We start from the raw sequence: 288,358 nt of genomic DNA, 5'->3' as shown, positions 1-288,358 counted from the left end.
CACTTATCAAAGAGCCATAAAACGATTTCAATCTCGGCTTCTTTGCTGTCACATCCAATACCTGTTGGAAATAACTATATGACAATATAGTAGCTTGTGATCCTGTGTCAAGTAAACCCCTGATTGGCCCGATAAGTTCATCTTGGAGATAAGAATCAAGAAAATATCGTCCCTCAACCTGAAATAAATCACATAAAAAATGAGGGTGATCATTTATTTGACATTTGTTAAGGATTTGACCTTTCTGCAGCGTCGCGACCTCTGGTGATGTCTTGGAATTACTGCTGCTCGCGGCGGCAGCAGCCCCCACCTTTGGGGAACACTGAATCACGTCACAGCTTACAAATAGCAGCTCACAGGTTGACGCTGAGATGATAGGATCACTCACTGGAGAAGACATATTAGTGCAGGAATCATCATGATTAGACTGTAACATAGACAACATGTTAGACACCTCCTCCTTGGCCTCAATTTTAGGGTCAAGAACGCTGCAAGGCAAAGTAGGATTAGAAATCACATTAGATTCTTTTACAACCATCTCAGTAGCCTTGCACCAGCCTGGGCTCTGACCCTGCCCTGCCTGCATTATGGGGCTGAGCTGGGTCCCACAGTTGCCCCTAAAAAAGACTCAGGCGATTTTCCAGTGGACACCTGGGACATTTTACTAACGATCTCATGTAATTTGGCCACTTGATCTGCCAACTGATCCAATCGATTGTTTGGTTTGCGCACAGTTTGGACTTGTGGTGTGCCCTTATTAAAAGTGGGTGACCGACTTCTAGGTGAATTAGGGGGTTCAGGCCTATTTTTCTTCTGTTGTCTGGGCCTGTTGTTCCAGCGCCTGTATCCCTGGGGACCCCTATTGTAATATTGGGGACGGTAGTTAGACCTCCCAGCACCGGAGTTATCCCCCTCTGGCCCATTGGGGATCTGAGGTTTCGTTTGCTTAAGTCCAACCTGTTGTCGCTGGGTTTGTTAGACAGGTCCTGAAGACTGAGGGTACTTATGTGGCTGCGTTTCAAATTTTAAGCCAGTGTTTACCTTAGCTTCTGCTACGCTTTGTTCTGGGGACTTTTTATCTCTCCTTTCACCTGTAGCATGGCATTCACTGATATTATACAGTGAGGTGGCAGCCTGTCCAAGAGAGCTTTGAGATCAAGATCTATAGCCAAGCTAAGCTTAATTTGCATGGGCATTGCATCATAAAACAGTTGTTTGAACTCCTCAGACTCCCAGTTTGGGGATCTACATGCCAACCCATAGGCATTTTTAAGAATGGGGAGGAATTCCCGGGGACTTTGATTGGGTCTACATGTGAGTTTATAGATATCACGTTTTGCAGCAGTCACAGTACGGTAAGGTCTGAATTCTAATTTGACCTCGTGCAAAACATCCTGCCAATCCTGAATTCCTCTCTCCCTAAATGAAATAAAGTAGTGGCGAAATTTACCATCAAAAGCCCATTGTAGGAATCTGATCCTATCCGCATCAGAATACAATTTTAAAGAATCCATGGTGGACTGGTACAGTTCTAAGTGATTGGCAATTTCAGGAGAATCCTTTTTAGAGAATTTGGGCACAGTGACATTTAGAAACTTAATGATACTCGAGGAGCTCTGATCCTTTTCTGAACACTGAGTATTTTTCTTTCTAGAGACCACCTCAGCATATGTTGGTCGTCTGAAACTCTCATCCCCCTTGTGGGCAATCTTATGCTTGCGTGGTAGGGAATGGATCACACGCTTTCCCACATCACTGTCACATTCATTCATGCTCCGCTCACTTCCTGTCATGGTCTTACCTGCTTGCTGCTCTCCTTCGTTTGACATGTGCTGGCGGCCATCTTGGGTCCTGGGTTTCTTGTAGCCTTCCACCCTGCGGCTCCTCCTTCCCCTGGGAGGAGCTGGATGCCTAGCTCATATATATAGGAGGTCTGTGGCTTCAGTTCCTTGCTTGGTCCTCTTGTGTTCACATGCTTCTAAGACTGCTGCTGCTTCTGGTTCCTGATCCTGGCTTCGTCTGACTACCCTGCTGGTTCCTGATCCTGGCTTCGTCTGACTACCCTGCTGGTTCCTGATCCTGGCTTCGTCTGACTACCCTGCTGGTTCCTGATCCTGGCTTCGTCTGACTACCCTTCTGGTTCCTGACCTCTGGCTTCGCAAAGACTCTGCTCGGTTTCACCATCCGTTTGGACTTTTGCTTTACAGCTTTATTTTCAATAAAGCCTTCTTATTTTCACTTATCTCTTGTTGTACGTCTGGTTCATGGTTCCGTGACATTAGGACCAAGCCATGAATTCTGACGGTACAGGGCCATCCTCGCTACCCACGCTGGTTGCCAGACTTGATCAGCAGGATCACCTGTTGGGTCGGTTCGCTGTGGCGTTGCAAACCCTGCTTGAACGCACGGCTCATTTCGCTCCCGTTGCCGATGGGTCGGTTGTCGCTCCTGGGCTCGCTCCTACTGCCGCTCCGGTTGTTGCGCCAGAGTCTACCCCGACACCTGTTGTTGCGCCTGCGGTGTTTCGGGGTATGACCGGTTCTGCCCCTCTTCCACAGCGCTTTGGGGGAGAGCCAACTCAGTGCCGAGGTTTCCTTAACCAGGTGGGCATTTATTTCGAGTTGCTGCCACATGCCTTTCCTACTGAGAGATCAAAGGTGGGCTTCTTGATCTCGCTGCTCTCGGACAAGGCCTTGGCCTGGGCCAGCCCTTTATGGGAGAACAACAATCCGGTGGTTGCCGAGTTTTCAGGTTTTGTTGCTTCTCTTCGGAAGGTATTCGATGTGCCGGCTCGTGCTGCCTCTGCTGCGAAGCTCCTTATGTCCATCAGACAGGGTTCACGATCCGTAGCTGAATACGCCATTGAGTTTCGTACCCTGGCAGCAGAGGTGGGCTGGAATAATGAGGCTCTGGTCGCTGCTTTCTCTCATGGTCTCTCGGATGCCTTGAAGGATGAGGTTGCAGCTAAGGACCTACCAGTTGAGCTCGAGTCTCTTATTTCTTTCCTGATTTTGATTGACACCAGACTCAGGGAGAGACCTTCCTTTAAGGAGAACCTGCGGAGGTCTTCTAACAGATTGGTGCCTACGTTTGCTGTCCCACCCGTGCCTCCCTCTCCTCCCACGCCTCCTGGGGATGACTTGTCTGGGGGTGAACCCATGCAGCTGGGGTTTGCTCGCCTGTCCGAGGGGGAGAGGGCACTCCGGAGACGCGAGGGCCGATGCATGTACTGTGGTCTCGGTGGGCATTTTCGGTTGGCATGTCCGAACCGTCCGGGAAACGCTCGTACCCTGAGATCCTGTCGGGGGCAGATCTTGGGTGGAGTCTCCTCGTCCCCGGTTTCCCGTGTTGACAAACCACTGATCACTGTTGTCCTCTCCTGGGTCGGGGGCTCGGTGACGACCCAGGCGTTGGTGGACTCTGGTGCTGGCGGTTTGTTCATTGATAGTGTGTTCGCTGCCGCCAATTCCATTCCTCTGCAGGCTCGAGGTTCCCCACTGGCTCTTGAGGCGATAGACGGCAGACCCCTTCTGCCGCCACACGTGACTCATGAGACCCTTCCAGTGGGGATAGCCATTGGTGCCGTTCACAGAGAGTCGGTCTGCCTCCAGGTTATTTCGTCTCCACACTACTCGGTGGTCTTGGGGTACCCCTGGCTCCAGAAGCATAATCCGACTTTTGATTGGAGATCGGTCGAGATCCTCTCGTGGTCACCGCAGTGTGGGGCTAGTTGCATCCATGGGTCTGTCAAGTTGCTGTGTACTTCCTCGGACTCTCTGTTGCCTCCTGAATACGAGGAGTACCGGGATGTATTCGATAAGGTGCGCGCGGTTGCCCTACCTCCGCACCGCCCATACGATTGTGCCATAGAGTTACAATCTGGTGCCGTTCCTCCTCGTGGCAAAGTCTATCCACTGTCGGTAGCGGAGAATGAGGCCATGGAGGAGTACGTGAGGGAGGCGCTTTCACGCGGACACATTCGCAAATCTTCGTCCCCGGCAGGGGCTGGATTTTTCTTTGTGAAAAAGAAGGGCGGTGAGTTGAGGCCTTGCATCGATTACAGGGGTCTCAATCGCATCACGATCAAGAACGCTTACCCGATACCCTTGATTTCCGAGCTGTTCGATCGCCTTAAAGGGGCCACGGTCTTTACCAAACTCGACCTGAGGGCGGCATATAACCTGGTAAGGATCAAGGCGGGCGATGAGTGGAAGACCGCGTTTAACACCAGGACCGGTCATTACGAATCCTTGGTTATGCCCTTTGGGTTGTGCAATGCGCCCGCAGTCTTTCAGGAATTCATCAACGATGTTTTCCGTGACCTGTTGCAGCAGTGTGTGGTAGTCTATTTGGATGACATCTTGGTATATTCTGAATCCATGGAGGCCCACATTCTGGATGTCAGACGAGTGTTGCAACGGTTACGAGAGAACAAGCTGTTCGGTAAGCTTGAGAAATGCGAATTTCACCGATCCCAGGTAACCTTCTTAGGTTACATAATTTCCGCTGAGGGGTTCTCCATGGATCCTGAGAAGGTTTCGGCTGTCTTACAGTGGCCCCAGCCCAGTGGTCTTCGTTCCCTGCAGCGCTTTTTGGGCTTCGCCAATTATTATCGGAAGTTCATCAGGGACTTTTCCATGCTGGCCAAGCCTCTCACGGATCTGACCAGGAAGGGCAGTAATTCCCAGGTCTGGCCGCTCGAGGCCATCCGAGCTTTTGAGGCCCTAAAGTCCGCCTTTGTGTCGGCTCCGATTCTGTCACATCCCAACCCTGGGTTGCCCTTTGTCCTCGAGGTGGACGCGTCTGAGACGGGAGTAGGCGCCCTTCTGTCTCAGCGTAGAACACCAGAGGGTCCTCTGCTTCCTTGTGGGTTTTACTCCCGGAAACTGTCTTCCGCGGAGTGCAACTATCAGATTGGTGACAGGGAGTTATTGGCCATCGTGCAGGCCCTTAAAGAATGGAGGCACTTGCTCGAGGGTTCGGTGGTTCCGGTTCTCATCCTGACGGACCACAAGAATCTGACCTACCTTTCTGAGGCCAAGAGATTGACACCACGTCAGGCCAGATGGGCTCTGTTCTTGTCACGTTTTAATTACGTGGTCTCCTACCTACCCGGTTCCAAGAACATCAGGGCGGATGCCTTATCACGGCAGTACTCCGAGCTGTCCAGGGAGGAGTCGATTCCGACTTCGGTCGTACCTCCGAATCAGATCCTGGCCGCCATTCGCACCAGCCTGACCTCTCCCCTGGGTGAGCAGATTTTGGCGGCTCAATCTGGTGCTCCCTCTGGGAGACCCAACGGCAGATGTTTTGTGCCTGAGGAGTTGCGCACTCGGTTGTTGCGAACCTACCATAACTCCAAGACCGCGGGGCATCCTGGAAAGAATCAGCTGTCCTGGGCTGTTTCACGTCTGTTCTGGTGGCCTTCCCTACGTTCCGACATCGCCGCATATGTAGCGGCATGCTCCGTTTGTGCCCAGAGTAAGTCCCCTCGGCACCTTCCGTTGGGCCTTCTGCAACCCATAGCCACCGGGGAGCGCCCATGGTCACACCTGGGGATGGATTTCATTGTGGACCTCCCTGCATCCCGAGGCCATACGGTCATTCTCATGATTGTGGATCGGTTTTCCAAAATGTGCCACTGTGTTCCTCTCAAGAAGTTACCCTCTGCACAAGAGTTGGCCACGATTTTTGCCAGGGAGGTCTTCCGGTTGCACGGTTTGCCTAAGGAGATTGTGTCGGATCGGGGGAGTCAGTTTGTGTCCAGGTTCTGGCGCGCCTTTTGCTCCCAGTTGGGGATTCCTCTCTCCTTCTCCTCGGCCTACCACCCTCAGTCCAATGGGGCCGCAGAACGATCCAATCAGGCCTTGGAGCAATTCCTTCGTTGCTATGTCTCCGATCACCAAGACAATTGGGTTGACCTCCTGCCTTGGGCTGAGTTTGCCAGGAACACGGCGGTGAACTCTTCCTCTGGGACGTCTCCCTTCATGGCCAATTATGGGTTCCAACCTGCCGTGTTACCGGAGGTATTCTCTCCCCAGGATATTCCGGCTGTGGAGGATCACCTTTCCGTCCTACGTGCTTCTTGGGTACAGATCCAGAAGTCCCTTGAGGTCTCTGCGCAGCGCCAGAGATTCCAGGCTGATCGCAGACGAGCGCCTGCTCCTTCCTACCAGGTCGGAGACCGTGTATGGTTGTCCACCCGCAACCTCAACCTTCGAGTGCCCACTCCCAAGCTGGCGCCTCGCTTTGTTGGTCCCTTCCGAGTGCTTCGCAGGGTAAACCCGGTAGCCTATGCCCTTGCGCTTCCTCCTGGCATGCGGATCTCCAACGTGTTTCATGTCTCCCTGTTGAAGCCACTGGTGTGTAATCGTTTCACTTCCTCGGTTCCTCGGCCTCGTCCGGTCCAAGTGGGCAATCGTGAGGAATATGAGGTGAGCAATATCCTGGACTCACGCCTGGTCCGCGGTCGGTTGCAGTTTTTGGTCCATTGGCGTGGTTATGGTCCAGAGGAGCGTTCCTGGGTTCCCTCCGCAGATGTCCATGCTCCTGCCTTGCTCCGAGCCTTTCACGCACGCTTCCCTCAGAAACCGTTTTGTGCTCCGCGGAGGAGGGGCCCTTGAGGGGGAGGTACTGTCATGGTCTTACCTGCTTGCTGCTCTCCTTCGTTTGACATGTGCTGGCGGCCATCTTGGGTCCTGGGTTTCTTGTAGCCTTCCACCCTGCGGCTCCTCCTTCCCCTGGGAGGAGCTGGATGCCTAGCTCATATATATAGGAGGTCTGTGGCTTCAGTTCCTTGCTTGGTCCTCTTGTGTTCACATGCTTCTAAGACTGCTGCTGCTTCTGGTTCCTGATCCTGGCTTCGTCTGACTACCCTGCTGGTTCCTGATCCTGGCTTCGTCTGACTACCCTGCTGGTTCCTGATCCTGGCTTCGTCTGACTACCCTGCTGGTTCCTGATCCTGGCTTCGTCTGACTACCCTTCTGGTTCCTGACCTCTGGCTTCGCAAAGACTCTGCTCGGTTTCACCATCCGTTTGGACTTTTGCTTTACAGCTTTATTTTCAATAAAGCCTTCTTATTTTCACTTATCTCTTGTTGTACGTCTGGTTCATGGTTCCGTGACACTTCCATCAGACCCACTTGGCACAGGTGACTTAACCCTTACATTCCTCTCTAGAGGAGGATGTGGAGGGGCACTTTTTTTGGCCTTTTGCGTCGCTAGCGCCTAGTAAGGCAGTTACAGCTTGAAACCCCTGACTTAATTGGGTTAAGGCCTCCTGTGTAATCATTCCATCACCCTCGGGTGGCTTAGGGTCTCGGATGGATTGCGCTTTAAGAGCATGTGATGATGACATATCTACATTTTGGGGTGTGAGAATTGAAGGGACTGGAGATCACTCATGATCAGACAGATCACTTTCAACATTAGCTACAGTTTGGCTTAGTTTGTTTGTTTGCTGCAGACTTCTATAACGGATGTGCAGCTCCTCTGCCTCTCTTTTTAATTTGTGATAGGCAGCATGGCTGTGATCGAGCTCACATTTTAAGTACTCGATCGATGCCTTTGCAGATTCTAATCCTTCTTCCATATGGGATACATATCTTAGCATTTTTGTTATATGCACATGTCTACTCTCTGAGAAAATGCTGACCTCTAATAATGCATACAGAATTGATGGCAACATCTTTAAAGGGTTTCTGTCACCCCACTAAAGTGATATTTTTTTTTTGGGCTAGTTAAATTTGTTATATAGCGATATATTAAAATATAATAGTGTTCCTTACTTTGATCCAGCAGTTTAGTCAAAAAACGAAGTTTTATCATATGCAAATCCGGTCTCTACCAGCAAGTAGGGCGTCTACTTGCTGGTAGCTGCTGCAGAAATCCGCCCCCTCCTCTTGTTGATTGACAGGGCCAGCCGGGATCTCCTCCTCCGGCCAGCCCTGTCGGCATTTCAAAAATCGCGCGCCTGTGTTGAATCTGCGCAGGCGCTCTGAGATGAGGAGGCTCTTCTCCTCTGAACTCCCTCAGTGCGCCTGCGCCGATGACGTCTTCTATTTCGATGATGTCATTTGTTTTTTCTTTCTGTCTCCTTTTTTTTTTTTTTTTTTTTGGTATCTGGTTTCTTAACCCAAAACTTATCAGATAAACACACCCTCCTAGTTTGGAACTTTCCAATCATTGTTGGATGGGTGTGTGCATTGATAAGGAGCGTGACATCATAATACTACCCAGAATGCACTTTTGCTACTGATGTAGTATAAACTGCTCATATCTAGGTGGCACTGTTGTATAAGCAATAAGCATCATCCCATTAAGGGTTAACTCATGCATGCCTGATATTTTCAATACTACACACCTCTGACATCTGGAGGCCTTGTCTTAGAGCCGAGGGACAAACTTTGATACATGAATGTATACTTTGAGGAGCATCTAGACAATTCTCACACTGTGGAATTCATGTTCAGATAAGAAATATAATGGAGCCTCTAAATCTGCAGGTGGGGTGTATCTTCTGTCTAAATGTATAATATATTGTTACAATAACACTAGCTTTTTGAACGGCACAGTAATATTCCCATGGACTTACTTCGGCCTACATGAAAATTCATACAAAACAGTGAATATAAATCAACATTGCTCTTAAAGGCAATGAATACCCATTATAATTAGAATAAGTAGATGTAACTGTTTACACTTATGAAAAAGCACAACAGGGGGTCACAGTTAAGGTGGCAGGACACTGTTAAAGACACTGTTATGAGGGTGGGGTACTGTGGAGGTCACTGTTAAGGCCACAGGGTGCTGTGGACGTCACTGTTAAGGGAGTGGGGTTCTGTGGAGGTCACATTTTAAGGGGGAAGGGCACTGTGGAGGTCATTGTTAAGGGGACAGGGTGCTATGGAAGTCATATTTTAAGGGGGCGGGCTGCTGTGGAGGTCACTGTTATGCGCACTGTGCATATCTTTTAATCACACACATAAACGTTAAATAAAATAATCAAAATATACCTGTGCGAAAAACAGATGCCACACCGACGTCATCCCTATTTTGCAGACCACAAAATGCATATGGTTGTGTGAATGCCCCATTACTGCGCTGTAGAACAATAGAAATATATTATTGCCTATAACTGGGGAAAAAAAGATGATTCACCATCTGTAACAATGGCTCCAACTGGTGACAAAGGAAGCTACAGTATAATTGAACACATTTGTAGTACCCAAGATGAGAAAGAGTTGTATGTCTAGTGGGATGTGTGGTTAGGGAAACATTATGTTATTTAGGCCCTTAGACCTCCTTTTTTTCCCTTTTTTTCTTCCTCTTCCTCTCTGCTGGTAGGATGAGGGGAAGGGAAGAATACTACACTACATAGGAGAATTACGATTGCAAAATTATTTGTTTTAAGATTTAGTATTTGAAATGAAAATATTTATAATTAAACATACACAGTTATAGGCAAAAAGTTTTAGGCAGGCATTGAAAAAATGTGCAAGGTAAAAATGCTTTAAAAAATAAGAGTATTCATAGTTTATTTTTATCAATTAACAAAATGCTAAGTGAATGAACAAAAGAGAAATCTAAATCAAATCAATATTTGGTGTGACCACCCTTTGGCTTCAAAACAGCATCAGTTCTTCTAGGATACACTTGCACATAGCTAGTTGTTGAAAGAACTCAACAGGGAGGTTGTTCCAAACATCTTGGAGAACTAACCACAGCTGTTCTATGGATGTAGGCTTGCTCAAATCCTTCTCTCTCTTTATGTAATCCCAGACAGACATGATGATGTTGAAATGAGGACACTTCCAGGACTCCTTGTTCTTCTTTATGCTGAAGACAATTCTTAATTACATTGGCTGTGTGATTGGGGTCGTTGTCCTTCTGCAGAATAAATTTGGAGACAGTCAGGTACCTCCCTGATGATATTGTATGATGGATAAGTAGCCGCCTGTATATCTCAGCATTGAGGATACCATTAATCCTTAGGATCCTGATCCTAGAAGCTATACTAAGAAAACTGCTTTTTTTTAAATTGTCCATTATCTGTTCTATTTATCCAGTGGAGAACAGCTGATAATACATACTTACCTTTCTTTGCTGCCAGGTTCCTCTTCTGCTCTGAGAGCCGCCACATTGTGTCCTGATGTCATCCAGCATCAGGATCTTATACCCGCCGTCACAAACTACAGCTTGATGTTGGACCACTGTTTCTCACCATGGGCCCCTGAGACTTGTTAGTCTACCCAAGAAGGGAAATTATTCTCATGCAGACTTTCCTGAATAATATAAACTGTAGATGCAGCAACATATTGAAATAGTGGCCATGACATAAAAGAGCTGTCATCTCACCATCCCATTTTCTAAGTAGCCTCTAAAAAAGACAGTTATTGGATGCTATGGACAACTAATTTCACTTGTCAACATGTAATTAATTCTTCTAAACCAGGCCTTGTTTGGGACTTCCATTTAGGACAACACCATTCTGTTTGGTACCCCGAGAGGGTGAGATGATGTGCAGAGGTCATTGCACATGAGTGCATCTCTCTTTTGAAATGCTACCATAGCTGGCAAACACTACAATGCTTTGTGTCGCCACTTCATCTCCTCTACTTTGGAGCCATAAACAGGGGAGCCTATCCTCCTGTTGAGGAAGGGTTGAGACGTATGCATATATATCCATGCATGCCTGCAAACACGTGTGGGCATGTATGGTATATATATATATGCATACATTAACCACCGCATCATGGGGTGATGTGCGCAGATGTGCCCAGCATCTGCGCACGTCTGCCCATGGTGATCCCCAGGGGCTCATGGTGGCCCCTGTGGGAAATATGTGGTCCCTGGAAGCTGTGCCCCCTTATAATCCCCCTTATATTAGTATATATATGTGCCCCCTTATATGTGTCCCCTTATAGTTAGTATATATTTCCTGTATGACCGTGTATATATTGGCCCTGTATGGCAAGTGGGGACATATGCATGTCCCCTGTATGTGATGCCCCAGATATATGCGAGGGTGTGTGTATATATAGATATGTGTGTATGTATTTGCACACGTGTCTATGTATATACACTTATGTCAGCATGACAGTATGTATGTGGGCTTATTGCTGCCCATTCATACCCCCAGTTTTGTATGTGTATGTGTTTATAGATGTGATATATGCAATTCCAACTCTTATCAACAGAGTTGTTTAGAGAAAAACTTGTGCTGATAGCCTGTAGGATAACAGCTGATTAGCATCTAGTCCCCTTTTGTTCAGGCCCAAAGCAATCAGACTCTTTGGCACCGTTTGTGGGGGACTTTCTAACCAGAGACATCAAGAACCTGTTTTTCCACACCTCTGCCCATGGCTAAAACTCCATGCCCCTACTCCCAGCATTTTTGGGACTAGGGGGGGGGGACTCTGGGGATTGTAGGCAGGCATACGTCACAGTGACACTATGATGTCACATCCCTGAGGAAGGAGGAGGGGGGCTGGTTTTGGGCTATAAAGCCCCAAACAGAGCAGAGGTGCGGCCCTTGCAACCAGACCAGATTCAGAGACACATGGGAGAGAGCAGCTTCATGATGACCACCTGGATAAGGCCTAAGTATACCTGTGTAGCCCCTACCTACCCCTCACATATCACCCCTGGTCCTGTAACCCCTATATTTCCCTGATGTGCACCTTGGGCCCTGATTCAACCCCTATCCCACCAACGATTAACCCTTTCCCTGCCAGGCATTACCCCTGGTAGTTACCCTGGTCCCTGTGCCCTGATGGACCCTGGTCCCTGCCTACTGTGCACCCTGGCTACCCTTGCCCCTGAAACCCCTGATATACCCTTTCCCTACCCTGATTAACCCCTGGTGGTAACCCCTGCTTAAACCCTGCCACACCCCCCCCCCTCACTGTACACTTGCAGGGTATTTAGCCCCTGCATTGCTGTACAGTTCTGATATTATCCCCATTGTTAACCCTTTGTGTTTGGGGTCGGCTTACACCCCTGTAAGGCCACCATTAACCCTCGGCGTACCCCATAGGGATAGTATAGAACTAGATGGGTGGGCTGTTAATATTGTATGTGTGAACTGTATAGTTAGTTGATGGGTGGAATTGGCAATGTGTAGTGTAGTTTAGGATTGTATATTTAGTGCTGTATTGTTAGTGTATTGCGTAGTGTATTGTTAATAAATACCGTTATATTTGTAACTATCTGTGTAACGTGTAGTTATTGGCGATACTTAGTTAGTAAGGCGCATGCAGCTAGCATAGTGATTAGTGTAAAGTATAGCAAAGGTATTGTGTTATTATATAAAGGCATAAATAGGCGGAGTTATCACTAGATGGCTCCTCCCATTTATGAATATTAATTATTGATATTTGCATAAATATTAGTGATTAATATGCCCCCTTTACACCTCCCAATAAGTGGAAGCCCCAGAAGTGGAGCTTTCAATCAGACATTTATATACTGTCAATATGCCATAAAGCTCTCAATTAGGAATGCCCCTATATTTTAATTCAGCCCTTGGAAGTGGTACACTATAACAATATGGTCTTCAACCCAAATAAGGGTGTACACCCCTGTTCTAAAGCAAACATTAAAACAGATATCTGTTATTCATTCAGCCTTAAAAGACAGCAACCTAAAAGGAAATATTATTTTGTAATCTCATGGGTAAGATTACGATCATTAGAAAGACCTGAATTCATCCGCAGAATATACTGATGAACATCCATTGAAAGAAGAGTACTTTGCTCTTTTATAGCAATGGTGTCTGAAGTGGCATATCAGCCGAGAGAAAAAATTGTCATTGCACTATGACGTTAGTATTAAAAATAGAGACAAAAAGTGGCTGCATGTTTATCTAAAGTCTATTGTACTTCATAGTAAAAAAAAAATAGACTATTCCATAAGATATTATACTTTATAAATACCTGGATGTGAAAAAGAAACTGTGCTTCTGATTACAGTTGTTCATGATACTGTGAGCTTTCTGAACCTTTTAAATGTAAATATAGGTCTTGAAATCAAACACTCAAGCTCCATTGGATAGATGTAATAAGCTAATATATACAGTACACTAAAAGACCATCACAAGAGGTATAGCCATGCAAAATATTTTGGTAAAAAGCCCCCCAAAAAAACTCCCTGCGCATAGTTTCACCTTATTCCTGAGATTTCCCGTTCTATTAACTATAAATTCACATACTAAATGACATTGTATCCAGAAAGGGCAGATTAATTTTACAAATCATATAAAATGATTGATTACAAGTGAAAATGTTGAATCAAGGTCCAAAGGCACAAAGTTGGCAGCTTGGCCTGTATAGGTCTCAATTAATAGGTCTAGATTCACCTTTGATTTAAGAGAATATTATGATACTGCTTAAATAGGACCTGCTATCACCACTCCTGACTTGTCTGTTTTACTAAATACTTGTATAACCCATTTATTAACAATTCTGGTGCCTCTTTTCTTAGATATCTGCAGTGTGCCTTTCCTCTTTTATTCATCCTCAATATTTGTGAGTAAATTGACAACTGGGTGTTACCATTCCTCTTGTCAGTAGGCCATGCCCCTACACTGTTACATCCTATAAGTGTAACAACCACTATACAAGATTACATCCTTTCATCTGTAATCTTGCCTGAAGAAGGAGCCTTTCTGCTCTGAAAGCTTGCAATATGTTTTTTTCTGGTTAGCGTATAAAGGTATCACTCCCATAATACTTTTGTATTTATTTACTTACTCAAAAGTATTCAACGTCACACAGTAATTTATTTTTTAAAGCAACCTGACTCTTACTGTTATACTAACCCATCGAGTTTATTATATGATCCAAATATTGACTCTGTTCATGTTGGCATCAGGTCAGGGCTTCCCTCAGCACCAGGTAAACTTGAACAGATGTCAGGGCTAACTAGACTTTAGGAAAGCCAATGGCCAATCACGATGTACTGTATATGTGCTAAGTTTGTCAAGAGTGAAGTAGAAGGTGGTCCCTCTGCAACTTGTGGCCCCACATGCACCTGGAGATGCCCCCAGTCAAGGCTTTCCTTTCTAACGCATCTGTTTATAACTTAGCAAAATGCAATAGCGTTCATGGTGAAACAAACAAAATGGACAAGCAAGAGAATAGACCAGAACTTAATAATGTGGATAAAACTTCGCTGTTTCCACATGTGCTAATATTCATATTTCTCCCATAAGCCATAAGCCCGAAACTGTGGTGATTCGAATTCAGCTAAATTTTACAATATGACATCCATTAGCAATCCAGTAAATCCATGTGCACAGTTAAATATACTCTTCTTTACCAATGTGGGTGATCATTTGGAAGAGATATCTGTGATGACACATCTGGAGCAATAGAACTGAACTTAGATAAAAAAGAATGTTGGAACTGAAGAGATTATTAACTAAAGAAATTAAAACATGGTGGGAGTTCACCACACTGCACGCAGTTTTTCTCAAAAAATACATGGGGCAAATTTATCATAGACTGGCAACTTTTTCATGCCACAAAAGTGTCAAAACTAAATGATAAATCTGCCCCATAATTATTTGAAGATACAAGTACTAAATAAGGCCTCATGCACACGACCGGTTTTTTTTGCGGTCCGCAAAAACGGGTTCCGTAGTTCCGTGATCCGTGTCCGTTTTTTCTTCCGTGGGTCTTCCTTGATTCTTGGAGGATCCACGGACATAAAGGAAAGCAAAAAAAAAAGGTGTTTTGGTGTCCGCCTGGCCGTGCGGAGCCAAATGGATCCGTCCTGACTTACAATGCAAGTCAATGGGGACGGATCCGTTTGACATTGACACAATATGGTGCAATTGCAAACGGATCCCTCCCCCATTGACTTTCAATGTAAAGTCAGGAGTCCCTATTATACCATCGGATCGGAGTTTTCTCCAATCTGATGGTATATTTTAACTTGAAGCGTCCCCATCACCATGGGAACGCCTCTATGTTAAAATATACCATCGGATTTGAGTTATATCGTGAAAACTCAGATCCGACAGTATATTCTAACACAGAGGCGTTCCCATAGTGATGGGGACGCTTCAAGTTAGAATATACTAAGAACTGTGTACATGACTGCCCCATGCTGCCTGGCAGCACCCGATCTCTTACAGGGGGCTGTGATCCGCACAATTAACCCCTCAGGTGCCGCACCTGAGGGGTTAATTGTGCGTATCATAGCCCCCTGTAAGAGATCAGGTGCCGCCAGGCAGGAGGGGGAAGACCCCTCTCCCTCCCCAGTTTTAAATTCATTGGTGGCCAGTGCGGCCCCCTCTCCCTCCCCTGTATTACAGTCATTGGTGGCCAGTGCGGCCCCCCTCCCTCCCCAGTATTTAATTCATTGGTGGCCAGTGCGGCCCCCCTCCCTCCCCTGTATTACATTCATTGGTGGCCAGTGCGGCCCCCCTCCCTCCCCAGTATTTAATTTATTGGTGGCCAGTGCGGCCCCCCTTCCTCCCCTGTATTACATTCATTGGTGGCCAGTGCGGCCCCCTCCCTCCCCTGTATTACATTCATTGGTGGCCAGTGTGGCCCCCCCTCCGTCCCTCCCCAGTATTTAATTCATTGGTTGCCAATGCGGCCTCCCCTCTCCCCCCTCCTAATTAAAATCCCCTCCCAATCATTGGTGTCAGCGGAGAGTTCCGATCGGAGTACCAGTTTAATCGGGGACTCTGATCGGTAACCATGGCAACCAGGACACTACTGCAGTAAGCAATGCGCCGCACAGACATTTCACTTACCAGTAGGAGGAGCACCCGGCCGGCCATAGACAGTGCAGATAAGTATAATGCTTCTAAAATTGCTAAGTAACCATGGCAGCCAGGACTGCAGTAGCGTCCTGGTTGCCATGGTTACCGATCGGAGTCCCAGCGATTAAACTAGGACTCCGATCGGAACTCTCCGCTGCCACCAATGATGGGGGGGATTTTAATTAGGAGGGGGGAGAGGGGAGGCCGCACTGGCCACCAATGAATTAAATACAGGGGGGGCTGCACTGGCCACCAATGAAATAAATACAGGGGAGGGAGGGGGGGCTGCACTGGCCACCAATGAATTAAATACAGGGAAGGGAGGGGGGCCGCACTGGCCACCAATGAATTAAATATAGGGGAGGGAGGGGGGATCCGCACTGGCCACCAATGAATTTAAAACTGGGGAGGGAAGGGGGTCTGCCCCCTCCTGTCTGACAGAACCTGATCTCTTACAGGGGGCTATGATACGCACAATTAACCCCCTTTTTTTAAAAACTACATTTCTATATAAATTTTTCTCTAAATTTATTGTTCTACATGTCTTTGATAAAAAAAAAATGCAATATGTGTATATTTATTGGTTTGCGCAAAAGTTATAGCGTTTACAAACTATGGTACAAAAATGTGAATTTCCGCATTTTGAAGCAGCTCTGACTTTCTGAGCACCTGTCATGTTTCCTGAGGTTCTACAATGCCCAGACAGTAAAAACACCCCACAAATGACCCCATTTCGGAAAGTAGACACCCTTAGGTATTCGATGATGGGCATAGTGAGTTCATAGAAGTTTTTATTTTTTGTCACAAGTTAGCGGAAAATGATTATTTTTTATTTTTTATTTTTTTCTTACAAAGTCTCATATTCCACTAACTTGTGACAAAAAATAAAAACTTCCACGAACTCACTATGCCCATCACGAAATACCTTGGGGTGCTTTCTTTCCAAAATGGAATCCAAATGCCTAAAAAATGCCCTGTGAAATCCTAAAGGTGCTCATTAGAATTTGGGCCCCTTTGGGCACCTAGGCTGCAAAAAAGTGTCACACATGTGGTATCGCCGTACTCAGAAGAAGTAGGGCAATGTGTTTTGGGGTGTATTTTTACATATACCCATGCTGGGTGAGAGAAATATCTCTCTAAAAGTCAACTTTTCCCATTGTTTTATACAAAGTTGTCATTTTAGAGAGATACCTTTCAGGGGTTAAAAAAATCGGATCTACAGCCTGCCAGCGAATGATCGCCGCTGGCAGGCTGTAGATGAGCTCGTTTACCTGCAGTTCCTGTGAACGCGCGCTCCTGTGTGCGCGCGTTCACAGGAAATCTCGCGTCTCGCGAGATGACGCGCCGGCGCGTCTAGGAGGAATGAATCGACCGCCTCCGGAACGCAATCCTGTGTTAGGCGGTTCGGAGGCGGTTAAGCTAAGTATCCAACTCATTTTTGTAAAGAGTAACTACATTCTGTTTTGGGAGCATTGTACAGTGAGTACATCTTAGTGGATAATCTGACTGCCAATTTTTTTACTCACTACCAAAAATTTATAAGGACTGGTTCATTGCCCAGGTTACCTAGAAGACACCAAGCATGTCTTGAGCTTAGTGCATGGTATTTGTTCGGATAAAAAAATCACTGTTGGGTTATAAGTGACATAGAGTAGCTTTTTCACATGCATTTACCATACATTGGCGGCATGGTGGCTCTGTGGTTAACACTAGTATCTTGCAGAGTTGGGGTCCTCAGTTTGAAACCAAACAAGAACATCTGCATGGAATTTGTATTTTATCTCCATGTCTGTGCGGGTTTCCACCGGACATACTGATAGAGAATTTAGATTGTGAGCTCCACTGGAGACAGCAAGTGATGATACTGTCTGTAAAATTCTGCAGAATATATTGGTGCCATATAAGTAATTAATATGAATAAATAGGAACTTATGGCCATTGCTATTTTACTTATATGCAACTACAATACAATGATGACATCAGGAATAGTGATGAGCGGCATAGGCAATATTTGAATTCACGATATTTAGTGAATTTTTGGCCGAATATTTACCATAAATTCGCAAATTCGAGAATTCGTGATCTCCAGTCATTATTTACTTGATTGCGAAAATCAGCAATGTAATATATTCGCGATCAACACTAAGGGGTAGGCAACTTTCCTATTGGTTGCTAAGGATGTTGCTAAGTGCTGATATTCGCAATAAATTCGCAATAAATTCGCGATTAGAATATTCGTGATCAACACTATTTGCGAATACAAATATATAGCACTATATTCTAAATATTCCTGAATTTTCGAAGTGGTGATATTCGCAATTAAAATTCGCGATTCGAATATTTGCGCTCAACACTAATCAGGAAATTAATTTAGTTAGTTATAGACTATCTACTCTTACTTAACCATTCAGGGGTGGACTTGCCATAGACCCTACAGGGCCATTTCCCAGTGTGCTAATACCTGAATCCCTTCTCATGGTCGGCGTCCGTGTACGTGACAATCTAATGCTCTCAGCATCAATTAATGCTAGAAGTATCAGGTACTTATGCCCCTGGTCAGTGGCCGCAGGGTGCCCTCCTGAATTCATCTGTATCACTGTCCTTGGGGCTGCAGAGTACTGTAGTGGGGGCGGCAGTATTTTCTTTCTTTTTAATATCTTTTTATTATTTTCAAAGATAAACATATAGGGGATTACAAACAGTCTCTAAATCGAGCTATCAATGGTCTTCCTCCTTAATACATTGAATCATTACAGATGCATTATGAATAGTAACAGAGGTACTGTGCATACATGAATCATATCAGGAGTCATATCAATCAATAAACCTTAGTCGTCTAGAATAGATATATGGGACTTTTACGCCCGCAATGTGTAGTTAAACAATGGTAATTAGTCTATTGACTTATATCAGGAGACAATATATGTAATATATGTATTGACCGATATGAGGCAATGACACCAACAGCAAGATACATTGATAAGAACAAAAAGGAACTTAACAGGTAGAAGATAGGGAAGAGGAGGGGGAGGGGGGGGGGGGTACCCTTAATATAGCAAGAGCAAGATACACATGTGTCTGATGGAAGGGAAGTAGTCAACTACCTCCTACATTCCGAGGGAAATATCCTTTTAACTAGAGTCAGAGTATGTGGTCTGTCAGGCCTGGGCCGTAAATGGGGGTTAAGGTAAAGGTAAAGAGGATCTCCAGTTGTGTCAAGGAGACCAGATTTTTTTGTATTTATGATGTGATCTCAATTCCCAGTGTGACAGTTCTTCAAGTCTGGAAATTGAGGCAACTTTGAGAAACCAGAGTGTCTCGGGTATAGGGCCATGTGATTTCCAATTGGTAGCTATGATAATTCTGGCTGCTGCAATAAGTGGCCTTAGAAGACCCTTCTCTAAAAGGGATAGTGAGCATGGCATAATGTTCAACAAGGCGGTCCTAGGGCAACTGACGATCCTCTTTGAGTCTTTTCTGTCTAAAATGCAATTAATGTGACTAAACACCCCATTCCAGAAAGTCTGAACATGTGGACAGGACCACCATATGTGCAAAAAGGTGCCTCTCTCTGATTGACATCTCCAGCACATGTCCGAGGTAGTGCTATACATCTGGCTCAGTCTGACGGGTGTGAGATACCATCTGGATATCACCTTGTACGTGTTTTCCTGAATGTTAGCACTTCTTGAGGAAAGCTTGGATGAGAGTAAAATTTCTTTAATCTCCTCCTTTGTGAATGAGGTATTCAGGTCTCTTTCCCATTCCCTTAAGAAATAGAGAGGTTTTGGCGTGGTGCATAGAAGCAAGTTTTTGCTTATCGTGTGTGTGAGTTTTTTTGGAGTCTGAATTTGAGAAACCAGTTTCTCAAACCAGGAGGGTTCTCTGGTTGGGTGATCTTGAGATAGAAATATTTTCAGTGCGTTTAGAATGATATTATGTTGAAGGTAGCTCAGTTTAGGAGTATCAAAGTGCTCTCTCATTGCTTGTAAGTTCAATACCGCTCCGTCCGAGTCTAGGAGATCAGCTGGAGCCATATTGCTATTACGTATTGGAGCTGGCAACGCTGCAAATCCATCACCAGTTGCAATAAGGAGGTCACTAAGATTACTTAAGTGAGAGGGAAATTTAGAGCAAATGTCTCTTATATACTTAATTTTCCAGACAGATAGTGTGGCCTGAACTAGTATATTGTCTTTACACACAACTGGGGTCTTCTGTGGGTCCGAGAGCACTAAACCTTTTAAGGGGAATTTGGTTAGTTCGTTCTCTAATGGGATCCAGGTTTTATGCTCAGGATGTCTCATCCAATCAATGATTCTGCCCAAATGAACAGCGGTGATATATTTATCCAATGAAGGGGCGCCAATCCCTCCCTTGGTTATGGGTAGTTTTAGAATATCATGTGAGATCCTTGGTCTTATATTACCCCAAATGTATTTCGGGCAGATTTTCCTGAAGGAAGTCAAGAAGTGTTTTGGGATTTTAATTGGGAGTATTTGTATTAGATATGTGAGTTTAGGCAGAATTAGGGTATTAAACATATTTTTCCGTCCTAGCCAAGATATAAAGGTAGGTTTCCAAGAGTTCAAAATGTTAGGGATGGATTTTATAAGTGGAGTGTAGTTTAAGGTAAATAAATTATTAAGGTCAGGAGGGATATTAACCCCTAAGAATTTCAGGGAGTTTCGAGTCCACTGGAAAGGTGAGTCTTTTTCTAGACGTTTAAGGGAATTGTGGGAGTATAGAATGCCCATTGCTTGCGACTTGGCGATATTAATTTTGAAGTTGGATATTTCCCCAAATCTATCTAGTGTCTCAAGTATAAGAGGGAAAGCTTGTTTCGGGTTTGAAATAACCAGCAGTAGATCATCGGCATATGCTGCTTGTTTTATTTCCAGGGCACCACATCTTAAGCCTTTTATGTCAGGATTCTGTCTTATAGCTTGTAACAGAGGTTCTATTGACAAAATAAATAATAAGGGAGATAAAGGGCATCCCTGTCTGGTTCCGTTACTAATATGTACCGCCCGGGATAGAGTGTCATTTACTTTTATGTACGCACGAGGGGATGCATACATAGAGAAAATGGCTTTGATAAACGTAATAGGGAATCCAAATTTCTCCAGAGTGCTGTTGATAAAGGGCCAGGCCACCCTATCAAAGGCCTTTTCGGCATCCGTCCCGAGCAGTACAATAGGGGTTTTATTCTTTTTTGCTAGGGAGATAGTATTGATGATCTTGTACATACCGTCTTTGCCCTCTCTGCCCATCACAAAGCCAGTCTGGTCAGGATTAATCAGATCTTGAAGAATAGGCTTTATTCTACCTGCTAAGATTCTAGCGTATATTTTCAGATCTAAATTTAATAGGGAGATGGGTCTGTAGCTTGAACAGAGGGTATGATCTTTTTGGGGCTTAGGTATTAGAGTGATATGTGCGCTTAAGGTTTGTGGAGTGAAGGGTGAACCCATTAGAGCCGCATTGTATAACTGTGCCATCCAGGGGACCAGTATATCCTTGAACGTTACATAATATAAGGCTGGAAGGCCGTCAGGTCCTGGGGATTTGCCTTTAGCAATTGATTTTAGAACCTCCATGATCTCTCCTTCAGAAATAGGGGCAGACAATCTTACCCTCTGGTCTTCACTGATTTTGGGAAGGTTAAGTCTAGGGGGCGGCAGTATTTTGTGGTGTACTGTGATATTTGGTTCTGCTGAAGTAGTATTTTGAACTGCACTGTGGTATTTGGTTCTGCTAGGGAAGTATTTTGTGTTGCACTAAGGTTTTGTTGGCCATGCCTCCTTCGTTGTCCCTGCCTACTTGTGTTACCCTGCCTTCTGTAACTTTGGACTTGCCTACAACATTGGACTACTTTTAGTTTTTTTTCCCATGGCCCCTTTAGGTTCCCAGTCCACCCTTGTAACTATTTCTTGGTTAATAAATGTTATCACAAACTACTTAGATGAGTGTCTATAGGGGCTAAAGTCTCCCTATTGCCCACAATTTTATTTGTAGCATGGTGAGAAAAGTACTATATTTTTCAGACTATAAGACGCACTGGACTATAAGACGTAACTAGAATTTGGAGGAGGAAAATAAAAAAAATATACATTTTCCATCAGACCTCAAATCAGATCCCCAATCACATTCAGATCAGACCCTCAGCCCTAATCAGCCTCATATCGGAACCCTCAGCCCCCATCAGCCTGCTGTACTGGAGGCAGCGACCTTACTAGTTAACTGTAATCAATGAAAGGATGTTCTCTGATTAAAAACCTCAATAGTATTCTTACAATGCATAATGTACTGGTATCTACAGATACTATATCTGTAGAAATGCAAGGACATTGTTGTTGTTTTTTTTTTTTAAAGGATAACAGTAAAAGTGTTAAGTGCTAAATTTATTAATTGCAAAAAAATTAACTGCATCAAATAAATGAGAAAAACAATATACTGGCCAGGGACAGAGACCAGAGAAGGCACTTACTAAACAGAGAAAGATGCTGGATATTAGCACGAATACTTTCCAGCCAAGGGGTTTAACCCCTTCCCGACATACACTCACCTAAAGAATTATTAGGAACACCATACTAATACGGTGTTGGACCCCCTTTTGCCTTCAGAACTGCCTTAATTCTACGTGGCATTGATTCAACAAGATGCTGATAGCATTCTTTAGAAATGTTGGCCCATATTGATAGGATAGCATCTTGCAGTTGATGGAGATTTGAGGGATGCACATCCAGGGCACGAAGCTCCCGTTCCACCACATCCCAAAGATGCTCTATTGGGTTGAGATCTGGTGACTGTGGGGGCCATTTTAGTACAGTGAACTCATTGTCATGTTCAAGAAACCAATTTGAAATGATTCGAGCTTTGTGACATGGTGCATTATCCTGCTGGAAGTAGCCATCAGAGGATGGATACACGTTCTCATTCTGTTTACACCAAATTCGGACTCTACCATTTGAATGTCTCAACAGAAATCGAGACTCATCAGACCAGGCAACATTTTTCCAGTCTTCAACAGTCCAATTTTGGTGAGCTTGTGCAAATTGTAGCCTCTTTTTCCTATTTGTAGTGGAGATGAGTGGTACCCGGTGGGGTATTCTGCTGTTGTAGCCAATCCGCCTCAAGGTTGTGCGTGTTGTGGCTTCACAAATACTTTGCTGCATACCTCAGTTGTAACGAGTGGTTATTTCAGTCAACGTTGCTCTTCTATCAGCTTGAATCAGTCAGCCCATTCTCCTCTGACCTCTAGCATCCACAAGGCATTTTTGCCCACAGGACTGCCGCATACTGGATGTTTTTCCCTTTTCACACCATTCTTTGTAAACCCTAGAAATGGTTGTGCGTGAAAATCCCAGTAACTGAGCAGATTGTGAAATACTCAGACCGGCCCGTCTGGCACCAACAACCATGCCACGCTCAAAATTGCTTAAATCACCTTTCTTTCCCATTCTGACATTCAGTTTGGAGTTCAGGAGATTGTCCTGACCAGGACCACACCCCTAAATGCATTGAAGCAACTGCCATGTGATTGGTTGACTAGATAATTGCATTAATGAGAAATAGAACAGGTGTTCCTAACAATTCTTTAGGTGAGTGTATGAAGTAATAGTACGTCATGGCAGCAAGTGACTTGCTGCATTTCAACGTACTATTACGTCATGGTGATTGGGCGTGCACCGGAGTGGTCGGCACCCGATCACTGCAGGGGCCCGGCAGTCCCTGATAGCCAGGCCCCTGCTGTATCTGCCGTCATCACTGTAAAAGCATGCGGCGGGTGAGGGAGCCCATCAGATCCCCACGCTGCTGTGGCGGGGACCCGATGGGTGACAAGGCAGCCCGATGCCATACACAGGCTTGCACGGCATCAGGACCTGCCTTCTACGGGGGCCAAGGAGATTCAGCCCTAGGCTCATCTCCTAGGCAACTTGTTAGTGTATTACTCTGTGTAATACACTAACAGGCAGTGCATTACAATAGAGATGTATTGCAATGCATTGCAGAGGGGATCAGACCCTCAAAAGTTGAAGTCACAGAGTGGGACAGAAATAAAGTTTAAAAAAAAGCAAAACAAAGTGTTTTTAATAAAAAAAAAAAGTAAAAAAAGTAAAAAAAGAAAAAAATGCCCCTTTCCCCTGATTTTATAATAAAAAGTAGAAAAAAAGGAAAAAACACATATATTAGGTATTACCGCGTCCATAGCGACCTGCTCTATAAATATATCACATGATCCACCCCGTCCGATAAACACCATAAAAAATAAATTAAAAATGTGTCAACAAAAGCCATTTTTGTCACCTTACATCACAAAAAGTGCAACACCAAGATCAAAAAGGCATATGTCCCACAAAATGGTACCAATAGAACCGTCACCTCGACCCACAAAAAATGAGCCCCTACATAAGAAAATCGCTCAAAAAATAAAACAAACTATAGCTCTCAGAACATGGAGACATTACATAATTTTTTTGTTTCAAATATGCTATTGCTATTTCAAATATGTTAAAGTGAAATAAATAAAAAAGTATACACATTATGTATTGCAGTGTCCATAACAACCAGCTCTATAAAAATATCACATGACCTAACCCCTCAGCTGAACACCATAAAAAAACTAAAATAAAAACACATAAAGTGCAACACCAAGCGATCAAAAAGGCATATGCCCCACAAATTAGTACCAATCAAGCCGTCACCTCATCCTGCAAAAAATGAGACCCTAACTAAGACAATCGGTCAAAATATAAAAAAGCTATGGCTCTCAGACTATTGAGACACTAAAACAACATTTTTGGGGTTTCAAAAATGCTATTATTGTGTAAAACTTAAATAAATAAGAAAAAGTATACATATTAGGTATTGCTACGTCGTAATGATCTGCTCCCCCCTTGGTGAATGCTGTAAAAATAAATAAATAAAAACGGTGCCAAAACAACCAATTTTTTAAGTCACCTGGCCCCATAAAGTATAATAATGAATGATCATATGCACCCAAAAATGGTACCAATAAAAACGTCAACTCTTCCTGCAAAAAACGAGCCCCTGCACAAGACGATCGGCAGAAAAAAATAAATAAGGCGTTCAGAAAATAGAGACACAAAAACATAATTTTTTTTCCAAAAATGCTTTATTATGTAAAACCGAAACAAACAAACAAACAAAGTAGACATACAGTTGCAAGAAAAAGTATGTAAACCCTTTAGAATGATATGGATTTCTGCACAAATTGGTCATAAAATGTGATCTGATCTTCATCTAAGTCACAACAATAGACAATCTCAGTCTGCTTAAACTAATAACACACAAAGAATTAAATGTTACCATGTTTTTATTGAACACACCATGTAAACATTCACAGTGCAGGTGGAGAAAGTATGTGAACCCTTGGATTTAACCCTTTCATGACCAAGGGTCATTGATGCCCCAGTGTCCAGGTCAAAATTTACAAATCTGACATGCGTTACTTTATGTGGTAATAGCTTTGGAACACTTTTACTTATCCACGCCATTCTGAGATTGTTTACTCGTGACACATTGTACTTCATGATAGTCATATATTTGAGTTAATATATTTCACCTTTATTTATGAAAAAATCCCAAATTTACCAAAAATGTAGAAAAATTCACAATTTTCCAAATTTCAATTTCTCTGCTTCTAAAACAGAAAGTGATACCTAATAAAATATTTATTACTTAACATTCCCCATATGTCTACTTTATGTTGGCATCATTTTGGAAATGTCATTTTATTTTTTTAGGACGTTAGAAGGCTTAGAAGTTTAGAAGCAATTCTTACAATTTTTAAGAAAATTTCCAAAACCCACTTTTTAAGAATCAGTTCAGGTCTGAAGTCACTTTGTGGGGTTTACATAGTGGAAACCCCCATAAATGACCCGATTGTAGAAACTACACCCCTCAAGTTACTCAAAACTGATTTTACAAACTTTGTTAACCCTTTAGGCGTTCCACAAGAATTAAAGGAAAATGGAGATGAAATTTCAAAATTTCACTTTTTTGGCAGATTTTCCATTTTATAATTTTTTTTCTTTAACACATTGAGGGTTAACAGCCAAACAAAACTCAATATTTATTACCCTGATTCCGCGGTTTACATAAACACCCCACATGTGGTCATAAACTGCTGTACGGGCACACGGCAGGGCGCAGAAGGAAAGGAATGCCATACGGTTTTTGGAAGGCAGATTGTGCTGGATTGGTTTTCTGAACGCCATATGTTTTATATTTTTCTGCCGATCGTCTTGCGCAGGGGCTCGTTTTTTGCAGAAAGTGTTGAGGTTTTTATTGGTACCATTTTTGGGTACATAGGATTTTTTGATCATTCATTATTACACTTTATGGGGCAAGGTGACCCAAAAATTGGCTGTTTTGGAACAGTTTTCATTTATTTATTTTTACAGCGTTCATCTGAGGAGTTAGGTCATGTGATAGTTTTATAGAAAAGATCGTTACGGACGTGGCAATACCTAATATGTATACTTTTTCTTATTTATTTAAGTTTTACACAATAATAGCATTTCTGAAATTTGTTTTAGTGTCTCTATAGTCTGAGAGCCATAGCTTTTTTATTTTTTGGGCGATTGTCTTAAATAGGGTATCATTTTTTGCGGAACGAGGTGACGGTTTGATAGTACTAAACCTTTTGGGGGTCATAAACCTTTTTGATCGCTTGCTGTTGCACTTTTTGTGATGTAAGGTGACAAAAATAGCTTTTTTGACACTGTTTTTATTATTTTATTTTTATGGTGTTTATCGGACGGGGTCTATCATGTGATATGTTTATAGAGACGGTTTTTACGGACACGGTGACACCTAATATGTGTAGTTTATTTCATTTTTTCATTTTTTTTTATAGAAAAAGGCAATTTATTTTAATTTACATTTTTATTTATTTTTTTATTTTTCATTTTTATTATTTTCACTTTCTTTTTTTATCAAGTCCTACTTGGATCATGAAGATCCAGTGAAGCTGATGGCTGTACTATACTTTGCAATGCTCTTGCATTGCAAAGTATAATACTATTAGATGCCCTGTAATGTCCTGTAGGTGGCAACAGCGGACGCTTTTGCAAAGCGTCCGGTTGCCATGGCAACCATCGGGTGCCGCAATCACAGCGCTGCAGCCCCGATGGTTGAGAGAGGGAGCTCCCTCCCTCTATTAACCCCATAAATGCCGCAATCGCGGCATCTATGGGGTTACAGGAGAGTGTCAGCATAGAGCTGACACTCTCTGCAGATGGCGGCGGCTCAGTAATGGAGCCGCCACCATCACACACAGCAGGGGGATCGGGGGGGTTCGGGGGAACACAAGGGGGGGCTTGGAGGGGCACAGATGGGGTGCACAGCCACAGATCGGGGGCACAGATGGGGGGTATTATGAGGACCCTACCTGATTTCATGCTCTGATCTGCAGAGCGCAGATCAGAGCATGAAACAGGCATTTTTTTCACTGCCGCGATCCGATTGGTTAGTCTGCACAGACTAACCAATCGGATCGATTGTCGGCAAGGGGCCACTCTGATTGGTCCCTTGCCGGCATTACTAGACTTTATGCTGTCCGTGACAGCAGCAGGGCTCGGGCAGAAGCTTTAATCCAAGCGCTTTGCAGCGCTTGGATTAAAGAGCTGGTTTGACGTTTATACACGTGGTAGCTGCACGGGGTATGTGCAGCTATCACGTATATATACAGATTGCGGTCGGGAAGAGGTTAATAACTGGTTGAACCTCCTTTGGCAGCAATAACTTTAACCACACATTTCCTGTAGTTGCAGATCAGATGTGCACAACGGTCAGGAGTAATTCTTGACCATTCCTCTTTACAGAACTGTTTCCGTTCAGCAATATTCTTGGGATGTCTGGTGTGAATCGCTTTCTTGAGGTCATGCCACAGCATCGATCTCAACTGGGTTGAGGTCAGGACTCTGACTGGGCCACTCCAGAAGCGTATATTCTTCTGTTTAAGCCATTCTGTTGTTGATTTACTTCTATGCTTTGGGTCGTTGTCCTGTTGCAACACCCATCTTCTGTTGAGCTTCAGCTGGTGGACAGTTGGCCTTAAGTTCTCCTGCAAAATATCTTGATAAACTTGGGAATTCATTTTTCCTTTGATGATAGCAATCCGTCCAGGCCCTGACGCAGCAAAGCAGCCCCAAACCATGATGCCCCCACCACCATACTTCACAGTTGGGATGAGGTTTTGATATTGGTGTGCTGTGCCTCTTTTTCTCCACACATAGTGTTGTGTGTTTCTTCCAAACAACTCAACTTTGGTTTCATCTGTCCACAGAATATTTTGCCAGTACTGCTATGGAACATCCAGGTGCTCTTGTGCAAACTGTAAACGTGCAGCAATGTTTTTTTTGGACAGCAGTGGCTTCCTCTGTGGTATCCTCCCATGAAATCCATTCTTGTTTAGTGTTTTACGTATCGTAGATTTGCTAACAGGGATGTTAGCATATGCCAGAGACTTTTGTAAGTCTTTAGCTGACACTCTAAGATTCTTCTTCAGCTCATTATGCAGTCTGCGCAGTGCTCTTGCAGTCATCTTTACAGGATGGCCACTCTTAGGGAGAGTAGCAGCAGTGCTGAACTTTTTCCATTTATAGACAATTTGTCTTACCGTGGACTGATGAACAGCAAGATACTTTTATAACCCTTTCCAGCTTTATGCAAGTCAACAATTCTTAATCATAGGTTTTCTGAGAGCTCTTTTGTGTAGGCATCATTCACATCAGGCAATGCTTCTTGTGAAAAGCAAACCCAGAACTGGTGTGTGCTTTTTATAGAGCAGGGCAGCTGTAACCAACACCTCCAATCTCATCCCATTGATTGGACTCCAGTTGGCTGACACCTCACTCCAATTAGCTCTTGGAGATGTCATTAGTCTAGGGGTTCACATAATTTTTTCCACCTGCACTGTGAATTTTTACATGGTATGTTCAATAAAAACATGGTAACATTTAATTCTTTGTGTGTTATTAGTTTAAGCAGACTATAATTGTCTATTGTTGTGACTTAGATGAAGATCAGATCACATTTTATGACCAATTTGTGCAGAAATCCATATAATTCCAAAGGGGTCACATACTTTTTCTTGCAACTGTAGTTGATATCATTGCATCCGTAACAACCTGCTCTATAAAAATAGCACATGATCTAACCTGTCAGAAGAATGTTGTAAAAAATAAAAACGGTGCCAAAAAGGTTTTTTTGTTACCTTGCCTCAAAAAAACATTAATATAGAGCAACTAATAATCATATGTACTCCAAAATAGTACCAATAAAACTGGCATCTTATCCCCTCTTTCCAAAATGGGGTCACTTTTTGGGAGTTTCTACTGTAAGGGTGCATCAGGGGGGCTTCAAATGGGACATGGCATCCAAAAACCAGTCCAACAAAATCTACCTTCCAAAAACCATATGGCTCTCCTTTTCTTCTGCGCCCTGCCCTTACATCAGTGTACGACCACATGTGGGGTGTTTCTGTAAACTGCAGAATCAGGATAATAAATATTCGGTTTTGTTTGTCTGTTAACCCTGGATGGGTTAACCCTGGATTAAATTGGAAAATCTGCCAAAAAAATGAAATTTTGAAATTTCATCTTCATTTTCCTTTAATTCTTGTGGAACACCTAAAGGGTTAACAAAGTTTGTAAAATCAGTTTTGAGTAACTAGAGGGGTGTAGTTTTTAAAATGGGGTCATTTATGTAAGCCCCACAAAGTGACTTCAGACCTGAACTGGTCCTTAAAAAGTGGGTTTTAGAAATTTTCTTAAAAGTTTTAAGAATTGCTTCTAAAATTCTAAGCCTTCTAACATCCTAAAATAATAAAATGACATTTACAAAATGATGCCAACATAAAGTAGACATATGGGGAATGTTAAGTAATAAATATTTTATGAGGTATCACTTTCTGTTTTAAAAAAAGAGAAATTAAAATTTAGAAAATTGCTAATTTTTCAATTTTTTTTCTAAATTTGGGATTTTTTCATAAATAAAGGTGAAATATATTGACTCAAATTTATGACTATCATGAAGTACAATGTGTCACGAGAAAACAATCTCAGAATGGCTTGGATAAATAAAAGTGTTCCAAAGTTATTTCCACATAAAATGACACATGTCAGATTTGCAAAAAATGGCCAGGGCAGCAGGGCAAAAAATGGCCCGGGGTAGAAGGGGTTAACTGATTTAATTTACATTATTGAAGCAATAGTGATTGCTTTTATCCTTTTCTTTTTTTTTTTGGTTAAGTTTCCATTGTATAGGATTTTTTTGTATGGTATATTATTCATGTACTGGGCTTAAAGGAAATCTGTCACTAGGTACCTCCCTATATAACTGTTTGTGCATAGACACATACAGTAACTGTGGTTCACCCAATGAAAACAGTGTTTTTCTTTTGTTGATCTGAGGCTTCGTCTCGATTTATGATGCTTTTTCTTAATATGTAAATTAGTGCAATGAGTAGTTACGCCACTGATTATAGGTGCGGATCCGTCTGGGCACATACCAGACGGATCCGACCTAAACGCAGGTGTGAAAGTAGCCTAAGGGTGACTCTGTACAGGGACTATTTTTGGGTTATCAAGCCTCTCATTTAGGTTTTTTGGTCAAAATCCTGATGGGCTTAACCCTCTAGGGACCCCCTTTTTGTAAGTTCTAAACTAACATTACACTTTTTTTTATCATGGTTATTCTGTGCAAAAAAATGCAGTGGCTGGACTAGTGTGCCTTGTGAAGCATTGCTACCATGCTCAGCATCCTCTCCTCTGCCCTTTAGGGTCTTCTCCTTCTGCATATAATTTTTCCGATGCAGGCCGATGTTGGCTTCTTGCTGGCTTGCATCTGCCACACGCTCACTGTGACACAATAGCTCAGTGGCCTTTCTTAGCATGTTGATGCTGAGGTGACATCATCATGACATCACGGGCTTGTGCAGCAACACAGACAGGATTTCTCAAGCAGTGCTGTACTGCATATGGAGATTCCATGGCGACATCACTGAAGCCTTTAAAGGTTTTAATGGCTCCATGAGAGAGAGAAAGAGAGAGAGATTGTTTTAAAGGAGGACCCTACTTTCTCATTTGGAGGAGCAGGACACAGACAGACGGGAAAAATGTGGAGGAAGTCTCCAGAACCATTCTGTCTAAGTAAGGGTGCATTCACACAACCGTACAATGACTGTGCCTATTTTCAGATTGCAATCCACGGATCAGTTACAGAGGGCACTGGCTGTGTGCACCCAACATCACGTTGTGAACCCATTGACATCAGTTGGTCTGTGATACCCAAGATGTGGTGAAAGACATGTCCCATCTTTTGCAACACAGAGGTCCGGACCAGGAAGCACACAGAAGCCCTTCCATGTGCTTTTAGGTCTATGCCTCTGCTCCGCAAAAGGTAGAACATGTACTATTTTTCACCACATCTTGTAAATCACAGCCACACTGATGTCAGTGGCTCCACGCTGCGATGCTGGGTGCATACGGCAAAAGCCTGTGTATTGGGGATCCACGGTCTGCGACCTGCAACATGGGCATGGCCCTCCCACGGTCAGGTGAATGCAGGGGCGGACTGACAGGTCGGGCACTTCGGACATCGTCCGAGGGCCCGGCCGGGATGGGGGCCCGCCGCAGAATAACATTATGTGTTAATGTTATGCTGGCCTGGTAATGGCAGCGGGGCCCGGTGCAGTCACTGTATTATATTACACCGGGCCCCACTCACTGTAATTCATATGTGAACAACTTGAAATCCTCTGCGATCCTCTCCCTCTGAACTCACAAACTCAGTAGCAGGCCGGGCGGCAGCGCAACTCTTCCTGTGTCCCGCCCTGTATGTCCATATATGGAGTCAGTGCTTGTGTATTCTAATTTAGCCTGTATTTCAGAAAAGTGTCTGCTGGGATTCAAACCCACAACCTTCTGTATCAGAGGCAAAGCACCTAACCACACGGGCATAAGAGAGGCATTGACACTGACTGAAAAAATATGAGACTTCTACTGTTATAGCTGGCTAAGTGTACATCTATACACATGACTGCTGCCCTAACACACCCAGCACTGCTATATCTCTACACTGCGTGCAGAATTATTAGGCAAATTATTATTTTGACCACATCATCCTCTTTATGCATGTTGTTTTACTCCAAGCTGTATAGGCTCGAAAGCCTACTACCAATTAAGCATATTAGGTGATGTGCATCTCTGTAATGAGAAGGGGTGTGGTCTAATGACATCAACACCCTATATTAGGTGTGCATAATTATTAGGCAACTTCCTTTCCTTTGGCAAAATGGGTCAAAAGAAGGACTTGACAGGCTCAGAAAAGTAAAAAATAGTGAGATATCTTGCAGAGGGATGCAGCACTCTTAAAATTGCAAAGCTTCTGAAGCATGATCATCGAACAATCAAGCGTTTCATTCAAAATAGTCAACAGGGTCACAAGAAGCGTGTGGAAAAACCAAGGCGCAAAATAACTGCCCATGAACTGAGAAAAGTCAAGCGTGCAGCTGCCAAGATGCCACTTGCCACCAGTTTGGCCATATTTCAGAGCTGCAACATCACTGGAGTGCCCAAAAGCACAAGGTGTGCAATACTCAGAGACATGGCCAAGGTAAGAAAGGCTGAAAGACGACCACCACTGAACAAGACACACAAGCTGAAACGTCAAGACTGGGCCAAGAAATATCTCAAGACTGATTTTTCTAAGGTTTTATGGACTGATGAAATGAGAGTGAGTCTTGATGGGCCAGATGGATGGGCCCGTGGCTGGATTGGTAAAGGGCAGAGAGCTCCAGTCCGACTCAGACGCCAGCAAGGTGGAGGTGGAGTACTGGTTTGGGCTGGTATCATCAAAGATGAGCTTGTGGGGCCTTTTCGGGTTGAGGATGGAGTCAAGCTCAACTCCCAGTCCTACTGCCAGTTTCTGGAAGACACCCTCTTCAAGCAAGGGTACAGGAAGAAGTCTGCATCCTTCAAGAAAAACATGATTTTCATGCAGGACAATGCTCCATCACACGCGTCCAAGTACTCCACAGCGTGGTTGGCAAGAAAGGGTATAAAAGAAGAAAATCTAATGACATGGCCTCTTTGTTCACCTGATCTGAACCCCATTGAGAACCTGTGGTCCATCATCAAATGTGAGATTTACAAGGAGGGAAAACAGTACACCTCTCTGAACAGTGTCTGGGAGGCTGTGGTTGCTGCTGCATGCAATGTTGATGGTGAACAGATCAAAACACTGACAGAATCCATGGATGGCAGGCTTTTGAGTGTCCTTGCAAAGAAAGGTGGCTATATTGGTCTCTGATTTGTTTTTGTTTTGTTTTTGAATGTCAGAAATGTATATTTGTGAATGTTGAGATGTTATATTGGTTTCACTGGTAAAAATAAATAATTGAAATGGGTATATATTTGTTTTTTGTTAAGTTGCCTAATAATTATGCACAGTAATAGTCACCTGCACACACAGATATCCCCCTAAAATAGCTAAAACTAAAAACAAACTAAAAACTACTTCCAAAAATATTCAGCTTTGATATTAATGAGTTTTTTGGGTTCATTGAGAACATGGTTGTTGTTCAATAATAAAATTAATCCTCAAAAATACAACTTGCCTAATAATTCTGCACTCCCTGTATATGACAGCTGTCCCAGCTCACTCAGCTCTGCTATATCTCTACATATGATAGCTTCCCACGCACACCCAGCTCTAGTACATCTAATACACATGACAGCTGCACCAGCACACTCAGCTCTACTATATCTCTATATATGACAGCTGCCCCAGCAAACCCAGCTCTGCTATATCTCTATGACAGCTGTCCCAGCACACTCAGCTCTGCTATATCTCTATATGACAGCTGTCCCAGCACACTCAGCTCTGCTATATCTCTATATATGATAGCTGCCCCAGCACACCCAGCTCTGCTACATCTATATATCTCTAAGTATTGCTATACAGTAGATATATAGAGATATAGCAGAGCTGAGTGTGCTGGGACAGCTGTCATATAGAGATATACCAACCGAAAAAATATATACCTCAACCATAGAATAAATCCTTATTCAAGTATTAACCAAGCCTTTGGCAGTACAATGCATACATAACCTACATAGAAAAATGCCAGACCGCTGGTACTCATGAAATTCTTTATTACAAAACACATTATAATTTAATAACATACATGATTAAAAGAATCGGTGCAGGAGATAAAAAGCAACATCGCTGGAGGAGACATACAATGGACATTAGTCCCTATCCCTTCAACATGATTATTCAGAAAATGCATACATGAAATTCATACAAGACAGGAAAATAGGACAATTACCCATGCTGAGTCTCCTCCAGGATGGCACCAACCCCAATGCGCGTTTCGGCGTACCTTCGTCCCCCCAGTTAGCAGCAAGGCACCTCTTATGGTCTTGTGGTTAGGTGCTTTGCCTCTGATACAGAAGGTCGTGGGTTCGAATCCCAGCAGAAACTTTTCTGAAATACAAGCACTGACTCCATATATGGACATACAGAGCGGGACACAGGAAGAGGCTGCATCGCATCGCTGACATGGAGGTAAGAAGTGTTTATTATTTTTTTTTAATACCCGACTGTTACTGCCATGGGGGGAGCGGGAGGCACATGATACTGGCACATGGGGGGGAGGAGGGTTGGCACCTGATACTGGCACATGGGGAGGGGAAGGAGAGAGGCACCTGATACTGGCACATGGGGGGGGGGTTGGCACCTGATACTAGCACATGGGGGGAGGGGGGTTGGGTTGGCACCTGGGGGGGGAGGGGGGTTGGCACCTGATACTGGCACATGAGGGGGGGTGGGGGGTTGGCACCTGATACTGGCACATGGGGGGGTTGGCACTATGATACTGGCACATGGGGGGAAGGAGAGAGGCACTTGATACTGGCACTTTTTTTGGGGGGGGGGGGGAGAGATGGCACTATGATACTGGGACATGGGGGGAAGAGAGAGGCTCCAGTGAACAAGGCAGACATAGCAGAGCTAGAGAGGGTCCAGAGGAGGGCAACTAAAGTAATAACTGGAATGGGGCAGCTACAGTACCCTGAAAGATTATCAAAATTAGGGTTATTCACGTTAGAAAAAAGACGACTGAGGGGAGATCTAATTACTATGTATAAATATATCAGGGGGCAGTACAGAGATCTATCCCATCATCTATTTATTCCCAGGACTGACTGTGACGAGGGGACATCCTCTGCGTTTGGAGGAAAGAAGGTTTGTACACAAACATAGAAAAGGATTCTTTACGGTAAGAGCAGTGAGACTATGGAACTCTCTGCCTGAGGAGGTGGTGATGGTGAGTACAATAAAGGAATTCAAGAGGGGCCTGGATGTATTTCTGGAGTGTAATAATATTACAGGCTATGGCTACTAGAGAGGGGTCGTTGATCCAGGGAGTTATTCTGATTGCCTGATTGGAGTCGGGAAGGAATTTTTTATTCCCCTAAAGTGAGGAAAATTGGCTTCTACCTCACAGGGTTTTTTTTGCCTTCCTCTGGATCAACTTGCAGGATAACAGGCCGAACTGGATGGACAAATGTGTTTTTTCGGCCTTATGTACTATGTTACTATGTTGATACTGGCACATGGGGGGTTTGGCACTATGATACTGGCACATGGGGGTGGGAAGGAGAGAGGCACTTGATACTGGCACATTGGGGGGGGTGGCACTATGATACTGGGACATGTGGGGGGGAGGAGAGAGGCACTTGATACTGGCACATGATGGGGGGGCATCTATGGGGACACTTACTGGCACATTATTGGCGGGCATTATGGGGGACATTAGGCCGGCAGCCTATCAGAGGCCGGACACTGAGGGCATCTACTGGGGCACTATATATGGGGCATTTTATACTGGTACATTATGGGGGGCACTAGCAGGAAGGGGGGAGAGGAGCACTATGGGGGAATTTACTGGGGGCACTATATAGGGGTATTTTATACTGGGACATTATGGAGGCACTATGAGGACATTAGCTCAACTGGGGGCATTACAAGGGGGTATTTTTTGCACTGTCACATTAAAAGGAGAATTATTTCTACTAGGGGGGGGGAATTATGGTGAGCTTTATTACTCCCCATGGTATGACCCCCTAGTAGCAGCACCAGCCTCACCCTGCTCTGCTATCCCTCTGCCCCTTCTCCAAATCCTTATTATGAAATCTTTCTCATTAGGATGAAACACAACATCAGCTCCACCGAGCCCCCGGCCAAACTGTTAGTGGTGTCCGAGATCCCCAAGGGCCAAGCCAAGTAATTGTAAGTTTTCATGTGGAGTATGTTTATGTTATACACATATAGCCTACACTGTGCCCCACAATATACAGTATACCTCTACACTGTGCCACACAATATACAGTATACCTCTACACTGTGCCACACAATATACAGTATACCTCTACACTGTGCCACACAATGTACAGTATACCTCTACACTGTGCCACACAATGTACAGTATACCTCTACACTGTGCCACACAATATACAGTATACCGCTACACTGTGCCACACAATATACAGTATACCGCTACACTGTGCCACACAATATAGAGTATACCGCTACACTGTGTAGTCTGTTCTATAAGCACCATTGTTTTGTGGTGGTGGACAGAAAATAATCTGGAAGTGCTCCTACAGACACCATTTTCTACCGCACCGGGTGACACCAGCCCTAGCAATGCCACTGGCTCCGCCTGCTTCATTCATAAAGTGGGAGGAGCAGGCGCGTGACGTCGGTGAGTTGCGCTGCCGCCCGGCCTGCTACTGAGTTTGTGAGTACAGAGAGCTCAGAGGGAGAGGATCGCAGAGGATTTCAAGTTGTTCACATATGAATATTAGTATTACAGTGAGCGGGGCCTGGTGTAATAGAATACAGTGACTGCACCGGGCCCCGCTGCCATTAAAACACCAGATGCCGGCCCCCAGACCCTGTATTGGGGATCATTCACTCACAGGGACACTGTTATGGGGGGATCTGTGGATGACACATATATAGCATAAGGTGCTATATATGTGTCACCCACAGATCCCCCCCACAACAGTGCCATCCACAGAGCCCCCATAACAGTGCCATCCACAGAGCCCCCATAACAGTGCCATCCACAGAGCCCCCATAACAGTGCCATCCACAGAGCCCCCATAACAGTGCCATCCACAGAGCCCCCATAACAGTGCCATCCACAGAGCCCCCATAACACCTTTTGGTTCAAAATATTTTTTAATTTGGCTATTCCCCACACCTCTTGTAATTGTTCCGCTACTTGTGGGCTGCGCGGGCATGAGTTCAGTCACTTCGGTGGGCAATCCCGTCCTGCAGCGCGTGATCCAGCAAGACCCGCCGCTGTAGGTCACGGGTCTCGCGGGATCACGCGCCGCAGGATGGGATTGCGCACCGAAGTGACTGAACTCATGCCCATGTAGGCCGCAAGTAGCAGATCAGTGGAACAAGTACAAGGTGGGTGGGGGGATGATCTGTGGGGTTGCCCAGACGGCTAGGCCCTTCACAGTAGTTATTAACCCCTTTCAGCAGTCCCCCATTGACTGAAGGGGGGACTGCTGAAAGGGATTAATAACTACTGTGAAGGGCCTCCCCCCCTTTCACAGTAGTTATGCCCAGATATGTGCCCCCTTCACAGTAGTTATGCCCACACTGCTTCTAACAGAGGCTCATTAATGGACGCTGAGATTAGATCACCCCATACGAAAGCATTGAATCAATGCTTTCCTATGGGGAAAAATCTGACCCTGGAGGTCATCATGCAGAGTGTGAGGATGTCCAGCATCAGATACCGGACCAAAGGTCTGTTTTACTCCAGGAAGCCCTCAGGTGGCTGCCAGCGACTAGAGGCCGACTTATTGCTGGAACGTAAACAATGCAGTTTCTCTAGAACATTGCAGCTCGATTTGCAAAAGGGACACTGTACCCAGACCACATCAATGAGCTGAAGTGGTCTGGGTGCCTTTTGTGTCGCTTTAACTTTGAAATCTTATTAAAGATTGTGTAGGGTGTGGCTGGAGGCGGGGCATGGAGGCGGGACAAGGGTGGGGCTTGCAGCAGAACATGGGTGGGGCCTGTAAGGGGGCCCTTGATTTATTTTGCCCGGGTTCCCTGAGGGTTCTCAGTCCGCCCCTGGGTAAATGCACCCTAACAGAGAGGGTCACCATGAGGACCAGTATGCGAAAGTGTGTGGGTGGGGGCAAAAAAAAGGGGTACCTTGGGGAACAGTATGTGTGTGGGGAACAGTAGGGAGGCATGGGGAGTGGTGAGTGTGAGAAACAGCATGTAATAGGAAGCAGTCTGTGTGTGAAAGGGGGAAATGGACTGCTGTCAGTGTCAGAAAGAGGGATAGCAGTCTTTATTGTTAATGATGGAGGAATGTAATGGGGCACGTGGGGATTAGTTGGATGCTTGGAATTAGTTTTCCCCCATCACTGCACTCAGTACCCAGTAATGAAAATGTAAAAATAGAAATTTTTGCTAATTTATTAAAAAGGAATAAAAAGGAAAAGAAATTGCATGGACATTCAGACCCTTTTCTATGACAGTTGAATTCTAGATTTGGAGGCCTCATTTCTCTTGATCATCTTTGAGATATTTCCACATCTTGATTGGAGCCCACCTATGGTAAATTCAGTTGGCTGGATATAATTTGGGAAGACGTCTCACTGTCTATATAAGGTCTCACATCTGACAATGTACAGTCAGGTCCATAAATATTTGGACATCGACACATTTCTAACATTTTTGGCTCTATGCACCACCACAATGGATTTGAAATGAATCACACAAGATGTGCTTTAACTGCAGACTGCCAGCTTTAATTTGAGGGTATTTACATCCAAATCAGGTGAATGGTGTAGGAATTACAACAGTTTGCATATGTGCCTCCCACTTGTTAAGGGACCAAAAGTAATGGGACATAATAATAATCATAAATCAAACTTGAACTTTTTAATACTTGGTTGCAAATCCTTTGCAGTCAATTACAGCCTGAAGTCTGGAACGCATAGACATCACCAGACGCTTGTTTTAATCCCTGGTGATGCTCTGCCAGGCCTCTACTACAACTGTCTTCAGTTCCTGATTGTTCTTGGGGCATTTTCCCTTCAGTTTTGTCTTCAGCAAGTGAAATGCATGCTCAATCGAATTCAGGTAAGGTGATTGACTTGGCCATTGCATAACAGTCCCCTTCTTTCCCTTAAAAAACTCTTTGGTTGCTTTTGCAGTATGCTTTGTGTCATTGTCCATCTGCACTGTGAAGCTCCATCCAATCAGTTCTGAAGCATTTGGCTGAATATGAGCATATAATATTGCCTGAAACACTTCAGAATTCTTCCTGCTGCTTTTGTCAGCAGTCACATCATCAATAAATACAAGAGAACCAGTTCCATTGGCAGCCATACATGCCCACTCCATGACACTACCACCACCATACTTCACTGATGAGGTGGTATGCTTAGGATCATGAGCAGTTCCTTTCCTTCTCCATACTCTTCTCTTCCCATCACTCTGGTACAAGTTGATCTTGGTCTCTTCTGTCCATAGGATGCTGTTCCAGTTCTGTGAAGGCTTTTTTAGATGTCGTTTGGCAAACTCTAATCTGGCCTTCCTGTTTTTGAGGCTCACCAATGGTTTACATCTTGTGATGAACCCTCTATATTCACTCTGGTGAAGTCTTCTCTTGATTGTTGACTTTGACACACATACACCTACCTCCTGGAGAGTGTTCTTGATCTGGCCAACTGTTGTGAAGGGTGTTTTCTTCACCAGGGAAAGAATTCTTCGGTCATCCACCACAGTTGTTTTCCGTGGTCTTCCGGGTCTTTTGGTGTTGCTGGGCTCACCGGTGCATTCCTTCTTTTTAAGAATGTTCCAAGCAGTTGTTTTGTCCACGCCTAATGTTTTTGCTATCTTTCTGATGGGTTTGTTTTGTTTTTTCAGCCTAATGATGGCTTGCTTCACTAATACTGACAGCTCTTTGAATCTCATCTTGAGAGTTGACAGCAACAGATTCCAGATGCAAATAGCACACTTGAAATGAACTGTGGACCTTTTACCTGCTCATTGTAATTAGGATACTGAGGGAATAACACACACCTGGACATGAAACAGCTGAGAAGCCAATTGTCCCATTACTTTTGGTCCCTTAACAAGTGGGAGGCACATATGCAAACTGTTGTAATTCCTACACCGTTCACCTGATTTGGATGTAAATACCCTCAAATTAAAGCTGACAGTCTGTAGTTAAAGCACATATTGTTCGTTTCATTTCAAATCCATTGTGGTAGTGTATAGAGCCCAAAAAATTTGAATTGTGTCGATGACCCAATATTTATGGACCTGACTGTATATCAGAGCAAAAACCAAGCCATGGGGAGAAAATAATTGCTTGTAGAGTTCAGAGACAGGATTGTGTGGAAAAGGGTAGAGAAGTATTTATGCTGCACTGAATTTTCCCAAAAGCACAGTGGCATCCATAATTCTTAAATGGAAGATTTTCTTCCTAGAGCTGGCTGCCCCATGACACTAAGTGAGGTAGAGCAAATTTGGCAAAAGAAGCGGGTAACAAGGCGTTCATAGGGTAGTAAGTTTTGGGTACCAGATCTTGAGAGTACGCTGTGTCAATTGTTATGCTCACCTTCTGGTGTTGTGCATGTGTCGGCACAACACTCGTGAAGGCGGGGGGTTGGTGCTGCCGGTATCTTCTCTGTCCTTGGAGTTGCCAGTTCTCCAAAGGAGTCATATGGAATTCTATAAGACTGCTATAAGAAGCTGTGTACTAACGTCATACACAATGTGATACCTCTTGGCGCAAAACCACAACCACGAATGACGATCAGATGACAACGCATAACGCATTTCGGAGTGAGAGTACTCTTTTTTCAAGTCTAAAAAAAGACATATAATATAACATATACCAGTACAAAGGAACAAAAATGAATGAATAAATAAATAGACTTGTATAATTCATAAAAAAGGTGCGAGGGTGATAGACAATATAATAATAAAATTAATGTAGAGAACATTGTCGAAATGCACAAGTTGATCTGATGTAACCTAACCAGGTATCCATATAGTAATTAGAATTCACTTCGCAATTAGGGAAATAATAATAATGATGGTAGTAATAATGTTAAAATAATGTTAAAATTGGTGGCCATGATACAAGATTAGACCCAAACCTCAAGGGGGATGACATAATTTGAGTAGCAGGGGAATGATGATGAGACTGATAGAATCACTGATTAAACAAGGTTAGGACCCAATATCAAACAGGATAATAACAATAATAGTAATAATAATAATAGTAATAATCACAATAACACAATAACGCCAACAAAATCAATTATAAAACATGATTAAGATGATGTGAAAATATATAGACATCATTCCTTGGGTGTGCAGATTGTTGAATAATGAGTGGCTAATATTGAGTGGGAATAATATGAGTCATGCTGAAAAAGAAGCATGGGTAAGGAGAGTGGTGGTAGTTACCTTTGGAACCGGGCACATGCAGTTAGTGCGACCAGTCAAGATGCTATAGGTCAAATGGAGAATGGATGGTTAGGAATGGAAGCACTCAAAAGGTAAGGTATTTTGAAGTGAGAAACAAGATTAAGAATGATTGGGTACACGACTGTAGGTCTTAAGATCAGAAGGTATGGAGAACTAAGGAGGAACATATTGCACTGCCTTTAGTTCGGGCTGCTGTGTGTGGCACGGCTTCCCACGTGTATGAGAGTGCGCTTTCTAAAGCCGGGTGACTGGGGGCGTGGCTAATCACGGGCTGCCAACTGAAGGATGCGGGGGGGGGGGCTAATGGCGGATGCTGGAGCAAGACTATCCTGATTTGCAGCATTGTGTAAATATAAAAAATAAATAATAAATATAAAAAATATAAAAATAAATAAAAATGAAAATGAAAAAAATATATACAGTACAGACAAAGTTTGGACACACCTTCTCATTCAAAGAGTTTTCTTTATTTTCATGACTATGAAAATTGTAGATTCACGCTGAAGGCATCAAAACTATGAATTAACACATGTGGAATTATATACATAACAAACAAGTGTGAAACAACTGAAAATATGTCATATTCTAGGTTCTTCAAAGTACCTCTTGAAGCTCTTCAAGAGAATGCCAAGAGTGTGCAAAGCAGTAATCAAAGCAAAAGGTGGCTACTTTGAAGAACCTAGAATATGACATATTTTCAGTTGTTTCACACTTGTTTGTTATGTATATAATTCCACATGTGTTAATTCATAGTTTTGATGCCTTCATAGTCATGAAAATAAAGAAAACTCTTTGAATGAGAAGGTGTGTCCAAACTTTTGGTCTGTACTGTATATATAATTGAATTAATACTGTGAAAAATAATAATTAGGATATGAATGAGATGAATATGGGGCGACAGGGGGAAGTTAAAAACAGTTGCTTTCAAGGGACTCGTTGAGACCGTATGGCTCTATTGTTTGCAATTTGAAAATCTAGAACATTTCTTTTCTTAGTTTCTGATAACAGTTTGAATGGGTGGCAGGAATTAGTTCAATTGGTGTTATGGAGAGGTCCGCGGGATTTTTATTTATGGATATGGAGGAAGTGTCGTGAGACTCCATGTTTAGTGAAGTCATTTGTAATGTTCCACTGATGTTTATTTATTCTCTCTCTCAACGTTAAGGTGGTACGACCTATATATTGCAATCCGCAAGTGCATAGGTAGATGACGTAAGATGATGAGCAATTTAGGAAACTTTTGATTTCGAATTGTTCTCCGGTGACGTTACTTGAGAATCTGGTAACTCGGGAGGATATGTTGCAACAGCATTTGCATCGGCGGTGTCTGCACTTGTAGCTCCCTGGAGGAACAAAGTCACGGTAGGAGATGTTTGCTTCTTTTGGGACCGTAATCGACTGGAAGCGATGAGGTTTCCTTAGGGTTTGGGCCCTTATGAAGGTTATTTGAGGCCTAGGTTATATATATATTTTTTTAAATGGATCTGCTTGTAAAATAGGCCAATGCTTTTCAAAGATATTGCGCAAGACGTTATGATTGATATTGTATGTAGTGATGGTGTTTCTTGGTGGTTTTTGGGTCTGTTTCTTCGATTTGTGAAGACAGGCAATTTTCCTGGGTGTATTCTTGTGTCCACTGGAGGGCTGCCTGCATGACTCCACTAAGATTCCCTTTGTTTTGTTGTTTTGGAATCTCTTTTTGATGACCTGACTCTGTTGCTTGAAATCTTCATCATCAGTACAGATTCTGCGGATACGTTTAAACTGACTAAATGGGACGTTGTTCTTCCATTTTTTGTGATGTGCACTCTGGTAATCTAAATAACTATTCCCATCCACTTTTTTGAAGAAATTCTTGGTCTCTATAGAGTTTTCTTTGGAAGAGAGGACCAGATCTAAATATTCAATGGATGTTTTGGAAAAGTTGGCCGTAAATGTGAGGTTGAAATCGTTATTTTTCAAGTGAGCAGTGAATTTGTTAACGTCGTCTAAACTTCCATCCCAAATGAATATTAGGTCATCAATGTAACGTGTGTAGAATATCAATTTGTTTTGCCAAGGGTGTTCATTATAGATTAATTGCTCCTCAAATACTTGTATGTATAGATTTGCGAAGCTCGGCGCGAAGCGTGTCCCCATCGCGGTCCCTTTTGTCTGCTTATATATTTTATTTTCAAAGGTGAAAACATTATGATTGAGTATAAAATCTATAGCCTCCAGTATAAACTGGCTTTGAAAACATGGCAGGCTCTTGTCTCGCTGAAAGAAGTGCCGTATGGCATTGATTCCTGTTGTGTGTGGGATGTTGGAATATAAGGATAAGACGTCTAGTGTGGCCCAGGTGTAAGAGTCCTTCCATTCTATTCCCTTGAGAAGGGTGATCAGGCTTGCTGAATCCTTTAGATGTGATGGTAGTTGTATAACATATTTTTGCAGTAGGATGTCGATGTAATGGGATAAATTACAGGTCAAAGAGGAAATGCCGGAGATAATTGGTCTCCCTGGTGGGTTGGTGATGGATTTGTGTATGTTAGGTAGATGATAGAATAATGCCAGATTCGGATGGTCTATGGTGTTGTATTCTTTTTCTTTTTTAGATAGTATTTTCTGAGTTTCGGCTGTTTCCAAAAGGACTGTTCATTTTTTGGCATCTTCTCTTAATGGATTTTCTGTTAGGATTTGATAATAGTCCTCATCACTTAGAATTTTGTGTGCTTCAGCCAGGTAAACACTTCTATCCTAGATCACGATGCCGCCTCCCTTGTATGCATTCCTGATGACAGGGGACTCGTTGGTCATAAGATTTTTTAAGGCCGTCTTTTCTTCTTTCCTGAGGTTATTCTGAATTTCCAGGTCTCTATTGATAGTCCTGAGGTCTTTTGTAACCAGAGCAGAAAATGCCTCAATGTGACTCCCCCTATGCTGTATGGGATTGAAAGTGGACTTGGGTTTCAACCCAGTGTTGATAGCTTTCGGGGCTACATCAGACTGTGTGGTGACATTATGTGATGTTGCCTGCGGTGGGATCTTGGGTCTTGTGGCTTGGATCTCGAAATGTCGAGTTAGTGTTAATTTACGGATGTAAGTGTTTAAATCAACGAACAATTCGAATTCGTTGAATTTACTGGTGGGGTAAAATGATAGACCTTTTTGTAATAGGCTGGTTTCCGCCTTAGTAAGTGATTGTGAGGAAAGATTGAAATTTCTAACTAGTGTGTCTTCTTGTTCCTCTTGGGGCTTACTTTGTGTGTCTTTGTTTTTGGGGAAGTTGGTAGTCTTTTTTGCTCTTGTTCTTCCTCCTCGTCGTCCTCTTCTTAATTTATTTGTCTTTTGGTTCCACTGGTTGGGGTGGGACGGAAGTAGTCCGTGATTACCGTGGTCCCTGATGGCTGCCGTAGGGCATAGGTTGCTTCTGGGGTCAGCGACCCGGGTAGGGGTAAAAAAGACTGGTGACTGATGTGTTCGGGGATGTCTTGATTGCTAGTATTGTGGATGGTGATAAGGGAGTCCTTGGACAGGGCAGAGAGATTTTTGTCGCTTGGCACATATTGTGTACTATGTGTTTGGCTGATAAAAGCAGATGAAAGAGTGGGGGTAGGTGGCTGTGGCTGAGCTGAAGGTGGGAAACTGAAGGTGGTTGGAGGAAAATGGAGATGTTTAATGGATGAGTGATTGGTCTCCATTACACAGATCCATTATTACAATCATGACATTTAGAAACATAGAAACATAGAATGTGTCGGCAGATAAGAACCATTTGGCCCATCTAGTCTGCCCAATATACTAAATACTATGGATAGCCCCAGGCCCTATCTTATATGAAGGATGGCCTTATGCCTATCCCATGCATGCTTAAACTCCTCCACTGTATTTGCAGCTGCCACTTCTGCAGGAAGGCTATTACTTCCTCTTAGTTGTCTTTATTCCACAAAATCTTGTATTTTATATTTACATCTTCATTTTCACTTTAACAAAATCGTTTATGTCCTTTCTGCAATAATATAATCAAGTAAACCTATTCTTATCATCCCTCATCAGACTCTCGTCCAGATACCCAATTGAGCGCTTCCCCCATCCCAGTACCCTGTCCTCAGCTCCCCGTCCTAACTGTGCCAGCGCTCCGATACTGAGTGCAAGTACACAATGCTGCAAGTCAAGACAGTATCGCTCCAGCTGTCCACCGTTAGCCCCGCCCCCCACTCCCCCACATCCTCCAGTTGGCAGCCCGTGATTAGCCACACCCCCAGTCGCCCGGCTTTAGAAAGCGTGCTCTCACACACGTGGGAAGCCGTGCCACACAAAGCAGCCCGAACTAAAGGTAATGCAATATGTTCCTCCTCAGTTCTCTATACCTTCTGATCTTAAGACCTACAGTCGTGTACCCAATCATTCTTAATCTTGTTTCTCACTTCAAAATACCTTACTTTTTGAGTGCTTCCATTCCTAACCATCCATTCTCAATTTGACCTATAGCATCTTGACTGGTCGCAATAACTACATGTTCCTGGTTCCAAAGGTAACTACCACCACTCTCCTTACCCATGCTTCTTCTTTTTCAGCATGACCAATATTATTCCCACTCAATATTAGCCACTCTCATTATTCAACAATCTGCACACCCAAGGAATGATGTCTATATATTTTCACATCATCTTAATCATGTTTTATAATTGTTTTTGTGGGCGTTATTGTGTTATTGTGATTATTACTATTATTTTTATTATGATTACTATTATTGTTATTATCATGTTTGATATTGGGTCCTAACCTTGTTTAATCAGTGATACTATCAGTCTCATCATGATTCCCCTGCTACTCAAATTATGTCATCCCCCTTGAGGTTTGGGTCTAATCTTGTATCACCGCCACCACTTTTAACATTATTTTAACATTGTTACTACCATCATTATTATTATTTCCCTAATTGCGAAAGTGAATTCTAATTACTATATGGATACCAGGTTAGATTACATCAGATCAACTTGTGCATTTCGACAATGTTCTCTACATTCATTTTATTATTATAACGTCTATCACCCTCGCACCTTTTTTATGAATTATACAAGTCTATTTATTTATTTATTCATTTTTGTTCCTTTGCACTGCCATGTTATACTATATGTCTTTTTTTAGACTTGATAAAGGAGTACTCTTACTCCGAAACGTGTTGTCATCTGATCAAAAATAAAAACCTTTTTATAAGACCCCATTCGCGGTTGTGGTTTTGTGCCAAGAGGTATCACATTGTGTACGACCTCAGTACACAGCGTCTTATAGCATCCTTTAGCACTAACTGAGGCAGAAGAGACTTGTTAAGAGAGGTGACCATGGTCTCAATGGTCATTTTGGCTGAGCTGAGTGGCCAGAAAAAAGCCTCTCCTCAGTAAAAGACACATGGAAGCCCACGTGAAGTTTGCAAAAAAAGCAACTAAAGGACTCTTATACTGTGAGAACCAAGATTCTCTGGTCTGATGAAACCAAGATTGACCTTTTTGGCCTAAATTCTAAGCACAATATCTGGAGAAAACCAGGCACTGCTGATCACTAGTGCTGAGCAAATCGAGCTTCAGATAGAAGATCCGAAGTCGATTAGTTCAAACACTTCGGTTTTAATGCTGTCTCTGCACAGAATTAAAATGTACTGCATCTGTGCAGGCAAAATTAATTTCAACTTAAGTCACACAAGACTTTGGTGAATGAATTCGGTAATCACTTCTGCATGTTTAAAAACATTTTAAAATAGAAATCCGATTTTTTTTTTTTGTGGTATACTGATGTACGTTGACCTGCCTGGGGAGGTCCACTCTTAGCAGAAGGAACCTTACTAACTATATAAAGGCAACTTTTAGACATATTCTCTGAGAAAAGTAACTACGGGTCATACAATTGTCTAAAATTAAATAAAAATGTTATACTTACCCCTTCTCCAGCACCATTCTTTGCAGACTGGTAGAGTCCTACTGCAGCTGCTTGTATACAAACTGTAATGGTGATGGGCCAGGATACAGCACACAACCTCTGCAGCCAATTGCTGGTCCTCAGTGGTCTCCTACAAAGAGTGGAGCTTGATAAAGGGGTGAATATAAAAAAAAAATCTTTTTTTATTTTAGACCATTTCATGTGTCATTGTGTGCTTTTTAATTAGCAGAAGTCTGCAAAGGGTCTAGAAATTCCTTCCACATCTCAGTTGGAGTTCCTGAGAGGCTGTGAACAGGTGAGCCATTTGCACCAGTTCACATGCGGCGCTGGACGGCGGCCGTCTCTGCTTCTGTGCCGTGCTGGTGGAGTGATGGGACCCGGGGCCCATGTGGCCTCACTGTACAGTGGGGCTGCTGTGCGGCTGCTGGATCCCATTGCCTACTGGAGCGGTGTGGAGGCGTGGTGGTCGCCGCACGGCTCTGCGCCATGGTTAGAGTAGGTTCCCACTTAAACAAGAGGCAACCTTGTCGCGGTAAGTGGGCCTATGCGCTTTGATCAAACTGTATACTAATTGTCTCTTTATAGTGCACAGCAAATGATTGATAGCATCGCTGTATAGCCATGTTTTATCATAAGAAATGCTGATAATTGAAAACAGTTGTATATCAGAAGCATAGGTATGAGGATGTGCGATTTAGAGATTCTCTCTACATATCCATACATTTCATGTGTCATTACAACCTAATTGGAATCCGGCAGGATACAGGACAGCAGGGATGTGAAATATGCATAAAAGAAGTCCAAAGTTTTATGAACAATCAGGTGGGGATAACCCGATGATGAAAAGTTGTCTTTCTGCAGGACATCTTTAATTTTCAATGATTAATCTAACTATATTGCTGTACTTGATTATAGTAAAGTCTGACCCAGGAGGAATAATGTGCCATTATTAGGACACTTACGTATAATTGCTAACAGTTCTGTTCTCTCTCAAACAGTACAATATTCGCAGAACCTATAACCTACAATTAGATCAGCATTGTTTCTTTTGTATTTTCTGTACTTTTCAATGCACTTAAGACTGACAAATTACATGTGTATCCTAAATGACTGATTTGCCTTCAAGTGATCACAAACACCAGTGTTGTTAGATATATCATTAGTGATGAATTTAATAAATGCAGTTGGTAATGATGTGAACTTGCCAGAACTTTTGGGATAGGAATGAATGTACTGTTTAGAAATGAACACACATTTAGCAAAACACTGCCATAGTTATGGAAGAGTAAGGGAAAGGTTCATGAACACAAAAAACTTAAAGAGGACTCTCCTGACATGCCTGGTGTAATAGCTTCATGCATTCCCCATGTAATAACAATTCTGGAGCATCTATTCTTATGGCTCTATGTTGTGCCATTTCTTTATTATTTCAATTAGAAGTTATGAATGAATTGCTAGCAGTCTGCAGTAAGGGTACAGAGCGGTGGTAACCAGTTGGGGGGTGTACCTGCACAGAATCACTCTATCCAATGAGTGCTGCCATTTTCAGATTGTGCAGGTACACCCCCCCCCCCCCCCCCAACTTGTCACCACCCCTTTGTACCCTTACTACAGACTGCTAGCAATTCATTCATTACTGAAGACTAGTGAGGTTCATATAGGACTGGGGATGTAGCAAACCTTTCCTTCCCAGGGTAAATTTTCAATTCTTAAAGGGGTATTCCTGTTAGATTAAGGTATGCTCTATCCACAGGTAGGGGATAACTATAAAATCGGTGGGAGTTCTACCACTGGGACCCCACCGTTCATGAGAATGGGGGCCCTGTAACCCCTGCAGCTCCCCTAAAATAAACAGAGCAGCTGGTCGGGCATGCATGCAGCTGCTCTATTCATTTCTATGGGAGTTTTAGAGATAGCCAAGCTCTGTACTCGACTATCTCCAGAACTCCCATAGAATACATGCATGCATACATGCCCGACCAACTGCTCCGTTCATTTCAGGGGAGCTGCAGGGGGTACCAGGCCCTCATTCTTATAATGTGGATAGGGGATATCTGGAATACTCATTGAACCCTTGCCCATGCATCTAAATATCCTGGCTAAAGCAAAATGGATTGTTGGCTTCCTCCACTGGCACCCAGCACCTAGGGTTCATGCCACAGCTATGCTCCTTACACCAAAAATACAAAATTTGACCCCTTTTAGGTGCAGCTTGATACTATCACATACCTAACCATGCTTACTCTGGGTTGCCAGGGGTTGGCCACAAAGCTGCCCACCCACCGATTTAACGGTGGTATTAATTTCAAATTGCTGTCTCTATGACATGCATGTTCTTGTACAGGACCTAAAATTTCAGGTTTAAGTAGGAGTTCGGCCTCATGCACACGACCGTTGTTGTGTTCCGTTCCGCAAAATGTGCTTCCGTTGTTCCGTGATCCGTTTCCGTTTTTTCTTCCGTTGTGTTTCCGTGTCCATTTTTTTTGCGGACCATCAGAAAACAAGGAAGGGTGAATTTTTTTTTATTTTAATAACTCCATCCAGGATACTGGTATATATGCAGGTCACCTGAGTTTGGTTTTGTGGCCATTTTATGTAGTCTTTAGAGGGTACAGAGGTTCTTTTGGTTGCTTGTCTTTGCTGTTTCACCATGGCGGATGACTCCGAGGAAAAGGTCTTACTGCATTGGCTTATTTCTCGGAGATGGGGACGGCGCACTCGTTTGTTGGAAGAGGAACCTAGTAGAAGGCGGCGATTTTGGGTCCATCCGATTGTTTCACAATGCTACTGGAAAGGACTCTTTCATACCCTCTACCAAGATCTGCGCCTGCATCCTGAGAAGTTTTTTTCCTTCTGTCGGATGTCAGTGACTACATTTGATCGCTTGCTGTCGTCTCTACGTACTGTCCCTACCTTCATGGACACTAATATGAGGCGTAGAATTTCACCTGAGGAAAGGCTCATCGTCACGTTGAGGTAAGCAATATTTTACGTTTATAGTTTCAACAGTAATGTGCACTGCTTCTGTCAGGAGGAACATGTGTTAGAACATGGCTGCTGTTAGACATGTGCTACTGTTTGCTGAGGAAACCTTTCTTTGACCATAATGTTTTGTGAACATTATGTCCTTTTTTTAAAAAAAAAACTTGAATCCCTGAAACATAGCATGGCAATATTAAAGGTTGTCGATTCTTTTTAGCAGGTTTCAAATTTGTGTTCAGCTAACATCATCATCATGATTAATGTTCACATCATTCTTTAGGGCTCTTTCACACTTGCGTTATTGTCTTCCGGCATAGAGTTCCGTCGTCGGGACTCTATGCCGGAAGAATACTGATCAGGATTATCCTAATGCATTCTGAATGGAGAGTAATCCGTTCAGGATGCATCAGGATGTCTTCAGTTCCGGTACGGAACGTTTTTTGGTCGGAGAAAATACCGCAGCATGCTGCGCTTTTTGCTCCGGCCAAAAATCCTGAAGACTTGCCGCAAGGCCGGATCCGGGATCAATGCCCATTGAAAGGCATTGATCCGGATCCGGCCTTAAGCTAAACGTCGTTTCGGCGCATTGCCGGACCCGACGTTTAGCTTTTTCTGAATAGTTACCATGGCTGCCGGGACGCTAAAGTCCTGACAGCCATGGTAAGTGTAGCGGGGAGCAGGGGAGCAGCATACTTACCGTCCGTGCGGCTCCCCGGGCGCTCCAGAGTGACGTCAGGGCGCCCCAAGCGCATGGATCACGTGATCACATGGATCACGTCATCCATGCGCATGGGGCGCTCTGACGTCATTCTGGAGCGCCCCGGGAGCCGCACGGACTGTAAGTACACTGCTCCCCCGCTCCCCACTACTACTATGGCAACCAGGACTTTAATAGCGTCCAGGGTGCCATAGTAACACTGAAAGCATTTGGAAGACGGTTCCGTCTTCAAATGCTTTCAGTACACTTGCGTTGTTACGGATCCGGCAGGCACCTCCGGCAACGGAAGTGCATGCCGGATCCCAACAACGCAAGTGTGAAAGAGGCCTAAGTCGCCCATAACCTTCTGCATTTTAAAGGGTCTAAACACAGTTGTTGTAACTTAGTTGTGGTAGTACTGCCCACACCCCAATCGCTGGTAGTGTTTGGTTCATACACACAAAATCTAATTTTTTTTTGTTTAGTCGACAATGGACATAGATTGTTTAAAATCATGTCTTGTATACAACATTATAGGCGAATCATGTATCTGATGTTCCCTTTGATTTGCTGCTGACTGATTTATTTATTTTTTTCATTTTCTTACAGATTCCTTGCAACTGGGAACTCTTTTGCATCCCTGCATTTTGAGTTTCTTTTAGGAACCTCGACGATCTCTCGGATTGTACGTCACACTTGCCATGTCATCTGGCAGCAACTTCGAGAGACGGTGATGCCTCAGCCCAAGACGGACGATTGGGTTCGGATCGCTGAGGGCTTCAATATTTCTGCGCAGTTTCCAAACTGCATTGGGGCAATGGATGGCAAGCACATCCGTGTGAAGAAGCCTCCTCACTCAGGGTCCCGATTCTTCAATTATAAACAATATTTTTCGGTAGTGCTGATGGCTGTTGCTGACCGTAACTACCGGTTTATAATGGTTGATATCGGGGCCTATGGAAGCACTGCGGATGCTCGCATCTTTAGTGCTTCTAGAATGGGTGAGCGGCTTCGTGCCAACCAGCTTGCCCTGCCCGAGTCCAGAAGACTGCCCGAATCTGCTGGTCCGCCAGCTCCATTTGTCATCGTGGCGGATGAAGGGTTTGCATTAACTCACCATGTTATGCGGCCCTTTACAAAGCGTGGTTTGGATGTCAGGAGGCGTATTTTCAACTACCGGTTGATCCGTGCCCGTCAGTATGTTGAGTGCGCTTTTGGGATACTCTCTAGCAAGTGGAGGGTGTTTTTGTCATCCATACAGATGGATCCGGAGAATGCTACCCTGGTGATTCAAGCTTGTGTTGCTCTACACAACTTCACCAGGATTCACGAGGCTTCCTCTTCTGTCGACATGGAAGATTTGCCAGCTTCATCAGGTTTGGGTTTGGATAGGACCCTGCATAGACTACCTGGGACTGCAGGCATTGCAGTTCGAGAACTCTATGCAGACTACTTTTTAAGCCCAGAGGGCTCCTTGCCATGGCAGAGGGACGCTATTCGTGGGAGTGTTTGATTTCTTCTGTGCTCGTTAGTATTTTTTTGTTTTCTAGATAGCTTGTGTAATTTATGACATAGTTGAGTGTAGGGACTCGCAAGAGAATGAGGACCCTTGACGTGGGCTTGCGGGCTGAGTTTTTTTGGAACCAAAACATAATCAAGCTAATTTTAAATAAAAATGATGTTTATGGTTTAAATTTTTGAACCATCATTATTGGATTTACTATATGATTCCAAAGACCTTCTAATAGCTCATTTTTCAAAAATTGATGTTGGTTTCACCACGGAAAATAAAGTTTGTTTATTAATACAAGTATTGGGTGTGTCTTTTAAATGTCTAAATAGGTTCTAATGTTATGTATTTCATATCAAGCACTAATCTAACAATAACTATCACATTCTACATGTATTCCTGTAACATTATATGGTTTATTTCTAAAAGAAAACTCAATACAAAGTGTTGTTGTCCGAAAATGCACATAACCAATTGGTTTCCTGTGAAACCATTTGGTTATTAATATTTCACTCAACCCATTAGTTTTATAGTGTGTTTGTACATTTGTGCCTTTTACTGTCAACCAATAATAGTTTAGATTGATCCCTGTACAAACAGATGTTTGGACAAACAGCAATTCCTTTGGCCTATATAATCTGTATTGCTAATTCACCATTAAAAGGTTGAGTTGGTTGTTGAACCACGTCCCATAGTTATTTTGTTCGTTCGGAGGTACAATTGTAGTTGTTTATAAAAAAATTGCAAGACACATTGCGTTTGATAATATTTTTTTTTAACAGAAACGGCACACAATTTAAATTACTGAGGGGACCCCCCTCAGTAATGGTGCCAGCCTCCTCACCACCGCTTCCTCTGGGCCCTCACTCCTCTTCTTGGCAAGGAATTCTATGACTCTGGAGTCAATCTGCTCCCGAGTCTCTTGCGCAGAGGAAGTCTGGGCACATTTCGCCGACGCCTAGGCTGAGGCTGCTGTGTCCTTTCGGGTCTCCCCTGGGAAACGGTGGGTGGCTCCACGGACTGGTGTTCCGTCTCCTCTGCCGGTGTTGGAGTCGGACTACTTTCTGGGGAGAAAGCGGCTGGAGTCTCACTTCCCCTAAAATCCGACTCCTCCGGGTCATCCAAACTGTCCACAGTACTGTATTGAAAAATACGAAAAAAACATATATGAAATCATTTGAGTACAACATTTCAGTTTTACCTTAAGATTGTAACCGATTTAAAAATTTGTGTGTACTATAGACGTTGATCCTGCATAGAAGACATATTGTTTTGGAATGTGTTCTTTCCACTTTAGATGTTAATTTCACACATCCACCAACAAAAATTCACAAATGTTTCTTTTGGGGAGCCTAAACACTAAATGGGAAACTATTTTTCTTAACATTGTTTGTAGTTTAGGGATGTCCAGCCCGAAATCAGGTAGACACATTCAAGGAGCTAACCAAGTGCTGAGATACTGTGCATCTGCATCGGACCTGTTTCTACCATGGCACCCTCATTTTTGATGAAAAATACACCAGAACAAAAACATGTATCAGCCATCACAAGGCCATGGTGGTATTTGGATTTCGAAATCAGCTAGAGGAACGCAGTTGCTGCATCATTACTCAATATAATAGTACTATGTATTGTGACTTTTATTTTAACCTAATAAAATCCATTTTTGGCCTTGTAACCCAACATGCAAAATATGTTAAAGGAAATTACCGTAATGAAGGGTTACATACCCAATTGGCATGTATGTACACAAACGGAAATCCTAACACTATTCAAGCACCTAAAACTGCAAAGGCCTTGGACCAGCATTTTCATATTTGGGACAGATCCAAAGGATAAGTACACATTATGATATTGGCGGTGGGCCAACACCTGGCAAAATATGACAATCAGCTGTATGATGAGAAAATGCGTGCAGTGCGCAGGTGCCATCTCCCTTCTCTATTCCAGCACTGATAGCACTCTATCCCAGCAGATATCTGTGATTTGATCTAGCAAAAAGTGCCACACAGGAAGAAGAGAGACGGCAGATGGCAGGGCATGTGCGCTGTGAACGTGTTGTCTCGTCATACTGCTGAACAGCGTTGTTGAGCGGTGTTTTCCAAGCCTAAAAAATGAAAATTATCACCTACACAGAGGATAGGTCATCAATAGTCAAACACCATCACAAACATACTTACGGCCTCAAATCCATGAACGGCTTCAGAAATTGTAAATATGCAGTGTATATATATGGCCTTTTTCGGGCTCCTCCATCGCCACTACGCCCTCTTTCATTCTGCTCCCGGCGGAATTGATCCCGGCAACTATTCCACCGGGTCTTCGTCTGTTTCACTATTACGAAATTAAACCATAAAAATCATATAAATAGCACAAAGAAATATGCAATAATAAGAGGACTAATAGCAAAGCAAACATTTCTCAAAAATGAAGCGGCCGCCTGAAGATAAATGTCCGATAATGCACGATTAGACATCACATGGTACAGTAGTGCAGGTGTGGGTATACTAATTAAATAAGTTCATGAAACCAGTGATTATTCGTGCTATCCATTTGTATATTAATATTTGTAGAAATATGGGATAACTGCCAACTATTGTATGCTCAATTAAAACAGGAACACGTGTCACCAAATAGAACGTGCACATGCATTTTATCCATTACTACAGTTTGCAGTAGCATAGGTAGGGCCAGGCATTTAAAATACACCAAAAGGCAGGAGTATGGCAGATATTGCACGATTGTTCCATAAAAACCATATATAGGCCTATATAAAATAAGGCAGGCCACCAAAATATACAGTTTATGAACACGGAGGTGAGCGTTCCGCGAGAGCAGGAGCTCACGGCATCCTTGGTTGCTAGGATGCCGTGCGCTTAGTGCCGCCACTGCAGTACAGTAATACACTCGTATGATCTATACGCAGGGTTTTTTTTCTGGCGGAACGCACCGGAACGGCATTCCGCCACCTTTTGACATCGCAGCCTGCGATGTATCAGCGGGGAGGGACTGGGAGGAGGAGCTGGGGGCCGGTACGTTCACTGTGCTCCGGCCCCGCAGCTCCAGTAGAGACTTATAAAATGTGTAATTAAATGAATAATGATTCATGCTGCCCCCTCAGTAGTATAACTTTCAATATATTGTACTCACAGGGCTACTGGCCAGGGGAGGGGGGGTGAGTTCCACCACCTTTTCTCTGAGAAAAAAGCCCTGTCTATACGAGTGTCTGACTGTACTTCAGCGTCGCCACAAAGCACACTGCATCATAGCAACCAAAGAGGATGCCAGGCTAGGATACCGTGGACCGCTCACCTCCGTGTTCCACGGTCGTGTGCAGTTATTATGACATCATGGAATTAATAGCTAGTTCAATAGTGTCAAGACAGGGCCAGAACAGTACAACTACATTGCTGGCACTTACCTAAATCAGCCCGGCCTCTGCCATCTGCTTTTTGCCATTCCGACCGCCTCAAGGAACGGGCAACTTTCTCCCATGCCACCTCCTTGCGTACTCGGTCCTGTTTTGTTAGAACACTGAAAATCCAACACAAATCAATCCACCACACTTTTGCCACAGGTGCCTAGCAATCAGCTATCAGATAACCTGTGACCTTGAGCTTCCTTCCTGTATTCAAATAAATTATATATTTTTTTTTTATTTGGCTCCAATTCTGGCAGACAGTTTGCCATGCCAAAGAATATAAAAAAACGGACGCGAACGACATACGGTTGTGCATCCGCACTTTTTGCGGACCCATTGACTTGAATGGGTCCGCAAACCGTTTTCCGTGAAAAAAATGGGACAGGTTATATTTTTTGGACAGACTGGAACCACGGATCACGGACGCGGATGACAAACGGTGCATTAGCCGAGTTTTCCACGGACCCATTGAAAATCAATGGGTCCGCAGAAAATCACGAAAAACGGAACAACGGACACTAAATAAAACAACGGTCATGTGCATGAGGCCTTACTGTACACCCTTCTCCCATGTCATTATCCATCATACTGTACGCTAAGATATAATCTCTTGTGGCATGGAATTGTTCCCCAGATACTTTGACATTTCTCCAGGTGCTTTTTAAAGTAAGTACATTGGTGTCACTTTTAGCTCCCTGGCCTCAATGCAAATTCTTTCATACAGTCCCAATCCAATTTATAATACTGGGGTCTTATGTGGAAGAGAGAAGGTTACGTCTTCTTCAGGTACCAATGCCCAGGTGTGCCTGCTACCTCTTTATTCTCTATTGTTATGCCTTTTATTAAGCCCCAGTAAAATATGTATTTGAGATTTAATATTACAGTTTCCATGTTCTATATGGTGTCAGCATACGCTATTGGATGCCATATCAGGGATTCTCCATTTGTAATACAAAACCTCACATGGTACTACATGGGCTGCAATATGATGTGCAATCCAGTACCATTTACATACAATATTATGGGCTGAAAGACGTACAATTACGTACAATTGAAATTAATATAAACTTAGTTAAACTAAAAATCATGTGACAATAACGCAATTATTAATCATTCTAAACATGTAGTACATCGAGACACTTGTTACGGCAGATTTGTATTAAATGTAGTGCAGTTATTGGGGGGAATTTCTCTTGAGGGTAATATTTGAAGTTCGTTTTGCAGTAGCCTATACTGGAGTACTTTACACTAAATTTATCAAACATTGCATGGTTGCATGGTGTTTGTTAAATTTGGTGCATCTTAAATGTTACTCCAGTATTCCTACAAGAAAATTTAGACTAGCACATCAGAAGACCATAATCTTTAGTTCTTTTGTTTGCATGTGTAATGGTGTGCCGCCGTACGTTTTTTTGTTTCCAGCTTTCCTACATCACCCTTGTACTGGAAAGAATCTGCAACTTTTTAAAAAGTCTAAATCTGGAGTATAATTCATTAACATACCGCCCACTTTTCAAAACTGGAGTGTAAAAAGTCACATATTTAGTTCCACAAGTGACCTCAAAAAGTTGCAAAGACTTCTGGAGTGAAGGTGTGATCATTTCCCCCCATTGTGTCTAACCTGCACATATTTGGTCTTTTTGCTCTGTACATCATTTCTGTGAATGCATATTTTCTCTATACAGGGAGTGCAGAATTATTAGGCAAGTTGTATTTTTGAGGATTAATTTTATTATTGAACAACAACCATGTTCTCAATGAACCCAAAAAACTCATTAATATCAAAGCTGAATATTTTTGGAAGTAGTTTTTAGTTTGTTTTTAGTTTTAGCTATTTTAGGGGGATATCTGTGTGTGCAGGTGACTATTACTGTGCATAATTATTAGGCAACTTAACAAAAAACAAATATATACCCATTTCAATTATTTATTTTTACCAGTGAAACCAATATAACATCTCAACATTCACAAATATACATTTCTGACATTCAAAAACAAAACAAAAACAAATCAGTGACCAATATAGCCACCTTTCTTTGCAAGGACACTTAAAAGCCTGCCATCCATGGATTCTGTCAGTGTTTTGATTTGTTCACCATCAACATTGCGTGCAGCAGCAACCACAGCCTCCCAGACACTGTTCAGAGAGGTGTACTGTTTTCCCTCCTTGTAAATCTCACATTTGATGATGGACCACAGGTTCTCAATGGGGTTCAGATCAGGTGAACAAGGAGGCCATGTCATTAGATTTTCTTCTTTTATACCCTTTCTTGCCAGCCACGCTGTGGAGTACTTGGACGCATGTGATGGAGCATTGTCCTGCATGAAAATCATGTTTTTCTTGAAGGATGCAGACTTCTTCCTGTACCACTGCTTGAAGAAGGTGTCTTCCAGAAACTGGCAGTAGGACTGGGAGTTGAGCTTGACTCCATCCTCAACCTGAAAAGGCCCCACAAGCTCATCTTTGATGATACCAGCCCAAACCAGTACTCCACCTCCACCTTGCTGGCGTCTGAGTCAGACTGGAGCTCTCTGCCCTTTACCAATCCAGCCACGGGCCCATCCATCTGGCCCATCAAGACTCACTCTCATTTCATCAGTCCATAAAACCTTAGAAAAATCAGTCTTGAGATATTTCTTGGCCCAGTCTTGACGTTTCAGCTTGTGTGTCTTGTTCAGTGGTGGTCGTCTTTCAGCCTTTCTTACCTTGGCCATGTCTCTGAGTATTGCACACCTTGTGCTTTTGGGCACTCCAGTGATGTTGCAGCTCTGAAATATGGCAAAACTGGTGGCAAGTGGCATCTTGGCAGCTGCACGCTTGACTTTTCTCAGTTCATGGGCAGTTATTTTGCGCCTTGGTTTTTCCACACGCTTCTTGCGACCCTGTTGACTATTTTGAATGAAACGTTTGATTGTTCGATGATCACGCTTCAGAAGCTTTGCAATTTTAAGAGTGCTGCATCCCTCTGCAAGATATCTCACTATTTTTGACTTTTCTGAGCCTGTCAAGTCCTTCTTTTGACCCATTTTGCCAAAGGAAAGGAAGTTGCCTAATAATTATGCACACCTAATATAGGGTGTTGATGTCATTAGACCACACCCCTTCTCATTACAGAGATGCACATCACCTAATATGCTTAATTGGTAGTAGGCTTTCGAGCCTATACAGCTTGGAGTAAGACAACATGCATAAAGAGGATGATGTGGTCAAAATACTCATTTGCCTAATAATTCTGCACGCAGTGTACTAAAGCAACAAGTGGGTGAACTCTTCCTGGGTGGGGCTGAAGAGCTGTGCTATGTGCTCTGACCAATCAGCTGCCAATATACAGCCCCAACATCATTATGCTATCCCAGCCGTATTAGCCACGATCACACCCTTCTATCACAGCACCAGCAACCCCCGCGACAATTGCCTCCCCTGCCACACCAGCCTCAGCAACAGCGACATATATTGTTTACATCAGCCGGGCTCCCCAGCCTCCGGCACCAGCGGCCGGCCCCTTCACAGACACACCCCTGCCATGCCCCCCCAGCCCCGCCTTAAAACTTTGGAAAGCATGCGCTCCCTCACACTGCACGCCACATGTGCAGCAAGCACAGCAGCGCCGCTACAGCAGGACACTCTCCAGCAACAATTACCAGGTAAGCATCGATCCTCTTGCGATGCCAGCAGCCACAACAAACGCAAGGTCACTGGCCTCAAATATTACCCACACACCCCACTACTACTTTACCTATATCATCTATCACTATAATCAAATTCCAATACCACTGCTGACCACAATATATACCAGCAAATAACAATATTACATGGCAACAGGCCTGCAGTAACGCCGATACATTACAACATGCTCATATCATTATATGCTATTGTGTGTGTGTATATATATATATATATATATAGTATATATTTTCAACTGATTGCTCACAACCTGAGACATACACTTCTTAACACACCAGCCAATAAATAAACAACAAAAACCCAATACAGAATAAAACACATGACCAAAAACGTTTATTCATTTTATGTCAATCAAACCTCACCAAAAATTATTTTTATTATCCCCACCACCCCGTTCATTGACTACACTAGCGCTGACTAGTATTCCTTCTGAAAGGGACCCTCCAGGAGAGTGCACCAGCGGGCTCACGGTGCCAAGGATACAGGTACTGCTGGTCTACCCTCTCATTACAAAAAACTTATGTATGGAACACTTCCAGTTGTAAACAAGGTTTTTTTTGTTTTTTACCTTTTTAGATCTATAATCAATTTTATCTACATCTTTCAGCCATTTTTTATCTACTTTTTACTTTTATCCTCTATTTAATCATTTGTCTAATCAATTATCTAGCCAAAACATTGAACCAACCAATTATTTTTGGATATATTTTATGTTTTTTGTTTTCATTCATTGATTTACCCATGCATCCAAACATTTTTTTTTATATATATACAAGTACAAATGCGTGTATGTGTGCATATGTGTATGTACGCACATATGTATACACATTGTTTTAGCTATTGTCCTCCAACTACTATGAACTTTTGATTATTTACATTGCTCAGACAACTGTAACAACTATATGTTTTTTCAGACTTGATAAAGGGGTCCTGAGTACCCCGAAACGCGTCGTCTTTTCAAAATAAAAAGTCTCGTATCCAAGCTCGGGTTGTGATTTGCGCCTTATGTCCATCGGCTCGCCGCACGAATCCAGTGCAGACGAGACCTTCCTTTACATATTCAATCAGCTGCCTAGCCTTGCTGCTCCCTCTCCCCTCTCACAGCATGAGGCTCAGGCACAGACAGGGCAAGGAGGTTTCTGAACATATATGAGGAGAGGGACACTACGGGCTGCTGGAGGGTGTGGAGACACTTTCCTTTAATAAAATATATCACTAAATTTTATGTATTCAAATGTAATGATTACTGATTAAGGGTGTCTTCACACAACCGCGACGTGTTTAATGGTCCACAAATTGCGGATCCGCAAAACAAGGATGCTGCCCATGTGCGTTAACGGAACGGGTGGCCCATTATAGAAATGTCTATTTTATCTTGTTCTATCTTTTTTGCGGGCCACAGAAAGGAGCAAGGGATGCGGACAGCACACAGTGTGCTGTCCACATCTTTTGCAGCCCCATTGAAATGAATGGGTCCGCACCTGTTCCACAAAATTGAGGAATGGATGCAGACTAGAGTTGAGCGAACACCTGGATGTTCGGGTTCGAGAAGTTCGGCCGAACTTCCCGGAAATGTTCGGGTTCGGGATCCAATAGGGACCCGAACTTTTGGGCACTAAAAAGGCTGTAAAACAGCCCAGGAAAGAGCTAGAGGGCTGCAAAAGGCAGCAACATGTAGGTAAATCCCCTGCAAACAAATGTGGATAGGGAAATGAATTAAAATAAAAATAAAAAATAAAAAAATGAACCAATATCAATTGGACAGAGGTCCCATAGCAGAGAATCTGGCTTCACGTCAGCAGAGAATCAGTCTCTTCATGCCATAGCAAAGAATCTGGCTTCATGTCAGCAGAGAATCAGTCTCTTCATGCCATAGCAGAGAATCTGGCTTCATGTCAGCGCAGAATCAGTCTTCATGTCATAGCAGAGAATCAAGCTTCACGTCTTCCACCACTGGAACAGGCCACTGTCACACATTTAGGCCCCGGCACCCAGACAGAGGAGAGCGGTCCCGTAACAGAGAATCTGGCCTTATGTCAGCGCAGAATCTGTCTTCATGTCATAGCAGAGAATCAAGCTTCACGTCACCCACCACTGGAACAGGCCACTGTCACACATTTAGGCCCCGGCACCCAGACAGAGGAGAGAGGTCCTGTAACAGAGAATCTGGCCTTATGTCAGCACAGAATCTGTCTTCATGTCATAGCAGAGAATCAGGCATCACGTCACCCACCACTGGAACAGGCCACTGTCACACATTTAGGCCCAGGCACCCAGGCAGAGGAGAGAGGTCCCGTAACAGAGAATCTGGCCTTATGTCAGCGCAGAATCTGTCTTAATGTCATAGCAGAGAATCAAGCTTCACGTCACCCACCACTGGAACAGGCCACTGTCACACATTTATGCCCAGGCACCCAGGCAGAGGAGAGAGGTCCCGTAACAGAGAATCTGGCCTTATGTCAGCGCAGAATCTGTATTCATGTCATAGCAGAGAATCAGGCTTCACGTCACCCACCACTGGAACAGGCCACTGTCACACATTTAGGCCCAGGCACCCAGGCAGAGGAGAGAGGTCCCGTAACAGAGAATCTGGCCTTATGTCAGCGCAGAATCTGTATTCATGTCATAGCAGAGAATCAGGCTTCACGTCACCCACCACTGGAACAGGCCACTGTCACACATTTAGGCCCCGGCACCCAGACAGAGGAGAGCGGTCCCGTAACAGAGAATCTGGCCTTATGTCAGCGCAGAATCTGTCTTCATGTCATAGCAGAGAATCAGGCTTCACGTCACCCACCACTGGAACAGGCCACTGTCACACATTTAGGCCCAGGCACCCAGGCAGAGGAGAGAGGTCCCGTAACAGAGAATCTGGCCTTATGTCAGTGCAGAATCTGTATTCATGTCATAGCAGAGAATCAGGCTTCACGTCACCCACCACTGGAACAGGCCACTGTCACACATTTAGGCCCCGGCACCCAGACAGAGGAGAGCGGTCCCGTAACAGAGAATCTGGCCTTATGTCAGCGCAGAATCTGTCTTCATGTCATAGCAGAGAATCAGGCTTCACGTCAGCCACCACTGGAACAGGCCACTGTCACACATTTAGGCCCAGGCACCCAGGCAGAGGAGAGAGGTCCCGTAACAGAGAATCTGGCCTTATGTCAGCGCAGAATCTGTATTCATGTCATAGCAGAGAATCAAGCTTCACGTCACCCACCACTGGAACAGGCCACTGTCACACATTTAGGCCCAGGCACCCAGGCAGAGGAGAGAGGTCCCGTAACAGAGAATCTGGCCTTATGTCAGCGCAGAATCTGTATTCATGTCATAGCAGAGAATCAGGCTTCACGTCACCCACCACTGGAACAGGCCACTGTCACACATTTAGGCCCAGGCACCCAGGCAGAGGAGAGAGGTCCCGTAACAGAGAATCTGGCCTTATGTCAGCGCAGAATCTGTATTCATGTCATAGCAGAGAATCAGGCTTCACGTCACCCACCACTGGAACAGGCCACTGTCACACATTTAGGCCCAGGCACCCAGGCAGAGGAGAGAGGTCCCGTAACAGAGAATCTGGCCTTATGTCAGCGCAGAATCTGTATTCATGTCATAGCAGAGAATCAGGCTTCACGTCACCCACCACTGGAACAGGCCACTGTCACACATTTAGGCCCCGGCACCCAGACAGAGGAGAGCGGTCCCGTAACAGAGAATCTGGCCTTATGTCAGCGCAGAATCTGTCTTCATGTCATAGCAGAGAATCAGGCTTCACGTCAGCCACCACTGGAACAGGCCACTGTCACACATTTAGGCCCAGGCACCCAGGCAGAGGAGAGAGGTCCCGTAACAGAGAATCTGGCCTTATGTCAGTGCAGAATCTGTATTCATGTCATAGCAGAGAATCAGGCTTCACGTCACCCACCACTGGAACAGGCCACTGTCACACATTTAGGCCCCGGCACCCAGACAGAGGAGAGCGGTCCCGTAACAGAGAATCTGGCCTTATGTCAGCGCAGAATCTGTATTCATGTCATAGCAGAGAATCAGGCTTCACGTCACCCACCACTGGAACAGGCCACTGTCACACATTTAGGCCCAGGCACCCAGGCAGAGGAGAGAGGTCCCGTAACAGAGAATCTGGCCTTATGTCAGCGCAGAATCTGTATTCATGTCATAGCAGAGAATCAGGCTTCACGTCACCCACCACTGGAACAGGCCACTGTCACACATTTAGGCCCAGGCACCCAGGCAGAGGAGAGAGGTCCCGTAACAGAGAATCTGGCCTTATGTCAGCGCAGAATCTGTATTCATGTCATAGCAGAGAATCAGGCTTCACGTCACCCACCACTGGAACAGGCCACTGTCACACATTTAGGCCCCGGCACCCAGACAGAGGAGAGCGGTCCCGTAGCAGAGAATCTGGCCTTATGTCAGCGCAGAATCTGTATTCATGTCATAGCAGACAATCAGGCTTCACGTCACCCACCACTGGAACAGGCCACTGTCACACATTTAGGCCCCGGCACCCAGACAGAGGAGAGGTTCATTCAACTTTGGGTTGCCCCACAATATAATGGTAAAATGAAATTAAAAATAGTATTGAATGAGGAAGTGCCCTGGAGTAGAATAATATATTGTTAAGGGGAGGTAGTTAATATCTAATCTGCACAAGGGATGGACAGGTCCTGTGGGATCCATGCCTGGTTCATTTTTATGAACGTCAGCTTGTCCACATTGGCTGTAGACAGGCGGCTGCGTTTGTCTGTAATGACGCCCCCTGCCGTGCTGAATACACGTTCAGACAAAACGCTGGCCGCCGGGCAGGCCAGCACCTCCAAGGCATAAAAGGCTAGCTCAGGCCACGTGGACAATTTGGAGACCCAGAAGTTGAATGGGGCCGAACCATCAGTCAGTACGTGGAGGGGTGTGCACAGGTACTGTTCCACCATGTTAGTGAAATGTTGCCTCCTGCTAACACGTTCTGTATCAGGAGGTGGTGCAGTTAGCTGTGGCGTGGTGACAAAACTTTTCCACATCTCTGCCATGCTAACCCTGCCCTCAGAGGAGCTGGCCATGACACAGCTGCGTTGGCGACCTCTTGCTCCTCCTCTGCCTTCGCCTTGGGCTTCCACTGGTTCCCCTGTGACATTTGGGAATGCTCTCAGTAGCGCGTCTACCAACGTGCGCTTGTACTCGCGCATCTTCCTATAACGCTCCAGTGTAGGAAGTAAGGTGGGCACATTGTCTTTGTACCGGGGATCCAGCAGGGTGGCAACCCAGTAGTCTGCACACGTTAAAATGTGGGCAACTCTGCTGTCGTTGCGCAGGCACTGCAGCATGTAGTCGCTCATGTGTGCCAGGCTGCCCAGAGGTAAGGACAAGCTGTCCTCTGTGGGAGGCGTATCGTCATCGTCCTGTGTTTCCCCCCAGCCATGCACCAGTGATGGGCCCGAGCTGCTTTGGGTGCCACCCCGCTGTGAACATGCTTCATCCTCATCCTCCTCCACCTCCTCCACCTCCTCCTCATCCTCGTCCTCCTCGTCCTCCAGTAGTGGGCCCTGTCTGGCCACATTTGTACCTGGCCTCTGGTGTTGCAAAAAACCTCCCTCTGAGTCACTTTGAAGAGACTGGCCTGAAAGTGCTAAAAATGACCCCTCTTCCTCCTCTTCCTCCTGGGCCACCTCCTCTTCCATCATCGCCCTAAGTGTTTTCTCAAGGAGACATAGAAGTGGTATTGTAACGCTGATAACGGCGTCATCACCACTGGCCATGTTGGTGGAGTACTCGAAACAGCGCAACAGGGCACACAGGTCTCGCATGGAGGCCCAGTCATTGGTGGTGAAGTGGGTCTGATCCGCAGTGCGACTGACCCGTGCGTGCTGCAGCTGAAACTCCACTATGGCCTGCTGCTGCTCGCACAGTCTGTCCAGCATATGCAAGGTGGAGTTCCACCTGGTGGGCACGTCGCATATGAGGCGGTGAGCGGGAAGGCCGAAGTTACGCTGTAGCGCAGACAGGCGAGCAGCGGCAGGGTGTGAACGCCGGAAGCGCGAACAGACGGCCCGCACTTTATGCAGCAGCTCTGACATGTCGGGGTAGTTGCGAATGAACTTCTGCACCACCAAATTCAGCACATGCGCCAGGCAAGGGATGTGCGTCAAACCGGCTAGTCCCAGAGCTGCAACGAGATTTCGCCCATTATCGCACACCACCAGGCCGGGCTTGAGGCTCACCGGCAGCAACCACTCGTCGGTCTGTTGTTCTATACCCCGCCACAACTCCTGTGCGGTGTGGGGCCTGTCCCCCAAACATATGAGTTTCAGAATGGCCTGCTGACGTTTACCCCGTGCTGTGCTGAAGTTGGTGGTGAAGGTGTGTGGCTGACTGGATGAGCAGGTGGAAGAAGAGGAGGAGGAAGCTGAGTAGGAGGAGGAGGAGACAGGAGGCAAAGAATGTTGCCCTGCGATCCTTGGCGGCGGAAGGACGTGCGCCAAATAGCTCTCCGCCTGGGGCCCAGCCGCCACTACATTTACCCAGTGTGCAGTTAGGGAGATATAGCGTCCCTGGCCGTGCTTACTAGTCCACGTATCTGTGGTTAGGTGGACCTTGCCACAGATGGCGTTGCGCAGTGCACACTTGATTTTATCGGACACTTGTTTGTGCAGGGAAGGCACGGCTCTCTTAGAGAAGTAGTGGCGGCTGGGAACAACATACTGTGGGACAGCAAGTGACATGAGCTGTTTGAAGCTGTGTGTGTCCACCAGCCTAAATGACAGCATTTCATAGGCCAGTAGTTTAGAAATGCTGGCATTCAGGGCCAGGGATCGAGGGTGGCTAGGTGGGAATTTACGCTTTCTCTCAAATGTTTGTGAGATGGAGAGCTGAACGCTGCCGTGTGACATGGTTGAGATGCTTGGTGACGCAGGTGGTGGTGTTGGTGGTACATCCCATGTTTGCTGGGCGGCAGGTGCCAACGTTCCTCCAGAGGCAGAGGAAGAGGCCGAGGCGGCGGCAGCAGCAGCAGAAGAGGCCGAGGCGGCGGCAGCAGCAGAAGAGGCCGAGGCGGCAGCAGCAGAAGAGGTAGCAGGGGGAGCCTGAGTGACTTCCTTGTTTTTAAGGTGTTTACTCCACTGCAGTTCATGCTTTGCATGCAGGTGCCTGGTCATGCAGGTTGTGCTAAGGTTCAGAACGTTAATGCCTCGCTTCAGGCTCTGATGGCACAGCGTGCAAACCACTCGGGTCTTGTCGTCAGCACATTGTTTGAAGAAGTGCCATGCCAGGGAACTCCTTGAAGCTGCCTTTGGGGTGCTCGGTCCCAGATGGCGGCGGTCAGTAGCAGGCGGAGTCTCTTGGTGGCGGGTGTTCTGATTTTGCCCACTGCTCCCTCTTTTGCTACGCTGTTGGCTCGGTCTCACCACTGCCTCTTCCTCCGAACTCTGAAAGTCAGTGGCACGACCTTCATTCCATGTGGGGTCTAGGACCTCATCGTCCCCTGCATCGTCTTCCACCCAGTCTTGACCCCTGACCTCCTGTTCAGTCTGCACACTGCAGAAAGACGCAGCAGTTGGCACCTGTGTTTCGTCATCATCAGAGACGTGCTGAGGTGGTATTCCCATGTCCTCATCATCAGTAAACACAAGTGGTTGTGTGTTAGTGCATTCTATCTCTTCCACCCCTGGTAAAGGGCTAGGTGGATGCCCTTGGAAAACCCTGGCAGCAGAGTCTTCAAACAGCATAAGAGACTGCTGCATAACTTGAGGCTCAGACAGTTTCCCTGATATGCATGGGGGTGATGTGACAGACTGATGGGCTTGGTTTTCATGCGCCATCTGTGCGCTTTCTGCAGAAGACTGGGTGGGAGATAATGTGAACGTGCTGGATGCACTGTCGGCCACCCAATTGACTAATGCCTGTACCTGCTCAGGCCTTACCATCCTTAGAACGGCATTGGGCCCCACCAAATATCCCTGTAAATTCTGGCGGCTACTGGGACCTGAGGTAGTTGGTTCACTAGGACGTGTGGCTGTGGCAGAACGGCCACGTCCTCTCCCAGCACCAGAGGGTCCACTAACACCACCACGACCATGTCCACGTCCGCGTCCGCGTCCCTTATTAGATGTTTTCCTCATTGTTCCCGTTCACCACAATTTTGAGAATGGCAAATTTGGGAATGCTTTTTCAACCCAGAACAAAAAGTCTGCTTTGACGGTCACTACAAATAACTTGACCAGCTAAAACTGTGCAGATTTGGTTGAATAGAGATGTGAGACCTGTTTTTTTTTTGCGCTGTGTGACAGTTATAGCTTTAATCACAGAATGACACTTCTATCAGCACGCTAGCGTGTGTCTTAGGTTTTTCTGAATGATACTATCAATAACTTTAATGGAAGATTTTCTTTTTGGGATAGATTTCAAGTAGGCCTGAAATACCACAAACTAGTTATTTTCAGAATGGCAAATTTGGGAATGCTTTTTCAACCCAGAACAAAAAGTCTGCTTTGACGGTCACTACAAATAACTTGACCAGCTAAAACTGTGCAGATTTGGTTGAATAGAAATGTCAGGTCTATTTTTTAGGCGCTGGGTGACAGGCTCAACTTGCCCCTGATGTAATATATGGCCAAAAAATAACCAGACTGTTGATGGTTAAATGCACTTCGGTGACACAGGCTCAGCCTGCAGCTGATGTAGTATATGGCCAAAAAATAATCAGACTGTTGATGGTTAAATGCACTTGGGTGAAACAGGCTCAGCCTGCAGCTGATGTAGTATATGGCCAAAAAATAACCAGACTGTTGATGGTTAAATGCACTTCGGTGACACAGGCTCAGCCTGCAGCTGATGTAGGATATAGCACAAAATAACCACACTATCGATGGTTAAATACACTTGGTGATAGCTCGTGCTGGCGCACCACAAGTCACAGAATGGCCGCCGATCACCCCAGAAAAAAAGTGATCTAAAAACGCTCTGGGCAGCCTCAAAAAAGTGAACAAGTCAATAATAGCACTTCAATGATCCACAGCTGCAGATCGATCACAGAATGAAGTCTTTTGGAGGAGTTAATCTGCCTAATCTCGCCCTAACGTCGCAGCTGCAACCTCTCCCTATACTGATCATAGCAGAGTGACGTGTGGCGCTACGTGACTCCAGCTTAAATAGAGGCTGGGTCACATGGTGCACTGGCCAATCACAGCCATGCCAATAGTAGGCAAGGCTGTGATGGCCTCTTGGGGAAAGTAGTATGACGCTTGTTGATTTGCTGCTTTGCAGCCTTTCAAAAAGCGCCAAGAAAGCGCCGAACACCGAACCCGAACCCGGACTTTTACGAAAATGTTCGGGTTCGGGTCCGTGTCATGGACACCCCAAAATTCGGTACGAACCCGAACTATACAGTTCGGGTTTGCTCATCCCTAATGCAGACCCATTCATACGGTCATGTGAATTAGCACTTATGCAAATGCAATATATGGAGAGGCACACTTTAAACACAAGAAATAAGATAAAAAAGTTTTAGACAGTTTTATAAATGACTCCGTTTGTTTATATGTAATTTCCTCCCATGACTCGGAGGCCATCTGTCTTCTGAAGTTTGGTTTCTCTGTTAAATGTAATGGAATGTCTCAGATTATTTATAATAGGACACAGCAAGCACTGGGAATTAGCCTGAGACTACAATTACAAACATTGACCAGAGCTATTACTAGAGATAATGGGACTTCTTTTCCTCCTTATAATGTGACTATACTTGTCAGGTCCTTGAAAATACTTAAGACTTGGTCTTACTGATCTGTCCCCATTTTGAACGTCCTGAGATGCTTGCTACTTTTCTTTTGCTCTTGCGTCAGCCTTAGACTGTTTATTTAAGTGCATCCTGTCTGAAGTGTCTGAAGTACACTAATTCAATGTTTTATGAATTAATTGAATTTTCTAAAAATCTAAAAATTATGCCAGATGAAGCCATTGCAGACCTCAAGGTACATGTAATGACCCTGTATTTGCAATCTTGAAAATCTGAAAATTAACTTGGGAGAGTTATCTTTAGCTGTTATGCTTGGTAACAGAGCTGTACATACGGTAGCAGTGGCTTATTTGCTGTTCTTTGGATAGCATTCACATCATCATTTGTACTCTGTGCAAGAAATACTTTTTATTTAGTGCTTGTTAAATGACTGTATATACAGTCAGGACCATAAATATTGGGACATTGACACAATTCTAACACTCTATACACCACCACAATGGATTTAAAATTAAATGAAACGAACAAGATGTGCTTTAACTGCAGCCTGTCAGCTTTAATTTGAGGGTATTTACATCCAAATCAGGTGAACGGTGTAGGAATTACAATAGTTTGCATATGTGCCTCCCACTTGTTAAGGGATCAAAAGTAATGGGACAATTGGCTTCTTAACTGTTCCATGGCCAGGTGTGTGTTATTACCTCATTACCCCAATTACAATGAGCAGATAAAAGGTCCAGAGTTCATTTCAAGTGTGCTATTTGCATTTGGAATCTGTTGCTGTCAACTCTCAAGATGAGATCCAAAGCGCTGTCACTATCAGTGAAAGAAGCCATCATTAGGCTGAAAAAAAAACCATCAGAAAGATAGCAAAAACATTAGGCGTGGCCAAAACAACTAGTAGGAACATTCTTAAAAAGAAGGCACGCGCCGGTGAGCTCAGCAACACCAAAAGACCCGGAAGACCACGGAAAACAACTGTGGTGGAAGAATTCCTTCCTTAGTGAAGAAAACACTCTTCACAACAGTTGGCTAGATCAAGAACACTCTCCAGGAGGTAGGTGTATGTGTGTCAAAGTCAACAATCAAGAGAAGATTTCACCAGAGTGAATACAGATGGTTCACCAGAAGATGTAAACCATTGGTGAGCCTCAAAAACAGGAAGGCCAGATTAGAGTTTGCCAAATGACATCTAAAAAAGCATTTACAGTTCTGGAACAACATCCTATGGACAGATGAGACCAAGATCAACTTGTACCAGAGTGATGGGAAGAGAAGAGTATGGAGAAGGAAAGGAACTGCTCATAATCCTAAGCATACCACCTCATCAGTGAAGCATGTTGGTGGTAGTGTCATGGCGTGGGCATGTATGGCTGCCAATGGAACTGGTTCTCTTGTATTTATTGATGATGTGATTGCTGACAAAAGCAGCAGAATGAATTCTGAAGTGTTTCGGGCAATATTATCAGCTCATTCAGCCAAATGCTTCAAAACTCATTGGATGGCGCTTCACAGTGCAGATGGACAATGACCCAAAGCATACTGCAAAAGCAACCAAAGAGTTTTTTAACCTGTTAAGGACACAGGGCGTACCTGTACGTCCTGTTTAGTTCCGATCATCGCCGTACGGCTGGAGGTGATCGGAACTGGGTGCCTGCTCAAATCATTGAGCAGGCACCCTGGGGCAATGCGCCGGGGGGTCCTGTGACCCCCCAGTGTCGGCGATCGCAGCAAACCGCAGGTCAATTCAGACCTGCGGTTTGCTGCATTTCCGGGTTATTCGGGTCTCTGAGGACCCGATAACCCAGAACAGGATGGTGATCGGTGGTGTGATAATACACCACCAATCACCATCCTGCGATCCTGAGAGGTGATGGTGACATCACCTCTCAGGATCTGCCCTGTTTGGCGGGCGGGCCATTCAAATTACTGTAGCGCTCCTCTCTTCCTCCTTTTGTGTCCAGGAGCCGAGGAGAGAGGAGCACTGCACGATCTCCAGAGCCAGCTGCAGGGATCATCATTGCCAGCACCCCCATCTGTGCCCCAGTACCACTTTCACCAAGGTATTTAGGGAAAGGTTAGGGACAGGTTAGGTTAGGCAGGGATATTCAGAGAAAGTTAGTGGAAAAAAATAAACAAACAGATTTTGATTGCATCACCCTAAATCGAGTGTCTGGGGTCCACAGCACAGCTGTGTGATCTTAGACCCCCCCAGGGATGCTGCACCTTGCCCGCCTGCCTCCCCCCCCCCCCCAACTTTTTTTGGGGCGCAAGCATTTTTTTTTTGTTTTCTTTCTGCGTACGCTGACTGTGGCCGGCACTCTTAGTGTCCGGCCACTGTTAGCGCATCGCACACCCCACCACTGATCAGCTTTGGACGGCTGATCAGCGAGTTTGAATTAAATATGATATTTTTTTCAGATTTTTTGCCCTTTTTTATTTAGTTTTTTTTTTTGTCTGTTAGGTTTAGGGTAAGTTCATGAACACCCGTGCCCCCACACATACGCACACCAAATAAAGTTTAACACGCACACACGCACACACATACTTCCCTATGGCCCGCCGGAGTGAGGATGACCCCACTTTCCTTTTGTCATCCGCATCCTCCTCATCATCTAGCGATGATGATGAGCCCCCAAGGCGGCAGAGACGCCGCCAGGCGGAGCAGGGGGACCGCCATGCTAGGGACCCTGTGGCCCACACTAGTACGACCAGCTCTGGGGCTCGTACTAGTTTTCCGGCCCACTAGATAAGTCCACCTGAGCCCCCTACCGGTGAACTTGTCTGGTGTACCCCAGAGCATTTTGAGCCTGCAATTCCTGATTTTGTAGGACAACCAGGAATCCAGATTTCCACAGTGGGCTTCACTGAATATGACTATTTTAGTCTTTTTTTCAGTGACCACTTTGTAAATCTGATGGTGGAGGAAACAAACCTGTATGCTCAACAGTTCGTTGCTCAACACCCGGGCTCCTCTTTGGCTAGGGCCGGTGGCTGGACTCCGGTCAGTTCAGCCGAGATGAGGACGTTTTGGTCCTCGTGCTGCACATGGGCCTAGTCAAAAAACCTAGTGTCAGGCATTACTGGGGTGGGGACGTCCTCTACAAGACCCCACTTTACAGTACGGCCATGACACATACCCGGTTTGAGGCCATCCGGAAATGCCTGCATTATGCAGATAATGCAGCATGTCCCCCCCAAGGTGATCCTGCCTATGACTGCCTGTACAAGATCAGGCCGGTCATCGATCACTTTGGGGCCAAATTTGTGCAGGCCTATGTACCTGGAAGAGAGGTCGCGGTTGATGTCTCTCATTGCTTTCAAGAGGAGACTCATTTTCTGCCAGTATGTTCCCTCTAAGCGGGCGAGGTATGGCGTGAAGCTGTACAAACTTTGTGAGAGTACCTCAGGGTACACTTACAAGTTTCGTGTGTACGAGGTGCGAGATTCCCGTATTCAACCCCCAGAATGTCCCCCACTCTGAGTGTTAGCGGGAAACTTGTGTGGGACCTTATGCACCCACTGCTAGATAAGGGTTACCACCTGTACGTGGATAACTTTTATACTAGTATCCCCTTGTTCCAGTCCCTCACCACCAGATCCACGTCCGCTTGTGGGACCATGCGGAAAAATCAATGCGGCCTCCCTACCCACACCCTCAAGGTACCTATCCCCAGGGGTGCGACCCATGTCCTTACCAGTGGAAACCTGTTGCTGGTCAGATATAAGGACAAGAGGGATGTCCTTGTACTGTCCACAATTCACGGTAACGGCATCACCCCTGTCCCTGTGCGAGGTACCGCGGCAACGGTCCTCAAGCCCGATTGTATCGTCGACTACAATTGGTATATGGGAGGAGTTGATCTCTCTGATCAAGTCCTCAAGCCATATAATGCCATGCGCAAAACCCGGGCATGGTACAAAAAAGTTGCGGTCTACTTGGTACAGGTTGCCTTGTACAACTCTTTTGTGCTGTCCTGGAGCGCTGGCAGCACAGGGAAATTCCTTCAGTTCTATGAGGCAGTCCTCAAGACCCTGATCTTTTCTGACCGGGAAAGAGCAGGCCGGAGTACCTCGGGAACTGGAGGCGCCCGGATCGTCCCTGGCCAACACTTTCCAGGTGTGGTCCCCTATACTGAAAAGAAGGGACGTACCCAAAAAAAGAGTGCAGAGTGTGTCACAGGAGGGGTATACGGAAGGACACCACCACTCAGTGTGACATGTGTCCCAATCATCCGGGCCTCTGCATTGACGGTTGCTTCAGGGAGTACCACACTTCCATGGAGTACTAAATTTATATTCACCTTCCCCAATTTAGCCACTGACAATTGGATAAAAAAAACTATGGTTCTCAGACTTGAGACACTAAAACAAAAAAAATGTATTTTCAAAAATATTATTTAGTAAAACTAAAATAAATTAAAAAAAGTTGACATATTAGGTATTGCCACGCCCGTAAGAATCTGTTCTATAAAAATACCCCATGACCTAACTCCTCAGATGAACTCGGTCAAAAATAAATAAATAAAAAGGGTGCAAAAAAAGGTATTTTTTGGTCACCTTACATCACAAAAATTGTAATAGCAAGTGATCAAAAAGTCATATGCCGCCAAGATAGTGCCAATAAAACCATCCTCTCATCCCGCAAAAAATGAGCCCCTACCTAAGACGGCTACAAACTTAAAAAAAAACTGACTCTTAGACAATGGAGATACTAAAATGTTTTTTTTTTGTGTATAAAAAGATAATATAGTGTAAAACATAAATAAATAAATAAAAAGTAGACATATTAGGTATTGCCGCGTCCGTAAGAATCTGCTCTATAAAAATACCCCATGACCTAACCACTCAGATGAACACGGTAAAAAAAATTAAATATGAAACTGTGGCAAAACAGCAAGTTTTTGGCAAATTTTCCATTTTAATCAGTTTTTTCCAGTAGCAAAGCAAGGGTTAACAGCCAAACAAAACTTAATATTTATTACCCTGATTCTGAAGTTTACAAAAACACCCCATATGTGATCGTAAACTGCTGTATGACCAAACGGCAGGGCTCAGAAGGAAAGGAATGCTGTATGGTTTCTGGAAGGCAGATTTTGATGGCCTTTTTTTTTGGCACCATGTCCCATTTGAAGCCCCCCTGATGCACCCCTAGAGTAGAAACTCCATAAAAGCGACCCCATCTAAGACACTACACCCCTCAAGGTATTCAAAACTGATTTTTAAAACTTTATTAACCCTTTAGGTGTTCAACAGTTTATGGCAAATGGAGATGAAATTTCAGAATTTCTATTTTTGGTAACCTTGCCTCACAAAAATAATTAAAGTAATATAGATAAACCAAAAATCATATGTACCCTAAAAATAGTTCCAACAAAACTGCCACCTCATCCCGTAGTTTCCAAAATGGGGTCACTTTTATGGAGTTTCTACTCTAGAGGTGCATCAGGGGGGCTTCAAATGGGACATAGTGTAAATAAACCAGTCCAGCAAAATCTGCCTTCCAAAAACCACATGGCGCACCTTTCACTCTACGCCCTACTGTGTGCCCGTACAGTAGTTTACGGCCACATATGGGGTGTTTCTGCAAACTACAGAATCGGGGCAATAAATTTAGCATTTTGTTTGGCTGTTAACCCTTGCTTTGTTACTGGAAAAAAATGGATTAAAATGGAAAATTTGCCAAAAAATTTAAATTCTCAAATTTCATCTCCATTTGCCAAAAACTCTTGTGCAACACCTAAATGGTTACAAAGTTTCTAAAATCAGTTTTGAATACCTTGAGGGGTGTAGCTTCTTAGATTTGGTCACTTTTATGGAGTTTCTACTCTAGGGGTGCATCAGGGGAGCTTCAAATGGGACATGGTGTAAATAAACCAGTCCAGCAAAATTTGCCTTTCAAAAACCACATGGCGCACCTTTCCCTCTACACCCTACTGTGTGCCCATACAGTAGTTTACGGCTACATATGGGGTGTTTCTGAAAACGACAGAATCGAGGAAATAAATATAGCATTTAGTTTGGCTGTTAACCCTTGCTTTGTAACTGGAAAGAATGGATTAAAATGGAAAATTTGCCCAAAAATCTAAATTCTGAAATTTTATCCCCATTTGCCATTAACTCTTGTGGAACAACTAAAGGGTAAACGACATTTGTAAAATCAGTTTTGAATACCTTGAGGGGTGTAGTTTCTAGAATGGGGTCATTTTTTGGTGGTTTCTATTATGTAAGCCTCACAAAGTGACTTGCGACCTGAACTGGTCCCTAAAAATCTGGTTTTTGAAAATTTCTGAAAAATTTAAAGATTTGTTTCTAAACTTCTGAGCTTTGTAACCTCCACAAAAACTAAAATGGCATTCCCAAAATGATCCAAACATGAAGTAGACATATGGGAAATGTAAAGTAATAACTATTTTTGCAGGTATTACGATGTATTATAAAAGTAGAGAAATTGAAACTTGTAAATTTGCTAATTTTTCCTAAATTTTGGTCAATTTGGTATTTTTTTATAATTTTTTTTACTTTACCAGTGTCATGAAGTACAATATATGGCGAAAAAACAATCTCAGAATGGCCTGGATAAGTCAAAGCGTTTTAAAGTAATCACCACATAAAGTGACACTGGTCAGATTTTAAAAAAATGGCCTGGTCCTTAAGGTGAAAATGAGCCCGGTCCCTAAGGGGTTAAGAGAAAGAAGTGGAATGTTTTGCAATGGCCAAGTCAATCACCTGATCTGAATCCGATTGAGCATGCATTTCACTTGCTGAAGACAAAACTGAAGGGAAAATGCCTCAAGAACAAGCAGGAACTGAAGACAGTTGCAGTAGAGGCCTGGCAGAGCATCACCGGGGATGAAACCCAGCGTCTGGTGATGTTTATGCGTTCCAGACTTCAGGCTGTAATTGACTGCAAAGGATTTGCAACTAAGTTACAAAAAGTGAAAGTTAGATTTATGATTATTATTATGTCCCATTACTTTTGGTCCCTTAACAAGTAGGAGGCACATATGCAAACTGTTGTAATTCCTGCACCGTTCACCAGATTTGGATTTAAATACCCTCAAATTAAAGCTGACAGTATGCAGTTAAAGCACATCTTGTTTGTTTCATTTCAAATCCATTGTGGTGGTGTATAGAGCCAAAAGTGTTAGAATTGTGTTGATGTCCCAATATTTATCGACCTGACTGTAGAAGATGCTTGTTCTAATGGGGAATACTTGTGCAGCAAGGATAGGGGTTAAGTGTCTGATCAGTGGAGGTCCGATGACTGAGACTCCCAATGTTTGTACTACTGCTTTCCCTAGCAGTCTTATAGAGTTGAATGGAGATTCTGGGCACATGCATGACTGCAACTCCATTCAAATATGGGAACACAGGACCCCAACGGTTGGTCCCCTGCCGATCAGACATAGTGATGGACGAACATCGGCCGGGACGATTCGCAAACACGCGTTCGCGATCAAACGTTCGCGAACCGCGCTTTCGTGCAGGCCCCATTCACTTTAATGGCAGGCGAACCTGGAAAACCTTCAGGTCATATTTGCAGCCAGCAAACACTTACTAGAAGTACACAAATAGTCCCACAACATGGACAGTGATATACCAGAGGGGGATCATTGGCAAAAATTGCAACGTGCCAATCCGCAGGGGAGAACACGTGAGGTTCACGGTGGGCCGAAAGGGTACAACAGTTCATCGGGTACTCACAGTTAGCAGATGCCTCCCTGGGCCAGCAGTGCAGTGAAGAAGAGAACAGCACTGGATTCTCTGGGGCACACTCTATTACAGGGGACACCGGCCAGGTGGTGATCGAGGTGCCCTTGATGGTGATTGGGTTTCTGAGTGCTTGTGCGGCTGGGCCCCTGATTTAGGTAATATTGTTACGCCAGCACCTTGATGGTGCAGGATGATGAGAGTGGTTGTAGTATGGAGATAGAAGAATGAGGCAGGTTTGAAATCAACTGAGAACTTTACTGTAATCAGGATCTTGATAACAGTTTACATCCAGTAATAAAATAGTCTCTTATGAACATGCAAGTTGGATGTGATGAATCCCAGTAACAGGCTATACTTGTAGTTATGTCTCAGGCTATCGTAGGTAGTTATGTACTCACTGATATTCAGCTCTTTGCCTTGCTTCAGTCTCAGTAAAGGTAGTTCAAGTCTTTTTCTTCTACACACAAGTCATGCAACAGATATCTTATCTGTCCTTAAAATAACAGTGAGGCTGCCGGAAGCTAATAAATCCTTCACCTTGATACAAAGGTGCATAGAGCCTAGGATAATGGCTTTGTCCTTCCTTTGTCTTTTCCACAATCAACTTAGCAAAATCCACTTAATACTCAGAAAGAGTATATGGTAGGATACAGACTTCTCCTCTGCCTATTTTCCTGGCTTGACACTGAGATACAAATTGGCTCCTCTGGGCTGTGGAGCCCAAGAGAGAGCTGAGAGGAGAGGGGACCTCTCCTTCCCCCTTGCTCCTCACTCCATCTCCTTATTCAACTCCCACACTCTGAACATTCTAACTAGGCTTGAACTGTGCTATATATACTGTGGTGCTATCCCCATCTAGTGGTGGAATGTGTGTAGTGCACCTGACAGCCTGGTAACAGGGATTTCACATAAGGATGAAATACAGCATGATATTGTCACGGCGGGGCGTGGGGGAGACCCCCCGCTGTGCAATGGCGGTGGCTGCTAGCCAGATAGCAGGGAACAGGGAGCAAGTCACCTCCTAATGCAACCCTAGGTTCTCCCTAGGCTCCTAGCGCATGAGCCGCCTCAGATGGTAAGGGGGCTCATGCTCACCGACCTAGGACCCTGGGAATCCCTGCTGTGCCCAAATCCTGAAGAGAGGGCAGAGACCACCCATTCATCCTTCACAATGGATGAATGGTGTCTCCTGAAGCCCAGCAACTGACCACCAACTAGACAGGGCCACAGCCGAACGACAGGTAAGTACATAAGACAACAGACAACAAAAGTTATCAGGACTTACCTGTTGCCGACGAGATGGACCGGAAACTCACAGTTTAGCTGTTTGCTTAAACCCCTCCAGGAAAGCAAGCCCTATTAGGAGCACACACACCAGCAAACAAGGCCCACACCATACAACATACACCACAGGTGGGAAAGGGTAAACAGAAGCAAGCAGGAGGGAAAGCAAGGGAAAACAATATAACAAATAACGGTGGCTCACACAGACATAATCACAACAGCCCAGGAGCAGAGCTCCACACCAAGCTGACAACAAAATACAAACTGACCTCACGCTCCACCACGCCAACATATAAGAAGGCCTGAGGTCACACCCACCACACCTACCAAACACACCTTAACCCCCTGCAGACCAAAGCAGGGAAAACACCATAAAAAATACACGTTGCCAGAGGCAACAACATGCAAGGCAACCATGTCACGGCACACACCACAAAGGCCGTGACACTGCCCCCGCATGCAGACACAGCAACACGTTGCCGCAGGCAACAGCAAGCGTGGCCAGGTGTCACAGCGCACACCAAAGGCCGTGACATTCCCACCCCTCAAAGCCCCCCCAACAATAAAAGGGGAAGTAGGTGGGGCTCAACAAACAATAGGAGGGGGGAGGGGAATAAAAGGTCAGTGTCAGCATGTCCCTCCTAGACTGCCGCCAGCAAGCTAGGACCATCACCTAGGTCCCTGGCCGCCAGCCAGCTAAGCAGTCTGAAGGATATACTGGACACTGCGTCCGACTCAATAAAACGCTCCCACTCCAGGTCGCTGCCGGCAGCCACTCCCCAACCAGCACACCGCCGGAACACCAAAGGAATGTTGCCAGCAGACAACCAGAGATAGGAACATAGAGAGGGATGAGGGGGCACCAACACAGACAACGGTAACCAAATGGCGGGGAAAAGCCACTCACCGCGCTGTTAAAGGTGAAACCCCCATAACGGTCTCCCTCCGGAGAACGCGCATGCACACCAAACGGATGGCGATACATGCTGCACCCTCTTTCGAAGGTGGGGGACTGCGGAGCCATTATTTGTTATAATGTCACGGCGGGGCATGGGGGAAACCCCCCGCCGTGCAATGGCGGTGGCTGCTAGCCAGGTAGTAGGAAACAGGGAGCAAGTCACCTCCTAATCCAACCCTAGGTTCTCCCTAGACTCCTAGCGCATGAGCCGCCTCAGATGGTAAGGGGGCTCATGCTCACCGACCTAGGACCCTGGGAATCTCTGCTGTGCTCTAATCCTGAAGACAGGGCAGAGACCACCCAATCATCCTTCACCACGGATGAATGGTGTCTCCTGAAGCCCAGCAACTGACCACCAACTAGACAGGGCCAGAGTCGAACGACAGGTAAGTACATAAGACAACAGACAACAAAAGTTAATAGGACTTACCTGTCGCAGACGAGATGGACCGGAAACTCACAGTCTAGCTGTTTGTTTAAACCCCTCCAGGAAAGCAAGCCCCATTAGGCGCACACACACCAGCAAACAAGGCCCACACCATACAACATACATCACAGGTGGGGAAGGGTAAACAGAAGCAAGCAGGAGGGAAAGCAAGGGAAAACAATATAACAAATAACGGTGGCTCACACAGACATAATCAGAACAGCCCAGGAGCAGAGCTCCACACCAAGCTGACAGCAAAAGACAAACTGACCTCAGGCTCCACCACGCCAACATATAAGGAGGCCTGAGGTCACACCCACCACACCTACCAAACACACCTTAACCCCGTGCACACCAAAGCAGGGAAAACACCATAACAAATACACGTTGCCAGAGGCAACCACATGCAAGGCAACCATGTCACGGCACACACCACAAAGGCCGTAACACTTCCCCCGCATGCAGACACAGCAACACGTTGCCGGAGGCAACAGCAAGCGTGGCCAAGTGTCACAGCGCACACAAAAGGCCGTGACAGATATAACATATGACAAAATAAGCTTTTGCAGTGACCACGTACACTAGTGGGACGCTTCATACACCCCATGTTTAATATGTGTCGCCCTTGACACATTCTTGATGAAGTCTCCTGAAAGATAAATAGGGGAAAGCATGCAGGCAGGGCATAACAAAAAAGCCAGTAGAGATAATACACTGCTCAAAAAAATAAAGGGAACACAAAAATAACACATCCTAGATCTGAATTAATTAAATATTAATCTGAAATACTTTGTTATTTACATACATAGTTGAATGTGCTGACAACAAAATCACACAAAAATAAAAAAATGGAAATCAAATTTTTCAACCCATGGAGGTCTGGATTTGGAGTCACACTCAAAATTAAAGTGGAAAAACACACTACAGGCTGATCCAACTTTGATGTAATGTCCTTAAAACAAGTCAAAATGAGGCTCAGTAGTGTGTGTGGCCTCTATGTGCCTGTATGACCTCCCTACAACGCCTGTGCATGCTCCTGATGAGGGATCTCCTCCCAGACCTGGACTAAAGCATCTGCCAACTCCTGGACAGTCTGTGGTGCAACACACAGTCTGTTGGTGGATAGAGCGAGACATGATATCCCAGATGTGCTCAATTGGATTCAGGTCTGGGGAACGGGCGGGCCAGTCCATAGCATCAATGCCTTCGTCTTGCAGGAACTGCTGACACACACCAGCCACATGAGGTCTAGCATTGTCTTGCATTAGGAGGAACCCAGGGCCAACCGCACCAGCATATGGTCTCACAAGGGGTCTGAGGATCTCATCTCGGTACCTAATGGCAGTCAGGCTACCTCTGGCGAGCACATGGAGGGCTGTGCGGCCCTCCAAAGAAATGCCACCCCACACCATTACTGACCCAATGCCAAACCGGTCATGCTGGAGGATGTTGCAGGCAGCAGAACGTTCTCCACGGCGTCTCCAGACTCTGTCACGTCTGTCACATGTGTTCAGTGTGAACCTGCTTTCATCTGTGAAGAGCACAGGGCGCCAGTGGCGAATTTGCCAATCTTGGTGTTCTCTGGCAAATGCCAAACATCCTGCACGGTGTCTGTTTGGAGTCTGTTTCTGACCGTTTGAGCAGACACATGCACATTTGTAGCCTGCTGGAGGTCATTTTGCAGGGCTCTGGCAGTGCTCCTCCTGTTCCTCCTTGCACAAAGGCGGAGGTAGCGGTCCTGCTGCTGGGTTGTTGCCCTCCTACGGCCTCCTCTACGTCTCCTGATGTACTGGCCTGTCTCCTGGTAGCGCCTCCATGCTCTGGACACTATGCTGACAGACACAGCAAACCTTCTTGCCACAGCTCGCATTGATGTGCCATCCTGGATAAGCTGCACTACCTGAGCCACTTGTGTGGGTTGTAGACTCCGTCTCATGCTACCACTAGAGTGAAAGCACCACCAGCATTCAAAAGTGACCAAAACATCAGCCAGGAAGCATAGGAACTGAGAAGTGGTCTGTGGTCACCACCTGCAGAACCACTCCTTTATTGGGGGTGTCTTGCTAATTGCCTATAATTTATACCTGTTGTCTATCCCATTTGCACAACAGCATGTGAAATTGATTGTCACTCAGTGTTGCTTCCTAAGTGAACAGTTTGAATTCACAGAAGTGTGATTGACTTGGAGTTACATTGTGTTGTTTAAGTGTTCCCTTTATTTTTTTGAGCAGTGTATATCCAAATTCATATCACTTTATTATGTATAAAATATAGAGAGAAAGGGCAAGATGGAAAAAGTATACAGAAAAGCAAAGGGCATATATACCACTAGACTGTCATGTATCCCCACAAGGCTAATAAGCACTTACCGAGTACCAGGTCAATGCTGTGTCTCACAAGCATCCAATGTACACCAAAGAGGTGTATAATATACACACCCCAGTGGGAAATTGCATAGTGTAATACAATTATATCAAGGAAAATTTCATGGATCTTAGTGCGATCCACAGCCTACAGTACAGACCAAAAGTTTGGACACACCTTCTCATTCAAAGAGTTTTCTTTATTTTCATGACTATGAAGGCATCAAAACTATGAATTAACACATGTGGAATTATATACATAACAAACAAGTGCGAAACAACTGAAAATATGTCATATTCTAGGTTCTTCAAAGTAGCCACCTTTTGCTTTGATTACTGCTTTGCACACTCTTGGCATTCTCTTGATGAGCTTCAAGAGGTAGTCCCCTGAAATGGTCTTCCAACAGTCTTAAAGGAGTTCCCAGAGATGCTTAGCACTTGTTGGCCCTTTTGCCTTCACTCTGCGGTCCAGCTCACCCCAAACCATCTCGATTGGGTTCAGGTCCGGTGACTGTGGAGGCCAGGTCATCTGGTGCAGCACCCCATCACTCTCCTTCATGGTTAAATAGCCCTTACTTTCAAAGTTTTCCCAATTTTTCGGCTGACTGACTGACCTTAATTTCTTAAAGTAATGATTGCCACTCGTTTTTCTTTACTTAGCTGCTTTTTTCTTGCCATAATACAAATTCTAACAGTCTATTCAGTAGGACTATCAGCTGTGTATCCACCTGACTTCTCCTTAACGCCACTGATGGTCCCAACCCCATTTATAAGGCAAGAAATCACACTTATTAAACCTGACAGGGCATACCTGTGAAGTGAAAACCATTTCAGGGGACTACCTCTTGAAGCTCATCAAGAGAATGCCAAGAGTGTGCAAAGCAGTAATCAAAGCAAAAGGTGGCTACTTTGAAGAATCTGGAATATGACATATTTTTAGTTGTTTCACACTTGTTTGTTATGTATATAATTCCACATGTGTTAATTCATAGTTTTGATGCATTCAGTGTGAATCTACAATTTTCATAGTCATGAAAATAAAGAAAACTCTTTGAATGAGAAGGTGTGTCCAAACTTTTGGTCTGTACTGTACGTCCTTGGTAGCCGTTAGCCATATATATATGGTGCCTGTTACCAAAATATCCACAGCCTAATCTAAACACAGCACACGATAATACACTGCGTGCAGAATTATTAGGCAAATGAGTATTTTGACCACATCATCCTCTTTATGCACGTTGTCTTACTCCAAGCTGTATAGGCTCGAAAGCCTACTACCAATTAAGCATATTAGGTGATGTGCATCTCTGTAATGAGAAGGGGTGTGGTCTAATGACATCAACACCCTATATTAGGTGTGCATAATTATTAGGCAACTTCCTTTCCTTTGGCAAAATGGGTCAAAAGAAGGACTTGACAGGCTCAGAAAAGTCAAAAATAGTGAGATATCTTGCAGAGGGATGCAGCACTCTTAAAATTGCAAAGCTTCTGAAGCGTGATCATCGAACAATCAAGCGTTTCATTTAAAATAGTCAACAGGGTCGCAAGAAGCGTGTGGAAAAACCAAGGCGCAAAATAACTGCCCATGAACTGAGAAAAGTCAAGCGTGCAGCTGCCAAGATGCCACTTGCCACCAGTTTGGCCATATTTCAGAGCTGCAACATCACTGGAGTGCCCAAAAGCACAAGGTGTGCAATACTCAGAGACATGCCCAAGGTAAGAAAGGCTGAAAGACGACCACCACTGAACAAGACACACAAGCTGAAACGTCAAGACTGGGCCAAGAAATATCTCAAGACTGATTTTTCTAAGGTTTTATGGACTGATGAAATGAGAGTGAGTCTTGATGGGCCAGATGGATGGGCCCGTGGCTGGATTGGTAAAGGGCAGAGAGATCCAGTCCGACTCAGACGCCAGCAAGGTGGAGGTGGAGTACTGGTTTGGGCTGGTATCATCAAAGATGAGCTTGTGGGGCCTTTTCGGGTTGAGGATGGAGTCAAGCTCAACTCCCAGTCCTACTGCCAGTTTCTGGAAGACACCTTCTTCAAGCAGTGGTACAGGAAGAAGTCTGCATCCTTCAAGAAAAACATGATTTTCATGCAGGACAATTCTCCATCACACGCGTCCAAGTACTCCACAGCGTGGCTGGCAAGAAAGGGTATAAAAGAAGAAAATCTAATGACATGGCCTCCTTGTTCACCTGATCTGAACCCCATTGAAAACCTGTGGTCCATCATCAAATGTGAGATTTACAAGGAGGGAAAACAGTACACCTCTCTGAACAGTGTCTGGGAGGCTGTGGTTGCTGCTGCACGCAATGTTGATGGTGAACAGATCAAAACACTGACAGAATCCATGGATGGCAGGCTTTTGAGTGTCCTTGCAAAGAAAGGTGGCTATATTGGTCACTGATTTGTTTTTGTTTTGTTTTTGAATGTCAAAAATGTATATTTGTGAATGTTGAGAAGTTATATTGGTTTCACTGGTAAAAATAAATAATTGAAATGGGTATATATTTGTTTTTTGTTAAGTTGCCTAATAATTATGCACAGTAATAGTCACCTGTACACACAGATATCCCCCTAAAATAGCTAAAACTAAAAACAAACTAAAAACTACTTCCAAAAATATTCAGCTTTGATATTAATGAGTTTTTTGGGTTCATTGAGAACATGGTTGTTGTTCAATAATAAAATTAATCCTCAAAAATACAACTTGCCTAATAATTCTGCACTCCCTGTATATATATGACCTGATCAATAACATAGGCCTAATATGGATGCTGTATATGACAGTGTCTATAATGATGTCTCAATAGACACATTTATCCTGTATTGCGGACACCTGTGCTCCAACCAATCGGGCGCGACAACACCATGATGTATGGCGCCATCTCCCAGCGTGTCCACGCCAACTCACTGCGCATGCGCAGTGCGTAATGACGTAATGGAGCACGTCGAGATGTAGCAGGACATCGCATGCATGGAGCTGCGGCCCAGTGGAACGCATGTGTCCCGCAAGCACTTGGCCATTGGACGATCAACTCCTATTAATGTACTGGCTGTGGCTAGATCTCAATAGTAGATAATGCTGCAAACTCCATACTACTCCATAACAGTAATCCATATTAGGCACATGTTTTACATTATTAATGGCCAACTCGCCAGAACATATGAGAATCATCATATTTATCGGTATATAAGAAAATGAACAGTGACCACATATATTATATAGTCTGTCCATCAAAACACTATCTAAAAATGACAGTACATATATCAATATGATTGCTATATCCAATCAAAGCATCATTGATATTTTGAAAATCGGTTAATAATCAATTTTAATAATACACATTTATCTTACATGATTATGCTATACTTAGAATAATATTGGTGTCACATAAAGCTACAATCCCCCAAAGAGAAAAAAAATTGTAGCTTTACCCTTGGATATAGAATTATGTAGGGGAAGATCTACCGGTATAGGTCACCGTCATATAGAGATAATAAATGGTGTTTTTTTGGGCTAACTATGACCTTTATAGGGGATAGGTCATGAGTGCCACAGTTGACTGCATGATAATTGGTTGGGTTTTGTCCTAGTCCCTTTTGGGACCGGACATCACCTCAACTGTTCCAAGTGGGTTGGGACATGCAGTATCACCTCTGGCACTCGTGTTCCACTCTTGACACTATATGCTCTTTATATTACTATGTACTGAGCCTATTTTTGGCACTGATATTTCATTATTTACACTATATGCACTTTATACTATTATGCACTGCGATCATTTGTCAGGGTTTATCAGACCCAATATATTACAAATTATATTATGAAATGTGTGATGCCTTTTAACAGGGATTACGCTACTAATCACATATTGTATGTATAATTGTCATCACAGTTTTCTTCTAAAAAAAATTATTTTATATTTTCCTTTATTTATAGGGTTGTTTATGTGACACCAATATTATTCTAAGTATAGCATAATCATGTAAGATAAATGTGTATTATTAAAATTGATTATTAACCGATTTTCAAAATATCAATGATGCCTTGATTGGATATAGCAATCATATTGATATATGTACTGTCATTTTTAGATAGTGTTTTGATGGACAGACTATATAATATATGTGGTCACTGTTCATTTTCTTATATACCGATAAATATGATGATTCTGATATGTTCTGGCGAGTTGGCCATTAATAATGTAAAACATGTGCCTAATATGGATTACTGTTATGGAGTGATATGGAGTTTGCAGCATTATCTACTATTGAGATCTAGCCACAGCCGTTACATTAATAGGAGCCGATCGTCCAATGGCCAAGTGCTTGCGGGTCACATGCATTCTACTGGGCCGCGGCTCCACGCATGCACTGTCCGGCTCCATCTCGACGTGCTCCGTTACGTCATTACGCGCTGCGCATGCGCAGTGAGTTGGCGTTGACGCGCTGAGAGATGGCGCCATACATCATAGTGTGGTCGTGCCCGATTGGTTGGCGCACAGGTGTTCGTAATCCAGGTACCTTACTCACTAATGTTACTAGTATATATACCCTGCTATTTCACTCTTTCATACCTCCTGACGAAGCCGCTGAGGTGAAACGCGCGTCGAGGTCCTGCGCTTAGGGCTATTACATCCATCTAGCCTTGGTCATGTCTTCAGGTACGTCCCAGGATATTATTGTGTGCTGTGTTTAGATTAGGCTGTGGATACTTTGGTACCAGGCACCATATATATATGTTGCTTACGGCTACCAAGGACGTAGGCTGTGGATCGCACTAACATCCATGAAATTTTCCTTGATATAATTGCATTACACTATGCAATTTCCCACTGGGGTGTGTATATTATATATTATACACCTCTTTGGTGTACATTGGATGCTTGTGAGACACAGCATTGACCTGGTATCCAGTAAGTGCTTATTAGTCTTGTGGGGATACATGACAGTCTAGTGGTATATATGCCCTTTGCTTTTCTGTATACTTTTTCCATCTTGCCCTTTCTCTCTATATTTTATAAATAATAAAGTGATATGAATTTGGATATATTATCTCCACTGGCTTTTTTGTGATGACATTGTATGTTATTGCAGGTGGAATGTTGTGCTGTCAATTATAGACAGAGAGGTTTTTTCTAGGTTCATATGCAGGCAGGGCAGACAGATATAAATACAACAAACAGTATGAAAATACACATTATAGAAATACACATTATAAAAACATCATAAATTATGTGAATTACAATGCAAAATGGGATGTGGGGCGCGTTTCTTCTGAACTTGCCAGTGACACAAATGGGCGTTGATTTGACAAACATAATATAAAGTCCATGGCAAAGTCCAACCAAGTCTTTAGAATATAAAACTTTTTTGTGCAGCATAATACCAGCCCCACAGCATCGCGTCATTATTTATTTGTTTATAAAAGCATTCTTTTAAAACACGTGTGTAAACACAAATATGAACTTTGCCCCACAATAGCTCTTTTGTAGAACCCCTATTGTTCATATTATCACAGTAGACCAGCGTTTGGCTGTCAGGGCATGCTGGGAGATGTAGTTTTGCAACAACTGGAGGCATCCTGGTAGGGAAACACTACAGTAGACCATTATCCCATCCAATTGGTCAGAACTAAGAATAATCAAAGAAATTTACTTTAAAGAATGGAAGACACAGTTTCAAACTCTTACTTTATATTAGTTACTCAACACACACAAAACCAGTAGTTGATGAATAGTGCAAAAAAAACTTGAGGGGAAAAAAAGTGCAAATAAACCTTTTGAGGTAAAAAGTGCAAAATGTTATACTAAACCATGTGACCATGGACCATGCTGATATCTGATCTCTTGTATATAATTATACACTCACCTAAAGAATTATTAGGAACACCTGTTCTATTTCTCATTAATGCAATTATCTAGTCAACCAATCACATGGCAGTTGCTTCAATGCATTTAGGGGTGTGCTCCTGGTCAAGACAATCTCCTGAACTCCAAACTGAATGTCAGAATGGGAAAGAAAGGTGATTTAAGCAATTTTGAGCGTGGCATGGTTGTTGGTGCCAGACGGGCCGGTCTGAGTATTTCACAATCTGCTCAGTTACTGGGATTTTCACGCACAACCATTTCTAGGGTTTACAAAGAATGGTGTGAAAAGGGAAAAACATCCAGTATGCGGCAGTCCTGTGGGCAAAAATGCCTTGTGGATGCTAGAGGTCAGAGGAGAATGGGCCGACTGATTCAAGCTGATAGAAGAGCAACGTTGACTGAAATAACCACTCGTTACAACCGAGGTATGCAGCAAAGCATTTGTGAAGCCACAACACGCACAACCTTGAGGCGGATGGGCTACAACAGCAGAAGACCCCACCGGGTACCACTCATCTCCACTACAAATAGGGAAAAGATTTTGCACGAGCTCACCAAAATTGGACTGTTGAAGACTGGAAAAATGTTGCCTGGTCTGATGAGTCTCGATTTCTGTTGAGACATTCAAATGGTAGAGTCCGAATTTGGCGTAAACAGAATGAGAACATGTATCCATCCTCTGATGGCTACTTCCAGCAGGATAATGCACCATGTCACAAAGCTCAAATCATTTCAAATTGTTTTCTTGAACATGACAATTAGTTCACTGTACTAAAATGGCCCCCACAGTCACCAGATCTCAACCCAATAGAGCATCTTTGAGATGTGGTGGAACGGGAGCTTCGTGCCCTGGATGTGCATCCCTCAAATCTCCATCAACTGCAAGATGCTATCCTATTAATATGGGTCAACATTTCTAAAGAATGCTATCAGCACCTTGTTGAATCAATGCCACGTAGAATTAAGGCAGTTCTGAAGGCAAAAGGGGGTCCAACACCGTATTAGTATGGTGTTCCTAATAATTCTTTAGGTGAGTGTATATGTACAGCTGGAATGAGTTATACACCTTCTTGTATATAGTGAATGGACCATGCTGGTATACAGTGTATAACTTATACCGGCTCTAGAGATATAATTATATACAGGAGATGCACAGGTTTTACCAGCATGCTCCATATCAGTATCGCTGTATACAAGAAGATGTATAACTTATACAAGCTATACATATATAATTATATACAGGAGATACCCAGGTTATACCAACTGTAAATATATCATTATATACAGGAGGTACCCAGGCTATACCAGCATGGTCCATTAAAGATTTATAATTTATACCAGCTGTTAGCTGTACATTTATAATGATATCCAGATGATGCCTAGGTTATTCCAACTTAGTACATATTTAATTTAAACTCAAATATATAGTCCTCCTGTAAATACCTGGGTCAGTGGGATCTGTGCTAACCTTGTGCCTAGCTGGCACTGTTACTGATGTGAGGCTGGCACTGGTGGCACTGTTCCTGGTGGTGCTGACACTGCACTAGTGTGGGCTGGCACTGGTGGTGGCACTGTTCCGGGTCTGAACTGGCACTGTTACTGGTGTGAGACTGGTACTAGTGTCACTGTACTGGTCTTGGCTGGCACTGTTGCCGGTGTGAGCCGGAGGCTGGCAGTGGTAGCAATGTTACTGGTGCGAGGTTGGCACTGGTAGTGGTGTGAGGCTGGCATTGGTGCGAGACTGGAACTGGTTGCACAGTTCCTGGTGGTGCTGGCACTGTTACTGATGTCAGGCTGGCACTGGTGGCACCGTTACTGATGTGAGGTTGGCACTGGCGGCACCATCATAGGTGGGAGGCTGGCACAGGTTGCACTGTCACTGATGTGAGGTTGGCACTGGTGGCACTGTACTGGTGTGAGGCTGGCACTGGTAGTACTGCTACTGGTGTGAGGCTGGCACTGGTGGAGCTGTTACTGCTGTGAGGCTGGCACTGATAGTACTGTTACTGGTGTGAGGCTGGCACTCTTACTGATATCAGGCTGGCACTGTCACTGGTGTGGGTCTGGCACTGGTGGTACTGTCATTGGTGTGAGCTGGCAGTGGTGGCCATGTCACTGGTGTGGGGCTTGCACTAGTCGCACTGTACTGGTGTGGGGCTGGCACTTACTGATAGCAGGCTTGCACTAGTGGCACTGTCCCAGTCCGTGCCTCGGGTGACAGCCCCCTCCCCAGCTGGCAGCTCCGGCCCCCGGGCACTCCCTCCTCCCTCACATGTCACAGTTACCTTGATGTACCGCCACATTGTAGCCGTGCCCGTCGCAGTACACCAGCGGGTTCTCGGCCCAGCCCCTCTTGTCCGAGCACACGCAGCAGCCTCCGATCTCCTTCATACTAGTCGGCAGTTCTCCGTCCTCGGCTGTCACGGCCATATCTCTGGACACCTCCTACAGGACATCGAACACAACAAGCACCGGTTACTCCTCTGTGCTGCCGGGGCTCGGCTCCCCGTGCCGGCCGACACCTGCCAACCTCATTACTTGCTCTGAAGCCGCCTCATGTCGCTGGGGCTGCCTGGACTGGCAGAGGGGGAAGGATCATGACGGAGGAAAGGCAACACTGCGCAGGCGCCGTAAATACACCGATGTCAACTACAGCAACGGCGCCTCTAGAGGCTGAACGGCTTCACTGCCTAGACCTTAGTGCGGAAGCGGAGGAGCTGGGAAGTCCCGGGGCTGAGCTGCCAATGGCAGAGCGTTCACCTCTCCCCGACCCCTAGCTACACCAGCCAAGGAGCCTCCTCGCTGTCAGTACAGCCAGCCATGCTGCAGTCAGCTACACACCTACACCTGCCAAGGAGCCTCCTTGCTGTCGCCTGCGGCCGGCCGTGCGGAAGTCAGGGCTACCGGCCTAACGGGAATTTTCCCGGTATCCCGGTAGGCCAGTTCGGCCTTGACCCTCACCAACCTGAAGAGGGAATAGGAAAGGAAAAACTTTGCGCAAACCAGGCACAACTGGGACAGAAAAATGCAGGCCAGAAGGGATTCTAGAAAGTTTCTTAAAGGGACAGCAGGCTGAGCAATGACTTGGAAAAACTGTCACTGTGTCTTAGAAAACTGACAACAGTCCATGCTGGGTAACAAAGAAGGGCTCCCTAGTGGCACATTCGTAGTAGAATGACCTACAGGCCCACTCACAAATAGGTATCCTCCTCCTCAGGATCCTCCACAGGTATGGGCCAAAGGACTCTTTCGTCAGGAGACAAGATCTGTATCCGGACTCCCGTAGGCTAAATTGAATCAGCCAAGATCTCCTCCTGGGTACAGATCCTCGATCGAGCATAGCATAGTTTTTCTGTAACATGTGCAGGTACGTGGCAGGCCGACTCCGGTGTATCAACCTGTTTCTCAGGCTCCTGCTCACAGAGGTCGAGTTTCTCTTGCTGTGCAGCCATCTGATGTCTACTTTCCAGGTAGGCCCAAAGCTTTTCCCGCTCTTCAGATGCGGCTACCTCTTTAGCCATTTTGCTAAGGTCAGGCAATGGATAAGGTCTAGCTCCTCCTTCAAGAATGGTCGGCTGCCAAAAGATTTTTGGCTCCATAAAGGAGGCCTGATGCTGGTACGTGTACCGGCAGGCTCTGGCGGGGTATTAGGTTCGCTACCCGTCTCGGCGTCATCATCCGAACCTTCCTAGTCTTCCGATTCGGGTCGTGGTCTGCGCACCGCGGTAGCATATGTGCCTCGCATGCCCTCGGCGGGGGTAAACTCCACTGACTCTCCCACCTGCAGATTGTGTAGCCAGCCAGGTAGGTAACTCCTTTTTACAGAGTGGCTGTTCACATAGTAGTCTCTGCCTGTGTCTTGATCCCAAAGCCTCTTTCCTTGTCAAAGGCTAACACGACTCCCACTCGCCTCTTCAACCGGGGATGACTGTCGGCGGGGTATTTCATTAAGCGTTTTGTCAATTCTTCAAAATAAATTTTTGTTTGATTAGTTTTCTTCACCGCGGCCTGGCGGATCTCTGTCATAAGTGCAGGCCATAATGGATTAGTCGGTGTAAACCCTCCTTGTGCCCGTGGGCAAGAGTAAGGCAGCAGTCTTTCACCTTGGCTGTATGCTGGCAGTACACTCATTTCGCACTCTGGCTCGGGCTGTAACATAACAGTAAGCTTAGCGTCTCTCTGCGTGTCTGTAAGCAGCCACTCGTCTAGCAGACTGATCCATTGATCATGCAGGCTCCACCTTTCCTCTTACATGCCATTTAGGTTCTGCAGCATAGGGGAGGCAGCGCTCATATTGCAATCCATGGTAATGAAGTGATGGCGCAGAAGGAATTATTTTCCCAAACTTTTCAAGGGGCGGCACCCTATTATTCCCGCCAAATAGGGAGTTTTGCAGAGTAATGGTGCCATAAATTAGACAAGAAGGCCTCCGGCAGCCATTTTGGGTTCAAAGTCAAAGTCAATTCAGTCACAGCAAGCAGTTCTAGTGACACAAAAATCGGAGATTTTTCTAGTTCCAACAGTGAGATTTCAAAGTAGACATTTGGCACAGAATATCCATGCAGTTTTTAAGTAGTCTAAACAGTTCTTTAGCCCAATAAAAACAGTCAAACAAATGCATAAGGCACAGAGGATATAGATCATGTTTGTGACGCCAATTTTAGTGAAAGGTGCCAGTCCGCAGGGGAGAACACGTGAGGTTCGCGTTGGGCCGAAAGGGTACAACAGTTCATCGTGTACTCACAGTTAGCAGACGCCTCCCTGGGCTAGCAGTGCAGTGAAGGGGAGAACAGCACTGGATTCTCTGGTGATCGAGGTGCCCTTGATGGTGATTGGGTTTCTGAGTGCTTGTGCGGCTGGGCTCCTGATTTAGGTAATGTTGTGACGCCAGCACATTGATGGTGCAAGATGATGAGAGTGGTTGTAGTATGGAGATAGAAGAATGAGGCAGGTTGAGGCAGGAATTCAACTGAGAACTTTACTGTAACCAGGATCTTGATTACAGTTCACATCCAGTAATAAAATAGTCTCTTATGAACATGCAAGTTGGATGTGATGAATCCCAGTAACAGGCTATACTTGTAGTTATGTCTCAGGCTATCGTAGGTAGTTATGTACTCACTGATATTCAGCTCTTTGCCTTGCTTCAGTCTCAGTAGAGGTAGTTCAAGTCTTTATCTTCTACACACAAGTCATGCAACAGATATCTCATCTGTCCTTAAAATAACGGTGAGGATGCCGGAAGCTAATAAATCCTTCACCTTGGTACAAAGGCGCCTAGAGCCTAGAATAATGGCTTTGTCCTTCCTTTGTCTTTTCCACAATCAACTTAGCAAAATCCACTTGATACTCCGGAAGAGTAGATGGTAGGATACAGACTTCCCCTCTGCCTATTTTTCCTGGTTTGACACTGAGATACAAATTGGCTCCTCTGGGCCGTGGAGCCCAGGAGAGAGCTGAGAGGAGAGGGGACCTCTCCTTCCCCCTTGCTCCTCACTCCATCTCCTTCAACTCTCACACTCTGAATACTCTAACTACGCCTGAACTGTGCTATATATACTGTGGTGCTATCCCCATCTAGTGGTGGAATGTGTGTAGTGCACCTGACAGCCTGGTAACAGGGATGTCACATAAGGATGAAATACAGTATGATATAGCATATGACAAAATAAGCTTTTGCAGTGCCCACGTACACTAGTGGGACGCTGAAAAATTCCCACCAAAAATATGTATTTTAATCAGAGGCCATTTTTATGCGTCTTAAAGGGAAACTCTCAAAAATGTGCCCTGCTGGAGCCTTTGTATCCTGCAGAGTCCATTAAAAAAATGCATACATGCATTTTTTTTCTACCATGGAACTGTATGGTGAACGGACACCGCTGTACGGCATCAGTCTGAGGCATCTGTTAACACATACATTTTTGGTATGCATTAAAAGGATGGCAAAAATAGGATGTGAACCCAGCCCTAGTGTCAGAATAAGCACCAGTACACAGCGGAGCAGTGTGGAGGGTAGGGGAGGCCGCCATGTACTGACAGAGCTCTACCTGGTCCTGGTGGTCAGGGATGAGGACTGTGTTTCCCAAGGATCATTTTCTACTGGGAAATACAGGGCACAGTATAATACACTAGAATCTATATAATATAAAGATATTAGCCCTACCCCCGAATAATAATACAATTAGGTGGTCATTTATTATGTAGAAATACGTCTATGTTAGGCGTATTTCTGACACAGATTGTGGCGCAAAGGTCCTTAGCACCGCAATCTGCATATTTTTCACGCTCATGCCAGGTCTAAAAAAGGATGGCGTGGGCAGGAAAAGGGATATAGTTATGACCATCCAGTTATTGGATACCACCGCCATACATAGACCGGATAACACTTCTGTACAGTGACCAGATAACACCGGCATACCATGACCGGATAAAAAGGTATAAGAGAGCACAGTACAGGGAATGACTAGGGGCACTGCACAGGGTGTAGTAAGAGGGCACAATGCAGGGTATAAGGGGGGACAGTACGGAGTGAGGGGCACAGTATGGGGTGGGGGGCACCGTCACATAACCCTGTGACATTAGAAGGTGAATGCGGTTCATACGCCACCATAATGAGAGGCAGAGGAGTGAGACAAGGGTGTGATTATGTGGCTAGAGATAAAAAAATTTAACTGTCGGCCAGTACAGGCCCCAAAAATTAGGCAATAGGAATTCACCTGACAGCAAGGAACTTTGGATTCTGTGACTGGAGGTACATTAGGCGTTCACAGGATAAAAATGTAACTGTCGGCCAGTACAGGCCACAAAACTTAGGAAATAGGCATTCACCTGACAGTAATGAACTTTGGATTCTGTGGCTGGAAGTACATTAGGCGGTCACGGGATAAATATGTAACAGTCGGCCAGTACAGGCACCAAAAATTAGGCATTCATCTGACATAAAAGGCCTATTATGCAGCTGTATGTACATAAGACAAGGACCATTCTTTGTTCTGGGTGATGGCGGATATGTGTGGACTTGCATGAGAAAATTCTATTACACATGGTCATCACAGGTGTTAAATTCCTCCGAGATCCATGCCACATTCATTTTTAAAAATGTGAGGTAGTCCACACTGTCGTGAGCTAGGCGAGTGCGCTTATCGGTCACGATCCCTACTGCTGCGCTGAACATCCTTTCGGACAGGACACTCGAAGGAGAGCAAGCCAAGAGTTCCATGGCAAATTTTGCCAGCTCTGGCCACAGGTCAAGCTTGCACACCCAGTAGTCAAAGGGTTCCTTACTTCTCAGAGCGTCCACATCGGCCGTTAATCCGATGTAGTCGGACACCTGTCGGTCTAGGCATTCCCTGAGGCTGGATCCGGAGGGCGGCTGTCGATGGGTTTGCAAGAATGATCTCATATCCGAAGTGACCAACGCATCTTCAAACCTTTTTGCAGGCGCGGTAAGGATTGGTACTGGAAATGCTGCATTCTGACAGCCCTCTGTGATGCTGGTAACATGTCCGCCATTTTGTGTTTGTACCGGGGGTCTAAGTATGTTGCCACCCAGTACAGGTCCTTGACCTTTATGCTTTTTATACGGGGTCCCTCTTCAAACACTGGAGCATGAAGGCCCCATTTCCACTAAATTGGAAGCGGTTGAGCGCCTTGGCTCTGTGCTCATCACCCAGGATAATGTCGTCCTCGGTCTCCTCCCCCCAGCCACAAACAACACCAGGGATCCCCGAAAAGTTTAAAGGGAACCTGTCACCGGGATTTTGTGTATAAAGCTGAGGACATGGGTTGCTAGATGGCCGCTAGCACATCCGCAATACCCAGTCCCCATAGCTCTGTGTGCTTTTATTGCGTAAAAAAAAGATTCGATAAATATGCAAATTAACCTGAGATGAGACCTGTCCCTGAGATGAGTCCAGCGTGAAGGAGCCCAGCACCGCCCCGCATCCTCAGAATCTCCTCCTTGCTCCCCGACGTCAGAAAGCTACAGCGCCGTAATCTCGCGATGCGGCTGATGCCAGTACAGGGAAGGAACACTATGACACCTCTATCACTATTTTGTGGAAGCTGATATATGGCAGGTCTCAATCAGTTGTTAGTTGAAGCTGGTATATCACCCTCAAGCAGTAATTTTGTGAATGCAGGTATAGGGAAAGATATAGGGACCTAAATCACTATTTTGTGGAAGCTGATAGATCGCAGCCCTCAATCAGTATTTTCTGGAAGCATGCAAATGCACTATAATATACTTTCTATGTTAGAAAGTATATTATACTGTAATTATATCACAACCCTCTGTGTATCACACCTATCGATAGCACATTACAAGTCCTTGAAAGGACTTTTGTGGCCCTATGAGCTAGTGGCCCTATTAGCTGACGTCAGAAAGCTACAGCGCTGTAATCTTGCGATGCGCGAGCTAGTGCTCGCGCATCGTGAGATTACGACGCTCAAGCTTTTCAGCGTCAGGGAGCAAGATGGAGTGGCCCTCCCTGGGAATTCATTCAGCATTGCGACTTCCTCATCTTCCAGCTCCCGCTCCTCGACGGCTTGATCAATGACACGACGCAATGCACACTCCAGAAGGAAGGCATAAGGTACGATGTCACTGATGGCGCCCTTGCTATGACTGACCAGTTTGGTGATCTCATCAAATGGCCACAGAAGTGTGCATGTGTCGCGCATGAGCAGCCACTGGCGCGGTGAAAAGAAACCAAGCTCCCCAGAACCTGTCCTGCCGCAGAGTTCGTACAGGTAGTCATTAACAGCACGTTTATGCTGGAGCAGTCTATCAAGCATATACAAGGTGGAGTTCCAGTGCGTCTGGCAGTCACAAATCAGACGTCTGACAGGCAAGTGGTGTCGCCGTTGAACGTCGGGTTATATGCTTGATGGCCATCAGAAGGTTCACCCAGTGGGCAGTAAAAGTTATATACCTACCCTGCCCGTGTTTGCTAGACCACGTGTCTGTGGTCAGATGTATCTTGGCACCGACATTGTGTTCCAGAGATATATTAACTTGCCGCTGAACGTGGCCATATAGTTCAGGGATGCCCTTCTGGGAGAAATATTTCCTTTCGGGGACTTCCATTGTAGTGTGCCAATGGCCAAAAATTTTCTAAAGGCCTCCGAGTCCACCAATTTATATGGCAGTAGTTGGCGGGCTAGCAGTTCTGACAAGCCAGCTATCAGCCGTTGGGCATGAGGATTATCCGGCGTCGTCATTTTTTTACGCTCGAACATTTGGGCCACGGAAACCTGCCTTGTGCCAGATGAACGCAACGACGGCATGGTGGAAGGTGGAGTGGAGGACAAATGGGAGGAGAGAGGAGAAGAAGAGGCAGGACGTGGAGCATCGGGAGTGTGGCTTTGTGGGTTCTGACGGCATTGCTCCCACTGGGCTCAGTGATGGGAGGCCAGGTGCCTTCTTCAGGCGATCGTCCCTAGGTGAGTGTTGGGCTTACCGCGACTTATGCATTGACAGCACAGGCTGCAGATGGCAACACTATTGTCAGCAGCTGACACGTTAAAGCTGACAGTCTGCAGGTAAAGCACATCTTGTTCGTTTAATTTCAAATCCATTGTGGTGGTGTATAGAGCCAAAAATGATAGAATTGTGTCGATGTCCCAATATTTATGGACTTGACTGTATGTGAAAAGAGGTCAGAAATTAAATCATTTTCTCTATCCAAGTTTTTTTTACCGTGCAGATACACTCAGAAGAAGATTTTGAAACACAGCATTTTTTTTCAACCGCACATTTTTTTTGTACCTTTTCTACTATCATTTTAGATCATTAGTAGAGATGAGCGAATTTTTTTAAAATTAGATTCGCCAGTTCGCAGAATTTTTCGGGAAAAATTTGGTTCGATACAAATATATTCACGTCAAATTACGTTAAAAAACGGATTCCCAGCTGCAGAGAGCCTTTATAGTGGTGTAGAACACTGTGCCTTGCAGTAAGACGCATAGGGAGTCTGCTTTGGTAGTAAAATAATACTGTGAGTCTGTATGACATGCAGATGACATGCGTCGCTCTTAGAATCACTGCACACTTCACTTATTTGGACAGCCACGGGGCAAAAACTTACCAAATAACTCAAGTATCAACTCAGCCTTACAGGTCGATATTTGTGCCAAGAAGAAGCACAATCCTTTTACACCATTGCCGGCTGATTCCACATAGATGTCTACAGAACCTGTTCTATTAAACACGTATACAAGTAGAGCCCCTCTGACAGAGTGGAGAGGGTGTCAGCAGTAAGTTTGTGTTGACGTAAATGATTAATTTGCCCTTCCTCTGATCCGTCAGAACAATAACCCACAAAAAAAGGATCCTATCTTTGGAGCATACGCCTTCACTCGGTCAGCATTTGCTCAATAATCCATCAGTATTGCTAATGCCCAAAAAAACAGGAGTGGATCTAAAACAGAGATGACACATGAATGGAATATTTGCATGTCTTCTGTGTTTTGTACCCACTCCTGCTTTTGGCTACCAAATCATAAGCCAATTCTGATGGGACCATACAGGCCTTACAGCTGCTACACAGACAGGATCCGTTGTGCGTCTCATTTCATTTCAGGAGAACCGCACACCCTGATGCGCGTTTCAGCGATACCTTCCTCTGGGGGCCACTACACTTGGGCTCTTATTTGATTGCATGCTTTGTAACCTGTATTTGTTAACCGAGTGGCACAATTATAGAGTTTGGAGTTGGAAGCAGTATGAGGAGGCCACCGAGTGCACAATAACCAAGTCTGGAGTTGGCAGCAGTATGAGGAGGCCACCGAGTGGCACAATGACAGAGTCTGGAGTTGGCAGCAGTATGAGGAGGCCACCGAGTGGCACAATGACCGAGACTTGAGGTGGCGGCAGCACAAGGAGACCACAAAGTGGCACAATGACAGAGTCTGGAGGTGGAGACAGCAGCAGCATAAGGAGGATACCACAAAATGGCAGGGTGACATAGTGTGGAGATGGCAGCATCAGAATACCACAGAGTGGCAAGGTGAAATAGTGTGGATATGGCGGCAGCAGCAGCAGCAGCATCAGGATGCCACAGAGTGGCAAGGTGACATAGTGTGGATAAGGCATCAGCAGCAGGAGGAGACCAGAGAGTGGCAAGGTGACATAGTGTGGAGATGGCAGCAGCAGCTGCATCAGGAAACCACAAAGTGACCCGGTGACAGAGTGCGGCGGTGGGTGGCAGTATCAGTACCCGCTGACAAAGGTGGGTGACAGAAGGAGCACTTGGCATCAAATATGTGGCATCAGGCGGGTGGCAGCATCAGAGTAGTAGCTGAGGCAGGTAGCCAGAAGAAACCATTCTCTTTTGTCAAAGTATTGGTGTGGCACCATGGATGATCTAGTCTGATGCATCAGGAATTGGTGGTTGGAAATCCTGGCTGATCCATGCCTGATTCATCTTAACAAAGGTCAGTCTCTTTGGGTGGACAGAGTTCTCCTTGGGGTAACTATAGCCCCCACCGCACTAATCACCCACTCTGATGCCACACTACTGGCCGGGCAGGACAGCTTTTCCAGGGCAAACTGCTGGTTGCGGCCACAAATCCAGTTTGGCTGCCCATTAGTCCAGTGGATCTTCAATGTGGGGTGGCAGGGTGCTGTCCAAGTATGCCACCACCTGCTGGTTTAGGGCCTGCAGTTGCCCCCTTCATTTCTGAAAAACTGTTTCAATGTATCCACTATTTGTAATTGGGCATTTCAGTGTGTTTCAGTTAACGCGTTGTATTACTCCAAGATACCGAGCCGTTTAAGCAAATGCATTTTACTGTAAACACTGGTTTAGTACACCTCTGTTAGTGTATTTCATTTATCTGCAATAACTGCATCAGTATACCTTTGTTAGTGAACACGTTGTATTACTTCAGTATACTGCACAGTTTCAGCAAACGCATTTTACTGCAATACAACACATGTACTGCAAGCAAGCTGGCAGGCTGTTCTGGCAGAGAACTATAATGGGGTCCAGTGGAGAATCAGCCAGACAAAAATAGGTGCGCCAATTCTCGGCATATCTGGACCTCTGCCAGAACACATTATAGTTAATGGGGCCAGCGGGCATTCTGGTGCCTTCCGGCAATGCCAGTACAAGAGTGCACCGGTAGGCTGTTCTCTGCGGGAACAGCCTGCCTGATCTCTTGCCACGTATATGAAACTAGCCTTAGTGAACGCATTGTATTGCATTGTATTCAAGATACAGGGCAGTTTCAGTAAACTCATTGTACTGCAATAACTGGATTAATATACCAGTGTTAATGAATGCATTGTATTAATCTAATTTACTGTGCAGTTTCAGCACACACATTTTATTGCAATTACTACATTAATATATGAACATTAATGTTATTGAATGCATTTTACTGGAATAACTGCATTAGTATACCCATGTTAGTTAACGGGTTGTACTCCTTCAGGATACTGGGAAGTTTCAGCAAACACATTTTACTGAAATAACTGCAGTAGTATACACATGTTAGTGAACACGTGGTTTTACTTCTATATGAACCCATTGTACTGCAATACAGCAGTTTCATTCAATGCATTATATTACCATAGTAAGTTGTCAATATCAGTCTGCAGTGTGTTTGTAGAAGGGAAAGGAAGTTTAATTGCTCCTCTGTCTTTAAATTACAGAAAAAATACTTGCAATTTTGCTACTTTTTAATAATCTGTGTATCAAACCTATGACTTTACATTTATATAGGCCTCATAATAAAAAGTCTGGCAAGCAAAATAGTAGAAACCGAAAGATACAGGCCTCGTCATTCAAGAATCAGAATGTGGTTGGCTGCAGTAGTGCAAACAGTAGTAGCAGCGCCAGCTGTCTGGCCAGTAGTAGTAGTAGTAGCAGCAGCAAGCCACGGTTCTCTCTGGCTTCCAATAGGTGCAACATTATTATGGAGGACAAAGAGGATGAGATTGTGGACTGGATGGCTCACACCTCTCCTCGGACACAGCAGGATGATGTCAAGGTCACCTCTGAGTCTGACACCGTGCCTGGGAGACAGAGGTCACAGCATTCTTCCTGCTCCTCCTCTTTGCAGCCCCAGAAAAGTCATTAATTTGCATCATCTCTTTCTTCACTGCCTCCTCCTAGTGGGGCACCTTTTTTCCTAAGGAAAGGTAGCAAAATCCCATGTTCTATGGAAGATACTCAAGATAGTTTCCCTGTTGCTGAGTTGTGTGAGAGGTGTCTGCATCAGTGTTTGGGCTGCCATGAGTAGGAGGTTCAGGTGGAAGTGGGGGACCCCATGTATCACTGTGTTGCTGTTGGTAGTAGTAGCGCTTGTAGCTACAGTGCTGGTGATAGGGGCAGTGGTAGCAAAAGTGGCACTTGGAGCAAATACAGAGCAGGGAATCGGGAGGGGGACAAGGAGCCCACAATGAAATATATATAACAGTCTGATAAAAGTGGCGGGGAGGGTGAGGACTATGAAAATGATTGTGTGTTGAACAAGAACTGAGAGCCAGATCAAGGTGCCGAACAGGAGGAGGAGGTGTTGAGTTTTGGAGTACCGCACTCCAGTTTTGGTTCACTGGTGCCTGCAAGGACTTATTCAGTCGCGCTATAGTAGTAAGAAGATTGCAGCACACAGTTTTTCTTGTTGCTTTTAAGTTTTAATTTAACATTTTTGTCATCACATAATTAGAGTTCCAGTGCAATTTTTTCACAGCTATATGTAGAGAAGAGAATGACCAGACGTTTCGGCCTTTCACGGCCTTCTTCAGTGGTCTTAAATCTTGGATGCTGTGTAGCAGGGCACTTGCGCTGGATGCACTGGGCAGGCGCTCGCTTGGCGCCTTTTAAAGACTTTAAAAGGCGCCAAGCGAGCGCCTGCCCAGTGCATCCAGCGCAAGTGCCCTGCTAAACAGCATCCAAGATTTAAGACCACTGAAGAAGGCCGTGAAAGGCCGAAACGTCTGGTCATTCTCTTCTCTACATATAGCTGTGAAAAAATTGCACTGGAACTCTAATTATGTGATGACAAAAATGTTAAATTAAAACTTAAAAGCAACAAGAAAAACTGTGTGCTGCAATCTTCTTACTAGAACAGGAGGAGGAGACATCAGAGGAGGATGAGTGGAGGCAACATACTGTCAAAAACCTTATCTACTGTACCTTATCACACCCAAAAGAACAAACTTCTCCAGTGCGAGTATACAAAACATTGCATATGGCAAAATGATTAAGGCATGGATCAGTGTGAATGTTTACACTCCTCCAGCTGAGACCAATAAACAGAACTGCCATTGCTGGTGGTGGCTATTGATCACTGGCCCCACTATGCCACTCCACGGTCTGCCTGCCTGCCATCATATTCCGTACTGTATAGCTGCTACTCATCCAACTGCCACTACCATTAGTTATACCCAGCCACCACTACTACTACTACTACTATTATTACCCCTACACAGCTGCATATACATCTATTCTACTACCTTATCTGCTCCATGATGTGCTCCTACTGCTGCCAGTACTATTGTGACCGCATAACCCTACCCTTTCCACATCCACACTGTACTGCTGCTGCTCCCAATTAAAAGGGAGAATTTTTTCAGGCTCGTTCAGAACAAGCCACTGCTTTTTCTGACACACTAACTCTTGTGTGTGTATTATCAGGGGAAGGCATCTTCTACCACTAAGGCATAATATTTGAAAGTTTGTTCAAAACAAGCCAGTGTTTTTTCCAATAACACTGTGTTTATACACCATTTGCCCCCAATAACAGACAATTTTCAGAATGTTTCTAATATTAAACGAGGCAGTGTGTTTTTAACCCGTTCGCTACTAGCGCTGTACATGTACGGTGCTGGAGCGATGTGTAAACATGGTGCCCCCTCTCACGTGCAGGGGGCACCATGGCCGGCAGATGTTTCAAACAGCAGAGACCTGCGGCTAATTACCATGACAGCAATAATGCCGATCGCTGTAATTAAATGCTTTAGATGCCATGACCAAGTGAGATCACGGTATCTAAATGCGCAAAAACCGTGTGGCCAATTGGGGCATCGGTAGTTGCACCGAACACTGTCAGGATGAGAAATGAGCAATATTGAGTTTAAGTGGCATTTTAGAAATCCCTGATAGAACAAAATTTAAAATTAAAAAACATAATTTAAATGCTCATATATGAGCTACAAAATTATCACAAAATAAATGTAAAAAAAATATAATATAAAAGTTTAAATCACCCCACTTTCCGTATAATTAAAAAATTAATACCTAAATAACAATAAATATAAACATCATGGCTATCACCGCGACCAGAAATGCCCATACTATTAAAATAGAAAAACAAATTCCAATACGCGAATGGCGTGACGGAAAAAAGGGTCAAAATGGCCGATTTGTCATTTTTTCATTGCTTCTCTTACCCAAAAAAATGTAATAAAATGTGATCAAAAAGTCACACACACTCCAAAATGGTATAAATAAAAACTATTGATTGTTCTGCAAAAAATGAGCCCCTAAACAGCTCAGTAGACATAAGTATAAAAAAGTTATGGGGGTCAGAATATGGTGATATAACAATTAAATTTTTTATCAAAGTTTTAATTTATTTTTACACTATTTAGACATAAAGAACCTATACATATGGTGTATCGTTGTAATTGTACTGACCCAGAGAATGAAGGGCATGGATCAGTTTTGCCATAAACAAAATGTTGTGGGAACAAAACCCGTAAAACAGTGGAGGAATTGCTTTTTTTCCAATTCCACCCCAGTTGGAATTTTTTTTACCGCTTCCCACTACATTTTATGCCATAATTATTAGTGGCATTAGAAAGTACAACTGGTCCCGCAAAAAATACAGCTATGTGACTGGAAATATAAAAAAGTTATGGCTCAAGGAATATAGGGAAGAAAAATGAAAATGCAAAAAACTTCGGTATCCTAACGGTTAAACAACAATTGTTTAACCATAGCTATATACTATATATATATCAGTGTCACTTTGACAATATTTCCTATTGCTGTCATAATGTTAAAGAGCTTAAAAGGGTGGGATTAAAAAAAAAATTAAAAAAAGAAAAGAACGACAAGATAGAAAAATCACCCTAGGAGAGTCCTAGGAGCCCTTGGAGGGCACTTGGAGCACTTTTGACTAGGTTAAAATATATTCGGACAAAAATGTAATTTATAAAAAAAAATTGACAAATCTGACATGAAATGACTTCCAAAACGTTCACTCATCTCTACTAGAGAGGAATTAGAAATGTGCTACCTATAATTTTTTCTGCCAGTTAAAACCAGGTAGTGACACATATAATCTTTTATGCTTTTATATTTTGATTGTAGATTTTTCTTTCTTTTTCTTGAACATGATTATGGGGGTTGTATCTTAACAGCATTTAGAGATATGCTTGGCAGTAAACACCATGGGCCATAGACAAAATAGACTGGAGGGAACCTCATTGACTTTTATGGAAGAGTTTTCTAGACATTCTCTGTGACCTGTGTAGAGCCTCATTGTACAGGGAAGGTGTAGATATTTTGGCAATCTTCTATTGTGAATGGTGAATTCTGAATGGAGTGATTTATTTATATTATACTGTTTCCTTTTTTTTATGTTTTCTATAGATGATTATGGGAGCAGTCATCTTCCCTGTACTGCTGTAGATAAAAATGCTTTATAGCAGCCATATAGACCATATGTATCTGTAGTCTGGAGATGACTCATTGACTTCTATGAGAGAGTGTTCTAGGCTTGCTCTGTGATCTGTACCGAGGTCACTCTGCAGGGAGAGGAAGAGGCTCAGTGGTTAACTTTGGTGTCTTGCAGCAACGGGTGCTAGGTTCAAATCTGCCAAAGGACAAAATCTGCATGGAGTTTGTACTGTATGTTCTCCAGGTATTTGCATGGCTTTCTTCCAGGTACACAAGTTTCCTCCCAGACTGACAGGGAATTTAGATACTAAGCTCCACTTGGGACAGAAATTAATAATAAATGTATGTAAAGTGCTGTGGAATATTTTGGAGCTCTATAAGCAAGTTAAATAAATAGATAAGCTGTTTCCATCACCTATTTTCAATGGTGGATCCTCTGTTATATAGATGTTACCTATCGCTGCAATTGTTCCTGTATGATAATGAAATGACTACTGAAAAGTACAGAACATGAAGCTCAGTACCCAAAACTGAAAGATTTCAGGATATACAGTCACATGTAATAGTAGGGGAAAAAATAAAATCACAGAAAATTCATTAAAAACTTGATTTAAACATTAGGTCATTTTCTGCTGGCACAGAAATCTTTAGTATAACAATGGAGTCCTTCATTCGAGAGCTCCATCATATATTAGCAGAGAATAGCTACAAAGTGTGTCCTTTCTCTGGAAGACCTAGCATGTCTGTGTCTTACACTGTATTTTGAAAGGACACCATGTAATGCTTTATATCTCCTATAGTGGTGCTGCAGGAGAGTTAAACACTGGGGGGGACATTTACTAAGACCGGCAATTTAGATAGCAGTCTTAGTCCCTGTCTGTTGCAGCTTGATACGCCTAAGTTATGTAGAGGCGCCAGACTTTACATAAATTGGGTGCATGATCCAGCGTCCGTTCAACAAGATTAAATCTACTCCAGCTCCCTCGCTGGCATAGATACAAGTCATTTTCTATGCCAAAAACAGGCATACAAAATTATGAATGAGATGGGCCTGCCGGCCCGCCCTCTTCCCCGCCCATGCCACGCGCCCTTTTCTCAGAACTCAGAAAAGAGGCATACATGGGGCAAAAGGCGAAGGTTTTGCCGCAAAACACCTTTGCGACATAATCTGCGCCTTAAATATGACAAAAAGTGTCATATATTTTTTCATAAATGACCTCCTTGGTTCTTATTCTGGATAGTGTTTCAAACAGCAGGACAACCATTGATTAGTCCTTTATGGGAAAAGAACTATAAGAAGCAGACAACTTTATGATTGATAGATAGATAAATAGATAGATAGAACGGATACCTTATATGAAACACAAAATAATAACTGCATACACAGAATAAATTCAAAATCATGAACTTTTAATGACGGCAATTATTATTTCAATACAATTTACTACATTTTAAAAGAACTGTGTGGCAAAAGGACATTTAAAATTACTCATATTATCAGATATATTTTTAACAAAATGTGATAAACATACCCACTTCTGTAATATAATAACTTGCAAGTTGCAACCATTTAATGATTGATTTACAAAAATATCTGTATAGGGAGGATTGATTAAACTGTACAACACAATGACAAGTTCAAAAAGAAACAGATCGTACTCAGACATGGGTAGATAATTCTGCATCAGGGACAAAGGGGTTGTGAAGTGTTTCAATAGTTTAAAACTTATCGTTGATTTTGAGGTACGGTACTTTGTCTAAAATACATTATTACTTGCTAAAGTGCTCCTGTCTCACGTATAGATAATCTGAACACACAGAATGACCTACAAAACATCAATAGCCCATAGACTGTCACACGGTATCCTGTAGACGTAATTTTTTATTACTCTCTTTACCCTTAAACCTATGAAGAATATCAACAAATGTTTTTTGTATTCTGTAGATGATGAAAAGAGAATTTTCCTCTTTAAAAAAATAAAAATAAAAAATCTAAATAGGCTTCAAGTTCTGTGCTGAATGCGCCATAAAAAATACTGAAAAACAAGGCTGGAATTGATGTTTTTGTTAACCTCACCTCCCATGTAAATGGTATAACAAGCGATTAAAAAAAGCATACATATCCTAAAAGAATAACAGTAAAACCTACAGCTTGTCCTGGAAAAGACGAGCCCTCAAACACTGCGTCTCAATGGAAAAATAAAAATGTTATGATGATACAAATAAATGATTTATAATTTAAAAAAGTGATTTTATGATGCAAAAGTAACAAAACATAAAATAAACTATATGACTTTGGTATCATTGTAATCATATCAAACTGCAGAATAAAGCTATCATGTTATTTACCCCACATTGTGAATGCCATAAAAAAAGATACTGACAGAATTGGCCTCCTTGCCACTCAAACAATGGAATAAAGTAATTTGCACTCCAATAAAAATTACAGCCCTGATACAGCTCCATCAACAGGAAAAAGAATTACAGCCCCTAAAATTTGTTTTATCTTTATTATTATTTAAGTGATTTTATGCTGTAAAAATAATAAAACATTGTAACTGTATCAACCTGAAGAATAAAGTTATCATGTTATTTACCCTGCAGGGTGAACCCAATAAAAAATAAAAAGAAATAACACTGACAGAATTGCTATTATTTGTCCCTCTCCATCCAAAAAATGGAATATAAAGTGTCAAAAAGGCCATATGGTACCAATAAAAACTACAGTTCACCCCATAAAAAACAAGCCCTCACACAGCTCCATGGGCAGAAAAATAAATATGTTATGGGTCTTAGATGGCAACAAAATATAAACAATATTGTTTAAAGAAAAAAGTTATTTTATGCTGCTAAAGTCTACCGAGCACCCGAGCACAATTGAAGTCAATGGGAGAAACCAAGCATTAAACCAGGCACCCCCTGCTCTGAAGAGAGAAGAGTGTCTGGCTCATAGGAAAAGGTCAGAAACTGATGGAAACACCACCAAAATGGTTCGGAAACAGCATGGGGAGGATATCTGGATGCATCTTGGACTCCCAGGTCGCTGCTAGGAACGATGTTGTCCGAGTAGTAAGCCACTTTTACAGACAATAATATGCACAAAACCGAAGATAAAATCGATTTTAGAGGAAAAATTGTTAGGAAACATTCTTTCCTGTATATTTACTTGTATACAAAGTGCAAGTGCTGCCAAAAATTACAAGGAAGAGGCACTGCGATTCATCCTGTATATCACAAAATGGAGGGCCTCATTCACATTGTGGTACAATTGTTCAGGTAGTGGGACTTCTACACTCAAAGCCTATGCACTAACTGCAAGGACTTCCAAAAATTAAAAAGGAACCGGCACTCCAATACACCCTTTATTACACATAAAGGAGGGTATCATACACCCTTGAAAAATTATAATTGATGGCCTGCTGGTGACCCTCAAAAACATTAAAAGCAAGGGCCTGCTGGTGACCCTCTAAAACATTACGGGCGAGGGCCTGCTGCAGAGCTGACTCTCTAAAACATTAGGGGCAAGTTCCTGCTGGTGATCTGAGCATCAAAAAAATTATGGGCGAGTGACTGCTGCCTAGCTAACCATTAAAAAAATTATGGGTGAGGCCCTGCTGGTGAGCTGACCCTGTAAAACATTATGGTTGAGGGCCTGCTGGTGAGCTGACCCTCAAAAACATTATATGTGAGGGCCTGCAGGTGAGCTGACGCTCCAAAAGATTGTAGGTGAGGGCCTGCTGGTGAGCTGACCCTCTAAAACATTATATGCGAGGGCCTGCAGGTGAGCTGACCCGCTACAACATTAGGAGCGAGGGCAGACTAATAAGCATGTTGATATGATGGAAAAGGAGAAGGACGAGAAAAGGAAGATTGAACCATATACCCTTTTTTGTGGTGGAAGGGGTGCATGGGAATACAGTGTAGTCAGTACATTATAAAAAACACATTTAAAGTGCCTTTATGTTCAGCCGCTTTCCTCCGGTGAAGTAGAGAAGTCAGGGGCAATCCAGGCCTTGTTCATTTTTATAAGAGTCAACCTGTCAGCATTTTCAGTTGACAGGCGGATGCGCTTATCAGTTATTATGCCTCCAGCAGCACTAAATATCCGCTCTACCAAAACGCTGGTGGCAGAGCAGGCCAGCACCTCCAAGGCGTAGAGCGCCAGTTCATGCCACGTGTCCAGCTTGGACATCCAGTAGTTGTAAGGCACAGAGGGATCATTGAGGACGCTGACACGGTCTGCTATGTACTCCTTCACCATCTTCCAAAATTTTTCCCTCCTTGTGACACTAGGCCGCACATCAGTGTGAGGGTGCTGGCGGGGTGTCATGTAACTGTCCCAGGCTTTAGAGTGTTGGAACTGTTGTGTGTTCCCCTCGTCTCCTCTCCTCGGTTTACCACCAGCGTTGTCAGCTGGAAATTTTTGGAGCAATTTTTCCACAAGGACCTTCTGGTATTGCACCATTTTGCTCGTCCTCTCCACCAGAGGAATGAGAGATGAGAAGTTCTCTTTGTAGCGGGGGTCGAGAAGGGTGAACAACCAGAAAATCGGTGTTGTCCAAAATGTGTAAAACCCGTGGGTCACGGGAAAGGCAGCCTAACATATGGTCAGCTATGTGTGCCAGAGTCCCAACAGGCAAGACTTCGCTGTCGTCATCAGAAGGATGACTCTCAATCTCCTTATCCTCTTCCTCCTCTTCTGCCCATCCACACTGAACAGATGGAATTAAACTTCCATGGGTACTACCCTCTGTAGGGGAGGCTGATTGTACATTGACGCTGATTCTGCTTTTTCCCTGGTACCACCTTGACCTCCTGGTTTTACCTTGCTAGTTCGACCTCTCTTTGTTTGTCTGTTTGCTTGTCTCTCCGCACTTAAGCAGGTTAGGGATCCCCCAGTTGCGCTCCGTTACCTAGGACGGGTAAGTGCAGGTAGGCAGGGATAGAGGAGTGGGTGGAGTCAGTTTGCACCTTTCCTATTCCCCTTCTCGTGACATTGGGTCAGTGACTTCATCGTCCACCACCTCCTCTTCCACTTCCTCACTCTGCTCATCCTCCTGACTTGTTGACCTAACAACAACCTCAGTTATTGACAACTGTGTCTCATCATCAACCTCTTGAGACACTAATTGCCGTTAACTTATTGACAACTGTATCTCATCATCATCATCCACCTTGTGAAACACTGTTTGCCATCTTCTTGTGACTATGGATGATCAAGAGTTTGGGAATCAGGGCACAAGATCTCATATCCCGCTTCAAGCGGGCTTGTCGAGAGGCCCAAATGAAGGAATGGCACTGAAAAGAGCTCTTCGGAAAATCCGAGTGTGGGATCACTTGTTTGGCAAGACTCTCCATGGTGGGGGGAAGGAGGATCAGGGTGATGATTGTGTTGACCAGACTCTTGGCTACTGAGACTGGACTTGGTGGAAGACAGGGTGGTACTTAACTGACTGGAAGCATTATCTGCTGCAATCCAACCGACCACCTGGTCGCACTGGTCTGACTTCGAGAGTGGTGTCCTGCGCCACCCTGCAAACTGGGACATGAAGCTAGGTATCGTGGATGATTGTTTTTCTTGCGCTCTGGCAGCAGGCACAGTTTCAACGCACCCAGGGCCACGGCCTTGCGTGCACCATCAGCATCACAGCCACTTCCCTGTCCCTTACTGCTCACCTTCTTAATATTAAATGTTATATATGCTTAAAAGTATGTCACACGTACAGTAGCGTAGGCTTTGTAAGTGTATGCGAAAAAAAATAAAAAAAGGTATTTGGGATGTGGAAACGTTACCCAGGAGATATACCGCAGATAATGTCAATGATGTCACCAACGGCTAATAAAAAATTACAGGGAATAGCACAGGTATTTGGGATGTGGAAACATTACACAGGAGAAATACTGCAGATAATATCGTTGATGTCAGCAGCGGCTAATATAAAATTACAGGGAATGTCACAGGTACTTTGGATGTGGAAACGTCACACAGGAGAAATACCGCAGATAATGTCAATGATGTCACCAGCGGCTAATAAAAAAATTACAGGGAATGTCACAGGTATTTGGGATGTGGAAACGTTACACAGGAGATGTACCCCAGGTAATGTCACTGTCCACAGCGGACACGGTCTACGGAAAAAGTACACTGGATGTCACAGATATTTTTGGGATGCACACACGTTACACAGGAGATGTAGCGCAGATAATGTCGCTGTCTGCAGTGGCCTAACTATTGCACGCTATTTAGCGCAGGATGCGCTAAAAATAGATATTGCTGCCACACACAATAGTCCTTAAAAGGACTTTTGGGTCTGTAAAGTTTTAGCTATTTAGCGCAGGTTGCGCAAAAAATATATATTGCTGCTGCCACACACAACAATAGTCCTTAAAAGGACTTTTGGGTCTATAAAGTTTTAGCAATTTAGTGCAGGTTGCACTAAAAATGTATATTTCTACTGCCACACACAACAATAGTCCTTAAAAGGACTTTTGGGTCTCTAACAAGTTTTTCAATTAAAAAAAAAAAATTCCCTCCCTACACTATCTTTCCCTTCTTCAGCACAGCTCTCCCTGACTAACACTGAGCCGAACACGTGTCATCGGGTGCTTTATAGCATCCGATGACGAGTTCCGGCAAAGCCAATTACTGTAATGCCAGTAACCAACATGGCTACAGCATTACAGTGAAGGGCAGTACTTACCTGCACGTTTATTGGCTGCGTAGCAGCCAACAAACGTGCAGGGAGGAGACTCGAGCATTGTGCTCGAGCACATGCGGTATTCGGCCGAATACCGCAATGTGCAGAGCATCAAGATGGTCGAGCCGAACTGGTGTTCGGCCAAGCATGCTCGATCAACACTAATAAGAACTACATAAATTTGGTATCGCGGTAATTGTACTGAACCGCAGAATAAAATTTATATCATTTATGCCGCATGGTAAATCCCATAAAAAATTTAAATCATGTGCACAGTGCAGTGCTGTGATACAGTATGTGACAACTGCTGAGGACAGTGATTGGCTGCAAAGGTCACATACCTTATCCAGGCACATCACAGCAGCAGCAGGAGAACCTTGACAGTGTCACATAGTACTGTGCAGGAGAAATAGATTAATATTTTATTTTAAGCCATTAAGCCATTTCAGGGCTTGGGTGAGATTTTTAATGACCTCAGACAACATCTTTAAAGGGGTTAAAAGATAACATGCAGGCTGTCTACAGTAGAGGGAGGTAATGGGCTTATTATATACTGTAACATATTGAACTCAGTGATAGCACAGTTCCTCTAATGGTAGCTATACAGATATATTAAGACATTAATCTGCACAGAATTTTGGCCTACACAACATAATGATAAAACGTGGCAATTCACTTACCTATCAATAAATTTGGAACAAACACATTCTCAGGTAGTGGTAACAGAGGAATGCTATATGTTTATAGCATTATTACAGATGAGAAATTATTGATAACTGGAAGGTACAAGTAAGGCCTCTTTCACACGGGCGTGTCCGGATTAGGTCCGGATGCGTCCCGGTGCATTCCGGCAAACCCGCGCGAGTAGGAACGCAATTGCGATTGCGTTCTGATGTTCAGTTTTTATCGCGCGGGTGCAATGTGTTTTGCACGCGCGTGATAAAAAACCGACTGTGGTACCCAGACCCGAACTTCTTCACAGAAGTTCAGGTTTGGGTTAGTTGTAGTGTAGATTGTATTATTTCCCCTTATAACATGGTTATAAGGAAAAATAATAGCATTCTGAATACAGAATGCATAGTAAAATAGGGCTGGAGGGGTTAAAAAATAATAATAAATAATTTAACTTACCTTAATCCACTTGTTCGCTCAGCCCGGCTTCTCTTCTGTCTTCATCTGTGAGCAATAGGACCTTTGATGACGTCACTGAGTTCATCACATGGTCCATCACATGATCCATCACCATGGTGATGTATCATGTGATGAGCGTAGTGACGTCATCAAAGGTCCTATTGCTCACAGATGAAGACAGAAGAGATGCCGGCTGCGCGAACAAGTGGATTAAGGTGAGTTACATTTTTATTTTATTTTTTTAACCCCTCCAGCCATATTTTACAATGCATTCTGTATTCAGAATGCTATTATTTTCCCTTATAACCATGTTATAAGGGGAAATAATAATGATCGGGTCCCCATCCCGATCGTCACCTAGCAACCGTGCGTGAAAATCGCACCGCATCCGCACTTGCTTGCGGATGCTTGCGATTTTCAAGCAACCCCATTAATTTCTATGGGGCCTGCTTTACGTGAAAAACGCACAAAGAGGAGCATGCTGCGATTTTCACGCGACGCACAGGTGATGCGTGAAAATCACAGGTCGTGTGCACAGCCCCAGAGAAATGAATGGGTCAGGATTCAGTGCGGGTGCAATGCGTTCAACTCACGCATTGCACCCGCGCGGAATACTCTCCCGTGTGAAAGGGGCCTAAGAGTCCCAGCTTTTATAAAAGTTTTCCCAGGCAGGGATTGTCATGAAATGCTAAAAGAACATGTACTCAATTATTTCACCCCCCCCCCCCCCCCTCCTCCTCCTCCCAGCATCACCGTTCTAATCCTCCTTGTCTCTCCTGCCATGACATCATCTTCTTGACTGCATGGAAGATGTGCCCATAAACCCTGTACACCACTGCAGTCAATCCCTGGCCTCAGCAGTATACTGCAGTGAATGGCTGTAGTGGTCATGTGGAATATACACTCACCTAAAGAATTATTAGGAACACCATACTAATACGGTGTTGGACCCCCTTTTGTATTCAGAACTGCCTTAATTCTACGTGGCATTGATTCAACAAGGTGCTGATAACATTCTTTAGAAATGTTGGCCCATATTGATAGGATAGCATCTTGCAGTTGATGGATATTTGAGGGATGCACATCCAGGGCACGAAGCTCCCGTTCCACCACATCCCAAAGATGCTCTATTGGGTTGAGATCTGGTGACTGTGGGGGCCATTTTAGTACAGTGAACTCATTGTCATGTTCAAGAAACCAATTTGAAATGATTCGAGCTTTGTGACATGGTGCATTATCCTGCTGGAAGTAGCCATCAGAGGATGGATTCATGTTCTCATTCTGTTTACGCCAAATTCGGACTCTACCATTTGAATGTCTCAACAGAAATCGAGACTCATCAGACCAGGCAACATTTTTCCAGTCTTCAACAGTCCAATTTTGGTGAGCTCGTGCAAATTGTAGCCTCTTTTTCCAATTTGTAGTGGAGATGAGTGGTACCCGGTGGGGTCTTCTGCTGTTGTAGCCCATCCGCCTCAAGGTTGTGCGTGTTGTGGCTTCACAAATGCTTTGCTGCATACCTCGGTTGTAACGAGTGGTTATTTCAGTCAACGTTGCTCTTCTATCAGCTTGAATCAGTTGGCCCATTTTCCTCTGACCTCTAGCATCCACAAGGCATTTTTGCCCACAGGACTGCCGCATACTGTATGTTTTTCCCTTTTCACACCATTCTTTGTAAACCCTAGAAATGGTTGTGCGTGAAAATCCCAGTAACTGAGCAGATTGTAAAATTCTCAGACCGGCCCGTCTGGCACCAACAACCATGCCACGCTCAAAATTGCTTAAATCACCTTTCTTTCCCATTCTGACATTCAGTTTGGAGTTCAGGAGATTGTCTTGACCAGGACCACATCCCTAAATGCATTGAAGCAACTGCCATGTGATTGGTTGACTAGATAATTGCATTAATGAGAAATAGAACAGGTGTTCCTAATAATTCTATAGGTGAGGGTATATGGGTATATCATTGTTGCAGCCAAACAGACTAAGCCTGGCGGGGAGGATTAGTGGTGCTAGAAGCAGAGGGAGGGTGAAACATTTGAGTATATGTTATTTTATTATATTATGTCAATTCCTACCTGGGGGACATTTTTTGTATAACTCAGATAATCACTTTAAATGGATTCTCTGTGCCTGAAATCCTCTAACTTCTTCTAATCTTCTTGAACTTTCACTGCTACCCTAAATAAATAAAAAAGGCCCATTACTAAGCCGAAGCACTAAAAAGGAACCTGTCACCAGGTTTGGAGACACTAAACCACAATCATGCCGTCATGCAGCTGGGGTTTAGGAACCCAAACCTGTCCACAGCAAACCCATTCATAGTAAGTGAAACTTACCTGGAGAAGAGTCCAGGACCCTTCTCCAGAGGCACCAGGCACATGTGCACTACCCTCTCTTCACTATGTATGAACGAAATGTGCAGTGCCTTTGCAGTGAAGTGATGTGCACCGTCTTCAGCTTCATCTGTGCAGTGCACATGCTCCTGATGCCACTTGAGAAGAGTCCCGGACTCTTTTCCGGTAAGTATGATTTTCAGTTACTATTCTTTGTGGAGATAGAGGGGTATGCTATGAGCAGATTTGAGACCCTAAACTCCAGCTGCATAATGGCATTCTGGTGGCTTAGTGGCCCCAAACTATGTGACAGTTTCCATTTAAAGTATCCACTTGGATTTGTGTCCTGATCATGTTTAGCGTCCATGTACTGTAATAGCAGTAATACACTGACCATAGTCTTCTATGGGGTCCTAATGTACCTCCCTATACTTGCACTAAAGGTAAAGTTTTCATCATTTTAGTGCATTCTTGGAAGGTCCATTCTCCAGAATATAAAATTTTACACCAGCAAGAAGCAGTTTTCTGGTGCAGATATTCGTAAATGTGCTGGGCCGTAGTGTTTCTGTCCATTTTTAGTAAAGAGTGGCAGTAAAATGCAAAAAGTTGCAAATTTCTGTGCAAAATGGCAATTGTACCAAAATTTGTGAAAATTATTTAGTTACAATTACATGTCCATAATAACTCATCAAACACATGAACATTGCTGAACAGTTAAAGGTGATATCTCCCAATACAGCAATAGTCTTCATTTTCTAAAGTGAAAAATCACAGTAGCAATGTGACTTCATGAGTTAAGTGCACCACTGCCTATAGGCTGGATTCCTCTGGGGCGGCCGCAACCTCACCCACCTGTGTCGGCCAATGTCTGCACACATATTTGCAGAGCTATTACCTTCAAATCTGTGCGACCACTGCAGTGGATGGGCAGGGCTGATCGGCTGCCGAGGGGAAGCCCAATCTTAGAGCTGCCCGTTATTCACAAAAAATGACATTTTTCTATACAAACATACATGTGTTTGGCTTCAGAATCAGATATTAACCTAACCCAATTTCATGGTTGTTTGCCTGTGCATGTGGCTCACAATCATCATTCAGTCTCTAATAACAGACCCGTAATACAACTCAGGACTCATTAGCGATAGATGAGCTCTTGTGATAATGCATAAATGGTACGGATTATTGTAAAGGCTGCACAGGACAGGACAGCTTCACATCTATTTTTCTGACGCATGTGGAGTCCTCAGATGCTTACTGTTTACCTGGCAGAATACCATGGATACTTTTAACCACTGCATGACTGAATCCATTTTCAGGACACATATATCTCAGTCCTGGCATCAAATGAACATAAGCATATGCATAAATATATATACCCCCGATATAAAGTGAGGAACAGAAGTATTTTGCAAGTTCTCCCACTTAGAAATCATGGAGGGGTCTGAAATTCGCATTGTAGGTGCATTCCCACTCTGAGAGACAGAATAAAATAAAATAAAAATCAGGAAATCACATTGTATGATTTTTAAAGAATTTATTTATCTTGCACTGCTGAACATAAGTATTTGAACACCTGAGAAACAGCAAGAATTCTGTCTCTCAAAGACCTGTTACTGTGCCTTTAAAAAGTCCACCTCTACTCCACTCATTAATCTAACTTAGTAGCACCTCTCTGAGCTCTTTAAAGACCCCTGTCCATCCCACAGTCAGTCAGACGCCAACTACTACCATGGGCAAGACCAAAAAGCTGTCAAGACACCAGAGACAAATTTGTGGACCTCCACAAGGCTGGAAAGGGCTACGGGACAATTGCCAAGCTGCTTGGTTAAAATAGATCAACTGTTGGAGCAATTGTTAGAAAATGGAACAGGCTAAAGATGACTGTCAGTCTCCCTCGGACTGGGGCTCCATGCAAGATCTCACCTCGTGGGGTATCACTGATGATAAGAAAGGTGAGGAATCAGCCCAGAACTACAAGGGAGGAGCTGGTCAATGACATGAAGAGAGCTGGGACCACAGTTTCAAAGGTCACTGTCGATAGAACACTACGCTGTCATGGTTTCAAATCATGCATTGCACGGAAGGTTCCTCTGCTCAAGTCATCACATGTCCAGGCCCGTCTGAAGTTTGCCAATGACTATCTGGATTATCCAGAGGAGGCATGGGAGAAAGTCATATGGTCAAATGAGAACTTTTTGGTCTAAACTTCACTCGTCGTGTTTGGAGGAAAAAGAAGGACGAGTTGCATCCCAAGAACACCCTCCCTACTGTGAAGCATGGGGGTCGTAACATCATGATCTGGGGGTGCTTTTCTGCGAAGGGGACAGGGCGACTGCACTGTATTAAGGAGAGGATGAATGGGGCCATTTATTGTGAGATTTAGAGCAACAACCTACTTCCCTCAGTCAGAGCATTGAAGAGGGTTGTGGCTGGGTCTTCCAACATTACAACGACTCGAAGCACACAGCCAGGATAACCAAGGAGTGGCTCTTTAAGAAGCATATCAAGGTTCTGGAGTGGCCTAGCCAGTCTCCAGACCTAAATACAATAGAACATCTTTGCAGGGAGCAAATACTCTGTGTTGCTCAGTGACAACCCCAAAACCTGACATATCTAGAGGAGATCTGTGTGGAGGAGTGGGCCAAAATCCCTGTTGCAGTGTGTGCAAACCTGGTCAAGAACTACAGGAAACGTTTGACCTCTGTAATTGCAAACAAAGGCCTCTGACACGGGCGAGATTTCCGCGCGGGTGCAATGCGTGAGGTGAACGCATTGCACCCGCACTGAATCCGGACCCATTCATTTCTATGGGGCTGTGCACATGAGCGATGATTTTCACGCATCACTTGTGCGTTGCGTGAAAATCGCAGCATGCTCTACTTTGTGCGTTTTTCACGCAACGCAGGCCCCATAGAAGTGAATGGGGCTGCGTGAAAATCGCAAGCATCTGCAAGCAAGTGCGGATGCGGTGCGATTTTCATGCACGGTTTCTAGGAGATGATCGGGATGGGGACCCGATCTTTATTATTTTAGCTGGATTAAGGCGAGTTAAATTATATATATATATATTTTTTTTTTTTTTAACCCCTCCAGCCCTATTTTACTAAGCATTCTGTATTAACCCTTTCATGACCAAGGGTCATTGATGCCCCAGTGTCCAGGTCAAAATTTCCAAATCTGACATGCGTCACTTTATGTGGTAATAGCTTTGGAACTTTTTTATTTATCCAAGCCATTCTGAGATTGTTTTCTCGTGACACATTGCACTTCATGATAGTCATAAATTTGAGTCAATATATTTCACCTTTATTTATGAAAAAAATCCCAAATTTACCAAGATTTTTAAAAAATTAGCAATTTTCAAAATTTCTATTTCTCTGCTTCTAAAACAGAAAGTGATACCTCATAAAATATTTATTACTTAACTTTATGTTGGCATCATTTTGGAAATGTCATTTTATTTTTTTAGGATGTTAGAAGGCTTAGAAGTTTAGAAGCAAGTCGTAAAATTTTTAAGAAAATTTCCAAAACCCACTTTTTAAGGACCAGTTCAGGTTTGAAGTCACTTTGTGAGGCTTGCATAGTGGAAACCCCCCATAAATGATCCCATTGTAGAAACTACACCCCTCAAGTTACTCAAAACTGATTTTACAAACTTTGTTAACCCGTTAGGTGTTCCACAAGAATTAAAGGAAAATAGAGATGAAATTTCTAAATTTCACTTTTTTGGTTGATTTTCCATTTTATTAAATTTTTTTCTTTAACACACTGAGAGTTAACAGCTAAACTAAACTCAATATTTATTACCCTGATTCTGCGGTTTACAGAAACACCCCACATGTGGTCGTAAACTGATGTAAGGGCACACGTCAGGGCGCAGAAGGAAAGGAACGCCGTATGGTTTTTGGGAGGCAGATTTTGCTGGACTGGTTTTACATGTCATGTCCCATTTAAAGCCCCCCTGATGCACCTTTACAGTAGAAACTCCCAAAAAGTGACCCTATTTTGGAAACTAGGGGATAAGGTACTATTTTGGGGTACATATGATTTTTAATTGCTCTATATTACGCTTTTTGTGAGGCAAGGTAACCCAAAAATTGCTGTTTTGGCACCGTTTTGTTATTTTTAATTTTTTACAAGATTCATCCGACAGGGTAGATCATGTGCTATTTTTATAGAGCAGGTTGTTACGGATGCAATTAAATCAAATATGTCTACTCTCTTTGTTTGTTTCAGTTTTACATAATAAAGCATTTTTGAAAAAGAAATTATGTTTTGTGTGTCCATTTTCTGAACGCTATATTTTTTTATTTTTCTGCCTATCGTCTTGTGCAGGGGCTCGTTTTTTGCAGAAAGAGTTAAGGTTTTTATTGGTACCATTTTTGGGTACATATGATTTTTTCATAATTCATTATTGCACTTTATGGGGCAAGGTGACCATAAAATTGGCTGCTTTGGAACAGTTTTTATTTATTTATTTTTACAGCGTTAAATCTGAGGGGTTAGGTCATGTGACAGTTTTATCGAGCAGATCGTTACGGACGTAGCAATACCTAATATGTATACTTTTCCTTATTTATTTAAGTTTTAAACAATAATAGCATTTCTGAAACCAAAAAAATTATGTTTTAGTGTCTCAATAGTCAGAGACACATAGCTTCTTTATTTATCATTTTTTGCGGAATGAGGTGACGGTTTGATTGGTACTATTTTGGGGGGCATACGCATTTTTGATCACTTGGTGTTGCACTTTTTGTGATGTAAGGTGAGAAAAATGGCTTTTTTTGACACAGTTTTTATTTTTTTTTTTTCATGGTGTTTATCGGACGGGGTCGATCATGTGATATATTTATAGAGACGTCGTTACAGACATGTGTAGTTTCTTTTTCATTTTTTATAGGAAAAGACAATAAATTTTTTTCATTTACACTTTTATTTATTTATTTTTACTTTTATTATTTTCACTTTTTCTTTTTATCAAGTCTCACTTGGATCTTGAAGATCCAGTGGGGCGGATGGCTGAACTATACTTTGCAATGCTCTTGCATTGCAAAGTATAATACTACCAGATTTCCTGTAGGTGGCAACACCGGACACCCTTTGCAAAGCGTCCGGTTGCCATGGCAACCATCGGGCGCTGCCATCGCAGCACAGCAGCCCCGATGGTTGAGAGAGGGAGCCCCCTCCCTCTATTAATCCCATGGATGCCGCTGCTGTGGCTTCTAAGGGGTTACAGCAGAGTTTCAGCATACAGCTGACACTCGCTGCTGATGTTGGCGGCTCAGGAATGGAGCCGCCGACATCAAATAAAGCAGGGGGACCGCATCGGGGGCAGCGCTGGAAAGCGGGGGGGGGGGAAGGGGTACAGCCAGCATTGAGGGGGCACAGAAGGGGGCAGGATGCATGGAGGGGAGGACCGCATCAGGGGCAGGATACATTGATATGGATGGGGCAGGGGGGGGACCGCATCAGGGTCAGGCGGGGACAGATGGCGGAGGCAGGGCTCACAGGGGGGGTTGGAGGCCTACAGGGGGGGTACAGATCGGGGGGCACCAGGCACATTACCTGATTTCAGGCTCTGATCTGCAAAGAGCAGATCAGAGCATGAAACTGGCATTTTAACACTGCCGCGATCCGATTGGTTAGTCTGCACAGACTAACCAATCGGATCGATTGCCGTTAAGGGATCACTCTGATTGGTCCCTTGCCGGCATTACTGCACTGTATGCTGTCCGTGACAGCAGCTGGGCAGGGGCAGTAGCTTTCCAAGTGTTTTGCAGCGCTTGGTTTCAAGAACTGCCATGACGTTTATACACGGGCTCGCTGCACGGGGTATGTGCAGCTAGCACGTATATAGTCGTATGGCAGTCGGGAAGGGGTTAAGAATGCTATTATTTTCCCTTATAACCATGTTATAAGGGAAAATAATACAATCTACACAACACCTAACCCAAACCTGAACTTCTGTGAAGAAGTTCGGGTTTGGGTACCAAACATGCCGATTTTTCTCACATTAGTGCAAAACGCATTAAACGCAAACATTTTTGCACTCGCGCAGAAATATTCAGCTTTTTCCTGCGACGCACCTGCCTCTTATCCGGCCCAAATCTATGATGCCCGTGAGAAAGAGGCCAAAGGCTTCTGTACCAAATAATAACACAGATTTTCTCAGGTGTTCAAATACTTATGTTCAGCAGTGCAAGACAAATACATTCTTTAAAAATCATACAATGTAATTTCCTGAATTATTTTTTAAAAATCTGTCTCTCAGAGTGGAAATGCACCTACAATGTGAATTTCAGACCCCTCCATGGATTTCTAAATGGGAGAACTTGCAAAATCGCTGGGTGTTCAAATACTTCTGTTCCTCACTGTATACTCTTCATTGAACAAATTTGCAGTAGATAAAAACTTCAGAAATAAAGACACACTATACAGTATATTATATTTGAGCTGCAGATATTTAATACCATATGTACCCTAGCCAAACTGAAAACTGGCAAGACCAAGACTTTTAAAAGTTAGCCTCAGACTTTTTAAATATATGTACTACTGATGATACGATATATGTGTAGTTACAGCAGAGGTCTTAGGCTTTAAAAATGTTGGCCACCATAGTACGGGAAGTGATGACATATCGCGAGTTTCTGCCATCACTCATTGATCAGTGGAAGTCCAACAAAGTTCTATGGTTCCTTTCTAGTGTATCCTAGCACAACAGTGCTCCGGCCACCCATCACGTCTAGGGTGCAGCAACAAAATGTGCTGGGTTGCAATCCTTTTCACAGTGGTGATCAGGGGGCGTCACTGTGCAGGAAACACGGCAAAAGGACCATGACCCCTTCGGACTCCATTAAACTGTCACCATGTCTGCCACAACATTCTATGTTGGAAATACCAGACCTACATATGGATTTATTGATGTATCTTCAGGATCCATTACTTTTGGCAGTTAGGTCACATTAACACCAATGATGGTAAGTGAACAGGAAGTCATAGAGAAATGAACAGATAAACCGACTTCCTGTCCACATGACAGATGCTGTGGGACCCAGAAGGATAATCTGAGGATGAAAATGCATCAATAAAGCCAAATGTAAGATTTATGCATACCAGCACATATACAAATGAGGGAACAAAAAAAATTAAGCTAATTCAGCAGCACATACAGATTATGGGTTCTGCTCTATGGATAAAAAAAAATGTCAAAACCAATGGAGCATACACAGGTACTTATGGCTGGAAGTACATATGATTCTTTTGTGATTTGAGACAAACCGAAGCACAATGGAGTATTACTGACTACTGTTCCGGGATGTCCATTTAAATGCTGAGATTCAAGTGAAAAAGCACAGTGGTTCTCATAAGTGCAAGCATGATTGTCTTAAGAATCAACTAAAGCAGTGAAATGAGTAGCTTACACTGTATACCGCATAATAAAAGCATTACAAATGCACTTTTCGTATACCTTCCTCTATATATACGATAGTTATTATACAACCCATTTATATAAAAATATTTTATGACTTTCCTATATATAATGCTACTGAAACTTTCACACAAACACTATAGATGCAGTAATTTTACCTGTTTGTAGAATTCATTTTCAAGTTTAGGCACATATTAATATTTAAAAATCTACACTAAAATCACACTGTGTGAACAAAACCTATAAAAGGCATTCCATGATTTTAAACCGTACTGAAATTGTACCCACACAGTGCAGTTTTAGTTTTTGCCATTTTTTGCCATGCGAGAATCCACCCATAAAAAAGGAGTTTTAGAGGATTACTATGGTGTGCTTCATTTTCCTCATGTTATTTTTATTTATTTTTTCTAATTAAACACTCCTGACTAGGGATGAGCAAACCAGAACCTCACCGGGTTCGGGTAGTAAAAGGAATTTCGTTATGGATTCTGTTATAACGGAATATAACGGAGTTCAGTGACAGAATGCAAAGTGCCTTTAAAAGGCATTCCGTTTTGATCCGTCATAATAGAAGTGTATAGGCAAGCATAACGGATTCATCTGGTTTCCGTTATGCAGAACTGTTTTCCGTCCTGCATAGTGGAAACCAGATGGATCTGTTATGCTTGGCCATAGACTTCTATTATGACACATCAAAACGGAATGCCTCTTAAAGGCTTCTGCTTTGCATTCCGTCATTGAATTCCGTTATATTGTGTTATACCGGAAGTAATGGAATCCCTTCACTACCCGAACTTAAACCTGGTGAGGGCGGGTTCGCTCATCCCTACTCCTGACCTGTTTACATCATATAAGCAAATCACTCCGTTTTGTTTCCATCCTGTACATATTGTTATTATTATTATTGCCATTATTATTCTTGCAATTATTATTTGCCAAACGCCAGAATAATGAGAGAGAGAATGTTTTAAGGCATTTTATTACTTTCTGCAAAGTCAAAAAGTTTACATACATTTCATTAATATTTGGTACCATTGCCCTTAACCCCTTCCCGACCTATGACGTGTATACTCGTCATGGAGCACTGCTGCTTGGCGCTCTATGACGAGTATACATGTCATGGCATTAAACTGTCACCTTGTCTGCAGACATGGTAACAGCGCCGAGACGGGGACCAATGAGGGCGGTCCCAGGCTGGCGATCCCTTTGATTGACTAGTCTGTACAGACTAGCCAATCAGAGGATTCTAATGCCGGCTGGAAGGTTCTGATGCCCATAAAATAATGTATTTAACCCCCCCGCAGCTCCTGATCTGCCCCCCCCCTAATTTCAGGATGGCCGAGCTCGCGATCCCCCACCCCCTCCCCCATTTTCAGGATCGCCAGAGAGGTTAGCAGAGTGTCAGCACACAGCTGACACTCTGCTTGAAACGACTGACATCGGTGCTGGCACCGATGGCAGCCGTTTAACTCCTTCCATGCTGCGGTCCATAGGGGCCGCTGTATGGTAAGGGTTAACAGGGAGGGAGCTCCCGCCCTCTCCCATGGGGCCACTGCTGTGCCGTTGCAGTGACCCCATGTTTGACGGGTTCACATAGGGAGGGGGCTCCCTCCCTCATCGGGCGATGCACTGCTGTGGCAGTGGTCCCGATGGTTACAATTGCAACCAGATGCCTTCACAGGCTTCCGGCTTGCCATGGTATAGCTAAGCCTGATCAGCCTCCTGCTAAAGGCAGGAGGCTGATATCAAGCTGTATAAAGTCACAATACACTGCAGTACACTATATAGTGTACTGCAGTGTATTATAGAGGCATCAGACTCGCTGGGTCTGCAAGCATTTTTTTTTTAAAGCAGGAAAATAGTAAAAAAAAAATGAATATCTAATTTCTTCTTATAGCCACATATTAATAATTGCTTAAACATTTTAAAAATAAAATATACTACACATGTTTGATATCACCGTGTTCCTAATGACCTGATCTATGAAGGGGTCATGTTACTTTCCCCGAACGATGAACGCCATAAAAAAGAAAAAAGAAAAAGTATGATGGAATAGAAATTTTGCCCACCTCACTTCCCCAAAAAAGGTATTAAAAGTGATCAAAAAACTGTATGTACCCCAAAATGGTACCAATCAAACCATCACCTCATCCTGCAAAAAATAAGCCCCTACATGAGACAATCGTCCAAAATAAATAAAAAATATGGCTTGCAGAAAATGGAGACACAAAAACATGTTTTTTTTTTCTAAAATGCTGTTATTGTGTTAAAGTGAAATAAAAAAAAAAGTATACATATTAGGTATCGCCGCGTCCATAACAACCAGCTCTATAAAAATATCACATGACCTAACACCACAGGTGAACACCGTAAAAAAAAATGAAGTATGTCAAAAAAGCCATTTTTTGTCACCTTACATCATAAAAAGTGTAATTCTAAACGATCAAAAGGACAAAAGCACCGCAAAATGGTACCAATCAAACCGTCATCTCATCCTGCAAAAAATTTGATCCTAACTAAGACAATTGCCCCAAAAATAAAATAACTATGGCTTTCAGAATATGGAGGCACTAAAAAAATCATTTTTTTCAAAAATGCTTTACTATGCAAAACTGAAACCAAAAAACCAAAAAAAGGAGTCATATTTGGTATTGTCGCGTCCGTAACAACCTGCTATATAAAAATACCACATGATCTAACCTGTCAGATGAATACTTTAAATAACAAAAAATAAAAGCGGTGCCAAAAGAGCTATCTTTTGTTAGCTTGCCTCACAAAAAGTGTAATATAGAGCAACCAAAAATCATATGTACCCTAAAATAGTACCAACAAAACTGCCATCTTATCCCGTAGTTTCCAAAATGTGGTAATTTTTTGGGAGTTTCTACTCTAGGGGTGCATCAGGGTCTTCAAATGTGACATGGCAGCTTAAAATAATCCCAGTGAAATCTGCCTTCCAAAAACCATATGGCGTTCCTTGCCTTCTGCGCCCTGCCGTGTGCCCGTACAGCAGTTTACGACCACATATGGGGTGTTTCTGTAAACTACAGAATCAGGGCAATAAATATTGAGTTTTGTTTGGCTATTAACCCTTGCTTTGTTACTGGAAAAAAACGGATTAAAAGTGAAAATCTGCAAAAAAAAATGAAAATCTGAAATTTCATCTCCATTTTCCTTTAATTCTTGTGGAAGACCTAAAGGGTTAACAAAGTTTGTAAAATCAGTTTTGAATACCTTGAGGGGTTTAGTTTCTGAAATGGGGTCATTTTTGGGTGGTTTCTATTATGTAAGCCTCACAAAGTGACTTCAGACCTGAACTGGTCCTTAAAAAGTGGGTTTGGGAGATTTTCTGAAAAATTTCAAGATTTGCTTCTAAACTTCTAAGCCTTCTAACCTCCCCAAAAAATAAAATGGCATTCACAAAATGATCCAAACACGAAGTAGACATATGGGGAATGTAAAGTAATAACTATTTTTGGAGTTATTACTATCTATTAGAAAAGTAGAGAAATAGAAATTTGCTAATTTGCAAATTTTTCCAAATTTTGGGTAAATTTGGTATTTTTTTATAAATAAAAATGAAATTTTTTGACTCAATTTTACCACTGTCATAAAGTACAATATGTGTCGAAAAAACAATCTCAGAATGGCCTGGAAGTAAAAGCTTTTTAAAGTTACTACCATATAAAGTGATACATGTCAGATTTGCTAAAAATGGCCAGGTCCTTAAGGTAAAAAATGTCAGGGTCCTGAAGGGATTAAACTTTATGACTTGGGTCAAACGTTTTGGATATCCTTCCACAAACTTCTTACAATAGTTGGTCGGCATTTGGGCCCATTCCTCCTGACAAAACTGGTGTAACTGAGCCATGTTTGTTGGTCACCTTACTCGCACCTGCCTTTTCAGCTTTGCCCATAAATTTTCAATAGGATTGAGATCAGGACTTTGTGATGGCCACTCCAAAACATTGACTTTGTTATCCTTAAGCCACTTTGTAACCAGTTTGGCAGTATGCTCCAGGTCATTGTCCATTTGGAAGACCCATTTCCGCCCAAGCTTTAACTTCCTGGCTGATGTCATGAGTTGTTGCTTCAGTATTTCCACATAATCTTCTTTCCTCATGATGCCATCTATTTTTTGAAGTGCACCATTCCCTCCTGCAGCAAAACAACCCCACAACATGATGCTGCCATCCCCATGTTTCACAGTTGGGATGGGGTTCTTAGGCTTCCAAGCTTCTCCCTTTTTCCTCCAAAAGTAACAATGGTCATTATGGCCAAAAAGTCAATTTTAGTTTCGTAAGATCACAGGACAAAAATGTGGGTCTTTGTTTCTGTGTGCATTTGCAAACATTAATCTGGATTTTTTATGTTTCTTTTGGAGTAATGGCTTCTTCCTGGGAAAGTGGCCTTTCATCCCATGTTGATACAGTACTCATTTCACTGTGGATATTGACACAATCTTACCAGCTTCCGCCATCATCTTCACAAGGTCTTTTGCTTTTGTTCTTGGGTTGATATGTACATGTCGGTCCAAAGCACGTTCATCTCTGGGACACAGAACCTGTCTCCTTTCTGAGCGGTATGATGGCTGGACATTGCCATCTTGTTTGTACTTCCGTATAATTGTTTGTACCGATGAACGAGGCACCTTCAGGTATCTTGAAATTGCACCTAAGGTTGAGCCAGACTTGTGAAAGTCCACAAGTCTCTTCCTGATATCTTGGTTGATTTCTTTAGACTTTCCCATGATGCTACACAAAATAGCAGTGTGTTTCAGGTGTGCATTTAAATACATCCACAGGTGTGTCTCTAATTAACTCTAAGATGTTGCCAACAAACCTAACAGAAGCTTCCAAACACATGACATCATCATATGGGCAGTCCAGAATTGTTTAAAGGCATAGTAATCTTAGTGTATGTAAACTTTTGAGATTACAGAAAGTAATAAAAATGCCTTAAAACATTCTCTCTCTCATTATTCTGGCATTTGGAAAATAATAATAATAATTATGGTAATCCTAATTGACCAAAACAGGAAAGGTTTATTCTGATTTCATGTCAGATATTGAGAAAAACATGCATATGTATCTTTTTATATAGTGTATGTAAACTTCTGGTTTCAACTATATATGTCCTAGGATCCTTATCTTAATTGGTATGGTCTCTTCTCTCATGGTGTATATGCTTTGCACCCCATTTCTTATGAGCTTTAGACACTTTAGATACTTTCTTCAACACATTTGTCAAGGGCGTGTGGCTTAGCGAAGAATAGGATGTGGCATACAGAGTATTTAGCAAAGTTGCCCTAAAATCTGGCATTATTGTCCTATCTCTATTTAGGCTCTTTTTTTCCACGTGGATTTCATGTATATGTTCATGGATCCTGTATACATCATTGACATACCTTCTTTTTAAGAGAATAAGGTCTGGAAGGGGGAAGGACTGAAACATCTCTATACCCTATTATTATTACTTTCTCCACTGATGATTATTACTGCGTGATATTCTGCACAAATGTAATGCTTCTTGGAGAGTGGTGTGAAGTCCACAACAATCTAGCCTAAGCTTACTTTCACATAAGCCATGGTTCCGTCCAGGTGCTGTCCGAGTTAACTGACAGCACCAGCGCTCAACATTAACATGGGGGATTTTCAGCACACAATCAAATGAATGGGTCTGCAGGAAAAACAGATGGTACATGGACTCCATCTGTGTGCGGTCTGTTTAAAAACTCATTCAGGCTCTGCTGACCTGACTGCAATGGGGACGTGCCATGAAAACTATTCCTTTGTCCAGCTCTCGTCTTGATATTTCTACTTAATTAAAAACATATGAAGTACAAAAAGTCCCAGCGTTTCTGACAGTACATATCTGGGTGAGCTGGCTGTTTATACAATATATTTTTTAGTCGTGCATGTAACCACTGCAGCCAATCATTAGCTTAGCGATCTCTTGCTGAGACCTGCGATTGGCTGCAGTGGTCACATGTGGTATACAGCCACATTTTTTGCTTCAGCAAAGATACTACCTGTATGTTATGGCTGCAGGGGCAAGGAGAATAGGAGCAGCAGTGCTGGCAAGGAGAGGCTTAGGTGGTGAATAACATCTTTTGTATTTTATTATTTAAATTGTGTCCCTGCTGTTTTTTTTGTAAGTAACTCGGACAATCCCTTTAAAGCAAACCTGTCACTTTGAGCATACGGTTTGATATGTGGGCAGCATGTTACAGAGCAGGAGGATCTGAGCAGGCTAATGTATAGCTTTGTTGGAAAGAAGTCTTAGGACCAAGTCATTTATTCATTTAAACCTCTTCACATTCTGGATTCAGGAGTCCGGTGGGCGGTCCTACTCAATAACTTTCTTGTATGAGTGTAGAGACATAGATAGCTGTCAGCCTGTCACTGGGTATGACTACCCTCTGGACGACTAATCACAGGAAGGGCAGAGGCTTAAAGGGGTTATCCGACCCCTGAAATGACCCCCCCATACACATAATGTACTTACCTCGCGACCTGGGCACCCGTGTCGCTTCTGAAGCTCGCACAGCACGCAGATGAAAACATCCGGCGTCGGGGGGGATGCCGGGCAGTCAATAGCAGGCTGCGATGGGAACGAGCCTCCCTACCATTGCGGGTAACGCTAGGGAGGTTCTTCCCCATCACCGCCTGTCATTGGCTGCCTCGAATCCCCCCTCCCCCCATGCAACGGGGAGATGAAGCAGCTGCCATGCGGGCTTCAGAAGCGACACGGGTGATGAAGAGTGAGGTAAGTACATTGTGTGTGAGGCGTCCGGGCATATGGGGGGGGGGGGCATTTCATGGGTCAGACAACACCATTAAATTAATAAATCATTAGAGAATCTTTTCCTACAAAAATGTATATTAATATGCTGGGCTCCTCCTGCTCTATACCATGCTGCCCACAAATTAACCAGCATTTTTACCGTGAGTGAATCTGGCTTTATGCCAGTGTAGGGAATAATTACTTTGTTATATGGGTGGCTAATTATGTGTATTAAACAAAAGTAGTGCCAAACCCAATTACTGTGCAATACATTTGCTTAGGTTCTCTATGTCTAATATTTAATTATGTAAAAAACTATGCAAAAGGTATGTGGACAGGGCCAAGCAATTTATTCATGTTACTGCACATGCACAGAACCTATGCTTTCAACTGTTCTTGAGAACAGGAGGAGAAGACTATAAATGGCACGATCCCCTCTACTGTGTGGGGATGAAAAATTGTTAATGCCATCGCTCATCCTAATGCAAATTCATTGTTTCTGGGCAGCAGATCTCTGTTTTACAGAGCACAATCTGTAGCCCGGAAACAGGGATTTAGGTGTCTGCATGAACGACTGTTCCACCCCATGAATGAGCCTTCGTGCGCATGTTCGTCCCTGATAATCTGCCCGACAATCGGACAGGGTAAAAGGGCCATTAGGCACATTAATAAAGTGGGTGATAAGAACAATAATAAACTTCTATGCTCATAATCTGTCTATTGTACATACATTCTTAGAAATGTTTATCTGAAAGTGCTATCGATATCGCCGCCACGGTCCGATCTACAATAAGAATGATTTTCTTGTAGCAGAAAAAATTCTGTACCTACAGTATGTGCTCTGAAATGTTCACTCTGATAATGAAAAATAGACCATAGACCGTAATTAGCTGTCCTAAAAAATATGCTTCTGTGATCATTCTGAGAAATCTAAAAAGTAAATAAATTAAAGGGGTCATTAACTATTCTGAAATAATCCTAAATTAGGCGTATTTCAGTCACAGATAGTGGGGCTACAGTTAGTTGTGCCGCTATCTGCAACTTCTCCACGCTCACGCCAGGTCTAAAATTGTGGGCGTTGCATGGGCGAGGAAGGGGACGGGCTGGCAGGCCCGTCTGATTCGTCATTTTCTACGCCTGAGTGAGGCGTAGAAAATTGACTAAATGTAAGACTGGAAGCTGTCTTACATTTAGAAGTGGCGCTGGATGCAGTAAAGGTATGGAGAGGCCTGAGATCTCCTTTTACTTTCCTTATCTATAACTATACAGTTATATGTAGTTTCATGTACCCTCGAAGCTTATGGGCGTAGAACAATATATACTGTATCTACAGTCATCTATATAACTGTACAGTTACAATATACTATATATAATTGTTTGTTATATGTGCATCTCTGGTGAGTAACATTTTGACATACAGGATATAATGGTTTCTATGGGTGGATTCATAAAACTGCTCCTATGTATTTTCGTGGTAACAGACTACAAATACACCTTATGTCGCCTGATCCTGCAGACAAATTCCACCTCTCCCCTATTGCTTACAATTGCTTATCCATTTGCAAAGTTATCTATCAGTAACAGGGAACCGAGTATAACTGCAGTATCAGACTACATAGGGCATGGTGGTGGAAACACAATGGTCTGCATAGGAGCTGTAGACACAAAACGGTAGTATGGCTTTAATCAAACCTATTTGCAAAGTTGCTTAAAGTGCATCTGTCAGCAGATGCCATGCTCATGTGTGCCCGCTAGGGTTGTCAACCAGAATTTTTCTTTTTTTCTGGACAATTTATCCCAAAATCACGGACAGCCAACATTTTTTTTAGGGGCAAATTGGAAAACCATAATAAATGATAAAGATTATAGTAATACATGTCTATAGCTCAATATACTGCTATGAACTCATTACCAGCATTTAGGGCTCTTTCACACGAGTGTGTCCCTTGTGGGAATCACGCTCCATGTGAGAGAGGGACTGTGCGGACTGGACTACAGATGACTGATAATGCTGTGTACGTCTGTGTGACCTTTCTGTAATGGAATCACATAAAGCTGTCAGTATGATCCCGATACAGAAAGGTCAGGCAGAGGCACACAGCATTATCAAAGTCCAGAACGCACAATCCCTCTATCGCACGGAGCAGGATTGCCGCAAGGGACGCGCTCGTGTGAAAGACCCGCTACTGTGAGCTGTAAAATGATAATTACCACCAAAATAATCTAGTAAAATACTACCAGCCTCAATAAAAATCATGAACACATCCATTTTTTTTTCACGGACACAGGAAAAATGTAGCCTTTTTTAATGGATTGTCCAGAAATTTCTAGATGGATGGCAAGCAGGGTGCATGCTTTGCTGAGAAAAATTTAGTTTTAATACAGTACAGACCAAAAGTTTGGACACACCTTCTCATTCAAAGAGTTTTCTTTAATTTCATGAATATGAAAATTGTAGATTCACACTGAAGGCATCAAAACTATGAATTAACACATGTGGAATTATATACATAACAAACAAGTGGGAAACAACTGAAAATATGTCATATTCTAGGTTCTTCAAAGTAGCCACCTTTTGCTTTGATTACTGCTTTGCACACTCTTGGAATTCTCTTGATGAGCTTCAAGAGGTAGTCCCCTGAAATGGTTTTCACTTCACAGGTGTGCCCTGTCAGGTTTAATAAGTGGGATTTCTTGCCTTATAAATGGGGTTGGGACCATCAGTTGCGTTGAGGAGAAGTCAGGTAGATACACAGCTGAATAGACTGTTAGAATTTGTATTATGGCAAGAAAAAAGCAGCTAAGTAAAGAAAAACGAGTGGCCATCAACTTTGAAAGTAAGGGCTATTTGACCATGAAGGAGAGTGATGGGGTGCTGCGCCAGATGACCTGGCCTCCACAGTCACCGGACCTGAACCCAATCGAGATGGTTTGGGGTGAGCTGGACCGCAGAGTGAAGGCAAAAGGGCCAACAAGTGCTAAGCATCTCTGGGAACTCCTTCAAGACTGTTGGAAGACCATTTCAGGTGACTACCTCTTGAGGCTCATCAAGAGAATGCCAAGAGTGTGCAAAGCAGTAATCAAAGCAAAAGGTGGCTACTTTGAAGAACCTAGAATATGGCATATTTTCAGTTGTTTCACACTTGTTTGTTATGTATATAATTCCACATGTGTTAATTCATAGTTTTGATGCCTTCATAGTCATGAAAATAAAGAAAACTCTTTGAATGAGAAGGTGTGTCCAAACTTTTGGTCTGTACTGTATATGCTAATTAGCCTCTAGGTAGGAGCAACGGGGGTGTTGCCATTACTCCTAGAGACTCAGTTCTCTCTGCAGCTGTCGCTCCCTCTGCACTTTGATTGACAGGGCCAGGTGGTATTACACCTGGTCTTGACTTTTCCTAATGTCTCGCGCTGTGCCATTTGCTTCAGTATCCGGCATAGGCGCAGTACAGGGAGGCTCACCGACAGTTCTCTTCTGTACTGTGAGCCTCTTTCCTGTATTGCATCGAATACTGAAGTGCAAGGTGCAGCACGAGTCTTTAGTCAGGGCCAGGTGTGATGATATTTTCACTGTCTGGCCCCGTCAATCAAAGTGCAGAGGATGTGACAGCAAGAAGTGAGCCTCTAGGAGTAAAAGCAACGCTGCCGTTGCATTTTGAAGCATTCCGTTCAGTTCCGTTTTGTCCCCATTGACAATAAATGGGGACAAAACTGAAGCTTTTTTTCCGGTATTGAGCCCCTATGACGGATCTCACTACCGGAAAACTAAAACGCTAGTGTGAAAGTAGCCTAAGAGGCGGGGCATAATGATTTTTCTGTCCTACTGCAGACAGTGGAGAGTGGGGAGGATGCTGCTCCAGAAAGTTGTCTTACAGCCGGAAACATATATTTGATCAAACGACGGAGATTGAAGGAGAAATTGCTAGGATATTTTTTAAACTATTGATGCATTTTCTATGCTCCGTGTCCCTTCAAAGAGGATCAATCAGTGTTGATCTCAGAAATGCAACCTCTTTCTAACATTTATCAAACATCAGGAAGGTATGGAATTTGTATTATCCACTGGTATACCCCTTTAGCAAAGGTCTGCGTATCATTGATGCTATTATACATTTGCATTGTCATCCTTTACATATTAGAAAATAAATTATTCAAGTGGATGACATGACACAAGAAGGGAGTTGCATTTGCCATAAACAAAAGACCTCTGAGTATTTGTATCTCAACATATATTTAAATATTAATATCTAAAATATCTAAAAATAAACTTTCCAGTGATTAAGTGTTTATGTGCAAATCATCAACATAAGCAATGCATATAGTATGAACATACAGTAGCAATATTTATAGCCAGACCCAGTATATACTGGGAATAGAAGAGCAGAGATATGCTGCTATTTCTCATACACAATTACTCAGTGCCCCCTAAAAACATAAAATACTTTTCCCTTTTTTTTTTACAAAATGTAAACATTTTTTTTTAATTTAAAGGGTTTCTAAGATTTTTTTTTCTTTTTATTAAGCACAGAGGAGAAAACTCTTACTTTTTTAATGTCTCATACTGCATCTCAAACCCCTATTGCCATTAATTGATCACATGACTGCTGCAGCCAATCACTGGCCTTCGTGGTCACATGCTGTTCATGCACACGTGATTGCTAAGCCAAGGGACTGGCTACAGCAGTCACATGAACCACTAACAGCACCTCTGAAGACCCAGAAAGCCAAGGACTGGAGAGGTGGCATGGGACCAGCAGGGTATTTAAGTGGCAAGTACAATTTTTTTTATTATTATTGATTTTACACAGCTCCGTGCTCTCTGCTAATTTTTTTAAAAAATCTTGGAAAACCCCTTTAATATTGTTTATAGACATTATTAGACATGCCTGTCTTTTTTCCTATTTTGGTCTTGCTGTGAACTTTTCGGCCAGAAGAGGTTGGGTCATTTTTCTTCTGTGGCTTCCATATATCTCTTGGAGAATCACCTGACTCGTGCAATAATTTCATTGGCTGTATGCCTACGCGATTGATATAAGTGCGGCCTTTCTGTGCAGACTGAGGCTTCACATCGTGTATGTGATTGACAAGGTGGAAACTTCCTCGGCTTCTACAAAAATAAAGAAAAGAAGGGACTGTTAATTCATGTTTCAATGTACGTTACTATTAGTCTTTATGCTTAGACCACTGTGGGGAGTGTGCAGGTCTTCTAATACCAGAGGATACTTCTACATTTAAAGGGAATCTGTCAGCTACTTCTACTGTATGTAAGCCACGCAACGCAATTTACATCCATCTAACATCATTTCAACCATACCTTTGTTAGCTTTATCTCTACTTTCAAACTCCGGAAAAGGCACAGTATTCAAATAAGGTCCAAAGTGCCCAGCAGGGTGTCACCAATGGTTTCAAGAGTCCAGGACCACCTCCAAGTTCCTAAGCCTGCCTCTCGCAAGAGCCAAGACCACCTCTTTATTTTCTGGAGTTCGAAGATACAGATAAGGCTACTTTCAGATCTGCGCTTTCCCTTTCCGGGGCAAAACGCTTCAGTTTTATCCCCATTCATTGTCTATTGAGACAAAACTAAACTGAAGGGAACGGAGTGCACCAGAATGCATTCCATTCAATGCGTTCCCTTGACGCACACAAAAGCGCTGCAAGCAACGTTTTTGAGTGCGTCCTGGGATGCGGAGCAAGATGGATCCGTCATGACTCACAATGTAAGTCAATGGAGACGGATCCATTTTCTGTTACACAAAAGAAAACAGATCCGTCCCCCATTGACATACAATGGTTTTAGAGACAGATCCGTCATGGCTACTTTATAGATAATACAACCGGATACGTTCATAACGGATGCAGACGGTTGTATTATCATGACGGAAGCGTTTTTGCTGATCCATGACGAATCCAGCAAAAACTATGTGAAAGTAGCCTTAGGCTAACAAAGGTATGGTTGGAAATGATGTTAGATAGATGTACCTTGCCTTGGCATTGCTTACATATAGTAGGAGTAGCTGACAGATTCCTTTAATAAATTGCTGTACAGAGAAGAACGCTCTTCTCAGCCTGGTACCACTGCAAAGATAATTTACATTATGATTACATCTAGGGTTCAACTCTAGAACTGCTCCTGAAATACAGGCTAAATATGTCCACTTGGTTACATTAGCACAACACAGGCCAAAAAAGTGTCCTTTTTGCCCCCATCTGTCCTATATACGTCATAATACTGCAAAAGGGTGTGAAATAGCACTGTACACAATGTCTTGTAATGTTATATAGTAAAAATTATACTTTTCTTTCTACAAAGAACTTTATGGATGACACAATATGGCACCCTTTCCAGGCCTCTGTCAGACCTATACTTCAGTGACGGACAGCGTAAAGCTGTGAGCTGGAGCCAAGGGGAAGAAACTCTAAACGCCAGTGCCACCTCATTGCAGGCAGATGACAAAGTTCTCCTCTGCTAAGGGCACCTTCAGTGCTGCTGCCTCTGCCACCATGAATGTTATAGCACTGGGGACAGGTCTGGCATTAGACAGCTTCCTCTCCTGTTTATGCTCCTTGTCATCCTGCTCCTCTTTCTACAGCTCCCTTTCAATCATTCCAGATTTAGTGACTGTATGGGTGACATTGCGGCTGTTTGTTGAAGGCATATGATGGAAACAGCCAAATGTGATGAGCCTTATGGTCAGCTCACCAGTGAAACCTACATGTGAACTCAGCCTTCATGTTATCACTACTGTAAGTTCTCTATGGTGTTAGAATATTCCTAAACCTAATTCCCAGGGCATTTTTCATGTAAATAATAGATATAATAGCGATACAATACCAATACGCCAAGCTTGATCAGTTACAACAGCATTTTACTGTTTAGTGAAAAGTAGGTATTGGATATGCAGTTGTGCTCCCCCTAGTGGTGGCTGCAGGCAGCCAGTTTTATAATGTACTATGTGAGGGGAAGCAGGATAATTCCTAATTCTGTGCTTTAAGAAAACTATTGATATGTTATAGAGACATATCAAAAATTTTGATCGATGGAGTCTAAGCGGTGAGACCCCAAATGATCTCTAGAACAAGGGGAGCGAAGCAGTTGCTTAGCACGTTCTCTCTCCTCTCTGCATGAAATGTGAGCGAGACGGGCCCATAGACGGGCCCCTTTCTATTGAGTCTCTCTCGATTTCTGTCCTGCCACGAGGACAGAGAGCACGCTAAGTGAGCACTTCTCTACCCTCGTTCTAGAGATTGGTGGGGATCTCAGCACTCAGACATCCATCGATCAAAAGTTTTGATAATAACATATGAAAAGTTTTCTGAAAGCACAGTGACTCTTCAATATATTTATGCTAGTTGTGTGGTATAAATACATTGAGAAATATGGTGTTCAGAATGAGAGCCATATTTATGAAGCACTTGTTCCACTTTTTCCAACACAGAAGGAGGGTGACTTTTTTATTACCATTCTTTAAATTAACATTTTATATTTTAAATTATTTTGTCTGACATCTGCTTTGACACGCTTAGCAATCCGCCTGTATACTGGACAACTGCATGGGCCATGGGGGCCTATACTAAGTTTAGCTACAGTATGTAGTCTCATGAGATCTGTGTACTCCCCTGGCACACACTCAGCGAATAATGACTTTATTAAAAACTAAAAAAGGAGAACCACAGGTGAAAGATAGTGACCAAACATAGAACATGTTATCCAGAGTGACATTCACTAAGAAACCCAAACATGATAAGTGCACACATAAGGCTACTTTCACACCTGCGTTTAGGTGCGGATCCCTCTGGTATCTGCACAGACGGATCCGCACCTATAATGCAAACGCTTCTATCCGTTCAGAACGGATCCGTTTGCATTACCATTAACAAAAAAAATTAAAAATAAAATTTTTGTTCATGATAATGCAAACGGATCCGTTTTGACTTACTCTGAAAGTCAATGGGAGGCGGATCCGTTTTCAGTTGCACCATATTGTGTCAGAAAAAACTGATCCGTCCCCCTTGACTTACATTGTAAGTCAGGACGGATCCGTTTGGCTCAGTTTCGTCAGACGGACATCAAAACGCTGCAAGCAGAGAGGAATGGAGGATGAACGGAGGCAAACTGATGCATTCTGAACGGATCCTTATCCATTCAGAATGCATTGGGGATAAACTGATCCGTTTTGGGCCGCTTGTGAGAGCCCTGAAACAAATCTCACAAGCGGACCCAGAAACGCCAGTGTGAAAGTAGCCTAAGATGAAATCAATGAGGATAGAGATAAAAATGCAAATGGTAGCACAACAGGGTACATGAAAGAAATGTCACCAATGTAATGAAAGCAACAGTAGTGTCAATATGCGTAGGGCATGTGCGTACTCCACCCCCCCACCACCCCTACTTCTGGGCCATTTCATTACATTGGTGACTTACTTCTTCCCTTACAAATGCCTTTATTTACATACTTAAAAAAATATATATGCATAATTGATATCACTGCATTCGTAATGATCCAGACAATAAAATGATTACATTATTTATCCCGTACACTAAACATCATAAAAAATGTTTTGTTAAGTCTACCTTCTGAAATACACAATAAAAAGTGGTCAAAAAGTCATATGCGCCCCAAAAAGTGGCACCAATAAAAACTACAACTCATCCAAATAAAAAAAACAAGCCCTCACACAGCTCTGTTTCCGGAAAAATGTTATTGGCCTTTGAATGCTGCAATATAAAAACTTTTTTTTTTTTCTACAGAAAATGTTATTGTACAAAAGTAAAAAACATAAAAAATCTATATAAATTTGGTATTGTTTGGTGCAATCATACAGTAATTATACAGTTATTTTATACTGAGTGGGGTACACCATAAAAACAAAACCCAAAAAACAATGGATTCATTGCTGTATTTTTTTCATAGTCACCACAAAAAAATATATAAATAGTATACAATACTTTATACCTTGAAATGTCAGTGTACTTTGAGAAAACTTTTCACATCATATTGACTTATCAAAGGTTTTGGGGACTGAGTGCAGAGACCCTCACCAATCACTGGAATAAGGAGAAAGAAGTGCTCACATAACACATTTTGCTTCATTCTCCTTATTCTAGCAATCAGTGGGGTTTCAGCTCTCAGGCCCGCTTTGACATATCAAAATAGTGCAGGGACAATTTAACCCCTTAACCCATCATGACTTACCTGTAAGTCATGAGGGTTAAGAGGATGTATGGAGAAATCCATACGCTAAGCTGCTCCATACATAGCAGGTGCCAGCTCTATAATACTCAGGCACCTGCTGGCAGTGACTGCTAACTTTGGTCATTTAACCCCTCAGCTGCCACTGTCAATAGCGACCACATCATCTGTGGGGTTAGACAGAAGTAGGGGGCTCCCTCTACCTTCTGATTGGAGCCCCATGATGATGCTCCGATTGGTTGCCATGACAGCCTGGGACCTTGTGAAGACTATCAGCGCTGTCATGCCAAGCTGCCTGAAAAGCTGTACCCAAGGCACAGGCAACCAGTTAAAATCCCATAGACTTAAATCGTTTTCCATTGTAGTCTATGGGGAAAAAAAAATCTGAAGATCACATGTTCAAGTTGCCTTCATTAAAAAGTACAGTAAAAAAAAAGGTTTAAAAAAAAGCACAAAAATATGAAAAGTTCAAATTACCTTTCCCAATTTACATATAAAAATAAATAAACAATAAAATAATTAAACATAATAGGCTTCTCCACATCCTAACTATTAAAATATAACAATATTTATTGTGCGCAATGAACGGAAAAAAATTTAAATAGCCAAGTTGCTGGTTTTATAACATGTTGCTCTCCCTCTAAAAGAACTTGAATAAAAAGTAAAAAGTTGTAGGAACACCAAAATGGTACTAATAAAAACAACTGCTCTCACACAGCTCTGTAGATGGAAAAATAAAGTTATGGCTGTCAGAATATTGCCATGCAAAGAAAAATCTTTTTTTAAAGGTTTATAGTTTTAAAGTAGTAAAACATAATAGAAAGTATATAAATTATATAAAAACCATGGTAGAATTGTGTTTTGTTTTTTCTCAATTTCACCCCACAGAGCTTTTTTCCCATTTTCCAGGACAAACTGTGGTTAATCAAATTGCGCCATTAAAAAACACAATTTAACCTGCAATCAATAAGCCCACATATGTGAACAGAAATTTGTTATGGCTAAGGCCTAAGGGGTTAACTATATTGATAGTAGGATGATGTTCAGTGATACAAGTGATTATGTGGTGATTATGTGATGTTAATAAAGGATAATGAGATTTTATAAAACACAGAGTAAATATACATACTGGCACTTGCTTTTCCGGTTAGCTTGAAAATGTACAACCTGATGGATAATAATAAGGTTATATCCATACATGATATATGATAATATAAATAGAAACAATCCATATTAAAAGGAGTCTAGTCTGTCACCTCCAAAATCAGTTTCAATGTAAGCATACAGCCATAAAGGTAGGTGCCCCAAAACCTAAGCATACTTTTCTTGCGAAAATCAAATCCTCTGATCCTGAGAAATGCCTTTTTCTAACTTTATGCAAATAAGGCTTTAGGTGCACCATGAGAAGGGCCATTCTGTATAGTGCACCTGCCTTCCTGTCACGGCTGTGAGTGGGGGAAACTCTCAACCGTGCGATGTTAAATGAAAAAGGAAGCAGCTAGGCCAGGACAACAGAATCAGGGAGCAGGTCACCTCCTAAAGCGTCCCTAACTCTGACCCTGACTCCTAACCGTATGAGCCAACCCAGATGGTAGGAGGGTTCATACTCAGGAACCTCGGGTCCCTACTAGCCCTCAGGAAATCCCTGGACTAGGAGCAGGGTAAGACGACCTGTTCCTCCTAGACACGGAGGAACAGGAGTCTATACTGGCCAAGCTGCAAGGAAAGGGAAACCTATACAACATATGGATATGGCAGGTGAGTGAAACCACTTCCACACCTACCTGCCACAGACACACAGACTGGAACCCGTGCTCAAATGCTGATGTCCACACCAAACACAAAGGGAGACAGCACACACACATTAAACACACAGGAACCAGATCCATAGCTGCAATAAGGTAAAACACCACACAAACATAAGCTTAACATCAATACATGTTTTATGACCACAAGGGTGGCCCTCACTGGACAGATGGTATAAGACCAGGAGGATGACTCCAGCATAAGGCATGGCTGGAGTACCCCTCATCTACAGGGATGCAGCAGAGGCTAAATAGCCCAAGTAGCCACACCCACACACACAAACTAGGAAAGGAGTTAACCCTTCCAACACCAGACAAGGTAAGTGTCACTTAAACGGGAAATGCACACATAACATAAATCCCGTGCACACCAAACATAGAAAGTGAACACATACATATGTTGCCAGATGCAACCGCATGCCTTGACAGCGAGCCGCCTAGCAACCAGCTCAGGCTGCTACACTGCCAAACCTCATTATGTTGCCAGCGGCAACCACACGTGAGACAAACATACAAACTGTCCTCACCTGCGGTAGACAACAAGCAGACCGCTGGCAACTGCATGCGACACAAAGAGTCACGACCATAGGCCGTGACACTTCCCCTGTGTCATCGCTACAGGCTCTGAAATCTCAGAGACTGTCAATCAAACAAGAAGGGGATGAGCTGGGTGCCATTATGGCAGAGCAATGGTGCACCAAACGGAGCAGCCCTGCCCATGGTGCACCAAAAACGTTATTTTCATATAAATAATATTAATAATAGTAAAATAATATTAATGATCAATTTTTTAGGGAAAATAGAGGACTAGATTTTCATAAGAAAAATATGGTTATATTTTGGAGGTGACGGACTCCCTTTAAAGACTTCATAACGCTTTAAAGGGGTTGTCTCACTTCAGTAAATGGCCTTTATCATATAGAGAAAGTTAATACAAGACACTTACTAATGTATTGTTATCCATATGGCTTATTTTGCTGGCTTGACTAATTTTATCATCACATTACACACTGCTCATTTTCATGGTTACGACCACCCTGCAATCCATCAGTGGTGGTCATACTTGCACACTATGGGAACTGTGGGTGTACACAAAGGCTGGCGCTTTTTCCTATAGTATGCAAGCACGATCACCACTGATGGATTGCAGGGTGGTCATGGAAACAAGAAGTGAATATTGCAATGATAAAATGAATCCAGCCAGCAAAGGAAGCAATATGGACAATCACAATACATTAGCAAGTGGCTTGTATTAAATGTCTCTACATGCCACTTGATGATGTGAGACAACCCCATGATGAAATATTACATTTCCCTGTTAGATCACGCAAAATATTGCATCCCCCCAAAAAATATTGTCCGACCTGATGTTCTTTTGATTCCTTTTAAGATCAGCTACCTAATGTGTTCAGAACTGATGAGGAGGAGCTGCTTCTTGTGTGCTTATTCTCATTAGATGGCTTACACAATGGCAGGAATCACTCCAGGTGGATCCAGGAGTTGCGACTCAGCTGCTAAGCTTGTGACCACCATCACTGGACACATTTAATGGACATTCTGAGATGGAATCGAAGGAACACCAAGGGGCACCCAAAAAATTATCTAAGAGCAGTATCTAGACACAGGTGATTTTAAAAAATTATTCGAAATCAATTACATATTTCGTGATTTATATATAATATTAATAGTGATGGACAATAAGCTTGAGTCTAAAGCTGGGCATACACATTAGATAGACAACAGGCAAACCCACTAAATTTGCTGGAACCGGATGACTATCTAAGGTTGTGTTCACATCAGGTTTTTTTCACATATTTAACATACAGTAAGTCAGGACATAAGGCTGAAAAGGAGTCGTATGTTGTGCTTTTCCATCCTGCAAAGTTCCATTAAGAAATGTAGAACTTTAGAAATTTAGAACAGATCCTTTTTTACACAGTGAACCCCTATGGTAACGGATGGCATAATATGGCATCCGTCTGAAGCATCCTTTTAATGTATAGATCATGTTTGTAGTTAAACGTGGGACAAAATTGCAATGTGAACGCAGCCTAATATGTATGGTGCAGCCTCCTGACTACCTGAGGGCAGTTATTGGAATAAAGGAGAATTGAGCATCTTGGACTTCGATCTGAATTTCAGGATACATTTGATTCGCCGCAAAGCCGAATTTAATCATGCTTCGTGGTAGCGAATTGATTTAACCTGAAATAGTGTAAAAAAAACTGCTGGATTCTAAAGGCATTGGCCCAGATTTACTAAGCCTGTAAATGGCGTAAGCTTAGCCAGGCTGTCTAGACCTGCATCAGATTTCTCACAGTTGCTCAGGATGGATGATAAATGTGGTGCAGGGATAGACACTTTTGTTTAATTCTCTACCAGATATTGGTTGGCTTTCTTTGAGACAGAATTTTTCTCCAGAGTTCCAGCCCCTTTCTTCTAAGCCTCGCCCCATAGTCGCATAAGTTGGCAGAAGAGTATAAACCCTAGCTGCACCAAAATTGTGCCAATTTGAAACACTTTTATGACAGATTTTAGACGCCTTTTCACTCAGTGCTGTTGCACTCTTTCCTGCACGCCTATTTCCCAGGACATCCATCTACCAAGCGGCACCAGTTTGATGAAGGCCAGAGTGTGGCCAAAACGTCACATGTATCATACAGCCGCACTATCCAATAAATACCTATTCTTTTGCATCATAAACGCTGGAGTATTTATCGTTACTTTAAGACGGGTGGGAACCCGACTTCCAGCAGCAAGCAGACCACAAAGTTTTATTAATAGATTTTAGTCACAGACATATCAGGGTACTTTCACACTTGCGTTAAACTTTTCCAGCATTGAGTTACGTCCTAGGGGCTCAATACCGGAAGAAAACCGATCAGTTTTATCCTAATGCATTCTGAATAGAGAGCAATCTGTTCAGGATGCATCAGGATGTCTTCAGTTCAGTCACTGTACAGTTTTTGGACGGAGAAAATACCACAGCATGCTGCTGTATTTTCTCCGCCCAAAATTCCAGAACACTTACCCAAATGTTCTGGAAAAACTGATCCGGTTTTGTGGATGAATACTGGATGAATACTGGATCCGTTTTTCCGTATGACAACCAGAGAGACGGATCTGGTATTGCAATGCATTTGTGAGACGGATCCGCATCCGGATCCGTCTACAAATGGTATCCGTTTGCATACAGATTGCCGGATCTGACAGGCAGTTCTGGCGACGGAACTGCCTGCCGGAATCCAAGAAACGCAAGTGTGAAACTACCCTAAGTAAATCTGGACCATTATGTTTTAATATCTTAAATCTACTTCTAGAGCTGAAATAATTTATATGTATAGCACGTGATATCTCACTGTTGGAAAAGCCTGAGATCAGTTAGCATTATGGGTGACGCCTCCGTGTAATTGCTCATTATCCCATCAAGTGAGTTATATGGTACCCACTGAAATCCATGTCCATCCCAACATTTCGGTGAGCAGCTGTGGGCCTCGCTCTGTGCAACTTATTCTCTTATCTTTTCCAACCTGACTTGTCTTTCCCCAGGGTCTTGTTGATAAGGGCTCATGCGCCCGAGCGTGTGTGTGCCCTTTGCCCATGCTGCAGACCGCAAATAGCAGGTCGACTTGAAAGGGTCGGCGATCCGCAAGAGACAGTCCGCACCGCAATAAAATAGGACATGTATTTTTTGGGCGGTGCGGAGGCACGGACCGCTCCATATCTTGAGGATTGCAAATCCATTCAAGTCAATGGGTCCACATCCGGGATACGGAGTGCACAGGGCTAGTGCCCGTATATTGTGGACCCGCTGTTTGTAGTCCACAATACAGGCATGGGGCACACACTCTAGTGTACATGAGCCCTAACTTTGTTATCAGGAATGGTGTGCTGGTAATGATAAATTTACCCCAGTGGGTACATGTCTAGTTTATAACATACAGTGCATTAACCCTGAAAACATAACTGGTAATATCTTACCATGGCATCCTCCGGACCATGTTGACTATTTTTAATCTGTCGGTTTTGATACAATTCCAATTGTTTTTCTGCAAGTTCTACTCTCTGAAGCAGGTTCTCAATGAATTGTTGAAGCCTCCTTTTCCCTCGGAACTCCTTTTCAGCAGCAGCTTCCAGAAAGTGATTAATAGAAACCACTTCCCTGTAAGGAAAAAAGATATTTAAAACATTGATTATTTAACAGGCCCTTCGGGGCCCCCACCCACACGGTGTTTGACAGCTTTTCTTGAAAATGTATACACATGGAGAACTGCAAATCACTCGCATCATGTGGTGCATTCCCAATTTGCATATTGCTACTGGAGCCAGTCAACAGCATGAGATTAGACACAACCCTAAGGCTGAGTTCACACGGGCATCCCGGATTTGCTTCGGATGCGTCGCATGTGCATTGCGGGAAACCCGCGCAAATAGGCACGCAATTGCAGTCAGTTTTGACTGCGATTGCGTTCCGATGTTCAGTTTTTTCCACGCGAGTGCAATGCGTTTTGCACGCGCATGAGAAAACACTGAATGTGGTACCCAGACCAGAACCCGGACTTCTTCATTGAAGTTCGGGTTTGGGTTCGGTGTTCTATTCATTTTATTATTTTCCCTTAGAACATGGTTATAAAGGAAAATACGGTAATAGCATTCTTAATACAGAATGCTTACTAAAATGTGGATTGAGGGGTTAAAAAATAAAAAATAAATAACTCACCTCAACATTCAATTGATCGTGCAGCCGGCATCGTCTTCTTGCTTCTTCTTTCAGGACCTGCAAAAGGACCTTTGATGACGAAAGAAGAAGCAAGAAGACGATGCTGGCTGCGTAATCAATTGGATGAGGTGAGTTAATATTATTTTTTTTTAACCCCTCAATCCACATTTTACTAAGCATTCTGTATAAAGAATGCTATTATTTTTCCTTATAACCATGTTATAAGGGAAAATAATACAGTGAATACCCTTTAATGGGGTCCCGGGTTGCTTTCATTCCTATCATCTCCTAGCAACCATGCGTGAAAATCACACCGCGTCCGCACTTGCTTGCGGATGCTTGCGATTTTCACGCAGCCCCATTCACTTCTATGGGGCCTGCGTTGCGTGAAAAACGCACAAAGTAGAGCTTGCTGCGATTTTCACGCAACGCTCAAGTGATGCGTGAAAATTACTGCTCATCTGCACAGCCCCATTGAAGTGAATGGGTCCGGATTCAGTGCGGGTGCAATGCGTTCACCTCACGCATTACACCCACATGGAAATCTCGCCCGTGTGAAAGGGGCCTAAGGGTGCCTTCACACATGGCAGATTTTGTAACATAAATTTTCTAGGACTGAACATCAGTTGCATTTACCTGAATGGGGCTTGCAGAAATCCATTCAACCCCATTCAAATGCATGGAACTGATGTTCAGCCACAGAAAATTTCTGCAACAAAATCTGCCACGTGTGAAGGCACCCTAACAGCTTAGCTGAGCTACTACAATGAAATAGGCGTGTTGAACTTCATCTGCAGGAGGCACCCATATCTATTAGATGGTCGGCCGGTCTCGCCAAAATCAGCTAATTCAACCCACATAAGTCTAATGTGTATGGCCAGTTTAAGGCTCTATTAGAATGCTGAACAAGCAATGAATATACCAGAATTGTGAATGCAGCTCCGGGCTATATGCTATAATCTAGGAAGAGGTCAAGTTCGATAATTCAATGTGTTACGGAAAATAGGTGTGGACCCACTGTACCAACCAACCAGTTTGGCTTTGGGCTAACTCTAAGGGCATCATCCTGGCAGTCCATCAGTATTCACTCTTTAACCTCTTTACAGGGATCTGAACTTCCCTGGGGGAGCTATCAGGCCACTACCTCCTGACATAGTCCCAGTGTGGTTGGTGGCTGACCGACGGGGGCCAGAGACACTGGTGTGAAGCACCAAAGAATTAGGCAATATGCATAGTCAAGAGATGGATCTAAATCAGGGCAGGCAGCATACTAACGTATCTGAGAAACAGGTCTGGTCAGGCGGCAATGGAGCAATACAGGTAACAGGATGAGGTCAGGACAGGCAGCTAGAAGTTAGGGACAGATGTTTAGGATGCGATAATACCTATTATGGCGAATCATAGATTTTTTATTTTTTCATTACAGCGTTCAACAAGCAGGAAAAATATTTTTATATTTTAATAGTTTTGGGATGCAGCGATACCTATTATGTTTTTTCATTGTTTATTTTTATATGTAAAAGTGTGAAAGGAGGGGTTGATTAGAATTTTTTATATTTTTATGTTTTTTATATTTTTTTTTACTTTTCACACAATAGCTTTTAGTCCTCCTAGGGGACTTGAACATACACTTTCTTGATTGCTTGTCCCATAGATCGCATTAGAATATTATTGCAGTCTATGGGATCCTGAGGCACTGCCTGCTGAGCTGTGTCTCACGCACGGCTTTACAGACAGTTAACCATGACAGGCCTAGGAACATTCAAGAGTCCCCAGGCTGTCATGGTAACTGATCGAACATCCAACATGTGAGCTCGCTTCATACATTCCCTTAAGCATAATGACGTGTCATTAAAGGGGTTTTCCCGAGACTTTTATACTGATGACCTATGCTCTGGTCCCAGGTGTTGAACCCCCACCGATCAAACACTCATGAGGTGGGAAAAATGGATGCTCATGCCCAAGGTTAGGCCTCAGGAACACGACTGTGTCAGTCAGATTGATGCTATGCTTTTTGTAACTTCCCTGTGATTGATTTTAATCTTGCTTAAATAAAGACTACAAGTTTTATGAATGTTGGACTTCTACGCTACTTACCTCGCTGTGTGTTCTGCATGTCCATGCATTCAGCTGTGGGTGAGCTTGTAATTGGATTTATTACCTTCCATATAATCTGCATTTTTCTCACTCCCATTGCTAAAAATGTTTATTCCTGTCTGCAATACGGACAAGAACAAGACATGCTCCATAATTTGGGGAACTGACATACAGATGTGTACAGCACATGGATGGCATTGTGTGCTGTTTTTATTTTTTCATGGACCCATAGAAATTAATGGGTCCGTGTACAATCAACAAAAGCTGCATATCAAAAACGCATGATTCAAAATAAGGTCATGTGTATGAGGCCTTAGAAGGAGACAAGTAATACTGTACACTAGGATCAAATCTGCTGCAGTATGCCGCTTCATATTCCTCCTTAGAAATAATACCTCTAGGGCATAATTCCAGTGTCATACAATTGTTTTTCTCATGGATTCTGTATAAATCCACATGAAAAAACCTCTTTGTGCCACTATTTTATGGACACGGATCTGCAGGACCGCTGTGTGGATTTTTGTTTAAAATCATGTACATAAGGAAGAGAGATGGAGGAAGGGAAGGGCTATGTCATTTGTAAAAAGTCTGTCTCGTCAGGTAATTTAAACAATCACGTGGCCACGTGTTAGCTCCAGTGAATTGAATAGTTTAATCTGGGATTACATGCTTAGAAGGAGAAAGGATGTATAGGAAAAGATTAGATCAGCTAGACAGATTTCAGTATCTTAAAACAACCTACACATCTATCAAGCTCATCCATTTTTCCATAAATAATCAATATATTCAAATCAAATATTTTATAGTAGCCACATAAATTATAAAGGAAGACCCCCTTTCATCCATGTGTCTCATAGCAGGGAATCCTAACAAGAGAACTTCAGTCTTGTGGTCAGTAGCGGTTATTAGGCATAATCCTCCATTCTTATGTCTTCGGGTTTACTTTGAATATATGCAAATGAGCCTCTAGCAGCAACAGAGGCGTGGCTACAAGCTCAGCTCTCTCAGCAGCGCTCTGCACTTGGATTGACAGGACCAGGCGTTCTGATGATTTCACTGCCTGGTCCTGTCAATGAAAGTGTAGATGGAGCTGCAGTTGCAGAGAGAGCAGAGCCGCTAGGTGTAACGGCAACGCCCTCGTTGCTCTTAGAGGCTCATTTGCATATATTAAGACATCATTTTTCTCAGCAATGTGGGCAAATATGAACATGAATGAGACCAACACCGATGCCTTCAGCCTCCAAGCACACATGCAACAGGTCAGCCAGTTTCATAGGTAAAAATCTGCTGACAGATGCCCTTCAAAGAGAAAATAACGGTATTACTGTTCTTCATGGCAGATAGTAACTTACTCCTCCTTCCTTTGGAGCTCCTGCTCGGACTCTGTAAGTCGCTGACGAAGAATTGCAATCAGTTCCACCGCCACATCTACTTGTCGGCTGAGCGCTCTTTCTCTGCGCTGCACTTCTTGCTTCTTCTGGGAAAGTTGTAGAAAGGCTGCACGTACCTCCAGCAATTCAGAAGTTTTTTGGCAAAGTTCCTTATTGAGATTATCAATTTTCTTTTCTATGTTCTTATCAACATTTTCTGTAAGCTGATTAAGCACCGATTTCTCTTGAGGATCAAGCTGAAACTTAGTACTTGTCATGGGATATCCAATGATATAGTGATTTTTTGTAGAATTGTCTGGTAAGGAGCTTTTAACAAGAGGGGAAGGCTTGTCTGACAGGATCAGTATGGGGCTGCTGGCTTTTCTGCTCTCATTTTTTAAGTCACAATAAGTTGATGATGAGCTTTTCTGATGGAGTTCACCGTCAATCGACTCCATCTGCTTTTCATTGACAGGATCTGTTGAGTTTTCCAGATCAGCCTCTTTTAGTGAGCAGAATACCCCTGATTTCCCCCAAAAATACCTTTCATCATAGGTGTGTATATAGTCCAGATGTGCCCTCAATGAGGCTAAGCTTCTGAAACGTGCGTTTTCACCGCATTGTGGGCAGCGAAAAGGCTTATATAAGTTACCATTTCTTACGGAGTCCTGCCATGGGGACCTGCCAGCTTCAGAGGTTTTCTGTTGCATTACACCAGCCAAACTGTAAAGTATGAAATAAGACATGTCAAAATAGTTCAGAACATGGGCCACGATTTATCACACCTTCACTCCAGAGTTCTGGCTTCAAAACGTCACTTTTTGGGCTTACTTGTGCAAACATTTCGCGACTTTTTTTTCCACAATTTTACACCATTCACTTGTTGTTGTGGTTAGCTATATTAAAGAGGTAATCCCATATTAGACAATAGGGGCATATCGCTATGATATGCCCCCATTGTCTGATAGGTGCGGGTCCCACCTCTGGGACCCGCACCTACAAGGAGAACGGAGCAGAGAAAGTTGAGAAGGGCGCACTGCGCATGCACAGCCGCCCTCCATTTATTTCTATGGAGCCGCTGAAAATGAATGTCGGCCACATAGAAATGAATGGGAGCGGTGGCCACACACCGCTTCAATAGGAGAGGCGGGGAGCTGCGCCTGGTTGTGGATGGACCCCGGGAAACCCGGGGTCCTCCAGCCACAACTCTCCCCGACTCCGTTCTCCTTGTAGGTGCGGGTCCCAGAGGTAGGACCCGCACCTATCAGACAATGGGGGCATATCCTAGCAATTTGCCCCCATTGTCTAAGATGGGATTACCCCTTTAATGAGTTTCACTCTAAAAAGTCGCAAACAAAGTTGCATTCTCACTCCAGTAGGAGGGTGGAGTAGGAAAACTGATGCAGCTTTTCTAGACAAAAGTTTTAGGTTTAAAGGGTACCTGTCACCGGAATTTTGTATATAGAGCTGAGAATATGGGTTGTTAGATGGCCGCTAGCACATCCGCAATACCAAGTCCCCATAGCTCTCTCTGCTTTTATGGTGTAAAAAAAACGATTTGATACATATGCAAATTAACCTGAAATGAGTCCTGTCCCTGACTCATCTCACATACAGGACTCATCTCAGGGACAGGACTCATCTCAGGTTAATTTGCATACAGGTAAAACTCAAAAAATTAGAATATCTTGCAAAAGTCCATTTATTTCAGTAATGCAAATTAAAGGGAATTGCAGTAATGCAGCTTAAAATTAGAATTTTGTGAAAAGGTTCAATATTCTAGGCTCAAAGTTTCACACTCTAATCAGCTAATTAATCCATACCCCCTAAGCGAAGGGTACCTCAAAATTGTGACTTTGGGGTTTCATAAGCTATAAGCCTTAATCATCCAAATTATAACAAATAAAAGCTTGAAATATCTCGCTTTGCATGTAATGAGTCTCTCTCGTATGTTAGTTTCACCTTTTAAGTTGCATTCCACATCACCAATATTATTTTACGTCCTTTTGCATGCAGGACTTTTCACTCCGTGATTTTTGACAATCTCTGTAACTGAGGCTCCTAATGGAGCCTCCAACGCAGATGTGAACGTGCCCTTAAACAGCCATAATGATGCGTGGCCAAAATGACAGATTACGCCAGCATGATGCAGTTTGGCTAAACCAACCTTACATGATAATATTAAAACTTAGATTACCATAATAATCTTTATTCCATAGCATCACCATATTTTGCAAAGCTTTAAAGAGGTTGTCCGGAGTGGACCATCAGAGCATTTCTTGCATCGCAGGGCAAGGTCTGTGATGTTTACATCCTCACTGTCTGGTGGAGGTTTCCGCCTAGCAGTGATCCTGGTGACATCACCGGCACAAATGGGCAGTCTATAGCACTGCCCTAGGCTCTAAAATAGCCAAGGGCAGCACTGCAGACCACCCATTTGTGGCGGTGACATCACTGGGATCAATGGTAGGCGGAAGTCTTCGCCTAACATACCCATGAGAAGCCTGGTACATCACCAAGGAAAACAGACCTTACCCTGCATGATGCAGGGCAAGGGGAAGCATTGGAGCAAGAAATGCTTGGATGCTCCACTCAGACATGCTGAATGAGTGAATGAGAGGTTATGTCCGGGTTCAGCTTTGAACTCGGGAAACCCCTTTAAGGGTCCATTCACACGTCCGTGGTGTATTGCGGATCCGCAATACACCCGGCTGGCACCCCCATAGAACTGCCTATTCTTGTCTGCCATTGCGGACAAGTATAGAACATGTTCTATTTTTTTCAGGAGCCGCGGACCGGAAGATCGGGGCCGCGCTCCGGAAATGCAGATGCAGACAGCACACCGTGTGCTGTCTGCATCTCTTCCAGCCCCAGAGAGAATGAATGGGTCCGGATTCGTTCCGCAACATTGCGGAACGGATCCGGACCCATTCTACGGACGTGTGAATGGACCCTAAGGCAGCCATACACATTAGTCTATTGTTGGTCGAATCTGCTGAGAACGGAGGGTTTGGCCAAGAGTCTAGTGTGGGGAGCTCCCGACTCTCCCGCAACAGATGATTTTGAGGGAAAGAAGGATTGGGCGAAGTGAATTATTGCACCTGATCGTTTTGTTCTGCCAGAAGATAAGCCAGAAGTGTCTAGTAGCGCCTTTCTCCCCTCTCCCCATGGAATACGCAGACAAGTTCAGCCGAGCAATATACAGTAACTAATCAACACAAATGAACAAAAAATGAGACAAAAGGACAGAGTGTCCTGCCCCTACTGTATGAGCTTAAAGTCAAAAGGCCCCTTTACATGGTCCGATGTAGCAAGCGATTGTCTGGAAAGAAGCTTTCCTTCCTGACAATCTCCTGCTTATCAGTGGAGGAGAAAGCTGCATTTACATGCAGTGATCCCCTCCCCAGTATGGGGAGGAGTGATTGTTAATGCCATCGCTCATCTCCATACAGAATCATTGTTTGCTGGCAGCAGAGGCTGTTTCGACACCACAATCAGCTGCTGGCAAACAATGATTTAGGTGACTGAACGATCCTATTACCCGATGAATGGGTATTTCGCTCATTCATCTGGTAATCGACAGCATCTTTTAGCATCCAAATGCCTGTTAGCGATAATCTGCCTGAACATTGGCAGTGTAAAGGGCCCTTAAAGGCGGCCATACACATTCAATAGCTATCAGTCGAATAGCTAGCTCTCCGGACTCCCTCATATTGTCACCGCCAGTTCTGTGAGAAGATCTGGCAGACGTTCTTCTCTACCTCTTGTATGATGTTCTTTGTTTTGGTTTCACTTTCTCATCTCCTTTCCTTCTGCCAGGTGTCACTTATTTAGACATAATTGTCTTCCTTTATATTCCCTCCCATACTGCCTCACTTTGCAGTTTATACTACTTCCTGGATGAAGTGTTCACTGCTGGAGGCTGTGTCTGCTGTTTGCTCAGATAAGTCGTTTACTTTATTGTGTTTGCTTTCTGGCTTGATTCTAGGTGACCCTGACTCCCTCCATATTAAGTGCAGGGAGACTGTGGTCGTGTCCCCTCACTATTATAGGGTTTTCAGGTGTCACACAGACTTAGGTACGTGGGCATGCAATCGTCTACCATCGAGACCCTTGTATGTGCATAGCAGTCAGGGAGAGCTCTTAGGGTTTTATAGGGCTCACCTATAAGCTCCTTAGTTTGGGATCAAGCCAGTCGCTCGTTTATTTATAAGTTCCAGCTATCTGCAAATCTCATCCATGACACATATGTTCAGCTTGGCCGAATGCTGCTGCCAGGCTCTTCTGGGACAACAACAGGAATGGGGGAAACTATTAACTTTGTGACATCCTTTTCTCCTCCAACTTCATCTGTCAGGGGGAGAGTCAGGAGCTCCCCATACACATTAAACTGTCGGTCGAACCTGCGGGTTCAGTCGACAATACACTAATTTAGTCTAACATTGATCAGAATGGAGAATTTACAATACAGATGTTCACATATGGCCGTCTGAAACTGGCTTTCATAGATTTCTATTTATCACAGGCAGCAACAGTTTTCAATAAGGATAGAGAGTAATCAGCTGTGAATGTAGAGGGGCCAAGCCACTTTGCTCATATAGTCGAGATTAAGGACTGCCTATGTAAAAGATATCCAAATATAGAAATTATAATATGCGGTATTAGAAATAGAATTTTGGGTAAATTTCCTTTATGCATTTATTGTGGGATGCACAGTAGTGGATTGTAAAAAGAATATGGCTAGGAGCTGGTGTAGATTGCAGCTATAATTGATGGACGTTTCTGGTGTAAATGATAGTAAATCTCGTGTGCTGCAGGGAGCCACACCCACTCCCACTATGCCCCATTTGCTCACCACTTTTTGAAGCAAAAAAAAAATCTCAAATTATGGTATAAAGATGGCATGTGCCATAACTATTGATTATATTAAGCATAAAAACATTGGTACACCTCCCCTATGGTGTTCTGTTTCAGCAAATAAAGGGGTATTCTGGTTACAGAAAGTTACTCCCTATCCACAGGATAGGGGACAACTATTAGATCAGTGTGGGTCCTACTGCTGGGACCTCCACTAATCATGAGAACAGCTGTACCAAATGAAGCCCCCACTGAAAGGGATGGAGTGACTAGTCGTAACTCCCATAGAAGTGAATGGATCGCGGTGCGCATTTCGAACTAGCTGCTCCATCAATTTCAGTGGGGATCCAAGGGGTATGGGGTCCCCATTCTCGTGATCGATGGGAGTCCCAGTGGTAGGACCCCCACCTATCTATTACTAATAACGCTCTGTAACTGGAATACCCCTTTTAGCTCATTCATTACATAGTGATAAATTATGGTATGTCATTTCTTAAATAAACGTTGTGCATCAATTTCTCACGGTTTTCAATATCTTAATGCAATTGAATGAAAACCTTCACATTTTAATTCCAGAGGATCAGTATCCATCCCGGAAATATGATTCTCACATAACTCATTACTAAGGGAGAGCTCTCCACATATACTATAATAAGACAGGAGACCTATGTGAGCAGGATGGATTTTCTTCCTCTGACTGTACCACATATGTCTAAAGGAGAAAATGTCTAAAGGAGAAAATGGCCATAGCAACCAATAACAGTGCAGCTCTCATTTTTCCAGAGCATGTTAAGAAATCAAAGCTGGGCTCTGATTGGTTGCTATGGGTGGCAAGGCCAGTTTTTCGTTTAGGTTGGTAAAATCAGAGCATACAAAACCCCACCCTTGAGACTGCCCCGACTCCGCTAGGACCACCCACTTTCGAGCAGGGTTATCATTAGTCACGCCCATTTTTGGCCCGGGACAACCCAAATTTGCCGGGACTATCTCTGAAAATAAGATGGCAACTATGTGTACCCCAATAAATAAATAAAAATTAAAGCTTGCTGTATACATTAGAGGAGGCAATATAGACAATCACACTACATTAGTAAGTGGCTTGTATTAGCTTCCTCTACATAATAAAATCTATTTGCTGAAGTGACACAACCCGTTTAAAGGAATATTCTGGTTTTAATGCAGAACTAGGACTTCTTGTATAATGAATACTCATATACTTATACTTTCCCAAAATACTGTCTGTATACATTTTTCATCGTTTTTAAGATCTCTGCTTGCTGTCATTCAATAGAACTATTCATACTTTACTTCCAAGGTTAATGCTCCGGTCATGTGCTGACAGGTTTTCACCTCATTAGAAGATGGAGCTCTGATTACTCTACCTGTATGAGGTTCTGCACCTCCGTGATCATATATGGCCAAGACAGAGTCACCTTCCATTACACGACTATAGGCAAAGATCATGAAAACACTGAGGAATTATAGCAAGTATGCTGGAAAACTGTATAACTCTTCACTCCACAAGGAATAATAGATTTATCATCTTTCTACTTCCTTTTGCAGGCATAAAAAAGTTGCAATCCCTGGGTTTGTGACTTTTTAATCACCATTGCTCCTAAATCTTGACATAAGTGGTGTTTCTACGCCACCTTACTTAGTCGTAATTAATAACTGAAATGTACATAGCCATGAGCTGGCATAGATTTCAATCTAGGCCCTCGGACTGCAGGATGCACTTAATTTATGACACGGCGTGCACCTCATCATACAGTCCTGATCAAAAGTTTAAGACCACTTGAAAAATGGCAAAAAATCATATTTAGCACGGCTGGATCTTAACAAGGTTCCAAGTAGAGCTTCAACAAGAAGAAATGGGAGTGAGACAAAACATTTTTTGAGCATTCAATTTATTGAAAACAGCAAATAAACTGAAACAGGCTGTTTTTCAGCTGATCAAAAGTTTAGCACCACACCTAAAAAAAAACGAAACCCCGCCAAAACAGAAATCCAACTTCAAAACATGAACTCAGTAATGAGTAGCTCTGCCGTTATTGTTCATCACTTCAAAAATTTGTTTCGGCATGCTTGATGCAAGCGTTTCCATGAGGTGAGTGGGAACATTTCTCCAAGTGGTGAAGACGGCCGCACGAAGGCCATCTACTGTCTGGAACTGTTGTCCATTTTTGTAAACTTCCCTTGCCATCCATCCCCAAAGGTTCTCAATTGGATTTAGATCAGGAGAACACGCAGGATGGGCCAAAAGAGTGATGTTATTCTCCTGGAAGAAGTCCCTTGTCCTGCGGGCATTCTGTACTGTAGCGTTGTCCTGTTGAAAAACCCAGTTGTTACCACACAGACGAGGGCCCTCAGTCATGAGGAATGCTCTCTGCAACATCTGGACATAGCCAGCGGCCGTTTGACGCCCCTGCACTTCCTGAAGCTCCATTGTTCCACTAAAAGAAAAAAGCACCCCAGGCCATTATGGCGCCCCCTCCACTGTGGCGCGTAGAAAACATCTCAGGTGGGATCTGCTTGTCATGCCAGTAACGTTGGAAACCATCAGGACCATCAAGGTTACATTTTTTCTCATCAGAGAATAAAACTTTCTAAGGGCTCTTTCACACCTGCGTTATTGTCTTCCGGCATAGAGTTCCGTCGTCGGGGCTCTATGCCGGAAGAATCCTGATCAGGATTATCCTAATGCATTCTGAATGGAGAGTAATCCGTTCAGGATGCATCAGGATGTCTTCAGTTCCGGTACGGAACGTTTGTTGGCCGGAGAAAATACTGCAGCATGCTGCGCTTTTTGCTCCGGCCAAAAATCCGGAACACTTGCCGCAAGGCCGGATCCGGAATTAATGCCCATTGGAAGGCATTGATCCGGATCCGGCCTTAAGCTAAACGTCGTTTCGGCGCATTGCCGGAGCCGACATTTAGCTTTTTCAGAGTGGTTACCATGGCTGCCGGGACGCTAAAGTCCTGACAGCCATGGTAAAGTGTAGCGGGGAGCGGGGGAGCAGCATACTTACCGTCCGTGCGGCTCCCCGGGTGCTCCAGAGTGACGTCAGGGCGCCCCAAGCGCATGGATCACGTGATCGCATGGATCACGTCATCCATGCGCATGGGGCGCTCTGACGTCATTCTGGAGCGCCCCGGGAGCCGCACGGACTGTAAGTATACCGCTCCCCCGCTCCTACTATGGCAACCAGGACTTTAATAGCGTCCTGGGTGCCATAGTAACACTGAAAGCATTTGGAAGACGGTTCCGTCTTCAAATGCTTTCAGTACACTTGCGTTTTTCCGGATCCGGCAGGCACCTCCGGCAACGGAAGTGCATGCCGGATCCCAACAACGCAAGTGTGAAAGAGGCCTTACACCTTTGAATGTCCCATGTTTGGTGCTCTCTTGCAAAGTCCAAACGAGCAGTTCTGTGGCGTTCAAGGAGATGAGGTCTTTGAAGAAGTTTTTTGTTTTTGAAGCCCTTCAGTCTCAGATGCTATCTGATGGTTATGGGGCTGCAGTCAGCACCAGTAAGGGCCTTAATTTGGGACGAACATTGTCCAGTGTCTTGACGGACAGCCAATTGGATCCTCCGGCTGATGAAATTTTTTTGGGTCTTCCACTTGACTTTTTTGCTCCATAACCCTCAGGATCATTTATGAAAATCCAAATGACTGTCTTACTGCTCCCACCTCAGCAGCGATGGCGCGCTGTGAGAGACCCTGCTTTCGCAGTTCAACAACCCGACCACTTTCAAAAAGGGAGAGTTTTTTTGCCTTTGCCATCACAACGTGTGACTACCTGACAGAAAATGACAATGAATCCACATCTTTGCACAGATTTGACCTTTTAAAGGCATGTGGTCCTAAACTTTTGATCAGCTGAAAAACAGCCTGTTTCAGTTTATTCATTGTTTTCATTAAATTGAATGCTCAAAAAATGTTTTGTCTCACTCCCATTTCTTCTTGTTGCATGTTGAAGCTCTACTTGGAACCTTGTAAGGATCCAACCATGCTAAATATGATTTTTTTTGCCATTTTTCAAGTGGTCTTAAACTTTTGATCAGGACTGTATATTAAATACATCCTCCAGCTGTGCAGTGGGATATCAAAACCGGTCCTGATAAATGACCCCCAATATGTAAAACCCAAACAGCTCTTTCATTTATAAATGAAAAAATAAATGGTGCATCATTTTTATTGCAAAATTAGGGACTGTCTCTGAAAATCTGAAGGCAACTATGTGTACCCAAATAAATAAAAATTAAAGCTTGCCATATACATTGGATGTGTATTGGCCAAACTTGATGATTTCAGTGGGTTCAGTCAACCATGTAATGTGTATGGTGGCCACCTGACTCTCCCTTGACAGCAAACGTCTGGGGAGATTTTGATGGGGCATGTTGGATTCATTTGCTGGTCCTGTAGTTAGTAGGGAGGTAAACCATCTCTGTAGCTGGCTAGCTAAGACCTGTCCTAGGTTGCTAATATAGCTTGTGTGTTTATACAGCTAGACCTGCCAATAACCTTAATACAGTTCCTATGTTTGTGTTTTAAAGACAAAAGAAGAGTTATTTACAGTGACCATGTTTGGATGTCATATAACTGTTATATATATTGTGTTCATAGAAGCAGAAAAGATAATATACCTTCAAGATTCATTATATAATGTGAGTTAAGCGCAATGACACAGCAGAAACAACAGAAAGCATAGAGTTAAACTGTTGTTGCTGGACAGGAGTCTTGACCAATCACAGCCAGCGTTACACAAAGCAAGAGTTTTGACCAATCACAGCCAGCCTCACACACAGCCTGTGCGGGAATTTTCCCTAGCAGGAGCTGCTAGAATCATTACACCAGAGGAGAGAAGCTGAACAGACATTCACTCCACTAAGAGCTGTGTTTTATGAAAGCAGAGAGGCCAAAATAGGTATTTAAAACAGTTATTTAATGTTCCTACTGTAAATTATAGTGATTAGAACTGTTTACTAAACCAGTTATATGTGTGTTTACTTACAGTTCCACCAATTGCAAACTACAAATACCATAAAAACAATTGCAACCATTCAAATTCCAAATTGCATACAACCATACTAGATCATACTCAACCAATCTGAAAATAGTTACTGCTAACTGCATATTGCAAATTGTGACCAAATGCAGCAAGTGAACTATTAGTTAGACCTGAGATATACCTCTCAGAGAGATCATAAAGTGCTTAAATAACTTAAAGTGAGAGTACAGATACTCAAGAGAGAAATATATCCACCATTTTATGTTGAATGACAAGATTGAACAGTTGAACCACCATCTTATGCATACCGCCATTTTGTGATATCTTTTCAACATGTGTTATGTACATGGACAATCTGCTGTGGAGGCGGCAGAGTTATATATGAAGAAAAGTTGACGTTAATAAAGAAGTTATTTCAAGCATTTGGTGTGCTCTTTAAACCTACTGTTTCCATGGAACGGCGCTAGAGGAATTACAGAGTAATAGACAGTCTGGTTAGACTAAAAGTCAGAGATATAAAAATTCTTCTAATGCCACAGCGCAAAAGGCACTTCATAGTGCTGCGCCTGCCACATTCTACCCCCTTTCACTACATACTGTATGCATACTCTCCCGATTTGAGCATGCATATGTATGGGAGGATCAGTAAAGTTAGCTTTCTAATGTGTATGGCCAGATAAAAGGGGTTGGCCCACCTCACATATTAGTGGCATATCGCTAGGAAGTCACCGATATCAGATAGTTGCTGGTCCCCGCAGAATGGAGCCCTCTAAGCAAGTGCGGCCAACCTCCATTCGCTTCTATAGGAGTGACGAAAAGAGACAAGCGAGCGCGCTCGGATATTTCCCGGAACTCCCATAGAAGTTCATGTGCAAAAGTGGCCACCTCTCTCTTTTACTTTGGGGGCCCTGTTCTAGAGATAGATGTGGGATCCACACCTATCTGACACTGAAGGCATATCCTAGTAATATGCCCCAAATGTATGAGATGGATCAATCCCTTTAAGATTAGATAATAAAAGCTTAAAGGGTTTGTCTCACTTCAGAAAATTGCATTTATTATGCAGGGGAAGTTCATACAAGCCACTTACTAATGTATTGTTATTATCCGTATTGTCTCCTTTGCTGGCTGAGTTCATTTTTCCATCACATTATACACTGCTTGTTTTCATGGTTACGACCACCCTGCAAGGCCGGGACCATGGGACTGCTCATAGGTTAGTGCTTTTTCTTATAGTGTGCAAGCACGACCAGCACTGATTGATTGCAGGGTGGTCATACCCCTTTAAAGGAGTATTCCGGTTTCAATGCATAACTATGACTCCTTGTATAATGAATACTCATACTTTCCCAATATGCTTTCTGTATATATTTTTCATAGTTTTCAAGATCTCTGCTTGCTGTCATTCAACAGAACTATTCATACTTTACTTCCAAGGTTACTGGTCTGGTCATGTGCTGATCACACAGGTTTTCACCTCATTATGAGATGGAGCTCTGATTACTCTACCTGTATGAGGCTCTGCACCTCTGTGATCATAACATGGCCAGGAGAGAGTCACCTTCCATTACACGACTATAGGCAAAGATCCTGAAAACGCTGAGGAATTATAGAAATTATATTAGAAAACTGTATAACTCTTCACTCCACAAAGAATAATAGGGGAGATTTATCATCTTTCTACTTCCTTTTTCAGGCATAAAAAGTTGCAATCCCTGGGTTTTTGACTTTTTAATCATCATTGCTCCTAAATCTAGTCACAAGTGGCGTTTGTACACCACCCTTGGCACTTTCCGAAAAGCGTGGTGTGGTGGGGACGGCGCCATTGGCCCTCGCACATTTATCCAGTTTTCCACTCGTCGTAATTGATAATTGATAACTGAAATGTACACCGACATTAGCTGGAAAAGATTTCAATCTAGGCCCTCGGACTGCAGGATGCGCTAAATTTACGAAACGGCGTGCGCCTCATCCTAAAGTAAGCGCATCCCCCGGCAGCGCAGTGGAATATCAAAACCGGTCCTGATAAATGACCCCCAATATGTAAAACCCGAACAGCGCTTTCATTTATAATTAAAAAAATAAATGGTGTATCATTTTTATTGCAAAATTACAGAACTCTTCATCCTTTTCAAGTAAATCATGAAGGCTTTTATTTAATGAACTGCAAGCAGAGATCTTAGATGACATGGAAAACTGATGGAATGAATTAGAAACAGGTTAGAAGGAATAACCTTTATTTGATGAAATCGGAAACCTATATAAATAATGTTTGCATTGTATAGAGTGTAATAAATGCCTGGTATCCTAAATAAGCGAAGAACACACTGCTAACAGTATATAGGTGTTAGACTTCACCGACGTATTCTGCGCGGAGATACACATATATGTGAAAATGACAACCAAGCAGACACACCGCAGATCATTCCCACTTGGAGATTTGTAACCATGCAACCGCAGCTGCCTCAGGAGGTAATGGCATTCATCACAGACTGTAACACACCATGGATTATCCCCCATAAGGTACAGAACATCTACAGGCAGCTGTGTCAGAGAGCTGTCATGGCTGTCCTCTGCTCTATGCTGTGCATTTACGGGTTAATCTACAGGGAGACAGCCTCATTCTGGCTGTCGTTATGCATCTGCTCGGGATGCTGGCAGGCAGGGGTTAATGGAGGATAAGGCTCATCATCCTTACCCTGCCCCAATCTGTAAATCATGGCAGGGCAGAGCACACTTACCTAACTTGTTGCTGATGCTGTGGAAAAAGCCTTCTTTTTTTCAGCAAAGCCGTAAGTCAGAGCATGGCTGACACTGGTACATGGCAGAGCTGCGGGAATGCTGGGCATCCAACATCATACTATTCAGTTTCTAAAGTTGCCATGTAAGCTGTGCCCTAATTGGTCACTGAGCAGATCTATCTGATTGGGCGAGACGATTCTCCAGCCTGTTCGCTGGCTCCTTATGGAAGATTATGTCACCTTGTGAGAAAGCTTTAGGGGATAGGCTCTGCTGTGACAAGCCATTACGCCGCAGATAGATCTTCGCTGGATACAATTCTGTCTAGATGCATTTCCAGTTTGTGCTCTGGGTTTGTCCGGCTAACCGTCTTTAATTCTAGTTAACCCATTAGTGCCCAGCAGCATTACAAGCCTGGGCCAATTCATAATTGCCCATTTTTACCTGATAGTCTGTATGGGATAGGTATCATTTTTATACCGGTTAAAGGGTTGTATATTTTTCTAATATACTTTTTGGTTCAATTTCTCACCATGGGAAAGATCTCTGCTGCCAGTGAATGAAAACTCGTTTACAACCGGGGACTGATAATACAGCTCCACCAACAACAGCAGTGAAATAAACATATTGCTACAATGTATCACTGTCAGTAAAATGTATCAGTCTGGAGTCCAGGCTGTTGGCAGTAGCTCACAGATGATTGTCTGGATAGAATATCAGTGAGAGTCACTGATGGAGGCCAAAGGCTACTTTCACACTTGCGCTGTTAGGATCCGGCAGGCAGTTCCGTCGCCGGAACCGCCTGCCGGATCCCGAAGTCCGTATGCAAATGGTTATCAATTGTAGACGGCTCCGGATCCGTCTGACAAATGCATTGGAATTCCGGATCCGTCTCTCTGGTGTCATCCGGAAAAATGCATCCGGTATTTATTTTGTTTTGCATTTTTAAAGGTCTGCGGTTTTCCGGAACACTTGGTACCAGATCCGGCATTAATACATTTCAATGGGAATTAATGCTGGATCCGGCATTCCGGCAAGTGTTCCGGAATTTTGGCCGGGGAAAATACCGCAGCATGTTGCTGGTGCCGGGGACTGCAGGAAACAGCTGATCGGTAGGATTGTGAAGCTGGTCCACACCAGGTGTTGGTCAAAAACCCAAAACAGGTCTTACCATTATACCTTAAGGCCTCTTTCACACGGCCATTTTTTTTCCCGTTTACGTGCCGTTTTTTGCGTTCCGTATACGGTCCGAATACGGAACCATTCATTTCCATGGTTCCGCCAAAAAAAAACGGAATATACTCCGTATGCATTCCGTTTCCGTATTTCCGTTCCGTTGAAAGATAGAACATGTCCTATTATTGCCCGCAAATCACGTTCCGTGGCTCCATTCAAGTCAATGGGTCTGCAAAAAAAACGGAACACATGCGGAAATGCATCCGTTCCTTTTTTTGCGGAACCATCTATTGAAAATGTTATTCCCAGCCCAATTTTTTCTATGTAATTACTGTATACTGTATATGCCATACGGAAAAATGGAATGGAAAAACGGAAACATAACGGAAACAAAAAATGGAACAACGGATCCAGAAAAAACGGTCCGCAAAACACTGAAAAAGCCATACAGTCGTGTGAAAGAGGCCTAACTCTGTGATGGAAATCACTGACCAAACACTGACGTGGAAACTAGGCCTGAGGATGCAATTACACTTATGGATTTCCTTGCAATGCATGGAGTGAATCCTCTGGAAATGCAATAGTAACATAGTAGAATTTAGCAACAGATTTAGTCCCTCCTGAGGTCTTGCTGGTGATAGTGTAAATCCTGTGAACGTTCATTGAGTGAAAGCATCATTGATTGTTTCTGGGCAGCACATTGTCCTGTGTAAACAAGGTCTGCTGCACAGAAACAATGAATCTTCATAAAGATGAGCAATTCCTTTAGAAAGGACATGAGAAGATATATGAGATATAGTCCCAGTTGTCTGCAGCAACTGGTCAAGAAAGATGGAGAACACACACATAAAAAAAGGATCAAGTCAAGGTAGGAGAATAATCAACTATACAGGGTGAGAAATCCCGCAGCTATGTGTTACTTCTGCTCCTTTCCTGTTCACCTACAGCCAGTAGAGGAAGGGGCAGATAAGAGAAATCTAAGTGCAGGGTCAGAATAAACACGGTTTGTCGTTTGCAACTTGAGGACACATACAGTATGTTTGCATATGAGCTGCTTCCATAAAATAGGATATTTGTTATCAAAACTATTTAGAATGGTGCTTCATATGTTTAATGTCACTTGAACTAGAGGAAACAATTGTTGTAAATGTAGACATACCTTTTCAAGCAGCACCCACATGACAATTGCTCATACCTGCATTGGGGTGTTTGGTGATCAGACATCGTATTCAAAAGCAGTTTATTTTCATGATGGACGAGAATACCAGCAAGACAGCCAGAGATGAAGTGAATAACAACCTTTCAAAGTCTGTCCCTAGATACCTACTACACGTTACGTAAAGGTAACATAGTAACATAGTTTGTAAGGCTGAAAAAAAGGCATCTGTCCATCCAGTTCAGCCTGTTATCCTGCAAGTTGACCCAGAGGAAGGCAAAAAAAAAAAAAACATGAGGGAGAAACCAATTTCCCTCATTATAGGGGAAACAAAATCCTTTCCGACTCCAACAGGGCTGGTTCTAGGTGAAATGGGTCCCTGGGGCGAAAAAAAAACAATAAGGGCAAACATGACACTTGCTGACTTTAACGTCCCCCCCGATCACTACAGAAATAAAGCGCCCCATACCTCTTACATCCAGTGACGTCTCCTTTGATGTAGATGTTCTCTGTCCTCGTCTTCTCCTTTCAGACCTTCAGACCAGACCACCATTTTGTTGCCATTTTCCGTCTCTGCAGTTCGGCAACAAAAAAAAAAAATCTTCCCATCCTCCTATCTTCTGGACAAATCATCCTACTACCCCCATTACTGTGCCGCTGTGCTCCCCAATACTATACTTCAGAAACAGATAATACCCCTGATAATACTAGTAACACACAGAGCCCCCCATATAAAATACCCCTTCTTTGTAGCCTCAGTAGAAGCCCCCATAGTGCCCCATAATAATGTGCCAGTATCAAGTGCCTCTCTTCCACCCCCCATGTGCCAGTATCAAGTGCCAACCCCCCATGTGCCAGTATCAAGTGCCAACCCACCCCATGTGCCAGTATCCAGTGCCAACCTCCCCATGGGCCAGTATCAAGTGCCAAACCCCCCACCCCCAAGTGCCAGGATCAAGTGCCAACCCCCCCATGTGCCAGTATCAAGTAGCTAAACTCCACTTTTCCCCATGTGCCAGTATGAAGTGCCTCCCGCTCCCACCAGTAAAAGTCTGGTATAAAAAAAAAGCAAAAAAAAAAACCTTATACTTACCTCCATCACACAGCGATGCGATGCAGGCCTCTTCCGGGCTGTACGGCTCAGGCGGCGCGATTACGTCATCGCGCTGCCTGCACCGGCCCGCAGCCTATCAGAGGAGCAGGGAAGGGGGACGCCGTCCTGAGGACGGCGATACAGATGACTATGGAGATGAACGCTTCCAAAATAGAAGCGTTCATCTCCCTGTGACCTGCCGGTGTCGGGTGGTGGGCTTGGGGGCCCCTAAGGACTCGGGGGCCCGGGGGCAATTGCCCTCCTTGCTTCTATGGAAGCACCGGCCCTGGACTCCAATCAGGCAATCAGAATAACTCCCTGGATCAACGACCGCTCTCTAGTATCTATAGCCTGTAATATTATTACACTCCAGAACCGTACTCTTACCGTAAAGAACCCTCTTCTATGTTTTTGTACAAACCTTCTTTCCTCCAGACGCAGAGGATGTCCGCTCGTCACAGTCCTAGGGATAAATAGATGATGGGAGAGATCTCTGTACTGACCCCTCATATATTTATACATAGTTATTAGATCTCCCCTCAGTCATCTTTTTTCGACAGTAAATAACCCTCATTTTGATAATCTTTCTGGGTACTGTAGTCCCCCCATTCCAGTTATTACTTTAGTTGCCCTCCTCTGAACCCTCTCCAGCTCTGCTATGTCTGCCTTGTTCAAAGGAGCCCAGAGCTGTACACAATGCTCCATGTGTGGTCTGACTAGTGATTTGTAAAGTGGCAAGACTATGTTCTCATCACGGGCATCTATGCCCCTTGGCATAATCTTATTGGCCTTGGCAGCAGCTGCCTGACTCTGGTTTCAACAGTTAAGGCCCCATTCACACGAACGCAAGGCTCCGTGCCCGTATTGCAGATCGCAAACAGCGGGTCCGCAATACACGGGCAATGGCCGTGTGCACTCCATGTTGCGAATGTGGACCCGCGGACTGCAATGGGTCCGCGATCCACAAGATACAGAAAAAGATAGGACTTATCCTATCTTTCATAGAGAGGAGGCACGGATCGGAAGCCCACGGAAACACTTTGAAGCGCTTCCATAGACTTTCGGGTCTGTGTCTCCGCAGCGCAAAAGATAGAACGTGCCCTATCTTTTACGGATCACAGACCCAATCAAGTCAATGAGTCCGCACTTCAATACGATATTCACACAGGTGCAAATAGTGGTCTGCAGCATGGGCACGGCAACCATGCGGTCTTGTGAACAAGTCCTAAGTCCTTTTCCATGTCAGAGTTACCCAGTGTTTTACCATTTAGTATGTACGGGTGACTTGCATTATTCCTTCCCATGTGCATAACCTTACATTTGTCATTGTTAAACCTCATCTGCCACTTATCTGCCCAAGCCTCCAATCTATCCAGATCCGTCTGTAGCAGTATACTGTCCTCTTCAGTGTTAATTACTTTACACAGTTTAGTGTCATCTGTAAAAATTTATATTTCGCTGTGCAACCCCTCTACAAAATCATTAATAAATATATAGAAGAGAATTGGGCCCAGTACTGACCCCTGAGGTACCCCACTAGTGACAGTGACCCAATCTGAGTTTGTACCGTTAATAACCACCCTCTGTTTTCTATTACTGAGCCAGTTACTTACCCACGTACAGACATTTTCTCATTTTATATACTAACCTTTTATGCAGTACAGTGTCAAATGCTTTGGAGAAGTCCAGATATACAACATCCATTGATTCGCCACTGTCAAGTCTAGAACTTACCTCCTCATAGAAACTGATTAAATTAGTTTGGCATGACCGATCCCTCATGAAGCCATGCTGATATGGCGTTATTTGCCTATTTTCATTGAGGTACTCCAAGATAGCATCTCTTAGAAAACATTCCAACAGTTTACCCACAACAGATGTTAAACTTACCGGCCTATAGTTTCCGGACTCTGTTTGTGGACCCTTTTTAAACATATGCACCACATTTGCTATGCGCCAATCCTGTGGAACATTCTGTATTAACCACTTAAGGACCACAGGTTTATACCCCCCTAGTGACCAGGCCCTTTTTTACAAATCGGCACTTCACAACTTTAGCGGTTTATTGCTCGGTCATGCAACTTACCACCCAAATGAATTTTACCTCCTTTTCTTCTCACTAATAGAGCTTTCATTTGGTGGTATTTCATTGCTGCTGACATTTTTACTTTTTTTGTTATTAATCGAAATTTAACGATTTTTTTGCAAAAAAATGACATTTTTCACTTTCAGTTGTAAAATTTTGCAAAAAAAAACGACATCCATATATAAATTTTGCTCTAAATTTATTGTTCTAGATGTCCTTGATAAAAAAAAAATGTTTGGGTAAAAAAAAAATGGTTTGGGTAAAAGTTATAGCGTTTACAAACTATGGTACAAAAATGTGAATTTCCGCTTTTTGAAGCAGCTCTGACTTTCTGAGCACCTGTCATGTTTCCTGGGGTTCTACAATGGCCAGACAGTACAAACACCCCACAAATGACCCCATTTCGGAAAGTAGACACCCTAAGGTATTCGCTGATGGGCATAGTGAGTTCATAGAACTTTTTATTTTTTGTCACAAGTCAGCGGAAAATGATGATTTTATTATTTTTTTTTTCTTACAAAGTCTCATATTCCACTAACTTGTGACAAAAAATAAAAACTTCTATGAACTCACTATGCCCATCAGCGAATACCTTGGGGTGTCTTCTTTCCAAAATGGGGTCACTTTTGGGGTAGTTATACTGCCCTGGCATTCTAGGGGCCCAAATGTGTGGTAAGTAGTTTGAAATCAAAATGTGTAAAAAATGCCCTGTGAAATCCTGAAGGTGCTCTTTGGAATGTGGGCCCCCTTGCCCACCTAGGCTGCAAAAAAGTGTCACACATGTGGTATCTCCGTACTCAGGAGAAGTTGGGCAATGTGTTTTGGGGTGTCATTTTACATATACCCATGCTAGGTGAGATAAATATCTTGGTCAAATGCCAACTTTGTATAAAAAAATGGCAAAAGTTGTCTTTTGCCAAGATATTTCTCTCACCCAGCATGAGTAGATGTAAAATGACACCCCAAAACACATTGCCCAACTTCTCCTGAGTACAGCGATACCACATGTGTGACACTTTTTTGCAGCCTAGGTGGGCAAAGGGGCCCACATTCCAAAGAGCACCTTTCGGATTTCACCGGCCATTTTTTACAGATTTTGATTTCAAACCACTTCTCACGCATTCGGCCCCTAAAATGCCAGGGCAGTATAACTACCCCACAAGTGACCCCATTTTGAAAAGAAGACACCCCAAGGTATTTCGTGATGGGCATAGTGAGTTCATGGAATTTTTTATTTTTTGTCACAAGTTGGAATATGAGACTTTGTAAGGAAAAAAAAAAATCATCAATTTTCGCTAACTTGTGACAAAAAATATAAAATTCTAGGAACTCGCCATGCCCCTCACGGAATACTTTGGGGTGTCTTCTTTTCAAAAATGGGGTCACTTGTGGGGTAGTTATACTGCCCTGGCATTTTCCAGGGGCCCTAATGTGTGGTAAGTAGGTAAATGACCTGTGAAATCCTAAAGGTGCTCTTTGGAATGTGGGCCCCTTTGCCCACCTAGGCTGCAAAAAAGTGTCACACATGTGGTATCGCCGTATTCAGGAGAAGTTGGGCAATGTGTTTTGGGGTGTCTTTTTACATATACTCATGCTGGGTGAGAGAAATATCTCGGCAAAAGACAACTTTTCCCATTTTTTATACAAAGTTGGCATTTGACCAAGATATTTATCTCACCCAGCATGGGTATATGTAAAATGACACCCCAAAACACATTGCCCAACTTCTCCTGAGTATGGCGATACCACATGTGTGACACTTTTTTGCAGCCTTAAAAATGCAAGAAAAATTTATATCGGATCCATTTTTCCATCAGTTTGTGTCCGAATTGCCTGCCAGAATCCTCTGCCGCAAGTGTTTAAACTTTTTACAATTTATATAATCGAAGAACATTTTAGGGTTAGTTTACTCTCTCTGGCAATGAATCATTCTTTCCCCAGCTGCCTTTATTTGTCTTTTACATATTACATTTTTTTCAATGCTTTCTTACTACCTTCCTGTTTTAGTGATTTAAATTATTTTTATTTGTCATTCATTGCCCCCATTATATTTCTATTTATACACATTGTTTTTTTCTTTTCCCCAACCCTTTTATTCCTATAAGGTTTGTAACTCTCAGAATGAGAGTTTAGGTTGCTTTTAAAAATATCCCATTTTGTGGCTGTATTTATTTTAATTTTTGAGGACGATGTCCCAGTTAGTAAGGCTAATGGCCTGTCTTAGCTGGTCAAATTTTAGCCTTTTGGAAGTTTGGCATTTTGAAATCCGTTCCGCAAATTAATTTCATTGGCCCCACACTCAGTGTGCTGTCCGCATCCGTTGTTCCGTTCCGTTATGCTGATTCGCAAAAAAAATAGAGCTTGTCCTACTATTGACTACAAAATGCAGTCCGTGGTCCCGTTGTAGTCAATGGGTTTCGCAAAAATACGGATGACATGCAGAATGCATCAATATGTCATCCGCAATTGCGGAGCTGCAGACCAGAAGATGGACACAAGAGAGACAGTGCAAGACAAGAGCAGCTGGCTGTAGATAGGTATGATTCTTCCCATAGTGGAGAAAGGCTGCAGGCACCTTTGGAAAGTTACTTAAAGTGGTTATCCAATAGTACCAATACCCCCCCACCTCAATGCCCGGGCCGCTCCTATAGACGATACTTACCCGGTCCCCGGAACCTGTGTCCCTCCGGATCCCTGCATGGCCGCCGCTGTATCTTCCCGTCATGTGGATCAAAACATCAGCAACGGGGAGCAGCCAATAGCAGGCTGCGACGATGACCAGCCATCCTAGCAGCTCCGGCGATACTAGCAGATTTGGCAGATTTCCAACAAAAATACTGGGTTTTGGCTAGAAGAAAACCGTTGCATGCAGCATGAGATCTGGCAGGAACGAGATGTGAACAAGGCCTTATTCCCTACACCTTTATTACAGTCTCCCTGTTCTGTCAAGTAGGTAAGTATGAAACCAAACCACCCAACTTTTTGGATAGTCAAAGAAAGACGCAATCACTGGCTGAGGCGGGTCATTGCTGAAGCCAGTAACCGACTGAGCAGCATTCACAGCCATTTCAAGAGAGGAGCAGGCAGTGAGGTGCAGCGGGGACCTGACGCCATAAGAACTGCAGCGGCTGGGATCAATGAGATGAGTTCATTTATTTTGTTACAGACGATATTGCCCCTGGCAGTTTTTTTTTTTTTTGCACTTCAATATTAATTTAAATATTAGCATATAAATCCTCTGATTATAGATATTTTAAGGCACAAATTGCACCTGAAGTTGGGGTCTAATATACAAGTAGAAACCATATAGATAGTTTAGTAAGGAGCAATTTAGTAAATTTATTAAGACATTTATTTCCCAGGTCAAAAGGAGGGACATTTAAAGGGCAAAGAGGAACAGAGGGACCTGGGTCCAAAAGAGGGACACTTGGGAGGCATGTTAAAATTAGGGATCGACCGATATTGAGGATTTTGAACGTTATCGGTATCGGCATCTATTTTGCCGATATACCGATAACGTATGGGGAACACAGAACGCGCTGCTCTCAGCGCGTTTTGTGTTCCCTCCGCAGCACAGGGGAGAAGGAAGCAGTGTCTCCTCCCCCTGTGCTGCTGCCGCCAATGACAGAAGAGAAGACAAGAGGAGGGGAGGGGCTGTGGCCGCTGCGCCACCAATGAAGAGGAGTCTTTCATTAATTCATATACAGGAGGCGGGAGCTGGCTGCAGAATCACATAGCCGGCTCCCGACCTCTATGAACGGCAGCTGCGGTCCGCGGTAGTTAACTCCTCAGGTGCCGCGGATCGCAGCTACCGCGCATAGAGGTCGGGAGCCGGCTATGTGATTCTGCAGCCAGCTCCCGCCTCCTGTATATGAATGATTGAGAGACTTATCTTCATTGGTGGCGCAGTGCGCCCCCCCCCCCCAAGCCCCCCAGTATTAATCATTGGTGGCGCAGTGCGCCCCCACCCCAATCCCGGCCAATAGTAAAAACATTGGTGGCGCAGTGCGCCCCCCCCCCCCCACCCAGTATTACTCATTGGTGGCAGTGGCCACAGGATCCCCTCTCCCCTGCTCCTCCGATCGGAGCCCCAGCTGTGTAAGCCTGGGGCTCCGATCGGTTACCATGGCAGCCAGGACACTATTGAAGCCCTGGCTGCCATGGTAAGCTCCATGCTGCTGTGTGCACTATGCACAGAGCAGCAGGGACAGTGTGAGCTCCTATTCACCCTGATAGAGATCTATCAGGGGGAATAGGACAAGGGTTCTAGTCCCTAAGGGGGCTAAAAGTTAGTAAAAAAAAAACCACAAAAATATTAAGTATAAATGAAAAAGACTTATAAAAAAAAAATACACATTAACAATAAACAAAAAAATACACATTAACAATAAACATATTAATTTTCAGCAGATTTGTGTAGGAATTTTATTTTTTTTCTCAAAAATGAAAATTCCCAGAATATCGGTATAAATTATCGGCTATCGGCCTGAAAGTTCACAAATTATCGGTATTGGTATCGGCCCTAAAAAATCAATATCGGTCGATCCCTAGTTAAAATCTCCATAGCGGAGGCAGGCTACGGGCTCCTGTGAAAAGTTATTTATTCTTAGACTACTGCGCAGCCTAGTATCAGAGAACATGGAGCGCGCTGCTCTTAGCACGCGACATGTTCCCTCAGCAGCACAGGGGGGAAGGAAGGAAGCAGTCCCTCCCCCCTGTGCCACTGCCACCAATGAGAGGAGAGAGAGGAAGGGCTGTGGCCACTGCACCAATGAAGTTAACTCACTCATTAATTCAAATACAGGAGGCAGGTACTGGCTGCAGAATCATATAGCCGGAACCCGACCTCTATGAGAGGTAGCTGCGATCCGTGGCAATTAACCGCCGCGGATTGCAGCTACCTCTCATAGAGGTCGGGTGCCGGCTATATGATTCTGCAGCCAGTACCTGCCTCCTGTATTTGAATTAATGGGCGAGTTATCTTCATTGGTGGCGCAGTGCACCCCCCAACCTCAGTATTAAAAACTTTGGTGGCGCAGTGTGCCCTCCCCAGTATTAAAAACATTAGTGGCACAGTGCGCCCTCCCCCCAACCCCAGTCTTAAAAACATTAGTGGCAGTGGCCACAGGGTCCCCTTTCCCCTCCTCCTCAATGGTGGTGCAGTGGCAGCTTCTGATCGGAGCCCCAGCTGTGTAATCCTTGGGCTCCGATCGGTTACCATGGCAGCCAGGACGCTACTGAAGCCCTGGCTGCCATGGTAATCTCCCTGCTGCTGTGTGCACAAAGCACAGGGCAGCAGGGAGAGTGTAAAGTCCTGTTCACCCTAATAGTGCTCTATTAGGGTGAATAGGACAAGGGCTCTAGCCCCTAAGGGGGCTAATAGTAAATAAAAAGTAAAAAAAAAAAAAAACACCAACATATTAAATATAAATCACTTCCTTTCCCAATTTTACATATAACATATATAAACAATAAACCTATTACCGTATTTTTCGTCCTATAAGATGCACTGACCAATAAGACGCACCTAGGTTTTAGAGGAGGACAATAAGAAAAAAATATTTTTAATTACACCTCAGGTCAGACCACAAATCAGACCCCCAATGTTAATCAGACCTCAGCTGACAGACCCAATCAGACTCCCAATGTTAATAAGACCTCAATTCAGCCCCCAATCAGACCTCAGCTCAGACCCCAATCAGACCTTTAAGAGCCCCATGCCTTTCATCACCCCCACATCAGCCCTTATGCCTCTCATCAGACCCCATATCAGCCCCATGCCTCTCATCAGACCCCATATCAGCCCTTATGCTTCTCATCAGAGCCCATATCAGCCCTTATGCCTCTCAGCCCCCATTATCAGCCCTTATGCCTCTCATCACCATTATGCCTCTCAGCCCCCATTATCAGCCATTATGCCTCTCAGCCCCCATTATGCCTCTAATCAGCAATTATGCCCCCAGCAGCCTCAGGTTTTGTAAAATAAAAAAAACACTTACCTCCCCTGGACGCCGCCGCTCCTCACCTACATCGCGATCCTCTTCCTCCTGCTGTCGGCTGTGCTGTGATCTGACGCACACAGCGTGAGGTCACAGAGCGCCCTCACGCTGTGCGCAGCCTTTACAGCTGACACCTGAGGACCAGGAAGCGGTGAGTACAGAGCCTTCACCGCTTCCCGGTCCTCCGATACAAATGAGCGCTTCCATAATGGAAGCGCTCGTTAGTATTCGCCCCATAAGACACAGGGCCATTTCCCCCCCCATGCATCTTAGGCTTTATTCACACGGTCAGTGTTCGGTCAGTGATTTCCATCAGTGATTTTGAGCCAAAACCAGGTGCGGCAGATCTTCCCATTACACCTGATCTCTGTGGAGGCTCCACTTCTGGTTTTGGCTCACAACCACTGATGGTAATCACTGACTAAACACTGACGTGTGAATAAGGCCTTATGGGGAGAAAATGCGGTACATATCGCCATGTCCGAAAAGGCCAAACTATTAAAATATAAAAAAATATCTCCTATGCGGTGAACGTCATAAAAGGAAAAAAAACGCGCGATTTGCAATTTTTTAGTCGCCTTGTCCCTCCAAAAAATAGGATAGGACTGTTCTATTATGGGCCGGACGTTCCATAAAATGCGGAATGCACGGGGCTTTCTTGGTGTTTTTTCTTTTTGTGTGGTATCGAATATCGCAATACTTTTTTATGGTATCAAAACCGAATCAAAAATTTGGTATCGAGACAACCCTATCCTAGACAACCCTTTCATGGCAAGCACTGAACATAGAATACAGCAGATACACCTGTTACAGGTTTCTTTTATTCCCATTTAGACTTGCACACGATTCTCTGCATTTCCAGTACATATAGAGCTTTCCTGAGGACACATTCATAGATTTCTTAACATTATTGAGTGTATAACTGTGTTTCCAGGTATTAAATGCACAGCGCATTGCACATTTATTACTTACAGAAAATTTCAGGAACTTCAGAAATTGTATTCCAGTAAATGTGGTTTAAGTTCTAAATATTTGGCCATTTATAAAGGAGTCAGAGCTGGGGTCAGTGTGATAAAATACAGGAGTCCGAACTTTACCAACTCCCCAGCCCTGCTATACAGAACCCTATGGCCTCTTTCACACGGGCGAGTTTTCCGCGCGGGTGCAATGTGTGACGTGAACGCATTGCACCCACACTGAATCCAGACCCATTCACTTCTATATAATAATATAAAATAAATATATAAGCAAGTGCGGATGCGGTGCGATTTTCACGCATGGTTGCTAGAAGATGATTGGAATGGGGACCCGATCATTATTATTTTCCCTTATAACATGGTTATAAGGGAAAATAATAGCATTCTTAATACAGTAAATGGTGATAGATCATGTGATGGACCATGTGATGAGCGCAGTGACGCCACCAAAGATCCTTTTCTCCTAGGTCATCAAAGAAAAAGAAAGAAGACGAGCCGGGCTGTGCGAACAAGTAGATAAGGTGAGTTTATTTTTATTTTTTTAACCCCTCCATCCCTAATTTACTTAGCATTCTGTATTAAGGCCTCTTTCACACTTGCGTTGTCCGGATCCGTCGTGTACTCCATTTGCCGGAGGTGCCCGCCGGATCCGTAACAACGCAAGTGAACTGAAAGCATTTGAAGACGGATCTGTCTTCAAAATGCGTTCAGTGTTACTATGGCAGCCAGGACGCTATTAAAGTCCTGGTTGCCGTAGTAGTAGTGGGGAGCAGTATACTTACAGTCCGTGCGGCTCCCGGGGCGCTCCAGAATGACGTCAGAGCGCCCCATGTGCATGGATCACGTCATTCATGAGCGTGGGGCGCCCTGACGTCACTCTGAAGCGCCCCGGGAGCCGCACGGACGGTAAGTATACTGCTCCCCCGCTCCCCACTACACTTTACCATGGCAAACAGGACTTTAGCGTCCCGGCAGCCATGGTAACCATTCAGAAAAAGCTAAACGTCGGATCCGGTAATGCGCCGAAACGACGTTTAGCTTAAGGCCGGATCCGGATCAATGCCTTTCAATGGGCATTAATTCCGGATCCGGCATTGCGGCAAGTGTTCAGGATTTTTGGCCGGAGCAAAAAGCGCAGCATGCTGCGGTATTTTCTCCGGCCAAAAAACGTTCCGTTATGGAACTTAAGACATCCTGATGCATCCTGAACGGATTTCTCTCCATTCAGAATGCATTAGGATAAAACTGATCAGGATTCTTCCGGCATAGAGCCCCGACGACGGAACTCTATGCCAGAAGAAAAGAACGCAGGTGTGAAAGAGCCCTAAGAATGCTAATATTTTCCCTTACAACCATGTTATAAGGGAAAATAATAAAATTTACACAACACCAATCCCAAACCTGAACTTCTGTGACAAATCCAAGTCCCCGCCTAGTTGAACCGAATCGCCTCATTAGCATATGAGTTGCCAAAACAAACGGGGACCACAGCGGACGAAAAGGGGGGGGGGGGGGGGGGGGGGGGATGGTCGGGGTCCTTTGAAAAAACCCCAAAAAACGGAAAGACATCACTGGGGGCCGCACTGTAAGGTAATATAACTATTTCAATACATGTATCCTGGTGAAAGGTCTACATGCCGACATGTGTCACACAATGTATTTCCATGGTGTCCCACTGCAATACAAGAGTCACAAGGAATCCATCTGACCAAGTCAGGTATTTCTTCTGCCACTGTTGAGTCACAGCTGCAGCATTTCACATTGTGACACCACTGAAATAAATGATAACAAATGCCCCCCCCCTCTTCTACAAAGAGCAGATGTGAAAACCCACCAGATGGAACAAGACACCTGCTCCAAGCTCCTGCTAGCTCAGAATCAAATCCAAAGGACGATACCATATAGACACAGGCGGGAGGGGAGCCCTGTTAGCCAGATCCTATAAAATATAATCAGTTATTCTCACTGGACAGTTATCATTACACTACTGCATGCTTTATGGTAAAATCTTATCTCCGAGGGAACCCCTCACTATTTTGTACGGCGTCTAGGGGCGCTGACGAATGGTACGGGCCAGCCTATAGGAGGCGGCTCCTATTTGGATCAGCAGCAGTGTCCGGGGAGCAGTGGAGCGCACGGGCCGTGACGTCACTCGGTCGGCTCCTGGGGAAGGACTGCGCAACGGCAGCGCCAAATTCAAAATGCTTCGCCGTGGAGATCGGTACCGGGCCACCGTGTCCAAGTGCTCGGCGCTGGGCATGGAGATCAAGAGGAAGAAGATCCGGGAGAGCGTCGTCTTCCCCTCCCAGGAAGTGAGTTGTGATTGGAATCTGCCTTATCTATTGCAGACGGGCTCGTCCATTGTAAGGCTGGTGCAGGGAGTGCCCCCCGGCTGATGGTGTTGTGTGCAGGCTGGTGCTGGAGCTAGACCCCAGGATCTCGGTCCAGTGCAAGCAATGGAAATCAGTTCACTTTCATTTACTGCAGTTTGGAACCCTTAAATTGCTCCATTGTAAAAGTGATAGCTCGAGCTTTAAAGGGCTTCTGTCACCTGAAAAATGGGTATTAGGCTGGCTGATGTCAGCTGAACATAACTAGATTCGTGCCAGTTCAGGATCTGGCGCAGTGAGGAAGCCAGCCCCCACCGAGCGAGATTTACACTGCAGACACGGCCGGCGGGAGGAGAGCAGCGCTGCCTGGCCCTGTCAATCAAGAGAAGAAGGGTGGGCAAACGGAGCCTCTAGGACAGTGGTCCCCAACCTTTTTTGCACCAAGGACCAGTTTCATGCAAGACAACTTTCTTAGGGGGTGGGGCTTGGGGTAGGCGGGGCTTAGGGGGTGCTAGTCAGCGCTGACTGATTCACGCGCATAACAAAACACAAGGTGCATATTAAAATATGTAACCCTATATAAACTGACTAGGGTCTCTGCTGCACCGTACCTAGGTTTTAGAGTAGAACAATAAGAAAAAATATTTTTCATTTTACCTCAGGTCAGACCAGCAACCAGACCCCCAATGCTTCAGATCAACCCCCCCCAACCTTTAGCCACCTATCAGCCCCTTATGTGAGCCGTCAGCCCCCAGGGCAAAAAAAAACCCAAAAACTTACCTCTCCTGCTCCTGGTCACCATCGCGATCCTCTTCATCCTGCAGTCGGCTGTGTATCGCGGCGCACAGTGTGAGGTCACGGAGCAGCCCTGCACAGCCGATAGCCGAGCCGAGGACCAGGAAGCGGTGAGTACAGATCCTTCACCGCTTCCTGGTCCTCCTGTACTAATGAAGCGCTTCATTAGTACCGCGTTAAAGACTGCCCTGATCGCCACAGCCCGGCAAACAATCTTCCAGGGCCCGGTCCTTGGCCATGGCCTGGCGGTTGGGGACCGCTGCTCTAGGAGCAGGTGCAACGCCCCCCTCCCCCCGCTCACTGAGGCTAGTTAGCATATTATAAAAGTTTGTTTTTCTCAAAAAAGGCTTCAGGCAGTGAGATGGCACTAATGTAGTTATGTTCAGCTGACATTGGCACATCGCTAATGTCAGCCAGCTTAATACCCATTTTTCAGGTGACAGAAACCCTTTAAATGTCACATTTATGGGGGTCTGGTCCAGGACATCCCCATAGATGCTGCATAGAATACCTTATAACAGGCGATGGCCATGTGTGGCGGAAAATCTGCTGCATTTTCAGTCCCAACAAAGTAGATGAGATTTTAGCAGAAAAGTTTTGCCGCTAAATGTTACTTTACGCTGTGAATTCCAAGACAGTGGGTCTGTCCTGTGTGGATGTACTCTTAAAGGGGTTCTCTGGTAAGGCCTCATGCATACGACCGTTGTGTGCATCCGTGTCCGTTGTACTGTTTTCCGTGATTTTCTGCGGACCTACTCGCAAAATGCACCGTTGTTCATCCGCGTCCGTGATCCGTGTTTCCTGTCCATCAAAAAAATATGACCTGTCCTATTTTTTTTGGACGGACAACTGTTCACGGACCCATTCAAGTCAATGGGTCCGTGAAAAAACACGGATGCACACAAGATTGGCATCCGCGTCTGTGATCTGTGGCTGTAGGCTACTTTCACACAGACAGATCGCAGATCCGTCTGCATAAAAGCTTTTTCAGATATGAGTTTTCACTTTGTGAAAACTCATATCCGACAGTATATTCTAACACAGAGGCGTTCCCATAGTGATGGGGACGCTTCAAGTTAGAATATACTAAGAACTGTGTACATGACTGCCCCCTGCTGCCTGGCAGCACCCGATCTCCTCTTACAGGGGGCTGTGATCCGCACAATTAACCCCTCAGGTGCCGCACCTGAGGGGTTAATTGTGCGTATCATAGCCCCCTGTAAGAGATCAGGTGCTGCCAGGCCGGAGGGGGCAGACCCCCCTCCCTCTCCCGGTTTTAAATTCATTGGTGGCCAGTGCGGCCCCCCTCCCTCCCCTGTATTTAATTCATTGGTGGCCATTTCTGTGGCTCCCAGCAAAATTATATCTGGGGGCACTAAGCCCCTCCCCCTCACACCAAGCCCCTCCCCATCAAGATCTGCCCCATTGCTCTTCCCCACCCCTTGGGCCCCTGTGGAGCTGGGGGGGGGGGGGGGGGGGTGACGGAGGCTGAAAGAAAGTGAGGGCTGCAGAGGAGGAATATGGAGTAGAACCATGAGCCCTGGACTGTATAGAAAATTTGGGGCCCACTCCAGCCGAGAATTTTAAATAGATTTCCATTTCAAAGTTGATCAGCTGCAAGTAGAAATCTGAAGAAGGCAGATGACGATACTACATGAGTAAGTCCCTTTTTTTTATTTATTTTTTTATTATTATTATTATTATTATTATTATTATTACATTTATTCATTGATTAATTTATTGTTTTTAAATTTGGCAGTTAAAAATTGTTTGGCTCCTGAATTTTTTTCGGTCACAATGCACCAGGACTGCAGGTCTCTACACTGCTTTGTGAAACTGTTTGCTTTTAAAATTCTCAATTTTCCTCCTTTAGAATTTTTATTTTATTTTTTTCAATTTTAGGAGGGCTGTATCCAGGAGAAGCTTGGCTTTGAATGTCGTATGCGAGAGGGCATATGCAAGCTGCTGTCAGTCAGCACCCAGAAGGATCAGATACTAAATGCTGTGAAAAATCTCATGACCTGCAATGCCCGGATCCAGGTTTATACCGCGCAGCTTCATTCCCCACTGGAGGCAAGGAACGCCATGTCCTCAGGCAGAAGGTATGTCGGTGGAAAAGATAAGGCCTCGTTCACACTTCAGTGTTTGGTCAGTGATTTCCATCAGTGATTTGTTAGCCAAAACCAGGTGCTGCTCTAAACACAGAACAGGAGCAAATCTTTCCCTTCTACCTTATGTCTGTGGAGGCTCCACTTCTGGTTTTGGCTCACAAATCACTGATGGAAATCACTGACCAAACACTGAAGTGTGAACAAGGCCTAACTGTCTCGTGGCAGCTGCTTCCAGACACCATCCAGTTATTTAGGGAGGACTTTCCCATATCCTCAGGATAGGCCATCAATTTTTGATTGGCGGGGTGCTGGGAGTCGGACCACCACCCATCAGCTGTTTGTAGAGGCTGCAGCCTCTAATACATGACTATGTCTTTCTAAGTAAACTAGAACCAGCCCTGTCCTCACATGGATCCAGAGATCTCCACATTTACTGCTCCAATTGCTCTGCTAGATTTATTTAGAACACACCCCCTTTAGCTCAGGGAGGCGTGTCTTTTATGCTGCAGCTCTCTCCCTATCACAGATCAGGAGGCAGTGGACTGCTGGAACTGAGCATGTGTGTCCACCCCAGTGAACTGGGCAGAGAAATAAGAAAAAAAGAACAAACAGCAGGTGGCGCTATACAGAAACATTTTACGGAGTAACTCAGTGGTTATACAAAATTTTTCATTAAATACAATTACAAAAATATTTTGATTCAGATACTGTTTGAAAACTGCAAAATATTTTTCATGGGACAAACCTTTTAACATTCAGTGATATTTATTTCCTACTGTGGTAACAAATTTTCGAAGAAACCATGGAAACAATAACCAAGAATATGACCCTGTTACTCCTCATAATGACAATGATTGGTAGAAATGACGGGATGTAACATAAAAAAAAAAAATCATTCTTTTAGGGCTCAAATAAAGGCTTATTGAAAGTAAAGCAGCGTATTGATCTCCTAGGGTGAGAAGTACTATATACGATAAGGTGGCCAATATTGAAAAGAGACGGCAAACTACATAAAAATATACAATGTATTCTTGTTTCATATGATTTCATAACTTACTTTTTCAGTTCTCATTCTAGCCAACGGAGAACACTTGGTTGCTTGGAACTTTTTTTTTTACTTTGCTGTATAGACAGGGACAGAGTCAGCAGAGCAGTATCTTATTGTTAGTGGGCGGTAGTATAATAAGATGGCAGCACTGTAGCACTGCTGGAGGTTGAGATACTATTGTAAAACTATACACACAGGTATTGTTGGCCACAGTTTTTTGACTTGACTGGCCGACAATGTAATGAGTAGGGGGGCACCCACCTATCACCTGACAGAGAGAAGGATCGGGCATGTTGCATTTCAGGACTTGATCTTTTTGTTCTACCGGGAGATGAGCAGTCACTAGAGATGTCTGAAAGCATCTTTCTGCTCATTGAGAACCATGCATGCTGGGCAGAACTGAACATGTTATGTGTATGGGGAAGCTGGGAGAGAGAGAGCTGTCGGCAAATTCAGCATTTGTGTTCCAGCATTCGAGATGCTTGGTTTTGTATGTTTAAAAACAAACACTGTAAAGGCCCACAGAAAGAAGGACCCCCAACTCCTGTCGAGTGAGGCTACTGTCACACTGGCGTTTTGGCTTTCCGTTTGTGAGATCCGTTCAGGGCTCTAACAAGCGGTCCAAAAGGATGAGAAGGATCCGCTCAGAATGCATCAGTTGCCTTTGATCAGTCTCCATTCCGCTCTGGAGGCGGACACCAAAAGGCTGCTTGCATAAATAAATAAATAAATAAATAAATACACCCATGGCATCAGTTGTGACCACCCTACAAGATAATACCATAATGTCGAAACTGATGAAAGGTCCTCTTTAATCTCAAACATGGTTTCATAGCACCATCTTCTGGTCATTTCATGTAACTACACTTCATGTCTGAAAGCATCTAATCTGTATTTGGGTTTATGATGGCAGAAATGTGCCTCTACAGTGGGTTTACAGCAGACAGATCCAATATTATATTTTTACATTTTAATAGCAACCCAATTTTAGCAATATTGGAACCCTTTCACTGTGTTCACTTTATGATTTGTTTGTCTAACCACTTTCTCATATATACATATACATACTCTGACAATGGGGGCATGTTGCTAGGATATGCCCCCATTGTCTCATAGGTGCGGGTCAGCCGACAACAAAGCCGACAAAGTGGTGGCCGGCAGTGCCGGGTCCGGCCACCACCAAGTGTTCCTGTTGGCCCACTGAAAATAGCAGAGCGGTGCACTCGGCTATTTTCGAAATCCCCATAGAATTTAATGGGAGTGCACCGTGCTTACGTGGCCTCCGCTTGCTTTCACTTCTATGGGGCTGACGGAAATAGCCAGGCCAGTGCTTGGCTATTTTTGATGGCCCCATATAGTTGAATATACGGTGGCCGCGCATACGCAGTGCACCCTCCTTCACTTTGCTGCCTGCATTTATAAGATGGGTGCAGGTCCCACCTCTGGGACCCGCACCTATCGGACAATGGGGGCATATCCTAGCGATATTGTCTGAAAGGGGAAAACCCTTTTAAAGAGGACCTTTCACTAGATTAAAAAAATCTAAACTAACTATACAGACATGTAGAGCGGTGCCCAGGGATCCCCCTGCACTTACTATTATCCCTGAGCGCCGCTCCGTTCGCCCGGTATAGGCTCCGGTATCTTCATATGTTCGGCTCCACCCAGGGGAACCTGCCGGCGTCTCCTTCTCCCAGGCTGTAGCGCTGGCCAATCGCAGCGCTCAGCTCATAGCCTGAGTTTTTTTTTTTTTCTCTCCCAGGCTATGAGCTGAGCGCTGCGATTGGCCAGCGCTACAGCCTGGGAGAAGGAGACGCCGGCAGGTTCCCCTGGGTGGAGCCTAACTATGAAGATACCGGAGGCTATAACGGGAGAACGGAGCGGCGCCCAGGTATAACAGTAAGTGCAGGGGGATCTCTGGGCGCCGCTCTACATGTCTGTACGCTTACTTTAGATTTTTTAATCTAGTGAAAGGTCCTCTTTAAGAACTGGCATATAGCATGGCTGATGACTCTTTAGTATATTAATTGTTCCTATTAATTATTGGTTATGGTGTCTCGACTGTTTCTTTACTTCACAGGTTGTCAGATGCTGGACTGAAGGAACGCTTGGCCTGTCCTGGAAAGCTCTCTATAACAGGTACCCGTATTTTAGAGCATTTTCTTCACAAAACTGGAATAACAGGAATAATGGTGTTATCTGTAAATCGCCCCCCCCCCCCCCCCCATCACATTTTGCACTTTATACTAAAAACCTAAAGCTGCCCATATTCTACAGGCCTTGGTTTGTTCACAAAAGTTCTAATACATGTTTATTAGATTGAGATGTAGATGCGATGTCTTCGTTGTGCTTTGCTCTCATATGGATAGCTGTTTCACTGCTTTAACTGGAAGCGAACAAGAAAAATGAAAAAAAAAATTCCCAACCAATCGCCATTAGTTTTGCAACATACGCATAAAGCGGTTCTTTTAGGATTTAATCTTCTTCTCTAACCACAGGATTGGTAGGGATCGGACTGCTGGGAACCCCACCTTCTATAACTGGGACAGTGGTCATGCATCCATGCTGCAGCTCCATTCATGTGCCATCAGCGCAAAAATATAAAAATGCGTATAGCGCACGGATGAGAAATACGATCAAGAACCCTTACATGGCATCTATTCACTCAACGGGCAGCTATGTAGTGCAGCGAGTTTGTTGTGGCTCACAGCAGTGGGGACGATACTGTAGTTTTATAATGTCCCTATTCCCCAGTAGCGCATGGCAAGGGGTTGCCCAGATAGCACAATCCCTTCTGACAATTTAGCTAAGTTTTTTTTATTTCAGCGGCAGATTTGTCTGTAATAGAGTACATTGTAGATGTGTCTATCCTTATGTCCCCATATATCTTTTATCTGTTTTATATATTATTGTGTGATTTGCCTAGGTTTATACATTTCCATATAAAGCTGCTGTTTTTGTGGTGCTCAGAGTGAATAGAGATGCAGGTTTCTGCCACACTTTATCTACTGACTTATTAACTTTTCCGATGTTCAAGACCAAAGTTATTCATTGGCTCAAATATAGTCTGAACTGACCTTTGTTTCCCGATAAGATCTGGAGGCTTTTGTGGATGTTTACTAGGAACTGTCTTCTACACTAAAGACCTCCGTACACATTACGCTATTGTTGACCAGCCGGCTGAAGGGCCCTTTGCATTGTTCAATGGATTTCTGACAGTTGGCTGCTCGGCAGTGGAGGAGAAAGCGATCTCCTCCCAACAGTATGGACCGAGTTAGCCCATGGCAAGAAAATATATACAGACTTCCCCATCCTCCATCTGAAGAAGACCTTTAAAGGAAACGTGTCATCAGAAAATGACCTATTTGTTTAAATCACGTTTTAACATATTTTTAAAGAATATTTGGTGATGTTATTTTTAAGTTTCCATATCACTATTTTTAGTTAAAAAAAATATCAAATCCTTTAGTTTTCCCACTGGCCACTAAGCCTAATAGGCGCTGCTTTGGTCTGTTCAGATCACTTTATTACAGTTACCTGCTTATCTTTACTCATAGGTGATATCAGTACAGGCAGGATTAGAATGACAGATAAGAGGGGATTCACTATTCACAATGGGTGATTGCTAAAGCTTATCTGATTTCCTTTTAAGGTCTTATTCAGATGGGGGATGGGGAACTCTGCATATATTTTCTTGCCCTGGTCTAATGGTCAGTGCAGAAAATCGGCATGTGAATTGCCCCATGAAGTTTAATGGGTCAATGTGCTGTTGGTTCTACACTTGGACAACACCCGGATGAGAAGATCGTCTGCCTGAATAAGCCCTTAAAGATAGTGGTACAACCTTTATGTGTTGGATATTTTTTTAAATAATGGAAGCTGCTTATGGGATAAAATGGCATAAGCCAATTTTGCATTGCTGGTCCTGCGGTTCCCAGGCAGTTAGGCACCTTTCACACGGGCGAGTTTTCCGCGTGGGTGCAAAGCGTGAGGTGAACGCATTACTTCTGCGTTGCATGAAAATTGCAGCATGCTCTATATTGTGCATTTTTCACGCAACGCAGGCCCCATAGAAGTCAAGCAAGCAAGTGCGGATGCGGTGCGATTTTTCACGCACGGTTGCTAGGAGACGATCGGGATGGGGACCCAATCTTTATTATTTTCCCTTATAACATGGTTATAAAGGGAAAATAATAGCATTCTTAATACAGAATGCAAAGTAACTTAGAGATGGGGTTAAAAAATACAAATAATTAAACTCCCCTCATCCACTTGTTTGCGCTGCCCAGCTCGCCTTCTTTGTTCTTCTTTGACCTGGGAGGAAAAGGACCTTTGGTGACCTCACTGTGCTCATCACAGGGTCCAACATTGCAATGAGGTGCATGCGCGATCTTGCCTACCCGGGTCTGCTCTTCTTCCGCTGATGACTCTGAATCGAACAACCAGTCTCTCCAGGAAACGTTTGTCAGCCTTCCTGGAAATGGTCCTCTTTTTCCCTGGACAGGATCTGGGTCTTGGACAACGATCAACTTCACTCAGCTGCAGTTGTGAATCACTGAGGGGCCCTCTCACTCCTGGATCCATCAGATTCTCTGCTCATACACAGCTCCTCAGTCTCAGCTAGCTTCTAAGATGGCTGCCGCTCTCCTTCTCCATGCTCTGAAAACCACACGTCTCATGAATATGGAAATGTATATGCAGTCAGTCAGCTGGGCCTAGGAAACAGCGGCATCTTGTGGCCAAACAGCAGAATGTTAGTCCATAACATTTAAAGGGAACCTGTCACCTCTACTATGCTACCCTCACTGAGCGTTTCTAAATGTTCATTGTGTTACTGTAAACATATAAATTACACTTTTAACTTCATTTGCAGACGAATTCAATAAGTATTATGCATTTTTGTACTTCCCACCTTTTATGCAAATTAACATAAGAGTCATATCTTACTTGTGTGACCAGAGAAGAGTCATATTTACAAGCTCGGACTCATCTCAGGTTAATTTGCATATGTATCAAATCAGTTTTTTTACACAATAAAAGCACACAGAGCTATGGGGACTGGATATTGCGGATGTGCTAGCGGCATCTAGCAACCCATGTCCTCAGCTCTATACACAAAATCCCGGTGACAGGTTCCCTTTAATTTAATCCACACAAACAAACAATGAGAGCTTTTTCCCCATCCCACACGAGGAAGATAGTGTGGGACTTATTGCACCCACTGCTGGATAAGGGTTACCACCTCTATGTGGATAACTATTATACCAGCATCCCTGTATTCATGTCCCTAACTGCCAGAGGTACTGTGAGAGGCCTCCCTAGATCCCTGGTAGGGCAACCACTGGGAATGGGTGAAAGCAGGGCTCTCCTCCATGAGAACATGCTGGCAGTTAAGTACAAGGACAAGAGGGATGTCCTTTTACTGACCACCATTCACAGTGCCACCAGTTCCCCTGCCTCTGGTTTGGGGACAGTGATAGTAGTACCATGTACAGTTTGTATCCTGGACTATAATAGGCAGATGGGAGGAGTTAATCTTTCAGATCAAGTTCTGAAGCCCTACAGTGCCGCACGAAAAATTAAAGTGCGGTACAAAAAGCTGGCCATGCACCTTGTACAGACTGAAATAGCACGTATACATTGTACATTGCCATCTGTAGGCCACACAGGAACTTACCTTTTAGATCCAAGAGGTGGTTATCAAGGCTCTAGTTTTTCAGGCCGGGGAGGGTCCCAGTACTTTAGGAAGTCATGGTTCCCGTGTTGTTCCAGGGCAACATTTTCCAGGTCAACTTCCCTCCAGACAGCAAGGAAGGGAAGGACCCAAAAAAGATGCAGGGTGTGTTCCAAAAGGGGGGATAAGGAAAGACACCATTTACTACTGCGTAACCTGCCTTGAAAAACCTAGTCTGTGCATGCAGGATTGTTTCAGAATCGACCACACATCGATGGAGTATTAATTTAATTTCATCCTTTTATGTACCCTATAGTTTTACCACCTTTTTATATCTGATTTTAGTCTGCATAGCTTACATATCCACTTTTCACCAACCACTACATATTAATTTCTGTGAAACACCTGTTAGGTCACAAGTGCCCTTTCCACCCCTTAAAATGTTTGTATGGGGGTGCCCTTTCCAAAATGGGGTCACTTCCTGGGGTTTTTAATTTCTGGGGACCTCAGGATTTTTTTTTTTTCTTTTCCATATTCTGCTGTTTGCCTCTAGAGCCCTGCTATGCACCCATACATCAGTTTTAGAGCACATATGAGGTGTTGCCTTATTCAGGGTAAATGGGGAACAAAATGCGGGGTGCATTTATTTATTAAATACCCGATTTACCAAAAAATTAGGAACAATTAGCAAATATCAATTTCTCTACTTTTTATAATAGTAATAACTCCAAATATAGTTATTACTTTGCATTCCCCATATGTCTACTTCATGTTTGGATCATTTTGAAAATGACTTTTTTTTTTTTGGGACGTTAGAAGGCTTAGAAGTTTAGAAGAAAAATTTCACTTTTAGCAGATTTTAAAACATTTTTTTTTTTTCCCCTGCAACACATCAAGAGTTAACAGCCAAACAAAATCCAAAATCTATTACCCTGAATCTGGAGTTTACAGAAACTCCCCATGTGTGCTCAAACTGTATGGGCTCACAGCATGCTTCATAGTGGAAGGCGCACCATATGGCTTTTGGAGAGCGGATTTAGCTGGAATGGTAATTGGGAGCTATGTCTCATATGAAGACACCCTGAGGTACCCCTAGAGTGGAAAGAATCAAAGTGACCCCATTCCGGTAACTACACCCCTCAAGGAATATTTCAAGATGTGTAGTGAGCACTTTGACCCATCAGGCGTTTCACAGAATTGGGAAATGCTTGGCTGTGAAAATGAAAAAAATTAATTCCCCCCCAGAAAAAGTTGCTTTACACCCACATTTTTCATTTTCACAAGGGGAAACAGGACAAAATGCACCCCACATTTTGTTCCCCATTTCCCCCCCGAATACGCCAACACCCCATATGTGTTCAAAAAATTATGTATGCATGCATATCAGGGTTCAAAAGGGAACTAGCACAATAGGCCTTTTGGACGACAGATTTTTGGGAGCTATGTCGCATATGAAGACACCCTGAGGTACCCCTAGAGTGGAAATCCCCAAAAAGTGACCCCATTCTGGAAACTACACCCTTCAAGGAATATTTCAAGATGTGTAGTGAGTACTTTGTCCTCAAAGGGGATTCCTAGAATTGGCTGTGAAAATGAAAAATGAAATTAATTTATTTTATTTTTTTTTCTAGAAAAATGGACTTTAGGCCCAAATTTTTCACTTTCACAAGGGGGAACTGGAGAAAATGCACCCCTTTTAATTTATTGCCCATTTTCACTTGATTACAGCAAATACCCCATATGTGCTTGTATACTGCCATATGGGCGTACCACAGGGGTCAGAAGGAAAGGAGCACCAAATGGCTTCTGGAAGGCAGATTTTACCAGAATAATTGACAGGCGCCATCTTGCAATTGAACACACCCTGAGGTACCCCTAGAGTGGAAACCCCCAAAAAGCCAGCTTTTTGTACCACACTTTTGATTTTCGTGTGGCATTGTAGGGCTTCAGAACTTAATCTGAAAGATCAACTCTTTCTCTCTCTCCCCCCCCAAAATGTGTTTATTGTAGTCCAGGATGCAGTCTGCCTTGGGGACAGTGGTTGTGGTACCTCGTACAGCGGGAGGGGAGCTGGTGTTAGACTAGAACAGTGGTAGACTGGTGTAGTAATTATCCACGTAGAGATGGTAACCCTTAGGCTACATGCACACGACCGTGCCGTTTTTTGCGGTCCGCAAACCGCGGATCCGCAAAAAAACGGAAGCCGTCCGTGTGCCGTCCGCAATTTGCGGAACGGGCGGCCCATTGTAGACATGCCTATTCTTGTCCGCAAAACGGACAAGAATAGGACATGCTATTTTTTTTTTTTTGCGGGGCCACGGAACGGTGCAACGGATGCGGACAGCACACGGAGTGCTGTCCGCATCTTTTGCGGCCCCATTAAAGTGAATGGGTCCGCATCCGAGCCGCAAAAACGGCGGTTCAGATGCGGACCCAAACGACGGCCGTGTGCATGAGGCCTTATCCAGCAGTGGATGTAGTAAGTCCCACACTATCTTCCCACTAACTCCTAGGACTGGGGGGCATTCTAGGGGTTCAATCCGGGTGTCCCTCTTTTCGTAAACCCGGAACTTGTGAGTGTACCCAGAGCTACTCTCTCAGATTTTATACATTTTTATGCCATACCTTGCTCCCTTCCTGGGCAGGTACTGGTGGAATGTTATCCTCCCTTTGAAAAGTAATAGGGGTTCGTCTACGCAGACATTTTTTTTTCTGGGGTGTACACTACTGAAAACTTTGCCTAATTTTGTACAGATGGTCAAATGCGGGGTCATTCTGGGGTGGGCACTGTGCATTATCGTTGTAATGCAAACATTTCAGGATTGCTTGGAATCTATTACCGGCCATGGCACTACTGTAAATTGGAGTGTGATACAAGACATCCACACTCCAATACTGAGTAATCTATTATTTTTATTTTTTAACACCCATATGCAGCAAGAGCCCCCAAAAGGTCATCATCTCTGCTGCATTTACTGGGGTCCAACCTATGGGTCTAGCATAGGGCGATGTGCGGTTCTGGGAAATAAATTGCTGGGCGTATAAATTTGTTTGGGTTAGTATCAAATGTAAAAAATCTTCAGAGAAAGAGATTTAAAAAAATTCTGTCTCAGTGAAGCCCGCACAATCTCTCTGAATTCCTGAGCTGCCCACAAACTCAGGTATTTGGGGCTGATAATCGTCAGGGGGTGGTGTCCATATAGTGTCACTCTGGGGGGCTGTCTCTGATGCTACCCTGGGGCGCCTTCTAGAGGGTCCCTCATCACCTGATGATGGAGTAGAGGAAAGTGGCATCCTCTTCTCCCTCACTTGTCGACTCGGTATCAGAGGCAAGATATGAGTATGCCTCTTCAGCTGAGTAAACTTGTTGGGACGTACGGGCCATTTTTATTTTATTGGGGTGTAATGTTTAAAACTTTATTAAGTAATAAATTGGAAAATAAATTATTTTCTGCACAAAAAAAAGGGGTGAAAACTGAGCAGATGTAAATGAGCACACTAGTTATCGGTGCTCTGCAGCACGCACGCGGATTGTGCGTGCAAAAATTAGTATAAAAATTCACTACCGTTAAGAAGTGAACACTGGCAAGAAATTTAACTTGTATCTATACGGATGTGTTGTGTGCGTTCCATATTTTTTGCGGACCCATTGACTTCACTGGGGTCTCGGACCGTGATTTGCGGACAATAATAGGACATGCGCTACTTTTTTGCGGAACGGAAATGGAATGCACACTGAGTACCTTCCGTTGTTTTTGCGGACCCATTGAAGTGAATGGTTCTGCATACGGTCCACAAAAAGAACGGAAGCAGAAAGCAAATACGTTTGTGTGAATGAGCGCTAAGGTTACATGCACACTAACATTGTTGGTTTCCATGTCCGTTCCGTGTTTTTTTTTTTTTTTTTTTTTTTTTTTTTCCGGATAGGATGCGGACCCATTAATTTCAATGGGACCTCAAAAAATTCCACATCAGTATGTCTGCTCCGTAGCCCCGCAATTAAAATACATGTACTATTCTTGTCCATTTAGTCATTGTTACAATGGATCCGCAAAAAAGGGTGGCATACGGATGCAATTTGCGGACCGCAAAACGCATACGGTCATGTGCATGAAGCCTAAGAGTAAGAGTCCAGCTATTGGAGGTATGGGCACCGTGTCAAGGTTAGAACCTGATTTCTACTGTAGGCTCTCTTTTCTTCCTGCATGTTCTATACAAATTATCTCATGAGACGCCCAGCTGTGGACAGCTGTTTCGGGGTGTATGCCCCTCATTAGAACAGCACAGAGCATTAGTAAGCTGGATGACATGCCTTAGGCTTTATTCACACGTCCGTGAGATACCGGACTGTCATCCTGCTTAGTGCAGGAGAGCACGGCTATGCTATGACTGCATGCGCTTTGTGCCGCCGCAGTACAGTAATACACTCATGATCTATATCAACCAATGGCGCTGTGCGCTCCTGCACGAAGTAGGATGCCATTCCGGTATCTCGTGGACCGTGTTCCATGGACGTGTGAATGAAGCCTTAGGCACAGCTTGGGGAGGGGTACTGTTTCTCACTGAAGCAATACAGTTGTGTCTGGAGACTTATTTTTCAGGCACTTCTTCATAGGGAAAAAATATGCAAAAGAAAAGGGTTTTACGAGACTCTACTACTGATTATCTGTTCTCGGGATAGGTCATCAGTATCTGATTGGTGAGGGTCTGAAACCCAGGACCCCCGCCAATCAGCTGTTTAAGAAGACAGGGGCGCTCCTGTGCATGCCACGGCACAAAGCACAGTCCTGTTCTCGATATCCCGCTCGGCCCCATTCACTTCAAGGGGGCTGAGCTGCACTTGGGCCACGTAACCAATGAACGTGACGTCACATGGCCTAGGCTAAGCTACAAGAAGGCTGCGGTTGTACTGTGAGCACCGGTGCCTTTTCAAACCGCTTAATAGTGGGCGCCCTGGCTGTTGGACCCCCATCACTCAGATACTGATGACCTATCCAGAGTAGTAAAGTCTTGGGAAAACCCCTAGTCATACCAGCCGAATCGAAGACACCCATGTAGACCGCACTGTTGTGGGGGTATTTGCATGTTCTAACGTTTTTTTTTTTTTTTTTGTGCTGATATTTGAGTGTTTCTGACTCAAAATCAGCTAAAAAAAAAAAAACACCTCAAAACAGCCTCCCATTCATTTCAATAGGAAGCGGCATTTAAATTTTTTTTTTTTTTCTGTGGAATAAAGAAGCAGAATGCCTTATCTTGGGGCAGAATAAGTGCTAAATCTCCCATTAAAATGACTAGGTATCTGAAAAAAAGTCCATGCATTTTTGTGTGTGTTTTCTGCGCATTTTTTTTTGTGTGCAGATCTGCTTCAAAAACCTCAAGCTGAAAATTCAGGTTTTTAGTGTTTGAAGTGAACATGTATTATTTTTTTTATTTTTTTGTCCCCTCCCTCCCCCGAAAAAGAGCAGACTGGTTGCACACAGCTGTTCTTTTATTTTGGGGGCAGTAGGTAAGTTTTGAGTATGTTATTACAGTGTCTCCAGGGATACAAACAGTGCCTTTTTGGGGCTCAAGTGGGTCAGGAGTTGAAGAGCAAGAATATATAAAAATAGCTGACGGCCGGCTGAGATGGCCAATTTATAATTTTTTTATTTTTTTTTTAAAGCAATATATCATTGTGTATCCACTGAGACGCATTACATCATTACCTTCTTGTGGCTGGAATGATTAAAGAACTGGCTGAGGAGAGGAAAAACTGAAAAACGTTACTGTTGCGTTAGCAACGGCGAATTAGATCATTCATAATTCTGCCAGCAAATCTCAATACAAGCGGCAGGTTTGTCGCACCTGTGATTTATCCACAATGGAACTACCAGCTCTGTCTTAATGGTCATATAAAAAAAATAAACGATCGGCATGAATTCACACCTTTTGCTAAATGCCAAGCGGGGCCTGTTCTGCAGCCCTAGTTTAATCTCTCCAATGTAATTTAGTTTCCTGCAGTCAACAGGTAGTGAAAATGTTTTATGGGCTTTTAAATTGAATATATTTTTCATGCTGCACTTGTTCAGAATGCTGCAGCCGTGCTCCCCCCGGAGATCGCAGGGAACCAGCGTCTTCCTGCTGCCAGTATTCATGGCACAGAGAAGCCCAGCCTGTAATCTTGTAGTCGTGGGACTTGGTTTTATAGTATTAGGCCTTGTGTAATTGACGACTACAAGGTTTGCAAAAAGCGTAAAAGAAAAAGGGGGAGATTTCTCAAACTGGTTTAAAGGAAAACTGGCTTAGTTGCCAATAGCAACCAATCATATTCCACTATTCATTTTCCAAAGGAGTTCTGAAAAATGTAAGGTGGAATCTGATTGGTTGCTGTAGATAACTAAGGCAGTTTTCCTTTACAGCAGTTTTGATAAATCCGCCCCAGAGTGCTGTGTGGCCAGGTCATCCATGGGCAGATTAAAGAGCATTGTACCTATGACACTGGCTGACCGGTTACATGTGCGCTTGGCAGCTGAAGGCATCTGTGTTGGTCCCATGTTCATATGTGTCCACATTGCTGAGAAACATTAAGTTTTAATATATACAAATGAGCCTCTAGGAGCAACAGGGGCGTTGCCATTACACCTAGAGGCTCTGCGCTCTCTGCAACTGCTGCGCCCTCTGACGGGACCAAGCAGTGAAAACCTCATCACACCTAGCCCTGTCAACCAAAGTAGTCATAGTAGGAAAGAAAAAAATATATCTGGACTGCTTATCAGCCGTGTTACTCATGTATTACTGTAGATAATAGCCCAAAATAGGGGTGACAGATTCCCTTTAACCCCTTAGGGACCCATGACGTACCGGTACATCATGTATAGTTCTGATCACCGGCGGGCGGTGATCGGAACCCGGTGCCTGGTCAATTCAGACCTGCGGTTTGCGGCTTTTACCTGGTGCGGCGGCGGTGGTGCCATCGGGTCCCCATGGGGCTGTGGGGGGGGGGCCCGATGGCATGGAAGGCATCGCGCTTCTGGTGACAAGCCTGTGAGATCCAGCCCCCTGGATCTCACAGGCCGGAAGCTGTATGAGTAATACACACAGTATTACTCATACAGCCAATGCATTCCAATACAGAAGTATTGGAATGCATTGTAAAGGAATATACCCCCCAAAGTTCAAGTCCCAAAGTGGGACAAAAAATTAAGTGAAAAAAAGTTTTCCCCCAAAAAATTTAGTTTCAAGTAAAAATAAACAAAAACGTCATTTTCCCCAAATAAAGTAAAAAAAATAGGGGGGGGGGGGGGGGGGGGGGGGAGAGTATACATATTTGGTATCGCCGCGTTCGTATCGACCAGCTCTATAAAAATATCCCATGACCTATCCCCTCAGATGAACACCGTAAAAAATTAAAAATAAAAACTGTGCTAAATAAACCTATTTTTGTCACCTTGCATCACAAAAAGTGTAATAACAAGCGATCAAAAAGTCACACGCACCATAAAATAGTGCCAATAAAACAATCATCTCATCCCGCAAAAGTCATACCCTACCCAAGGTAATCGCCTAAAAACTGAAAAAATTATGCCACTCAGACTATGGAAACACTAAAACATGATTTTTTTTTTATTTTTTTTCTTTGCTTCAAAAAAGAAATCCTTGTGTAAAACTTACATGAATAAAAAAAAAAAGTATACATATTGGGTATCGCCGCATCCGTGACAACCTGGTCTATAAAATTACCACATGATCTAACCTGTCAGATGAATGTTGTAAATAACAAAAAAAAAAAAAAAACGTGCCAAAAAAGCTATTTCTTGTTACCTTGCCGCACAAAAAGTGTAATATAGAGCAACCAAAAATCATATGTACCCTAAACTAGTACCAACAAAGCTGCCACCCTATTCCGTACTTTCTAAAATAGGGTCACTTTTTTGGAGTTTCTACTCTAGGGGTGCAACAGGGGGGCTTCAAATGGGACATGGTGTCAAAAAAACCAGTCCAGCAAAATCTGCTTTCCAAAAACCGTATGGCATTCCTTTCCTTCTGCGCCCTACCGTGTGCCCGTACAGCTGTTTACGACCACATATGGGGTGTTTCTGTAAACTACAGAATCAGGGCCATAAATATAGAGTTTTGTTTGGCTGTTAACCCTTGCTTTGTAACTGGAAAAAAATTATTAAAATGGAAAATCTGCCAAAAAAGTGAAATTTTGAAATTGTATCTTTATTTTCCATTAAATCTTGTGCAACACCTAAAGGGTTAACAAAGTTTGTAAAATCAGTTTTGAATACCCTGAGGGGTGTAGTTTCTTAGATGGGGTCACTTTTATGGAGTTTCTACTCTAGGGGTGCATCAGGGGGGCTTCAAATGGGACATGGTGTCAAAAAAACAGTCCAGCAAAATCTGGCTTCCAAAAGCCAAACGGCGCACCTTTCACTCTACGCCCTACCGTGTGCCCGTACAGTAGTTTACGGCCACATATTGGGTGTTTATGTAAACGGCAGAGTCAGGGCAATAAAGATACAGTCTTGTTTGGCTGTTAACCCTTGCTTTGTTAGTGGGAAAAATGGGTTAAAATGGAAAATTAGGCAAAAAAATGAAATTCTCAAATTTCATCCCCATTTGCCAATAACTCTTGTGCAATACCTAAAGGGTTAACGAAGTTTGTAAAATCAGTTTTGAATACCTTGAGGGGTGTAGTTTATAGAATGGGGCCATTTTTGGGCGGTTTCTATTATGTAAGCCTCGCAAAGTGACTTCAGAGCTGTAGTGGTCCCTAAAAATTTGGTTTTTGTAAATTTCTGAAAAATATTAAGATTTGCTTCTAAACTTCTAAGCCTTGTAACATCCCCAAAAAATAAAATATCAATTCCAAAATGCTACAAACATGAAGTAGACATATGGGGAATGTAAAGTCATCACAATTTTTGGGGGTATTACTATGTATTACAGAAGTAAAGAAACTGAAACTTTGAAATTTGCAAATTTTTCAAATTTTTTGGTAAATATGTTATTTTTTTATGCAAAAAAATTAACTTTTTTGACCCAATTTTACCAGTGTCATGAAGTACAATATGTGACGAAAAAACAATCTCAGAACGGCCTGGATAAGTCAAAGCGTTTTAAAGTTAACAGCACTTAAAGTGACACTGGTCAGATTTGCAAAAAATGGCCAAGTCCTTAAGGGGTTAAAGAGGACCTGTCACCACAAAAGAAAATCTGACAGCATCATGTTATAGAGCAGGAGAAGCTGAGCGGATTGATATATATTTTTGTGAGAGAAGATTCAGTAAAACTTGTATTTATTCATTTATATCTTCTTGCTTTTTCTACCTCCTGTGAACCGCTATCGGTCCAGGGAGGAGGTGTTATCAGTGACTGACAGCTGTCTGCTATGCACACATACACACAGTGCTATCACTGATAACACCTCCTCTCTGTACCGATATCAGTGATTAATAGCACAGTGTGCATAAGGCCTCCTGCACATGACCATATGGGTCCCATGGCCGTATTGCAGACCGCATTTGCGGAACTGCAATACACTGGCACCGTTCCGTGTGCATTCTACATAACGGATGGGGACCCAAATCTGGACATGCGGAATGTTGCAGAACGGAACCCTATGGAAGCACTACGGAGTGCTTCCGTGGGGTTTCATCCCGTACTTCCGTTTTGCAAAAAGATTGGACATGTTCAGTCTTTTTGCGGAACAGCCGGATCGTGGACCCATTAAAGTGAATGCGTCCACGATCCGCTGCGGCTTTCCCACGGTCAGTGTTCGTGCATTGTGGCCCGCAGCACGGCCACGGGGCGCACACGTTCATGCGCAGGAGGCCTAAGAGACAGCTGTCAGTCACTGATAACGCCTCCTCTCTGTACCGATAGCTGTTCACAGGAGGTGAAAAATGCAAAGCTATAAATGAATAAATACAAGTTATAATGAATCTTTTCCCACAAAAGTATATATCAATTTGCTCAGCTCCTCCTGCTCTGTAACATGGTGCTATCAGATTGCATTGCATTTTGTGGTGTGTGTGTGTATATATGTATAATATAGCAATATGGACACACATGCACATGGGTTACAATCTGCTGACAGATGCCATTTTTAATGTGTCACGTCAGCAAGGGGCATTTATCATGTAGAGAAAGTTAATACAAGCCACTTACTAATGTATTGTGATTGTCCATATTGCCTCCTTTGGCTGGATTCATTTTTCCATCACATTATACACTGCTCGTTTCTATGGTTACGACCACCCTGCAATCCATCAGTGGTGGCCGTGCTTGCACACTATAAAAAAAAGCACCAGTCTATGTGAGCTCCCACCGTCCCATCCAAGAGAGAGGCTGGCACTTTTTCCTATAGTGTGCAAGCACGGCCACCGTTGATGGATTACAGGGTGGTCGTAACCATGACGACGACCAGTGAATAATGCGATAGAAAAATTAATCAAGGAAGCAATATAGATAATAATACATTAGTAAGTGCCTTGTATCTCTACATGATTAAGTGACAGAACCCCTTTAAGGCTAGGGCTACATGGTGACATGTGTCGCACCAATGTGCCGTGACATTTATTGTAATGATAGTTTGTTGTCGCACTGCAACACCATAGACTAGCATTAAAATAAATGCTGTGCAGCACACGTCGCAGTGTAGTTGTTCCCTTTTTCTCCCGCGACTTGCAGTTGCAGTGCAGCCCTGGCCTAAGGCTATATTGGGTTCTGCATAGATACAGTAACAAAATCAAGATTTCTACACGCGTGGCATACCAGAGCTAAGCTCCCTGCATAGATATGGTAACCACGCCATATATTGCTGTGATATAATCATAGCCACACTAAGGCCTTGTTCACATTTCCTTGTCCATTTGATGTTTGCGTAAAATACGTCGGTGAAGAATCTGTGTTTGGTCCGTGACACTGTCCAGCTGAAAATTTCCAGAGCATCTCCTACCAATGGTCCGTCAAACAGTGACAGAACACGGATGCCATTCATGCTGTATCAGATTTTTCACGGACCCACAGTCCGCATTCATTTGGGTGTATTTGGTCTGCATCACAAACCAAAGTAGTGATGTCTCATTTATTTATTTCTACTGACCCGCGGTCAGTGGAAATCCCACTGATGTGTGAATTCACACATCGAAATCAATGGGTACGTGTGTTGTCCATGGAAAATACGGATAGCGCACATCTGTGAAAAACACAAATGTGACTGAGGCTCAAGGGCTCATACACAAGAACGTATTTTCTTTCCATGTCCTTTTGTTAAAAAAACATAAACAGAAATTACTCTGTGTGCATTCCTTTTCCATACGTCCGTATGTCTGTTTTGCAAATAAATAGAACCACGCGGAATGCATACAGACATCATCTGTATTTTTATTTTATTTTTGTGGACCGCAAAATACATACATGCATGCATACATACATACATCGCGTGCATGGGATAGACTGGGTTGGGGACATGCTTACACTTACAAGTATGCGCAGTCAAGCAACTTCTGTAAAAATCACTGACAATTTTTACAGGTGAATTGCAAAAACAAATCCTAAAAAGGGATATGTCTGCCTGCGTTGGCTGCATTTGTGAAAAATGGTAATTGAAATTATAATATCCATATTTTTTTTTTTTTTAAATCGCCGGACAAGTTTCCTATTTTCATGAATGGTTTGAATTTCCAGACAACCCTGATATTAGGATGCTGCTATTTTATGCGATTCCCTAATACACTCTGGAAAGTGCCTCCAAGTCGTAGCTCCACTGTAACATGTATGTGACACAAAAATTAAAAAAAAATCAAAGTTAAAATAGTGATAAGCATTCATTTATTTATACATTTATTAATTTCGTTATACAGGTATAAGAATTCCCCTGATGTGGAAGGATACAGAACACTTTGGCAGCAGAGAAAGTAGGTATATTAATCGGGGTGCGAACTACTGTCATTAGTTTGTATTGTTGGTCCCATACAGACTTAAAGAGGACCTTTCACCGATCCTGACAATGTGAACTAAGGCTGCGTTCACACGGGCGAGATTTCCGCGCGGGTGCAATGCGGTAGGTGAACGCATTGCACCCGCACTGAATCTGGACCCATTCATTTCTATGGGGCTGTTCAGATGAGCGATGATTTTCACGCATCACTTATGCGTTGCGTGAAAATCGCAGCATGCTCTATATTCTGCGTTTTTCACGCAACGCAGGCCCCATAGAAGTGAATGGGGTTGCGTGAAAATCGCAAGCATCCGCAAGCAAGTGCGGATGCGGTGCGATTTTTCACGCATGGTTGCTAGATGACAGTCTATAAACTGTATTACTTTCCCTTATAACATGGTTATAAGGGAAAATAATAGCATTCTGAATACAGAATGCATAGTACAATAGGGCTGGAGGGGTTTAAAAAAATAAACTCATTAACTCACCTTCTCCTCTTGATCTCGAAGTTCCCGGTCTCTTCTTTACTTGAGTTGTGGGCTAAAGGACCTTTGGTGACGTCAGATCTCATGCTCCAATCACATGGTCCATCACCACGGTGATGGACCATGTGATTGGAGCATGAGATCTGACGTCACCAAAGGTCCTTTAGCCCACAACTCATCAGTAAACTCAACTCAAAGGTCTTTTAGCCCACAACTCAAGTAAAGAAGAGACCGGGAACTTCGAGATCAAGAGGAGAAGGTGAGTTAATGAGTTTATTTTTTTAAACCCCTCCAGCCCTATTGTACTATGCATTCTGTATTCAGAATGCTATTATTTTCCCTTATAACCATGTTATAAGGGAAAGTAATACAATCTACACTACAACTAACCCAAACCTGAACTTCTGTGAAGAAGTTCGGGTCTGGGTACCAGTGTCAGTTTTTTATCACGCGCGTGCAAAAAACATTGCACCCGCGCGATAAAAACTGAACATCGGAACGCAATTGCAGTCAAAACTGACTGCAATTGCATTCCTACTCGCGCGGTTTTGCCGCAACACACCGGGACGCATCCGGACCTAATCCGGACACGCTCGTGTGAACCCAGCCTAAGTATGCTGACATATAGAGCGGCTCCCAGGGATCTCACTGCACTTACTATTATCCCTGGGCGCCGCGCCGTTCTCCCGTTATGTCCTCCGGTATGTTCGGGGACTTGGTTAACGGGAGAAAGGAGCGGCGCCCAGGGATAATGGTAAGTGCAGTGAGATCCCTGGGCGCCGCTGTACAGATCATGATACTTAGTTCACATTGTCAGGATTGGTGAAAGGTCCTCTTTAAGCCTCATTCACACAGTCAGTGTTCGGTCAGTGATTGTGAGCCAATTAGACATGTACCTAGGGACATTAGAAGATGAGAATCTAAGAGTACTCCCAAGAAGAGATTCTTTTGGTCTGGAGATAGGTCTGAATAATTATTATTATTATATATATTTTTTTTTTTTAAAGTTTATAATCCACCCCAGGGTGGTAAAGCACTTCTTCACTTGAAAGAGGTGGGTACGTAGAACTTCCTCTGAGGGTGAAGCAGTCAGGAAGTCGTCCAGATATGGTACAATCAGAATCTGCTTTAGATGTAGGTACTTCTGACATGATCTTCGAAAAAATCCTTGGAGCAGAGGAGTCCGAATGGGAGGGCTCCGAACTGAAAATGGCGTAGTTGGTCCCCCATGAAGACAGTGATTCTTAAATACTTTTGAGGAGTCTGACATATTGGGACATGATAGTAAGCGTCCTGGAGGTCCATGGCCGCCATGAAACAGTCCTGAGGGAGTAAATTGATGGAGGATCTTATAGTTTCCATCTTGAATTTTTTGTATATGAGGGATTGTAAATTTATTAAACGTAAGGTTCTGTTTGGCTTTTGTACCAGAAATATTGGAGAATAGAAACCTTTGCCGGACTGATCTACCTGAACAGGAAGGAGTACCTTCTTGTTTACAAGAGAAGATATTTCTAATTCTAGACAAGACTGTTTGTTTTTTTCTCTTTGAGGTACCTTCTTGTTTATGATAAATCGGTCTGGGGAGGGGATGAAAACTCTAGTTTTAAGCCCTCTTTTAGGGTAGATACTACCCACCGGGGGGCTCCTATTTTTTCCCAGGCCAAGGTAAATAAAGTTAATCTTCCCCCGACATGGCATATGGTGTCATTGTGTGCGTCTGCAACTTCCTTGACCCTTCTTTCTTATTCCGATCCAGCCTCAATTATTAAATTTTTATTTTTTTTATTTTTCCTGGTTCTGATCTGGTTTCCTGGTCTTTGATGAAAGTAACGGTTTTCAAGGGGAAATCCTTTTTTATTATCCGAGGCTCTTTCAAGAATATCATCTAATCCCGAGCCAAATAATCTATCTGCTTCACAGGGAATCGAGCAAAGGCGTTTTTTTGACCCGGCGTCACCAGACCATGTACAAAGCCAGATTGCTCTACGAGCTGCATTGGATAGAGAAGCTGACCTGGCGGAAAGTCTAACTAGGTCTGCAGACGCATCTGCTAAAAAATTTGATGCTTTGTTTAATACAGGCAGGGAAGATAAGATTTCCTCCCTCGGGGTACCAGCTGCTAAGTGCTCTTATAACTGATTTAGCCAGACGAATAGAGCTCTGGCTGTGCAGGTAGAAGCAATACTGGGACGCAGCATAGCAGTATTTCCCAGGCCTTCTTCAATAAACTTTCAGACTTCTTGTCCATTGGATCTTGCAAGAGACCCATGTCCTTTGAACGACAAAGAGGTATTTTTTTTAAATGCAGCAACCGAGGCATCGATCTTTGGCTGTTGTGTTTTTTTGTCCCACAGATTAGATTCGGTGTCCGCAAAGGGATATTTCCTTTTGAAGGAATTTGTCACAGTTCTTCTTTCAGGATCTCTCCATTCTTTGGATATCAGGGATTTTATGTTATGGATGGGGATGACCCTTTTTCTTCTTCCCCCCCCCCCCCCCCCCCAAGCCCCTGGAACATTTGATCCTGTACGGAGTGAGTTTCTTTCACCACCTCAATGTCCATAGTGGCTCTTATGGTTTTAAGACTCTTCATGCAGAAACAAGGGTTTTCCAGAGCCGTCATCTGAGGAGGCAGAGTCTGGATCAGATAAAAGCTCTCCTTCATCCAGCTCAAGCCCCAAGTCAGAAGTAAAGAATCTATGAGAAGTGGATGGGCGTGGGGATTGAGGTGTCATCTTTTGATTCCACCGCTGCATTTACTTCCTTAATTATGGCTCTCATGGAATCAAGGAAGGATGGTGACTTTTCTGTGACCACCTTCTCTGTGCATTTTGGACATAAAGACTTTCGTTTTAGAGGAAAAAGTCTTCCTGCAGATGGTGCACTTCTTCTTGCATCCCAAATCTCCCCCAGCTGGTTTAGGTGCCATGGTCTCTGGCCACTAAGAAAAAATAAATAAAAAGGGACTGTAGGGCCAGGAATTTAAAGGACCATGATCTACACCAGGGGTGAATTATTGGGAAAACACCACTGCCACCATGAAATGAAGAAGCCAACCGTAGTGCATAATCATTAGGCATATAGAAGAGAAATATAAAAGCAGGGATAAAAAACAAAACCCCCACTGGGGAGGAGGCTTACCGGGCTGTCGGCAGATGTAGAGGGATCTCCAGGCTTCCTTGCTGAGTCCACGTCCACCAGGGCAAGCATGCTGCTGGCGGTGATAGAGGGTTAGAACAGACTGTTCCTCACTCCTTTTAATTTTCCTGCAGGCCGCGGCACCCGGAAGTGAACGCTAGAGTGCGAGATTCTCTTGCCCAAGGAGAATCTCGCCTGGTGATGTCAGCGCATCAGATCCCACGCGATCTCCCCTTACCCGGGAGTATCGCGAGCCCAGGGCGGCCTGCACGCAGGGCTTAAACCTAGGAACGGGTAAGGGAGGCAGTGCATCCCCGGGGTTCCTGTTCCCTGCTCCCAGCCCTCCCACAAAGTGTGGGGAAAGGAATCAAGTCTGTGCAAGAAGAAATCATTCCTGGCACTCCAGGAGATGCTTCCATGCATCCCGAGGACCGGAAACGACGACTGAATTAGTAAGGGGAGGAGGCCTTTTTAAATCATGTGCTTCTGTGTTGTTTCCTGTCCTGGGGGAGGGGACACCCTCCTGTGAGTGTCGTTGTGGAGGCGCCGGGGAAAAAGCGTATTGGTAGTCACTCAGGGTTTTAATAATGATGGCCTATCCTGAGGATGGGCCATCAATATCTTATTAGGGTGATCTGACCCTCCGTGCCCCCTCCTATCAGCTGTTATGCTGTAGCTCAGAAGCGGGAAGTTACAGCTGATCAAAGGTTGTGGGGATTCCCACAAATCAGATACTGATAACCTCTCAAGATTAAAATACTGGAAAACCCCTTTAACCCTTAGAGGACTGGGCTATTTTGCGGTTTCATTTTTTACTCCCCATCTTTCATACTTTTTATTTTCATTTTTTTCTGTTCACATAGCGTTATGAAGGCTTATTTTGTTGTGGGACAAGTTGTACTTTCTAATACCACTATTTACGGTTGCATACAATGTAGGTGTTTTTTGTTGTGGGGGTGCGGGTGCTCCTTGGGTTTTCCTAGGCTTTGTGCTATTAGTACAGCGTAACAGGTTTCCCGATCTCAGCTGAGGAGCGCGCTGTTGCAGGATCTGAGGAGTATACACAACCAAAAATGTTGAAGCTAGCAAGTGAAATAATGTGTGTAAATAAGTAGAAAACCTATAAAGTCTCACACATATATAGTTGATAAATCTTTATTCGTTAAAAGACAAAGATAAAGTAATACACAGAATGCGATTTCAATTAGTGGTAAAAAAGGATGCAGGAGAGTAAAGTGACAAGTACACAGACACCAGGATCTGAGGAGTGACATGTATGTGATCAGCCATATGGCTGATCGCATACATGTTCTGCGGGTCTCTGCTGTTTGAAACGTTAGAAACCCAGCGGCTATGTCGCCCCACTACATGCACAAGTGGGTGCCATGTTTAAAGATGCGACTTCAGCCATACATATACGGCGGAGGTCGCAAAGGGGTTAAAGCGGTTGACAAACCAACATATTCCTCAACACTGTAAACGGATCATTATTCCAACCCATAGCCCAGTTGAAGAAAATGCATTGATCTGATGTCTGTGCACTGCATTTTAACGTTTAAGCTTTTTTTTCAAGCAAAGTGAAAAAGTGCCATAAAAATGAGATATTTAAAGAGGACCTTTCATTACAATAAAAAATCTAAACTAAGCATACAGACATGTAGAGCGGCGCCCAGGGATCTCCCTGCACTTACTGTTATCCCTGGGCGCCGCTCCGTTCTCCCGGTATAGCCTCCGGTATCTTCAGATTTTTGGCTCATTTTAGAAAGGCTAAGGCTACTTTCACACTGGCGTTTTTGCTGGATCTGTCATGGTTCAGCAAAAAACGCTTCCGTTACTCATAATAAAACCATCTGCATCCGTTATGAACTGATCCGATTGTATTATCTGTAGCATAGCCAAGACGGATCCGTCATGAACTCCATTGAAAGTCAATGGAGGACGGATCTGTTTTCTATTGTCAGATTGTGTCATGGGATGTGGAGCAAGACTGATCCGTCATGACCCCCCAATGCAAGTCAATGGGGACTGATCCATCTTGCTCCGCATCCCATGACGGATGCTGCGGTTTGCTCTCCGGTATGAGAACGCAACTGAACGGAATGCATTTTGAAGCGTTCAGTTCAGTTTTGTCCCCATTGACAATGAATGGGGACAAAACTGAAGCTTTTTTTTCCGGTATTGAGCCCCTATGACGGATCTCAATACCGGAAAACTAAAACGCTAGTGTGAAAGTAGCCTGACACATGAAAAAACTCTTGCGTGTATAATTAATGAACGCCAGCGCTTTCACAGCTCTGTGGCATATTGGGCTTAACACTTTTATTTGAAACACATTCCAGCATCCTTACATACAGGAAATTCTGAAACACAAATAATTCCAGCTTTCTGTTAACAAAGAGGAGCTTAAGTAATTTTCTCAGCATATTTTTCTGCTGTATAAAGTGTCACGCATTCCTCCAAAGCTTTATGCTGCATGATGAAAAGCACTGGCAGCGCTCACATTTTACTCCTGTTCCAGTTGAAAATTGAGTAACTGGGAATATTGGTTAGTTTTTTTGGAATGGATGACAGATAACACATGGAACCTACACGAACTTGACCTGCGCGTTAATATAAATAGTGTGAATAAGGGCTCATGCACACGACCGTCGGATGTTTCGTGCTAAACGGATACCGGCTCTTTGCATTCCGTGTTTTGCAGAACGGCCGGTACATAATAAATTATTATATTACTTGTTCATACTATGGACATAAAATAAATAAATATATACACACACACACACACAAACACAAACAGTGGCAGCACCGTCCAAAGTAAATGCGGGTGTAATGCCAAAATGAGAGACCAGCACAGTCCCAAAATACCAAAAAAATAAAAACCGGGCAGCACTTCAGAGATAAAAAAAAAAAAAAAAAAAATAACTTTATTCACTCATTGTGGAAGAAAAGCAACGTTTCGGCTCAATACTAGAGCCTTTCTCAAGATATTATATATATATATATATATATATATATTATATATATTTTTTTTGTGGGGCTGCGTAACGGACATACGGATGCGGAGTTGTCCACATCTTTTCCGGACCATTGAAGTGAATGGGTCCGCATCCAAACCGCCAAAAAAATACGGATTTAATGCAGACTATAAATACATTTTGAGTGCGTGAGCCCAAAGGCTGAGTTTGCATCTACGTTAAGGAGATCCGGCATTGTATGTAATGAGGTTGGGTGGTGGTCCGGCCACTTTCCACTATATATGCCGGGATTTAGATGGACAAACAGCCGGCATTCTTGCCAGATCAGGCAACCGGATCTCTTTGACAGAGATGTGAAGGATGCCTATGGCTATGTACCTGCTTTGCACACTGACCTATTAAAGAGGTTCTCTGAGACTTTTATATTGATGGTCTAGCCTTAAGATGGGTCATAAATATCAGACTGGCGGCGGTCTAACTCCTGGCACCCCACCAATCAAGTTTTGCTGTAGATCCGGCAGATGGAGCAGGTTTCTGCCGCGCTGCTCCCATTCACTTGCCAGTAAACGGCTCCATTCACTAAACAATGAACAGAGCTGTGTCGTTCTGGGACTGGACCTGCTGCAAAACAGCTGATCAGTGAGGGGTTGTGAGTTGGACCCCCACCGATTTTAATGTTAATGACCTATCTTAGGGTACTTTCACACTTGTGTTGCTGGATTCTGGCAGGCATTTCCGTATGCAAATGGAAACCATTTGTAGACTGATCCGGATGTGGATCCGTCTCACAAATGCATTGCAATACCGGATCCGTCTCTCCGGTGTAAAAAATGGATATGGAGATATATATATATATATATATATATATATTATAATTTATAATTTTTTTATTTACATTTTTAAAGGTCTACGCAGTCCATGCGGCAATTTTAATAATGCACTTATATATTCCAGTAGGGAAAAAATGCCGGATTCCGGCAGGTGTTCAGGATTTTTGGCGGGGAGAAAAATGCAGCATGCTGCGTTTTTTTTTCTCCGTCCAAATACCGGAAAAGGACTGAACTGAAGACCTCCTGAACTGATTGCTTTCCATTCAGAATGAATTAGGATAAAACTGATCAGTTCTTTTCCGGTATTGAGCCCCTAGGACGGAACTCAATACCGGAAAACCCAAGTGTGAAAGTACCCTTAAGGATACACTATCGATATAAAAATCCTGGAGACCCCCTTTAAATTAAATGGTCCAATTCACACTTCATTAGTTCAAATTGAATGGGTCTGAAAAATAAAACTGCGACCAGATGCAATATGAATAAGAGAAGTCAAGTTTTGCTAACTGAAATATAATCATTATCTGGGTTTTATTTGTCTCTGATAAAGTGAACATTTCAGTCCTATCTATGGGCGTCATGAGATCTACTAATGAAAATCCTTCCTCACAGAACGGTCTCTTCTCTTTCGAGGATCAGAAGTCCAGTGGGTGCCTCTAAAAAATGATTGACCGCTATCTGTACAGTCAACCAGGACTGCCCACTGGACTCCTAAGCATAGAAAGAGCAGATATTTATATGAATTAAATATAAGTTATACGGAAACTTAATATATATATATATATATATGTCAGCCCCGCTCGTCCTGCTCTTTACCATGCCCATACAGATCAGACGACGCGTTCAATGTGACTGATAACTTAAAACAGATTGGTTTGAAATGTAAATACATGGCTCCCTTTTTTTTTTTTTTTTTTTTTTTTTTTGGGTGGGGGGGGGAGCTCTCCAGGAGGGTCGTAATCTTATCTTACTACACAGTCAAAGACTTGACCAGAAGTATGTTATTTGAATAGTCAGTTTAGTAGAAGTACAAATCGGTGACTTTTCGATGTATTTTAATTAGCATATAGTGAGGAAAAGAAGTCCTCTGTAGGCTAAGGCTACTTTCACACCTGCGTTCGGGTGTCCGCTTCTGAGCTCCGTTTGAAGGGGCTCACAAGCAGCCCCGAACGCATCCGTCCAGCCCTAATGCATTCTGAGTGGACGCGGATCCGCTCAGAATGCATCAGTCTGGCGGCGTTCAGCCTCCGCTCCGCTCAGCAAGCGGACACCTGAATGCTGCTTGCAGCGTTCGGGTGTCCGCCTGGCCGTGCGGAGGCAAGCGGATCCGTCCAGACTTACAATGTAAGTCAATGGGGACAGATCCGTTTGAAGATGACACCATATGGCTCAATCTTCAAACGGATCCGTCCCCCATTGACTTTCAATGTAAAGTCTGGACGGATCCGTTCAGGCTACTTTCAGACTTAGAATTTTTTTTAAACTATAATGCAGACGGATCCGTTCTGAACGGATCCAAACGTCTGCATTATAGGAGCGGATCCGTCTGAGCAGACACCAGACAGACCCGCTCTGAACGGTAGTGTGAAAGTAGCCTAAGCCGTTGCTGCAACCATTACATGGCTCACCAATGGAAGGTTTGTACTTGAATTTGTTTTTCTCCATTGCATTCAAAATAAGGCCTCATACACACAACTGTATTTTTCATCTGTGTGCTATCCCTATTTTAGTTGCGGCTAGCACACTGTCCCATTCATTTCTACGGGGCCATGCACACATCTGACATCTGTATTTTTTTTCATGGATTTGTGCGGCCATTTTGCAAATTATAGAACATGTCCTATTCTGGTCTACATTGAGAACAAGAATAGTCCTTTCTATTGATGGAAGTAAGGCTACATGCACACGACCGTATGTGTTTTGGGGGGCTAGGGAACGGACATACTGATGCGGATAGCACGCGGAAACAAACACCGTTCGTGTGCATGTAGCCTAAGAGAAATGCAGAGTGCACACAGAAGGTATCCGTGGTTTGCTGACGGCAATACGGACATGGTCGTATGTCTGAGGCCTGAAGAGTCTTGATTTTAAATATCTGTGATTACACCCAGGGCTTTTCATACTATTGACTAATCCTCAGGATAGGTCATCAATATCAGAATGGTGGAGGGTCCGGCACCCCCGCCAATCGGCTGTTTGAGGAGGCCCTCTTGCAGCTTACTAAGCACAGTGCCATCCATTTGATGGTGGCTGTGCTTGGAATTGCACCTCAGCCTGATCACTTGAATGGGATTTAGCTGCGCTTAGGCCATGTGACCGATAAATGCAATGTCTCTTGGCCTAAGACAGGGGTCAGCAACCTTCGGCACTTCAGCTCCCAATATGCAGACTTGCTCAGCTGTTCTTGTTAACTCCATACAAGTGAAAGGCGTATTCTGGGAGAACAGCTGGAGTGCCGGAGGTTGCTGATCCCTGCACTAGGAAGAGACCTAAGCGTTCATGGAGTGCTGCAGCCTCTTCGTACAGCCGGTTGGCCGGGTTGCTGATAGTTGGACCCCCTCTTGACCTCATATTGATGACCTGTCCTGAGGACAGGCCATCAGTATCAAAATCCCGGATATCCCCATTAGCCTATGGTTCCTCTCTCAGCTCTAATGTAATATTGCAGAATTCTTCACACCGGGGGATATTTGTTAGTGATGTAAGGAGAGAAATGGTGCCATGAGTAACGCATCTAAAATGGGAAGGATTCTGTTGATGGCCACAGGGAACATTACTGTGGTTGGTAGTGTTCCCCCGGTGTCCGATGTAAAATGACCGTTCTGTTGCAGGTAGGTGGACAGCTGTTTTTTTTTTTTTTTTTTAGCTCTGTGCGCATAATTATTGGATTTATCTGTAATATTGCCTTGTATCTGTGGCTCTTTTATTACATTTAATTTAGCTTAGAAATGCAAAATACATTTCAATAAATAATCTGACCAGAAACGTTATTTTTGTACATTTAATACCGTAATTTTAAAGTTTTTAATTTACAGCCTTTTTAAATTTACAGCCTTTCATAGCCATCTAAGCTGCTTTTGCTTGTAATAGTCTTTCATACACTGCCAGCAGACTTAATCCCTTAATACTGGCAAGGAAATATTTCCATTAACAGATAGAAAGGCTTCTGAAACTCATCTCTTGATATAGTTAGTCCATCAAATGAATGCCGACGCCATTGATCAGACAGTGGATGAGGGTCTGCTGCGACCCACAGGAATTAGTGTTGTATGCGCCAATGCATATCTTATGTCTCTTGTTACCCGTTTAAAATCAATTTCAGTTATGAATTATTTTATTATCTCCATCATTCATTACTTTTATCTAAGGCTACTTTCACATTAGCATTTTTTTTGCAGATCCGTCATCGATCTGCAAAAACGATTCCGTTACAATAATACAACCGCATCTGTCCTAAATGGATCCGGTTGTATTATGTCTTCTATAGCCATGACAGATCCGTCTTGAACACCATTGAAAGTCAATGAGGGACGGATCCGTTTTCTATTGTGTGTCAGGACGGATCCGTCTTGCTCTGCACTACATGGCGGACAGAAAAAACGCTTCTTGCAGCATTTTGGTGTCCGCCTCCAGAGCGGAATGGTGACTGATCGGAGGCAAACTGATGCATTCTGAGCGGATCCTTTTCCATTCAGAATGTATTAGGGCAAAACTGATCAGTTTTGGACCGCTAGTGAGAGCCCTGAACGGATCTCACAAACGGAAAGCCAAAACGTTAGTGTGAAAGTAGCCTTACCCAAGATCCAAGCTGTGTTTTGTATTTGGCTTATTTTTGTCCTGTATGGTCATTGGGCCTTGTGCATATATCTGCACTACAGATCTGTACGGATGCGTTATACAGAGCCTGAGCATAAAAAATAAAAGCCCAAAATGTGGCCTTGGACAACCCTTTTAAAGGTGTTAGAGGTTGTCATGTACCTCACACGCACATAATGACCCCCAGACCTCCAATGCCTGGCCCCTTGTATGTATGCATGTATGTTTGTATGTATGTATATATAATTATACTTACCTGCTCCCTGGCACCCTTGTCGCTTCGGATCCCTGCACGGTCGCCAATGCATCGCGGGTGACGCTTTTGATCTGCACGACGGGGAGATGTGGCCGTGCAGGGATCCGGAGCGGCGTGGGTTTCGGGGAGCAGGTAGGTATAATGTATACAAGGGGCCCGTACATTGGGGAGGTCATTATAGGGGTTGGAGAACCCCTTTTAAGGAAGGAGCTGCTGGAATTTTGCTTTCTCATTTAGTGAATTTTCTGTGTTCATTGTTTAAAGCGGTTATCCCATGAGTAACGTAAAAAATGAAAATACACAATCTAGTACATGACAACCTCTTTCTACCAAACCTAGAACCAGCCCTGTCCTCACATGGATCCAGAGATATTCCCATTCATTGCTTCTGTTCTGTTAAATTTATTTCAAGCTATTGGCATATGGGGCGTGCCCTTGCTGCAGCTGCTGGCAGTTGATGGATGGAACTGAACATTTTGCTCAGTCTGTGACCAGGACAGAGAAAATAGAAAATAAACACCAGGTGGCGCTATGCAGATTTAATTGAATAACTCAGTAGCTATAATACATTTTTAATTCCATGCGATTACAGAAGTATTCAGATCCCGGTGCTGGTTTGAAAAATTTACAATATTTTTCGTGGGACAACCCCTTTAAGTGAAGGTGTGCACGCTCATTCTTCAATGCAGTGAACAGTCAGTTACCGTTTTCCTTTGCTTCCTCTACAGAATCGGATCGCTATGCAGTATTCTGCATGTTGAGACTTGGCCAGGAAATATTTGATACAGATATGGTTATCGTGGATAAAGCAATGACCGATATTTGTTTCGAGAACGCTATTGTATTGTAAGTATCCAATTTATGCAGCTGTTTGGATGGAAATTTGTTCTGTCTTCCATCTCTTAAATGACCGTCGGGGCATCGATGGTGCTCGCTCACAGCTGAATTGGTGCGGCGTGGAGTCTGATGTATCTGATATGCAGGATGCTCCTCATTCTCCAGCCATTGATTGACAGATACTTCCCCATGCACGGTAAGGCCACCTGCACACATTGCAGAATACGTGCGGTTTTTCCGTACAGATTCTTGTGTGGGGAAAAACTGCAGCATAGTACAGTACCAGAAAAGTGTACGGCATTGCACAAATCTCACTTTGCATATGTTTGCAGTTTCACCCTTTTCCAATGAAGGGTGAGATTTGTGGCAAAACCGCATCAAATCCACACCAATAACCTCTGTTTGAAATTGAGGATTTTGGTGCGGATATAGTGCAGAAACGCATATACAGTAAATCCTCATGGAAATTCGTGAGGATCTTGTGTACGTTCACCCGCACTCGTGTGCATGTGGCCTAATAGGGAGGAAGATATTAATTAGAAGCATGAGGGCGGGATAGCCTCTTGTGCACATAGCTGCCATCCCACTTTAAGGCCTCATGCACACGACCGTATATATTTGGCGTCCGTGTGCATTTTGTATTTTACGAAACAGCTGGCCTCTAATGGAACAGTATTATCCTTGTCCGTAATGCGGACAATAATAGGACCGGTTCTATTTTTTTGCGGAATGGAAATACGGAAACCGAATGCACCTTCATGAAAGAAGTCTTAGGAGCAGAAGCGTGAGTGAGTGCCGTTACCCTGCCTGCTAGTTTGATAGTGAGTACTACTACAGACGATTACCGTAGTTTAACAAAGCAGGATTGAGGATTACATGACTAGACTTTACATATGAAGACTGCTGTGAGCGGGGCCCGGTGTAACGGAGTACAGTGACTGCATCGGGCCCCGCCGCGAGTGCAACAGCAGTTGTGGGCCTCCAGCTCCTCCTCCCACCCCGCGTGATAGAGCTCTGATACATCGCAGGACGCGCTGTGCAGCATAGCGGCCGGCGATGTGTCAGCAATGTAAAAATGCCACCATTCGCTTTATAAGACGCACTGCAATTCCCCCCCCCCCCCCCCCCCCCCACTTTTGGGAGGAAAAAAAGTGCATTTTATAAAGCAAATTGTCCATATTATGTAGTACATTTACAACACTACTAGAGTATAAATGCATCCATCTGATATACACATTGAGTGAAGGAATAATTTAAAGTTTATCTCCTTATCTGGTTTTATATTTTAGTTTATTTGCTCGTATACACACAGTATTATGTTCCTGGGTGAAAATGGGGATATGTCCGGGTTCAGAGCTGAACCCCCTTTAATATTGCACAGCTCAGTGGTTAGCAGCCTTTCTGGTCCTGGGTTGAAATGTGACCAAGGCAAGTATTGCATGAAGTGTGCTTAAATACCCCTCATGCTTGACAGGCAGAAATGTGAGTGATACAGTTAGCTTGCAGCTCTGCAGAATATACTGCTCCAAAAAATTTAAGGAACACTTAAAGGGGTTGTCTCACTTCAGCAAATGGCATTCATCATGTAGAGAAAGGCACTTAGTAATGGGTTGTGGTTATACATATTGCTTCCTTTACTGGCTTGATTCAGTCTTCCATCGCATTATACACTGCACGTTTCCAGGGGTTATGACTAGGGATGAGCGAATTTCATATTTTGAAGTTCGTGTTCGTGTGGTGGTATTTACTGAATTGCGTTATGGATTCCGTTACCACGGACCATAACGCAATTTCATGACGGAATGCCTTTAGAGGCATTCTGTTATTCATTCCGTCATATCCTGCATAACGGATCCGTCCGGTTTCAGTTATGCTGGAGAGGACTCCAGCATAACGTAAAGCGGATGGATCCGTTATGCAGGCCATAGTCGTCTATTATGGCGGAATGAATAATGCCTCTAAAGGCATTCCATTATGCATTCCGTCATGGAATTGCGTTATGGTCCGTGGTAACGGAATCCATAACGCAATTCAGTAAATACCACCACACGAACCCGCGTTTAACTTCAAAATATGAAATTCGCTCATCCCTAGTTATGACCACTGCCGGGGTGGAAGCTGCTGCGCGTGCGTGCCTATGCGCGCTCCCACGGTCCTGGCTACCAGAGATGGGCGCTTTTTCCTATAGTGTGAAAGCACAATCACCACTGCTGCAAACGAGCAGTGTATAATGTGATGGAAAAATTATTCAAGCCAGCAAAGGAGACTATATGGATAATCACCATACATAAGTAAGTGCTAAAATTAACTTTAACTACATGATAAATGCGATTTGCTAAAGTGAGACAACCCCTTTAAGCATCACAGTATAAGGCTACATGCACATGAACGTAAGGGCTCCGTGGCCGTGCTGCGGACCGCAAATTGCGGTCCGCAATGCAAGGGCACAGACCGTGGGGCAGCCGCAAAAATTTAGTGCATGTGCTACTTTTATGCGGTGCGGAGGCACAGCCATAAACACCACGGAAGCACTCCCACGGCGGGCACACGGTTGTGTGCATGTAGCCTAACCCAAAGTCACTTACACATCAGGAATATCAATCTGTCCAGTTATGAAGCATAAGTGATTGTGAATTTATGTCACCTGCTTTGGTGCAAATGAAAATACAACAGGTGCACTAAAGAGGCCACAGCAAGACAACTCCCAAAAAGGGAATAGGTTTGCAGGTGGTGGCCACAGACCGTTAGGGTACTTTCACACTAGTGTTATTCTTTCCCGGCATTGAGTTCCGTCCTAGGGGCTCAATACCGGAAAATAACTGATCCTAATGCATTCTGAATGGAGAGCAATCTGTTCAGGATGCATCAGGATGTCTTCAGTTCAGACTTTCTGCCATTTCAGGACGGAGAAAATACCGCAGCATGCTGCAGTTTTCTCTCTGGCCAAAAAGACTGAACAAAACGGGTCCAAGCAGACCGAAAAAATGCAAAAAATATTTTTATACCGGATCCGTTTTTCCGGATGACACTGGAGAGACGGATCCCGCATTTCAATGCATTTGTCAGACTGATCCGCATCCGGATCTGTCTGACGAATGCCATCAGTTTGCATGCGACGGAACTGCCTGCCGGAATCCTCTGCCGCAAGTGTGAAAGTACCCTTAGGCTGCGCTCACACGGGCGAGATTTCCGCGCGGGTGCAATGCGGTAGGTGAACGTATTGCACCCGCACTGAATCCCGATTCATTTCAATGGGGCTGTTCAGATGAGCGGTGATTTTCACGCATCACTTGTGCGTTGCGTGAAAATCGCAGCATGCTCTATATTCTGCGTTTTTCACGCAACGCAGGCCCCATAGAAGTGAATGGGGTTGCGTGAAAATCGCAAGCATCCGCAAGCAAGTGCGGATGCGGTGTGATTTTCACGCACGGTTGCTAGGAGACGATCGGGATGGAGACCTGATCATTATTATTTTCCCTCATAACATGGTTATAAGGGAAAATAATAGCATTCTGAATACAGAATGCATAGTAAAACAGCGCTGGAGGGGTTAAACAAAATGAAAAAATAATTTAACTCGCCTTAGTCCACTTGATCGCGTAGCCCAGCATCTCCTTCTGTCTCCTTTGTTGAATAGGACCTGTGGTGAGCATTAATTACAGGAACAGGACCTTTGATGACGTCACTCCGGTCATCACATGGTACGTCACATGATCTTTTACCATGGTGACGTACCATGTGATGACCGGAGTGACGTCATCAAAGGTCCTGTTCCTGTAATTAATGCTCACCACAGGTCCTATTCAACAAAGGAGACAGAAGGAGATGCCGGGCCGCGATCAAGTGGACTAAGGTGAGTTAAATTTTTTTTTTTTAACCCCTCCAGCGCTAGTTTACTATGCAGTCTGTATTCAGAATGCTATTATTTTCTCTTATAACTATGTTATAAGGGGAAATAATACAATCTACAGAACACCATTCCCAAGCCCGAACTTCTGTGAAGAAGTTCGGGTTTGGGTACCAAACATGCGCGATTTTTCTCACGCGAGTGCAAAACGCATTACAATGTTTTGCACTCGCGCTGAAAAATCGCGGGTGTTCCCGCAACGCACCCGCACATTTTCCCGCAACGCCCGTGTGAACCCAGCCTTACTCTCTCCTTATCCTTCCTGACTGATTCTTTTGTAGTGTTGCTAGTTTCCTTGTCACAGCTGGTAGCATGAGGCCGTATCTGCAGCCCAATCTGGTTGCACAGGTGGTCCTGCTCCTCCAGGATGACACATCCTTACATATCGTTGCAAGATGGTTTGCTGTGTCTCCAGCACAGTCTGAACTTAGGGCGTGGAAATGATCCCAGGACAAGGGACATTACTCAAGGTGAGCTGGATGGCATTGTAGAAGGGCCTTAAAGAGGACCTTTCACCTGAAAATGCAAGTTAAACTAAAGATATAGCCTTACTTGCCGGCCCCCAGTGGTGCTTATTCAGTTCTTCATTTTGCACTAAGTGCCCCCGTTTGTCCGCGGTGCCCCCCGCAATATTTCCTGCCTTCTATGCTAATGAGCCATTCAGCGCAACTGGGTGGGCCTGCAAAAGTTCTCCCGGGCGTGCCATCTCCGATGCTGCTCCAATGCTCGCCGCGGGAATCCAAGATGGCACCGGCTCAGGATGGATGAAATCGCTCCAGTTCTCGAGAATCTCACGAGAACTGGAGCAGCTTCTCCCTGCTGGCTAAGAGCGGAGTGCGCTGATTGGATACGCTCCGTCCCAGGGAGAAGAAAGACACGCCCGGGAGAACTTTTGCAGGCCCGCCCAGTTGAGCCAAATGGCTCATTAGCATAGAAGGGGGGGCACCGCGGACAAACGGGGGCACTGAGTGCAAAATGAAGAACTGAATAAGCACCACCGGGGGGCCGTCAAGTAAGGGTATATCTTTAGTTTAACTTGCATTTTCAGGTGAAAGGTCCTCTGTATTGCACTAATGTAATCATATGGGTGCAGGACAGTAGTCCCGTAGGTGGCCCGATGGGCACAGTATCGTACTAACCTATGATGCTGTGCGCTCCCGTGCGCACAATGTATGCCGCTCCGGGACATATGGCTCGCTCACGGACCGTATGTCTTGGAGGGCATACGGTCGTGTGCATGAGCCCATAGGAGCGGACACTGGTCCAGAAACTCAGTTAAGGCCCTTCTACAATTCCATCCAGCTCACCTTGTGTAAAGTCCCTTGTCTTGGGATCATTTCCACGCCCTTCAGACTGTGCTGGAGACACAGCAAACAATCTTGCAACGATATGTAAGGCTGTGTCATCCTGGAGGAGCAGGACTACCTGTGCATCCAGATTGGGCTGCAGATACTGCTCCAGGACATATGGTCCGCTCACCGACCGTATGTCTCGTAGGGCATATGGTCGTGTGCATGAGCCCTATGTCCAAGGAGAAACAGGAAGAGTATTGCCATAGCCCTAAAAATAATCACCTCTAATAGCCCACTGTCCTGCCCATTTCTGACCAAACTGTCCAACACGGACTTCATGAAAGTGGTATGAAGGTCCAGCGTCCTGTATTGAGACCTGTGTTCGCAGTCCAGCACTGTGCAGCTTGATTGGCATTCAACAAAGAACATCAGAATTGGCCGGTTTACTATTCGTGCCGTATTCTCTTTACAGATGACACTGAGCATGTTTGACAGACGTGAAAGCGTCCAGAGACACTGTAGTCAAATTTGTGCTGCCTGCAACATTATTCAGTATGACCGGTTTGGCAGTGGGTTGGTGATAGTCTGGTAATTTCTTGGAAGGTCACACAAACCTCCACATGATGGCCAATGGTACCTTGACTGCTGATGAAATCTTTAGAGCCATTGTCAGACCTTATACTGGTGCAATGGGTCCTGTGGTTTCTTCTGGAGAAGGACAATGGCCAGCCTCATGTGGTCAGAGTGTGTAGGCAATTCCTGGATAATGATGGTATTGACTGGCCCTCATATTTTCCCAGACCAGAATCCAATGTCCAAAACTTCTGGACATTCTTTTAGTGCATCGGACACCGCCAAGTAGCACCACAGACTGTCCAGTAGCTCATTAATGCCTTTATCCAGGTCTGGGAGGAGATCCTTCACCCTCCCTCCCCCAGGACACCATCTGGAGCATGCCCAAACCTTGTCAGGAGTGCACACAGGTGCATGGGGGCCATACACACTACTGAGTCACATTGAGTTGCTGTGATGAAATTCACACAGATAGGATCCACCTGTGATGTGATTTTTTTATTTTTATTTTATTTTTTATTTGATTGTTGATGTGATTTGGAATCTAGCCCTCAACTGGTCACTGGGGGTGAAGGAGGTTTGTGAGGAAAGATCTAAATGGGACTGTTTCTAGTCTTTGTTTATGAACTCACCTTTTTATGCATTTTCATGTTAGTCTTCGTTAATATGCTCTTAGTTTGATTCTTGCAGCACGATCAATCTCTTCTGCTCATATGCTGTAATGTAACGTGCATATCTTTTTATTGTGAGTTATTAATTTACAGCACAACAGATGTTTACTTTCTTTTGCAGCACTGAAGCACGGCCAGACTTTCAATTAAAGCTGGAAGTATATAGCTGCAGCATGGAAGAATCGTCTGTAGCAAACACTCCCAAGAAACTCGCACGGAAGCTTAGAAACTCAATTGGGAAATCTACAGGGAAGAAATTTAATTCAGAACTTGAAGAATCTGAGCCAGAAGCTCTTTTTTCCTCCAATCCTCACATGCCGTGAGTTGTGCTTTCAGCGTCCATTATTATTAATATACATATATTTGGTCACTTTGTAGTAGGGGTGCACCGAAATGAAAATTCTGGTCCGAAACCGAAAATTCAGGATGCCCTTGACCGAAAACCGAAACCGAAACTGCCTTTTTGCCCAAATACTTTTAAAATACTTTTTTTTTTAATGATTTTATTAATAATACTTTTTCATGAATGAAATTCATCTGTGGGTGGCGCTGTTATGGAGAGGGGGATCTGTGGGTGGCGCTGTTATGGAGAGGGGGATCTGTGGGTGGTGCTGTTATGGAGAGGGGGATCTGTGGGTGGCGCTATGGAAAGGGGGATCTGTGGGTGGCGCTATGGAGAGGGGGATCTGTGGGTGGCGCTGTTATGGAGAGGGGGATCTGTGGGTGGCGCTGTTATGGAGAGGGGGATCTGTGGGTGGCGCTGTTATGGAGAGGGGGATCTGTGGGTGGCGCTATGGAAAGGGGGATCTGTGGGTGGCGCTATGGAGAGGGGGATCTGTGGGTGGCGCTGTTATGGAGAGGGGGATCTGTGGGTGGCGCTGTTATGGAGAGGGGGATCTGTGGGTGGCGCTGTTATGGAGAGGGGGATCTGTGGGTGGCGCTGTTATGGAGAGGGGGATCTGTGGGTGGCGCTGTTATGGAGAGGGGGATCTGTGGGTGGCGCTGTTATGGAGAGGGGGATCTGTGGGTGGCGCTGTTATGGAGAGGGGGATCTGTGGGTGGCGCTGTTATGGAGAGGGGGATCTGTGGGTGGCGCTGTTATGGAGAGGGGGATCTGTGGGTGGCGCTGTTATGGAGAGGGGGATCTGTGGGTGGCGCTGTTATGGAGGGGGGGATATGTGCACTGTTATGGGCATAACAGTGCACAGATCCCTTTCCCCATAACAGTGCACAGATCCCCCCTCCCCATAGCAGTGCACAGATCCCCCCTCCCCATAGCAGTGCACAGATCCCCCCTCCCCATAGCAGTGCACAGATCCCCCCTCCCCATAACAGTGCACAGATCCCTTTCCCCATAGCAGTGCACAGATCCCCCCTCCCCATAGCAGTGCCATAGACCGATCCCCCTACCCATAACAGCCCCGGCCCTGCTGCTCACAGCATCACTCACTGCATCTTTATTTTACCTTACAATCGTGAGGCTCCAGTAACTAACAACTCTGCAGGCAGAGCGGAGGGCGACGTAACGTCACTTACTCACGTGACGCACCTGCTCCGCCCACTTTATGAATGAAGGAGGTGGAGCAGGCGCGTCACGTGAGTAAGTGACGTTACGCCGCCCTCCGCTCTGCCTGCAGAGTTGTTAGTTACTGGAGCCTCACGATTGTAAGGTAAAATTAAGATGCAGTGACAAAGTAAACCGCCCGCCCGCAGATGGTGGGTGACAAATCCCACACCCCATATTTTCGGCCGATATGTAACAATATCGGCCGAAGTGGATTAGGTGCATTTTCGGCCGATATTTTCGGCTGCCGAAATTTCGGTGCACCCCTACTTTGTAGCTATCTTGCAAACAATGTATGGAATCCTAGAAGGGAAAAAACTTTTATCGTTGATGTTTTGATAAGTTTGAGCAGAATTGAGACTATACGGTATTATGTTTTTAGTGACTATTTCACCGTAATTTAATTGTCCTTTTACTAAAATGAATTAAAGGGGTATTCCAGCTGTTACAAAATTCGGCTTCGCTCATCCCCATTTGTAAGTTTGGGTATCCGGACCTGAACCCAGACTTTTTTTTGCCGAAGTTCAGATTCTGTGCTTGGGTGATTTTATTATTAACATGGTTATATCGGAAAATAATAGCATTCTTAAAGGATAACTGTCACATTTAGACCCTAATTTCAATTTTCATATATGTAGTTACTAATAACATGATATTCCAGAATCAGTTACTATTAGACTGACTTACCCCATATTTAATAAGATTCAGCCCTTAGCAACCAGTCTGCATAAAACTGCAATTTCACTATTCAGTTAAGATGGCCGCCACTGCCCTCACGCTGAGGCTAATCCCGCCTGCCCTCACTAGCCAGTAACAATAGCCCCCCAAAAGTGTCAGTAACCAGAGCCCTCCCCCCTAAAGGGTTAATATCCTGCAGCACAAAGGGGTCCTCTTACCACATGTTGCTTTCATTTATTCACTGAGCAGATGGCAGATCTCCCTTCCCTGGTCTGCGCTGCTCCAACTCTGCATTCTCCAGCTCTGCTGAGTGAGGGAGCGTCTGCCAAGCGCAGGGACAAGAGAAGTGCACACAGCCCAGGCACTGTTATCAGCTGCTGGGGAGGACCTGGCTTTAATCATTTACTTACAGTCCTAGTAATGTGAGCCTGCACGCTGCGTGCTCCGTCTGTCAACAGATAGACGGACCATGCCTAGCAACCCTATTTTAAGCACAAGTAAAAGTAGGCAGTACAGGGAACAAAAATGTGGAATTAAGAAGTAATTGAATACACAGTAAAAAAGTTGAATTAGGGCCACCAAGGTGATATTAATCACCACAATCCAATACTCCAAAAAAATATATACGACAGTTATCCTTTAATATAGAATGCAAAAATAATGGCCATTTACAGGTTTAAAAAAAACTCTCCTCATCCACTTGATCACGCTGCAGCAGTCTCTTCTATCTTCATTCAGCAGGACCTGTGATGTGCGCGACAAAGTCATCGCGCTTACCACGATTGCCAATCACATCATTCTGTTAAAATTTACGTTTATCTACATTTTACACAGCGCCCCAACTTTTTTTTGAAATTGAGGTTGTATTTAAAGTGAACCTGACACACTGAAAATGCAGTGCAGAATGCAGGCAGCATCTTATAGAGCAGTAGGCACTGAGCAGATTGATCTAGTTTAGTAGTCATGTGGGTGGTCTTACTCGATTGCCAGCTATCTCTCAATGCACTCTAATACAGAGAGAGCTGCCAGCCCAGATAACTCCTGTGCATAGAGAGAGCAAGGATGCAAATGAATAAAGTCCAAGCTATACTGAATCATTTGCCGCAAAACTAATATATCAATCTGCTCAGCTCCTCCTGCTCTCTTACAGATTGCACTGCATTTTCCATGTGACAAGTTTGTTGTAAATTATGCATTTTGTTATAAACCCTGTTTTTCATAATGACAATTGGAGCTCACACAGTGGGCTGACCTTTCCTATATTTTGCTGTGTAGACTGGGGTAGGATCAGCAGTGACCTCTCATTATCATTAGAGAGTGGAGAACTTTATGCTGAAGGGCTAGAAAATGCCAGGTAGCTATATTGTACGCACAGATATGGCTTTGTATTCATCTCCCCCTATACTCTGTGGTCTCCATAGGAAGGGCCTTATTCACTTCCTCACATTTGTTGCAGCCATTAAGTACACACTCATGGTTGCACTGTCTGTACAACTAATGTAGGCACAACACTCAGGGAAATGGTTAAAAATGAAAAAATAAATAGCTACAGCATTTATTAATAAAACAAACAAAAATTTAAATTTCAATAACCTCTGTAGACAATTAACATTGCCAGGTGTTGAGTCTTACTGAATCAGCAGTGGAGGAAGAATCGCTGATATAAGTAATAATTAATGCATTTTGTTTAACCTTTTAGGGGAGCAAAATACAGGCTTTTGGCTCATATTACATTCACGCTGAATAGTGTGGAAGATGGCTTCAGAACCCATACCCTTACGATCACAGGACATGGTAAGTGTCTGCACATATGCATACAAGTTCCAATAAGTTTCTACCCCATGCTGCTGTACCTGTGGGGGGGGGGAAACCTCAGCTGCTCCGTTGCTCCGTTCCGGCTCCCTTCACTGGTCTACCAGCAGCGATGTGTCTCTAAGCGATACAGAGCACAAACCAGCGGGACACAGGTGAGAATGTGATAGATATATAATTGCACACAGATCCAGCAGCCTGAGATTGAAATGTAAAAAGTAAAACAAAAAAAAAAGTTAAAGTAAAAACAAAGCCGGACTAATGATTCCATTACTGACCACCATAGTGTTCTTTTGATGTATTTTACAAGTGTAAACATAAGGGTCCGTTCACACTTCCGCAAGTTTTTTGCAGTCTGCAAATTGCTGATCTGCAAAACACGGACACCGCATTTTGTGAACCGAACATGGCCGGCACTATGATAGAAATGCCTATTCTTGTCCGTGGCTGCAGACAAGATTAGGATATGCTCTATCTTTTTTTTTGTGGGGCAACGGAACTATGGATGCAGATAGCACACTGTGTGCGGTCCACATCTTTTGGGGCCCCATTGAAATGAATAGGTCCGCACCGTTCCGCAAAAAATTGTGAAACGAATGTGGGCCCATTCATGCGGACGTGTGAATGGAACCTTATACCGCAGAGAAACAGTAAATAATCGGGGAGTTCCTAGAGTCTAGGAACAAAAAAAAAAGGCCTGAGCTAGCTGTCCCTCTTTCTCTTCAGAAAGCTGGTACCCTGGTCCAAGGCTGGTGATCCAGCGTATCCCTGTCTCAGTATCTTCTGGTCACTCAGTAATCTGGCAAAGTATCCTCCCTAGCAGAAGAATGGTTTGCCGAGGAAAGGCCTGATAGCTGTCCCTCTCTCAGAAGGCTGGCATCCTGGTCAAGGTCTGTAGCTCAGTAGTCCGGGTGGCTCCTTGGTCACAGGGCTAGTGACCTATGGTCTGTTGCTCAGTGTCCCCATCTTGGCATCTTCTTCTGGTCACTCATGCAGGCTGGCATGAGTCTCCCCTCCAAGCACTGGTCCCTATCTGCAGCATACTAGGGGCTCTGACTGCTCTCCTTTTATATACAGTTTTTGCTAGTCTAGAACCTTCTAGTGGGAGGGGTGCAGTGGAGAAACTCAGCACAAACAGATATATTGTTTCAGCTCCCGTCTGGTATAGACTTACATTAGAGCTTTAGTGATCTTCAATGGCAATGACGCAGCAGGTTTTCCAGACAAATTAACAACATAGCTAAAACCAGACATTTAAAAGGTCAGGCTGTCTGCTTTTTGGTGGTAAACATAAAATGCAGTTACACAGTATTAAACAGTATGTTAACCCTTTCAAGAGAAATAAAGTAAGAAGTTTTAACTTTGACATTCGCCTATATCCCCTATGCAAAGTACTCCCTGCTCCAGGGCACTACAATTACGGCACTTCATAGAATATTACTTTTCGGCTGGACTGGCTAACTATAAATGTGAACGGGCCTCAACAGATGGTGTCTGGGTATAGATGGATTGGGCATGTTGAGAACTTGATCCTTTTCTTCTTCACGAAGATAAGCCTCCACCAGAGGTATCTGGCAACAGCTTATCCCCATGTTCCCCATTTAGAACACATGCATGCTAGGCTGAGCGTGCATGTGGAAGAGGGGGGTCAGGAGAAATGGCTGAGCTACTGAATCGACCAGGCGACTTTTACTTATTGTGGCTGGTGCAACATTAGGGCTATTTTTCTCTTCTTCTTTTTTTTTTGCCAAAATATTGACGTGTGTATATGTGTGTGTGTGTGTGTGTGTGTGTGTGTGTGTGTGTGTGTGTATATATATATATATATATATATATATATATATATATATATATATATATTAGGGGTGCACCGAAATTCCGGCAGCCGAAAATATCGGCCGAAAATGTACCTAATCCAATGGGGTGTGGGATTTGTCACCCACCATCTGCGGGCGGGCGGTTTACTGCATCTTTATTTTAGCTTACAATCGTGACGCTCCAGTAAGAACTCTGCAGGCAGAGCGGAGGGCAGCGGTAACGTCACTTACTCATGTGACGCGCCTGCTCCGCCTCCTTCATTCATAAAGTGGGCGGAGCAGGTGCGTCACGTGAGTAAGTGACGTTACGCCGCCCTCCGCTCTGCCTGCAGAGTTGTTACTGGAGCGTCACGATTGTAAGGTAAAATAAAGATGCAGTGAGTGATGCTGTGAGCAGCAGGGCCGGGGCTGTTATGGGTAGGGGGATCGGTCTATGGCACTGCTATGGGGAGGGGGGATCTGTGCACTGTTATGGGGAGGGGGGATCTGTGCACTGTTATGGGGAGGGGGGATCTGTGCACTGTTATGGGGAGGGGGGATCTGTGCACTGTTATGGGGAGGGGGGATCTGTGCACTGTTATGGGGAGGGGGGATCTGTGCACTGTTATGGGGAGGGGGGATCTGTGCACTGTTATGGGGAGGGGGGATCTGTGCACTGTTATGGGGAGGGGGGATCTGTGCACTGTTATGGGGAGGGGGGATCTGTGCACTGTTATGGGGAGGGGGGATCTGTGCACTGTTATGGGGAGGGGGGATCTGTGCACTGTTATGGGGAGGGGGGATCTGTGCACTGTTATGGGGAAAGGGATCTGTGCACTGTTATGGGGAAAGGGATCTGTGCACTGTTATGGGGAAAGGGATCTGTGCACTGTTATGGGGAAAGGGATCTGTGCACTGTTATGGGGAAAGGGATCTGTGCACTGTTATGGCGAAAGGGATCTGTGCACTGTTATGGCGGAAGGGATCTGTGCACTGTTATGGCGGAAGGGATCTGTGCACTGTTATGGCGGAAGGGATCTGTGCACTGTTATGGCGAAAGGGATCTGTGCACTGTTATGGCGAAAGGGATCTGTGCACTGTTATGGCGAAAGGGATCTGTGCACTGTTATGGCGAAAGGGATCTGTGCACTGTTATGGCGAAAGGGATCTGTGCACTGTTATGGCGAAAGGGATCTGTGCACTGTTATGGGGAAAGGGATCTGTGCACTGTTATGGGGAAAGGGATCTGTGCACTGTTATGGGGAAAGGGATCTGTGCACTGTTATGGGGAAAGGGATCTGTGCACTGTTATGCCCATAACAGTGCACATATCCCCCCCCCCCCCCCCTCCATAACGGCGCCACCCACAGATCCCCCCTCTCCATAACGGCGCCACCCACAGATCCCCCCTCTCCATAACGGCGCCACCCACAGATCCCCCCTCTCCATAACGGCGCCACCCACAGATCCCCCCTCTCCATAACGGCGCCACCCACAGATCCCCCCTCTCCATAACGGCGCCACCCACAGATCCCCCTCTCCATAACGGCGCCACCCACAGATCCCCCCTCTCCATAACGGCGCCACCCACAGATCCCCCCTCTCCATAACGGCGCCACCCACAGATCCCCCCTCTCCATAACAGCGCCAATCATTAAAAAAAGTATTTTAAAAGTATTTGGGGGAAAAAGGCAGTTTCGGACCAGAATTTTCATTCATATATTTAATTTTTTGCCTCCCATTTACAGAGGATTCCTCTTTCTGGCTTCCATTGTATGGGAATGTATGCTGCCACTTGATTGCACAGCCCACGTGTGTAACTGATGAAGTTGTTAGTGGTTTCTTTAACCAGCAGGTAAGAGCTCGTCCACAACCCAGACCAGCAACTTCACTGGATAATTTATTTGCTTGTTGTATTTGGCTTCATGTATTACAGCCCCCCCCCCCGCATTTTACACAATTTATCATTTCCCCCTCTCTCTATGCTAGTTTTCTGGTGTAAAAAGTCACAATCCCTATTCTTGCGACTAAATCTAGGCATAAGTGGCGTTTCTACGCTGCCCTTGCCACTTTCCTGGAAAGGGGGGCGTAGTAAGGGAGGTGGTGGGGCCTAGAAAATTTATCTTCATTTATGCCAGTTTTCCAGCTTGGAGCTGCAGTAGATTTCGGTCTAGGCGCATGCACTGGTGGAGGATGCACCTAATTTATGATGAGGCACGTGCTCCTACGGCAGCACAGGATGATTGGCGTAAAATGGTCTGTAATATATCTCCCCATCTTGTATCACATCACCTCAAGTTCTTGTTTTACCCCTTTCTCTGCGTAGGCAATGTCATTTAGATAGAACATAGACTCCATCATTCATTCCCATATATCCACTATAGTTAATCAGGCAGCGATTGGCGATAATTCTTCATCATTACTTATATGACAAGCAGTGATGCATATGGATTTTCATTGTAAAGGTATTTTAATACTTCTCATACTTCAATATAGGAAATGGTTGGTGGCGTTTGTAGTTGGAACAGACTATACTGTGTGCTGAAAGGTGGGAACTTGCATTGCTACTATTCACCGGAAGAAATAGAAGCTAAAATCGAGCCGACTATGACCATTCCTATTAACAAGGTAAACAGTCTCCACAGGCAAATGTTCCAAGGGAGTCTGTCACATAAAATTCACTGTTAAACCTGGCACAATGCCTTGTAGAATGTAATGACACCTTTCACTTTGTCAAAAATTGTTTTATTATGGAGAAAAAGTACTTTAAATACATATGCAAATGAACAGTTTAGTGCACCGAGGGCAGGCCCAAGCCGCTCTGTGCACCCTGGCTTGCTCTGCCAACCCGCCCTCTCCTTGAAGGCTGACGGGAGGTACAAGGGTGCACGAAGTGGCTTGGGCCAGCCCTCAGTGCACGTAACTGCTCATTGGCATATGGATTAAATGTACTTTTTTCTCCAGAATGTGGCAAGGGATCACTAAGTGAAAGGTATTATTAGATTCAGCTGTGCTAGCCCTAGAAGGCATTAGTTTTAGGCTACGAATGTAATTTGTTTCCGTGCATGCGCCCGTGTTTTTTTTTTTTTTTTGGGCGGATAGGATGTAGACCCATTCATTGCTGACCGCATCCGTATGTCCGTTCTGTAGCCCCGCAAAAAAAAATAAAGAAATAGAACATGTCCTATTTTGCGGACAAGGATAAGCAATGTTCCAATGGATCCGCAATAAAGATGCCATACGGACGTGTTTTTTTTTTTTTTGCGGATCAGCAATTTGCAGACCGCAAAACAGTCGTGTGAATGTAGCCTTACACTGACATTCATGGTGATACTTCCATTAAGGGAGCATGCACACGACCGTTGTTTGGGTCCGCTATCCGATCCAGATTTTTTGCCGGATCTGATGCGGACCCATTCACTTCAATGGGACTCCAAAAGAGGCGGACAGCACTCTGCATAGTGAAACTTCCTGCTTTGTGCTACTCTGTTTCCAGCTTAACTGTGCAGACTGAGGTTGGATAGCAGAGTCATCATCTTATCACTGGAGGGGAGGGTTTACAATGATATTTATATATATTTTTTTTCATTTTTGGGGCATCTAATAGCATAGCAGGTTATTCTATTCAAAACCGTGTGAAATTGCCTCTAAAGGTGTCCAGACACATGTTTACACTGTGGGGGCATATTTTGCTTGGGAAAACTGGTTGACGATCCTCTTTTGAAATCTGTTGCCAAGAAACTGATATAGTTGAAGTAGATTTTTTTTATTTTTATTTTTTTTATTCCTTTTTTTTTACAAGACAAAGGAGGAAAATTCAAAGCTTTGGATTTAAAGAGGACCTTTCACCGATCCTGACATTGTGAACTAAGTATCATGACATATACAGCGGCGCCCAGGGATCTCACTGCACTTACTATTATCCCTGGGCGCCGCTCCGTTCTCCTGCTATGCCCTCCGGTATGTTCGGTCACTTGGTTATAGTAGGAGGAGTCTGCCCTTGTTCTCCTGGGCGTCTTCTTCTCCCAGGCTGTAGCGCTGGCCAATTGCAGCGCAGAGCTCACAGCCTGGGAGTTTTTTTTCTCCCCGGCTGTGATCTCTGCGCTGCGATTAGCCAGCGCTACAGCCTATGAGAAGGAGACGCCCAGGAGAACAAGGGCAGACACCGCCTACTATAACCAAGTGACCGAACATACCGGAGGACATAACGGGAGAACGGAGCGGCGCCCAGGGATAATAGTAAGTGCAGTGAGATCCCTGGGCGCCGCTGTATATGTCATGATACTTAGTTCACAATGTCAGGATCAGTGAAAGGTCCTCTTTAAAATGCTTTTTCCATCGTGGATGTTCTGGCGATGGGTGCAGGACTTGCATCTTTCAGACGTGTATGTGCAGCAAGTTGTATCCATAGATTCTGATATGGATTTGGCCATTTATTAAAAGACTGCAGGCATTTCAGGGTTTCCACAGCATTGTGTAACTCTACCCTGTTTCTGAAGACACATGTGTTTTGTCATCTTTAAATAACTATGTAGAACTTTTTTTGATTTTTTTTTTTCTCTTGTTTTTCTTTCAAGGAAACAAGAATCCGTGCCGTGGAGAAAGACTCCAAGAAAAGAACCAACAGTTTTACCGTTATCAACCTGGTGTCTGGAGAAGCTGTAACAAAAATATTTTCCGCTGACAGCAGAGAAGAACTTCAGAAATGGATGGAAGCCTTCTGGCAGCATTTTTACAACCTCAGTGAGTGTACACATCTAGTTTACTCCTAACCAATAAATTTAAGGAATGCACTGCAAATATTCTGATCAAAAAAGCCTGTCATTTTTATAGCATAGACGTTAGTATAATTTAAACTGATATTAAAGGGGTTATCCAACCCCTAAAATGCCTCCCCATACGTCCGGGCCCCTCACAGAGGTTGTACTTACCTGGCTCCCCAGCACCCGCATCGCTTCTGACGGCCACAGCTGCATCTCTCTGTTCCAAATACTTGGTTACAATTAATTACGTGTTGTATTTTTCAAACTATTAGGGCTCTGATCTGCATTTTTTTTTTTGCGGATTCATTTCTTTCAAAGGGGCCACAAAACACGGTGTGCTGTCCGCATCTGCACATAACTCTTACTGTATACATATATACTGCAGCTCTATGGACAGACCAAGCTCTCTACTCACTGTATACATGTATATTACACCTCTATGGACAGGCTGAGCTCTCTACTCACTGTATACATATATACTGCAGCTCTATGGACAGGCTGAGCTCTCTACTCACTGCATACATGTATATTACACCTCTATGGACAGGCTGAGCTCTCTACTCACTGTATACATATATACTGCAGCTCTATGGACAGGCTGAGCTCTCTACTCACTGTATACATATATACTGCAGCTCTATGGACAGGCTGAGCTCTCTACTCACTGTATACATATATACTGCAGCTCTATGGACAGACCAAGCTCTCTACTCACTGTATACATGTATATTACACCTCTATGGACAGGCTGAGCTCTCTACTCACTGTATACATATATACTGCAGCTCTATGGACAGGCTGAGCTCTCTACTCACTGTATACATATATACTGCAGCTCTATGGACAGGCTGAGCTCTCTACTCACTGTATACATATATACTGCAGCTCTATGGACAGACCAAGCTCTCTACTCACTGTATACATATATACCAAAGCTCTATGGACAGGCTGAGCTCTCTACTCACTGTATACATATATACTGCAGCTCTATGGACAGACCAAGCTCTCTACTCACTGTATACATATATACCAAAGCTCTATGGACAGGCTGAGCTCTCTACTCACTGTATACATATATACTGCAGCTCTATGGACAGACCAAGCTCTCTACTCACTGTATACATATATACCAAAGCTCTATGGACAGGCTGAGCTCTCTACTCACTGTATACATATATACTGCAGCTCTATGGACAGGCTGAGCTCTCTACTCACTGTATACATATATACCAAAGCTCTATGGACAGGCTGAGCTCTCTACTCACTGTATACATATATACTGCAGCTCTATGGACAGGCTGAGCTCTCTACTCACTGTATACATATATACCAAAGCTCTATGGACAGGCTGAGCTCTCTACTCACTGTATACATATATACTGCAGCTCTATGGACAGACCAAGCTCTCTACTCACTGTATACATATATACCAAAGCTCTATGGACAGGCTGAGCTCTCTACTCACTGTATACATATATACTGCAGCTCTATGGACAGACCAAGCTCTCTACTCACTGTATACATATATACCAAAGCTCTATGGACAGGCTGAGCTCTCTACTCACTGTATACATATATACTGCAGCTCTATGGACAGGCTGAGCTCTCTACTCACTGTATACATATATACTGCAGCTCTATGGACAGGCTGAGCTCTCTACTCACTGTATACATATATACTGCAGCTCTATGGACTGGCTGAGCTCTCTACTCACTGTATACATATATACTGCAGCTCTATGGACAGGCTGAGCTCTCTACTCACTGTATACATGTATATTACACCCCTATGGACAGGCTGAGCTTCATAGTCACTATACATGTATATTACAGCTCTATGGACAGGCTGAGCTCTCTATTCACTGTATACATATATACTGCAGCTCTATGGACAGGCTGAGCTCTCTACTCACTGTATACATGTATATTACACCTCTATGGACAGGCTGAGCTTCATACTCACTGTATACATGTATATTACAGCTCTATGGACAGGCCGAGCTCTCTACTCACTGTATACATATATACTGCAGCGCTATGGACCGGCTGAGCAATATACTCACTGTATACATATATACTGCAGCTCTATGGACGGGCTGAGCTCTCTACTCACTGTATACATGTATATTACAGCTCTATGGACAGGCTGAGCTTCATACTCACTGTATACATATATACTGCAGCTCTATGGACGGGCTGAGCTCTCTACTCACTGTATACATGTATATTACACCTCTATGGACAGGCTGAGCTTCATACTCACTGCATACATGTATATTACAGCTCTATGGACAGGCTGAGCTCTCATTGTATTCATTTAGTAGAGAATAGTGTAAATGGCAAACTTCTAAATAACTTCATTTAAAAAATGTCTGCATCCACCTGAAAAAAAGCTGTAAAGTCATGGCTACCAGAGTTCTCACTTCCCCCTGATTTGAAGTCCACTGTCTTGTCAGGCAAGATTCGCCCTTGGTAACGGAGATGACATTAGGGGAGCCCAAAAAAGACATTCCTTCAGAGTAATGATTGTACCAAGAAGCACTGCTTGGGAGGACACGTCACCGCAAAGGCACGTGTGACCCTCGTCCAACATGAATGTTGATAGTGTGGTGGACTGATGGCAGGGAGCAGGGTATGCTTCCGACAAAAAGTCCTAGGGAGAGGCTGCCCAAAAGTGTTTGAAAGCTGGACTACCCTTTTAAGTAATTAACACGTCACTTAGAACATTTACAGAATTACTGGTCCTCTAAAAGAAGAAACCTTAACTGAGCTAGTTGTTGAACCATACATCCCAGCATAGCTTGCCAGCATGCCGGATCTAGATCGCTCATGGGCCTCCTCTCTGTGCGGTCTTGCTGTGTGCTACATGTAAAAGCATGTTTCTTTTTATTTTGCACCATATAAAGGGGCATCTTGCCATGTTTGCAGAGCTGTTGGCACATAGACTAAAGCCTCCCTTTAAGTCATTCCATAAACATTGGTTTGTTGTCGGCTTGAATGGACGGCATTGTGCGCACTTTCCCTGCAGCATTTTTTACCGTTTGTTTATCCTGCTATGAAGTGTAATATTAATAGGATAAATCTACTCTGTGTAACCAGTTTATTTTTATTCATGTTCCAATGCATTATCAATTAAATTTTTATTTAATTTTTTCGTGGAGAAACATGAGTGGAAGCCTCAGTGCAAGTGTACACCGCGTATAGCGGCCCTGCCAAGGGAAAATGGGATCCCATTAATTCTGCAGTGCCGCAGCTACATCTCAGGCCTGGGAGGCTTTGGTTACAGAAGGAAACCTTTAGTGTGTCATTTCCAAACAAAATGGGAAATAAGAACTTCTTTCAATGCTGTTCAAAATTAGTACCCTTATATTTATTCATTCGGGCCACCTACAAGGTGCTTGTAGCTTTAGGATTTGCAGAATGCAGCAAGTTGATGTTAATAGTCTGATGCTGTGTATTTCCAATTAAATGGCAGGATTAGAAAAAACACACTTCTTCTAAACACTGGCGCTTATACCGTCCACTAATACCTACTTGTACAGCTGCGATACCACAGCAACCACCACTGCTGCAAAACTTTTAAATCCTCAGGTAATATACTTAGATCTCGGACGACACTAAACCTGCACCTATTGAAGTATCAAACATAGAGGTAGACGAGCACTCACAGCATAAAAGACAAGCATATACCTTACTAGGCTTCCGCTGTCATGTCAATGCCCGTATTGCTCCTCTCTTGTAAACTGGTACTTCTTTTCGGAGCTGGGTAAAAAATCCTATACTCTGAAATGAAACACTGTGTGCCCCAGCCGGTGGCACTACTCTGTATCGTATTCGCTAACTCGCGGTCAAACAGAGCACTTGGTGACGTCACTATACTGAGTTACGGATGCTTAGGAGTGTCGAAACCAACCCAACACGTTTCGGATAATGCGATATCCTTCGTTAGGGATGTAAACTGACTCTCCTGATGTTACTTAAATCGGATACTCCTCCCATCCCATTTTTAACCCTTGATTCATTTTCCACTATCTGATGCTCATGTCTCCTTATGTCGAGATAATGGGTGGCCATCATATTTTCTGTGGATATTATAAATGTGTTCCCCCCCACCCCCCTCCCCCCAATCTTCTGCTCAATATCCTTTTGGTACACGCTATATAAATTTTCCTACATGGACAAGTCAACGAATAGATGACACAACATGTAATCGCTTATATCATGTATATACGTACCCTCTATTTTTTTTATCTGTGTGACTTCCCCAGATTTCCTAGTAATCTCCAGTTTTTTACAAACTGCACATATACAGCAAGGAAAAAACCTTTCTGTAAGGCTACTTTCACACTTGCGGCAGAGTGATCCAGCAAGCAGTTCCGTCGCTGGAACTGCCTGCCGGATCCGGCAAAACGTATGCCAACTGATGGCATTTGTAAGACTGATCAGGATCCTGATCAGTCTTAAAAATGCCTGATCAATCAGAAAAATGCATTGAAATGCCGGAGCCGTCTTTCCGGTGTCATCCGGAAAAAACTGATCCGGCATTTAATTTTTATTTTTTTATTTTTTATTTTTGGTCTGCGCAATGCCGGATCCGCCACTAATACATTCCTATGGAAAAAATGCCGGATCCAGCATTCAGAAAAAAAAAAAAAGAGACCTGTTTCCGGCCTTCGGCACTCCAAAACCAGTTTGAGCCGGTCTTTTAAAAAATATATTATTATTTATTGAATAAAAGGTGCATGCGACAACAACGCGTTTCGGGGAATCTTAAGTCCCCTTCATCAGGTTGAAAAGGTACTCTTTCAACCTGATGAAGGGGATTTAAGATTCCCCGAAACGCATTGTTGTCGCATGCACCTTTTATTCAATAAAGAAGAATATCTTTTTTTAAAAGACCTGCTCAAAGTGGTTTTGGAGCGCAAAAGCAGGTCTCTTTTTTTTTTTTTTTTTTTTTCTTTCTCCTCAAACAATCCTCCAGAGGGACTGGACATCTCTTCTGAGGAACCCTATACCCTGCAGCAGCCCACCCTAGAAGCGGATCTTATTTATCAAGCCCTCAATAGTGTTACGCCTATTCTAGCGTAACCATAGAAGGTGAGCCTTACATTCGCTCTTTTTTGATCTACCAGTGTGAACATACTACCCTATTGTGCGCCAACTCTATTAAGCTTTAGGCACGTCCAAAACCTCTGGATCCAGCATTCAGGCAAGTCTTCCGTTTTTTTGTCCGGAGATAAAACCGTAGGATGTTGCGGTTTTATCTCAGTCCTGAACAGTCAAAAAGACTGAACTGAAGACATCCTGATGCATCCTGAACGGATTGCTCTCCATTCAAAATGCATGGGGATAAAACTGATTATTTTCCAGTATGGAGCCCCTAGGACGGAACTCAACGCCGGAAAAGAAAAAGTGTGAAAGTACCGTTAATTGGTTTATTTTTCTTAAGTAATTTGTCTGTAGGTTTATGCACCTGATTGTTGATGCCACCATATTCCCTACATTTCTGTCATTCCTGTATATAAATTTGGGTATATTTGGGATATATTCACCTATTTTATCTTTTCCCAATGTTTCTAATGATATTTTTACATATTCTAGTTTGACAGTTATATTGTGTAATTATTGGTGGAATAACTAATTGTCCCCTTCATTCTTTTTCCTCTCTATTATTTTGCCGGTTGTCATTTATCAAATCCGGTTTATCTAATCCACCTATTGATATTTTTTGTCAACCTATCGCTATTGTAACCTTTTGACTCAAATTTTTGTTGTAATTCTTCTGCCTCTTTCTCATAATCTTCCATTTTAGTACAGTTTTTTTATCCGCATAAACCGACTTTTAGGTATATTTTCCAGGCATTGTGGGAGGTGGCAGCTTTCTCGTGAAGTGAAGCTGTTGGCATCTGTAGGTTTGTTAGAAGTCCTTGTGCATATTTTATTATTCTCAATATAAATCATTAAATCTAAAAACTTAATCTCTTGTGTTCGAAGTCTGTGTAAATTCAAGATAAAAATAATTTTTATTTAGTTCATTAAAAAATGTAAATTCATCTCCCCCCCCAATTTAGAAATCGTTTCCAGAGAACGAGATTCACCCGGATCTAGCCATTGTGGTGGATAATATAATGTTCCCATCGCCCCACATATAGATTGGAAAACCCCGGTGCGAATCTTGTCCCTATCACAGTACTCCATAACTTCAGATAAAAACTAAAAAAAACTTTAAAAAAAAAAAAACATATACACTCCCCTATATAATCAATTTGATCTTTAGGGAGTTCTCTTTTTTTTTTTTTCTTTTTTTTTTTTTTTTCTAAGAACTTTGCTGCTTCGCATCCTTTTACATTTTCTGTTATAGTGTACAGTGACTTTGCATCAAGTGTGCCAATGATGTAATGTGGCCTCCATTCAATTTCGCTTAATATCTGTAGAATGTTCTTCGTGTCTTTTAGATACGCTGGGAACATCTGGGTGCATGGTTGTAGATGGTAATCCACATAACTAGACAGATTACTAGTCAAGCACTCTATGCCTGATACGATCGGTCTACCCGGTGGTGCAATTGTACTTTTATGGATTTTAGGGTTGCGATAGAAGGCCACAATTTTTGGATATCGAATCCCTATAAATTCCGCCTCCTTTTTATTCAGTATACCTTGTTTTCTGCCTTTTTGTATTAGTTCTTTTAATTCTATTTTTATACTTTTCTGTTGGATCTTTTTTCAACATTCTATATGTTTTTTTTTTTTTTGGTCCCCCAATAAATTGTGGTCCTGTGACAGGTGTTAGAAGGTCTGAAAGACTGACTGCACATGAGTGATCTGACTGCCTCTTTTGGTTTCACTTTGTGGGCTGCTGGTATGTCTACACCTCCTGTTCAAGTGTGGATCATGTGACCTTTACCTCTCCCTATTTAGTCTGACTTTACCCATCACTCCTTGCTCTGGATAGCTTCATTTGGTTTTGGAAGAGCTGGAGTGTGGTTCTTGTTGTAGTCCTGTTCATCCATCATCCTCAGAAGTTAAGTGTTCCGCTTGTTGTGTTTTGTATTTGATCCGGATCCGTCTTACAAATGCATTGCAAGAACGGATCCGTCTCTTCGGATGTCATCCGGAGAAATGGATCCGTTATATTTATTTTTATTTTTTTACATTTTTACCGGTCTGTGCATGCGCAGACCGGAATGACGGATCCGGCATTCCGGTATTTTTCCGGCAACTGATCCGGAATTTTGGACGGAGATCATACCGCAGCATGCTAAAACGCCGTTCGGTGAGTGAACTGAAGACATCCTGAACGGATTTGTCTCCATTCAGAATTCATGGGGATAAAACTGATCAGTTCTTTTCCGGTATTGAGCCCCTATGACGGCACTTGGTGCCGGAAAAGAAAAATGATAGTGTGAAAGTACCCTAAAACAGAAACACTGTTTCGGTGTATAAGATCTTTTAGCCAAAGAAGTACCAGTATACAAGAGAGGAGCACTGGTGTCGGTGCTTGCCGTAAGCGTTCCTCCTTCCGTAGGTGGCGGAATTGCATTTCCACTGGTACAGTGTTTTCCATATGCATTTCCCCCCTCCATAACTGGCGTAATTTCTCTACCATTTGGATTCAGTTCATGCGGTATTCTTTACACTCTTCCATAGGTGGTGTATTTACACTACTTCGGGATACAGTACTTTACGTACCCTTCATAGGTGGAGTAACTGCGCTATCACTGAGTGCTGTGCTTGCCGTAGGCATTACCCCTTTCCATAGGTGGGGTATTTACACTACTGTTGGATACAGTTCTGACTGTCGCGCTACCCCCTTCCTTAAGCGGAGTATTGCTCTACCACTGGATGCTATTTCACCAGTCGCATTGCCACCACCATGCTTCCTGTTGCATTACCCCCTTCCACAAGTGATCCGCTAACAGGGTAATAACTAAGCATCTTGGATGCTACAATTCAACTATGCCACGACACTAGATGCCTTTGGTTTCCATTTACAGGTGGGGCGTGGCAAGAGTCGGTACCTGCTGGTACCCTGTACTCTTTATCTAGTGGCATATGGGTACCACCACTGGATGCTGTGGCAGCTTCCATATTGTATCCTTCTGTCCTTCCGGTGCTGGTTGGGGGCGCAAATATGTCGACCTCTGTCCTCTCAGGGGGGTTACCCAGCGACACTTGTGTCCGAGAGACCCCCCATCCCCATGGGCCGCCACAGTTCAGGTCGGTCATGGTATTGGTCCTCGACAACATGTTGTGTGTACGCCATTGCACAGAATATTGTGATTACGTTCCAGCGAGCCGAGGGTTGCACCGACTCTGTATTCTCTGTCCACCACTCCTCCTTCTCTAGGTGAAGTGGTTATGCTGGCACTCTGGATTAGCTACTACAGCGTGTTCTCCTTGCAGGTGCAGTTTTCACGCTAGTGCTAGAGATCGTGGTCGCTGCAGTGGGGCAGCCCCCCTTAGGTTAGGGGTTCTACCCTTGCACTAGCTTCGGCGGTTCCTCCTATTCAGCGCCCTTCCCAGGTGGAGTGTTTAAGGTTAGCTCTACTTAACTGGGGCAGTATGGTACCATGGCTCCTATGGGATGTCCTCAGGCCTCCTCCTCAGTTCTGCACTGGCAGGGCATGCTGTAGCTATTAATGGATAAAGGGTATTTGTGTTACTACTGCACGGCTCCTTCGTCAGGTGACAGATTCTTTTAGCACTTGAATCAGTGGCCTCTACTGTGTGACCTCCCCCTCAGCTGGAGTAAGGCGTTAGAATTAGATTTGTGGCTTTCCTTGTATAGCCTCCTCCTCAGGTGGAGTATTGCACTACCACTAGATTATGTGGCTACTTCGGTATAGCACCAGTCTGAGGGGAATGGGCTTTTGCCTTACCCTCTTACTCATTTACACTACTGGGTAGCTTAGTCCCTATGGCACTTGTCTACCACTAGGTTGCCGTTATAAGCGGGACTTGGGTGCTAATAGTAGATTCTGTGACGCCATCAGTGTTGCCTCTCCTTATGTCGGTCCGATGGTGGTCATACCTTTCACTGCTCATTCCGTGGGTGGAATACAAGTCTCTCCACGCCAGGCAGAGCGGGTGGCTGTCACGCCTTGCCACCACTGATAGGGGTTTCGTTCCTGCACGGGACACCCTTTCTATTTCTTGTCCCTTCTTGAGCTGACCACCTTCCCCTTCTGTCTACCTGACCAGTAGCCATATGTGGTACGACTCTGGCATCCCAGCTATATTTGTTCCCTCCGTGACCTGGGTTTCTCGGGTACGGTGGGGGTGTTGGAAGTCATCCTCGCACTCCATCAGACAGGAGTATTTCTCTCATCTTGGTCTTGCTCATTGCCCCTTCTGGCAGTTGCCACACTGTCAATGTATGGTTGCTGACCAGGCTTCCCATCACCGGTGATTCTCACATCGGCTTTACTTCTACCTATCTCCAAGGTATTGGTTCTTTGACATGCAGTTGGGCATGCCTGATTTTATTTATATATTTTTTTTTTCTCAGTGGTTCTCACCACAAGCCCCTATGGCTCTGGGGGCATCGATCGACCAAATTACCGTTTCCTAGGGAGTGTTTCTCTTTACCACAGGAGGATCCTGCGGCCTTGGATTTTTGGTTCTGCTTCCAGAGTTGCGGCCAGGTAACCGGCTTCATCCAAACGACCTGTGGGTCATTTGGGGGCGAATTTCGGAGTTGGTAGCGCCTTCTTGTACGTACATTTTTCTCTTGTCATGCACCTACATAAGGCAGTGCTCCGACCAATTCCTTCTTTTTTTGCTGAAGGTAGTCGCCGCCTTCCACGTCATCACGGACGTGGTTTTTCCATCTTTCTCCCTTGCATTCTAGAGAGCGGGCTCTCCATCAGCCATGTGTTTTGGCCTCCTGATGTTTGCTTGGCCATGACTAGCTCTTTCCGCCGTACAGACTCTTACCTGTATTTTTTTCCTGGAGGTCCTTGTAAAGGCTAGGCGGCCTCCAAGGGGACGTGAATGTGTTTGATAGTTGCTGAGGCATTCCGCTCCCGGGTCTAGGCACCGCCCAGCGGAGTTATGGCCCGCCCGACCAGTGGTCGGCGCTTCGTGGGTTCATCTGCACCATGCATCAGCTTTAAAGTTGTATAAGGCAGTGTCTTGGTCTTCCGGGCACACGTTCACCAAGTTTTACTAGGTGCTTTCCTACGCATCGGCGGATCCTACTCCGGGCCGCAAGGTCTTGCAGGCGGCGGTGGATTACACGTCCTCGAGAGAGTTTTTTCTATGGCGTTTTGGTTTTCCCTCACCGTTGACTGCTTCAGGACGTCCCACGGTCCTGTGTCCCCCAATGATGCCAGCGAGAAAACTAGATTTTTGTGAACTCTCCTATAAAATCTCATTCTCGCTTAGTTCATTGGGGGACACAGCACCCACCCAGTATTTTATTATTGGTGGTGGTGGTGTTTGGTTGCCGGTCGGGTATTCGGCTCGGGTTCGCTCCTGCCGGCATTTGTTGTGTTCTCTTTTGCTTCGCACATGTTTCTACTGCTTGAGCACAAACTGACATGCTCTCTCCAGGCTGAAGGGGGTATAGTCTGCAGGGGAGGAGCTAAGTCTTTTTTCAGCCTAGTGTCGCCTCCTAGTGTCAGCAAGCAGGTATACCCACGGTCCTGTGTCCCCCAATGAACTAAGCGAGAAAGATTTTACAGGCGAGTTCACAAAAATCAGGTTTTTTTTTCTTGCTACATTCATTTTTGCAAAGGTAGAGAAAATAACAAGGCATCTTCTATTATTCCTCCTTTTTTTTACTCAATAATTCCCATCAAGCTTCAGTGTAATAATGGCCCGTAGTGTAATTTTTTTTTTTATTGGCTATAGCAGATATATTATTTTGTGTTGGTTTGAGTATTCAGTAAATGTCTTCTATAATGCTGTCATCACAAATAAAATAAAAAATGAGGGTGACCATGCTCAATTAAAATTGAACATGCAGGAGTAGTATACGTCCTAGAATGTTCCTGCCATCTTCAATACTTGGGCAGGACTTAAGAAAATTAAAAGTAAGGGTTGGAGAACATATTAGAAACATAAACTATGGGTTTCCAACCTTTTCTTTATCAGCCCATTTTTAAAATTGGTGCGTAATTCAATTGGAATGGCTTACATCTTCAATAATATTGAGAAGGGATGCTCCAACTAAAATACAGGGTGGGCTATTTATATGGATACACCTTAATAAAATGGGAATGGTTGGTGATATTAACTTCCTGTTTGTGGCACATTAGTATATGTGAGGGGGGGAAACTTTTCAAGATGAGTGGTGACCATGGCGGCCATTTTGAAGTCGGCCATTTTGAATCCAACTTTTGTTTTTTCAATAGGAAGAGGGTCATTTGACACATCAAACTTATTGGGAATTTCACAAGAAAAACAATGGTGTGCAGGAGAAATGCTAGCACAGGCTTCTAGTATCCGTAGTTTCAGGTGCTGCACATCTCGTATCATCTGAAGGCAATTGTCTATGCTGTGAAGATACGAGATGTGCAGCACCTGAAACTATGGATACTGGAAGCCTGTGCTAGCATTTCTCCTGCAGTGTTGCTATCAGTGTGTGAAGAGTGGGAGAAAAGGGTTGCATTGACAATCCAACACAATGGGCAGCACATTGAACACATTTTGTAAGTGGTCACAAACTTGTAAATAATTCATGAAAGAATAAATTTACGTTAAAACCAAGCACACCATTGTTTTTCTTGTGACATTCCCAATAAGTTTGATGTGTCAAATGACCCTCTTCCTATTGAAAAAACAAAAGTTGGATTCAAAATGGCCGACTTCAAAATGGCTGCCATGGTCACCACCCATCTTGAAAAGTTTCCCCCCCTCACATACACTCACCTTAAGAATTATTAGGAACACCATACTAATACGGTGTTGGACCCCCTTTTGCCTTCAGAACTGCCTTAATTCTACGTGGCATTGATTCAACAAGGTGCTGATAGCATTATTTAGAAATGTTGGCCCATATTGATAGGATAGCATCTTGCAGTTGATGGAGATTTGAGGGATGCACATCCAGGGCATGAAGCTCCCGTTCCACCACATCCCAAAGATGCTCTATTGGTTGAGATCTGGTGACTGTGGGGGCCATTTTAGTACAGTGAACTCATTGTCATGTTCAAGAAACCAATTTGAAATGATTTGAGCTTTGTGACATGGTGCATTATACTGCTGGAAGTAGCCATCAGAGGATGGGTACATGGTGGTCATGAAGGGATGGACATGGTCAGAAACAATGCTCAGGTAGCCCGTGGCATTTAAACGATGCCCAATTGGCACTAAGGGACCTAAAGTGTGCCCAGAAAACATCCCCCCCCCATTACACCACCACCACCAGCCTGCACAGTGGTAACAAGGCATGATGGATACATGTTCTCATTCTGTTTACGCCAAATTCGGACTCTACCATTTGAATGTCTCAACAGAAATCGAGACTCGGACCAGGCAACATTTTTCCAGTCTTCAACAGTCCAATTTTGGTGAGCTTGTGCAAATTGTAGCCTCTTTTTCCTATTTGTAGTGGAGATGAGTGGTACCCGGTGGGGTCTTCTGCTGTTGTAGCCCATCCGCCTCACGGTTGTGCGTGTTGTGGCTTCACAAATGCTTTGCTGCATACCTCGGTTGTAACGAGTGCTTATTTCAGTCAACGTTGCTCTTCTATCAGCTTGAATCAGTCGGCCCATTCTCCTCTGACCTCTAGCATCCACAAGGCATTTTTGCCCACAGGACTGCCGCATACTGGATGTTTTTCCCTTTTCACACCATTCTTTGTAAACCCTAGAAATGGTTGTGCGTGAAAATCCCAGTAACTGAGCAGATTGTGAAATACTCAGACCGGCCCGTCTGGCACCAACAACCATGCCACGCTCAAAATTGCTTAAATCACCTTTCTTTCCCATTCTGACATTCAGTTTGGAGTTCAGGAGATTGTCTTGACCAGGACCACCCCCCTAAATGCATTGAAGCAACTGCCATGTGATTGGTTGACTAGATAATTGCATTAAAGGGTTTCTATCACTTGTATCACATATTTAGGTGTCAGACACTAGCGATCCGCTAGTGTCTGCTCTAACAAACCATCCTAATATGATAGGTTTTGGGGCAGCCGTTTTGCTAAAATAACAACTTATATCTATATGCTAATGAGCCTCTAGGTGCTATGGGGGCGTCATTAGCACCTAGAGGCTCCGTCTACCTTCATAAACTGCCGCCGCCCAGCGCGTCCCTCCAGCCCGCCCATCTCCTGCTGAATGCGATCCTCTCCGTGCGCGTCTCTGTTCTGCGCATGCGCAGTGAATGTCTGACTTCACTATGATGTCATCGGCGCAGGCGCAGTGGAGATGTCTGGGCAGGGAAGCGGTCAGACATTCACTGCGCATGCGCAGAACAGAGACGCGCACGGAGAGGATCACATTCAGCAGGAGATGGGCGGGCTGGAGGGACACGCTGGGCGGCGGCAGTTTATGAAGGTAGACGGAGCCTCTAGGTGCTAATGACGCCCCCATAGCACCTAGAGGCTCATTAGCATATAGATATAAGTTGTTATTTTAGCAAAACGGCTGCCCCAAAACCTATCATATTAGGATGGTTTGTTAGAGCAGACACTAGCGGATCGCTAGTGTCTGACACCTAAATATGTGATACCAAGTGATAGAAACCCTTTAATGAGAAATAGAACAGGTGTTCCTAATAATTCTTTAGGTGAGTGTATACTAATGTGCCACAAACAGGAAGTTAATATCACCAACGATTCCCATTTTATTAAGGTGTATCCTAGGGTTGGGCGATATACCGGTATCACGATATACCGCGGTATAAAAAAAACGGCGATATGGCGATATCGCTGTTTCCAAAATACCGCTGTATTTTGTGACGTCATCAAAGCGGTCAGCTCACATTGTGCGCTGACCGCTTCTAAACGTGCGCCCGCCCCTGCACCTTGCATAGCGCTGCCGCTGAGTAACATTACTTCCTCTCGCTCCTGGCCTGGCTCCTTCTTGCTCCGCCTCCCTTAGTCAAGTCTCCACCCACCATCTGACATCATCACCGTCGTCACCCACCAGTGCCGGCTCTATTGTATATGTGGCGAATCGATCCCCTGTGTGAGTACTGGTGTCTCTAGTGAGGCAGCCGCAGGAAAAGTCTCTCCAGTGTGTGCTCTGGTGACGAAATTATAAACTTACTACTTCCCGCAGCGGCCGCCCCGGCTCTCCCTCCTCCTTGCTCCCATATTCAAATCTCTGCCCACCGGCATCTGATGTCAGAATCAGAGCACACAAGCGAGGCAGCCGCGGGAAAGGTATATCGCAAAGTATTACTGCATGTATGGTGGCCTGTGGCCACAAGACCTTATTATAACGCCTCCTTGTGGCCCCCCCATACAGTGTAACGCCTCCTTGTGGCCCCCCATACAGTGTAAGGCCTCCTTGTGGCCCCCCATACAGTGTAACGCCTCCTTGTGGCCCCCCATACAGTGTAACGCCTCCTTGTGGCCCCCCATACAGTGTAACGCCTCCTTGTGGCTGCCCCCCATACAGTGTAACGCCTCCTTGTGGCTGCCCCCCATACAGTGTAACGTCTCCTTGTGGCTGCCCCCCATACAGTGTAACGTCTCCTTGTGGCTGCCCCCCATACAGTGTAACGTCTCCTTGTGGCTGCCCCCCATACAGTGTAACGTCTCCTTGTGGCTGCCCCCCATACAGTGTAACGTCTCCTTGTGGCTGCCCCCCATACAGTGTAACGTCTCCTTGTGGCTGCCCCCCATACAGTGTAACGTCTCCTTGTGGCTGCCCCCCATACAGTGTAACGTCTCCTTGTGGCTGCCCCCCATACAGTGTAACGTCTCCTTGTGGCTGCCCCCCATACAGTGTAACGTCTCCTTGTGGCTGCCCCCCATACAGTGTAACGTCTCCTTGTGGCTGCCCCCCATACAGTGTAACGTCTCCTTGTGGCTGCCCCCCATACAGTGTAACGTCTCCTTGTGGCTGCCCCCCATACAGTGTAACGTCTCCTTGTGGCTGCCCCCCATACAGTGTAACGTCTCCTTGTGGCTGCCCCCCATACAGTGTAACGTCTCCTTGTGGCTGCCCCCCATACAGTGTAACGTCTCCTTGTGGCTGCCCCCCATACAGTGTAACGTCTCCTTGTGGCTGCCCCCCATACAGTGTAACGTCTCCTTGTGGCTGCCCCCCATACAGTGTAACGTCTCCTTGTGGCTGCCCCCCATACAGTGTAACGTCTCCTTGTGGCTGCCCCCCATACAGTGTAACGTCTCCTTGTGGCTGCCCCCCATACAGTGTAACGTCTCCTTGTGGCTGCCCCCCATACAGTGTAACGTCTCCTTGTGGCTGCCTCCCATACAGTGTAACGTCTCCTTGTGTTTTTTTTTCTTTTAAACGAGTATTTATCGCAATGTATATCGTTATCGCGATAAATTTTTTTATATCGTTATCGTCTGAATATTTTTGATATCGTCCAACCCTAGTGTATCCATATAAATGGCCCACCCTGTAGACTCGCCCAGTCTATTAAAATGTATATGGTATATGTAATATTTGGTTGGGCACACCTAATACCTTGATTACTATTGATCAAAAATGGGTACACAATAAAAAAATAGTAAAATATACTCCGACACTATATATAAAAAAACTTCAACAATATGTATTGCTGATAGAATAGAAACATTTTCGGGTAAATCCAATCAGTACGATAACTGTCAAATGTATTACATCAAATGTATAATGTCCTGCTATAATCCTAAAAACTGTAGTAAAGGTTTAGAAAAACTTGTCACATACAGTTAGTGACGGCACATAGAGTAATCACTTGTCTGTAGTTGGTATCCATCATGGGTGTGTGGTTGCATACTTGTAGTCAGTAATAGTAAAGCTACATATGCTGCCGATACAGTTATTAGTTGTAACAGTAGTTGCGCTAATATAGCTTGAAGGTGGTCTTGGTCTCCAGGAAAACCAATATCCTTTCAGTATATAGCAAATACGGTTCCAAACTTTAACATCGGCGCAGTTGTAAATGAGTTGCTCACTGTTAGCATATCCGAAGCGGGGTCTCACAAGTGCCGTGGCGTCCCACGCGTGGTAGCGCTCCAAATGAGCTCTTACCTACCGTTTCCTGTTTCTGTGGGCACTGTTGTAATGATTACTGCTAACCACTAGATGGTAGAGTGGATCTCGCAGCTTGTATGATGTTAAGTTGGTCGATGTTAAGACTTAGGATTTTTTCGGAGCGCTCCTTATCCTTCTTTAAACCATCTGCATTTAATGCTTCTTTGATAGGGGGATTGTGAAGCAAGGAAGCATTAAATGCAGATGGTTTAAATAAGGATAAGGAGCGCTCCGAAAATCCTAAAGTGTAAAAAGTCTCATAAAATAAGCATGGTCCTCGCTGGAGTGAAATTGCACTTTTTTTTTTTTTGCAACTTTTTTGTGACTTTTTAAATAGTCGCAATAGTTAATCTGTCTAGAGATTCATTTACATAAGAAAAGACGCCCACTTTCAGAAAACTGGTGAGCATAGTGCAGAGCAGAAAAAAGTTGAACATTTTTGCGCAGTTTAAGCGATTGCGCAACATTTTTCGACTTTTTCACTCCATTATTCTGACTTGAGCTAATGATATATCTGGCCCATGTTTCTATGATTACTGTGCCGTCATTAACTGTATGTAACAGGCTTTCTATCCAAAATAACTACGTACCTGTGATTGATACCAACTACAGACAAGTGATTACTCTGTGCCGTCACTAACTGTGTGACAGACAAGTTTTTCTAAACCTTTACTACAGTTTTAAGAATATAACAGGGCATTATACATTTGATGTAATACATTTGACAGTTATCGTACTGATTTGATTTACCAGAAGATTTTTCCATTCTATCAGCAATACATATTAATTTTTTTATATTTTTAATTGTGTACCCATTTTTTTTATCAATAGTAATCAATTAAATTATTGTATTTGTGCACTAATGCAACGCATCCATATTTGAGTCTCGGTTGAATATATTAACAAAAAAGAAGCGGAGTGGATATATAAAATGAAAACTTTACAACCTGCGGGTATGAATATCGATTGGGATATGAAGGCAGTATCTATGTATTAACTGCTGGCTGCTATGTTTGATAGAGATAAGCAACACAATAGTGGATAGCTCACCGCCTCTCCCAAACGGAACTGGTGCTCTAGCCTAAGTACTGATCACCCAATCAGTCAAGGGGTAATGTAATGAAGAAAATATAAGGCTGGCACTCAAATATGTGAAATCAAAAGAAGTGACAATTTATTACATAAAAACCAATACAATGCACAATCAATCGATTAAAATACGTAGGAAAATACACAAAATATAGAATGTAAAAATGCCGCAGAATAAAAATGCACTGTGGACTGCAATCTAGGGGTGTTGCTCTTAGTTGGGTCTGTAGGGAAACTTATGAGAACAGTTTCTCTATGATGTAAGGTAATGTCCTCCTTGAAATAATCCTCTGATTAGGATACGAGCTGTTCCAGGAACGGCACTGTGGCCGGATGGTAATGGCAATTCAAGGAGAAAATATCAAGTTCCAACTGGTGTGGATATACCACAAGGTCACTGTAAGGCTGCAGGTGGGGAGTAAAGCGGGACCGGTTTATCTTACCCTTCTAGTTCGGGTCCGGTAGCTGGGAGGTCTCTTCCTCTTGCCGCTACTCACCACGATGCGCCGGCTTCTGCTTACGCTGTTCGGCGTCCTCGCTCGAGACTATCGTGTCACGTGATGCTTGTCTCGCGGGATTTGCCAGTCAGGAAGTTCAGTCTGTTCTTTCCTCCGGCTACTTTCGCATTAGATTTCTATGGAGCGCTCCAACATCCGAAAGGCTTGAGAACTTGCTTAGTGACTCCAGGTCATTCTTTGGGGGTGAACTCGCCAGACGCGTTTCGGGGACGTCTCTCCCCTTCCTCAGTGGCTCTACCCCCATTGTAGTGTCACTTCCTTTTATAGTCCACTCAGTACCATCCCATCCCATGTTTGATAGAGAGCTTTTATTAGTGACATATACGGTGGGTATATAGGATAGGGAATATGGCATAAGAATAATGAATCTCCAGGCTTTACTTGTATGCAAATGTAGCAAAAAAGCCACTAGTGTTCTTTATAAGGATGTCTTACTATATTATTGTAATATTCTTATATTTTTATACATTTATATAATGTTTGAGTAATTTTATTACTGAGACATATGGAAATGTATTTATTTCGAAACACCTCACTATAATAACATGAGGTAGTTCATTTTGCTGAAGCGACGTCCCAAATGAGGAGGTTTAAATGCACCCACCCTGACAAAGCGGAGCGAAACCTGGGTCGGGCACTGATATTTTATGTGATTTGATTAAGGCCTCATGCACACGACCGTTGTGTGCATCCGTAGCCGTTGTGCCGTTTTCCGTTTTTTTCGCGGACCCATTGACTTTCAATGGGTCCGTGGAAAAATCGGAAAATGCACCGTTTTGCAGCCGAGACCGTGATCCGTGTATCCTGTCCGTCAAAAAAATATGACCTGTCCTATTTTTTTGACGGACAACGGTTCACGGACCCATTCAAGTCAATGGGTCCGTGAAAGAACACGAAGATCCGTCTGCATAAAAGCTTTTTCAGAGAGTATATTCAGACAGTATATTTCAGACAGTATATTCTAACACAGAGGCGTTCCCATGGTGATGGGGACGCTTCAGGTTAGAATATACTAAAAGAACTGTGTACATGACTGCCCCCCCCCCCCCCCCCTGTAGTTAATACATTGGTGGCCAGTGGGCCGCCCTCCCTCCCCTGTAGTTAACTCTTTGTTGTCCAGTGCGGACATGAGTGTACATGACTGCTGCCTGGCAGGTGCTGCCAGGCAGCAGGGGGCAGCCCCCCCCCCTGTAGTTAACACATTGGTGGCCAGTGCGGCCGCCCCCCCCCCCTGTAGTTAACTCTTTGCGTCCGGCCGGGAGCTCCTCCTACTGGTAAGTGACAGGTCATTAAGCAATGCGCCGCACAGACCTGTCACTTACCAGTAGGAGGAGCTCTCTGCCGGACGCAGACATCGCAGCTCGCAGGTAAGTATAATGCTTCTACAAATTGCTAAGTAACCATGGCAACCGGGACTGCAGTAGCGTCCTGGTTGCCATGGTTACCGATCGGAGCCCCAGCGATTAAACTGGGACTCCGATCAGTACTCTCCGCTGCCACCAATGATAGGGGGGGGGGATTTTAATTTAGGAGGGGGAGGGAGGGGAGAGGGCCCACTGGCCACCAATGTGTTTACTACAGGGGGGGGGGGGGGGGGGGCTGCTGCCTGGCAGCACCTGCCAGGCAGCAGGGGGCAGTCATGTACACAGTTCTTATATCCATCACCATGGGAACGCCTCAGTGTTAGAATATACTGTCTGATTTGAGTTTCACGATGTAACTCAAATCCGATGGTATATTCTAACATAGAGGCGTTCCCATGGTGATGGGGACGCTTCAAGTTAAAATATACCATCGGATTGGAGAAAGCTCAGATCCTGGTATATTAACTCCTGACTTTACATTGAAAGTCAATGGGGGACGGATCCGTTTGAAATTGCACCATATTGTGTCAACGTCAAACGGATTCGTCCCCATTGACTTGCATTGTAATTCAGGACGGATCCGTTTGGCTCCGCACGGCCAGGCGAACACCAAAACGACTTTTTTTTCCATGTCCGTGGATCCTCCAAAAATCAAGGAAGACCCATGGACGAAAAAACGGTCACGGATCACGGAAAAACGGAACCCGTTTTTGCGGACCGCAAAAAAATACGGTCGTGTGCATAAGGCCTAAGACAACAACTTTGTAAGTACAATAAAGTGTGACTGAGTATTTTTATCTATACGCGGTGAGCACTATGTACGCATCTTTTTTTAAGGCCGCAGCGCTGGAATAATGGGCAGAAACGAGCATTGCGGTAAATTGCTGTAACAAGAGAAGTGTGAATGCCCGTGGGCTAAGAGACAGGACGCAGACTTTGTTAGTTGCGTTGAGCATACACTGACAGACTGCACTTTTTTGATTGTTCACCTTTACCACTTGTCTAGTTTGCGCAGATCCGCTACCCTTTTTCTTTTTTCCTTTTATACGGAGGACTGGGATAACTCCTGATAGGATCTTGCAGCATACAATACGCATGTGTATGAAGAAATTGCCAATAATAATTATTGTCAAGTGAGCACTTCACGTTCATCACTCACATGGTCTAGGTGCAGCTCAGTCCCATTCAAGTGAGTTGCAGTACCAAGCCCAGCAGCTTTCCAATGGGTGGCGCTGTGCTTGCTATGTTGTGAGGAGGCAGCGGAGCTCACCAGAATACCGCAGGCTCCTCAAACAGCTGATGGTCGGGGGGTGCTGGGAGTTGGACCCCCACAATCTTATATTGATGACCTATCCTAAGGATAGGCCATTGAAATGAAAAGAGAATTGTTAGGATAATAGGTGTACATTAGGGAGTTGCTGCTTATGCAGTTGGTTAACATGATGGTGTCTGCGCAGTTCTCCTACTTTGCTGCTGCAGCCATGCCTTTGTGATGTGGTAGAAGATGCCCTGTTCATTTGCCGAATTTCTAAATGCTATCAATGACACCTGAGCTTCAGAAAACGTTATGCCTCTCATGTGACGAGTGAATTTCTAAATTGATTGCACAAGTAGATGATTGGAATATTAACTATATTGAGTTCCTTGTTCAGCACTGAAATTGCCTCCAAGGTCGCTGAGAACTTTTGTATCTTGTTCATGTGATTAGCATTCTGTTCATGTGTGCTGCTACATAATCATAATTAGCCATACACCAAAATGCAGGGGGATTGATGGTATATGAAGCCTTGTCCATCCGTGCAGCGGTATCCAAGGTTAATTGAACCCTTCAATAACGTTTTATGAATTTTACTGCAAGCCGTCCATCCGGATGTAAAACAGGAGATCAGTTACATAAAAGCAGTATCTATTGATTCATTCTGTATGTTCGCGTGCTATAGTCTAGCAGCAGTTCAGGTTTGGATAATAATGGCGCGGTGTTAATGAGCCGAGTGGTTGCCTGTTAGCAGCAGCTGACAGCGCTGTATGAACCAGCCTGGAACAGCTGTTGAACAAGTTTTGACATTCCATGACAGCTGCTCGCTGATCGGATCGTTCACCAAACAAATATTATTCAAGGTCCTGTAATGATTTAACACTTGGGGTTTAGTGATGCTGTGCACTGGGACAATAGGATTACACATTGAACAGGGCTATGCTGGGTGGAGGCAAAGGCTGTCTTCTCTACGTACCAGAGTGATTTTTTTATTTTATTTTTTGTCTATTTAAAGGTTCTTGAATGTTCTGAATTGAACATCTTTGAAGCAATGAATCGGGTTTTACTTTAACGATACGAGGCTGCGCAGCCTAGTGTCTGTTTGAGGACATGGCAAGCGCTGCTCTCGGCACGTGCCATGTTCTCCTCAGCAGCACAGGGGAGAAGGAGGCAGTCCCTCCCCCCTGTGCCGCTGCCACCAATGGGCTGATAGCAGGGAGGAGGAGGGGAGGGACTGTGGCCACTGCGCCACCAATGACTATAATTAACACGTTAATCTAAATGTAGGCAGTGGTATCACATTCCCGGCACTCTCCCTCTGACATGGCACTGCGATCCCCAGCAATTAACCCCTCAGGTGCGGCACCTGATGGGGTTAATTGCCGAGAATCGCAGCGCCATGTCAGAGGGCGGGTGCCGGTTATGAGATAAAAATGTACTCCTTAAGGGTTCATTCACACGTCCGTGTGTGTTTTACGGATCCGCAAAACACTGACATTGGCAATGTGCGTTCTGCATTTTGCAGACTGCACATCGCCGGCACTTAATAGAAAATGCCTATTCTTGTCCGCATTTGCCTACAAGGGTCTGTATATACTAATTTCTGAGACTGGCAGGACCTTTGTTGGTGATCATACTTACCTGATCCCCAGTGCTGGGTCCCGGCTCGTTTGCTCCCCAGCTTCTGTTGCTTGTCTCGAGTCCCTTCATAAAAACTTCCTGTTTGACGCCGTTACAGCCAATTACTGATCACTGCTTTCCTTGCATTATGTTAAATGGTCATGTGATGCAAGGGGATCAGATCTCCACTGTGGCCAGTGATTGGCTGCAGCAGCATCAAGATAAAAGTTTTAATGGAGAAACCTAACACAAGCAGCAGAGGCCTGGAAGCGAATGAGCTAAGGCCCAGCACCTAGGAATCAAGGAAGAATGATCAGCAATGCGAATCTGGCTAGTCTGAGCGTTCATAGAAATTAGTGCACAAACCCTCAAGATTGATGGGGTTACAAGAACGAATCAAAAGGACAGACAAATGTATTATTTATAATTTTTTTTATTATACCATAATTGTATGGTAGGAGCCAATGGCTCCTTGATATCGGTTCTACAGTCCCAAAAAAAAAATTGTGTTTCTGTAGCAGTCAGCAGAGATAAAACTTCCATATAGATAGGTTATCCATTATTTAGTTTGCTGCTGTGAAGAGAAGAGGTTATCAGCGAACATAATAGATATAGAATTAGGATGAACGTGGAATATGTAGGATCTAATTGTTCGCTCACCCTGTTTCCTCTCTGGCCGCAGTGATGGTCTGACTGAGAAAGTCAGTAAGGCTCTTTACTGTGCTGAAAGTCCAAACAAAGCCGGAAGATAAAAAGCGAAAGTAGAATACATAAAGGGGCTTAAAAATTATATCCCACAAACCATCCACTGTTTTTTTGTTAAAAAATAAAATACATATAATGTTCACATCTAGGGCTCATTCAGACGGCCGTATGCTATCCGCAAAAATGCGGATCCGTTTTTTTGCGGATTAGATGCTGACCCATTCACTTCTATGGGGCCCTTTTCTATTCCACGGTTCCGCAAAACAAATGAAACATGTCCTTTACTTGTCTGTGAAAATCAGGACATGGCCCTACTGAAGTCTATGGGTCTGCAAAAATAGTAAATGCTATCCGTTTTTTTGCAGATCCGAAAAAACAAACAAATGGCATTCAATATTTTTGCGGACAGCATATACGGCCGTCTGAATGAGCCCATAGGCTGTGAAGAAAAAAATGGTAGTGTCCATTTAAACACACCTCACATGGGGATCGGATCAACCGAAGTGGATTTTCCAGGGTGACAGCACTGCAATCAGAACATTATTTATTTTATGCACTTATAGCGCTACTATATTCTGCAGTGCTTTACAGACATTAGCGTCCAACTGTCCCCATTGGGGCTCACAATCTAAGGTCCCTATCCAGTATGTCTTTTTAGTGTGGGAGAAAACCGGAGTACCTGTAGGAAACCCACGCAAACACGTGGAGAACATACAAACACCATGCAGATGTTGTCCTTGGTCGGAACATTAGTAAGTTTTATTAAGTCCTCATTCAGATGGCAGTAATGTGTGCCTATTTTAATGTCCATATTACAGCCATAAATCTGGCCCAACCGTAGGTCTAATGATCATTCTAAACTAATAGCATCATAGGGATCTGTGATGCTGTAAATTTGAATCATTAGACTCGCAATTAGGCTGGGATTTGAGGCTGTAATAAGGACGTTCAAATGGCGAGTGAACAGCCTGTCGGATCCGTGCTGCCGCTAGTGCACGTGTTCCCCCCGGACTACCGCTCTGGCCCCATTGACTATAATGGGACGGGCCGGAGTTCCAGCGGCAGCACGGCAAACATGCCGAGAGGCGGCCAGAATAAAACTACGACTTGGCCATGGCTGAGCCAAAAGTCAATGGGGGATGGGTCCGTTTTCTATTGTGTCCGAGAAAACTGATTTGTCCCCATCGACTTACATTGTGAGTCATGATGGATCCGCAATGGGGACGCAACGGAATGGAATGCATTCTGGTGCATTCTGTATCATTCAGTTCAGTTTTGTCCCCGTTGACAATGAATAGGGACAAAAGGAAGTGTTTTCCCCCGCTATTGAGATCCTATGAAGGATCTCAATAGCGGAAAGGGATAACGCTGATGTTAATGTAGCCTAAAGTGTATTTCCAATAGCAAGACCAGTAACATTTTTCTTCCCCCTGTTATCACACATAAGTACATTTAACATAGTTATGTTCCTGGATCAGTTTCATAAAGGAAAATCAGAAAGCTTCATTAAATGAAAAATGTATTTCATGTGTAAATGAAAACTGCTCTGTGCTGCCCTGCTAACAGAGGTGTTCTTCTCTCAGGTCAGTGGAAGCATTGTGCAGAAAAACTCATGAAAATCGAGATTATGTCACCACGGAAACCACCATTGTTTCTAACAAAAGAGGCGACGTCAGTGTACCATGATATGAGTAAGTGTAATTTGTAGACGTGGAAGGTAAAAAAAAATTAGAAGGCTGGATTTTCTGTCCTTTTTTATGTAGTGTTTTTGGGTTTACACGCAATATACTGTCTGCTCTGAGCTTTACTTGATTTTTATGCATTTTTTTTTTCCCTTCCCCATGACCGCACCACAAAGAGAGGGGATCCGCCCCCCAGGGACCAGAAACCTGCAGAAGAAAAAGGCGGAGCCTCTCTTCAACCACAGTGGTTTCCTGTCCCTGGAGCGAGAGACCCGCAGTTTTATTTTCAGGTACCGCTAGTCTGGAAGTCCCAGAAATGTTCTGGAGGGCTATGCGGTAATACCTGCCGGGGTCTATCGCGCCATAGTTTTGGGCTGACAGGACCCTAGGAGCCACGTGCAGCCCGGATCCATGGAAGGAACATGTATTCCGGTGCATCCTCCAGCATACGGCTCAGACAAGGAAGAAGCAGCCTAGATCAGGCAGACCCCAGGCTTTGAAAGAAAGTACTCCTTATGATGATTGTACTTAGGTTATGGTTGTCCCTCTCGTGGCTTTAGGGCCTGGTTGTCCCTCTCGTGGCTTTAGGGCCTGGTTGTCCCTCTCGTGGCTTTAGGGCCTGGTTGTCCCTCTCGTGGCTTTAGGGCCTGGTTGTCCCTCTCGTGGCTTTAGGGCCTGGTTGTCCCTCTCGTGGCTTTAGGGCCTGGTTGTCCCTCTCGTGGCTTTAGGGCCTGTCAAACTCTGACTGAACGACTGTAGCATCTATGTCTAGTCGGCTGATCGCTTGCCTGGTGGGATGAACTTTATACAAAAGGTGGTCGCGCTGCCAGGTATACGTCTTAATTCACAAGCTCAAGAGAAGCGGCGATCTTCTTTGACACAACCAGCACACCTGAGTCCCGCTGGATAGTAGCCTTTTCTCAATCTTCCTATGGAATCAAAGTTTCGGGTACATAGTGAAGGGCCGCAAAGTTGAGTTTACCAAACTTTTATTATACTCACAATAAAATTGTGAATGACATGCCTTTAAATAATCATAAAATCTGGTCCATCAACCACAATGCCCGACCTAGGTTTCGCCAATAAGGCTTCCTCAGGGGCGATCATCATGTGGGATGAACGTCTGTTGCATCTATACTTGGTTGGCTTGCACCTACAGCATCAGACTGGACAGCTGAACACCTGTAGCATTTATGAACTCCTGTAGAGTCCATGCCTGGTCCACTGGCTGCCTTTTGAGCCTGTGCCTATGTGGCTGGCCGCCTGTTGAGCCTGGGCCTATGTGGCTGGCCGCCTGTTGAGCCTGGGCCTATGTGGCTGGCCGCCTGTTGAGCCTGGGCCTATGTGGCTGGCCGCCTGTTGAGCCTGGGCCTATGTGGCTGGCCGCCTGTTGAGCCTGGGCCTATGTGGCTGGCCGCCTGTTGAGCCTGGGCCTATGTGGCTGGCCGCCTGTTGAGCCTGGGCCTGTCTGGCTGGCCGCCTGTTGAGCCTGGGCCTGTCTGGCTGGCCGCCTGTTGAGCCTGGGCCTGTCTGGCTGGCCGCCTGTTGAGCCTGGGCCTGTCTGGCTGGCCGCCTGTTGAGCCTGGGCCTGTCTGGCTGGCCGCCTGTTGAGCCTGGGCCTGTCTGGCTGGCCGCCTGTTGAGCCTGGGCCTGTCTGGCTGGCCGCCTGTTGAGCCTGGGCCTGTCTGGGTGGCCGCCTGTTGAGCCTGGGCCTGTCTGGGTGGCCGCCTGTTGAGCCTGGGCCTGTCTGGCTGGCCGCCTGTTGAGCCTGGGCCTGTCTGGCTGGCCGCCTGTTGAGCCTGGGCCTGTCTGGGTGGCCGCCTGTTGAGCCTGGGCCTGTCTGGGTGGCCGCCTGTTGAGCCTGGGCCTGTCTGGGTGGCCGCCTGTTGAGCCTGGGCCTGTCTGGCTGGCCGCCTGTTGAGCCTGGGCCTGTCTGGCTGGCCGCCTGTTGAGCCTGGGCCTGTCTGGCTGGCCGCCTGTTGAGCCTGGGCCTGTCTGGCTGGCCGCCTGTTGAGCCTGGGCCTGTCTGGGTGGCCGCCTGTTGAGCCTGGGCCTGTCTGGGTGGCCGCCTGTTGAGCCTGGGCCTGTCTGGGTGGCCGCCTGTTGAGCCTGGGCCTGTCTGGGTGGCCGCCTGTTGAGCCTGGGCCTGTCTGGGTGGCCTCATGTACCTAGGGAGTTGAATGCTTCTGTGTTTGCTTGTTGGGATGACTGCTCTTGCTGTCTGCTTCTGCTGCTGGGTTTATCTAGTGCGGTTGTGTTGATCGGCGGACAGCTCCACATGGCCAACGGCTTCTACGGCTGTGTCTGCATGGCTGGTGTTTTCTGTTGCCATGTTAAAATAGTTGACTGCTCAGGCAGCAGTGTCTGGATGAATGAACTTGACTCTGAGTGGGTGTTTATGTGACCAGCGGGGCCTGGGGTGCCGTCATGTCTTTGTGGCGGTCTATCTTGGTGGCTATGCATGTAGGGTGAACTAGTTCTGTGGATATGTTCGGTTGTCAATTTGTAGTTTAGTAGTCTACAATAGGCATAGCACTCCAAAAAAGCAATATAATATCCTTGAGGAGTGAGAAGATGGGCTGGACCATATTGCTTGAATAGCCTACAGTATGAACTGCGTATCAACAAAGCCCTATATGGCTCCTGGTTGGGCGTAACAAGATGGACTGGAACATTTTAGTCTGGATGGCCTACAGGAGGTATGGCGCACCAACAAACTCTATAAACACTTGCTGCTGATATAGAATTAAGGCTGAAGGGTCCAGTGGGCTCTTTGGACCTTTTGCGGCAGACCCGTGAGCTCCTACGGGGGAAGGATGCCACGGTAGTTTTTCCATTATGGGTGTCAGATTGCAAGGAAAATTGGAGATTTGACGTCTAAAGTTCTTCTGGTAAATGTAACACAAGGCCTCCAGTGGATCTTGGATCAAAGCATCTGTCTCGCAATATATTCTGTACCAAAGGAATCGGTGTTCAGCAATCATCTTCAGTTGGTCATTCCTTGTCAAGAAAAGATACTTCTCTAAGGCCTCTTTCACACTTGCGTTGTTGGGATCCGGCATGCACTTCCGTTGCCGGAGGTGCCTGCCGGATCCGGAAAAACGCAAGTGTACTGAAAGCATTTGAAGACGGAACCGTCTTCCAAATGCTTTCAGTGTTACTATGGCACCCAGGACGCTATTAAGGTCCTGGTTGCCATAGTAGTAGTGGGGAGCGGGGGAGCGGTATACTTACAGTCCGTGCGGCTCCCGGGGCGCTCCAGAATGACGTCAGAGCGCCCCATGCGCATGGATGACGTGATCCATGCGCTTGGGGCGCCCTGACGTCACTCTGGAGCGCCCGGGGAGCCGCACGGACGGTAAGTACACTGCTCCCCCGCTCCCCACTACACTTACCATGGCTGTCAGGACTTTAGCGTCCCGGCAGCCATGGTAACCACTCTGAAAAAGCTAAATGTCGGCTCCGGCAATGCGCCGAAACGACGTTTAGCTTAAGGCCGGATCCGGATCAATGCCTTCCAATGGGCATTAATTCCGGATCCGGCCTTGCGGCAAGTGTTCCGGATTTTTGGCCGGAGCAAAAAGCGCAGCATGCTGCGGTATTTTCTCCGGCCAACAAACGTTCTGTACCGGAACTGAAGACATCCTGATGCATCCTGAACGGATTACTCTCCATTCAGAATGCATTAGGATAATCCTGATCAGGATTCTTCCGGCATAGAGCCCCGACGACGGAACTCTATGCCGGAAGACAAGAACGCAGGTGTGAAAGAGCCCTAAGATGTTTTGTTAAAATCTGTTATGATTATTTTGCTAAACACTTGATGAGAAACCCATATGAGATTTCTTTTATAAGATTATGGTAGATTTAAGTATAATGTCTGGTATTAAAATTTTCTAGGATGTTATTGATATGACCCCTTTTTTCTTTTAAGTTCAGACCTCTAGTTAGCTTGGATCCCCTATGCTTCCATCTGGGTATTCTTAGCTTTGATTGCTTTTCTAGCACTTTTGATAAGCCCAGGGATCAAAAGGAATAAGTTGCCACTGCCTGGACATTAGGAGATGCCTTGTTCGTTACCTAAGGGTAACTAAGGAGTGGGGAAAGTCCTTTTGAGCTTTTTGTTCCTTTTTTCTGGCCTAAATAAGGGTAAAGCGGCCTCGAAGAGTTCACTAGCCAGATAGCTTAGGTCATATTTTTTATTTTTTTTCTCTGGCTTACATCTCTTCTGGAAACATTTCTACTTGCGCAGTCTACCTCTTGGGAGGAGAGGCTATTGTTTCTATTGTGCAAATCTGTAAGGCTGCCACGTGGTCTTTTCATTCTACCTTACCGTCTCTATTGGCTCCAGCTCAATTCTGCCTCTGTTCTTCTGTCGGTAAGAAGTTCTGCAAGTGGCGCCCCCCCCCCCCCCGTAAGGAAGGGGTATTCTTCTCTGTAAATCCTCTCTGTGGTGCTGTCGTGGGGGAAGGGAAAAATTATGATTACACTTAGGGAGCATTCACATGACCGTATAAATGGATCTACATCCGTTCCGCAAATTTGCGGAACGGGTGCGGGCCCATTTATTTCAATGGGGCTGCAAAAGATGCGGCCAGCACACCATGTGCTGTCCGCAACCGTTGTTTTGTTCCGTTGCCCCGCCAAAAAGATAGAGCATATCCTATTCTTGTCTGCGGTTGCGGACAAGAATAGGCATTCTCTATATAGCGCCGGCCATGTGCGGTCCACAAAATGCGGAACGCACATGGCCGGTATCCATGTGTTGCGCATCCGCAATTTGCGGACCGCAAAACACTTAGTCGTGTGAATGCTCCCTTGCCGATAATCAGATTTTCCAGACCCCACGACAGCACCCTTCCTTATTCCAACCCCCCCCTGGTGTTTCTGGGTTCTTGACTTAAGTTGTACAGGGTGTCTTGAAAATCGTGAGGTCTGGAAAATCCGATTACCGGTAAGTGTAATCATCATTTTTCCTTACATTTTTGTTACATTGTGTTTTTCCAAGACTTATCCTCTGGATAGGTCATCAGTATCTGATTGGTGGGGGTCTGACAATAGATACCCCCACCGATCAGCTCCAGCTACATTGTACAATGCAACGGCTGTACTGGGTATTGCAGTTCAGCCCCAATCACTTCAATGGAGCTTAGTTGCACCTAGGCCATGTGACATGACTGGAGATGAGTGAATTTCATATTTTTAAATTCGTTCATGCTTCGTTTACTGGTTAAAAGGTGAATTGCGTTATGGATTCCGTTCTGCATAACGGAAACGGGACGGATCCGTTTTGCAGCCTATACACTTCTATTATGACGGAATGCCTCTAAAGGCATTCCGTTATTCATTCCGTCATCGAATTGCGTTATAGTCTGTGGTAACGGAATCCATAGCACAATTCACCTTTTACCAGTAAACGAAGCGTGAACGAATTTCATAACCTGAAATTTACTGCTCTCTAGACATGACATTGCCTAGGCCTATGTTGGCTAACCTTCGGCACTCCAGTTGCGGAAAACTACGACTCCCAAGATGTACACTTGCTTGGCTGTTCTCGGAACTCCATAGAAATGAATGTGGCATGCTGGGAGTCGTAGTTTCAGCACTGCTGGAGTGTCAGAGATTGGCCATCACAGACCTAGGCTAAGCTGCAAGAAGGCCACAGTGCCATCTCAAACAGTTGTTCTGCGGGGGTTCTGGGTGTTGGACCTCCACCAGTCAGATACTCTTGACCTATCTAGAGGATAGGTAATCAATATAAGTCTTGGAAAACTCCATTGAAGTATCTTTTTTTTTTTTCTTTTTTTTTTTCTCTACTAATTAAAAGTAAAAATACAAAACTAAATTTTCAGAAAATTCATATCCATTCGGGGGTTGGGGGGTGGAATATGTAATTGAACAATCAGGTCGCCATGTATTTCAAAATACTTCTGTTTAGATCAAATTATTAATTTCTATGATACCATTCAGTATTGTACACACTCCTTTTTAGGTATTGGTTCTCCTGTGCAGCTTGAAAGCCTAACAGATATTCTGCACAGGAAAATTGAAGAGACAGATGGCCAGTTTCTCATTGGTCAGGAAGACTCTGTTTTACCTCCATGGTCTGCCTTATTTGATGGCAATCATGAACTTCATATAGAAAAGAACACCCTTTCTCCAAAAAATAACGAATCAAACCCTCTGGACAGCAAAGGAAAGAAAAGAAGAGCTCCGCCTCCACCTCCCAACAAGACCCCATATAGTACAGTTCAGAAGGTCCTGGACCCTACAGAAAAGGAGAATATCTGGCCGCGATCTCGCAAGTCTCTCGATGCCAAATTGTCTTCTATCATGCAACAGTTCCAGAAGCCAACCATCCCTCCTAGAAAGGCCATGTTCCCTGAGGGCAATGACCAGACTGAAAGAGATGCTGAGGAGCTTCCATCAAAACCAGTTCCAGCTCCAAGACAAAAGTCCATGAAAGATAGACTGGTCCCAAAGTCGTGGTTACAGTCTCAAGAATGAATGCATTTTTGGTGTAAGTGTATGGTAAACTGGAAGAAAATAATTCACGTACAAATTAACTGTAATTTACTACAAAGAACCTGTTAAAATATTTTTTTTCTTTGTCCCTGAAAGCAGTTGCACAGCGTAATTGGCTTATTATTTTAATCACAAGCCTATCCTCGTGTTATTTTATTTTTATTTTTTTTGTGTTCAGATTATGTATAAGAATTTTTCGCATACCCTGAAAGAAAACCAGGCTCTTTTGAAGATTATTATTATCCGCTGGCTCGCAGACTGTTCAGCCTCGTAATTACACCCAGGACACAAAAGTAAAATGTCAGTTTAGGTTGACTTGTACACATTTATTCCTTTCTTTGCCAGTGACTGTCCTGAGCTGAGGTTTTACTACACTGCGTGCAGAATTATTAGGCAAATGAGTATTTTGACCACATCATCCTCTTTATGCATGTTGTCTTACTCCAAGCTGTATAGGCTCGAAAGCCTACTACCAATTAAGCATATTAGGTGATGTGCATCTCTGTAATGAGAAGGGGTGTGGTCTAATGACATCAACACCCTATATTAGGTGTGCATAATTATTAGGCAACTTCCTTTCCTTTGGCAAAATGGGTCAAAAGAAGGACTTGACAGGCTCAGAAAAGTAAAAAATAGTGAGATATCTTGCAGAGGGATGCAGCACTCTTAAAATTGCAAAGCTTCTGAAGCGTGATCATCGAACAATCAAGCGTTTCATTCAAAATAGTCATCAGGGTCGCAAGAAGCGTGTGGAAAAACCAAGGCGCAAAATAACTGCCCATGAACTGAGAAAAGTCAAGCGTGCAGCTGCCAAGATGCCACTTGCCACCAGTTTGGCCATATTTCAGAGCTGCAACATCACTGGAGTGCCCAAAAGCACAAGGTGTGCAATACTTAAAGACATGGCCAAGGTAAGAAAGGCTGAAAGACGACCACCACTGAACAAGACACACAAGCTGAAACGTCAAGACTGGGCCAAGACTGATTTTTCTAAGGTTTTATGGACTGATGAAATGAGAGTGAGTCTTGATGGGCCAGATGGATGGGCCCGTGGCTGGATTGGTAAAGGGCAGAGAGCTCCAGTCCGACTCAGACGCCAGCAAGGTGGAGGTGGAGTACTGGTTTGGGCTGGTATCATCAAAGATGAGCTTGTGGGGCCTTTTCAGGTTGAGGATGGAGTCAAGCTCAACTCCCAGTCCTACTGCCAGTTTCTGGAAGACACCTTCTTCAAGCAGTGGTACAGGAAGAAGTCTGCATCCTTCAAGAAAAACATGATTTTCATGCAGGACCATGCTCCATCACACGCGTCCAAGTACTCCACAGCGTGGCTGGCAAGAAAGGGTATAAAAGAAGAAAATCTAATGACATGGCCTCCTTGTTCACCTGATCTGAACCCCATTGAGAACCTGTGGTCCATCATCAAATGTGAGATTTACAAGGAGGGAAAACAGTACACCTCTCTGAACAGTGTCTGGGAGGCTGTGGTTGCTACTGCACGCAATGTTGATGGTGAACAGATCAAAACACTGACAGAATCCATGAATGGCAGGCTTTTGAGTGTCGTTGCAAAGAAAGGTGGCTATATTGGTCACTGATTTGTTTTTGTTTTGTTTTTGAATGTCAGAAATGTATATTTGTGAATGTTGAGATGTTATATTGGTTTCACTGGTAAAAATAAATAATTGAAATGGGTATATATTTGTTTTTTGTTAAGTTGCCTAATAATTATGCACAGTAATAGTCACCTGCACACACAGATATCCCCCTAAAATAGCTAAAACTAAAAACAAACTAAAAACTACTTCCAAAAATATTCAGCTTTGATATTAATGAGTTTTTTGGGTTCATTGAGAACATGGTTGTTGTTCAATAATAAAATTAATCCTCAAAAATACAACTTGCCTAATAATTCTGCACTCCCTGTATGATAAGTCTTACTAATCGGCCCTATTACAGTTCATAATCATTAAATATAAGACAAATGCTGAATGCAAGTCATAACGAGGCAGTGCTTACTATGTAAAATTAGATTTTTGTTTTTATATATAGAATGTGTTTGTAAAACTTTTTATATTCTGTAGCTGTAAGGTATTTTTTTTTTTATAACTTTTTTTTTTTTTGCGAAGTTAAAATGTAATGCCTCTTTCAGTCATCCATGATGATATCCTTGACACAATGGTCAATGGGTTCAGCCCTGTAGATGTCGGTGATGAATCCATGTTTGGTCCATATGTTTGTTTTTTGCGTTCTTTGTTATCAGTGTTCCACGGACACTGCTAGACTGAAAATGTAATTTCCAGAGCATCTCCTAGCAAAATGGTTTATGAATACCATGAACCAAACACGGGTGGCATCTGTGTTGTCCATGGCATTCACGGACTTAAAGTTTATAATGTGAGTGAGGCATCCATAGTCATGGACATAAATAAGGCATGCTTCCTTGGTGGTCCGTGGAAAACCTCTGATGTGTGAATACACACATTAGAGTCAATGGATATGTGAGCGATCCCTAGAGAACACACACAGCACACGTACATACTGTAATTCACTGACGTGAAAAAGGACCATTTCAAAAGGCTTTTCACACATCATAGTAGCATACTTAGTTTTGATCAATGGGGGTCCAGGTTCTGAGATCACCAAGGCTAGGTCTACACGTCGACATTTGTTGCACTAATGTCGCGCGACAATTTTTATAATGATAGTCTGGTCTCGCACTGCGACGGGACAGTCGGAAAAAATCAATTCTAGATGGATTTGCATTGCGACACCATAGACTATCATTATAAAAATTGTCGTGCGACAAAGGGCACAACTACACTGCAACATATCTGTCGCGTGACTTATTGTAGTCGTGTAGACCTAGCCTAAAACATAGAGAGTGGAACACCGTCCTTGCTTGGAGAAGATGGGCTGCCATGCTTGCTTGGAGAAGATGGGCTCAGTAGAAAGACTGGGTAAGGAGAGATCGTGGTCAAGTGGGCACTACTGCCTCCATATTTTAGTGATCAGCAGGGGGTACATGTTTACATTTTTTTTGTTTTTTGTTTTTTTTGTGTGGGAGGGACGAGGGGCTCGCATAACATCATGGACATCATTATGGTTAAGTGTTGAGTTGCACATGTGTTTTTAATTGGAAAGAATCTTTTTTTTTTCTTCTCCCTTTGGCTACTTTCACACTTGCGTTCGGTGCGGATCCGTCTGGTATCTGCACAGACGGATCCGCACCTATAATGCAAACAATGGTATCCGTTCAGAACGGATCCGTCTGCATAACAGCTTTTTCAGATCTGAGTTTTCACATCATGAAAACTCAGATCCGGCAGTATATTCTAACACAGAGGCGTTCCCATGGTGATGGGGACGCTTCAAGTTAGAATATACTAAGAACTGTGTACATAACTGCCCCCTGCTGCCTGGCAGCACCCGATCTCTTACAGGGGCTGTGATCCGCACAATTAACCCCTCAGGTGCCGCACCTGTCACTTACCAGTAGGAGGAGCGGCCGGCCACAGACAGCGCAGGTAAGTATAATGCTTCTAAAATTGCTAAGTAACCATGGCAGCCAGGACTGCAGTAGCGTCCTGGCTGCCATGGTAAACGATCGGAGCCCCAGCGATTTAAACTGGGACTCCGATCGGAACTCTCCGCTGCCACCAATGATGGGGGGGGAGGGGGGTGATTTTAATTAGGGGGAGAAGAGGGGAGGCCGCACTGGGCACCAATGAATTTAATACTGGGGAGGGAGGGGGGCCGCACTGGCCACCAATGAATTTAATACTGGGGAGGGAGGGGGGGCCGCACTGGCCACCAATGAATTTAATATTGGGGAGGGAGGGGGGGGCCGCACTGGCTACCAATGAATTTAAAACTGGGGAGGGAGGGGGGTCTGGCCCCTGCTGCCTGGCAGCACCTGATCTCTTATAGGGGGCTATGATACGCACAATTAACCCCTCAGGTGCGGTGGTATATTAATAGAGACTCCTGACTTTACATTGAAAGTCAATGGGGGACGGATCCGTTTGCAATTGCACCATATTGTGTCAACGTCAAACGGATCCGTCCCCATTGACTTGCATTGTAAGTCAGGACGGATCAGTTTGGCTCCGCACGGCCAGGTGGACACCAAAACGCTGCAAGCTGCGTTTTGGTGTCCGCCTCCAGAGCGGAATGGAGGCGGAACGGAGCCAAACTGATGCATTCTGAACGGATCCTTATCCATTCAGAATGCATTGCGGATGAACGGATCAGTTCGGGGCCGCTTGTGAGAGCCCTCAAACGGATCTCACAAGAGAAACTCCAAACGCAAGTGTGAAAATAGCCTTTTCTGGAATACTTTTATAAAACAGTTTTGTAAAATGCAAGGCCTAATAGGTTTTATTATGGAATGCCGAAACATAGAAAAAATATAATACATATTTGTAACTCTTAAAGTACTTTCACACTTGCGTTGTTGGATTCCGGCAGGCAGTTCCGTTGCCGGAACTGCCTGCAGGATCCGGAAATCTGTATGCAAACTGATGGCATTTGTTTCCGGATGCGGCTGACAAATGCATTGAAACACTAGATCCGTCTCTCCGGTGTCATCCAGAAAAACGGATCCGGTATTTATTTTTTTCTCATTTTTTTAAGGTCTGCGCATGTGCAGATCTGGACACCGGAACCGGTTTTCCTTAACACTTAGTACCGAATCTGGCATGAATACATTTCAATGGAAATAAATGCCGGAACCGGCATTCCGGCAAGTGTTCCGGAATTTTGGCCGGAGAAAATACCACAGCATGCTGCAGTATTTTCTCCGGCCAAATACCTTAAGAGTGACTGAAAGGAAGACCTCCTGATTCATACTGAACAGAATGCTTTCTGTTCAGAATGCATTAGGATAAAACTGAAGCGTTTTATTTTCTGGTATTGAGCCCCTAGGGCGGAACTTAATACCGGAAAACTTTAACGCAAGTGTGAAAGAACCCTTAGCTGATTCTTAGGGACCATGTATTCTTTAAAGAGGTTTTCCAGCATTCGAGAAGGGAGTCTAGTTTTCATTACACCAGTAACAGCACCACATTTGTCCAAAGGCTCTGTCTGGTATTAAAGTTATGCCCCATTCACTTGAATAGGAACGAGTTGCAATACCAGACACAGTCAATGGACAGGCACGGCACTGACTTTGAAGGAAAAAAAAATACCCCTTTTCCCTTAGACAACCTCTCTTAAAGTGAATGTATTAATGTAATTTTAGATTTATAAATGTAATTATGTAGCAAAAGTTGTAGCTATTTATTTTTAACATTCTCTGGATGCTGCCATGTTAGAGGCACGCACTATCCTCCTGAATTTGTCTGTATTATGCTTTATGGCAGTTACAATTAATGAGTTAGTAGACAGTAAACTGTCTAGAGACCAATAGAAACTCTAGAAAACTATAGTGTATAGTCCCAACCCAGAAACCGGGGTGCGACAGGAGAGCTATATACAGAGCTTTGTACAGTTGCATGTATGTGGGTATAGTTTTACCCAGGCAGTCAGCAGTACAATAAGGCCTCATGCACACGACCGTTGTTTGGGTCCGCATCCGAGCCGCGGCTCGGATGCGGACCTATTCACTTCAATGGGGCCGCAAAAGATGCGGACAGCACTCCGTGTGCTGTCCGCATTTGTGGCTCCGTTCCGCGGCCCCGCTGAAAAAAATATAACCTGTCTTATTCTTGTCTGCTCTTTGCGGACAAGAATAGGCATTTACAAAGAAAAGAACACAAATGCAATAGCACTCTGCAACAAGACTAGGCATTTATATTGCCGGCGCCCATTCCGTTCCGCAAATTGCGGAAGGCAACATGGGCGGCTCCCGTTTTTTGCGGATCCGCGGTTTGCGGATTGCAAAAAACGGCACAGCCGTGTGCATGAGGCCTAAGGCTGATAAAGATCCTCTGGATGACATGGCTGTGCTGATTATGTCCTAGTCTACACAGCAATGCAAAAAGAATGTGAGTGTCAGAAAACTGGAATTGTTTTAGGATAAAAAAATAAAATAATGTTATGTAATTTTCAGATGATACATTCCTTTTGTAATCCTTAATGGAATAATAAAATTTAATGTTGGAAAATTGTACCATTTTTTTTTTTTTCTGTTTTATGTATGCTTTACTCTAGTAAGGAAATGTTGTTTCTTTCATATCTCAGACACAAATAACAGTGTACAGAGCTAACCGAAAAGGGGTTTGTTAGATCTATTTTTTTTTTGTCAGCTGTGTTCTAGCACCAGGTACCTTTTTTTGTTTTATAATTTAGAGCATAGCTAGATATTAGAATCTTAATAATTTAATGTTTTTGAAACTCTGAGCCCACACCATATGGAGGTTCATTTTTGTTTACATGTTCATAAAGCATTGTGCATAAAGCAATGTGTATAGATGTGTGTGCACGCCCTCATATAGCGCCGTCCTTGAGATCTCAGCTTGCGGACCTTATTGTAGTGCGATGTAGATGTAAAAAGCTTAGTATTTTCAGTGTGACATACTTTGCACATTCCCTCTGTCATCAAGTAATTAAAGGGAGCCGGTCTCCTCCACCAAGTTCAGTTAACTACAGCACTGCATGAATACTACTTGTGCTGAGCCTGGATTGCTAATTTGTATGTTTCGAAGCACCACTGGAATATATTGACAGGACTTCTGATCTCATGCCCAGGAGGTCCTCTTTTTGTTATTAGTGCAAGCTCACAAGTCCTGTAAGTGTATTCCAGTGGGAGAAATGGGGGTGTTGCTAGAGAAGAGAATATAAAATTGGCAATCTAAATTCAATGCAAGCAGTACTGTTCATGTAGTACTGCACTTATTTGTGCTTGGAGGAGGTAATAGACTTCCTTTTAAATAAAAAAAATTCTGACTCTGTGCTGCTGCCGTTAGGGTCATCTTATTAAATAGTGTTCTCATATGTTGAACTCAATAATAAAACTCTGGAGTAAGCTCCCCCTAGTGGTGGCTAAAAACAGCCAGATTTTTGCATTTACCTGTATGACTGTACAGGGCATTTTTTGTGAGCGAGGAAAAAAACCTTGAACAGCTATAAAGATTTTATTAAATGGATCTGCACAGATTGGTGCACAAGACACTTCTTACTGATTTTGGAATGCAGTGATCTAATCTTAAACCTTTATTGTAAAAAATAAAATAAAATTTGCATGGATATATATAATTTTCCTGTTGTATTGGGCACTTGTAGATTCCTGTAGATGTATGTTAAGCAGTGATTATGTATTAGGATTATTTTGTGCAGAAGAAAATGGCTTGCATATAAAATGTATCAGTAATTATTTTGCTACAAACTGAAAAAATTGAAGTGCTCTACGTACGGAGTCTTACAGCATGAGAACTTTCAAGGTACATAGTGCTGGAGCACCAGTGGAAACGGAGCAGTAGCTTTTAAGATAGAAGCAAAAAAATTTGAAATAAAGGTGAGTTAGAGTTTAGGTTGTTTTTATGTTGGAAATTGTGCATGTGCCATAAAATCACCAAATATATTTGTATACTGTATTTGCTTTTTGCTTCCTACTGCTTTTAAGGGGATTTTCTGAGATCACAATATTGATATCCTATCCTTAGGAATGTTCATCAATAGATCAATGGGGGTCTGCAGTGCTGCAATCTTGTCAAGGTTTACTTTGGCCTCTACACTAGAATTTTCAGGTAGTACAGCTGAAAACACAATATTCTGTGATCCTCAAAGGCGATGTACACCTTTTGGGGGCAGTTTTATTATTGCATTGTATTCATTTTAAGCTTAGTCACTTTTTTCAGTTGGTCTTTATTAAAAAAAAAATTTAAACCACTGTGGAACCTTTGTGCAGCCTTGAGTTTATTTAGTAGCAGAATCAGAATTTTCACTTTGTTTTGTCAGGCAACTCACCTGATGGGCTGCTTATCTCTGACTTTCTAAACACTCATTATAGCTCAATTCTTATCTTACTGATAGGAATATGACTTAAATAAGTGTTTGACCTTTTGGTAATTTAGAGATAAATATCAGTATGTCTATTCCGTAGCCCCGCAAAAAAAAATAGAACGTGTCCTATTCTTGTCCGTTTTTAGGCATTGTTACAATGGAGCCGCAAATAAAACAAAAAACGGATGGCATACGAATGTCATCCGTTTTAGTTTTTTTGCGGACTGCAAAACACATACGGTCGTGTGCATGTAGCCTTAGCCCAAAATGAGTAAAATGCAATAATGAAAGAAATTCCCCCGAAGGTGTACATAGCCTTTAATGGGGGTTTCCCATTAATTACATTTATCATTTATTCACAGGATAGAAAGTAGAATTTTTTTTAAATAAAAAAAATAATAATAATCTTTCATTTGTAAATCACATGCAGTGCCATTTTATGACCATTATCATTTTCTTGTATAGGGGCAGTGATACTGACCATTTTTGTAATATACTTTTATCACTGAAATCATACATTTTCTATTAGAAAAATAGCTCTAAAGTGGCCCATTTTGAGCCTTGGCAATGCTCCTCTGTCTTCTGTTTACATAACACAGTCAACGTTGAGCAAGACTCCACTGTTATGTAAACAGAAGACAGGAGCATTGACAAGGCTCAAAATGGGCCACTTTAGAGCTATTTTTCTAATAGAAAATTTATGATTTCAGTAATAAAAGTATATTATAAAAATGGTCAGTATCACTGCCCCTATACATTACACACAAATAAAAAGTGACAGTTTAAATATATTTTCAAATATTTTTTTTCCCCGGCGCCTCCACAACAGCACTCGCAGGAGGTTGTCCCCAGGACAGGAAACAACGTAGAAGCTCAAGTTTAAAAGGCCTCCTCCCTTTACCCGCTTCAGTTGTTTCCTGTCCTCGGGATCGTGTGGAAGCCGCTCCTGCAGAGTCGGGAGGAATGTCGGGAGCATGGAGCGCAGCAAACTGCGTCCTGCTCGTGCAGTATGTCCGCTCCCATGGAAGCTCCTGACATGTCCCGCAAACCTGTGGATCCTTCTGCCGCCCAGAGCCTGGTAAGCCTTCTCCTAACAGTTGTGCCATACATGTTACCTTTATTGGGGGAAGGGGAGCACAGTTGTATTTTCCCCCCACTGGTGTTGGTGCTGACCTTTTAATTTAAACTTCTTAGTTGCTACTTCACCCCAAAAATGTATCTTGCTTTATAGGGCAGGGAGGCCAGCACCATAAAAACCTCTAGCGGAGATTCGGCATGGAGAAAACGTGCAATGTCTGGCATTTATTCCGGCATCCTCTCGCCGGGAATTCCGCCCCCACCCCATTATAGTCAATTGGGACGAAGCGCTAGTGTGAAAGTAGCCCAAGTCTAAAAAAGTGCTTTGTCCCAGGTGTACAGACAATAGTGGTAGTGACTGAAGAATCCCAATCCTTCCTAGAATCCATAAGAAATATGATCACGGAAGAAGTATATGCGGTGATAGATGCAAGATTGCCATTAGGTTCCCCCTAACCATCAACCTCACAGATATCTGAATTCTCATGTTATCCAGACTCTAATGAGGGTGAAATATTCTCACAGGCAGATTCCGAATCTTCTGAGGACGAATCTGGGAAGCCTTTCTGTATTCCTGAAGATATGGAAAAATTATTAAAAACAATAAGAGCTACTATGAAGATTGAGGATGTAAAGGAATCTCAATCAGTTCCGGATAAAATGTTTCAAGGATTGGGTGAAAAGAAAAGAAAGTCTTCCCCGCCCATAATAACATTAAAATGTTGATCGCTAAAGAATAGAAGGATCCAGAAAAACAAAATACAATTCCGAATGCCTTTAAAAGAAAATACCCCTTTTGTTGAATCAGACTCATCCTCGTGGAATAAGGTTCCCAAAATCGACGCCCCGGTTGCCCCGCATATCAAAAAAGATCTCCTTGCCTTTTTTAAGATATGGGCCTCTTAAAAGATCTGATGGATAAGAAATGTAATGGTCTTCTCAAGCAGGCATGGGGTCAAACGCGGCTATGCTGAAGCCTAGTATAGCGGCTACCTGTACCTCCAGATCATAATCGGTCTGGTTAATCCAATTGAAGGAACACCTGGCGGCAGGCACCCCCAGAGAAGATATTCTAGCCTGTATACCTATTTTGAAGCAGGCCTCAAATTTATTTATTTTTGTCGGATGCCTCGGCGGATCTAGTAAGGCTCTCGGCTAGATCCGCGGCCTAATCAAATGCCACACAAAGAGCTATATGGCTCAGATTCTGGTCTGGGGATGGCAGCTCGAAGAGTCGTCTATGCTCCATTCGGTGTAAGGGAGATATGTTTTTTGATTCAGCCCGAGACTACATTTTGGAAAAGGCATCAGACAGGAAAAAAGGCTTTCCTTCAGACTCTAAATTTTTCCAACAGAGACTGTCCTTTTGAGGCCAAAAAAGGACCAGATCAGAGGAGGAAAGACTGCTCTGGAAGATGGCAATCCTAAAGAGAAAAGGGGAAAGGGTTTTTGTTCACCCCAGAAACCACTGCAAAGTCTTCACAATGATGCCAAATTTCAGGTAAGAGGCAGATTAAAAGGATTTGCCTCGGCCTAGGAAAACATTTCTACCTCGCCTTGGGTAAGAAATACCATAAGCAAATGTTACAAACTAGCGTTCGCTACTCCTCAACCAAGGTTTCTACATCAGCAACAAGCCTTTTAGTCGACTAGAAAAGCAGCAGGCTCTGGAATCTGAGATATTGTTGATGCTACAAAAACAAGTCATAATCCTGGTACCAAAAGATCAGGAGGGAACGTGGTTTTATTCTCCTATTTTTTTTTATTCTGAAAAACCAAAAAACTTACAGGGTAATAATGAATCTGAAAAGGTTGAACAAGAGCACAGCCTACAAAAAGTTCAAAATGGAGACCATCAGGTCAACAGTAAATCTCCTGACTTAGGACCTTTCCAATGCATATTTCCATGTCCCCATTCACAAAAGCTATCCGAAATTCTCAGACTAGCGATATTTCTGAAGGAGAGAAGTTTCAGTTTCAGGCCCTTCCCTTCGGGTTGTCCTCAGCCCCCAACATTTTTTCAAAGATCATGGCCGAAGTGACAAGTTACTTTCACCTTCAAGGTATCTTCTCCCTCCAAATTCTCCAGTTAAATCTACAGATGATTCAACAGAAGTTGCTGGTTAATAAACTAAGAAAAGTCAGACCTAGTTCCCAACAGAGAGAAAATATTTTTGGGGGTCAGGTTAGGCTCTCACAATCTATGTCTTTTCTCCTTCTAAAAAACAGATTTCTCTATCTCAAAAGGTCTCTCTGTTTTGGGAGTCCAGAACAGTATCAATCAGAGACATCATGACACTTTTAGGCCATTTGATGTCCACAATTCCAGCGGTGCGGTGGGCCCAACACCACACAAGGCCACTACAGTCATTACTCCTTAAGAACTGGGATGTAAGTCGGAATACTCTAGACAAGAGAATAGAAGTTTATTTAAATGTAAAGCAGTCTCTCCTGTGGTGGAAAATAAGAAAAAATCTTCAGTCAGGAGTATTTTGGCGACCCACTAATCAGGTCGTTATTACTACCGACACCAGCAGTCGCGGGTGGGGTGGCCACACCAAAGATCAGTCAACTGTAATATCCCAACATGTAAAAATTCTGTCCGACAACTCCACCGCGGTGGCCTATTTAAACCGGCAAGGAGGAACAAAAAGAAGAGCTCTGCGAAATCTGTTGGGGAAGATTTTTTGCTGGGCAGAAAAGAACCTGAATTCTTTAACGGCCGTCCATCTCAAAGGCAAGGAAACATATTAACGGACTATCTCAGCAGAGAAAATTTGAAAGAGGAAGAATGATCACTAGACCCCGATATGTTCGATCAGATATAAAAAAAAAATATGTGGTACCCCGATCATAGACCTGTTTGCGAATCAAAGAAATAATTTGAAAAATTCTGCTCCCTCTTTTAGGCTACATGCACACGACACGCCATTTTTAGCACCAGTAAAAGTCTATGGGGCTATTCACATGGCCGTTCTTTTATAGGCCAGTGAATAGCGTCCGTCCAAAAATAGGACATGTCCTATTTTTGGCTGTTTTCACGGCCGGACGGACCCCAATGAAATCAATGGGACTGTTTTTTAACGACCGATTGACAGGAGTGAACCCGTCTAACGGCCATTAAAAACGGGTACACGGGCCATTTAGGGGTTAAACAAACCCTCATCTCATCCACTTGCTCGCAAAGCGGTAGTCTCTTCTCTCTTCATTGAGAAGGACCTGTGATCTGCGTGGTGACCTAACCACGTGGGAGCGCACAGTGATGTCATTGCGCACCTTCGGCAGGTCCCGTTCTGTGAAGAGAGAAGAGACTGCTGCAGCACGAGCAAGGCGATAAGGTGAGGGTTTTTTTTTGTTTGTTTTTTTGCTGTGGGACTCTAGTGGGGCACTATATAAACCATGGGGGGCATTATAAAGCTGGGAGCCCTAAAAATAAAAAACTGGGGGAAATTATTTAAGATGGGGCCCTACATTGGGGGCATTATAAAAAAAAATATACACTGTGGGGGACATATATTTAGTTGGGGGCCTACCATCCTGTGGGTGTTCTCAGAAGGTTGGGTCTAGAAATAACTGCCATTCAAATCCATCCATTCATCATGTCCGTTTTTAACGGACCTGAAAAACTGATGCTAAACGAATTAAAAACTGACACATGGCCAGAAAATGGATGCACACACTGATGCAAAATGGCCATGCAAAACTGACAGTGTGTCCATTTTTAACAGACTTTTTTTTTTTCTCTAGTCGTGCATGGGGCCTAAAGGATCAACCATTGTTTGTTGACGCTCTCTCCGTCCCATGGCCAGAGGGCCTCCTTTATGCATTTCCACCCTTCAGTTTAATACCGAGAGTGCTGATAAAGGCGATAGAGGAAAAGGTGCAGATGATTCTGATAGCATATTTTTGGCCGTAAAGATCCTGGTTTCCCCTCCTTTTCGACCTTGCAGCGGGGGGAATTCTGGATTCTCCCATCATATCCAGGCCTATTGCATCAGGGTCCAGTATTTCATCGACGTGTGTCTAAGCTTGGAGACTGAACAAGTTATGTTGAAACAGAAGGGTCTGTCAAATCCTGTAATATCCACCCTTATGTTCAGTAAGGCCCCCTTCACACGGGCGTCTCAGATGAGGCCAGATGTGATGCAGGTGTGTTCAGGGAAAATCATGCGAGTAGGCACTCAATTTCAGTCAGTTTTGACTGCGATTGCGTTGTTCAGTTTTTATCGCGCGGGTGCAATGCGTTTTGCACGCGTGTGATAAACTGAATGTGGTACCCAGGCCCAAACTTCTTCACTGAAGTTCGGGTTTGGGTTCGGTGTTGTGTAGATGTTATTTTCCCTTATAACATGGTTATAAGGGAAAATAATAGCATTCTTAATACAGAATGCTTACTAAAATGTTGCTTGAGGGGTTAAAAAATAAAATTAAAATAACTCTCCTCATCCACTTGATCGCACAGCCGGCATTGTCGTCTTTCTTCTTCTTTGAGGACCTGCAAAAGGACCTTTTTGATTTTCTATCTTCATTCAGCAGGACCTGCGCTGACGTCAGTGCTCACCGCGTGGTGAGCGCGATTATGTTATCAAAGGTCTTTTTGCAGGTCCTCAAAGAAGAAGAAAGAGGACTATGCCGGCTGCGCGATCAAGTGGATGGGGTGAGTTAATTATTTTTTTTTTTAACCCCTCAAGCAACATTTTAGTAAGCATTCTCTATTAAGAATTCTATTCTTTTCCTTTTATAAGCATGTTATAAGGTAAAATAATACAGTAAATTTACTTATCAATTTTCTAACATTATCTCCTAGCAACCATGCGTGAAAATCGCATTGCATCTGCACTTGCTTGCGGATGCCGCATCCCCATTCATTTCTATGGGGCCTGCGTTGCGTGAAAAATGCAGAAAATAGAACCTGCTGCGATTTTCACGCAACGCACAAGTGATGCGTGAAAATCACAGCTCATCTGCACAGCCCCATTGAAGTGAATGGGTCCGGATTCAGTGGAGGTGCAATGCGTCCACATCACGCATTGCACCCGCGCGGAATTCTCGCCCTTGTGAAAGGGGTCTAAAAAGGACACAACTTGCAAGATTTATACAAGAACATGGAAAGCCTTCTTAAAATTTGCAGGAAATACACTAACCAAAACTATAAATGCAACACTTTCGGTTTTGCTCCCATTTTGCATGAGCTGAACTCAAAGATCTAAAACATTTTCTACATACACAAACGACCCATCACTCTCAAATATTGTTCATAAATCTGTTAGTGAACACTTCTCCTTTGCTGAGATAATCCATCCCACCTCACAGGTGTGGCATATCAAGGTGCTGATTAGACAGCATGAATATTTCACAGGTGTGCCTTAGACTGCCCACAATAAAAGGACACTCTGAAATGTGCAGTTTGATCACACAGCACAATGCCACAGATGTTGCAATGTTTGAGGGAGTGTGCAATTGGCATGCTGACTGCAGGAATGTCTACCAGAGCTGTTGCCCGTGCAATGAATGTTTATTTCTGTACCATAAGCCATCTCCAAAGGCGTCTCAGAGAATTTGGCAGTACATCCGAACGGCCTCACAACCGCAGACCACGTGTAACCACACCAGCCCAGGACCTCCACATCCAGCATGATCGTCTGAGACCAGCCACCCGGACAGCTGCAGCAACAATTGGTTTGCATAACCAAAGAATTTCTGCAGAAACAGTCTCAGGGAAGCTCATCTGCATGCTCGTCATCCTCATTGGGGTCTGGACCTCACTGCAGTTCGTCTTCGTAACCGGCTTGAGTGGGTAAATGCTCACATTTAATGGCATCTGGCATGTTGGAGAGGCGTTCTGTTCACGGATGAGCCCCGGTTTTCACTGTTTTGGGCAGATGGCAGACAGCGTGTGTGGGTGAGCGGTTTGCTGACGTCAATGTTGTGGATCGAGTGGCCCATGATGGTATGGGCAGCTGTATGTTATGGACAACGAACACAGGTGCATTTTATTGATGGCATTTTGAATGCACAGAGATAGTGACGAGATCCTGAGGCCCATTGTTGTGCCATTCATCTACGACCGTCGCCTTATGTTGCAGCATGATGGTGCACGGCCCCATATTGCAAGGATCTGTACACAATTCCTGGAAGCTGAAAGCATCCCCCCAGTAAGGCAAATCTGTGCACATTTCAGAGTGGTCTTTTATTGTGGGTAGTCTAAGGCACACCTGTGCAATATTAATGCTGTCTAATCAGCACCTTGATATGCCACACCTGTGAGGTGGGATGGATTATCTCGGCAAAGGAGAAGTGCTCACTAGCACAGATTTAGACAGGTTGTGAACAATATTTGAGAATAATGGGTCTTTTGTGTATGTAGAAAACGTTTCAGATCTTTGAGTTCAGCTCATGCAAAATCGGAGCAAAACCGAAAGTGTTGCGTTTATATTTTTGGTCAATGTAGATGGTGTCACTATCCAGATGCGTCATGCACACGACCGCATTTGTTTTGCGGTCCGCAAATTGCAGATCCACAAAAAAACAAAACAGATGACATCCATATGCGATCCTTTTTTTTTTTTTTTTTGCGGATGCATTATAACAATGCCTAAAACAGACAAGAATAGGACGTTCTATTTTTTTTTACGGGGCTACGGACATACTGATGCGGAAATAGCACGGTGTGCTGTCCACATTTTTTTGCTGACCCATTAAAATGAATGGGTCCGCATCCTATCCGCAAAAAAACTGAACGGACACGGAAACAAACAACGTTTGTGTACATGTAGCCTAATACTGGAATAACTACAAGCAGGTCTAGATAAAGGACTCAGACCAGGCACCCTTAAAATGCAAGTTTCAGCATAAGTAATTTTCTAGAAACAAAACTCACGGATCTATCACTAATACAGCGGTTCCTAAAAGGGGCAACAAGACTATGTCTATTCGTCCATTCCAACATACCTCCTTGGGATTTGAACCTGGTACTTGATGTTCTGACTGCTGCGCCCTTTGAACCCTTACTGGATATTCTGCTAATACTTCTGACGTTTAAGACCACCTTTTTATTGGCAAGTACATCGGCTAGAAGAGTTGGGGAAATCCAAGCCTTTTCCTGCTGACCACCTTACTTCACTGTCTTGGGGTACTTTCACACTTGTGGCAGAGGATTCCCGAAGGCAGTTCCGTCCCCGGCAATCCGGATGCAAACTGATGGCATTTGTCAGACGGATCCGTCTAAAAAATTCATTGAAATATTGGATCCGTCTCTCTGGATCCATTTTGCCGGAACACTAAATGCCGGATCCGGCAAGTGGCATGCTACAGTATTTTGTCCGTCCAAAAAACATAAGATGGACTCGACTGATGCATCCTGAACGGAATGCTCTCCATTCAGAATGCATTTGGATAAAACTGATCCGTTTTTTTCTGGTATTGAGCTCCTGTGACGGAACTCAATACCGGAAAACAAAAATGCTAGTGTGAAAGTACCCTTAGACGACAGCATTATTCTCAGGCATACTCCGATGTTTCTGCCAAAAGTTGTTTCCAGATTCCATCGTCAGCAGGAGGTATCCCTACCTTCCTACTGTCCAAATCCATCCTCAGAAATAGATACAAAATATCATAATCTGGATGTAAGACGATGCATACTAACTTACTTAGATGTCACCAAAGAATAAAGAAACTCTGACCATCTTCTGCAGTACCAGGGTCATCATAAAGGATCTGCAGCAAGCAAGAGTACCATCTCAAGATGGATAAGAAATGCCATTGAATTATGCTACATTCAGAAGGGCTTGACTCTCCCTTGAGGGATAAAAGCACATTCTACAATGGCAGTTTCTGCCTCATGGGCAGAATAAGCATCTGTGGATCAAATATGCAGGGCAGCCACTAGGGCAAACCCTAGTACCTTTTTCAGACATTACAAATTTGATATGCTCCAGAATTATGATTTATCTACTTATTATCACCCAAAAAATAGTTTTTTTTTATCTGTTACTCCTGTGAGTGCCGTTGTGGAAAAGGGGTTAATTACTCTTACCAGTTATTGGACACACAGGGCCGGCGCCACCCATAAGCAGAGTAGGCAACTGCGTAGAGCGCACTCTGCTCCCCGCCCCCTACTTGTCATCCATCTGACATCATCTCCTTCTGTTCCTGAACTTGCCGGCCGGATGCGCTCCGATGAGTGCGAGCATGAGTTTGTTCACTTCGGGCAGAGAGAGCGGCACGCAGCTGACACACAGCTACGAAACCCTGGTGTATCTAAATCTCATTTAGGCTTTCTTTCAGAAAAGTTTCTCCTGGGATTCGAACTCACGACCTTTCACATCAGAGGCAAGGCATTTACCCTCACAGCTATGAAAGCTGCATTACCAGTTGCTTAAAAAAAAAAATATATATATATATATATATATATATATATATATATATATATATATATATATATATATATATATATATATATATATATATATATATATATATATATATATATATATATATATTTTTTTTTTTTTTTTTAAGCAAGTGGTAATACAGCTTTCATAGCTGTGAGGGTAAATGCCTTTCCTCTGATGTGAAAGGTTGTGAGTTTGAGTCCCAGGAGAAACTTTTCTGAAAGTGTTTTTTTTTGTTTTTGTTTTTTTTTTTTTAAATACCAGACTGTTACTTTACTGCCACGGGGGAGGAAGGAGGCTATTAGCGCCATGATACTGGCACATGGAGGGGGGAGGAGAGAGGCACTTGATACTGGCACATTAGGGGGCAGGGGGAGAGGATGGCATTATGATATTAGCACATGGGGGGGCAAGAAATGGACATGAATCATGAGGGGCAGAAATGTGAAATGCTGGGGGTGGCAAGAAATGGACATTAAATCATGAGGGGCAGAAATGTGAAATGATGGGGGGGGGGGGGGGAATGTACATTTGCTTCTGTTGACAAAAATCCTTGCATCGGCCCTGACTTCTGGCGCGCAATCCCGCGAGACCAGTGACCTCCAGAGGTGGGTCTCGCGGGATCACACGCCAAAGACTCATGATCTTGGCAAGAGCCAAGGCAATGTGGACCTGGAGCACAGCGAGGAGCAGAACCTGGTGAGCACCCCTGGCAACCGCACTCTGACAACCTGCACTAGGGTGTCAGAGGCTGCAGGACAGTGACTGGCAGCAGGGTGGCACACACTTGTGTACAGGGGTCAGGGCACACCTGCTGCTTGACTAGGGGCCATAGATTCTGACTGGCACAGGGTGCCCAGCAGTGGCACATGGAGCCTAATAGGTGGCACAGACTGTCTAAAGGGCTATGAATGGTACAGGGTGCAGGACAGTGCCAGACTGGCAGAGGGCACAAGGCAGCATACTGTTTTATGTTGCCCTGGTGGCACAGGATTTCAGACAGTGGCTGAATGGCGCCTGGCAGTGAATAGGTGGCACTGCTCGTGTTTGGTGTGCCAACCTGCTGAACAGCGCAGAGTGATTGGCATCACTGGGATGGTACTAGGTGGCAGACAATGGCTGGATATTATATATACATGACCATAGTCAGACTGGCTCAGGGTACATGACCATAGTTAAATGTTGCATGCCATAGGTGGCTGGAAAAGGGGTGTGGTCAGTGGGCGGAGTCAAGGGAGCGGCAAAATTAGCTTTTGCCTAGGGTGGCAAAAATCCTTGCACCAGCCCTGAATAGCCTCCACAACGACACTGGAGTTTCCCAATCCATTTCTTTTTTTCTGAGACATAATTATGTGATGCATTACTAATGAGTCCTATGTCATTAACTGAAGCGGGTAAAGGAAGGGGGCCTTTTAAACTTGAGCTTTTATGTTGTTTCCTGTCCTGGGGAGGCAGGGACACCCTCCTGTAAGTGCTGTTGTGGAGGCTATTGGAAAATCCAATTACCGCTAAGAGTAATTAACGCTGTTACTTTTCATCTTCTTTCACTATTTTAACCCTTTAGTGACCAGCCTGTTTTGGGCCTTAGCATTTTTCTGACTATCACATGAGGGCTTTTTTTTTTGTGGGAGAAATTGTGTTTTTTAATAGCGTCATTTTGGGGTGCACATAACTTACTGATTACCTTTTTATTAACTCTTTATTAGGGGGCACAGCTATACTTCCACTTCCACCAAAAATATTTAGTTTCTTTGTTTTAATACTTTTGCAAAATAAAAATCTTTTAAATATATATATTTTTTGCATCGCTGCATTCCATTCTATGAATGGACGAGGAATCTATGAGGAAATTATTTTGTTGATATAATTTTGGGGCATTTAACTTTTGGACTGCTTTTTCTTTATTCTGGGTTTTTTAGTTGGCAAATAAGCAAAAAACAGCAATTCTTCCTTTTTTTAATCATTTTACTTTAACAGGTGATTTTATTGATCACTTCTGTTATGCAGTACAGTGTATTATACTGTCAATGCTTTACTGACATTCACAGGTAGGCTGCACTAGAAAGGCAGGCCTGGAGCCTTCATTAGGCCCCAGGCTGCCTTGTGAAGATATCTGCACCCGCAATCTCATTTGCATGGTGCCAATGGGAGACAGAGGGAGCCACATTCCCCTAAACCACTCGGATGCCACGGTCGCTATTGACTACAGCATCTAAGGAGTTAAACTGCCCAGATCAATGCTTCTGCCAATCAGGCCGTTAAAGGGTTTCTACCACCACATTTTCACCTATTTAGCTGTCAGACACTAGCGATCTGCTAGTGTCTGCTCTACCTAACCATGCTATTGTAATCCCTTTCTGTGCAGCGGTTACCCTAAAAAACTTAGTTTTATTGGTATGCAAATGAGCCTCTAGGTGCTATGGGGGCGTCTTTTCAGCACCTAGAGGCTCCGTCCACTCACCATTTCTGCCGCCCAGCGCGCTCCAGCCCGCCCCTCTACTCTAGATTGACAGACTACTTCTCTGCATCTCGGCCGAATTCTCGCGCCTGCGCTGTGTGCTTCTGTATTCGGCGCAGTGACTGTCTCCCTGCGCAGTGGGCTGTCAATCTAGAGGAGAGGTGCGGGCTGGAGTGCGCTGGGCGGCGGAAATAGTGAGTGGACGGAGCCTCTAGGTGCTGAAAAGACGCCCCCATAGCACCTAGAGGCTCATTAGCATACCTATAAAACTACGTTTTTTAGGGTAACCGCTGCACAGAAAGGGATTACAATAGCATGGTTAGGTAGAGCAGACACTAGCAGATCGTTAGTGTCTGACAGCTAAATAGGTGAAAGTGTGGTGGTAGAAACCCTTTTAAATGAAAGCAAAAAAACCTCTGGTATCCAAGGGGTTAATATTGGGGGTCTGATCTGAGGTCTAATGAAAAATATATATTTTTCTTATTTTCCTTGTTTAAAAGCTAGGTGCGTCTTATGGGCATTAGGCAGTAGAAAAAGTTAAGTGACCTATTCCATTTAAGAAAATGTGAAGTAGGTATAGTGAACTTGGTATTTTCCTCCCTGCATTGTTCGTATGAGTTGATCAGTAGTTGATGGGAACACAGTGAGCTTAAATATATATATATATATATATATATATATATATATATATATATATATATATATATTTTTTTTTTTTGGGCTAATACAATACACACAAATGGCTAAAAAAGTTGAAATAATAGTAAGTCAGTCGTTGTCAAGATGCTGTTTAATTTCCATGACACCAGATGAAATGAAACATGGATAATTGACCCAGCTGAGTCTTATTTCCCATTACTGTTTACTTCTGTTAATGACTAGCATTAAATCTTTGCAGCAGTCATAGCCATAAATATAAAAATGGCATACTGCGCCGGAGACCAGATTAACCATGTAATAAAGCTGTGTTTTTCTAAGTCTTTGTTACCAGATGCTTTTCAAATGCTTGATGCCTTAGTTTGCCAAATTATTTAGTGACTAGTGTAAACTGTAAGGTTTGAAAGGTTTTTATAGCCTCTGTGGGAAGTACTTTCCCTTCACAAAACAGAAGTAAACATCTGGTAATGAACTAGGTTTGTGATTGCCACCCAGGTGGGTAATATGATGTAGCCCTCCTATTGTATTTGTACACTTTTGTAGAATTTGGGTTGGTAATGTGACTACTGAAGTTAAAAAGAAATGTGACTAAAAATCGAATCTATGGGAGGTTTATCAAAACCTGGTGTAAAGGGAAACTGGCTTAGGGTACTTTCACACTTGCGGCAAAGGATTCCGGCAGGCAGTTCCGTCATCGGCAATCCGGACGCAAACGGATGTATTTGTGAGACAGATCCGGATGCGGATCCGTCTGACAAATGCATTGCAATACAAAGATCCTTCTTTCTGATTGTCATCTGGAAAACTGATCCGGTATTTATTTTTTTCTCATTTTTAAAGGTCTGCGCATGCGCAGATCGGGAAACTGGATCCGGTTTTCCGGAACACTTGGTAACGGATCCGGCATTAATACATTTCAATGGAAATTTAATTCCGGCAAGAGTTGAGGATTTTTGGCCGGAGAGAAAACTGCATGCTGCAGTATTTTCTCCGGCCAAAAAACTTAAGAGGGACTGAACTGATGCATCCTGAACGGAATGCTCTCCATTCAGAATGCATTAGGATAAAACTGATCATTTTTTTCCATTATTGAGCCCCTGTGTTGGAACTCAATACCGGAAAAGAAAAACGCTAGTGTGAACGTACCCTTAGGGTGAGTTAACATCACCGTAATTTTTGCATTGTTATCCGCCATATCTTATCAGAAGAACCGTAAACTGAAGAAAAAAAGAGATCCAGTGCATTAGTTATGCACATTTGGCAGCCATTTGAGTAATTTCTGTCAGAGATCAGTTATTTTAAAGAGGGGGGAGGGAGAAAGTCCTGCATGTAACAGGCGCTTGACCACATGTCCCAAATTATTTTTTCTATTTGTGGAACATTAAATCTTTCAAGCCTTTTCCTCTTTTCAATTTTAAAGTTGACAAATTTAGATTGTTTTATTACTATAAGGGCTCATGCACACGACAGTATTTTGCGTTCAGTATACTGGCCGTTTTTTGAGTTCAGTATGTGGTATTTATACTGAACCATTCATTTCAATGGTTCAGCATAAAAAACTGGTGTCTCCGTGTGCATTCCATTTCAGTATTTCCGTACCGTGAAAAGATAGAATATGTCCTATTCTTGCCCGCAAATCACAGTGCTTGGCTCCATTTAAGTCAATGGGTCCGCAAAAAAAGGAACACATACGGAAATGCATCCGTATGTCTTCCGTATCCATTCCGTTTTTGCTGAGTCTTTCTCCATGGGCGTCGCCCTCTCCCTGGCTGTAGCGCTGTCCAATCGCAGCGGAGAGCGTCACAGCCAGGGAGAAGGTGATTTTTATTTATTTTTCTCCCTGGCTGTGACTCTCTCTGCTGCGATTGGACAGGGAGAGGGAGACACCCATGGAGACTCAGTCTCCTCCTCATTGCTCCAATGCTAAAATTATACCAGGCGGGAGAATACAACGGGGCCACAGCGTGCGAACGAAGCGGCGCCCAGAAAAAATACTAAGTGCAGTTAGATCCCTGCACTATGCCCTACGTATTCTGATAGTTTATAATGTCTGGACCCATGAAAGGTCCTCTTTAAGTTCAATGTTTTGTTAATCTGAATTCTATGTGATTGATCAGAACACAATAGTCTATAATTATATTCTCCCTAAACTATAACAAGCAAACTGTCAGGCAGAGCAAAGACACAGAATTTTAAAATGGCTAATTTCCCGGGATTGAGGGCAGCCTTCCAGGGCAAAGACTGAGAGCAGCTACTTTCACATAAGGCCTCATGCACATGACCGTTGTTTTATTCTGTGTCCATTGCGCCGTTTTTCTGGATTTTCTGCGGACCCATTGATTTTCAATGGGTCCGTTGAAAACTCGCCTACTGCACCGTTTGCCATCCGCGTCCGTGATCCGTGGTTCCAGACCGTCCAAAAAATATAACCTTTCCTATTATCTTTGCTGAAAACAGTTTGCGGACCCATTCAAGTCAATGGGACCGCAAAAAAACCGCGGAGGCACACAAGATTGTCGTCCGCGTCCGTTTTTTTTCCTATCATTTGCATAGCAAACCTGTCTTAGACTTTTTTTTACATTCCTTTATGTCTGGTGGTCCTCCAAAAATAAAGTAAGACACACGGAAACAGAAACGGATCGCGGAACGGAACACAACAGCGGTCGTGTGCATGAGGCCTAATACTGAGGATAAATGGGAGAGCTTTAAATCCACATTAAAGGGATTATCAGTTATTTTTTTGTTCTTTCTATGTTCCTAGCTAAGCAAATGTAACAGCTTTCCAATTAACTCACTTTATCTCCAGTGGCTGGTTTCTCAGATTTGACTGAGGGTCACATGACCTGTGATGTCAGCTTCTCTCCCTGCTCTGATAAAAGTCGTTTACAAGCCTGTAAACAAGACGTCACTGTGATGTCCACCCCCCGTCACTGCCGTCTACTCTCTGCTAGGATTCTTAACCCCCTTTAGCTGCACACACTGGGTAGTTCTGCAGGCAGTGAGGAGACCATGCTGGGCACTGGAGCTGACATACTAGAGAGAGCATTGCACAAGAAGGTAGGGGGAAGATCCTGTGTGTATTAGCAGTGTCATTATACAGCTGGGACTTGTAGCTCTACACTTACAAGTTGCTGTTTTCTCCCAGCACTCAGGGCAGCTCTTGTATCCACTCCCTTAGCAGTGTCAGTATACAGCTGGGACTTGTAGTCCTACACATACAACATGCTGTAGAGTCTCCCAGCAGGCAGACATGTCACTCAGGGCAGCTCTTGTATTCACTCCCTTAGCAGATCAGGGGGAGGGGCAGAGATTGTTTTTATTGCATGTAAACAAAGGGCCAGAAAAGAACCAAGGAAATGAGGATATATATATATATATATTTGCATAAAACTTGCTTAGCTCAGTTATATATCAGATTTTCAGTGCTATATTATTTTTTTTTCATAACTCGGACAACCCCTTTAAGTAATTGCACAAAATTTTTTATTCCTTTAGGTAACAAGTATAAACGGCTAAAATTATAAAAAAATAAAAATCTGAGGGGTCAGCTGTAGCATTTGAAGATTACAAAGGGCTTAATAAAATCTGTAAATAGGAGATAAAATTAGCAAAAATACAAAACGAACAGCAGGTGGCAAAACAGAGCAAAACAAATCCCCAAAAATTCTTTAACTATATGAATGCTCAAAAACCAAGGTCCGAGTAGGTCGGTCCCCTAAATAATGGTAATGGGGGGTAGTCACTGAAGATAAGTAAAAGGCAGAGTTACTAAATGTTTTTTTTTAACTGTGTGTATACAAAACAAGAGAAAGGAGCTGATATCTGTGGTGCTGGGGCTGTTAGCCAATTGAGTATATTACTGGATGAACTAACTGTAGATATGGTCCAAGATAAGTTAAATAATGTAAATGTGAACAAGGCTTTGGGTCCAGATGGATTACACCCAATAGTGCTTAAAGAGCTCAGTTTAATCATTGCTGTGCCCCTGTTTATTATTTTTAAAGATTCTCTAGGTACTGGTGCAGTGCCAAGTGATTGGCGCAAGGCAAATGTGGTGCCCATATTCAAAAAAGGACCAAGGTCCTTCACAGGTAATTATATACCAGTTAGTTTAACTTCTGTTCTGGGAAAAATGTCTGAAGGACTCTTAACCCCTCCAGGACCTTGAACGAGAATGCTCGTCCTAAAAGGCCGGTAGTTTGCTCCCCAGGATGAACATTCTTGTCCTGCGGTCCTTTTCCTACCCCCCCACCCCCATGTGCAGTGCCGCGATCTGCAGCACAGATCCGGCTGTTACTGACCGATGGATCTCTGCTGCATCCACCAGCATCGGTGATAATGCCGATGCCAGTTGATTAACCCCTCATATGCCACGGTCAGCGCTCCCTCTCCTTAGCCATCGGGTCCGCTGTGGTGGTGCGGACCCGATGGTTGCCATGGCAGCCCCAAGCCATTCCAAGGCCTTGGGGGCCGGCATGTACGGAGGCCTATGAGGCCTAGCCCCTAGGCTGGGTCTCATAGGCAAACTGTCAGTGTGTATTGCACTAAAAAAAAAAACACATATTGGGTATCGCCGCGTGCATAACAACCTGCTCTATAAAAATATCACATGATCCACCCCATCTTGTCAACACCGTAACAAAAAAAGCCATTTTTTTGGTTACCTTTTATCACAAAAAGTGTAATACCAAGTCATATGTACCCAAAAATAATACCAATCAAACCGTCATCTCATCCTGCAAAAAATGAGACACAAACTAAGACAATCGCCCAAAAAATAAAAGATATGGCTTTCAGAAAATAAGGACACCAAAACATCATTTTTTTGTTTCAAAAATGCTTTTATTTGTTTAAAACCTAAACATATTTTAAAAAAACAGACATATTGGGTATCGCCACGTCCGTAACAACCTGCTATATTAAAATATCACATGAGCTAACCCGTCTGGTGAACACCGTAAAAAAAAATATATATATATATATATAAAACCGGTGTAAAAAAAAAAAGCCTTTTTTTGGTCACCTTACATCACAAAAAGTGTAATAGCAAGCGATCAAAAAGTCATATGCACCCCAAAATGGTGCCAATAGTGTCATCTCATCCCGCAAAATTGATACCTTACCTAAGACAATCGCCCCAAAAATATGGCTCTCAGACTATGGAGACACTAAAACATGATTTTTTATTATTATTTTTTGTTTCAAAAATGATATTGTGTAAAACTTAAATAAAAAAGTTTACATATTAGGTGTCACCGCGTCCGTAACAACCTGCTCTATCAAAATATCACATGTCCTAACCCCTTAGGTGAAAACCATTAAAAAAAACTGTAAAAAAAAGAAGCAATTTTTTGTTACCTTATATCACAAAAACTGTAATGCCAAACGATCAAAAATTTTATACGCAATCAGTCATCTCATCCTGCAAAAAATGAGAACCTAAGACAATCGCCCAAAAAATAAAAAAAAAATAAGGCTTTCTGGTTGCAGGTTAACAGGCCGAACTGGATGGACAAATGTCTTTTTTCGGCCTTATGTACTATGTTGCTATGTAATATGGAGACACTAAAACATATATTTTTTTTGTTTCAAAAATGCTGTTATTGTGTAGAACTTAAATAAATAAAAAAAAGTTAACATATTAGGTATCGCCACGTCCGTAAGAACCTGCTGTATAAAAATATATGAACTAAACCCTCAGGTGAACACCATAAAAAATAAAAACTGTGTTAAAAAAAAAACTTTTTTTGTCAGCTTACATCACAAAAAGTGTAATACTAAGCGATCAAAAAGTCATAAAATAGTACCAATAAAACAGTCATCTCATAGCAAAAAAAAATTGCCGCTACGTAAGATATAGACACTAAAAAATTTTTAGACATATTTGGTATTGTTGCATCCGTAACAACCTACTCTATAAACATACCACATGATCTAACCTGTCAGATGAACATTGTAAATAACAAAAAATAAACCGTGCCAAAGCAGCTATTTTTTGTTATCTTGCCTCACAAAAAGTGTAAGATAGAACAACCAAAAATCATATGTAATCTAAAATACTACCAAAAAACTGCCACCTAATCGTGTAGTTTCTAAAATGAGGGTGATTTTTTTTTGTGGAGTTTCTACTCTAGGGGTGCATCGGGGTCTTCAAATGTGACATGGCAGCTTAAAATTATCCCAGTGAAATCTGCTTTCCAAACCATATGGCGTTCCTTTCCTTCTGCGCAATGTTGTGTGCCCGTACAGCAGTTTACGACCACATATGGGGTGTTTCTGTAAAGTACAGAATCGGTGCAATAAACATTGAGTTTTGTTTGGCTGTTAACCCTTGCTTTGTTAGTGGAATAAAATTGATTAAATGGAAAATCTGCCAAAAAAGTGAAATTCTGAAATTTAATTTCTATTTTTCACAATTCATGTGGAACACCTAAAGGGTTAACAAAGTTTGTAAAATCAGTTTTGAATACCTTGAGGGATGTAGTTTCTAAAATGTGGAAAAAAAGACAATGCAGCAGCACCCTGCAAACCAGATAAAGTACAACAATGCCATAGTCACAAAAAATATTATAGTGCGAATGCAAGCTTATTTATAAAGTGAGATGCTTGGCAAATACATTTTGTACAAAACCATTTGAGCCTGTCTGCCGTACGTCAAGGCGATCTCTGTAAGACAGGTCCTAACACTAAATAATACTTATGTGCCATAATGGCCGCCATAAAGTTCAGGAAGTGTTGGATCCACATGCATGCTGGGTCCACTCTGCCTTTGGTGCCAAAATGGCCTCCATTACTTACAAAGGATGCAGGTACCAACATGCATGCTGAGCCCACTCCATACCTTTCCTTGTGCCAGACAGCTTCCAATGAATGTAGTGACAGCAGGCCACAGCTTTATACTGAAACTAATTAAAATCAGCCTATGGGGCAGTCAGGCTAATCAGGAGTGCACGACTCGCTGGAGTGCCACATCTCCAGCGCTGTAAATCTGCAAAGAAAAGGGGGTTAGTCAGCACCTCCCAATGCGCAAGTGCATTCTGTCATTGTACCATGGATAGCTCACCGTCACCACAGGTCATTTTCCTCACAGATCATCAAAGAAGACAGAAGAGAAGCTGGGCTGCGCGAACAAGTGAATAAGGTGAGTTAAAAAAAAAATTTAATTTTTTTTTAACCCCCTTCATCCCTATTTTACTAAGCATTTTGTATTAAGAATGCTACTATTTTCCCTTATAACCATGTTATAAGGGGAAATAATTATCGGGTCCCCATCCCGATCGTCTCCGATCAACCATGCGTGAAAATCGCACCGCATCCGCACTTGCTTGCGATTTTCACGCAGCCCCATTCACTTCTATGGGGCATGCATTGCGTGAAAAACACAAGTGATGCGTGAAAGTGATTTTCACGCATCACTTGTGCGTTGCGTGAAAATCACAGCATGCTCTATATTGTGCACAGCCCCATAGAAATGAATGGGTCCGGATTCAGTGCGGGTGCAATACGTTCAGCTCACGCATTTATACCCACGCGGAAATCTCGCCCTTTGTGAAAGAGGCCTAAAGTTGGATGGTTTGCGCTTGTGAACAGCAATCTGACCACAGATTTTCTATTGGATTGAGATCTGGGCTTTGACTAGGCCATTCCAACACATTTACATGTTTTCCCTTAAACCACTCAAGTGTTGCTTTAGCCGTGTGTTTGGGGTCATTGTCCTGCTGGAAGGTGAACCTCCGTCCTAGCCTCAAATCACGCACAGAGTGGTACAGGTTTTGCTCAAGAATATCCCTGTATTTAGCACCATCCATCTTTCCCTCAACTCTGACCAGTTTCCCAGTCCCGGCTGCTGAAAAACATCCCCACAGCATGATGCTGCCACCACCATGTTTCACTGTGGGGATGGTGTTCTTTGGGTGATGTGTTTTTTTTTTTTTTTTTTTTTTTTTTTCCTATCCTTGCATTATGTCCACTTCAGGCCTACCCCTGTCTGGACACTAGACCTGTGGCTGCCTACCACCTCTCCAGTAATCAAACACACCTGTATTACACCCGAATTTTAAACTATACACTAACTGTCCTTTTTGGCGCCCTGCCTGGATATCCCAGACTCTTTTCACCATAAGGAGTCTGTGACTAATCCCCTCTTTTTTTTCCCTCGTATCTCTGTCTTCTAGTGTTGGGTTTGCGCCAGACATAGCGTTTTCTTTGATAGCCGAAAAGTTCAATTTTAGTCTCGTCAGACCAGAGCACCTTCCTCCATACATCTTGGGAGTCTCCCACATGCCTTTTCACAAACTCACAACGTGCCTTTTTGTTTTTAGCTTTCTTCTGGCCACTCTGCCATAAAGCCCAACTCTATGGAGCGTACGGCTTATTGTCGTCCTATGTACAGGTACTCCAGTTTCTGCTGTGTAACTCTGCAGCTCCTCCAGGGTTACCTTAGGTCTCTGTGCCGCCTCTCTAAATAATGCCCTCCTTGCCCGGTCCGTGAGTTTTGGTGGGCGGCCGTCTCTTGGCAGGTTTGCTGTTGTGCCATGTTTTTTCCATTTGGTTATGAGAGATTTGATGGTGCTCCTGGGGATCATCAAAGATTTGGATATTGTTTTATAACCTAACCCTGACTTGTACTTCTCAACCACATTGTCCCTTACTTGTTTGGAGATTTCCTTGGTCTTCATGGCAGTGTTTGGTTAGTGATGCCTCTTGCTTGGGTATTGCAGCCTTTGGGGCCTTTCAAAAAAGGTGTGTATATGTAATGACAGATCATGTGACACTTAGATTGCACACAGGTGCACATCATTTCACTAATTATGTGACTTTTGAAGGTAATTGCTTGCACCAAGAGCTTTTTATGGGCTTCCTAAGGGCTTCCTAACAAAGGGGGTGAATACATACGCACATGCCAATTTTCTGTTTTCTATTTCTAAACAATATTTTTCTCATTTCACTTGTGTTCTGATCCATCACATAAAATTCAGATTAACTACAACATTAAGTTCAATGTTTTATGTAACAAAACATGAAAAAAAGTCATTGGGGGGGGGGGGGGGGTTGTGTGAATACTTTTGCAAGGTACTGTATATAAAATAAGTTCTTGATAAACAATGAGGTGGGGCCTAGTGATAAGTCTGTTTCCACTAGAGGTCTTCTTTCAGTAAAATAATTCTGTTGGTTTTGTTAGTAAAGAGAATTCTGAGCAGAAATATAATAATGTTTATTTATATAGCGCCACCGTATTCTGCAGTGCTTTACAAATTCAGAGGGTTCATCTAAAAAGCAAGACATCACAACTAGTGATGGACGAACATCGGCGGGGACGTTTCACGAACGCACGTTCGCGATCCGCTCATTCGTGGTGGGCCCCATCCACTTTAATGGCAGGCAAACCTGAAAAACCTTCAGGTCATATTTGCAGCCACCAATTGAGGGGGATCAATGGCAAAAATTCCCACAAAAAATATGTATTTTAATCAGGGGCCATTTTTATGCGTCTTAAAGGGAAACTCTCAAAAATGTGCCCTGCTGGAGCCTAGAAAATTTTTATTTTAGGCCACGGGAGTACGTGCCCCAAAAATTAGGCATTTACCGGACAGAAAAGAACAAGCGATTATGTGGCTGGAGGTACATTAGGCGTTTTCTGAATAACAATTTTACTGTAGGCCAGTGGAGTACAGGCCCCAAAAATTATGCATTCACCTGACAGAAAAGAATAAGTGATTTTGATGCTGGAGGTACATTAGGCAGTCACTGGCTAAAAATTTTACTGTAGGCCAGTACAGGCCCTAAAAATTTGGCATTTACCTGACTGAAAGGTCTGGGAATGGATGGGAAAATAATTCCTCTGGCTCAAGTGGAGGGGCTATGGTGGTGGTGGTGTCTTTGGGGGCACACACAGCAGAGTGTGGAGGGTGCAGATACAGAGGATGAGGAGGGCGCAGAAGCGGAAAACTGAGTGAGCCACTCAACCAACTCTGTTGTGTCCTTTGATGTAATTGCACGCGCCTTCTCCAACTTCCCACTTAGGCTCCCGCCTGGTGCACCTGACCGACCCCTACCACCCCTGCGGAACGGCCTGCCTGTCATTTTCAAAATAACCCTGTGCCAAAGTCCCTAGAGAAGAGCAGTATTTGTGGAAGCAGGTATATCGCACCCCTCAATTAGTTTTTTTGGGGGCAACAGGTATATCCCCCATGTTGCAAAAAGTTGTTCCAATAATGCTTGTCCCTCTATATACCTGCGGTATCGCAGCAGGCAGAACCACACACAACTGCTGCACAATACAAATACACTATAATATACTTTCTATGTTAGAAACTATATTATAGTTATATCACACCCGTCAATCTTTTTTTTTTTTTTGGGGGGGGGGGGGGGGGCGCGCGCGCAACAG

The 288,358-nt window shown here is 43.9% G+C and overlaps 2 protein-coding genes across 3 annotated transcripts; one reads left to right on the top strand and one right to left on the bottom strand.

Moving 5' to 3' along the window:
- Positions 1-133,745: 133,745 nt before the first annotated feature.
- Positions 133,746-160,865, bottom strand: ZNF365 (zinc finger protein 365). 2 transcript variants are annotated; one of them, XM_040435800.1, is made up of 5 exons: positions 160,755-160,865; positions 148,126-148,866; positions 143,938-144,118; positions 139,281-139,318; positions 133,746-134,067 (listed from the first exon to the last, which is right to left on the bottom strand). In XM_040435800.1, exons 2-5 carry the CDS (start codon positions 148,851-148,853, stop codon positions 133,815-133,817), a joined length of 1,200 nt encoding a protein of 399 aa, XP_040291734.1. In that variant the 5' UTR covers positions 148,854-148,866; positions 160,755-160,865; the 3' UTR covers positions 133,746-133,814. The 2 variants fall into 2 exon arrangements, with proteins under 2 accessions (XP_040291734.1, XP_040291735.1); XM_040435801.1 differs by lacking the exon at positions 139,281-139,318 and having other exon boundaries at positions 133,810-134,067.
- A 14,510-nt stretch (positions 160,866-175,375) lies between these two features.
- Positions 175,376-257,808, top strand: RTKN2 (rhotekin 2). The gene is made up of 12 exons (XM_040435930.1): positions 175,376-175,551; positions 178,267-178,466; positions 181,604-181,662; positions 197,047-197,100; positions 209,355-209,472; positions 216,028-216,225; positions 219,848-219,942; positions 223,505-223,611; positions 224,253-224,384; positions 226,334-226,499; positions 250,819-250,926; positions 256,910-257,808. The coding sequence occupies exons 1-12, from the start codon at positions 175,441-175,443 to the stop codon at positions 257,422-257,424; spliced, it is 1,863 nt and encodes a 620-aa protein (XP_040291864.1). The 5' UTR covers positions 175,376-175,440; the 3' UTR covers positions 257,425-257,808.
- The last annotated feature ends 30,550 nt before the right edge of the window (positions 257,809-288,358 follow it).

Source organism: Bufo bufo, chromosome 6 (genome assembly GCF_905171765.1).
Source record: "Bufo bufo chromosome 6, aBufBuf1.1, whole genome shotgun sequence".
In the NCBI taxonomy this organism is placed as follows: Eukaryota; Metazoa; Chordata; class Amphibia; order Anura; family Bufonidae; genus Bufo; species Bufo bufo.
This window is presented reverse-complemented; position numbering and strand designations above follow the sequence as displayed.

Excerpts from the sequence above, each read along its gene's own strand:
- RTKN2 (XM_040435930.1), top strand. The coding sequence starts at position 175,441 with ATGCTTCGCCGTGGAGATCGGTACCGGGCCACCGTGTCCAAGTGCTCG. Across the intron at positions 178,467-181,603 it reads GCCATGTCCTCAGGCAGAAG|GTTGTCAGATGCTGGACTGA; the intron begins GTATGTCGGTGG and ends TTTACTTCACAG. Across the intron at positions 197,101-209,354 it reads ACACTTTGGCAGCAGAGAAA|AATCGGATCGCTATGCAGTA; the intron begins GTAGGTATATTA and ends CTTCCTCTACAG.
- ZNF365 (XM_040435800.1), bottom strand. The coding sequence starts at position 148,853 with ATGCAACAGAAAACCTCTGAAGCTGGCAGGTCCCCATGGCAGGACTCC. Across the intron at positions 139,319-143,937 it reads ATGGTCCGGAGGATGCCATG|GTTGTACATTTTCAAGCTAA; the intron begins GTAAGATATTAC and ends ATTATCCATCAG. Across the intron at positions 134,068-139,280 it reads AACCGGAAAAGCAAGTGCCA|AAGCCGAGGAAGTTTCCACC; the intron begins GTATGTATATTT and ends TTATTTTTGTAG.